The sequence below is a fragment of the Oncorhynchus gorbuscha genome, linkage group LG15 (assembly GCF_021184085.1).
Source record: "Oncorhynchus gorbuscha isolate QuinsamMale2020 ecotype Even-year linkage group LG15, OgorEven_v1.0, whole genome shotgun sequence".
NCBI classification, from domain to species: domain Eukaryota; kingdom Metazoa; phylum Chordata; class Actinopteri; order Salmoniformes; family Salmonidae; genus Oncorhynchus; species Oncorhynchus gorbuscha.
In genome coordinates this window covers 63,083,037-63,371,394 of record NC_060187.1, presented here as the reverse complement: position 1 = coordinate 63,371,394, position 288,358 = coordinate 63,083,037, and the positions used below count along the sequence as shown (strand labels likewise).

The 288,358-nt window shown below is 42.7% G+C and overlaps 11 protein-coding genes and 1 long non-coding RNA gene across 29 annotated transcripts in view; 5 read left to right on the top strand and 7 right to left on the bottom strand.

Annotated features, from left to right (window-relative positions):
* Window positions 1-14,165, top strand: part of LOC123997297 (high affinity nerve growth factor receptor-like) — a 22,983-nt gene extending 8,818 nt beyond the window's left edge. Inside the window, exons 4-17 of the mRNA XM_046301445.1 lie at window positions 587-655; window positions 1,015-1,169; window positions 1,429-1,571; window positions 1,897-2,035; window positions 6,984-7,316; window positions 7,497-7,517; window positions 7,784-7,842; window positions 7,970-8,072; window positions 8,950-9,102; window positions 9,247-9,377; window positions 9,493-9,665; window positions 11,153-11,402; window positions 11,640-11,798; window positions 13,939-14,165. Coding sequence (XP_046157401.1) covers window positions 587-655; window positions 1,015-1,169; window positions 1,429-1,571; window positions 1,897-2,035; window positions 6,984-7,316; window positions 7,497-7,517; window positions 7,784-7,842; window positions 7,970-8,072; window positions 8,950-9,102; window positions 9,247-9,377; window positions 9,493-9,665; window positions 11,153-11,402; window positions 11,640-11,798; window positions 13,939-14,124 — 2,074 coding nt within the window. The 3' untranslated portion in view covers window positions 14,125-14,165. The remainder of the gene's footprint in view (window positions 1-586; window positions 656-1,014; window positions 1,170-1,428; window positions 1,572-1,896; window positions 2,036-6,983; window positions 7,317-7,496; window positions 7,518-7,783; window positions 7,843-7,969; window positions 8,073-8,949; window positions 9,103-9,246; window positions 9,378-9,492; window positions 9,666-11,152; window positions 11,403-11,639; window positions 11,799-13,938) is intronic.
* An 8,847-nt stretch (window positions 14,166-23,012) lies between these two features.
* On the bottom strand, window positions 23,013-39,264 carry LOC123997702 (membrane progestin receptor delta-like). 2 transcript variants are annotated; one of them, XM_046302187.1, is made up of 8 exons: window positions 39,064-39,264; window positions 29,089-29,372; window positions 28,506-28,633; window positions 28,091-28,296; window positions 24,825-24,951; window positions 24,634-24,730; window positions 24,209-24,353; window positions 23,013-23,924 (listed from the first exon to the last, which is right to left on the bottom strand). In XM_046302187.1, the coding sequence occupies exons 1-8, from the start codon at window positions 39,236-39,238 to the stop codon at window positions 23,659-23,661; spliced, it is 1,428 nt and encodes a 475-aa protein (XP_046158143.1). In that variant the 5' UTR covers window positions 39,239-39,264; the 3' UTR covers window positions 23,013-23,658. The 2 variants fall into 2 exon arrangements, with proteins under 2 accessions (XP_046158143.1, XP_046158144.1); XM_046302188.1 differs by having other exon boundaries at window positions 23,710-23,924; window positions 24,162-24,353.
* Window positions 39,265-42,250: 2,986 nt separating this feature from the next.
* LOC123997701 (protein SMG5-like) lies at window positions 42,251-57,506 on the bottom strand. Its single transcript, XM_046302186.1, is given in 23 exon segments — window positions 42,251-43,480; window positions 43,815-43,953; window positions 44,111-44,185; window positions 44,614-44,704; window positions 46,182-46,341; window positions 47,471-47,530; window positions 47,669-47,827; window positions 47,925-48,100; window positions 49,579-49,654; window positions 49,842-50,011; window positions 50,277-50,370; window positions 50,373-51,145; window positions 51,255-51,392; window positions 51,576-51,796; window positions 52,004-52,072; window positions 52,194-52,319; window positions 52,907-52,985; window positions 53,427-53,516; window positions 53,663-53,752; window positions 53,825-53,981; window positions 55,965-56,088; window positions 56,180-56,278; window positions 57,075-57,506. Coding segments are annotated over 23 exon segments (3,315 nt in total). The 5' UTR covers window positions 57,140-57,506; the 3' UTR covers window positions 42,251-43,396.
* Window positions 57,507-62,240: 4,734 nt separating this feature from the next.
* On the bottom strand, window positions 62,241-184,937 carry LOC123997698 (ras/Rap GTPase-activating protein SynGAP-like). Of its 9 annotated transcripts, none has more exons than XM_046302181.1 (22): window positions 184,665-184,937; window positions 160,568-160,704; window positions 147,501-147,606; window positions 118,394-118,488; window positions 116,820-116,941; window positions 112,020-112,173; window positions 111,293-111,391; window positions 109,031-109,270; window positions 108,448-108,777; window positions 106,655-106,799; window positions 106,389-106,533; window positions 105,940-106,176; window positions 105,439-105,640; window positions 104,914-105,143; window positions 104,395-104,608; window positions 103,459-104,022; window positions 101,085-101,525; window positions 91,651-91,833; window positions 90,655-90,866; window positions 82,780-82,861; window positions 75,268-75,329; window positions 62,241-65,823 (listed from the first exon to the last, which is right to left on the bottom strand). In XM_046302181.1, the coding sequence occupies exons 1-22, from the start codon at window positions 184,684-184,686 to the stop codon at window positions 65,709-65,711; spliced, it is 4,137 nt and encodes a 1,378-aa protein (XP_046158137.1). In that variant the 5' UTR covers window positions 184,687-184,937; the 3' UTR covers window positions 62,241-65,708. The 9 variants fall into 9 exon arrangements, with proteins under 9 accessions (XP_046158137.1, XP_046158132.1, XP_046158140.1 ...); XM_046302183.1 differs by lacking the exon at window positions 62,241-65,823 and adding an exon at window positions 68,809-68,988; XM_046302176.1 differs by lacking the exon at window positions 75,268-75,329 and having other exon boundaries at window positions 62,241-68,988.
* On the top strand, window positions 106,723-113,557 carry LOC123997699. 3 transcript variants are annotated; one of them, XR_006832164.1, is made up of 5 exons: window positions 106,723-107,484; window positions 107,863-107,944; window positions 108,472-108,762; window positions 112,014-112,209; window positions 112,529-113,557. It is a non-coding gene; the product is annotated as an uncharacterized LOC123997699 (long non-coding RNA). The 3 variants fall into 3 exon arrangements; XR_006832166.1 differs by having other exon boundaries at window positions 106,723-107,488; XR_006832165.1 differs by lacking the exons at window positions 112,014-112,209; window positions 112,529-113,557 and adding an exon at window positions 109,051-109,629.
* A 4,392-nt stretch (window positions 184,938-189,329) lies between the features above and the next one.
* On the bottom strand, window positions 189,330-201,700 carry LOC123997296 (PHD finger protein 1-like). Its single transcript, XM_046301444.1, has 15 exons — window positions 201,094-201,700; window positions 200,449-200,527; window positions 200,212-200,293; window positions 199,440-199,526; window positions 198,826-198,920; window positions 198,135-198,283; window positions 196,615-196,710; window positions 196,062-196,130; window positions 195,715-195,838; window positions 195,272-195,339; window positions 194,878-195,009; window positions 192,779-192,857; window positions 190,108-190,220; window positions 189,767-189,850; window positions 189,330-189,630 (listed from the first exon to the last, which is right to left on the bottom strand). The coding sequence occupies exons 2-15, from the start codon at window positions 200,524-200,526 to the stop codon at window positions 189,330-189,332; spliced, it is 1,557 nt and encodes a 518-aa protein (XP_046157400.1). The 5' UTR covers window position 200,527; window positions 201,094-201,700.
* A 5,291-nt stretch (window positions 201,701-206,991) lies between these two features.
* On the top strand, window positions 206,992-237,396 carry LOC123997697 (ral guanine nucleotide dissociation stimulator-like 2). 3 transcript variants are annotated; one of them, XM_046302173.1, is made up of 20 exons: window positions 206,992-207,257; window positions 207,988-208,157; window positions 219,736-219,783; window positions 219,940-220,023; window positions 220,159-220,322; window positions 220,520-220,576; window positions 224,862-225,055; window positions 225,376-225,482; window positions 225,987-226,202; window positions 229,340-229,443; window positions 230,128-230,212; window positions 231,400-231,459; window positions 231,857-231,943; window positions 232,066-232,098; window positions 232,393-232,514; window positions 232,645-232,734; window positions 234,088-234,181; window positions 234,530-234,754; window positions 234,986-235,100; window positions 235,196-237,396. In XM_046302173.1, exons 2-20 carry the CDS (start codon window positions 207,999-208,001, stop codon window positions 235,372-235,374), a joined length of 2,223 nt encoding a protein of 740 aa, XP_046158129.1. In that variant the 5' UTR covers window positions 206,992-207,257; window positions 207,988-207,998; the 3' UTR covers window positions 235,375-237,396. The 3 variants fall into 3 exon arrangements, with proteins under 3 accessions (XP_046158129.1, XP_046158131.1, XP_046158130.1); XM_046302175.1 differs by lacking the exons at window positions 206,992-207,257; window positions 207,988-208,157 and adding an exon at window positions 208,594-208,703; XM_046302174.1 differs by lacking the exons at window positions 206,992-207,257; window positions 207,988-208,157 and adding an exon at window positions 218,049-218,374.
* A 68-nt stretch (window positions 237,397-237,464) lies between these two features.
* LOC123996736 (deoxyribonuclease-2-alpha-like) lies at window positions 237,465-247,404 on the bottom strand. 3 transcript variants are annotated; one of them, XM_046300374.1, is made up of 7 exons: window positions 247,241-247,404; window positions 246,568-246,665; window positions 246,227-246,395; window positions 243,217-243,316; window positions 242,863-243,027; window positions 238,553-238,777; window positions 237,465-238,393 (listed from the first exon to the last, which is right to left on the bottom strand). In XM_046300374.1, the coding sequence occupies exons 2-7, from the start codon at window positions 246,663-246,665 to the stop codon at window positions 237,975-237,977; spliced, it is 1,176 nt and encodes a 391-aa protein (XP_046156330.1). In that variant the 5' UTR covers window positions 247,241-247,404; the 3' UTR covers window positions 237,465-237,974. The 3 variants fall into 3 exon arrangements, with proteins under 3 accessions (XP_046156330.1, XP_046156331.1, XP_046156332.1); XM_046300375.1 differs by lacking the exon at window positions 247,241-247,404 and adding an exon at window positions 247,062-247,223; XM_046300376.1 differs by lacking the exon at window positions 247,241-247,404 and having other exon boundaries at window positions 246,512-246,637.
* A 2,354-nt stretch (window positions 247,405-249,758) lies between these two features.
* Window positions 249,759-253,073, bottom strand: LOC123996583. The gene is made up of 5 exons (XM_046300061.1): window positions 252,889-253,073; window positions 252,017-252,548; window positions 251,541-251,700; window positions 250,985-251,211; window positions 249,759-250,378 (listed from the first exon to the last, which is right to left on the bottom strand). Exons 2-5 carry the CDS (start codon window positions 252,524-252,526, stop codon window positions 250,238-250,240), a joined length of 1,038 nt encoding a protein of 345 aa, XP_046156017.1. The 5' UTR covers window positions 252,527-252,548; window positions 252,889-253,073; the 3' UTR covers window positions 249,759-250,237.
* A 4,385-nt stretch (window positions 253,074-257,458) lies between these two features.
* On the top strand, window positions 257,459-265,386 carry LOC123997696 (pre-B-cell leukemia transcription factor 1-like). The gene is made up of 8 exons (XM_046302172.1): window positions 257,459-257,805; window positions 258,613-258,686; window positions 260,438-260,682; window positions 261,107-261,297; window positions 263,095-263,230; window positions 263,346-263,487; window positions 264,336-264,424; window positions 264,606-265,386. The coding sequence occupies exons 1-8, from the start codon at window positions 257,567-257,569 to the stop codon at window positions 264,684-264,686; spliced, it is 1,197 nt and encodes a 398-aa protein (XP_046158128.1). The 5' UTR covers window positions 257,459-257,566; the 3' UTR covers window positions 264,687-265,386.
* Window positions 265,387-265,476: 90 nt separating this feature from the next.
* On the bottom strand, window positions 265,477-271,635 carry notchl (notch receptor, like). 3 transcript variants are annotated; one of them, XM_046302171.1, is made up of 11 exons: window positions 271,294-271,635; window positions 270,046-270,199; window positions 269,425-269,757; window positions 269,084-269,313; window positions 268,540-268,873; window positions 268,111-268,259; window positions 267,896-267,957; window positions 267,653-267,782; window positions 266,817-266,914; window positions 266,299-266,630; window positions 265,477-266,183 (listed from the first exon to the last, which is right to left on the bottom strand). In XM_046302171.1, the coding sequence occupies exons 1-11, from the start codon at window positions 271,346-271,348 to the stop codon at window positions 265,661-265,663; spliced, it is 2,400 nt and encodes a 799-aa protein (XP_046158127.1). In that variant the 5' UTR covers window positions 271,349-271,635; the 3' UTR covers window positions 265,477-265,660. The 3 variants fall into 3 exon arrangements, with proteins under 3 accessions (XP_046158127.1, XP_046158125.1, XP_046158126.1); XM_046302169.1 differs by having other exon boundaries at window positions 267,896-267,969; window positions 271,294-271,634; XM_046302170.1 differs by having other exon boundaries at window positions 267,896-267,969; window positions 270,046-270,196; window positions 271,294-271,634.
* A 1,057-nt stretch (window positions 271,636-272,692) lies between these two features.
* tap1 (transporter 1, ATP-binding cassette, sub-family B (MDR/TAP)) lies at window positions 272,693-282,453 on the top strand. Its single transcript, XM_046302167.1, has 12 exons — window positions 272,693-273,035; window positions 273,485-273,814; window positions 273,911-274,218; window positions 274,408-274,538; window positions 278,975-279,180; window positions 279,508-279,705; window positions 279,988-280,116; window positions 280,363-280,551; window positions 280,649-280,822; window positions 280,986-281,145; window positions 281,376-281,512; window positions 281,734-282,453. Exons 2-12 carry the CDS (start codon window positions 273,497-273,499, stop codon window positions 281,959-281,961), a joined length of 2,178 nt encoding a protein of 725 aa, XP_046158123.1. The 5' UTR covers window positions 272,693-273,035; window positions 273,485-273,496; the 3' UTR covers window positions 281,962-282,453.
* The last annotated feature ends 5,905 nt before the right edge of the window (window positions 282,454-288,358 follow it).

The window sequence follows — 288,358 nt, the reverse complement described above, 5'->3', positions numbered from 1 at the left end:
GGGGAATCAAATCAAATCAAACCCAATTTTATTTTATTTGTCACATACACATGGTTAGCAGATGTTAATGCGAGTGTAGCGAAATGCTTGTGCTTCTAGTTCCGACAATGCAGTAATAACCAACAAGTAATCTAGCTAACAATTCCAAAACTACTACCTTATAGACACAAGTGTAAGGGGATAAAGAATATGTACATAAAGATATATGAATGAGTGATGGTACAGAGCGGCATAGGCAAGATACAGTAAATGGTATTGAGTAAAGTATATAAATATGAGATGAGTATGTAAACAAAGTGGCATAGTTAAAGTGGCTAGTGATACATGTATTACATAAAGATGCAGTAGATGATATAGAGTACAGTATATACGTATACATATGAGATTAATAATGTATGTAACATTATATTAGGTAGCATTGTTTAAAGTGGCTAGTGATATATTTGACATAATTTCCCATCAATTCCCATTATTATTATTATCATAGGCTCAATAACAAATTGTATAATACTGTATTTAGATTTTTTGCTATTTATATGCTGAATGTCCTGTTGGATGGATATTGTCTCCTTATTATGTCACACAGAAACCTGGCATCTAACTCCCTGGAGCATATCAGTTGGAAGGTGTTCCATTTTCTTCCCCTGCTCAACCTGTGAGTACAACACCCCCCAGAACACCACTTCTGTACTCTCTTCAACTAGTCAACCTGTGACTGAACTATCAACTCAAAGATGGTCACTTTGTATGAGCAAAATAGACCCATTCCACTCTGTTTTGGAACTGATTGCAGAGACATTTTCAACACTTATTTCACTGATGAATTATTTTCTATATTGAATTTTTTCTCTCTGTTCACTCTATTAATTCTAGAATGTTCTATTTGCTGTGTGCGTCTTTGATAATAATGACCTCGAATACTTTGTATAGACCTTTAGAAAGAACAAGAAGGTTACACAATTGAGAGAAAACTTTCGGACAAAAGAGACCGATTTTCTCTGTGTTCTCTTTCAGGGTTTTGAGGGACAACCCCCTTGAATGCTCCTGTGATATCCATTGGCTGCAGCAATGGCAGCTTAACGACCACAGTGACCTCGACAACCAACCGCTACAATGCTTCTCAAATGGCCATGCCCTACAGTTAGACTCCGTAGAGATGGAGAATTGCAGTGAGTTGAATTGATCGATTTTTTACTCAGTTTCGAGATAAAAATGTGATTTTACTTTATTGTTACTAAGTAATATTTACATGAATAGCATATACACGTATAGTTCAAACATTGTAGAAATAGTCTGACAAGGCTTTATTAGACTTAATTGCATTAGTGGCATTGCTGATTGGATTGCTATTAAACGTCATTATCAACATTTAGTACCCCAGGACAAACCATAGAGTTTCCAACCCATTCTCGGTCCATTGTTTTGCAGCTGTACCAGATGTCGCCATTGTCCATGCCAACACCAAGGTCCAGGAGGGAGGCAACCTGACATTTGTGTGTCAGGTGACAGGAGTGCCCATGCCTGTAGTGAGGTGGCGCACGAATAAACTGCTGTCTCGTTATACTGTACAGGTACTGAGTGATGATGTCACCTGGACATACTGATTGGGGAAAACCAGCTAGATCAGTGTTTTTTTCTGAGATATTGCACAATGCACTTTTTGTTCCCCTTAATATGCCTAACATATGTTCAACAGATGTTTAAATACAAACTAGTAATAGGATCGGGGTCATATATGAAGGAATATTCACAATTATGGTGTGTTTAGGTTTCCTTATTGTGTACATTGTCATAATCATTCAGACTCTCCTTGCATCTCAGATGTCTCCATGATTGTTGTAAACTGTAATGTGTAGCTAAACCCATGTTGTCCTCTGCGTCTTGTTCCATCTGCAGGAGAGGTTCTGGGGCTCCACTTTGGAGCTGGAGTTGCAGCTGTGGAATATGTCCTCAGAAGACAACCTGCACAACTTGACCTGTGAGGCAGAGAACCGGGCCGGGCCTGGGGAAGAGAAAGTGACGTTGGACATTGAATGTAAGTGCCAATGGACTATTAAAGCTGTCAGGGTGTTGAAAGCTGAAAGACTCAGTGAGAGCTGTCATACTGCAATGAAAGCAGGGGAGGTAGAGGAAGATAAAAAGTGTGTCAATTTTCCTATCGCAGCAATGGTTATAGCCAGACATTCATTCCCCAGAATTAAATAATTTGTATTAATAATTGTGGCAAAAAAATAAGCCCACCTTGTCACTTTGCTTTAATATGCCACAGGTCTTTCGTTTCGATTATTACTGTTATCAGTTGTCACTCAATTATACATGACTACAGTAGGGATTTTAGCATGTAAATCTTGGTGGAGCAAACATGTATACTTTTTTAAAATGCATACCAGCAAAGCCACAACATAACACAACACTAAACAATACATTCATTTCACTATAACGGTGACAAAAGGTGCTCACAAACTGTTAGAGTCTTCTGTTCCAACAGCAGAGTTTTCTTTTCAGCACCATGGAGTGAATCCTTACCACCGCTACACCTGGCCATCAGCAGAGGCTTGTCTGGCAGCCAAACAGTTCATTCAGCCTCATAAGTGGATAAGAGCCCATCCATAATTTCGATAAAGACATTAACGAGCCAGCTAAGACGGACGTTGTCAATGTAACTATTTGTTCAACACTTTTGAAATGTACAGGGACAGAATTCAGAACATGGGTAGTTCTTGGAGTATTCTCTCTGTACACCAATTCAGAACAGTAGGATAAATAAACGGGGCATATATATCTACAGTGCATTCGGAAAGTATTCAGACACCTTGACTTTTTCCACATTTTGTTATGTTACAGCCTTACTGGGGTGGCAGGTAGCCTAGTGGTTAGAGCTTTTGGCCAGTAACTGAAAGGATGCTGGATAGAATCCCTGAGCTGACAAGGTCAAAATCTGTCATTCTGTCCCTGAACAAGGCAGTTAACCCACTGTTCCTAGGCCGTCATTGTAAATAAGAATTTGTTCCTAACTGACTTGTCTAGTTAAATTAAGGTTAAATAAAAAAAAATACATTATTCTAAAAATGTATTTTACTCATCAATCTACACACAATAACCCATAATACCCCATAAGTAAAAACATTTTTTTTGTTTACACATTTATACAAATAAAACAACTGAAATTTCACATTTACATAAGTATTCAGACCCTTTACTCAGTACATTGTTGTAGCACATTTGGCATCGATTACAGCCTCAGGTCTTCATGGGTATGACGCTACAAGCATTACACACCTGTATTTGGGGAGTTTCTCCCATTCTTCTCTGCAGATCTTCTGAAGCTCTGTCAGGTTAGATGGGGAGCGTCGCTGCACAGCTATTTTCAGGTCTTTCCAGAGATGTTCGATCGGGTTCAAGTCTGGGCTCTGGCTGGGTCACTCAAGGTCATTCAGAGACATGTCCCGAAGCCACTCATGTGTTGTCTTGGTTGTGTGCTTAGGGTCGTTGTCCTGTTGGAAGGTGAACCTTCGCCCCAATCTGAAGTCGTGACCGCTCTGGAACAGGTTTTCATCAAGGAACTCTCTGTACTTTGTCAAGGGGTCTGAATACTTTCTGAATGCACTGTATACAGTATTTATATATATATATATATATATATATATATATATATATATATATATATATATATATATATATATATATATATATCAGAACTATGAAATAACACATATGGAATCATGTAGTGACCAAAAAAGTGTTAAACAAATATACAATGATGAAACTGTCTCACATGAGGACCGCCATGGGAAGGGAAGACCCAGAGATACCTCTGTTGCAGGCGATGAGTTCATTAGAGTTACAAATCTCAGAAATTGCAGCCCAATAAATGCTTCACAGAGTTCAAGTAACAGACACATCTCAACATCAGCTGTTCAGAGGAGACTGCGTGAATCAGGCCTTCATGGTCGAAGTGCGGCAAAGGATCCACTACTAAAGGACACCAATAAGAAGAAGACTTGCCTGGGCCAAGAAACACGAGCAATGGACAATAGACCGGTGGATATTTGAGATTTCTGGTTCCAACCGACGTATCTTTGTGAGCCGCAGAGTAGGTAAACGGATGATCTCCGCATGTGTGGTTCCCACCGTTAATCATTGATGAGGATGTGTGATAGTGTGGGGGTGCTTCGCTGGTGACACTGTCTGTGATTTACTTAGAATTCAAGGCCCACTTAACCAGCATGGCTACCACAGCATTCTGCAGCGATCCGCTTTCCCATAGTTTGGGAATATTATTTGTTTTTCAACAGGGCAATGACCCAACTCACCTCCAGGCTGTGTAAGGGCTATTGACCAAGGATATGGATGGAGTTCTGCATCAGATGACCTGGCCTCCACAATCACCCGACCTCAATCCAATTGAGATGGTTTGGGATGAGTTGGACCGCAGAGTGAAGGAAAAGCAGCCAACAAGTGCTCAGCATATATGGGAATTCCTTCAAGACTGAAAGCCTGAAAGCATTCCAGGTGAAGCTGGTTCAGAGAATGCCAAGAGTGTGCAAAGCTGTCATCAAGGCAAAGGGTTTGAACAATCTAAAATCTAAAATATATTTTGCATATTTGTTTAACACTTTTTTGTTCACTACATGATTCCATGTGTTTTTTCATAGTTTTGATGTCTCCACTATTATTCTACAATGTAGAAAATAGTAAAGAATAAAGAAAATGTTATGCAGGTGAATGAGGACCCAAAAGCGACTTGGCGAAAACAGAGTATTTAATCCAGTAAAGTTACTTTACAAACAAAAGGCATAATACTACTCGTAATGACGAGAACAAACAGGAGACTTGATCAAGAACTGCAGGTTGCCTCGGGAAGGCACTTGAACGTAGCAGACTCAGACACCTTCACCACGCAGCATCTGAGGGAAACACGACACGACAGGGAATACATAGACACAGCACGGTGAACAATAGATAAGGATCCGACAGGACAGGAACGGAAAACAAGGGAAGAAATAGGGACTCTAATCAGGGGAAAAGATAAGGAACAGGTGTGGGAAGACTAAATGATGATTAGGGAATAGGAACAGCTGGGAGCAGGAACGGAACGATAGAGAGAGGAGAGAGAGGGAGGGGGAGAGAGAGGGATAGAAAAAGGGAACGAACCTAATAAGACCAGCAGGGGGAAACGAACAGAAGGGAAAGCATAATGACAAGACAATCTAAGACAAAACATGACAGAAAAACCCTTGAATGAGTAGGTGTGTCCAAACTTTTGACTGGTACTGTATATGTATGTATTTTTAGCTAAACAGGTGGGGCTCAAAACAGATGACTCTGCCTCACCTGCCCTGATTGACGAGTCGCCACAGCATTAGTTATACATCACTGTAACGTTACATTGGTGATGCATTATTTTTATAGTTGCATTTTTCTCATCTATCAACCCTACGTGGTCAAAGACCCCAAACAGATGACAGAACAAAACAGATATTTGATTATAGAAGAGACATTATACTGTCAGAGACTGTGGTTTTGCATTAGCCCAGCTTCGCAACTGAAAAATATCTGAATTATTGCAAACTGTGATGCCACAGAAGAGAGTGTGTTGATGCATTGGCAATACATTACAGTAAATATTGGCCAAACAATATCATTTCACCAACTCAATGACACTCATTGGAAAATAAATCCCAAAAAGAGTTGCAGCCAAATGCATGAGCATCGAGGGACAGTTAATGAATGTAGGGAGGAAAATGGGCTGATAAGCGTGGTAAGATTCAATAAGAGCCCCGGCTAATGGACTTCTCCCTCCTACTCCGGAACACAGTATTCATCCGGAGTGATTGGCAGCCTGTAAGTGCGTTAGCGCGGCTAATCTATCAACATCAGTCCCCCTGGTGGATGGACACTCATTAACCGCTAGCCTTTAATTACCCTTAATTAGCTCCCCGATCAGTGCGGTGTTTACAGCCAGGGCTCTGCTCTGTTGAGTGGCTGGTCTGACCACTTCCTGTGATTCAGGCGATTGGTGCTGCAAGGGCAGCATCCGTTCAGTAATATATATCAAATAAACTTGTTTGGGAAAAGGTTTTTCAAAATGAAAATATAGACTACACCCTAGAAACCGATTAGAAGACTCAATCAAACAAATCTAATCTAGGAAGAAAACGTTTAAAGGTTAACAATAATTTATTATTTAATTTCATACAGAGTTCAGCAAAACTCATATTGTGCTCTTTTTTTAACTCACTATTAACTAAATTGGGGACATTAAGTCAAACCAGATGGATTGTGCTAATTGTGCTATTTCTTTGCCGTCCATGACTGTCTTTAGCATCTCTTTTCAGAGATAATCTCAAGAGGAAAGAGACAAATGCCTTTGTATCCCCTTAGCACAGTATTTTCTGCAGTAGGGTCATAGGTTAAGAGCAGTGGAATGGTCGGTGGAAATTGTCAGAGTGAGGGGTCTCTCTGCATCAGCATAGTCTTCGATCTAAAGAAGCCATTTCCTGAGGCTTCTTGTCGGCTCCGTGCTTCCAGGTAGCTCTTGTGGTTAGGGGCCCTAACAAAACCTGGATTCATTATTCATACCAGGTCAACAGGTTGACAGTGCAGATGGAGAACATTGATTCATGGAAACTCATAGGAGGAACCTATAGAGCACTTGGATGAGGCTGTACCTTCTATTGACCAACCAATAACTTTGTCTGAAACAGGTTGGATGTGGTAAACTGAAAATTCAGTACAAAGAGATCATTTACGTGTAGATAACTATGTTTATAGCTTAGTGGATAATTATTTCAGCTAAATGTGATCTCATTCTAATATCATGTTTAATGATTTACACACATTTATTGTCAACGATTTTGAGGGTATTGCTCACTGTACAGTAGGTTGACCAATGTTCTGAATTCAGAAATAGCCTTTGTTTCACCTTACCGCCTTACTCATTCACACATCCTAATGGACCACATCTCATGTCTTCCATCCAGTTCCAGCCAAAATCATATTCCTGCACAACGCCGAGCAACAGCACCACTGGTGTTTCCCCTTTAAGGTGGACGGGAACCCTGAGCCATCCATCCGCTGGCTTTTCAACGGCTCCAACCTGACCGAGGGCCGTTACACCTACACACAGTTCATTCCCGACTCGGACGACGGCTCTGTGAAGCACGGTTGTCTATTCCTCAACAAGCCCACCCACCTGAACAACGGCCTCTACACCATCATCGTGGGGAACAGACTGGGCGTGGACCAAGCCACGGCCACGGGGATGTTCATGGACAACCCCTTTGACCCCTTTGATCCTGAGGGCATCATCCCAGGTGATTGTCTGAAATTAAAGGTCATAGAATAATAATAGTAATTGAATAGGATCTCAGTGATACTGACCCTCACTATTCACCAACTTGTGTTATGTGAGACACAGTCTCATGTGCTTGCATGTTCAGTATGTACTGTGTACTTAGTCTAAATTTGTCATCCTCTCCTTTTCTTCATGCCAGTCCTTGAAGAAAGTGATCCACGTAAGCCTTTTGAGTGTTATTTTAACAGTGATTATTACCTTGTAGAAACAGATAACCTTCTAAACTGTGCCTAATGAGAACAAAAAGTACTTATTACAGGTAGTAGAGTGTAAATTACCCAGGATTTTGCTTTCAGATACTCCACGTATCCCCCCCAACATTTTTTTAATACACTGTGTCAGTGTCTTGCATACTTTATATGTGGCTATCAAGGTGATTTGTGGGTAACGATCCATCATTAATGATTCCCCTTCTGCTCCCTCCAGTTCCCACCAACAAATCTAACGAGGATGTCACTGAGAACACGGAGAGCAGAGTGTTTGGGGTGAGACACCATTCAATGGGTCTGAACCATAGTAATAATATAACACACAGTATGGAATGCTAATGTTTTAGCAAATGTCTGTTATGCTATGCTAAGCTATGTTGATGCTAATTATGTTCCTGTGCAGGTGTCAGTGGCAGTGGGTTTGGCTGTGTTTGCTTGCGCCTTCCTCCTTATGATGGTACTGGTCATCAACAAGTGCGGCCAGCAGTCCAAGTTTGGTATTCACCGTAAGTGACCCACTCTACTATGCAATGTGTTTCAAATACCACAGTAGTGTCTGTCGGTTGTCATTTTGAACAAGGTATAGTCTCCTTTACTCAGAGGGTAAGCAACACGTTACTTGGGATTTCATAGAAGACAGGTACGAAACAACCTGAGATGGGTTAGCTGTTCTCAAAACACCTCAGTTGTTAGAAAGTGAAGGGTTGAGACTGAATTCTGACACTTCCCTGTCTGGATAATTCAATACGAGACAACCCCAGGAGAATATGACATTTTGACAACGGTAAAGACTCTCATATCCGTTCCAAACTGAAACAACCAAAAGCCAGCATCAATGCCAACTCATTTATTTCATTATCACATTGGAATTGCCAATAGTTCCGCAGAAAGCATTGTATTCCTTTCTAAAAGTAATTCACGAGGCCAGGCAAAATAGGGTTTCCGCCAGGCTGTAACTTTGCACACTGTCAGCCCAACAGCTGGGTTAGAGTGCCTTAATTACAGCAGTGAACGGCGTCAGGAGCCCCTAGCAGCAGCGTTGGCCATTAAAGAAGACTGATGGAGACCAGCTCATGTAGGCGTGATAGGTCCTCTCGGACCCACCCCCCAGAAAGTGCCTAAGTGGGTCTGATTGCCTAAGTGGGCCCCCCTCCTGGCCAACTCGTTTCCCCTCGCTTGCTGCCATCCACCATTTTCTATCAGGGGCTCTGGGGGTTCTGTGGGTTTCTCGTTGAGTGGGTTTTACGATTGTTAATACTGTCTGCAGAAAATACAGTAGTTGCTTACTGCTCCGACGTCCACTTCCAAACATTTGAACAATGCATCCATAAATGGCTGGAAAATAAATGGATGTATCACATTCAGGTCTCTCTCTCTCTCCAGGTTCATCTGTCTTGGGAACAGAGGATGATCTTGCCGTGTCACTGCGTTTCATGAACTTTGGGACCAGCCCTCCTTCCTCTGACGACTCTGGCATGTCCAGCTTTGTGGAGAACCCCCAGTACTTCTGTGGCATCTTCAAAGACAAAGACATGTGTGAGTGGAATTGGAATACAACTAGGGACTCTGGATACGTGCTAACTTATCTGCCATGTTTTTCCTAGATAAAGTTGGTAATGCAGTGATCTTACAATGTTTTATAAGGACCAATGTTAAAAGCCTTTCCCTTTGTATGTACAGGTGTGCAACACATCAAAAGACAGGATGTAGTTCTGAAGTGGGAATTGGGTGAGGGAGCGTTTGGCAAAGTCTACCTGGCAGAGTGTGCCAACCTCAGTCCGGACAGTGACAAAATGCTGGTGGCCATCAAGGTATGCATGAGACTTCCATCCGTGGCCACACTTTCAGGGGTGCATTACATGACGTTTAGACCTCCTAAACATGATGATGTCATATCCTCCCGTGACTGTGTTTCTCTGTGGTCAGACTCTGAAGGATGCCAATGAGTCGACCCGGCAGGACTTCCAGAGAGAGGCTGAGCTGCTCACAGTGCTCCAGCACCAGAACATTGTTCGCTTCTATGGAGTGTGTACAGACGGAGAGCCACTGGCGATGGTGTTTGAATACATGAGACATGGAGACCTCAACCGCTTCCTCAGGTATGGAAAAGAAACAGAACCTCCTACTTAAATCCCCACAGGGATAACCTCATGGCTGCCCATGCTAACCTTCCCCTGTTAACTTCTACTCATTAGCTTCAGCATGGTAACTATTTAGAACCCGAGGGTTTTGTTCTAACATCTCTGCATCGTTGTGTCCACTGCTCGTCGGCAAAGCCACTTAATTGACCTTGATGAACCACACAAATGCAACTGTTTCTATGCCAGGCCACACTTGTAGACACCATCGTCCTCGCTGCTCTACCTTGTTGTGTTCCCAAGGCAATAACCCACTTGGGGTGGACTACACGGACCAACAATGTGTTGGAGTCGTTAAGGACACTTAGTTGTGAGAGTACCAAATTATTTCTGTGATCTGGGATGACTGAATATGTGATTTTAGATGCATTTTGGATATCATATCATTGAAGATGTCCACGTCGACCGCAGAACTTCTCGTAGCCTGTCTACACTCTGAAGTTATAAAGACAAGTCTGGTCCAACATGGATGCAGGAGATATGTTCACTGAGCACTCAGACAGAGCACCACGTTGATACTGCAGATGACCACTCATGCTGCACCTGGGACGTACTCTGAGACACCATTGAAACAGACATAGACAGTGTATGTCTGCCACTGCCAGGTGTCCAGTGGGGCCAGACTGGGAATGGAGACTCAATGTGCACACAGACACAGCCCACACTATCCAGATTCATGGATAGATGGAAATCACATTTCCAAGCAGACAGAATGGATGTGTGTCTCTTGGCCTATGAGGCAGCTGCTCGTCTACCCTACCACCTGCCTGTTAAACTAATAGTGATAGAATAGATAACTTCCTGCAAGTGACACATTTCTATTAGGATTGATGGACACATCGAGGAGCTTTTTGGGAGTGAGCTACAAGTCAGAGTGGGTGGGGTGGATGCCATATTGAGAGAAACTGTGGAACGTTTGAAGAGTAAGGCTATCATGCATCTCGGAATCAAATTATTCCAAATGAATGCGAGGCGTATAACAAGCCTTATGTTTCCTATTAACCATTTGTTAAGTTGTTTTGTTATGGCTTGGTCTCTAGCTGACCGCCTCTATTACACTTAAAAGATCTCGTATACATCCAACATGTTCCATCTGCAGATTGCATGCAGTAATCATCCATCTGGTCACTGTATGTTGATATTGCATCACTAGGTTGGTGCAAAAGTTAATGCATCAAAGGACCACTCAGAAGCCTAAATTAATCTGGGAGAGCTGGGCCCATATCACAAAGCATCTCAGAGTAGGAACGCTGATCCAAGATCAGGTCTTCCGGTCCATATATTCATTTTGATCTAAAAGGCTATGTGATCCTATATAAACACTACTCTGAGACTCTGTGAATACAGGTCCTGATGGATGTCAGCCAAAGTATGTCAGCCAAAGTATGTCATATGCCATTCACCAAAAAGCCTGTAAAACTCGAAAGGTCGTGACCTCTGTCCACCAGGGCGCACGGTCCAGATGCCCATATCCTGGAGGAGGTGAAGATGCCCCCGTTGGGCCAGCTCACTCTTCCCCAGATGCTGCACATCGCCGCCCAGATCGCTTCGGGCATGGTCTACCTGGCCTCCCTTCACTTCGTGCACCGAGACCTGGCCACACGCAACTGCCTGGTGGGAGATATGGGAGAGGGTCTAATGGTCAAGATAGGAGACTTTGGCATGTCCCGGGACATCTACAGCACAGACTACTACAGGGTAAAGGTGGAAGTAGTGAAATACTTTTTTAGGGTGGGGATTTGTCATCTAACACGCCATTGTCACTTAACATTTACACAACAGAGTATATCCAACTCTATGTACAACAAAATACATCTTGATATTTGCAATGTATAGGCTCATCACATATGAAGTAGCATGGTACATCTCAATTGTCATATTAATTATAATTCCATGAATGTACAATTGAATGACCATTGACCTCACTCCTGTCAGGTGGGTGGGCGTACGATGCTTCCTATTCGCTGGATGCCTCCGGAGAGCATCATGTACCGGAAGTTCACCACGGAGAGTGATATCTGGAGCTTTGGAGTGGTCCTCTGGGAGATCTTCACCTATGGGAAACAGCCCTGGTACCAGCTCTCCAACAGTGAGGTAAGGAACTGGGCACTAGGTAGGAAGCAACATGGGGTGGCATGTTGCCTGGTGGTTAGATAGTTGGGCCATTAACTGAAAGAATGGCGGTTCGAGTCCCTGAGCTGACAAGGGGAAGAATCTGTTGACGTTCCCGTTGAGCAACGCTTATTTCTCCAGGTGCTGTTCATAATGACAGACTCTGGGTGTGACCCTACTCTCTGATGGTGTCTCAGGGAGAGTGGGATATGCAAAAACACATTTCCAATTCACATATGAAATAGGACAAATATAAGCACCTACCTTTTTTTGTAAAAGGGGCATCTTTGTATTGGTGATCAAAACCTTCTAGATTCATTAGTAATAATGAAGTAGCTATAACTCTGATATCTAGTTGAGTAATGGAACAGTGTCCAGGCAACGTGTAAATACTGTACCACATCATCATTCAGCCAGTGGATAGAGGGTGAAGTGTTTGATCATAGAAGGAGACCAGAGCACTAAGATTTCCCGTCTGCTATACAGCCAATCAATGACTTCATAGTAATCATGGCGGACCCAGTCCAATCCTTTTAGGTTGCACCCCAAGAAGTGGACTCTGTTCCAACCGCAACACACCATTATGGCCTAGAACTCTCTTTCCTTTCAAGTGGAGGTAGATCAATTTTCCAGTCTACTCAATTCTAATCTCATTGGCTCTCATCTTTGCCCAGGGCCAATGACGTTTAACCTTGTTAACCTAATCCTTCCCCGCCAATGATGGACATGTGTAATTATCATGTCGTCTAATTAGGGAAGGCAGGGATAAATCATCCCAAACACTCCATCTAGGTCTGAGATAAGGAGATGGGCGGCCATCTTGGAAAGTCACTATACATTTTTGTGCACTTATGAAGATGCACAGAATGTTCTGGGAACCTTATGTTTCTTAGAGCTCGGTAAGAGCGTGGTTGTCCTATGGTTATTATGCATACAACCTTCCCACAACTTTCTGGGAATGGTGCAGGATAGTTGCTTTGAAACATTCTCAGCACTTTTAAGAAACTTCACAAAAAAACATGATTTTATTGGTGTTTCATTACTTTGACAGAACGTTTCCTCAAAGTTATAAACTAAAATGACAAAAATGTACAGCTTTGTATAAGTATAAAAACATGGCATGCAGCTCCATCCTGGTAGTGCAGTAGACAAATTCCATGGCTGAAGAACAGAAGATCATAGGTTTGAATCTCACTGACGCTGTGCCACAATAAAAAATACACGTGTGTTTACATAATTAATGCCTAAGCAAATCCTATCTGTGCTTGGAGTTTCAAAACAATAATTCTAAGCTAGCAGTGTTATCAGAATGCTATTTAATTACCATCAAATAACCTATCATTTCCATTCTGAGAATGTTAATAAAAGAGGAAAACATTCAGGGAACTATAGTAAAACGTTTTCAGAACCTAAAAATATCAGGCAGAATTATCACTTCAAATCTCAGAACGTTTAAAAAACGTTCTGCTTTACTGGTCAGGAAATGTGTGGCTTCGTTCCCAGAACCAATGGGAAACCAAAAACGTACGTTCCCACAACTTCCAAGGACCCAAATGTGCTAGCTGGTCATTATAGTATCATGAGGTTCAGTGCTGACAGGTCTCTTCAGTTCATTGGATTAGGTTAGGGATATTGAACTCTTTAAAAGGGTTAAGTTGCTGGCTCTTTGTGTGATGTGGGGCCAAGGGCAGTCCTTGAATGGGAATAGGCATAGTGCAATTCAGTTCTTGACAGTGATAAATGCATCGAGCCATGCCAAGTGTAAGAATGTGTCAATTTGACAATTTTTCTGATGAATACCATTCCATTCTTTTGAAAGATCACCAGCTTATTAGAGGCAACATCTTCCGTTCTCACAGAACGTTCTCCAGGATTGTGCAGAAGTTGTCGACTCATCTTGACAACTCCACTTATTGTTCTTATCCAAGTGTCTTCACCTTAAGCTCTCTAGCGTAGCTTGAGCTTGTCTGGTCAAATTAATGAAAAGTGACAATCATGAAAACATTCAAACCCTGAGGTAATAGCCACAAATAAAGAGGCATTGCAAAAACTTGGAGTTACTGAAGCTAGCAGACCTTTTAATTCTAACCCCCTCCCTCTGCCTCTATTTGCACCCCCACAGGCTATCGAGTGCATTACACAGGGCCGCGAGCTGGAGAGACCACGCACTTGCCCCAAAGAGGTGCACGGCCTGATGCAGGGCTGCTGGCAAAGGGAGCCCCAGCAGAGGCTGGTCATCAAGGACATCCACAGCCGCCTCCTTGCCCTTGTCAAGAGCCCCCCTATCTACCTGGACATCCTGGGGTAGAGGTTGGGAGGTCTGGGGCTGGGCCAGTGTCCAGGCAAGGGGAAGTAGGGGAAGTTACGGTCAGGGATGACGGGTATTGGGAAGGGGTGGGAGTTAGGTAAAGGACTGTGCGATGGCAATCCTGAACCTAAGCATTGCCGTCATTTACCTCTATTGGTCTCAAACACACCGACACCCCCTCTGATTGGATATTTGCTCAGGCCAGACTTAGCAAGGATCTAGTCTGATCGGTACCATTGGGTTGGGAAGGGAGTAGGGTGAAGTTGCCCCTAGATGCTGATATTGTGTATTTTTGGGCCACTAATGGTTACAGATCGGAGTGGGGGAGGGGAAGCTGATCCCAGATCTGTGCCTCAGAGAAACTTTAACCTGAAGCGATGGGAAGACTATGAAGATGGGGGTTACTTCCTACTTCCCGGCCACTGTTTTTTAACCCTAAAGCTGGACATACTGTATGGACACTGGCAACATCCATGCTGCTTCAGCTTTGCCTACTACCCCAGCTCGCCTCGTCTCATGATGACCCAGCCCCAACTCTGTGTGCCGCTGACTAGGAGCGGGAGGAAAAGAACGAGCCAGCGAAGACCTGTCAAGTGTTTACTGTGAGTGTTTTATTGTGTGACTGAACGGGTGTTGTCCTGATGAAGGGTTTTGCATGATTGGAGGAATGCAGACTATACAGTGCCTTTGGGAAAGTATTCAGACCCCTTGACTTCTTCCACATTTTGTTACGTTACAGCTTTATTCTAAAATTGATTAAATTGTTTTCCCCTCATCAATCTACACACAATAGCCCATTTTTTTGGTGCAAATTTATTACAAATAAAAAACTGAAATAAACATTTGCGTAAGTATTCAGACTCTTTACTCAGTACTCAGCACCTTTGGCAGAGATTACAGCATTGAGTCTTCTTTAGTGTGATGCTACAAGCATGGCACACCTGTATTTGGGGAGTTTCTCCCATTCATCTTTGCAGATCCTCTCAAGCTTTGTCAGGTTGGATGGGGAGCATTGCTGCACGGCTATTTTCAGGTCTCTCCAGAGATGTTCGATTGGGTTCAAGTCCGGGCTCACAAGGATATTCAGAGACTTGTTCTGAAGTCTTGGCTGTGTGCTTAGGGTCGTTTTCCTTTTGGAAGGTGAACCTTTGCTCCAGTCTGAGGTCCTGAGCGCTCTGGAGCAGGTTTTCATCAAGGATCCCATTGTACTTTGCTCCGTTCATCTTTGCCTCGATCCTGACTAGTCTCCCAAGTCCCTGCCGCTGAAAAACATCCCCACAGCAGGATGCTGCCACCACCACCATGCTTCACCATTGGGATGGTGCCAGGTTTCCTCCATATGTGACGCTTGGCATTCAGGACAAAGATTTCAATCTTGGTTTCATCAGACCAGATAATATTGTTTGTCATGTTCTGAGAGTCCTTTAGGTGCCTTTTGGCAAACTCCAAGGGGGCTGTCATGTGCCTTTTACTGAAGAGTGGCTTCTATCTGGCCACTCTACCATAAAGGCCTGATTGGTGGAGTGCTGCAGAGATGGTTGTACTTCTGGAAGGTTCTTCCATCTCCACAGAGGAACTCTTGAGCTCCGTCAGAGTGACCATTGGGTTTTTGGTCACCTCCCTGACCAAGGCCCTTCTCCCTCGATTGCTCAGTTTGGCCTGGCGGCCAGCTCTAGGAAGAGCCTTGGTGGTTCCAAACTTCTTCCATTTAAGAATGATGGAGGCCACTGTGTTCTTAGGGACCTTCAATGCTGTATAAATGTTTTGGTACCCTTCCCCAGATCTGTGCCTCAACAAAATCCTGTCTCTGAGTTCTACGGACAATTCCTTCAACTTCATGGCTTGGTTTTTTCTCCGGCATTCATTGTCAACTGTGGGACCTTATATAGACAGGTGTGTGCCTTTCCAAATCATGTCCAATCAATTGAATTTACCACAGGTGGACTCCAATCAAGTTGTAGAAACATCTCAAGAATGTTCAATGAAAACCAGATGCACCTGAGCTCAATTTCGAGTCTCATAGCAAAGGACCTGAAAGGACTTATGTAAAAACAGGCATTTCTGTTTTTATACTTTAAAACATTTGCTAAAATGTAAAAAGAATATATACAAACATTGAAAAAAAATCTTTGTCATTGTGGGGTATTGTGTGTAGACTGCTGAGGATTTTTTTTTAAAAATCCATTTTAGAATAAGGCTGTAATGTAACAAAATGTGGAAAAAGTCAAGGGGCCTGAATACTTTCTGGGATTAACTGTTGCGTGAGAATATGGAAAAGTTGAATTACTTTAGTGAAGTTTAAGGGGCTCAGTGATTTTCAAGCCCGAGAATACTTTTCATAGGTGCAATTTCAAACATCTACAATTTTGATAATAACAGCTTTACCATTATGTTCAAGATGTATTGGAACAGTAAGACGCCATCTTTCCATTTTCAATCTGTGTGATATAATCAGCAGGAGTGAAAATACAGAGAAACCTCTTGTGCCAAGTCAATTGCACTAATCAGAAAGCTTTCTATTGTTAGGCAGTTATGTCAGATCCTTCATTTTTCATATACATAGCCCAGACCATAGTAAAGAAACTGCATACAAGGTTTGTGTTCTTCATTTGCATTGTATTGGGATATCAATGATCAAGTAGCATTTTGGAATATGAACAAACAGTAAATGGTCCTTAAGAGAGATGCTCCTTATCAATATAATCTTATTTGATAACCCAATTTGTTTATAACCCAAAACCCAACCATCATCTGGATTGAAAATGTCTGAATACAGTATTGTGTGTGTGTGTGTGTGTGTGTGTGTGTGTGTGTGTGTGTGTGTGTGTGTGTGTGTGTGTGTGTGTGTGTGTGTGTGTGTGTGTGTGTGTGTGTGTGTGTGTGTGTGTGTGTGTGTGTGTGTGTGCTCAATGGTAAGTTTGACCCGGACGTCGTCTACTGTTGATATTGCTCACTACAGTTGTTTATAGCTAATGGAATACAGTACAATGTTTCGCATTTCTCCGCCTACTCATTCTAATCCGAATGTACAATATTACAAACATTATAGTAGAGTTGTACAGTTATTCTTTTGACCTATTCATTATTTCTCTGATGTATTACTCTGCTTAAAATGTTTTACTGTATATGAAATCATTTGCTGTCAGAGGAAAAAAAACAATGACGACTAATTGTAAAAAAGGAATATTTTTGAAAAAACAGCGTGGGACCTTCTATTAAAGGCCAGGAAGGTGTTTTTCCAGACATACTAGTTTACCTTTTTTTGCATTTAAATACTGTAGAATGATTTCTCTGTCCAAGGCCAGTGAGTATACTCCAAATATAAACATGTGTAGGCAGTGCAAGATTATAGCTCATCGGTTCAGGTACAATTACATAGCTTTCATAGGAAATAGCCATGTTAACATGCCTTATAGTGACCCCGAAGCATTTAACATCAGCCTTTAACATCAAAGCAAGCTGCTGAAATCTAGGAAGGGACAAGATGGTGAGAGAGATACAGCGAAATGGTTTCACATGTAACAGATGGATAACAGTGATCGAAACTTCAGGAGGAGAGTTACAGATGGAATTGAAATAGAGACCGTGATACAACCTATAGACACACAACAAGGTCCACTCTCCCTTTTAACCTTTCACCTTGAAAATAAAAGCAGACATTTTACAAGACTAGTAAAACAATTTGGACACCTTTGAATGTAAATATGTACATGTACTTTATTGATGTAAAAAAAGAAATGGTAATGTTCAGATATTGTTACCCCAACACTTTGTATACCGTCTGCCCATGAATAAAACAACCATTTGGTTCAAGGAGCTCAGTTTCCAATTGTCTACCATCTTACAGTACATGTTCTTATAATATTTCGGAGGATGAACAAATACAGACTAATTGTTCCTACACGTTTTAGCCTGCAAAAGCACCTTACATTGTGTGGAGGTCTGTAATCAATTACCTGAATTACACACAGCAGTACATTCTCACTGGAAGTCTCACCACACACATCAGTTACTGGAAGAATAATGTTTTATATGACCTTAGGTTACCCCCCAAGCAAACAAGCACACTTTGGATATATTACAGCAGCCTCTCATCACTTCACACTTTTTTTTCTCCCTCCCTTTTCTCCATATCCACTCCCTTAGGAGTGCTAATGGGTTGTGAGTAATGTTATATCGCTGGCTTTCTCCCTCTCTTTAGTGTATTGGAAATGAAAACACTTGTTAGGCTCATGCTGGACCACTGTTTCCTATGACGTCTTACAGGCAGAGACGGGACTATACCTTCAACCCCCTATAGAGATATACTTTCCACTGCCCATCTCCTTCCAGGATTGGGGCCAAGCGAGTCTCCCTCATCATCACTCCTTTTTAAGATACGCTAATACACACTCTTTCCAAGGAAGAGCGCCTCTATTCCCCATCTGAAGTTTAGAGACCAATATGTCAGCATCTTCACCATTGACTGAGAGAAAACAATCAACCTCAAATTGCCTCAAAACAAGATAAGCAGTGTATTTTGTTGTGTGTTATCGCAATTTGGTAGAATCTGTCAAAAATAACTATATTTTCTCCTCTTGTGGATGGGGTGGGCTTCATACTGTTGGCTACAGAGGCAAAACAAATGATCCTTGTTCAATCATGCCCCCTACTGCTCACATTCATACATACACCAATACTGTGTTCCCTCTTGCAGTAGAACATTAGATCATTGCTCAGTGAAAGGTTGTCATCTAGTGTATTGGAAAATAACTGCAGTACTACCCTATACGATCCAACATTTCAGCTGATACAGTTGTTATACACAGTCGACAGACAAACACATTAATGCTGTCAAATATGTGGTAAGTCATTTTTATTAGAGAGTTGATTCCAGTGATGAATACACTCTAATAAGGCAGCATTGACACAATTTTAGTAACAAGATAGCAAACAATGACATTTTTTTTCTCTTCAGTTTTCCCCCCAGGAACTATATTAAGTTCTCCACACAAAACACAGCATATATGCTAAATAAAAATACAAATTGAATTAAAGGTAGTATGAAAGGAAAATAGGTACAGACATTCATTCAAACCGCTTCTTCCCTCTTTCCTAAAACCTAGCACTCTTCAGGAGTCACTGGAAGTTCCTTGGTGTGTAGTTTGTTGTGTCATCCAACCAAATCTTTGCATAGCTTCCTATTTTACTTACTGTAACATGCCATTCAATATGAACACACTTTGGGAAATCATCATAGCTTCATGACAGTGATCGAAGTAAACAAACAGATGCATTTGAACTAATAGGTCATCACTGTTTTTTTCCCCAGCGATAACCTAGTTTGAACAAAAGTAGATTTCAATGACAAAAGCATAACAGAATGCTTAGAAATGTAGTTGAACATTCAAATATTCAACAAGTTAAAGGACAATAGGTTATATGCACCAACTGCAGGTATATCAGCACTACAATATGTCAATTCAGATACAGTTATGGTCGATATGGTCGGCCACACGCTAGTCACAACCCACTTCCAAGACACAAGTTGTAAGACGATGAAAGCACCATACCAAAATCAATAGTGGAAAACGGAGTGCTATAATGATGATGAAAAGGGCAACTACATAGGTCTCTCTGTGTTCAATACACTTACCCTCAAAACAAAAATTGTTTTTCAAACAATAGGGCTCTCGTTGGAGTAAAATGAAGTGTGTCTATGTGTGTTTGCCTATAGTGCCTGTACACTCTGCTCAACCTGCAACACAGTCCATTTCCCTCACTGACACAATAGCACTTTCTATTCCCTCATAACCACCCAAAGGCTTTAGGGGAGACTTGGGTTGGTTGTCACACGTTTTACTCTGGTGTGTATTTCTCAGCACCAGTATATACAGTATAACAAGACTCTTTTCAACATTTACAGAAAGACCAAAGATCTTGGGTTGAAATAGGGATCCTATTAGAATGTTTTATTCCAACATTGAGTCAATGTTGGAATAAAACATTCTAATAGGATCCCTATTTCAACCCAAGATCTTTGGTCTTTCTTTCAAACACACTCTGCCCACTTGTGACAACCAGCCCCATCGCAGGGTTGGTTGTCACACAGTATAAGGTTCACAGGAGGTTGGTGGCACCTTAATTGGGGAGGACGGGCTCGTGGTAATGGCTGAAGTGGAATCAGGGGAATAATATCAAATATATCAAACAAATGGTTTCCATGTGGTTGATGCCATTCCATTCGCTCTGTTTCAGCCATTAGTATGCGCCGTTCTCCTCTAGGCAGTCTCCACTGATGGGGTTGGTTGTCACAATGTTGGCTATTAGTTTATTCCTTTAGTAAAAGGAAATTAAGCAATATAGTTCACAGCGTCTTAGACATAGCCTTTCTTTTATCAAATGATATTCCTAACAAAATGCAGGGTAACATATGACATTTTGAGTCAATTTGTGTGTGCGTGTGTTGCACACACATGTGTACATTTGTCGGTGTGTGACAGAGAAAATATGTTTGGGAGAGAAAGGCAACAAACCCAGATAGCAGAGAAACCTCTGGACAATGGATGAATGATGAATCGGGAAGATGCAGTTTTAGACATCGTTTGCTAATTGGCAAGACGTCTCACAGATGGTTTTAGAATACCTCCATTCTAAATTCTACAGTTCTACATAGTATATATGTCGGCCAGGCATCAAGACTCTATTCTGATGTCTCGGCGACATCTTCCCAATGTGCTTACGCTCTCCACCTTACATATATTATTCCCAACACATTTTGATCTTCCGGGAAGGAAGGTTTACAGCAACAGATCCCAATGCTAATTAAGATGCTACATGCTACCACATGGCTTGACCGAGGAACTCAGAAATAAGTATGGAATGTAGCTCTCCCTATAATATATTTTTTTGACATGTATACCCCCATAATGCAAACATTTATTTTTTGGATGAAAAATGAAAAAAAAAAATACTGGATGAAAAAAAATACTGCTGTCTTAAAAAAAGAAGAAGATGTTTTGCCTATGAATAAAACTTTTTTTTTTAAATACCCTCACCTAAATGTTTTGTTATGATGACATGAATCGACTAGGTGGATTAGTTATTTTGAAGAATTCACACATTTTAATCTTAAAAGTATTACACAGCGCCCTCTAGTTTGGGAGTTATAAGCACTGTGACAATCAACCCTGGTCTCCCCTACACACTGAATACAGAGCTACATGATAAAATAATGGCATGTGTGTTAGGTCTAGTGTGGTACATGGTAAGTGCTATTATGTCAAGAAATGATCACATGATGTTGGGGATGTAATTAATCATTTTTCTTCATCTATAACATTTACAAAAATAATCATGCAAATATACAGGTAATGCCCAAAATAAAGGAAACACTTCAGTAAATGAGGGATACAAAGTATATTGAAAGCATGTGCTTCCACACAGGTGTGGTTCCTGAGTTAATTAAGCAATTAATATCCCATCATGCTTAGGGTCATGTATAAAAATGCCCTATTGCCCATTATTTTGGCTACCATGGCTAGAAGAGATCTCAGTGACTTTGAAAGAGGGGTCTTAAAGGAGCACAGGGGGCTCAAAGGGTATGTGTGTCTCTTAGTCACCACATTTAAACCCAATTGAACACTTATGGGAGAATCTGGAGCAGCACCCGAGACAGCGTTTTCCACCCCTTCAACTAAACACCAATTTATGGAGTTTCTCGTGGAATAATGGTGTCGCATCCCTCCAACAGAGTTCCAGACACTTGGTGGTGAACCTATGCCAAGGCATAGAAGCTGTTCTGGTTCGTGATGGCCCAACACCCTATTAAGATACTTTATGTTGATGTTTCCTTTATTTTGGCAGTTACCTGTACATATTCACTACGCTTTACAACTGAACAGAAACAGTAAGTGCTGTTATATATACTACAAGGATGAAATACTCAAGAGATACCACACTCCTTTTCAAGGATACATGTAAACAATAGCCACTGACAATGTTATATCAGCATGGGGTGAGTGGTGTATTGGTTTGCCATAAACTTGCAATGACCACCACGATACCACATGAATACGACAGTGACAAGACCCTTTGACCTCCACTGACCACATCCACATGCCTGGGAGATGACGAGACATCACTCATTCAGTTCTGTTGTGCATCATCTAAGATTTCTTCCATCAGATAGCGGTTATAAACAAAATCATTTGATATGTCCTATCGATGTTACAATGATGGGTATGTTTTAGGGAGAATTTCAGTAATTCCCTGATATTTAAACAACATGTAGTGTTTCAAAAAATGTATCCAATGACCAGTAATGTATGTTGTAGATGTAACAACTAAGAGTACTCCAAAGAACAATTAAAGTGACTGAGCATCCACAGGAACACAAACTGCAAAGAACCATGGAGTTTCCATGGAAACGTACCTCTGTAAAATGGCACCTGTCTTTTAATCATAGACATGGTACAGTGCTGTAGCTTTCAGGTACACGCTTAGAAAAAAGGGTTTCAAAAGGGTTGTTTGGCTGTCCCCATAGGAAAAACCTTTTTGGTTCCAGGTAGAAATATTTTGGGTTCCATGTAGAACCGTCTGTGGAAAGGGTTCTACAAGGAACTCAAAAGGGTTCTACCTGGAACCAAAAAGGGTTATTTTAAGGGTTCTCCTACGGGGACAGCCAAAGAACCTTTTTAGGTTCTAGATAGCACCTTTTGTTCTGAGAGTGTAGACGTTTAGAGCAGGTTAATCTGAGAGAGGTATAATATAATCTGAGCACTACACTGGTCTGCAAATGTATTCAAGTCATAGTGGAGATTTAAATGAGATGGTATTGAATATTAAAACAAAATGGTGGAATTAGTGGAAGTAGCTGGAAGTAGGCCAGTAGGCCATAGGCCAGAATCATGTAATGGATAGTCATACTTTATATGAAATATGGGTTTTGAGATGTTCTAATAATGGCTTACAAATATATAGGACAATTGAAAAACAGTTGCTAAATACTTATATATTAATATGAAAATTCCCTGCAAATTTAGAGTTAAAGATTTTTCCAGTTTGAGATTTACACAAAGCAGAAATAATGTTAAGACTACTTAGGTAACATTGGGGTAACTATATATAAAAGAAGGCACTTTTATGTGTTGTTAGACATCACATATGCTTCATACAACCCAGATCCTTTCAAGTATAAGTGAAAAGAAGTCGGCATATGATACTTTAACTCGAAATACTTCCACAACTTTAAACAGTAAACAATGATACTGAATAACTGAAAGGCTTCATAAGAATAGCTGGGTATTCGGCTTCAAAGTAAACAGTGAACACATTAATAAACTCCTAAACAAACCTTATAATGACGATAGAATAACATGTAGAAAAAAACCATCCTGTGATAATAATCCAATGGGTTTATACAAATACTACCTAGTTTTAAAAGGTAGAATACAAATTCTTATGGTTATTATTTCCAAAGTTCACGACTGGGATAATGGTTTAGCCAACCCTTTACATTTGAACATACTGGTTGGTCACTGGTTGTGGGGAGTATCACTGTTGCTTGCGTTTTGCAGGTGGTGTCAGTGGGTGGTTGGCACTGTGGTGGGGGTTCCACAGCAGAGGGGCACTGAAGATGCCAATGATGCCTAGGTTGAGGATGATGCTGAGGGCCAGTGCCCCCAGGGTACTCAGAAAGGAGGGCACGGCCGCCTGCGCAATGAGCCACGCCCTGCGTGAGGTCATATCTGCTAGCACCGCCTCCATCTGGAAGTGAGTACCCACCACGGCACAGATGTGGAAAAGCTGGTGACTGTGGCCTGAGAGAGGAGAGAGAGGAGGAGAGAGAGATCAATGAGAGAGAGAGTTATTAGAAATGCTTGAATCTGATCATACTGCAGTGAATAAGGATTTACCAGGGTTGCTCAAAGAATTGTCACCGTTCAAATATTTGCCTACAGTGCCATCACGGACACAGTAGAACGGACACTGATATGCGCCAACATTAACTGGCCACAGGCCAGACTAGCTAAAGCTTGCTCAATAACTGATGTAACCTCCCAATTCCAGTTGCCATGGTATCCGGGCGTTGGCGTGGACGTACCGAAGTAGTCGAAGCGCCCCGGGGCCAGCCTCTCTGGGAGGTGTGAGGCAAACAGGAAGCAGGTGAGGAAGGCGAAGAGGAGGTGGTAACAGTGACTGGGCAGGGCCTCACTGTGACAGCAGCTGCCCCCGCAGCACAGCAGCAGCTACACACACACACACAGACACACACACATATACAAACACACATAAGATCATTGGCACAAACAGCGGCCAAGGGATTAAAAGATTTAACAGCATGTGGTCAAATCTTTATTTATTCTACACAAAATCAGTTTCTAAGTTAATGAGCCAAAAGTCCTGGTCAATGTATTAAAGAGAGGCATTAATCGGATCTAAACTGTGACAACAAACAGAATGCAACCCAATTACCGTACAAGCAGACTTTCTGTGAACTCTGTCTACACCTTCTCAAAATACACTCACTCTGTAAAATAGAGGGATGTTGTCAAAGATGAATGGAAAGACAAATGCCCCTGTCCGGAGAACTTTACTGCGGTGTGGAAACTGCATCTCCAGGAATCTATAAACAAATAAAAACAGAGGGGGAAGTTACAATGGTTTCAACGACCAGGAGAGTGATGCATCATGGGTAGGATACCGTATTGGCTGCCTACCTAGAATAGCAGGACAGGCTGGTGCAGAATAGTGTGTTGCAGATAGCGATTGGCACAAAGTGTTGATGCAGCCAGCTGTTGACCCAGCAGTCAGGCATCACATAGGAGCCATAGGTTATGGCACAACCTGGACACAAACACATTGAAAGGTTTTTTTTTTTTAAACATACGATATCTGAAACTAAATCTACCATGCATTTACCTACCATACACTCACCAAGCACTTACAATAATTATAAATTGCAATGCTCATAACATATCAATTAGGCTTTAATAACCTACTAATTAAACATTGGCCTTGCACTTGCTGTACATATGCTTCAATACCAGTTTTAATCCCAATGATGTACTTCCAATAAATCTAGAAGCTGTTTTAAATAAGCTTGCCTGCAAAACACCATCTACAGTAAACATTTGCAATTCTTATCCCAGAAACATCTGGCCATTTAGGGCTGGGTATGTTTTAGGGCTGGGTGTGTTTTAGGGCTGGGTGTGTTTTAGGGATGGGTGTGTTTTAGGGCTGGGTATGTTTTAGGGCTGGGTATGTTTTAGGGCTGGGTATGTTTTAGGGCTGGGTATGTTTTAGGGCTGGGTATGTTTTAGGGCTGGGTGTGTTTTAGGGCTGGGTGTGTTTTAGGGCTGGGTGTGTTTTAGGGCTGGGTGTGTTTTAGGGCTGGGTGTGTTTTAGGGCTGGGTGTGTTTTAGGGCTGGGTGTGTTTTAGGGCTGGGTATGTTTTAGGGCTGGGTATGTTTTAGGACTGGGTGTGTTTTAGGGCTGGGTGTGTTTTAGGGCTGGGTGTGTTTTAGGGCTGGGTGTGTTTTAGGGCCGGGTGTGTTTTAGGGCCGGGTGTGTTTTAGGACCGGGTGTGTTTTAGGGCCGGGTGTGTTTTAGGGCTGGGTGTGTTTTAGGGCTGGGTGTGTTTTAGGGCTGGGTATGTTTTAGGGCTGGGTGTGTTTTAGGGCTGGGTGTGTTTTAGGGCTGGGTCTGTTTTAGGGCTGGGTATGTTTTAGGGCTGGGTGTGTTTTAGGGCTGGGTGTGTTTTAGGGCTGGGTGTGTTTTAGGGCTGGGTGTGTTTTAGGGCTGGGTGTGTTTTAGGGCTGGTTGTGTTTTAGGGCTGGGTGTGTTTTAGGGCTGGGTGTGTTTTAGGGCTGGGTGTGTTTTAGGGCTGGGTGTGTTTTAGGGCTGGGTGTGTTTTAGGGCTGGGTGTGTTTTAGGGCTGGTTGTGTTTTAGGGCTGGGTGTGTTTTAGGGCTGGGTGTGTTTTAGGGCTGGGTGTGTTTTAGGGCTGGGTGTGTTTTAGGGCTGGGTGTGTTTTAGGGCTGGGTGTGTTTTAGGGCTGGGTGTGTTTTAGGGCTGGTTGTGTTTTAGGGCTGGTTGTGTTTTAGGGCTGGGTGTGTTTTAGGGCTGGGTGTGTTTTAGGGCTGGGTGTGTTTTAGGGCTGGGTGTGTTTTAGGGCTGGGTGTGTTTTAGGGCTGGGTATGTTTTAGGGCTGGGTGTGTTTTAGGGCTGGGTGTGTTTTAGGGCTGGGTGTGTTTTAGGGCTGGGTGTGTTTTAGGGCTGGGTGTGTTTTAGGGCTGGTTGTGTTTTAGGGCTGGGTGTGTTTTAGGGCTGGGTGTGTTTTAGGGCTGGTTGTGTTTTAGGGCTGGGTGTGTTTTAGGGCTGGGTGTGTTTTAGGGCTGGGTGTGTTTTAGGGCTGGGTGTGTTTTAGGGCTGGGTGTGTTTTAGGGCTGGGTGTGTTTTAGGGCTGGGTATGTTTTAGGGCTGGGTGTGTTTTAGGGCTGGTTGTGTTTTAGGGCTGGGTGTGTTTTAGGGCTGGGTGTGTTTTAGGGCTGGGTGTGTTTTAGGGCTGGTTGTGTTTTAGGGCTGGTTGTGTTTTAGGGCTGGGTATGTTTTAGGGCTGGTTGTGTTTTAGGGCTGGTTGTGTTTTAGGGCTGGGTGTGTTTTAGGGCTGGGTATGTTTTGGCAGTAAGGAGAATTGTGGTAGATTAAGGATCATATTGTAGGGGCCTCAAATCCACTAATATGGATTTGAAAAGGCACCTTTTCAAAGTAAGAGACAAAGTTTGTTTGAAAGAGAGGGACAAGCGTATCACACACACCCATACAAGCAAACACACACCCAAGAAAAGCCCACGCATTCACAAGCAGAATGCAAATACCCAAGTATGTGAATTGGTTGAGCAAGCACGTGGACACAGACATGAATCCATGGAAAATGTATATGTGAAGGTGTAGAACAGTGGTATGCACACATCCATAAAAACTTTTCCCAGATGCTGGATCCGAGAGGAAAACATATGCTGATATTTTTATCTACTTTGTCTGTTGACCTAAATCTGCAATCTGGTGCGACATGCTTTCTGTTTGTAAGTAGCCCTGTATGGCTCCTCTATTGGATGAGCAACCCTCAGGCTGGATGTCTTAAATGAAAGACAAACATTATTCCAAGATGAAAGAATTGTAAAAGAAAACCAACTCTGATTTCACTGTTGGTATTGAGCTGTCGAACTTGTTTACATACTGCTTTATTCAGCTCATATGTACAGTGGGGCAAAAAAAGTACTTCGTCAGCCACCAAATGTGCAAGTTCTCACACTTAAAAAGATGAGAGAGGCCTGTAATTTTCATCATAGGTACACTTCAACTATGACAGACAAAATGAGAAAAGAAAATCCAGAAAATCACAGTGTAGGATTTTTTATGAATTTATTTGCAAATTATGGTGGAAAATAATTTTAGTCAATGCCACTCCAACATTGCTCGTCCTGATTTTTGAAATATTTCTTAATTCCATTCTTTGACTTTTAGATTTGTGTGTATTGTTAGATTGTTAGATTATTGTTAGATACTTGAACAAGACATGTATTATTATGAGGTTTTGTGGGCAAAAAAAACTTCATTACAGTGAATCTGACAAGCCCAGACAGCACAGCAACACGACACACACAGTGCCAAATCAAACATACACGAACAATGACGTAACCACACAAACAATGGTTACAAATGTGGCAAGTAGTATACAAAGTTCTAATCGTGCAAATGATTGCCCAAGTTCGCCGGGACTTTTTGGAACTTGAAAGATTGCACGTGGCCTTTAACCTGTGGGATTGCACTGGGTCGGATTAGTGGAAGCTGTAGCCTACTGTGAGAGTAGGCTGACTTGGTACTGGAGGAAATGTAACCAGAAAAAATAACTAAAGGTAAAGGAAGTACTAATAGTCTAACTGTGAAGTGCACACAGTCAGACTTCATGCAGTGGGCCTTACCCAGGCTGTAGAGGCTGAGGGCGCCGTAGTCAAAGAAGTAGCAGATGTGGCGTGCCTCGGGGGACATGGTGCTGAAGGTGTGGGCACAGCTGGAGGTGAATGGGTACACACAGATCAGCAGCATGTACACCAGCAGCGGCCAGGTGTAGCTCTCCGACAGGAAGTTCAGTGTGGAGCACAAGACGCTGAAGCGCCACAGAAAATACCTGGGAAATGAGAGGCGTCGCAACACCGTCAGTTTCAATTCATATGAAATGGGGGAGTGATCGGAAGATTTGATACGAAGGCAGGAAGACACCAATCTGATATGTATGTTTTCCAGTCTAAACCAACCGTAATTGTTACAGAATACCTCCGGCTATCTATGGATCTGACCTCCTTGTCTACATTCAGAGTGTTTGCATTGGTTACATACCATGTGGGCAGGAAGTGGGTCCAGATGTTGACTGTCTCATTGGTCATCTGGAAGCTGCTAAGGATGCAGTCCAGGGCGGAGCTTTGGGGGTGACGGTATCCCGAGATGATGCCATCCTCTCGGAACACCTGAAGGCAAAACACTGTGATACACAGTACATAGGCTACTATAGAGATTATCTAACAAACAACTGGAGGACATCAAGACCTGTCCTCCTAGTCTGGTACATCTGGGCCTGTATTTCAAAAAGTGTCTTCGAGCAGGAGTGCTGATCAACACATACATTGGCATTTTAGTAATTTAGCAGACACTCTTATCCAGTGTGACTTACAGTTGCATTCATCTTAAGATAGCTAGGTGGGACAACCACATATCTCAGTCATAGTAGGTATTTTTTTTAGTAGCTGTAAGCAAAGTCAGTGCAAGTAGGGGGAAAAAGTCAAGTGCGAGTTTTAGTTCACGAAAGGCCATCTTTATTTTATTTTTTTATTTACAAAAATGGCTTGAACATTCAGTCTGTGAAATGTCTGAAGGTTTGTGAAATGGTTGCGAAAGGTTCCTCTTTCAGTATGGTCACTCTTACCTTGGGGACTTGGTGGATGTCGAAGAGCTGGGGGAGTTTGATGCTAAGCATGTCTGTGGGCAGTCTGATGGCCCCCCTCCCTCTCTGGCAGGCCTCCCTGAGCCTGGCCCTGCATCCCCGGCAGAGGACACACCAGACTGGGCAGTCAAACGCTGGGGCCTGGGCCCCCTCTCCAGGCCCTGGTTCCCATTGCATACAGCGGTCCCAACCCCAGGCTTGGCCCCAGCCCTGGGCCCAGCCCCCACCACCGCTGGCCACCCCACCCCCCCACCACAAAGGAAAGACTGCAGAGGGAGAACAGGAAGAAAATGGCTGTTAGATATAATTCTCTAGAAATTACACTGACATACACTCAGATATATTGTGTGAGGACTGTTACATACCCATCAGAACTAGAAATGTGTTTACAAATCACACATGACACATCCACTGTTTGTGAATTGGTTGGGGAATAGTCCACTCTGTTTCCACTTGATTTCAAATTACAAACCAATACAAAAACATTCCATAGAATTTTCTCATGGTTCCATCAAAATGAGTATTCCTTCTTTTGTCATAATGTCCTTTTTGACTGGACTCAACACAGTCTTCCATTGTGTCAACCTTCTCTAGACGTCCCCAGACATGGACTCAGATGTAGACAGTGGTTAGCATTGTCACATTATGGTGGGCTGTTAGCTAACAAAGCTAGCATGACAATAACATGTTCCTGCTATGTAGTATTGAACAGAGGACTCCTTCTGTTCAGATAGCAAGGGAGATTGTTAATAAGAGCCTTTTGTTAATGAAGCCAGCAACCCACACCATGTTCAATATTGCAGGCATGCTTTGCTTGCCATTTATCAGCTGGCAAAACAACAAAAACCTCTTGTTGGTTTCATGCAAATCTGTCATCATCTATTGAGAGTTTCTGTTGAGGAAGTTTCATTTTGCCCTACTTACTGATATTTAAATCACTCATCATCTCTCACTGTCTCTTTATAACTGAAAGGTATTTCAGATAACCTTTATGGAAATACACTGAGTACAAAATATTGAGGCCATCAGGACCACATTTACAACATGAACTTGCTTCTTGGGATTACTTAATTAGCAGAATAAGTATGTGTGCATCCAGGTGGGCATACAGGGAGTGCCATCCCAAGGAGCACACGAATCCTATGAAAAGGAGAGCCTAGGAGGCCAAAATGGAGGCCACGGTGTATTCAATGGACCACTGAGTGTACAAAACGCTAGGAGCACATTCATAATATTAAGTTTCACTCCCTTTTGCACAGCCTCAGTTCATAGGGGCGTGGACTCTACAAGGTGTCGAAAGCATTCCATAAGGATGCTGGCCCATGTTGACTCCAATGGTTCCCACAGCTGTGTCAAGTTGGCTGGATGTCCTTTGGGTCGTAGACCATTCTCGATACACACGGGAAACTGTTGAGCATGAAAAACCCAGCAGCAAATCGGTGTGCCTGGTACCTACTACCACACACTGTTCCAAAGCACTTCAATATTTTGTTTTGCCCATTCACCCTCTGAATGGCACATACACAATCCATGTCTCAATTCTTTAAAATCCTTCTTTAACTTGTCTCCTCCCCTTAATCGACACTGATTGAAGTGGATTTAACAAGTGACATCAATACGGGATCATAGCTTTCACCTGGATTCACCTGGTCAGTCTATGCCATGGAAAGAGCAGGTGTTCCTAATGTTTTGTATACAGTGTATATCATAGAAATGTGTGCAAACCACTATCAAAGCTTATTGTGAAATAGACAGAAATGACTTGGGTTGCAAAGTCATACCGAATTCAATATAATATAATTCAAATTGAAGAGGCAGTAATTGGGAGCACGCTAGACTTTGAAGTGACTTGTGTGAATCTGTGAGGAACAGGAAATTCGTGATGTGCAGTTCACAAATTATTATTTTTTAACAACCTTTCTAACTGCATCGAGAGTCATGATAAATTTTTCAGAGTGACTCGTTCCTTTTAGTCGTTCGTTTGACCTGCTCTGCTGGCCACGATGAATCCTACAGCAGGATTCAGACGCGTTTCTCCGGCTCAGTGGTTCCAGAGATGTCTGTATCATATGTGCGTGCAGGAAAATAGATCATGCTGCATATGCAGCATAGAGAAGAAGAATACATGTTTAATAATTCATGTAATTAGTTGATTATTGAAAGCTATACAGCTTTGTAGAAGCCTAAACAGCCTGCCTCTGCTCAACAAAATCGAGTACGAAACGTTTGGGGGCCTGCAACAGTTCGCGAACGATATCTTCCTCTCTGCAGTCAAGTCATTCCGCAAAGAGTCGTTCACAATCTAGTCTGGTTGTATGCTTATCTATCACCCACGTACGTTGTTTGAAGCACACTTGAGTAAGTCTCAGTCACAAATGACAGCTCCAATAAGCCCCCTGTGGTGAACGGGAGGCTTGTAGAATCCTGAGCCTTTCCAGTTTTTAGTTAATCGTTCGCCGGTAAGGGGGTCCTGCGCGCTCTAGGTACTGAATCAAATGAACGAAATGAGTCGAAAGATTCATACTTCTGACTGAACGAGTCGAAACGATCTGAGTCAGTAAAAAAGAGTCAAATTTCCCATCACTACAGGAAATACTGTGTGATAGCCACTGAGGCACACACAAACAGCAGAGCATGTATGTGCTGAACAAGCAAACAGGATGGATAAACATGCCAGGAGAGGAAGGATCATGATGTCTACCTGGAACCAAAAAGGGTTCTTCAAAGGGTTCTCCTATAGGGACAGCCGAAGAACCCTATTAGATTCTTGATAGCACTTTTTTATCTAAACATGTATGCTAAAGAGCACAATCAAACTAAATTCCACTCCAGCCATTATCACGAGCCCGTCCTCCACAATTAAGGTGCCACAAGCCTCCTGTGACCACCATCCATACGGCTTCCTTTGTGAGAGTACAGTTGCTACAACCGCCTCATATAAGTCCTATCCTAAGGCTCAGAACGGAAGTTGCTCTGGTCTGATGATATGTCATAGTCAGAGCACTTATCTCAGTGTTGGCTGGGTGAAATATTACCTGGAGGTTGCCCTGTCATTATGGTGCATACCTCAGGCTCTGTGATGTGACAGTGTGTGAGGGGAGACAGAGACAGAGAGAGGGTACAGGACACTGCATGGTGGCCCAGCTGCAGGCCTTATCCTATTTACTGGGACAAAGTGTGCTTTGTGACTGAGGCCCTGTCTGGAGAGAGCAGGACCAAGGGCCGACTGTTACACACTGGCCTGGGCTCTATGAAAATGAGTAGCCATTCTGCTCAACACATGCACCCACGCACGCACACACACGCACACACAATATTATATTGAATTCTGTATGACATTGCAATCCAAGTAATTAGTCTCTATTTGACAATAAGCTTTGATAGTGGGTTGCACATATTGATATGTACAAAACACTTGGAACACCTGTTCTTCCATGACATAGACTGACATATTGAAGTCACTTGTTAAATCCACTTTAACCAGTGTAGATGAAGGGGAGGAGACAGGTTAAATAATTATTTTTAAGCCTTAAAACAACTGAGACATGGATTGTGTGTGTGTGCCATTCGAAGGGTGAATGGGCTTAACAAAAGACGTGCCTTTGAAAGGGTTATGGTAGTAACTGCCAGGAGCACCGGTTTGAGTGTGTCAAGAACTGCAACGCTGCTGGGTTTTTCATGCTCAACAGTTACCCGTGTGCATCCGGAATGGTCCACCACCCAAAGGACATCCAGCCAACTGGAAACAACTGTGGGAAGCATTGGAGTCAACATGGGCCAGCATCCTTATGGAATGCTTTCGACACCTTGTAGAGTCCACGCCCCGATGAACTGAGGCTGTTCTGAGTACAAAAGGGGTGCAACTTAATATTATGAATGTGCTCCTAGCGTTTTGTACACTCAGTGGTCCATTGAATACACCGTGGCCTCCATTTTGGCCTCCTAGGCTCTCCTTTTCATAGGATTTGTGTGCTCCTTGGGATGGCACTCCCTGTATGCCCACCTGTATGCACACATACTTATTCTGCTGATTAAGTAATCCCAAGAAGCAAGTTCATGTTGTAAATGTGGTCCTGATTAAAACCTAGTTATAGGGTCAAAATGTTGCCTGTATAATGTTATTGGACTTTGGGAGTGTGCGGAATACTCACTCTGGTTACCACAAACCCCCACCTAGACATAGATGACTAAAACATCTGTGGCCATATTCAGAAAGTGTTTCAGAGTAGGATTGCTGATCTTGCATAAGTGCTGCCTTTTAGATCATAATGAATAACATTGAATGAACAGGGAGGCCCTGATCCTGATCCTAGATCCGACTATAAATACGCTCCCTGGCTTCCTTTCTGCAGCAGAGAAACTGTAGTGAAGAAAACAAAATGAATTATTCTTAATCCTAACCCACCCCACTATGAAGTCATCTTTCATTCTAAGTGGACTCATCTTGACTCCAACTGTCCTCTCCCTCAGTACTCTCCCAAACGGACTCTTCCCAGCCACCTCATTGCTAATCAGCTGTAAGAAAATAAAATGATGCCAGGTGGTCATGTGAGTAAGAAATACTCTCACTGCAGAGTGGAAAATAAACATGTCCACATATTTTGGTTTAGGGTACGCCCCAATTTTGTTAACTTCGTAGGAATCTGAATTGTCTCGCACAAACTATTGGCATCCATGTCCGTGTTTCTGGGAAAGATCTGCTAAGTGACCAGGTGATGATTGGGTAATGGTCCAAACCAATTTATTTGATTAGATCTCATGACAATGAGCACATTGCAATGAGCGCATTGCAATGAGCACATAGATGATAGTTCTCAGCTTACTTTTAAAAGAACTGCATGTTCTTTCACAACCAGTAAATCTACTTATGAATAACACAGATTTATAGCCTGGAATCTAACACAATCGTGAAAGTGAGCATATCAGTTTGGATTCCAGGGTGTGTCTAACAGTGTACGGTCCTTTCCGATTCCAATTTCGTACTCCATCCACAGTTGGTTGGGGAGGACGGGCTCGTGGTAATGGCTGGAGCGGAATCAGTGGAATGGTATCAAACACATGATTTCTATTAGAGGTCGACCGATTAATCGGAATGGCCGATTAATTAGGGCCGATTTAAAGTTTTCATAACAATCGGAAATCGGTATTTTTGGGCACCGATTTCCGATTCTTTTTTTATTTACATTGTATTTTGGTTTAAAAAAATAACAACCTTTTATTTAACTTTGCAAGTCAGTTAAGAACACATTCTTATTTTCAATGACTGCCTAGAAACTGTGGGTTAACTGCCTTGTTCAGGGGCAGAATGACAGATTTTCACCTTGTCAGCTCAGAGGTTTCAATCGTGCAACCGCACAGTTAACCAGTCCAATGCTCTAACCATTGCACTTCACGAGTAGCCTGCCTGTTACGCGAATGCAGTAGAAGCCAAGGTAAATTGCTAGCTAGCATTAAACTTATATTATAAAAAACAATCAATCATAATCAATAGTTATAACTACTAATCTAATTTAGCAGGCAATATTAACCAGGTGAAATTGTGTCATTTCTCTTGCGTTCATTGCACGCAGAGTCAGGGTATATGCAACAGTTTGGGCTGCCTGGCTCATTGCGAACTAATTTGCCGGAATTTTACGTAATTATGACATACATTGAAGGTTGTGCAATGTAACAAGAATATTTAGACTTGGGGATGCCACATGTTAGATAAAATACCGAACGGTTCCATATTTCACTGAAATAATAAACGTTTTGTTTTCGAAATGATAGTTTCCTGATTATATCATATTAATGACCAAAGGCTCGTATTTCTGTGTGTTATTATGTTATAATTAAGTCTGATTGGATAGAGCAGTCTGACTGAGCAGCAGCAGGCCCGTAATCATTCATTCAAACAGCACTTTCGTGCATTTTGCCAGCAGCTCTTCGCAAGCACAGCGCTGTTTATGACTTCAAGCCTATCAGCCTAATGGCTGGTGTAACCTATGTGAAATGGCTAGCTAGTTAGCTGGGTGTGCGCTAATACTGTTTCAAACGTCACTCACTTTTAGATTTGGAGTAGTTATTCCCCTTGAGCTGCAAGGGCCGCGGCTTTTGTGGAGCGATGGGTAACGATGCTTTGAGTGTGGCTGTTGTCTATGTGTTCCTGGTTCGAGCCCAGGTAGGGGCAAGGAGGGGGACGGAAGCTATACTGTTACACTGGCAATACTATAGTGCCTATAAAAACATCCAATAGTCAAAGGTATATGAAATACAAATGGTATGGAGAGAAATAGTCCTATAAATACTATATTAACTACAACCTAAAACCTCTTACCTTGGAATATTGAAGTCTCATGTTAAAAGGAACCACCAACTTTCATATGTTCTGAGCAAGGAACTTAAACGTTAGCTTTTTTACATGGCACATATTACTTACCAAATTGAACATGTTTCATTTGAGGCTAAATTGATTTTATTGATGTTTTATATTAAGTTAAAATAAGTGGTAATTCAGTATTGTTGTAATTGTCATTATTACAAAAAAAACTACATTTTTTAAAAATCGGACGATTAATCGGTATCTGCTTTTTTGGTCCTCCAATAATCGGTATCGGCGTTGAAAAATCATAATCGGTCGACCTCCAGTTTCTATGCATTTGATGCCATTCCATTTTCTCCATTCCAGACATTATTATAAGCCGTTATCCCCCCAGCAGCCTCCACTGTCTCCATCAGTAGTAGAATGGGAATTCTGTTTGTCTATTTCTGGTAAAGTCGAATAACGGGAGGTCTTGGAGGTGTTGCTCATGGGCCTCTGTGATAACAATGTGCTCACTACCACCCACTCTCAACTACACCACCCACTCTCAAATACACCACCCACTCTCAAATACACCACCCACTCACAAGGCTGTTCTGCACAGTAGCAACACATTTCTCTTCAGAATAATTTATTGGCAAGGACTTGATCATTCGTGACTTTCTATCTACAATACTATACAATTGTGCAAAGTAGTAACAAGAAAGTGAGAAGTAGGTTAAACCCTCCGTCAGAGGTGTTTGTTTAAGTGTCAGTGAGTGTCTGTCTGTGTTTGTGTGCAAGAGCATGGTAATACAGCAAACAAGGGGAAAACAAACACTCTAAACAGTGACTGCCAGTGGCGGTGACCATCCACAGTTCCCCTACCAACATGTTTCACAATCTACAAATGTTCACATTTTTCCCTCCTTCCTCGCTCTCTCCTCTTCGCCTCCTCTTCACCTCTCCCCACCTCTTTTGAATGTGCAGCTTCTCTCCCACTTTTCCCTCCTTCCTCGCTCTCTCCTCTTCGCCTCCTCTTTACCTCTCCCCACCTCTTTTGAATGTGCAGCTTCTCTCCCACTTTTCCCTCCTTCCTCGCTCTCTCCTCTTCGCCTCCTCTTTACCCCTCCCCACCTCTTTTGAATGTGCAGCTTCTCTCCCACTTTTCCCTCCTTCCTCGCTCTCTCCTCTTCGCCTCCTCTTTACCCCTCCCCACCTCTTTTGAATGTGCAGCTTCTCTCCACTTTTCCCTCTTTCTTGTTCCACTCTCTCGCCCAACTCCTGAATTCTGAAATTCTTTCCCTGGCTCGTGATCTCGTCACGTGACCTTCCTCAATAGAAGACTTTATGACTCAGGAGCTGAAGATAAGAAGTCTACGTGGGGAGCATGTTGACATGGGCACATGTCCGTTTTATGTAAACAAGAACAAGGCACATCGTTTGCCCCATAGAACATTGCATTGTCATATAGCTGCATGATTCTGTACAGTTTGCACTGGGATTGGAACATGGAAGACATCACCTCAACACACACACAATATGACTGACGGTCAAGTGTACCCTGAACCACAGGATTCACCGGTTTCTGTCCATACTGTACTGCAGAAGGTGTGAATCCATCAAATAACTCCATGTATAGCTGAACCAACTATCAGACCCTCCCATTGACCCAGATGGAGTACTCATTAACGCGGTCTGTTGAGGACTTTAAATTCACACTATGCCACTATGCCATATGACATTATTGTAGGCTAGTGATAAATGGATTAGAATATCATCTGTTAAATCCAGTAAGAGCTAGATTTTCTTTCTTCTTAAATGAATCCTTCCTCTCGTCGCTTATTTCCTGTAAACACTGATCTAACGTGAATAAATTGTTGAAAGCGTAACAGACCCTTTGCTTTCACCAATCTACAAACTGCTGAATGACTCTCACAGTTTATTTGACACGATTTAAACAGGGTCACACAGTTCCTTGCTGCAGGTGTGGTGTCAACCAGTAATATCACTTATGATAATCTGTGATTAACTATAAGAACACAGTGTCACATGGAACAAGTTGCAACTTGTCATTGCAATAGCAATAGAGTGGCAACAACAGTAGACCAGACCAACCAGCTATGTAGGGAAGAGATCTACATTTGGTCTATGAAATGTTTAACTCATATAGCCTAGGTAGGGCAAGGTAGCTGTCCTACCTGTCTCTCGCCCTACCTTTGTAGAGTAACGCACTAAAGCCCTGTACCAGAGGCAGGGTGAAACTCAATTAATTGCTCTGTCAACAACATGAACGTTGCGAAATAAATAATAAATGCCCAAGTGCATAGTTTCATGAGAGAAACGAGATCCAACAATAGGACAAAGTTTCTCATAAAGAGCATATCCTCTTCAAATTCAAATGAATCAGACTTTTTTATAGGAATGTACAATGCCTGAAGTCACATTCATTTAACATTAATACTGGAGAAATGGTAAAGGCAGACACACAACAATCACAGACTAACTGTTATGGCACAGGCTAAAAAGACAATCTCAGAGAGAAACTTTCTGGTGAGAGATTGGGATCTATTTTCCCCAAGAGAATAGCATTTACCCTGGGAGTCAGGCATGTGGAGGGAGAATATGCCCTAAAGAGAGCGGAGATGTGAAACCAGGGAAGGACTGCCTCACAGTCTTAGTGAACTGTAGGCGATCTATCAGCATATCCTAGTAGCTCTCTACACAGCCCCTGCCCAGAAGAACCCTGGAGAGACTGAAGAAATGTTCCTCAGCGCGATCACGTGGACTGTTGCAGCAACAATAACAAGACAAAAGCCATTATCTGTGCTGCCGGCCAGAAATGACAAGACCAAGAATGTTCCCCCGTGCGCGTTTTTAATGCATGTTTGCTTTCCAAGAAAGAGGAGTACTTGGATCGCCAATCTATTTTCAGGGACTCTTTGGTCTTAATTTTCATGTCGGATAGCCTACCATAAGAAAAGTGTTATAGGCCAAGTGCCTATATGTTCGAGCGCAATGTCAAATTTGTCACACTTCAGACAATAAAACGCCTACACACTCATGACAGACTACACTGCCAATTTCATCAATACAAATTAAATGTGAACACAAAAAGGCAAATATGCCGACAAAACAGTGTAATGATATTTTAAAAGACAAGATATATAGGTTACATAATATAATCTGCATAATAGCTGAAAAGTCTGTTTCCGTGGAGACATTTTCCTAGATAACATTTTCAGGATTTCCATAGTTACCCACACGCAAGTGGCTCACACACATAAACGCACGCGCGCAGGTACACCCTCGCCTACACCCACACAGCATCAAATGGAAAAACTAAGATATCAAAATCGATCAAATATAGGCTATTCGAAAGAAACATCGCACACTAAAAATTTAACTTTAAAAGACCTCGAATAACATTGGTTGATATGTTATAGGCCTATCTATCTATGTGTGGGAGGGGTCATATAGCGATGTGAGAGGTAGCCCAACAACAAAAAAACAAGTGATGGTTTTCAGAAGTCGGCCTATAGAGTAATACAGACAGTGCTTGGAAAGAAAAACGCCATTTACCGGTAATCATATCCAGTAGCCTACACACACACTATATGTTGTTACATTGTAAAAAGCAAACTATGGGACGTGAAGAGAAAGAAACGAAGTCAAACCTTTCAGCTTTATATTGGCGGTGAGCTCATCTGCGCGAATCTTCACTGGTGCAATGTAGTCACTGACCAAAATGAACAATTGTTGCTTGTAATAAACTATAGTTCCATTGTAAATCCGATTATCCTGACCATTGGAGCCTGGTGTAAATCTGTATAAACTGTCTATGTCCTGCATTCCTTCACAGGCGAATAAAAACACTGCAAACCCGTTGCCCCAACGTCGAAATCCCACCCTCCGCACACAGCGACTTTTTGATTGGACAGGGACAAGAAAGAAACCTTGTTATGGAAAATCAGGAGACAAGGCAGAGAGCAATCTTTTAAGGAATCCCATATCATCGCATAATTATTATAATTTACATGCACAAACAGTTATATAATTTTCTTAATAAAAATGCCACATTGAAAAGTTTTTCACATTACATTGTTTAAACAGATCCGAAGACTATTGGATGATTTCAATTATGCTGATTTTCTTCTGTAGCCCATTCAATACCATAATCATATAGGCGGTTTCATATAGGTTTCAATACTTCAGAAATTTTCACTCAGTAAGTCAAGGCAGGCAGGTCACTTTATAATATTCCAACTGAACCAAATCTACATGAAAAACAGGGCTTTTTTTCATGGACTGAGAGGCACATTGACAAAATGCTTTGTTAGGACTTTTTATCCTCCCTCAGCATCCCTAGGGCCAGACTACCGCATTTGGGGTCAAGGGGGCCACGGGGCATTAACCTCTGCCAAAATGTGCATTAACACATGTTGCCATGGTGCAGAGAGACGAAAATGCTGTTTTCTAATGCTATTCTACACATTGTCATTATTGTTTTTTTTAAGCAGATTTCTTGTAATTCTGCCAGGGGCAGAGAACAAAAAGTGCTGCCATGAAGCTGAGAGAACATTTTGCAGTTTTAAAGCTAATTTCCTAAAATTCTACACATTTTTGCTATCTGCTATCATATGCTCCTACGAAGGTTCTAACGATGAACTTCGCCAAAAGATGCTTTTGGGAAAGAGGGCCCTGGACTGTTCACCTCCCCACCACCAGAGAGTGGGCCAGCCCTGTGCTATGCCAACCATCTTCTGTTTGGGTGGCGCTGACCCCGCTGCCAGGGGATTGGTTACTCACTGCCATGCAGAATGGTGGGCATGTGGCCCAGGCATCCAGGGTAGTGAGGGGCACGAGACCTCACAACAGAAGAGACCAGGATAGATGGCACACAGAGACCTACTCACAGGACCGAGATTGATTGATAAGCCAGACTACACTGAACGGGTTCAGAATGAGAAGTTAGAGAGGAAAGTGGAACAGAACTACCATATTTCAATAGGTACGGGTGTTTTTAAACTTTCGAACACGCCTGTAAAGTAAAAAACATTAAATGTGTTCCAACAGCAAGCGGTACCAGAGTGCTAAGTCTAGGTCCAAAAGTCTTCTTAACAGCTTCTACCCCAAAAATAAATTCAACAAATAAAGAAACGTCATCTCACTGTCAACTGCGTTTATTTTCAGAAGATTTAACGTGTAAATATTTGTATGAAAATAAGATGTAACACCTGAGACATAAACTGAACAAGTTCCACAGACATGTGACTAACAGAATTTGGAATGTGTCCCTGAACAAAGGGGTGGTCAAAATCAAAAGTAACAGTCAGCATCCAGTGTGGCCACAAGCTGCATCAAGCACTGCAGTGCATCCCCTCCTCGTGGACTGCACCAGATTTGCTGTAAGATGTCACCCCACTCTTCCACCAAGGCACATGCAAGTTCCTGGACATTTCTGGGGGGAATGGCCCTAGCCCTCACCCTCCGATCCAAAAGGTCCCAGACATGCTCAGTGGGATTGAGATCTGGGCTCTTCGCTGGCCATGGCAGAACACTGACATTCCTGTCTTGCAGGAAATCCCACACCGAACGAGCAGTATGGCTGGTGGCATTGTCATACTGGAGAGTCATGTCAGGATGAGCCTGCAGGAAAGGTACCACATGAGATAGGAGGATGTCTTCCCTGTAATGCACAGTGTTGAGATTGCCTGCAATGACAACAAGCTCTGTCCGATGATGCTGTGACACACCGCCCCAGACCATGACAGACCCTCCACCTCCAAATCGATCCTGCTCCAGAGTATAGGTCTCGGTGTAATGCTCATTAATTCGACGATAACGCGAATCCGACGGTCACCCATGGTGAGACAAAACCACGATTCGTCAGTGAAGAGCACTTTTTGCCAGTGCTGTCTGGTCCAGCGACGGTGGGTTTGTGCCCATAGTCGACGTTGTTGCCTGTGATGTCTGGTGAGGACCTGCCTTTACAACAGGCCTATAAGCCCTCAGTCCAGTCTCTCTCAGCCTATTGCAGACAGTCTGAGCACTGATGGAGTGATTGTGCATTCCTGGTGTAACTCAGGCAGTTGTCGTTGCCCTCCTGTACCTGTCCCGCAGGTGTGATGTTTGGATGTACCGATCCAGTGCACGTGGTCTGCCACTGCGAGGATGATCAGCTGTCCGTCCTGTCTCCCTGTAGCGCTGTCTTAGGTACGGACATTGCAATTTATTGCCCTGGCCACATCTGCAGTCCTCATGCCTCTTTGCAGCATGCCTAAGGCATGTTCACGCAGATAAGCAGGGACCATAAGCATCTTTCTTTTGGTGTTTTTCAGTCAGTAGAAAGGCCTCTTTTGTGTCCTACGTTTTCGTAACTGTGACCTTAATTACCTACCGTCTGTAAGCTGTTAAGTCTTAACAAATGTTGCATGTTTATTAATTGTTTATGGTTTATTGAACAAGCATGGGGAACAGTGTTTAAACCATTTTACAATGATCTGTGAAGTTATTTGAATTTTTACAAATTATCTTTGAAAAAAGGGTCCTGAAAAAGGGACATTATTTTTTGCTGAGTTTATAAGTCTTCTGAACAGCTAATCAAATGGCTACCCAGACTATTTGATTTGAAACACAATATTTTATTTTAAATGTTGGCCGGTCATAGTCTCTGGATAAGTTCAACTTATTGAAACAATGGCTATTATTGTCATAAGGGTGCAGCAATGAGTATGTTCTGTTCAAATAGGTTGCTTTCCCAATTCAGAGTGTCCTGTGCCATGTCATGAATTGTGTAAAGCTTTGAAAAGTTGCCACTGTAAATGGTTTCTGCAAGAGAGTGAAAACAAGAAGACATTTTAAAAGGAGTTCATTTTATTGTTCAATGCGTGGCCACACACATACAGAGTTCCTTTGCACTGTGCATGATGGGACATTTAGTGATGATGGTAGATGGGATATATCAGGAGTTCACAGGGGTCAAAACAAACACCTCGCACCGCCATATTGGGACAACAGCAGGCCCCGCTCTCCTTAACATCTAGCAACAGCACAAAGCTGACCCACTCGAGTCTACCTCTTCCTAAAATGGCACCATGACACAGAAGTCAGGACTATTTCCTTGAGAACGAAAGGATTACCAGACAGGTTTAGGGAAACGATATAAGACAACCCCATCCCTCCCCCTGCATTTCATTCCTGTGTGTATTCAGCACATCTTACAAAACACAAAATAAAGTATATTTGGGTACAAAAATAAAATCCAAATTAAAACAATAGCAGGGCATAAACCGTCATTATTATTCCTCCTCATACACAGATAACAATACATTAATCACTGGACACAAAAAGTACACCGCAAAAAAACTGATAGGAAAGAAACAAATCCTGGAGAAGTGTACGTCCATTGACCTGAACCCCTGTTTGTAACCCTCGAGCTCCAAGACTCCCATGTGTCGAGCGGCTCATCGCTTGGCACGCTAGAGATGTGTTCTCTTTGGGATTTACTCCACATCCCCCTGCCTTAGCAGACCAAACCCAGCCAGCCATAGGGCTGACATAGTCCCACCTTCACAACACAAATAGAGGGAAAGGAGGAAACTGGAAACACTGCTCTACACATCTAAACCAATGGATTTAACTGAGCATGAATGTGTATGAGTGGTTCTCTCTCGACACGTAATGTACTCGTTTCTATCGTATACAGTATATGCCTGGTTATGATGTAAACCAGGGTCACTTTAAGTGCGTAGCGTCCCCACTTAATTCTCACCCCGACCTTTGGGATCACTTCTTTATGTTTGGGGGTCTTCTGCTGTTTCTTATTGCCCCCTTTGCCCATGTGTCTCGCCTTTTCTTTCCTTCAACTGTTTTACATCCCCCCTTCTTTCTTTCCGAGAGTTGATTTTCCTTGGAGACGCAGATACAGACAGAGCAACATAGTGGGAGAGAGAGAGGGAGTGAGTGTGTGATCAGCTGTCCGCCGTGCCGACCTCGCCCCCGAAGCTCTCAGCCAATCTCCTTCCAGTGACGGTAAAACTCCACAATGTTCTTCAGCTCCATGCCTGCTGTTGCCACTGCCTGGACGGCCGACTGTTACCAAGGAGACACAGACAATGGAGGGTAAGACTTCAACTCTTCTAACGCCAATGAACATACAATGTAAGGTAAATATCACAGAAGGATTAATGGGAGAGGTTGAACATGCCAAACTTCTCTCATAAAGAACTCTGGCTCTCTACAAAGATCTACACCATGGCAAAATGGTTTATAACAGGGAAATATTAATAGCAATACTGTACAACGCAAGGGATAAACCAGAAATACACAGTAGTCAGACCAGCCGCCCATACCAACAGTGGTTGCAGGAGAGCCTAAAGAACTGAGTGAGTGGTTGTAGTTATGATGTGTATTGTTGCTCACTGACCTTCATGGGTACAGAGCGGGTACACAGATCCTCCACTGAGTGACCGGTGAGAATAGTGACCATGCCAGCTGTGTCTTCGTCTCCGTTGCTCTGGGAGACGGTCAGCTGACGACAGCTGTCCACCGTCTTGTATAGATGCCTTGAAATCAGGACACATAAGGAAAACAGTTAACACTGGGAAAGAGTTTTACAGCTTTCATAAAATCTTTTACCACTTCTGAAGCATTTGTATAAGAATGCTAAGTATTGAGAGGTGGCCATGTGAAGAGACTGCAGAAAGACAAATGGAGGCTTACCAGGCTTCCATGTCCTGGCGTTTCAGTTTGTCCCTCTCAAAACTCCGCCCTGACTCCTTCTGGCAACGTATGTACCTGAGGTAGAGGGGGGCGGGTTGGGTTGCAGCCAATTTTTAGTTTACTGGATCACGGATTCAGAGTGGGTTATGGTTAGAAACATTGTTTTGTTAAGATCTGAAGTATTAAGGGCAATATGGGCCCCAACAGCTAACTCATTTGAAATCGGTTACTTGAGATAAATTGATATAAAAGGAACAATGACCTGTGTATCATTGTCTCTAGGGTTTCACACAGGATAAAGGCTAAGCACATTGAAAATAGCTTTATCGTTACATTCAAGGAACTGTCAACTCAACATATCCCGTTCAATGATAACAGGCTATGCTTCTGACACAAGAACTGGCTTCGCTTGTCCTGGGTTGGCTGATTGTGGTTGTCAGATCTTAAAATGTGGCCCACTATATTACCATACATCACACTTGAGGGTTGAGACAGACATATACCTGTTGCCTTTACGGAACTCAGACTCCAGGAAGCGGATACCGTCTCTCGCTCCGGCATTCTCCTTCTTCAGGTGGTCAAGGCCATCAATCACTGAAGCACATAACAGTCAACCATCATGTTTAAACTTTGGTATCTATTCATTTCATGCTCTAACTAGAAAGACAACACAGGTTCAGTCGTCCCCTCTGGAACTTACAAAACACAGCCAGCAAATAGCCAATGTCAAAACAAAATAGCAGGGCTATTCAACTGGCTACCAGAAAGACAAATCAGGCCCGTTTATCAATTTAGAATGGGCTTCTGATCAATTCTGAAAAGTATTTAAAAAATAAATAAGAGCCAAAATTAGCCATTGTTCAACATTCTCCAATGGGGGAAATCCGTTTCCCTGTAGTCCCGCCCATTAAATGCTGTCAATCAATGTCACCCAACATACCTGTTACAGCCAATCAGAGCTGCTAACAGGGTCTGTCTGCCCACCTATCGGCTTTTTCACAGCAGATGAGATCACTACAAATCATGCTCTGGTGTAAACTCAGCAGTGAGTTAACCATGGCTGAGTCTGTGGTGTTTATCATAAACATCAATCAACATCTAGCCTGCAACATCACTTGTTTTGTGGTCTGCTGAGCATCATGATCTACTACTTTTACATAATGATGCTCAGTGGCTAAGCACGGGTAATAATGATGTCAAGAGAGCAGCCTGTGTTAGCTTAGGAAGGAGATAATACTTTTCTCCGTGATTGACGCCACAAAAAAGCCAAAACATATCTAGTGAAAATGCTTGATTAACAGTCCATATCAGATGTTCGTTTTTCAGTGACATCTTCAATCAATAGAAAGGATTTAATTTGAGAGTACAGGGAAGGGATAAAAACAGTTGATTTAATTGAAAACCGTGTCAATAAAAAATTATTTTCTCCTCTGATTTGATTTCCCTACACTGCGCAACTATATTCAGTTATCATCAGTACAGATCACTCCCGTGATGTCAGAGTTAGATAAACTCCTCAAATCTGGTTGCAAAGTCAGCTTTCAGTTTAAGTCCCCACAGAGGTGGTGCAGTTTGTTACAGGGAGTCGTTCTCTACTGATGCGAGGGGAGAGAGACTTCTCTGCACAAGTTAGTCAACTGAGATATGACATGCCTAAAAGGTTCACTATGTGTAAACAAAAACAAAAGATGAAGCCATGTCTAAAACGGACAGGAAGGTAGGAATTAATGTGATGCAGGTCAACTGTGTTACAAGTACAAATGTTCCATTATTTAAACAATTTCTTGCACTGAATTAGGCTTATCTTAAAGCACTTAAAATGTACTTTTAATAAATGTGCTTTATAAGAGTAATCCCATGTATAAGATGTCTGCCCCCCCCTGTAAATAACCTGATTCAAATCTGGACCCCATATACTTCAATAACCCTGCAATATAGAAATCATATTTATCACAATTTTATCTCCACGCAATTCTGGTGAGAAACCTTTAAATTATGACTGCATTCAAACAGACTCATCCAGTCTAACACTGGGTTTATTCACCCAGACAGGGCATGGCTCTGTGCTCACCTGTGCGGGGAATGATGATGATGAAGCAGCCACTGCCAGCCAGATGTCTGAGGAGGTTGAGGTGCTGGCACAGGGCAGCAGAGTCAGGTACCAGGTACGGAGACATGGATGACTGGGTCTTGGGCTGTTGCAGACTGCCCTCTAGCTGAGACACCTCCAACTGTAGGGTAAGACGCGTGACAAATTGCTTATCTTGACGGGATGTTGAGTGGATAATACAGTGTCCTCCATAATTATTGGGACAGTGAAGCATTTCATCTTCTTTTGGCTCTATACCCAACAAATTTGGATTTTAAATAAAATCTATAAACTTTTTACCACACAAGTGAATTTGTCCCGAACTTTTGCTCTCCTAAAATGGGGGGGGGAAAGACTACGTGCAAAAAGTGCTGTAATTTCTAAACGGTTCCCCCGATATGGATGAAAATACCCTCAAATTAAAGCTGACAGTCTGCACTTTAACCACATAGTCATTGTTTGATTTCAAATCCAAATTCTTGCATAGAGCCAAAAGAAAAAAATGCTTCACCATCCCAAGAATTACAGAGGGCAGTGTATTTGTACATTCAACATTAAGTAATATACTTCAATGGAATCACCCTAACCATCAGCTGAAATCTAATGAAATTCACTTCAAGGTTTTGGGTGCAAAAGTAAATGAAGACATATACATTTAGTATACCAAACATTAAGAAAACCTTCCTAATATTGGAGTTGCACCCCCCCCCCCCCTTTGCCCTCAGAACAGCCTCAATTCGTCGGGGTGTGGACTCTACAAGGTGTCAATTGCGCTCCATAGGGATGCTGGCCCATGTTGACTCCAATGCTTCTCACAGTTGTGTCAAGTTGGGTGGATGTCCTTTGGGTGGTGGTCCATTGTTGATACACACAGGAAACTGTTGAGCTTGAAAAACCCAGCAGCGGTGCAGTTTTTGACACAAACCAATGTACCTGCCACATACCATACCCCATTCAAAGGCGCTTAAATCTTTTGTCTTGCCCATTGACCCTCTGAATGGCACACATACACAATCCATGTCTCAATTCTCATAAGAGTTAAAAAATCCTTATTTTCTAACCTGTCTCCTCCCCTTCATCTACACTGATCGAAGTGGACTAACAAGTGACATAAATTAGGGATCATAGATTTCACCTGGATTCACCTGGTCAGTCTACAGTATGTAATGGAAATGGAATGTTACTAATGTTTTGTACACTCAGTATAGTGTCAGATAGCTAGATTGATAGTGTTTGGTTTATGATAGAATGGAATGTTCCAGAAGAAAGACCTGTAGTCGGAGCTGAGCCATGTCTCTCATCAAGCGATTTCGTCGAGCCTCCTCCTCTGCCTAGACACACAAACGCACACAGTGTTGAAATAGATAATAAAATAATAATAGTATTTGAGCTTCACAAGTGAAAAAAATACTGAAACTAGAGTGACTGCTGCTGTTTTGGTCTCATTGGTTCATTCAACTGTCGCTCACCATGCGGATCTGGGCCTTGGCCTGCTGAACCAGGTTTTCCTGCTCCGATTGGGTGATGCTGGTGAAGATGCCCGCCTCCGGGTTGAAGTGCAGCACATTGCATTGGAGATTAGTGAGGAAGTGGCCAAAGCTGCGGATGCAGCACACGCGCACCACACACTGAGATGGGGAGAGAAAGGGAGAGATCAAGTGAGATAGTAAAGTAGAGAGGGCAGCAAAACAGTGAGGGTGTCTAAGGGAAGCTAGGTGTGTGTACCTCCTGTACGGGGCTGAGGGAAGGTCTGGGGCGGGTGTAGTCGAGGCGGCGGTGGGCCAGGTTGAGGGCAGGTAGGTGTCGCAGGGCCAGGTCCTCAGGCAGCAGCAGGGACTGGACCAGGCCAGGCTGCTCACACACACTCAGCAGCTCCGTCACCTCAGTGTTCAAACCCAGCTCTAAAATACACAGAGAGAGAGATTAAGAAGTGACTTCTTGTCACATGTGCTCCACAGAATGAGACACATTTGGAATTTCATCCTGGAAAAGATGGGTTAAAATAACCAAAGGAGAGGAAAAGAGAACAGATGGAATGAGAAATATAATGTGAGAGAGGGGGAGAGAAGAATTTGGCCAACTCAAGCCTCCACCTCGGGCTCCCGAGTGGCACAGCGTTCTAAGGCACTGCATCTCAGTTCTAGAGGCGTCACTACAGATCATAGTTTGACTCCAGGCTGTATCACAACAGGCCGTGGATTGGGAGTCCCATAGGGCGGCACACAATTGGCCCAGCGTCATCCGGGTTAGGCAGTCATTGTAAATACTGTAATTTCCGGACTATAAGCCGCTACTTTATTCCTACACTTTGAACCTCGTGGTTTATACAATGACGCGGCTAATTTATGGATTTTTCCCACTTTCGCAAGATTAATGCCGCCGCCAAAAAACTGAGCACAGTCACATAATGTGACGTAAATCGAGCGCGCTCAAACTTCCCATCATTCTGATTATGGTAGTAATTTTGTCACCCTCATCATGGCAAAGACACGGAGAAATATATATGATGCAGCTTTCAAGTTGATGGCGATCGATCTGGCTGTTGGAAAAGGAAATAGAGCTGCTGCACGGGAGCTTGGCCTTAATGAGTCGATTATAAGACTTTGTAAACAGCAGCGTGAGGAACTGACTCAGTGCAAAAAGACAAACCTTTTAGAGGGAAGAAAAGCAGATGGCCCAAAGTATTTGCAGCCACGCGACATCAGTGTAAATCGTGCACTTAAGGTGGCGCTCCGTGTTCAGTGGGAGGCTTGGATGACAAGTGGGGAGAAATCCTTCACTAAAACAGGCCGTATGCGAAGAGCAACTTATGGTCAAGTCTGCCAGTGGGTCCTTACAGCGTGGAGCATTGTGAAAAAATCCACTATCATCAACGGGTTTCGAAAGGCTGGACTGCTGCGTGTTGAAGAGGGCAGCATGAGCTCAGCGGGGTATTTGCCTCCGGATGTAAGTGACAAGAGTGACAATGAAAACGATCCAACATCGGATGAAGCAATTCTGAGGCTATTCAACTCCGACACCGAAGGAGATGACTTCAGTGGTTTCAGTGCACAGGAAGATAGTGACCAATGACTTTCTTGGTAGGCTACTGTTTAAATGTTTGTTACAAGCCGTGTTTCGTTAAAGGCAATTTATTTTTGTTACAAGCCGGGTTTCATTTAAAGGCTGTGTAAAGTTAATTTGTTTCAATGTACCTGCGGCTTATTATTTTTTAATAATTCAGTGGGTGCGGTTTATATTCAGGTGCGCTTAATAGTCCAGCAATTACGGCAAGAATTTGTTCTTAACTGACTTGCCTAGTTGAAAAAAGGTAAAAATAAATAAATAAAAAACGCAGATTAACAACCCATAAAAAGAACGGGTGCATTTAGTAACTCACCTGCTTCCAGCATCTTGTTCCCGTCAGGCAGCAGGTTGAGGAGCACAGACAGTCTGTTCCATAGGCTCTGAGAACTCTACAGACAGAGTAACAGCGTTACATTGAGCAGAAGACAGACAGTGAAACAGACACCAACAATGATGAAGACTACAAACCCTTCACCCGAGTCAGCTGATGCAAAGATTAACTTGTATTTTACCAATTTAATGCAAATTGGATTTTTCAATTGTAAGAGCTTCTACTGAAAAATCCGCCCCCTTTACCTGTGCACACATGACGATAATGTCAGTGTTGGTTCTCAGCCAATCCACAAACACCTTGACCACCTGGATGAGCCCCTGATTGGTCAGAATCTCCAGTCTCTCTGACAGGGTCTTCTCACTGTGTACTGATTGGTTGCTGTGCACGCTACACTCTGAATCAGAATCCACCTCTACAGGGAATGGACAAATAAAGAAATGAACATGTGTTTATTCTACACCCTAGTTTTCTTAGGGGTAACCTCAGATATACTGTTATAAAATGGCATATTTTTGGCAATGTGCTGTTACCCAATGTAGTCTTTGGGAAAGACTAAAAACAGACTAAAAGTACATCATTATATTGAAGTTAATCTTTTTTTTAATGAATATCCTGCACTATACAAAAATCACATAATAATCAACACAGCCGTCACTGTGTGTGGGCAGGTTACTAACCATTGTCGTTGGTTCCGTTGGCAGTGCCCGGGCCGGCGTCGCAGGGTGAGTCCCCCGGGGGAGGCGGCGTCCCTGGGAGGGGGTGGTGCAGGAGGCATCTGGGTCAGTGGGGGTGGGGTTGGTGGAGGCGCTGTGGGGCCTCAGCAGCACGTTGCTGAAGGTGGGCGCCAGGCGGAAGCAGCGCTTGGCCTGGAACAGCTGGGATGACATGGCCTGGAGGTTACTGCTGATACTGGTGTCGCTGGGCAGGAGGGGGCCATTGGTGGCTGGAGGGGTGTCCCCGTCGCCGTCCTCCCTGGGATTGGCTTGCTCCTCATAGTCTTCTCCGGGCTGCAGCTCCCCCCGAGGAGGGGTGTCCAAGTTCTCCGGGGTTTCTGAGTCCTCTATATCCTCCAGGTCGGAGCGTGACTCCTGGCTGTTCATGTCCGAGTCAGTCTCCACATCGAAGGCCGTGCCGCCCTCCTCGTCTTCCTCCGAGCCGCTCTCCCAGGTCCCCTCTGTCGGGTGCTCCCTTCCTCTCTTGCTCTCCTTCCCCAGCATGGCGGGGGTGAGTGGGGGTCCCGACGAGGCACCCCCAGAGTCGGCGCAGCCCCTCTGCTCTTCTTCCTCCTCTTCATCACTCTCGAAGCCCTCGCTCAGGTCGCTCTCATCTTCTTTGCAGGTGGCGCGGCGGCGGCGCAGCATGGAGAGGCGGGCGTACTTCTTTTGCTTCTGTTTCTCCTCCTCCGCCTTCCGCTCACCGACGCCTGCTTTCTGGGCCAAACTACTCCGGTGGCCCCCCTCGTCCTCATCATGGTCCAGAGAGCCGTTCTGCAGTGGCCTCTCCTCCGATGTCAACAGGTCAGTCGGGTCTCTCAACTCAGAGTCGTCTAGGAGCAAACAAATATCATCATCCTTCCATTTGTTTTTCAGAGGATTAACAGAACAACATGAATAGTGTATAGGCAGCATGAGGTTAGCTGGGAGTGGTGTTCTCACCTGTGTTGTCAGTCTGCAGTGGGGGCACCTGGCTCTCCCCCTCCTCCAGCTCAGCCTGCAGGCGGATGTTGACATGGTTCACCAGGTGGGAGAAGAGGGCCAGCGTGAAGGCTATTGACGCACTGTACTGCTTGGACCCTACACAAACAAGTCGACATATCAACATTGCAATACAACGAATCAACATATCCCCTTATTTCTCCCTTGCAGTATGTCACTATCCTCACATGCCTACCGACTCAGCTCTACTTAAAACACCCTATACAATGTTTGAAAAGCGATTTGTAAAAACAAATATGTGACATCTATATTCTTACTGACCTCCCCGCTTCAGGCTGTGCACCACCATGAGGCAGGTGACCACCATCTTGAAGATGAGGGCGTCGGGGAGCAGGGCGCAGGGCGAGTCGTGCTCCTCAAGCTCCTCCTCGCTGGGGGAAGTGGCCTCGTGGCCATGTGGCGGCGAGGGCAGGTAGAACAGCACCAGGTTAAAATCCTCCAGCACCGACTGACACAGAGAGGTCAGCTCTGTCTCCAGCAGACTACTCACAGGGAGGAGAGAAATGGTAAGACATTACAAACACGGACCCAACAGACAATAGAAAGCAGGTTGAGACTAACCAAACAGGGTTATAAAAATTAAATCAATTGTTATTATCATCAGATAGCTTTGTCATATATGGACAAAATGTCAAGGTTCCTATTAAGATAAATGACTAGGGCCTAAATGGTTAAAAGTGAGTCCTAACCTGTTCTTGGGCTGCAGTAGACTCTGCAGGTACATGTAGCTCACCAGAAGTTGCTTGATGTCCTTGGATCTGGAAAGAAAACAGTTGTAGAAAGAGTAATAATCCCAAAGAGGACTATCTCAATACCGGTTTCAATGCTGACCTAGTGATTTGTCATTTCAGGGCTGTGGTGTGAGGAAACCAGACTGACCTTTGCCGTGAGGGAGACAGCTTCTTCATCTCCTGTTTCTTCACCTGGTGGTACATCTTAGCAGCTTTATCAAACAGACGTTTCAAATTCCCGTAGGCCCCTTCGAAGGGAGTCTCCGACTGTATACTGTTCAAACACGGGACCATAGAGGAGACAACCATGATCAATACTTGGTGGTAGGGGTGTGACGATACCAGTATCACAATTTTTCGTCCATGGCAATAAAAACATGAAGCAGACCCAACTCTTTGGTCCTTTAAAAAACAGCTGTATGTAAAATAGTGTGTGCTATAGCTTGGAAAACAAATAATTGTGGCTGGATGACAACAATGTTTCTTTCCATAATCAGGGCTGTTTTCCAAAAGCTCAATCCGCTTTGTGTTTTGTAAACCCACCACTACTAACGGTTATTGTAAAACTGGTATCGTCCCGGTACCACTCGGTGGCAAGTCTTTTTTTAACGTGTTCTGGATCCGAAATTGGGCTTCTTCTCCTAACAGACTGGTTTCAGAACCTCTACCATTTCAAACATGCTATTTAGTGCCTACTGAGGTGATCCAAATATGAATTGCTGCCATGAAGATATTTCTCCCCAGCAGTGTGACTACATTGCCCCACTAAGGTAGAGAACAATAGCACAGCATAGTCTACAGACCAGTCATAGATTGTGGATGTGCTGCAGTAAATCTAGACGTGTTGAAGTCTCCTCTCACCAGCGTAGGTAGTAATAGGTGGCCTCCACGTTGTAGAATTTACTCCCCGCCAGTGTACCTAACTGATTGAAAGGCATTCCTGAAAACAAAACATCAAACACTTGTCAACATCATGGCACAATAAAGACATTGCTTTCCTTTAGCAGCAGCCATTTAATATTGACTTTCAGTTCGACTGATGAAGCCCTCTCAAAAACACAGAATGTTTCAAATGTGGATAAGTGATTTCTTGAGCCTGAATGCACTCTCCTGGCCAGCTAACAGTTACTGAATTTCCCGTTCCTGGCTCAAATGGTCCGCTAACCGTTCAGCTAGATCACTAGGAGTTGCGTAAAGCTTTGACCAGTCATATAATAAAGCTCAATCAATAAGTCCTGTGTGAGTTCATCACTATGTGGGCAATATAACAAGAGTGATTCATTTGTAGATGGTGGTGTGATGTGAGTAAACCGGTTAGTGTGAAAAATGGCGGTAATGTGCTGTGAAAGAGAGGGCCGGTAACACCTTGTTGTCAACTCACCTACGTGCGGAGTGACTGACAGGGCCTGGTGGTAGAACCGCTCTGACAGCTGCTCAGCCTCCACCCCAGCCAACTCGTTCTGGTAACGGGCTGTGGAAAACATTCAAACAACCTCCTGTAAACCTCTCCTATACATTAAAATAAACGTGACCTTGGATTTGGGGAATGATATTCCATGGTCATACAAATAAGGTTGTCTCAAATCACTTTGGTGAGAAAGATGAAGTTTGTATTACCGAGATCTCCCAGGTACACCAGGCAGCGATGGCAGGCCATTTGGGCCCACTCCATCTCCTTAGGGGTGGCTGATACCGGCTTCTTCCGACCTACAAAAACAAATACAATAATTTATACACAATGTCAATCACAGATACCGCTGACCTGAGTATGTCTCTCACCGATGAGGGGGTCGGTGACATGGGTCCAGTCGATGCAGTCCTGCATTTCCAGCTGGTAGTGGGACTGGATGTAGAGCAGCAGGTGCTGATAGAAGCCCACGCCGGCTATCAGGTGAGTCCTGTAGGCACACTCCAGGGCACTGCGACTGTGGATGTGCTGCAAAAGACAGAGAGATAAAAGGGGGCCAGGTAATAAGAAGAGATTAGAAATAAAAGTTAAGGGTTGTGTGTAGGGCATGAGGAAAGATAACATGTGCATGTCTGAAAGCTCAGGAGTCACTGTACTGGCCACACAGTCAACATTTCTGTAGCTCAGTTGGTAGAGCATGGCGCTTGTAACGCCAGGGTAGTGGGTTCGATCCCCGGGACCACCCATACGTAGAATGTATGCACACATGACTGTAAGTCGCTTTGGATAAAAGCGTCTGCTAAATGGCATATATTATTATTATTATATTATTAACTTAAGGTGTTTTCACACATAGTCCCTTTTAGCACATTTTTGTGAACTCGGTGCGGTTTGCATAATGCAGTGTTTAACACTCCAAAAGGAACTCGGACCCCTCAAAACAGCCCCCCGAAGCAAACTGAGGACATCTCCAGAGTTGGTCCGAGTTCGGTTCCATTATTTAGGGCAATGCTCCCCAGGTTCGCTTGCGATTACACACTACTGCAACACTGTTTTCCCTGCCATAACCCCTCACATTGGTGCCACAAAAGAGAAGATTATGTGCAGGTTCGAGAAAAAAAAAAACAGTGTGCCGTTTTTGGATATTGATTAGCGATTGTCAAGGACGCACAGACATTCCAAAATGTGTACATTTACATTTAAGTCATTTAGCAGACGCTCTTATCAGATTATTTGTTTGCAATATGTGATCTATAAGAGTTTCATACACTGTTTATTTGATTGTGGGGTTGGAAGTGTGAGAAAACATATTTGGTGAGAATCAACATAACGTCCAAATCTATTCTAGCTCTTTAAGGGGCAGTAGCCTACATTGGGTGTACAATTTTCAATTACAGCATTATTTAATCTGCAGTTATTCTTCCACTATTTATTCTGTTACCAATAATAATTACAAGTTTATAGTATCTTCTGATTACAATTACTTTGTCTCATCTTTTAACTAAATGCAATATATTAGATTATGAAATGTAAGTAGGTATATCTGTCCAATAACATATTTTGATTAAATGTATTATTTGTGAGATATATATATATTTTTTTTTTTAACAACTAGGCAAGTCAGTTAAGAACTCATTATTATTTACAATGACGGCCTACCGAAAGTCCTCCTGCAGTGACGGGGACTGGCATTAAAAAATATAGGACAACACACACATCAAGACAAGAGAGACACCACAACACTACATAAAGAAAGACCTAAGACAACAACATAGCATGGCAGCAACACATGACAACACAGTATGGTAGCAACACAACATGGTAGCAGCACAAAACACAGCACAAGACAACAGCACAAAGGAAAGAAGGTAGAGACAATACATCACACGAAGCAGCCGCAACTGTCAGTAAGTGTCCATGATTGAGTCTTTGAATGAAGAGATGGAGATAAAACTGTCAAGTTTGAGTGTAATTTGCAGCACGTTCCAGTTGCTAACTACAGCGAACTGAAAAGAGAAATCCAGGGATGCGTGCGCTTTGGGGACCTTCAACAGAATGTGACTGGCAGAACGTGTGTTGTATGTGGAGGATGAGGGCTGCAGTAGGTATCTCAGATATGGGGGATTGAGGGATTTATAAATAAGCAGCAAACCAGTGGGTCTTGCGACAGGTATACAGAGGACTAGTTTACAGAGGAGTATAGAGTGCAGTGATGTGTCCTATAAGGAGCATTGGTGGCAAATCTGATGGCCGAATGGAAGTGGCTTGTCCCAGAGCGCATTGAGTGAATGTTAGAAAAAGATCTTGGGTCATTTCTAAATATAGCCATGTGAATGCAAAGAGGACTTGGACTACAAAAGAGTAGAGTCCCCATTCAAAAGCGAGGAAAGTGTGAATACAAAGAGAACAGAGTTCTTTAGCTTCATTTTTACCACAATGTTCACTTTAAAGAGGACGGAGATCAGTTATTTTAAAGAGGACTATATGGGAAAACACCCTTAATTGCTGTACCTTCTTGTGGGTCTTGATGACCTGGATGACCTCGTAGTAGACCTTCCTCCACAGAAGCTCCTCAGCCTTGCGACCATAGTCCACAGGGTGGAGAAACATCAGCTTCACACATAGCTCCCTCAACCTGGGCACAGAAGACGGATGAGGTTGGGTTTAGTGCTTTGCATCTTGCCTTAGTGTTTAGGGCAAAGGTTGGAGTAAAGTAAAATGCTTACTTGTTGCGAAGGCTGATGTTTTCAGGCTTGAAGACCTCCCTGTACGATGACTTGCTGCCAATGATGACATCCAGCTTGTGTACCGACTCAACCACTGCCCTGAGCACGCAAGAGACAGTTATTATGGCAGGTAAATTACTTGGTAATTGTCATTGGAGGAATGAGGAAACTCATTCTTATAAATGTAGGGAGCTAACGTTAGCTAGCCAGCTATAACTGGAATATATAAACTGTCATACACGTTTCACACTGAGATAATGGTTGACATTACAGCTTCCTAACTAGGTATGTAAAGTTAAAGGGACTTATGAAAAATCGTGTTTCGCCCTAAATAGGCCTAGTTATGCATGCTAAAAGTAGCCAGTCGACATTATTCATGTGATAAATAACTAACTAGCTAGCAAGCAAGCAAGCAAGGCCTATCAGCTAACTAGTACTGTGACAATACTGACAGCTGAAGCTATCACAACGTAGTTAAACAACTAATATTATTTAGAAAGCAAGTTGACACAGGAATAAGTTAGCTAGCTAATAGCACAGTAGCTTGTTACTGTGCTGTTAGTGCTCAGTTGTCTAGAAGCTAACGTTATGAAGCGGATAGCTAATTAGCTAACTAAGTTCCCACATCTGGTTATTTAAAACCCATACTATCAAAAATGTCCGACTACTTCGTAAAAATGGCATTGCCCTTCGACGAAGGCTTCGTGACAAGTACAGTTAACTAGCTAACGTTAGCTTATGCAAGTCACAGAGACAGGTGACTGGGTAGTTAGCTAACTAGCTATTTGAATAGATGGCTAGCTAGTTAGCAAACTAGCTAAGGTTAGCTAGCCATTTATTTTACAACTGTTAGCTAGCTAATGTAATTTTTCCCAGCAAAAGGCATTTAACTCACCTGTATAGCCGCTTGATGAGGAGGACTTTTGCCTCTGGCTCGCTATCCTGCCCAGGTCCACTCATGTTAGCATCTGGTGCCAAGAGTCACACGCTCCAGTCCAACAGTCTGCGTTCCCACCCTCTTCAACCCCACTCTTGTCACCGTTGCTCCGGGCTTGCCTCACCGGCAGTGACAACTGTGTTGACTAGCTAACGTTAGCAGCTCTATCCTCTCCCGCTAACCACTACGTCGCTTTCGTATCTTATGTCGCTTGCCAAACTGCCCATCCGTTCGGAAACCGTTTAGGAGAGGGAATGCCCCAGTGTTTGTGTTAATTCCCGGTCAGCTATCCCACCCCGATGGTTTCCTTGTGTTTTTCCCCGTTCCAAACATCGCTACGAGTAAGAGGACAGCCATTAAACAGCGACTGCCAGAACAGCGCGAGACTTCGCGTGAAACGTTAGACCTGCTTCCGCGCGCGACCGGCACTAGTTACCACAGCCACAAAATCATGAACTCCACTAATTCTACAATTTCCCTTAATTAAAATATGACTTTACCTTAACCCTAACCTTTACCACACTGCTAGCCTTATGTCTAACCTTGAATTAAGACCAATAAGCAAAACATTATATTTTTTACATTTGTGGCTGTAGAACCTAGTGGAAACCTAGCTATATTGCCAGACAGCCAGAGTCATTATGATTAATTTATTTGTTTGTGATCCTTGGCAATGTAAAACGTTTGTATATATTTTGGGGTGATTAGGGCTGCATGGCACAATAACCGGGTAACCAATGATTATTGATGAAGACTGTCATGAAAATGAAAAAAAGAGCGATAACCACCGGAAAAAAACACCTGACTGAAGACGGAACTGCTGGGCATTTGTGCAGTTGAGTTCGTTTCTGGACTCTAAAACTTGATGAAGCTTTTGTTGTATTGTAGCAAACAAGTCTTTGGTTGCCTAGGCAATTTACATGAGTCATTGAGCAGACACTCTTATCCAGAGCGACTTAAAGTTAGTACATTCATCGTACCCCTTTCCTGCAGTCAAATGACCTAGTGGCCTCAAAGGGTAGAATGTTATTCATATTGTTTTCATAATTAATAATAATAAAAAATGAACATCTGGTGTTTCTATGCCAAACAGTTTTGTTATATTTCAGTCTTCTGTGATGTATATAAAGTGTAATATTGGGATGCAAACTCAAAATTGAATACATGTCAACTATTTATCTGACAGGGTACAGATCCCTTTTTTAAGCCCATGAACATGTGGGTGAGGTGTATACTTTTGTTTTGTTTAAAGTAGATTTGTTTAAAACTAACAAGAAACACTGTGTGACCCAGATTTAGCCCACTGCAGTATTAAGATAGCTAGGTTGGACAACCATATATCACAGTCATAATAAGTACATTTTTCGTCAATAAAGTAGCTATCAGAAAAGTCTGAGTTAGTAAGAGGGAAAATAGGTAGGTGTTAGTTCACAAAAGGAACTAAAATATAATTGCAACATGCAAAGTGTTGGTCCCATGTTTCATGAGCTGATATAAAATATGTGCACAAAAAGCTTATTTCTCTCAAAAGTTGTGCACAAATTTGTTTACATCCCTGTTATTGAGCATTTCTCCTTTGTTAAAAATAATCCATCCACCTGACAGGAGTGGCATAGCAAGAAGCTGGTTAAACTGCATAATCACAACACAGGTGCACCTTGTGCTGGGGACAATAAAAGACCACTCTAAAATGTACAGTTTTGTCACACAACACAATGTCACAGATGTCTCAAGTTTTGAGGGAGAAGCAATTGGCATGTTGACAGCAGGAATATCCACCAAAGCTGTTGTCAGATCATTTATTGTTCATTTCTCTACCATAAGCTGCCTCCAACATTGTTTTAGAGAATTTGTCAGTACATCCAACCAGCCTCACAACCGAAGAGCATGTGTATGACGTCGTGTGGGCTAGCGGTTGTCTGATGTCAACATTGTGAACAGAGTGCCCCATGGTGGAGGTGGGGTTATGGTATGGGAAGACATAAGCTACAGACAACGAACACAATTGCATTTTATCTATGGCAATTTGAATGCACAGAGATACCGTGACAAGATCCTGAGGCCAAATGTCGTGCCGTTTAATCGCCGCCATCACCTCATGTTTCAGCATGATAAAGTACAGCCCGATGTCGCAAGGATCTGTACACACTTCCCGTTACCTGCATACTCACCAGACATGTCCCCCATTGAGCATGTTCTGGATGCTCTAGATCAATGTGGTCCCACCAATATCCGGCAACTTCGCACAGCCATTGAACAGGAGTGGGACCACAGGCCACAATTAACAGCTTGATCAACTCTATGCGAAGGAGATGTGTCGCACTGCATGAGGCAAATGGTGGTCATACCAGATACTGACTGGTTTTCTGATCCACGCCCCTACCTTATTTTTAAGGTATTTGTGACCAACAGATACATATCTGTATTCCCAGTCATGTGAAATCCATGTTTATTGTGTCTCCCAGGTGGCTTGTGGCAAACTTTAAACAACACTTTTTATGGATATCTTTAAGAAATGGCTTTCTTCTTGCCACTCTTCCATAAAGGCCAGATTTGTGCAATATACGACTGATTGTTATCCTATGGACAGAGTCTCCCACCTCAGCTGTAGATCTCTGCAGTTCATCCAGAGTGATCATGGGCCTCTTGGCTGCATCTCTGATCAGTCTTCTCCTTGTATGAGCTGACAGTTTAGAGGGACGGCCAGGTCTTGGTAGATTTGCAGTGGTCTGATACTCCTTCCATTTCAATATTATCGCTTGCACAGTGCTCATTGGGATGTTTAAAGCTTGGGAAATCTTTTTGTATCCAAATCCGGCTTTAAACTTCTTCACAACAGTATCTCAGACCTGCCTGGTGTGTTCCTTGTTCTTCATGATGCCCTCTGCGCTTTTAACGGACCTCTGAGACTATCACAGTGCAGGTGCATTTATATGGAGACTTGATTACACACAGGTGGATTATATTTATCATCATTAGACATTTAGGTCAACATTGGATCATTCAGAGATCCTCACTGAACTTCTGGAGAGTTTGCTGCACTGAATGTAAAGGGGCTGAATAATTTTGCATGCCCAATTTTTCAGTTTTTGATTTGTTAAAGTTTGAAATATCCAATAAATGTCGTTCCACTTCATGATTGTGTCCCACTTGTTGTTGATTCTTCACAAAAAAATACAGTTTTATATCTTTATGTTTGAAGCCTGAAATGTGGCAAAAGGTCGCAAAGTTCAAGGGGGCCGAATACTTTCGCAAGGCACTGTACTAGCGGGGCCGGATCCCCACATCTGGGGCACGTACCTCCAGGTGTTGGAACCAGAATTATTTTCCAATTGTTTAATTCTGAACAGAACCACATTTATTTTGTTCCGTTCCACTGTTCCAACCAAAATAAAGTTCTGAACTAGTTCAAACCCCCAAAAACAACTGGTTTATATCGTTCCTTACTGTTTATGTTTTAACCTGTGATATCAACAGTTTTTTACATTTAGCTCATTAAATTACTTGACCAATCAATGTGGATAGAGCAGGCAAGGTAGTTGTTTACACGTGTGATGGACAGACAAGTGTAGACTATGGCGCAAGATGTGACTGACATTTTGCTGGTGGGGAGGGGATTGAGCGAGAGAGGGTAGTGGAGGAGGCTTGAAGTGCTGGTCATCTTGTTATGACATGCATTATCCGAATTAGGTTCACTGAATTATACCTAAGAGGAACTTTGAATGTTGCTTGTGTGTGCAGAGTGGCACCAGAATTAAAAACACATCTTGCCTTTTTGTAGTTAATAAATCCTTTGTGAAACATTATAATTAGGCCTTTTGAATCCTTAACTAGCATTGAAAAAGTTAATAGATTCTATCTTCTGAATCGCGATTCTAACAACAGTACAGTAGCCTACGCTTTGGAAGGGGAATGGGCAGGTAGCCTAAATACACACACTTACAAAGATTTTCAGCTTGCAGGCAAACACTGGAATAAGTTTCTGAGTGACAGAGTGAGCACTTTGCATAGGCACTTTATTGCGTTTTCTTGTGGGACTAGTAAAAATGCCTGCAACTTAAAATAAGGTTTTTAACTGGGTCCTTGTGCTTTTAAAATAACAGTTATGTTCCGGAACAGTATGGATTACTTTTGTATGTTCTATTTTGTTTCTATTTCTGTTTCTTGAAAATGTTTGCTATTTTTCTGGTTTTCGGGAGTCCTGCAATTCTACACATTTTGTCATGGCTTATGATAAGAGCATATGCTAAAATACAGGGGTTGGCTTAGAAAAGTCAGTTTAATAACACTTTCCTGTGGATATTTTGTCTCAAATTTCCAGCATAATTACCAACCACCAAAACAACCAGTAGAGTAAGTTCAAATGTAATTGTATTCAACATTCTGGCTTGCAGAGGTCCTGAAAGGACCTTTCCAAACAATTTTATTGCATTATGTCAGATGGTGACTAGCTAGCAAGCTATCACCGGATTATGTATCAGGCTACATACAGTGCCTTCCGAAAGAATTCATACCCCATGACTTATTCCATATTTTGTTGTGTTACAATCTAAATCCAAAATGGATTAAATATTTTTTTCTCTCACCCATCTACACACAATAACTCATAATGACAAAGTGAAAACATGTTTATAAATATTGTTGCACATTTATTGAAAATGAAATACAGAGATATCAGATTTACATGTGTATTCACACCCCTGACTCAATACATGCTAGAATCACCTTTGGCAGCGATTACAGCTGTGAGTCTTTCTGGGTAAGTCTCTAAGAGCTTTGCACACCTGGATTGCAGAATATTTGCACATGATTATTTTTAAAATTCTGCAAGCGCTATCAATTTGGTGGTTGATCATTGCTAAACAGCCATTTTCAAATCTTGACAGATTTTCAATCCGATTTAAGTCAAAACTGTAACTAAGCCACTCGGGAACATTCAATGTCATCTTGGTAAGCAATTCCAGTGTATATTTGGCCTTGTGTTTGGTCCTGCTGAAAGGTTAATTTGTCTCCCAGTGTCTGTTGGAAAGCAGACTGAACCAGGTTTTCCTCTAGGATTTTGCATATGCTTAGCTCTATTCCATTTATTTTTATCCTAAAAAAACTATCTAGTCCTTGCCGATGACAAGCATACCCATAACATGATGCAGCCAACTCCATGCTTGAAAATACGAAGAGTGGTACTCAGTGATGTGATGTACTTTCCCCAAAGATAACGCCTCGTATTCAGGACATGAAGTTAATTTCTTTGCCACATTTTTTAAATTTATTTGTATTTTTTACAGTTTTAGTTTAGTGCCTTATTGCAAATATTTGTATTCTGTACAGGTTTCCTTCTTTTCACTGTCATTTATGTTAGTATTGCGGAGTAACTACAATGGTGTTGATCCCTCCTCAGTTTTCTTATATCACAGCTATTGAACTATTTAACTGTTTAAAAGACACTATTGACCTCATGGTGGATCTCCATGGTCCTTCTGGTTGAATCTCTGTTTGAAATTCATTGCAGAGACTGAGGGACCTTGCAATCATTTGTATGTGAGGGGTACAGAGATGAGGTAGTCATTAAAAAATCATGTTAAACACTATTATTGCAACTTATTATGTGACTTGTTAAGCACATTTTTAATCCTGAAATAATTTAGGCTTGCCACAACAAAGGGGTTGAATATATTTCTAAAAACATAATTCCACTTTGACATTCTGGGGTATTATGTGTAGGCCAGTGACACAACATCTCAAATGAATCCATGTTATATTCAGGCTGCAGCACAACAAAATGTGGAAAAGGTCAAGGGCCGTGAATACTTACGAAAAAGACTAGTCTTAGTTTTTATCACACGAAATGCACCAACAGCCTCAGCAAATACTATCTGCAAACATGATCGGTTATGGTAATGTCAATGTCGACGACTATGATCTGACTGGCATACTGTGTCTTTGGTTGTCCAGTGATAATCTAATGATGTTTCTGTAAACTACAGTGTATCTCATGATATGGACCCCAGAATAGGCCGCATCAACTATGAAATGGCCAATAGGCCTTTGTAAGAGTTTCAAAATATGTTTCACTGTGGTGACTGTTCTGTAGGAATTATACAAAAAAATACATATCACATCTTATTTTAAGAAGTTAATTATTTGTTTATTATTCATTTATTTAAGTATTTCTATCTCCAAGATTCACCCACCCGAAAAATATAAATTCCGGTTTATTCAAAAATTAAATGAAGGAATTGTTATTGACCGCATCAAAGGAATGAATCAACAAAATCAAAGTGGCAATAATCATAATCATTATTATAATAATAGTTAAATCATCAGAATATCCACATTCATAACAAATCCATTTACAATGGCAATACACTCTTCAATATCACTCTTCCATTAATATACACAAATCCCCGAATGTCTGTCCTTTTTAAAACAAAAATAGAGGGGTTGGGGGACTATGGCTTGTCAAGGGGTATGACTATGTGTGACCTGTGGGGTTGAAAGTTCAAGGGTGAGGGAGGGTTGGCGAGTTGGAGGCACACTTAATAGAACTTGAAGAAATGGCTAATAACATGGTGTTACTTGCATGGAAGAGTTGCTTCACAAGTAACAGTGTGACCTGAACCAAACGTTCAGCCTGACAGAGGGGTCTATGAGAGGCAGAGTTCGGGGAACTAAATTGGAAAGATTAGATAAGGGTTGTCTGGATAAATATATATATCTGAATGACAACCATTGCAAACATTTAATGTAGAGAAACGCAAAACTTAAATCAAATAACAACGAAGAATCATAATAGTTACAGGAATTCAAAGAAAAGGAGATGGAGGTCACTGGAAATATTATCTTAGTTATTCTATATACTGTATATGTACAAACATTGCTTGGTCACCCAAATATAATTTTTTTAAAATGCCTCGGTTGATGAGAAAATGAGTGCAAGCCAGAGATTGTTTTGAGAGGCATAAATAGGTGTGTAGGTGTTCAGAGGTGTCAGATTTGTCAGTGTCTGCACAGAAAGTGCTTCCCAGACAGCTGTCCTTTAAATTGCCAGTGTGAACCTCTCCACTCCCCAACATTTATTCTTTGAGGAGTCAAATACGTCATTTAAGAGAGAGAGAGAGAGAGAGAGATTAGAGGATTGAGGAAAAAACTGTACACCCTGCATATACAAACAAACTGTATATACACATAGACATACCATATATACACACATATCCAGTATATACACAACAACTGTACACACACTGTATATACACACACATTCAATCACGTAAAAGGTATTAACCTCTAATCTCTCGCTCTTTTGATGTGTCACCTTTCAGTGGTCAGAGGTGAAGGAGGGCACAGGGTTTTATTTAGCTTCTGTGTCAGTGGAGTCCATACAAAGAAATCAAATGGAAGTTCTACAGAAACTTGGCTCCAGAATTCGGTCTCACCACAGTGGAAAAACATGATAAACTTGCGTCTTCTCCACTAAGCTTACATCAGAGACAGAAATAGGAAAACAAAAACGTGATGGTAAGGATGTCCTCTTCTAAGGAGTTTTTAGATCGTCTGTAAAATGGAGAGCTCCCCAGCGATGGTCAAGTAGAAAAACAACATCCATCCTCACATCTCTCTTCCAGGGATTACAAGAGAGAAGTGGAGGGGTTACAGGTCACGGCAACGTGCAGGTCATTGTGAGGGGAGCAGGTAAAACAACAGTTTGTGTTTTTATCCGTCACAATCCCAGGGCAATCTTTCTCCCCAAAAGGGTCATGTTTCATAAGATTGTCTTAAGAAAAATCAGTTGATATAAAATTGATCATTTCTGGACTGTCATTAGATACTAGTCTTGTCATTATCAAGAAATAAACATTTGCGAGAGGAAGATTTCCAATGAAAAGTTGATGTAGTACTACGGTAAGAATAAGCATTATTATAGAAATATAAATCATAGCATTTTCTACATTTTTCAAAGTTTTTAATTGAAGCAACATTTTGTTTTGTAGCAGTTTCACTTGTAATAGGCTGTGCATAATTAGTTTCCTTTAAATGTAAAACTAATAGAGATAAAGAAGAAAGAACAAAACCAAAACCATGGCAGATATGAACAGGAGCAGAACAAGTCTAAAAGTGAACAGAATCTGAGGTGGGTGGTTAAGAATAGATAGAAAGAGGAATGGGTAGATAGTGGGTGGACTGTAGAAAATGATAGGAAGGAAAAATGAAAGAAACAAATTGTGAGATCTTAGAAAAATGTTAGGAAAGAAAAATGAAAGCACCGTTGAAATGCATCTTATACACAGCAGCTCTCCCTCTTTCATTTAACTTACAACTCAATCCCAAAAGGTTTATATCATGTCAATCTGCATAGCTGTTCTTCACATGCTTGATGAGCCAACAAAACCATTTCCCGAGATTGGCACGTCTTGAAAAGAAAAGAAAATATCTAATCACAAGCGTCAAATACAGATTGTCCAGCCATCCAATCAGAGAGAGAGGGCCCAAGTAAAGTAGGGTAAATAACACAGCAGATCCTTACATGGTCAGCTGTTGCTCTGGACTATCCTTAAGGTCAGGAGAATTGGACCAATGGCCCAACTTCTCCCTTTGTCAGCCAATCGCATCACGAGAGAGCGCTCTTGATATATGGCCAGGCCATGCGGGCTGCCCATGTTGCCTCAGCCAATTAGGTTCCAGATTGTCCTCCACGAAGCTGCGTGATTGGCTAAGGAGAGAAAAGGAAGACAGAGAGAGAAGGAACGGGGAGGTGCTTGATGAGTTGCTATCCAATCATAGCCATCCCACTAGGCACAGACGTCATTTCAACGTCTAATTTTGATTTACAATCGATTGAGTTGTCAACTAAAGTGAATTTAATCCATGTCATTGGATTTAGGTTCAAATTTGGGTGAAAAAAAAACTAAATTCCCTAACATCCCTAATGAAATTGCATAACTACATCACATTTAGCCTTTTTGTTTAAATGATGTGGAATCTATGTTGATTCAACCAGTTTTTGCCCAGTGGGATAGATCTTGTTAAGAGATGCACCAACCACTGTATCGGATGGCAGTCCCTCCAAAGTAGGATTCATCTCTTTGTCAGTTTGTGTTTAGCTCTGAGGCAAATATTTGTTTACCTGAGTCTCTCAATTCTGCATCTCTGAGGTATATTAATGGCAATGCTCATATATCAACCAGTGACCCTGTATAGTCCCATATCTTTACTCAATGCAGATGTAAAACCCTAGTTGCTTTAAAAGCCATTTTATTACTGATATGTTTTGGCACTAGAAAGGTAGCCCTATTAGGTGACTTAACACAAGTTAACTACAACACACTCTCCCTATTAACAATCACATTTGGTTAACTTTTAATTCAACACTCTAAATCTCTCTCATATCTCTGAATCTCATCCACTCTACACTATGGCTAATCCCCTAGTACTGACCGACACAGCATTGGCGGAGGCATTTTGACCCTATACACAAAGTGCCGAATCCTAACTTGGGATCAGCATGTTAAACTCAGACTTACTCGTAATGCATGATGCCAATGGGAGAACTGCAAAAATATCAATCAAGTTAGGATATGGCCCTTAGTGAATGGACTCTTAATCAAATACAAAAAGTGAAATAAGACTGGTGTTGGGTTCTGCAAAACCAGGACTGTCTGAAGCATGTTATTTCACTTGAGACGCTAAGCCAGCTAAGGAATGTTCTCCAACTAGTTATAAAGCACCACCAGTGTGAATCAAAAAGGGCCAAAATAAACCCAAGTTCACATCTAAACAAAGATTACAATGGACAAGTTATACACGAAACAAGAAGACATGACAACACAGTATAACAGTATTCAATGACAGGTGATATCTGAACAGTTGACACAAAGCAATGAATTCCTTTTAGTGCACTGTGTGTGTAACATGTTTCAGATTCGAAGTACTCTTTACTAACGATGCCCCAAACAATCTTTGTTGTCTCAAAATGTTGTTACATTAGCATTCATCATGCTCAGCTGAATGGTACGTTAACTTAAAAGTAGTCCCTCGAAACGACATGAAGAAAGTCTATGCCACATACAAATTTGTCTGAGCGCTGTTTGACTACTGGCCAAAATGTCATTATCTGAGACCCAGGCACTTAAGGCTAGACTTAACTGGCTACCCCAAAATAAGAATCAAATAAGTAGTTTACGTGGTACTAAGCAGAAAAGGCCACGACAACAATTTTGGAAGTGTACTAGGTGTTACAAGTGACTACGTTATATGCCAGGACACTGAAGGTCCACAAATAGTATCCCTTTGATATTTTCAACCACTTAAAATGGCTGGTAAACTTTTTACCTGACAACTTTGTTATGGTCTCATTTGGTTTATGCACCCTACTTGACCCAGCTCCCACTCCATTAAACAATTGCACACGTAAGGACACGACACACATAACAAACAAGCATAGACAAATACATAAAAGAAATAGGCTACCTTGACAATAACAGACAGAGTGAGGGAGACAGACATACAGACAGTGGGGAACCATGACAGGCAGTGCTATTGACACACACACTTGATTTGGAGACAGCCCTGTTTGTGTCTGTAGCACCAGTTGATCACACACAGGTTCTGAGATTGAGAAGAGAAAACATTGCACGAGTCCAGTCCACGAATGGGAAGTCCCTTAATTTACACACGATGTTTTGAAAACATCAAACACTTTCCTTAGGGCAAAAATAAAACCGTATTCTGCTTGTTCTGGACTCTGTAGTTAGTCTGCATTTCACACAGCATAGTTATTTTTGGATCTTGATTAGACTGTTTATGTACTATCATCAGTTAAAATAATCCTTCTGTCAATATCATCTCCGCCTGTTATTTGAAAACCCTGTTAAAATACACTCAAAGGCACTAAGGAAACCAGACTACAAAAGCCAGATGACCACATCTCTACCAATTAAATTTGAGAGCTGGAGTTTTCAGGACAGGAAATGACTAGACCTTTATCGATGTAATTATGGGATACTACACGCATGTATATAGTAGTAGGATGCTATTGGCTACTGAGAAGTCTTTGGGGAGTGAGACGTTATATAGTGTTTGCTTACTGTCTTTATTTGATTAAACAAACACACAAAGCAACATCTCACATAGTCGCTTGGTTTGGGGATTAGGCCTATACCAGTGTATGATAGGCTCTATAGTTTGATCGTTTGAAACAGTACATGAGGATCCCACAATGTCAGCGATAACTAAAAGGTATCATTATCTTGTCCTGCAAGACAGATACTGACCAAAGCCCAGTTTGAGCATGACGGAAATGAGGTCCATTGGAAAGCCCTTTTGTTGTCTTGTATGATAATGCTGAACGTACTGTACAGTTAAATGTACAATGACCCCCCACACATTTCTTCTCTCTCTGGTTTGAGTACACATAAAAGAAACGGGAAAGATTGCAGTCATCTCATCCTCCTCAAAAAAGGAAGGAAATGTGGCAAGACTTTTTTATTTGTGTCTTCTCTCTCTGATTTGGTTTCGTGTTGTTTTTGACCTGCTCCCTCTCCTCTATGCCCAGTCCTGCTGTTGCATTGCTCTCAGTTGCCTCCGTGCTTGTCACTGGGGAGGATGTTGGGTTGACACGGAGCTCTCCATTCTGGTGTGGACTGGAGTGGAGATGAGGAGTGGGGGGAGGAGGAGGGTCTACGGGTGGGGAGGGGACTCCATTCTCATTCCGGGGCAAGCCAGTGGAGGAGATGCATGAGGAAGAGATAGTATGGTCAGGATCAGTGGTCATCCCTCCTTCTTTATCTCCTTCTTCTTCTCCTCCTCCTCTTCCTCCTCTTCCACCTTCAGTATTCACACAGGGGTCTGCTGAACCCAGGGAGGAATGCTGGGCCCCCTAGCAAGACAGAGAGAGGGAGGGAGAAGAGGAGTAGGAGAGGGGAGAGATGGGAGTGGGAGAAGGGGCATTCAGTGGGGGATTTGTGGCATGGACAAGGGTGTAAACGAGTCAGCCAATCCAGGAAGGAGAGAGGGAGGCAATATAAAGAGTCATATGTGAAGCAGGAAATGTGGGGAGAGAAGGCAACAGGGAGGATGGAAGGAGAGGGAGTATGGGTGATATAAACAATCAAGGAATAGTCAAATAAAAAGAGGCCAGTGAAGAACAAACAGGTGGGTAGAGGAAGAGTAAATAGGTGAATCAGTTACGAATGTAAAAGGAATAGAATGGAGGAAATAGTGTGGGGTGATGAGGGTCCCGATAGGAGAGGATCAAAGCAGGAGGTAAAGAAAGAAAGGATCATGTGAGAAAGCAAAGGGAGGGAGAAATAAGTGACAAGGGATGGGAGGAACAACGGAGAAAGAGAAATAGAGGAAAATGAGTTACAGAGCAGAAGTATGAAGTACACCAATAGTGATGGACAGCATAGGAGAGGGGATACAGTCAGAAAAAGAAAAGGTGGAAGGAATTACAATCTCGGGTTGACCAACATGTCAGAGTGTCTTGATCTTCATATGATGCTGAGTTAGAAGGGGGTACTAGTCAGGGACAGGTGTCAAAAGGAGTCTGAGCAGTTAAGTAGAATGAGAGTTGTGTCAGTCTTAGCCAATGAGATTAATTTCAAGGAATTTCTATACATTCTAGTTTGTATTATAAACTGGGTGGTTCGAGCCCTGAGTGCTTATTGGCTGACAACCGTGGTATATCAGACTGTATACCACGGTTGTGACAAAAAATTATTTTTACTGCTCTAATTACATTGGTAACCAGTTTATAATAGAAATAAGGCACCTCAGGGGTTCGTGGTATATGACCAATATACCACGGCTAAGGGCTGTATCCAGGCACTCTGCTTTGCGACGTGCTAAGAAAAGCCCTTAGCCGTTGTATATTGGTCATATACCACACCCCCTCGTGCCTTATTGCTTAAATATACTGTAGTAAAGGCTTGAAAACCATGGTGACACAAATAGTCATGACTCTATAACGTGATACAATTGTGTCACCTTAATTCATCTTACGCACATTAGAATCCATGCACATTTCAGGTTTAGCATGGTTTTTGCTAAGCTTTCAGTCAATTGACCTTTGTCAGAGCAAAACTTTCACAGAAAGAAGAAAATCAATGAAGAACAAAAAGCGTTCCCCGAAAGCTTAGCTTTCGATATTGTTTTTTCATGCACCTTTGTTCCCTTGTCAAGTGTGTGGTTGATTCCCACACATCATTGAACCTTATAAGTACTTTAACATTTAAATACTAATAAGTACTTTAAGATAAAACATTCTAGATGATAATATTATAGTATTGCATTACTATAATAGTCTAGCATGCAGATGTGTTACAGTAATTCTTAGAACTTTAGATGTGAATTGGAGGACATAATGACTAAATACTGCTCTACAAAGCGTGTATAAGAAGCTAGTATTCAAGAGCTCTTGAATAAAATCTCAACTGTGTCTAATCCACCAATCAGAATTTCTAACCCATACCCATTGACCAATTATCAATGGATGCTCATTAATTGACCAAATCTTTAAAGCACTGGGTTAGAATTTGTAATAAGTGAATGAGTCAAAAGTTTGGTTTTGCTATCTATCCTTACCTACATTGGCGCAGAATAACGTCATTGCAAATACCAGATTGATTTCAGTTCTTAATTAAATCAAGCTCTGAATGCAAGTCATCGTGTTCAGTCCTGTTCAGTACGGTCTGTGTTGGAGCAGTAGGAAAGAAAATAGCTGGGTTATTGGCACTGATGGAGGTTGTGTTCGATTGAGGAAATGGTGTCGAACGTATCCAAGTCAAAACAGGAATGTGGAATCATTTCAAAGTTTTCTACACGAATAGAAGAATGTGAATTGACATTTACTCTACCGAGATGCCAATACCTTTCCTCAAATGTGTAATAACTTCATTGAACAATAAGGACTAAAGACCATTCACTTGATTGTACCAAGGAGTATGAAGTCTTAAAGATGTGAACGATGCACTGGAGAAGTGAAAGTCAGAAAAAAAGGTATTTCAAGAGGGTTTTATGATCTGCATCCAGTACAGAAATTAGTCGGAAACAGGCCATTTGATTTCAAAACGAATTAGCATTAAATATCAGGGTGGGTGTGTCCATTGTGTGTAGCACATGTTTCCATCTCTAGAAAGAGAACAAAAAATGTCCTTCAGAAAGTGGAATTGAACTGGCAGACCTTTTCTCTTCTCACTCAGAACCTTGTAAAGCACACGGCGATAACCAATTTCAACAGAGATTACCGTTAGCATACATGCTAATCCCATTCCCTACTTGGTACTAGCGACAGTAACAGGAAATGTGTTATGGAAACAAGAAGAACAAGTGGTATTTCTCTACCAGTGCTGGATTACTTTCAAACCAGTTCTACAAAAATTACTACAAACCCTTTCACATTATTTATCCAAGTTTAGCCAGACCTGCCAATGCAACTGAGAAAATTGTGCGAATATTTTATGAGAAGAAAGTTAGATAGCTGCTAGATAGCCAACCTATGCTAATAAAAGAAGCAGCGATCCAATCAACTTAACAAAACGTGCATCACTCACTGTTAAAGATCCATATGTGCAGAGTTTGCTTACTTGAACAACTTGGTGTTTATGTTTGTACAAAAGCTGCAACTAATAAAAGTTAGGAAATTGTAGACAAAAACAACACATAGCGGATGAATTGTGCAGTGTTAAGTGCATTGTTAGTATGCTTTGGTACGCAATTCTCAAATGTTCTTACTCAGCAACATGAATAGGAAATGAATTCTCATTTTCTGTTTCAAACTAGGCATATCATTGTGGAAATTAGATGTACAAACCAACCAAATATTCCAGAACAGTAGTATATGACCGACATACATATAAAGGACACTAGACAACTCTCCAAGTATGACCCAGAGCAAAAAGAACAACAATACAGTACTGGCGACACACTTGATCAAACTCACAATGACAATACATGACCATTGGATCAACTTATGTGCTCAGGTGCCATATACATACAGGACACATACACACAGGAATATATAAACACACTCTCCAAGAAACACACACATTGACATATATACGCACACCAGTTGTTTATTTTCAGGGAAGGATTGTGTCAGATACGGAGATTTCCCATAATTCCCGTCATTTATTTGGGGGAGTGGTGGGAGGGGAGATGAGTCGAATCGAATGGATATGTTGATGACCCACCGTAACGTGTTCCTCCGTGAGACACGTGCGGTGTGTGTGTGAGTTTGTGTTGATTTGAGCAGGGGTATTGTTGTATATGGATGTAATCAGTTACCTTGTTGATATTGGTTCTTGGAATAGATCCTACTTATATGTATTACTGCAGCAGAGCCATCAGTGTTTGTACATGTACCTAATAGAGTATCTGTGAATTGTCAAGCTGTTTGTCATAACTAGAACGAACTATGGCCTGGATTCAATCAGATCGAGCATTAACCATCGTTAACCAGTGTTGGCCGACATATGCATAGCAAATGTTTTATTATCCCTACCGCGTTAGACGTTCATGAGCTGACATATCGGCGACTGTGCTCTTGTCCGTCACAAACCATTCCCTTCCTTGTTATCCCTACCGCATTAGAAGTTCAAAACGGCGCTAGAAATGGAAGGCTCTATCGATGTTAGAAATAATGACTCTCAAATGTAATGTCAATCCATTGATGTTAGGCTAATGGGAGAGGTTTAAAGCCTATCAATCTAATTTGAGTGTTTGATTGGTAACACGGCTGCATAAATATCTAATGCGGCCGCATGGAATTTGTAGGATTACATTGGGTGTAGTTTCGTTGCTTCTTGTGGATTTGACAACTCTTTCGCAGTTCCGACACTGCCAAAACAACGGCTATTCGGCTGTCAATCTGATTGAATCTAGTCCTAATTACATATTACTTCCATCTATATTCTGATCAAACAGTTCGCTTATCATCCCAAAACAACACAGGGAATTGAAAGAAAAAGGTAGTGAAGGGATTAACAAGGATGAAGGATGTGAAGAAGGATGAAGGATGTAAAGAAGGATGAAGGAGTAGTTGCAAGGTTTTGCAAATGCCAACATTTGATAATAGTGGAGCATTGAAATGGAGCATTGAATTAAACAGCTGAACATTTCGATGCATTTTGGTCAGGAATTCTACCATTGATGCTGGAGTTTTATGGTTTGAATTCAGAGGGTAAGCAATTTACCTAATGCAAAGAGTTACACGTTTAGGAAGTCTCCGTATATGACTGAATTTGTGCAAATAATGTTGGCATATTTGTCTGAGTGGTGTAAGAGTCACATACATTAATGTATACACTATGTGTATTTTAAATCTGTACAATACATACATCTAAAATGTCAAATATATAGTGCTACACAGTGCCTATGGAAAGTATTCAGACCCCTTGACTTTTTCCACATTTTGTTATGTTGCAGACTTATTCTAAATTAATTTAATTGTTTTTTCCCCTCATCAATCTACACTCAATACCCTATAATGACGAAGAAAAAAACATTTTTTATTTAACAATTTTTTAAAATTAAAATATCACATTTTAATAAGTATTCAGATTACAGCAACGAGTCTTCTTGGGTGCGATGCTACAAGCTTGGCACACCTGTATTTGGGGAGTTTCTCCCATTCTTCCCTGCAGATCCTCTCAAGCTCTGTCAGGGTAGATGGGGAACATTGCTGCACAGCTATTTTCAGGTCTCTCCATAGATGTTCGATCGGGTTCACGTCCGGGTTTTGGCTGGGCCACTCAAGGACATTCAGAGACTTGTCCCAAAGCCACTCCTGCCTTGTCTTGGCTGTGCGCTTAGGGTCATTGTCCTGTTGGAAGGTGAACCTTCGCCCCAGCCTGAGATCCTGAGTACTCTGGAACAGATTTTTGTCAAGGTTCTCTCTGTACTTTGCTCAGTTCATCTTTGCCTTGATCTTGACTAGTCTCCCAGTCCCTGCCGCTGAAACACACCGCCACAGCATGATGCTACCACCATGCATCACTTTAGGGATGGTGCCAGGTTTCCTCCAGACGTGACGCTTGGCATTCAGGCCAAAGAGTTCGATCTTGGTTTAATCAGACCAGACAATGTTGTTTCTCATGGTCTGAGAGTCCTTTCGGTGCCTTTTGGCAAACTCCAAGCAGGCTGTCATGGAGTACTGTCATTTCGAGTCTCATATGCAAAGTTTTTAATGATTTATAAATTTGCACAAATTTATAAAAACCTGTTTTCGTTTTGTCATTATGGGGTATTTTGTGCAGATTGCTGAGAATTAAAAAAGAACACATTTTAAATCAAGGCTGTAAATGTAACAAAATGTAGAAAAGGTCAAGGGGTCTGAATACTTTCCAAAGACACCATCCAGCCTGGCCTCATAGACTAGATGTAAAAGTTAACAAAAATCTGGTACACTCAAATTAGTATGATATGTTATGTTTGGTATGGTTACATCAGGCCGAAGGTTATTTAAGCCAAAAATTAAAGGAGGGTAGTTGGTCGGTGTGGATGGTTGAGCGTATAGCTACTTTGCAACTACATAGCATGTTAGCTAACCCTTCCCCTAGCCCTTTCACCTAACTCCTGACCTTAACCTTAACCCCTAGCCTAGCTAACATTAGCCACTTAGCTAACATTAGCGTTAGCCACCTAGCCACCTACTTAACCACAAAAAAATGGAATTCTTAACATATCATACGTATTGCAAATATGTAGCTATTATTATGAATTGTAATATATCATACGAAACGGATGATGGACATCCACATATTAATACATGCCATACCAAACATAACAATCATACTAATTTGAGTGTCCCAGATTTTCGTTTACTATGTTATGTCTACCCCTGACTCTGGGTTGATATTTCAGCTCCAGCATTTATTGATTTTCTATTACAGTAAAGCTCGACATTATTCAAATTGCTATTGACAAAATCAAAATAACCAAAATAATGTGAACAATAGGTAAAGAAAGAAAGAATATTGCTGTTGATAATACGTGTGATTTTCTGTATAATGTCTGTGTAAGTCAATAAGTGCTTCTGTTGGTGCTGCATACGGTCAGTGACGCACATACAGTACAGTGGAGGAATCAAAGTGAAGAGGCAGAATGTATGGATGGAGAGAGGCAGTACCACTGAAGTGTATGCTTGTTGGTTTATTACCTTTGTACTCGGGGTGGAACGGGCGCGAGACGGGGCTGCACTAGGATGGATTGGCGCCTCCCCTAAGAGAAATCACCGTATCTCATCAACACAGGAGAAGAGGAGAGGAACGATAGAGAAAAGGAGGAGAGGAGAGGCTAGGCTTGTGTGCACTGAAGAAAGTAAAAGGTAGAAGTTGGGTGTCGAGGGTTGAGGAGCATTAGGGATACTCAACGCCCACAGGACACACACAAACACAAAGGAACACACACCACCATTCGCGCCAACACAAACCCAGCAGCCTGAAAGCACAAGAGGGCCCAACATGTCAACCAAGTCTGCATGCTGAGGAAGCAAACCAAGGCTGTTGATACACACATGCAGCAGTACAGATGGTAAGTAGCCATCTTGTGCAAGCCAGAACATGAGGCAGCTTGATGTACAAGTACACCCTCTGGACATGATGCTACTCTATCGCAGGGCCATAGCCCCCAACCTATCTCTTTAATGCTGAGCCAAGCAGAGACACATTGGGTCCCGTTTTTAGTCTTTGTAATGACTCGGCCTGGGATCGAACTCCCAACTTTCCAATCTCAGGGCGGACACTGACAACAAGGCCACTGAGTTGGTTTGGCAGTAAAGATAGCTGCATTTTAATTCAAGCTAAATGTCATTCATTGATCCAAAGATTGAAACGTCTTGTCCAGAAAAATGGTATCTCTGATCTCCTCTGAAGCTGAGGGGTTAGAAGTTGAGGCAAAAGGTCATGCTACTGCTAAACATGCAGTAATCATTGGCAAAAGTAATAAACACCACTGTTACTGCAACAAGGAATAAATAGTATTAATAAACAGAGTTAAACAATATAAATATGCATACACATGTAAAAAAAGGTTGAATAACACACTTAAACACATACAGGGTTATAGAGACAGTAGATAACTGATGTGATAGAGATAACCATGTAAAGTGAGACATGCATTATATTCACAATGATGCATGGAACATATAACATTAAGTTTGAGAGGATATGTACAGTACAACATTCAAATGATGATTTATTTGTTATGAGTCATTCCAAGGACAGGCTGATCTACTGTACTTTCAAGAGTGCTACCACTAGTTGCTGCCTACAGGTGTAATATCTTAATTGGACCCGTTTCTCACAGCAGGAAAATAATCCTGCACCAACAGGAATGTGGATAATAATTCATGGATATGTTTGTAGGGGTTGATACATTTTTCAATAGGGCAAATCAAGTCAAACATTTCAAGTGGAAAATACAAAACATTAGAAGCTTTATAAACCCTCAAATACAAACAAGTTTGCATTTCCTGCTGAACAGGAAAATTCTCTGTTACAACAGAGAACAGAACATTTGTATAAACGGTAGTAATAACGGTAGTAATAAAAACTCAAGCAATATTATTACATTAACTAATTTAATCAAGTTTGACAATTAAATCCCATTAAAACCAGATATTTAGTAGAGAGGGGGTGGAGGTATTCTCAACATAATGCTGTAGGAATATGAATCCACAAATTCCACGCAAAAAGCTGAAAGCCGAGTGAACTGCCCACTGTTGGGATAATAAAGATAACGTGAACGTGAACCCTATGAGTCACCGACACCCCCACCTAGACACCCGGCATTAAACACCTGTTGCTGCCATGGCGATGGACAAGTGATTGTACGGCTCACTGCAAATAATGACAGATATTGCATACCCAATCATTAAAACATGCCGACATGCTCTGCTTGGGCATAGCCATGATGGGAATGTAATGGTACACAAACAATTGGCCCACAACAATTTATGGCTTCATTTTATAATCTTATTGACTATAACCTTCAGAACAATGGAGATACACAGAAATGGTCACGTGGTTGCATGATAATGGACAATTAACATGAGATAAATGAAAACCTGGGTGGAAGCATGACATGGAAATAATGAATGTCATCAGAAGTCCCATGTTGGACTGCTGTGATTTAATACTGTGTCCAGGAAGAGACCCAAACAGCTTCATGTTGGATAGCAAATCTGCCTCTTTCAGCTTGGAAACAAAACCAATGTCAAGATGGATGCCCAGCCTTGGATGCTCACAACGACCACTTGGGAAGAGCTACTCAAACTCTATCTCTCAGCCCTCAGAAAGAACCAATAGATTCCGATTCTAATGCTGTCTGAGGCTGTAGGCCAAGTCTATCATGACACTCCCTCAACTACATGTCAACCACAGACTGGCCACGTTTGACCGAGTGAAACCAGTGTGAGCACAAAACTCTGGTCTGCTGCTTGTCTGGCAACTGAACACAACGCCACGCATCGCTGGACGGCTTTACCCCCTTTCAACCACAGTTTCTAAGCCTTTCTGGCTAATCTCTCCCTCTCCCCCCCTCCCTTCCTCTCCATCACCCTCTCTCTCTCTCTGGGGGAGCTGTGTACTGAATGGAGAAATAACAGGAGAGACACATTGGATCACTGCTCACTTGAGGAAGCGTGGCTGAAGCCCTGACTGTTCGACACCTTGCAGGGGTGCTGCATTCAGCTGCATTCTTATCTGGGACATAGCGGGAGCCCTGTCTGTTCACACCGCTCAAACTTTCTGCTTTTGTTTTTATCTCTGCATGTCAGAACATGTCTGTTGCCTCTATTGAGTCTGATTTGACTCGGATTGGGGTAAAGACATTTGGATTGGGGAAGTGGCTGGGTGGGAATCAGTGAAGCTTGAGCGTACATGTGTCATGTTGTTTGCAAGAGACATTGTGGTTTGACACATACTCACTCTCTCTCGCACATTATTTTACACACACACACACACACACACACACACACACACACACACACACACACACACACACACACACACACACACACACACACACACACACACACACACACACACACACACACACACACACACACACACACACACACACACACACACACAGAAATCTGGCTTGTCTTTGCAGCATGACTCATGATTGAGGGTGGGCTTGACTGGTTTGGCAGGAGATGATGGATGGCTGGCTAAAAGCATGGACCAAGAGACATTGAGTGTGGATGCTGGAGACGTTGTCGGCCTGACAAATTAACTCATCCTCAGGACCAAAACTGTTCAATAGTCGTGTATTATGTCTGTCTTGCATTTGTGTTAGACTGGTAATACAACTTGACGTTGACATGCTCAGTGTGAATAATTGGGATGAAGGAGTTTGGATTGAGGAAGCGGTTTGGTGGGACTCATCTTCTGGTGGAACAGGGATTTGATTTAAACGAATGAAAGAAGCTTGAGCATACATATGTGATGTCATTTGCAAGAGACATTGGGGTTTGACACACTCTGTCTCTCTTTCACACACACACACACACACACACACACACACACACACACACACACACACACACACACACACACACACACACACACACACACACACACACACACACACACACACACACACACACACACACACACACACACACACAGACATGGATTTGGCGCCGACAGAGATGGCCGCCTCGCTTCGCGTTCCTAGGAAACTATGCAGTTTAAAAAAAAAACATTTTTTACGTGTTTCTTTTACGTGTTATTTCTTACATTAGTACCCCAGGTCATCTTAGGTTTCATTACATACAGTCGAGAAGAACTACTGAATATAAGAGGCGGTCTTCTGTGGAGACGGGCACATCGTGCACCACTCCCTAGCATTTTTCTCGCCAATGTCCAGTCTCTTGACAACAAGGTTGATGAAATCCGAGCAAGGGTAGCATTCCAGAGGGACATCAGAGACTGTAACGTTCTTTGCTTCACTGAAACATGGCTCACTGGAGAGACGCTATCGGAGGCGGTGCAGCCAGCGGGTTTCTCCACACAACGCGCCGACAGAAACAAACATCTTTCTGGTAAGAAGAGGGGCGGGAGCGTATGCCTTATGGCTAACGAGACGTGGTGTGATCAAAGAAACATACAGGAACTCAAATCCTTCTGTTCACCTGATTTAGAATTCCTCACAATCAAATGTCGATCTACCAAGAGAATTCTCTTCGATTATAATCACAGCCGTATATATTCCCCGCCAAGCAGACACATCGATGGCTCTGAACGAACTTTATTTGACTCTTTGCAAACTGGAATCCATACATCCTGAGGCTGCATTCATTGTAGCTGGGGATTTTAACAAGGCTAATCTGAAAACAAGACTCCCTAAATTGTATCAGCATATCGATTGCGCACATGACTGTAAGCGCTTTGGATAAAACCAGGGCTGGAAAAACCTTGGATCATTGTTACTCTAACTTCCGCGACGCATATAAGGCCCTGCCCCGCCCTCCTTTCGGAAAAGCTGACCACGACTCCATTTTGTTGATCCCTGCCTACAGACAGAAACTAAAACAAGAAGCTCCCACGCTGAGGTCTGTCCAACGCTGGTCCGACCAAGCTGATTCCACACTCCAAGACTGCTTCCATCACGTGGACTGGGATATGTTTCGTATTGCGTCAGATAACAACATTGACGAATAAGCTGATTCGGTGTGCGAGTTCATTAGAACGTGCGTTGAAGATGTCATTCCCATAGCAACGATTAAAACATTCCCTAAACAGAAACCGTGGATTGATGGCAGCATTCGCGTGAAACTGAAAGCGTGAACCACTGCTTTTAATCAGGGCAAGGTGACTGGTAACATGACCGAATACAAACAGTGCAGCTATTCCCTCCGCAAGGCTATCAAACAAGCTAAGCGTCAGTATAGAGACAAAGTAGAATCTCAATTCAACGGCTCAGACACAAGAGGCATGTGGCAGGGTCTACAGTCAATCACTGACTACAAGAAGAAAACCAGCCCAGTCATGGACCAGGATGTCTTGCTCCCAGGCAGATTAAATAACTTTTTTGCCTGCTTTGAGGACAATGCAATGCCACTGACACGGCCTGCAATGAAAACATGCGGACTCTCCTTCACTGCAGCCGAGGTGAGTAAAACATTTAAACGTGTTAACCCTCGCAAGGCTGCAGGCCCAGACGGCATCCCCAGCCGCGCCCTCAGAGCATGCGCAGACCAGCTGGCCGGTGTGTTTACGGTGTGTTTACGGACATATACCAGTCTGCTGTTCCCACATGCTTCAAGAGGGCCACCATTGTTCCTGTTCCCAGGAAAGCTAAGGTAACTGAGCTAAATGACTACCGCCCCGTAGCACTCACTTCCGTCATCATGAAGTGCTTTGAGAGACTAGTCAAGGACCATATTACCTCCACCCTACCTGACACCCTAGACCCACTCCAATTTGCTTACTGCCCAAATAGGTCCACAGACGATGCAATCTCAACCACACTGCACACTGCCCTAACCCATCTGGACAAGAGGAATACCTATGTGAGAATGCTGTTCATCGACTACAGCTCGGCATTCAACACCATAGTACCCTCCAAGCTCGTCATCAAGCTCGAGACCCTGGGTCTCGACCCCGCCCTATGCAACTGGGTACTGGACTTCCTGACGGGCCACCCCCAGGTGGTGAGGGTAGGCAACAACATCTCCATCCCGCTGATCCTCAACACTGGGGCCCCACAAGGGTGCGTGCTCAGTCCCCTCCTATACTCCCTGTTCACCCACCCACGCACGCCGCAAACTCAATCATCAAGTTTGCGGACGACACAACAGTGGTAGGCTTGATTACCAACAACGACGAGACGGCCTACAGGGAGGAGGTGAGGGCCCTCGGAGTGTGGTGTCAGGAAAATAACCTCACACTCAACATCAAAAAAACAAAGGAGATGATTGTGGACTTCAGGAAACAGCAGAGGGAACACCCCCCTATCCACATCGATGGAACAGTAGTGGAGAGGGTAGTAAGTTTTAAGTTCCTTGGCATACACATCACAGACAAACTGAATTGGTCCACTCACACAGACAGCATCGTGAAGAAGGCGCAGCAGCGCCTCTTCAACCTCAGGAGGCTGAAGAAATTCGGCTTGTCACCAAAAGCACTCACAAACTTCTACAGATGCACAATCGAGAGCATCCTGTCGGGCTGTATCACCGCCTGGTACAGCAACTGCTCCGCCCACAACCGTAAGGCTCTCCAGAAGGTAGTGAGGTCTGCACAACACATCACCGGGGGCAAACTACCTGCCCTCCAGGACACCTACACCACCCGATGTCACAGGAAGGCCATAAAGATCATCAAGGACAGCAACCACCCGAGCCACTGCCTGTTCACCCCGCTATCATCCAGAAGGCGAGGTCAGTACAGGTGCATCAAAGCTGGGACCGAGAGACTGAAAAACAGCTTCTATCTCAAGGCCATCAGACTGTTAAACAGCCACCACTAACATTGAGTGGCTGCTGCCAACACACTGACACTGACTCAACTCCAGCCACTTTAATAATGGGAATTGATGGGAAATGATGTAAAATATATCACTAGCCACTTTAAACAATGCTACCTAATATAATGTTTACATACCCTACATTATTCATCTCATATGCATACGTATATACTGTACTCTATATCATCTACTGCATCCTTATGTAATACTTGTATCACTAGCCACTTTAACTATGCCACTTTGTTTACATACTCATCTCATATGTATATACTGTACTCGATACCATCTACTGTATCTTGCCTATGCTGCTCTGTACCATCACTCATTCATATATCTTATTTACATATTCTTTATCCCCTTACACTGTGTATAAGACAGTAGTTTTGGAATTGTTAGCTAGATTACTTGTTGGTTATTACTGCATTGTCGGAACTAGAAGCACAAGCATTTCGCTACACTCGCATTAACATCTGCTAACCATGTGTATGTGACAAATACAATTTGATTCGATTTGATTTGATTAGACACAGACACATACACACACACACACACACACACACACACACACACACACACACACACACACACACACACACACACACACACACACACACACACACACACACACACACACACACTGAAAGCTGGTATGTCTTTGCAGCATGACTCATGCTTGAGGGCGGGCCTGACGAGTTCGATAGGAGATGAGTGGCTGGCTAAAAGCATGGACCGTGAAACATTGAGTGTGGATGCTGGAGACGTTGTCGGCCTGACAAATTAACTCATCCTCAGGACCAAAGCTGTTCAATAGTTGTGTATTATGTCTGTCTTGCATTTGTGTTGGACTGGTAATACAACTTGATTTAATACATATAGTTCACACAAAGTTGATAGACGTGTCTGAGATGTACAGTTACTACAGACGCTGATTTGATTACAACCCGGATGTGGTCAGACAGAATATAAACAGATTGATTGAGAGACAGACACAAGATGTAAACAGACGTTCTTTGACCTTCAAAGCACCTAAGCAGATTGACAGACAAATGACAGTCTCACCCAAACCCAAGGACTTGTCTGGACGAAATAAAAGGGACAAATCAACAAAGAGATGAAAACAACATAGAGAAGGATAGAGAGATAAAGATACAGGCCATCCTACAGACATGTCGACCGGAAGAAGAAAATCACAGACCTGATCGGCGAAGACCCTAACGTTAGCTTTTGGCGGCTCAACCACGGCTCCTCCCCTTATCTCATCCTCCACAGCCATAAGTCTGAGAGAGAGAGAGAGAGAGAGAGAGAGAGAGAGAGAGAGAGAGAGAGAGAGAGAGAGAGAGAGAGAGAGAGAGAGTTCAAACAGTTGTGAGAGAATTGTGAGTAAACTAGACAAGAAGTAGCTAAGTGTAATACGTAAGGCTTATAATGACTGTCCAGGTGCAAGCTGGATCGCTCATTGCCCTGAAAAACGTTGATTTGTCAATTATACCCATTACCTGGTCTATAGTAGAGTTGTTAAAACCTCTGGTAGCCAAATTATAATCTATTCAACCAATGCTGTAACTGTTTGACATACACTGCTCTAGTATTACGAGGAAGCATTTTTGAGGCAGTTGAAGTGCATGTTTCCATGCTCCCCAAGGGATTCAGCATGTCTGTCCAATTCAGGGTGTTTTCCAATGTAATCATGCCTAATGATGTCTAGATTGTGGTGTTTTGCCGGTTATCGTGTTCTGAATGGGGTTTAATTAGCAACACATCCTCATCCTCATGGAATAGTTGAACTGACACAACATGATAGAGATTCCAAATCCTTGTTAAAGCCATTTCAAAGAGTCATCTTGCAGGGATATTTGGAAGCTTATTGCTACAGTCTCCATAGGATATTTTTCTTGCCTTGCAAATTCACATTTAGACACGATTACTCAGCATCAGAATTATTTTCCAGAGAAGGGAACATGGATCATTAAATACTTGCCTCTGGAATTTCAAGATCTGGGTCATTCAAGGCAATGGTTCTGATATTTTCTTCAACAGACACAAAAGGTGAAGGATGAATTAAAAGTCACTGCAATCATGAGGTCAAATCCAAGATGGCGATCAGCTGTTTGGTGATGGAGATTCAATGAACAAGGGTACATATGACATCCTAACTCCTACCTGGTCGGTATTTCTGAGGTAATGAAATTCTTCTGCCTTGCTCATTATAGATTTCATTGTCTTCAATCTTATCACATCTACTTTCCGCCTGAATGACATGGTTGTTTTCATTTAAAGTCATACAGAAAAATTGCTGACAAAGTGGATGAACTTCAGAGTGTTAAACTCCTGAGATAAACATAATGCTGAGAGAGGACTAATTACACAAAAGGAATGACTCATTTTAATACAGTGCCTTCAAAACAAAAAGTATTCACACCCCTTGACTTTTTCCCATTTAAAATGGATTACCTTGAGATTGTGTGTCACTGGTTGGGGTTACCCCATAATGTCAAAGTGGAATTATGTTTTTAAACATGTTTACAAATTAATTAAAAATTAAAAGCTGAAATGTCTTGAGTCAATAAGTATTCAACCCCTTCGTTATGGCAAGCCTAAATAAGTTCAGGAGTAAAACTGTGCTTAAGAAGTCGCATAATAAGTTACATGGACTCACGGTGTGCAATAATAGTGCTTAACAAGATTTTTAAATGACTACCTCATCTCTGTACCCCACACATACAGGTAATTTTAAGGTCCCTCAGTGAATTTCAAACACAGATTCAACCACAAAGACCAGGGAGGTTTGTCAATGCCTCACACCTATTGGTAGATGGTTAAAAAAGCAGACATTGAATATCCCTTTGAGCATGGTTAAGTTATTATTACACTTTGGACAGTGTATAAATACACCCAGTCACTACAAAGATACTTCCTAACTCAGTTGCCGGAGAAGAAGGAAACCGCTCAGGGATTTCACGATGAGGCCAGTGACTTTAAAACAGTTATAGTTTAAAGACTGTGATAAGCGAGAACTGAGACTGGATCAACAACATACAATAAAACTGCAAAAAAATGTGCCAAATAAATTAACAAGGCAAATATACACAGGAGTTGCTTACCAAGACAACATTGAATGTTCCTGAATGACCTAGTTACATTTGCCTTAAATCAGCTTGGAAATGTATGGCAAGACTTCAAAATAGCTGTCTAGCAACAATCAACAACCAGCTTGACAGAGCTTGAAAAATTGTTATAATAATGTGCAACTGTTGTACAATCCAAGGTGTTTCACAGCTGTAATCGATGCCAAAGGTGACTAACATACAGTATTTTGACTCAGGGTTGTGAACACTTATGTAAATTACATTTCTGTATTTCAATAGAATTGCTAAAATAAAATAAAAACACATTTTCACTTTGTCATTGTGTGTGATTATTTTTTAAATATTTTTTTAATTCAGGATGTAACACAACAAAATGTGAAATAAGTCAAGGGGTATGAATACTTTCTGAAGGAACTGTATAGGACATTGTGCAGTGGCAACAGAAAGTGAGGACCAGACAGCCGATGTGATTGGTGCAAAAACTGAGCCAATAAGAGAAGCTAAAAACAGAAATAGCATAGATTTTAGTCAAACTATTCCAAAATGAGTGTAACGGCTTTCTTCTATCTCCTCCTCTGACGAAGAGGTGTAGCAAGGATCTGACCAAAATGCAGCGTGGTGGTTACTCATGTTCTTTAATGAAAAAATGAACTATACATGAAATAACCAAATATACAAAACAACAAATGGAACATGACAACCTATACAGCCTATCTTGTGACAACAAACAAAAAGACAGGAACAATCACCCACGAAACACTGAAAGAATATGGCTGCCTAAATATGGTTCCCAATCAGAGACAACGAAAATCACCTGCCTCTGATTAAGAACCGCCTCAAGGCAACCATAGACTTTCCTAGACAACCCTACTCAGCTACAATCCCAATACCTACTAAAACCCCAATACAAAAACACACCACAAAATAAACCCATGTCACACCCTGGCCTGACCAAATAAATGAAGACAAACATACATACTTCGACCAGGGTGTGACAATGAGTGGTTGATTTGGACAGAGGATAACATATAGTAATTTGCCACCATAATCAAGCTGTCACAATTCCACAGAGAAAGCATTCTCTGAATATCTTTATGCTTAACATACAACTAAATTGATGCTTAACATGAATAAATAATGAAAATCCACAGGTGAAGTTTCAAACATTGGTGTTAGATGTTTTATTACATAAATAATGTACAGGGATTTATTTGACAAAAATAAGAAAGGGAAAAGGAATCAAACGTATGCACTGACAGAGACATTGACATTGACCTAAGAAACAATGAAATGTAACATGAGTATACAGTAGAATTCTAAAAAAGGCAGACAGTGATTCACATGGGTGATATGTACCAAAACTAAACCTGTATATCTATTTATGTCATTTAGCAGACGCTTTTATCCAAAGCGACTTACAGTCATGTCTACCAACTGAGCTACAGAAGGACTTCAAGTTCAAGTAGTGTGCTTGTCAGGTCAAGTCATACATGCAGTCAAAACAATGTGGGTATTTGTCAATATGAGGTCAGGGACAGGTCATGATATCTGACTTGTCTGTTACATAGAAATAAGGCAGGCGATTGGGTGAGTCAAAGGTCACATGATATGTAGCCAATTGTATGTACATCAACAGTAAACTCTCACTATGTGCTGCTATTTGCCATGTCAATCCAAATGACTTTTTATTGCACAATGACAAGTTATATCTCTATGAAAACTTTAAAAGTAATACTGATGTAATATTATACATCTATACAGACTACCAATATTATGCTTGCTACAATGCCAAACGAGAGGCAATCTTATGATAGTGAACAATTCTTGTTCCACATCGTATCTCAAAACATGACTCCCTCAAAGCTCTAACTTTAGCAAACAACAACGCCATTTACCCTTCGGTTTCCTATGACTTACTGCAGATCAAAAAAAAAAAAAAAAAAACGACGTACAGCAAAATTATAACAGATATATAAATCTTAACACTTTAGATAAATGGCACCAATATCCATCTGGCTACATGATTAACCTGTTTGTTCAAACACACTATACAGCCATGTGTAATTCAAAGATATAAGTTATAAATTATTTTTTACAGTACTGTATATGCTGCATCTATGGTATTTAGGGATTTACAGGATCCATGGTCATACATGCAGACGTCTCAATATAATTTATGTTGATATGGGTTCATTTGATACTGAAAGGGACCTGAAAAAAACCTTTAAGTGTATGAGTTCTGTATGTATGGTCATATGATAGATGTATCATCTATGCATGTAAGGTTTATATACTCAATATATTTGTGTGCCTGAATGTAGGCCTACATATGGATTGCTTCTGTTCATAAATGCTAAATGTAGTCTATTATTGCACATCTCGTAATGCTAAAATATTGCTATTTCAATAGATTAAAATAGTTCATTACATTGGTAATATCATAACAAAATGTACATATAGAATCTTAAGGGTATCCTTATTGGTATGGCAGTACTGGTGCTTCAGTAGGGTATTGATAACATTTAGATAAAGTGTGTTACTCTAGCGTGTCTGATATTCTTTGATATCATATAATCTGTCATATTCCCCTTAAGAAACATAACTGCTACTCCAGAGGCACCAAGATAAATCACACAAAAAAAGGCCTTCAAAAAATATCTGAAGTCGTTTCTAAGAAGAAGGGTGAATGAGGTTTGAAAAACAATGATAGAAGTTTGGGTTTTGTGAAATGTGGAATGTATGGTTAATTATACTTTTGGAGGACAGTGGATATAACCACTTGAGCCACTGAAATTGCTTGAAACATACTTTCAATAATAAATTTCAAAACGCTAATAGCATCTCATTCATTGACAGCATATGGATCCGTCTTAAAACCTTGCAGCCATCCACTACTTACAGAATCCTCTAGATTACCTTGTCAACTGGAACAATGCCATTATCCAAACTAACTTCAAAGGGGAAGGAGAACTTGTCATTTAGATGCTAAATTAGGTTTACTCTGTGTTCTCTTTACACATCATATGTTAGGGAAATACTATCAAACTGTGGTTGCAGTTTGTAAAGATGGTGTTGTTGGTATGGTATTGTTCATCCTCATGTCAAGCTGTTATGGTGATGACAACAAGATGTCATGTAATACCTTAGTCTTTGTTTCATGCATTTTTATCAAAAACACCATTATGGCCTCATGCTGCATAAGACAGATAGAAGTCATATGATGTCACCTTTCAGTCCATTATTGTGCTTTTCGATTCAATCTAGGTGAATCCCTCTCAGTTTACGGTTATCGGAAATAATCACCACAGATGACGCAGGTAAACTACTGATGAAAAAAACAGCATGTTTGATATACTGGCAATAAAGTGGCTGCCAAATAGTGCACAAAGGGCCTAAACATGTCTTTTGGGTTCTTTATGCACCAAGTTATGGGGTTATGGATGGGATTGGTTCCATTAAGTACAGCCAGGAACTGTCTCGGTCTTCATTCGATTTCTTCTTCCCTGGAATGGATTAAAAGTAGCAAAGTTCCCTGTGACACATATCTAACTATCAATTGCAGATTATTAGAAGTGGTGAACAAAAGCAGAACATTTACACGAATAGTTTCCTCATCTCAAGTCAATTTGTCAACGTTAGTCAGAATGTTCAATGAACATTTTCCTACTGACTGGGTGAAAACCAATTGCCTAAGGTATCTGCATACAGACATGAATCATTCATATGAATGAATTTCACTGTTGACCTCTCACCTTTGAATGAATATGCAGTTAGTTTGAAGCTGTCCCATTATATATATACACTGCTCAAAAAAAATAAAGGGAACACTAGAATAATCTGAATGAATGAAATATTCTTATTAAATACTTTTTTCTTTACATAGTTGAATGTGCTGACAACAAAATCACACACAAATTATCAATAGAAATAAAATTTATCAACCAATGGAGGTCTGGATTTGGAGTCACACTCAAAATTAAAGTGGAAAACCACACTACAGGCTGATCCAACTTTGATGTCAAAATGAGGTTCAGTAGTGTGTGTGGCCTCCACGTGCCTGTATGACCTCCCTACAATGCCTGGGCTTGCTCCTGATGAGGTGGCGGATGGTCTCCCGAGGGATCTCCTCCCAGACCTGGACTAAAGCATCCGCCAACTCCTGGACAGTCTGTGGTCCAATGTGGCATTGGTGGATGGAGCGAGACATGATGTCCCAGATGTGCTCAATTGGATTCAGGTCTGGGGAACGGGCGGGCCAGTCCATAGCATCAATGCCTTCCTCTTGCAGAAACTGCTGACACACTCCAGCCACATGAGGTCTAGCAATGTCTTGCATTAGGAGGAACCCAGGGCCAACCACACCAGCATATGGTCTCACAAGGGGTCTGAGGATCTCATCTCGGTACCTAATGGCAGCCAGTCTACCTCTGGCAAGCACATGGAGGGCTGTGCGGCCCCCCAAAGAAATGCCACCACACACCATGACTGACCCACCGCCAAACCGGTCATGCTGGAGGATGTTGCAGGCAGCAGAACGTTCTCCACGGCATCTCCAGACTGTCACGTCTGTCACATGTGCTCAGTGTGAACCTGCTTTCATCTGTGAAGAACACAAGGCGCCAGTGGAGAATTTGCCAATCTTGGTGTTCTCTGGCAAATGCCAAACGTCCTGCACGGTGTTGGGCTGTAAGCACAAACCACCTGTGGATGTCGGGCCCTCATACCACCCTCATGGAGTCTGTTTCTGACCGTTTGAGCAGACACATGCACATTTGTGGCCTGCTGGAGGTCATTTTGCAGGTCTCTGGCAGTGCTCCTCCTGCTCCTACTTGCACAAAGGCCGAGGTAGCGGTCCTGCTGCTGGGTTGTTGCCCTCCTACAGCCTCCTCCGCGTCTCCTGATGTACTGGCCTGTCTCCTGGTAGCGCCTCCATGCTCTGGACACTACGCTGACAGACACAGCAAACCTTCTTGCCACATCTCGATTGATGTGCCATCCTGGATGAGCTGCACTACCTGAGCCACTTATGTGGGTTGTAGACTCCATCTCATGCTACCACTAGAGTGAAAGCACCGCCAGCATTCAAAAGTGACCAAAACATCAGCCAGGAAGCATAGGAACTGAGAAGTGGTCTGTGGTCACCACCTGCAAAACCACTCCTTTATTGGGGGTGTCTTGCTAAATGCCTATAATTTCCACCTGTTGTCTCTTCCATTTGCACAACAGCATGTGAAATGTATTGTCAATCAGTGTTGCTTCTTAAGTGGACAGTTTGATTTCACAGAAGTGTTATTGACTTGGAGTTACATTGTGTTGTTTAAGTGTTCCCTTTATTTTTTTGAGCAGTATATATATATATATATATATATATATATATATATATATATATATATATATATATATATATATATATATATATATATGTGTGTGGCTCCCGAGTGGCGCGGTGGTCTAAGGCACTGCATGTCAGTGTAAAAGGCGTCACTACAGTCCCTGGTTCGAATTCAGGCTGTATCACATCTGGTCGGGATTGGGAGTCCCATAGGAAAGCATACAATTGTCAGAGTTTGACCGGGGTAGGCCATCATTGCAAATAAGAATTTGTTCTTAACTGACTTGCCTAGTTAAATAAAAGTTACATTTGACTGTTTTTAAATTAAAATATCCCTGCATACATTTGAGTGTACAGGTTGAGGCCTCCCCATTATTTCTCCATACATTAATGTATCTATTTCATAACTATACATTATCTAGCCTCTCATATACTGTATATTCATCAATATTCCCCAGATGATTTCCAAAAATTAGCACCTGCCTAAGTAAGATTGTTGGATATTTCTTGGATAAACGTAATCAGACAAGAGTTCTCAACAATACATTAATTTATTTTTGTCTCTCCATTTTAGTTCTCTCCACACCTGTCTTCTCTTTCTCTTAATCTCTACATCTCCATTCTCCTTCTCCTCCACCACCCCTCTTTTTACCTGTTGATTATTCCTTTAATTTGGGAGTCTTTCTCCACCTGCTGTTGCCGTAGCCTCCTCTCGCTGTCCTCCAGGCGACTCTGGTATTGTGAGAGGATCTTACTGGTCTGCTGCTCCTGGGAGAGGAGCCTCTTCTCATACTCCTCCAGCTTCCTGTGGGACATGATCAGTCGCTCCTTCAGGGAGTGGATCTCCTCCTCGTATTCCTTTACCTGAGACAGACAGAGAGAAGAGAACGCATTGGAAATAGAAAATGGTTGAGCAATTGTCATACACGTCGACAAGTCACCATGGAATATGAAGGCAACCACTTTGTTGTCCAGTGTTCACTAAGGTCTAAGGCACAGTTGATCCCTTTTCACTTGCTCACTATGCACAAAGATCCAGCTATATCTGTTATGAAAATAACTCCAGAAGGGAAAATATTGAAAAAATAAAAATAGTTAAGCAATTGTCATACTGTTTATTAGCAACACATGACTAAACAACCAACAAATGTTCTTGGGGATTGACTGAACACACCTTCACTCAGACAAAGAAATGTGGTAATGTGGTGTCTGCGGTCAAATATGAATATGCGAGCTAAAAGTTTGTTTATTTTCAATGACTCACTGTTGTTCAAGTTCATCCTTAGCCGTTTCTAAATTATTCATAAATAAGTGTCTCGGTACCATCTGCTCTCCACTGATAGACTTGACTTGCACTTCCCTGACATCTGCACTGTGCATTACCAAGGAGATGTGACTCAGATCAGTGTTACGGTTCTCTAGTCTCACAGTTTGCCGTTGAATATGCTGCTAAGTCGAATTCTGCAGTCCTTTGAGGCATCGTTTTGTTACTGTCGATTTCCTAGAAGATTGGGATTTCAATGCCAAAGCTACAGTATATTGTTAAGACAATTATCTACTGTTTCTTTTATATATACACATTGCAAATATCAAATTTAGGCTACCATTCTTTGTGTTGCAAAAGCTGTGGTGGGAGAGATGTATCTACCCTGTCTAAGCGAGACTCATCCATGCTTTTGGAGTACTCCTTCAGCTTGAACTCCTCGCGGTCGATGCGGTTAGCCTCCAGAGTAATGTCAGCGGAGAGGTGAGGCATGTTGGAGACCCAGGCGACTGTTCTCTCATTGGCCGGGGTCGGGGGGTTAAGAGTCGAGGGCGACTGGCCAGAACCCTTGGGGAAAAAGACAAAAAGCAGATATGAAGAAGATGTACTAGTACTAGCAGTGGTGTGTATTCATGGGTGCCAAGGGAAGCCAGGCTTTCACCAAAAATTTAACAAGAAAAGATCAAATCATTTATCTTTCGTCTCTCTGTGTTTCATTGTTATCCTTCAATTCGCAAGAGGCTGAATATATCTCACTGGAGAAAGCATCCGAGCAAGCAAAACACTGCCCCTCTGTCTCTGTATGTGTAGGCCATCTATCTGATGCTGTCTGGCCCAAAAGCGTATCACATTGTTGCCGGACGTAGCATTGAATACAAGGGAAGCAAATGAGCATTTGGCTTTTCCTTGATAAAAAAAAGTAAAAAATAGCCAATCGGCATTGTGCTAAACTGAGCGAGCTCAACTGAATGGTCCTGGCGCATAAAATATAAATGTCAAGGGAAGCCAGTTTGGATTTGGCATCACTCCTATCAAATCGCATTGGGAAACAACTTGAATGGTTTAATCTCGTTGTGTAGTTGTCCTCCGGTGGCTATCTAGCTAAAGTTGTCCCTTTCCTAAATTGGCCATGAATGGATATAGGGATTTGGACTTGTGGTTTTACTTAATTCTCCGAACTGGCCAATGCTTATAACGGTAATTCTGATCCAACTATTAATTAATACATTGTGCCCTTGGCCTGAGCGGATGGAAGTTCAATATGTATCTACTTGTAGAAGGCTAATGTTAACTAGCTAATGTTGATCATGAAAGAAAGTTAGGCTAGCGTGCAAGCATTTTAGCCAGGTAGCCTAGGACAACAAAAAATAAAAGCGTGTACTGTATGACAGAGTGATAGACTATTTTATCAACATGAAAGAGAGAAGGATGACATTGGCGTTTCTCTACAAGTAGGGTGAGTCAACATGTGTTTTAGACTTGCACATGCTGTGTTGTCATGTGCCTTGCTACGTTGTTGTCTTAGGGCTATCTTTATGTAGTGTTGTCTCTCGTGTCGTAATGTGTGTCCTATATATATACACACACACAGTTGAAGTCAGAAGTTTACATACACCTTAGCCAAATACATTTGAACTCAGTTTTTCACAATTCCTGACATTTAATCCTAGTAAAAATGCCAGTCAGGATCACCATTTTATTTTAAGAATGTGAAATGTTAGAATAATAGCAAAGAGATTTATTTTATTTAAACTTTTATTTCCGTTCAAATATTTTTTATTGAACAGACACAAGAATGGTGTATAGGTATAAAATTATTATCTAAACATAAAAGAGCAGACAGAAACAACAAGACCCAGAGTTCTAGGTACAAAACAAATAGAAAACATGACATACAGAAAAAGGACAGGTAGAAAGAGGGTTGATGTCACCCCCCACTTATTCACCCTATTCCCATCCTGACTGCTCGGGTGACGGGGCCAGCACATGCTGCCCAAATTAAAATATTACAATTGAGAGTTTGTTAAGATGTACAAATTCACAGCGCCGACTGGTCCAAGTAAGAGAGGTTTGCCAATTTGCTGAGCCATGATTTGGTACAGGGCGCTTCCCTCCTTTTCCAAAACAACAAGATTCATTTTTTTGGCGAAATGAGACTGTAAGAGATGAGTTGTTTTGGGGGGTTGGTTAATCCGTTTAGGGAATCAGAGACACTCCCAGGATTATCAGAAGCGGGTCTGGGTCTATTGAACTTCAGAGAGGATCCTTAAATTCCACACCAATAACCATACAAGCTAGAGCATAGGGCAAAGCAGTGGAATAGTGTACCCTGCGCAGCCTGACATTTATAACACATAGGGGATGTATCAGGAAATATCCTAGTTTGGTTTTGGAGTAGTGTAATCTGTGTAATACCTTGAATTGTATGAGACGATGTCTGGAGTTAATGGAGCAGGTGTGGATATACTCCAAGCTATCTTCCCAGTCTGCCACAGAAATGTCAGTCCCTACTTCTTCCTCCTATCTTGACTTAATGGCATCTGTAGAAGGTGTGCTAACAGATTGAAAAGCGTCATATAGACGAGATAACAGTTTGTCTGAGGTGGGGCATATTTTTATGCATCCGTCAAACATGGAAGGTTTAGCATTCTCAAATGTTGGGAGGTGTTTTCTAACAGTCTCTAATTTGTAGGTATCTGAAAAAGTTACTTCTGTGAAGATGATAAATTTCCCTCAGCAGCTCAAAGGAAGCAAAGGTCCCTTCTATATATAAATCCCCTATGGTACTTATCCCCAGCTCTCCCCATCGCTCAAAGGTGTTATCAAGGTTAGAAGGGGCAAAGGAGGGATTCCTGGCAACAGGGAGCATGAATTACATTGGTCTAAGCTCAAAGTGGACTTTAATTTGCTTCCAGATCGAACTGTGCTATGTATAATAGGATTGTTATGATGAAGTGACATCTCCAGATTGACAGGCGACAAAATCACAGCGCCAATAGAGAAGGGGTGACACTCCTCCCGCTCCATACTAAGCCAGCTGCATGACGGAAGTGCGTCATCCAGCAGAAACGTAACAACGCGGAGGTTAGCGGCCCAATAGTAAAATATACAATTTGGGAGAGACAATCCTCCTTCCATCTTGGATTTACAGAGGTGTTTTTTTAACCTATCCTGTGTGTTTTATAATCCCAGATGAAAGGATTGATAATTGAGTACAGTTGTTTATGAAAGGATTTAGGTATGAATACTGGGATGTTCTGATATAGGTAGAGCAGTTGTGGGAGGAAGGCCATTTTAATGGCATTAATTCTTCCGAGCAGAGAAATTGGGAGAGTTCTCCAAAATTGTATGTTTGCCTTGAGTTTTTGCATCAGAGAGGGGAAATTATCTTTAAATAGTGAGGAGTATTGTTAGGCAACTACAATTCCTAGGTAGGTAAATCTTTCTGAAGATGAAGGTGTTTTGCAACCATATGGGCATTAATTTGCTCTTGTTCCAATTGATTCTGTATCCCAAGAAGGTACCAAACAAATTCATCAGATCAAGAATAGCTGGAATACTAGCTTGGGGTTGTTACATAGAGGAGAATGTCATCTGCGTATAGGGAAATCTTATTTAGAGTATCTTTAGTATTATAGCCATGTATTGCTGCATGAGATCTCATCGCCTGAGTGAGAGGTTCAATAATTAGGGCGAAGAGCATAGGCGACCGCGCACAACCCTGCCTTGTCCCTCTATCAAGGTTCAATCGGGGCGACAATGATTGGTTGTGAGTATTCTCGCACAGGGGTTCCTATATAAAACAATCTCCAATATTACATTTCTGTAGGACCTTGAATAGATAGGACCACGCAACGTGCTCTGGAGCAACGAACCGCACTTGCTGTCTCTGCCTGGCCGGTTCCCCTCTTTCCACTGGGATTCTCTGCCTCTAACCCTATTGCAGGGGCTGAGTCACTGGCTTACTGGGGCTCTCTCATGCCGTCCCTGCAGGGGGTGCGTCACCTGAGTGGGTTGATTCACTGTTGTGGTCATCATGTCTGGGTTGGCACCCCCCCCCCTTGGGTTGTGCCGTGGCGGAGATCATTGTGGGCTATACTCAGCCTTGTCTCAGGATGGTAAGTTGGTGGTTGAAGATATCCCTCTAGTGGTGTGGGGGCTGTGCTTTGGCAAAGTGGGTGGGGTTATATCCTTCCTGTTTGGCCCTGTCCGGGGGTGTCCTCGGATGGGGCCACAGTGTCTCCTGACCCCTCCTGTCTCAGCCTCCAGTATTTATGCTGCAGTAGTTTGTGTCGGGTGGATAGAGTCAGTTTGTTATATCTGGAGTACTTCTCCTGTCCTATTCGGTGACCTGTGTGAATCTAAGTGTGCGTTCTCTAATTCTCTCCTTCTTTCTTTCTCTCTCTCGGAGGACCTGAGCCCTAGGACCATGCCCCAGGACTACCTGACATGATGACTCCTTGCTGTCCCCAGTCCACCTGGCCATGCTGCTGCTCCAGTTTCAACTGACCTGAGCCCTAGGACCATGCCCCAGGACGACCTGACATGATGACTCCTTGCTGTCCCCAGTCCACCTGACTGTGCTGCTGCTCCAGTTTCAACTGTTCTGCCTCATTATTATTCGACCATGCTGGTCATTTATGAACATTTGAACATCTTGGCCATGTTTTGTTATAATCTCCACCCGGCACAGCCAGAAGAGGACTGGCCACCCCACATAGCCTGGTTCCTCTCTAGGTTTCTTCCTAGGTTTTGGCCTTTCTAGGGAGTTTTTCCTAGCCACTGTGCTTCTACACCTGCATTGCTTGCTGTTTGGGGTTTTAGGCTGGGTTTCTGTACAGCACTTTGAGATTTCAGCTGATGTACGAAGGGCTATATAAATACATTTGATTTGATTTGATTTGAAATGCCTTTTCGGCATCAAGAGATATAACGGCATGGTCCACGTTAGGTAACCTCTGAGAATAAATGTTGAAGAGGCGCCTGAGATTTAAGAACGAGTTTCTGTTAGGGATAAACTCGGTCTGGTCCGAATTGACCAATTAAAGTGCCAAGCCTGTTAGCCCGAGTTTTTTCTAAAATCTTTTGGTCTGTATTAAGGAGGGATATTGGTCTGTATGATCCTACCTCTTCCGGATCTTTACCCTTCTTATATATAGCTGTAATGAATGCCTGTAATGAACGTAGATGGGAGAGCTCCATCCTCATTGGCCTGATGATTCACAAAGTTAAATCAGCATCTGGGGAATTACTCTCTTCCCCCAAAGACATCAACGACAGATTCCGTTTGTTTTATGAGACTCTATATACATCTAAAGCGGTTCCTATCCCCTTAATTATGCAAAACCTTAGAAGAAAATAGAATCAAAATAATAAACACATTGTCTGGCTGATGCCAAAAAAACATCCCTGCTGAGACCGTTTAATACGGTTTCACCCGTTAGGGTATAGTATGGATTCGAGACCATGAACAGACCCGAACACACAATGACAAGGCACTCTAACCCGTACGGGGATTGGTGTATATTCCTGGATAAACTTCTCTGCGTCCAAAACCGAGGAGACCAAATCTTCTCACCGGAAGGCGGGGTAATTCTGAGTCTTGCAGGGAAGATCAAGGCTGGGCGAAGATGGAGTTTGTAGAGTTTGATCATGACATCTCTGTAGCCGGCGCAATGATTTGCCACATCGGGCACATAACCCTCATAGACACGGAAGGGGTGCCCTTTATGTAACAGATTACCCCTCATTCAAGCCTCGCGCAGGATAAGATCCTTGGTCTTGACACTGTGACAACAGATGATTACTGGACGAGGACATTGACCCAGTCCAGTCACTGTGACAAGGGCGGGATGTGCACGGTCCAGCTGGGGATCCGAAGCCAAAACATCCGGTCCCATTGCATCCCTCAATAGCATGGCGAAGAAGTTGGTGGGGCGAGAGCCAGCCTCCACTCCCTCTGCCAGACCAACAACGCGAAGGTTATGACGTCTGGATCGGCCCTCCAGGTCGACCACTTTCACAGAAAGCCTCTGCACACTATTCTGCCATGACGTGAATAGCTTCTCTAACTCGTCTATCGTACCAGCGTTGAATTCAGAAGCTTTCTCAAGGTCCACAATACTCTGGTCCTGCGAAGCGACCGTTTGAACGGTGCTCTCGATTTTGGTATCCAGTTCAGAAATAGCAGCCTTAAGATCCTCAGCTATAGCAACACGTAGTTCTCCCAAAGCCAGGGTAAGTTCTGTAAGTGTCACGTTGATGGTCACTCCAATACCTTGACTTTGTTGTCCTTAAGCCATTTTGCCACAACTTTGGAAGTATGCTTGGGGTCATTGTCCATTTGGAAGACCAATTTGCAACCAAGCTTTAACTTCCTGACTGATGTCTTGAGATGTTGCTTTAATATATCCACATAATTTTCCACCCTTATGATGCCATCTATTTTGTGAAGCGCACTAGTCCCTCCTCTAGTTCCGCACTAGTCCCTCCTCAAAGCACCCCCACAACATGATGCTGCCACCCCCGTGCTTCACGGTTGGGATGGTGTTCTTCGGCTTGCAAGCTTCCCCCTTTTTCCTCCAAATATAACAATGGTCATTATGACCAAATAGTTTTTTGTTTGTTTCATCAGACCAGAGGACATTTCTCCAAAAAGTATGATCTTTGTCCCCATGTGCAGTTGCAAACCTTATTCTGGCTTTTTTATGGCGGTTGTGGATCAGTGGCTTCTTCCTTGCTGAGCGGCCTTTCAGGTTATGCGATATAGGACTCATTTTACTGTGGATATAGATACTTTTGTACCTGTTTCCTCCAGCATCTTCACAAGGTCCTTTGCTGTTGTTCTGGGATTGATTTGCACTTTTCTCATCAAAGTACGTTCATCTCTAGGAGACAGAACGCGTCTCCTTCTTGAGCAGTATGACGGCTGCGTGGTCCCATGGTGTTTATACTTGCGTACTATTGTTTGTACAGATGAACGTGGTACCTTCAGGCGTTTGGAAATTTCTCTCAAGGATGAACCAGACTTGTGGAGTTCTACAAAAATATTCTGAGGTCTTGGCTGGTCTTGGTTGATTTTCCCATGAGTTTGAAGGTAGGCCTTGAAATACATCCACAGGTACACCTCCAATTGACTCAAATGATGTCAATTAGCCTATCAGAAGCTTCTAAAGCCATGACATCATTTTCTGGAATTGTCCAAGCTGTTTAAAGGCACAGTCAACCTAGTGTATGTAAACTTCTGACCCACTGGAATTGTGATACAGTGAATTATAAGTGAAATAATCTGTCTGTAAACAAGTGTTGGGAAAATGACTTGTGTCATGCACAAAGTAGATGTCCTAACCGACTTGCCAAAACTATAGTTTGTGTCAACAAGAAATTTGTGGAGTGGTTGAAAAACGAGTTTTAATGACTCCAACCTAAATGTATGTAAACTTCCATAATCAAACCCACAAATGCTGATGCTCCAGATTGTCTAAAGAAGGCCAGTTTTATTGCTTCTTTAATTAGAACAACAGTTTTCAGCTGTGCTAACATAATTGCAAAAGGGTTTCCTAATGATCAATTAGCCTTTTGAAATTATAAACTTGGATTAGCTAACACAACGTGCCATTGGAACACAGGAGTGATGGTTGCTGATAATAGTTGAGGCAGCTCCTGTTTTCTTTGTGTCTTGTGGTAACTTTCCGTGGTTCTAAATCAATAGTTGTTTAGTGGTCCGAAAATGTTGGAAACATTAAATTGATTATGCAACGGTTTGTTACAACATGCTTTGTGGACTTCGCCAGGTGTGATTGAATTTATTCTACCACTGTGTCTTCTTATTAACTAGGCCTTAGGCCTATATATCAGGGTCGTAAGGCCAGTGAACTAACAGGTTATAGAGCAAACAAAGCAATTATCACAACACACAAGTTGTAATATGGCTTTTTTTTCTCACTTCCCCAGTGATTTTACCCACGCACCACTAATGTGTACTACACACATGAGGGGGTGACCCTTGGCCCTATTTAATCATACAGGTCACTGGGACTCTGGGGTTGGTCAGAAACAACTGTGCAAGAGATAGCATGGTTGAACTGTAATTGAGAGGTGTTACAGTGGGGCAAAAAGTATTTGGTCAGCCACCAATTGTGCAAGTTCTCCCACTTAAAAAGATGAGAGAGGCCTGTCATTTTCATCATAGGTACACTTCAACTATGACAGACAAAATGAGAAACAAAATCCAGAAAATCACATTGTAGGATTTTTTATGAATTTATTTGCAAATTATGGTGGAAAATAAGTATTTGGTCAATAACAAAAGTTTATCTCAATACTTTGTTACATACCCTTTGTTGGCAATGACAGAGGTCAAACGTTTTCTGTAAGTCGTCACAAGATTTTCACACACTGTTGCTGGTATTTTGGCCTATTCCTCCATGCAGATCTCCTCTAGACCAGTGACGTTTTGGGGCTGTTGCTGGACAACACAGACTTTCAACTCCCTCCAAAGATGTTCTATGGGGTTGAGATCTGGAGACTGGCTAGGCCACTCCAGGACCTTGAAATGCTTCTTACAAAGCCACTCCTTCGTTGCCTGGGCGGTGTGTTTGGGATCATTGTCATGCTGAAAGACCCAGCCACGTTTCATCTTCAATTCCCTTGCGGATGGAAGGAGGTTTTCACTCAAAATCTCACGATACATGGCCCCATTCATTCTTTCATTGACACGGATCAGTCGTCCTGGTCCCTTTGCAGAAAAACAGTCCCAAAGCATGATGTTTCCACCCCCATGCTTCACAGTAGGTATGGTGTTCTTTGGATGCAACTCAGCATTTTTTGTCCTCCAAACATGACGAGTTGAGTTTTTACCAAAAAATTGTTAGATTTTGGTTTCATCTGACCATATGACATTCTCCCAATCTTCTTCTGGATCATCCAAATGCTCTCTAGCAAACTTCAGACGGGCCTGGACATGTACTGGCTTAAGCAGGGGGACACGACTGGCACTGCAGGATTTGAGTCCCTGGCGGCGTAATGTGTTACTGATGGTAGGCTTTGTTACTTTGGTCCCAGCTCTCTGCAGGTCATTCACTAGGTCCCCCTGTGTGGTTCTGGGATTTTTGCTCACCGTTCTTGTGATCATTTTGACCCCACGGGGTGAGATCTTGCGTGGAGCCCCAGATCAAGGGAGATTATCAGTGGTCTTGTATGTCTTCCATTTCGTAATAATTGCTCCCACAGTTGATTTCTTCAAACCAAGCTGCTTACCTATTGCAGATTCAGTCTTCCCAGCCTGGTGCAGGTCTACAATTTTGTTTCTGGTGTCCTTTGACAGCTCTTTTTTGTCTTGGCCATAGTGGAGTTTGGAGTGTGACTGTTTGAGGTTGTGGACAGGTGTCTTTTATACTGGTAACAAGTTCAAACAGGTGCCATTAATACAGGTAACGAGTGGAGGACAGAGGAGCCTCTTAAAAAAGAAGTTACAGGTCTGTGAGAGCCAGAAATCTTGCTTGTTTGTAGGTGACCAAATACTTATTTTCCACCATAATTTGCAAATAAATTCATTAAAAATCCTACAATGTGATTTTCTGGATTTTCTTTCTCTCATTTTGTCTGTCATAGTTGAAGTGTACCTATGATGAAAATGACAGGCCTCTCTCATCTTTTTAAGTGGGAGAACTTGCACAATTGGTGGCTGACTAAATACTTTTTTGCCCCACTGTATATAATGCTCTTTTCAGAGTGAGAGAAAATAGTGACAGCTATGAGCTTGTTGGCAGACTTAAGGGTAGATTGAACTACACAATAGAGTACGGTAGCCTGCATACCTGTTTGCTGATGGAAGGTTTAAGCAGGTGCTGTTGCTGTGGTTGTTGCTGTTGCTGCTGCTGCTGTGATTGCTGTATGGTTGTTGTAGTGCCTCCCTGTGGCCCCTGGCTCTCCCTGACTGAGCTCTGCTGGTGGGGCAGTCCAGGGGCTGTGTTGTCTTTGACCGACAGCTGTTGCCGCGGTGCCTGTTGCCGACCTCCGTAGCCCGACTCTGGCGATAGGTTGGCACTGGGCGGTCGTGTCTTAGCGGATGGTGTGGGAGCAACAGCCGCACTGACAGACAGCTGATGGGAGGTCTGTGATTTGACGCGTTGAGCGGAAGGTGGAGCGATGGAGCTCTGGCGCATGGGCTGGACTGTGGAGGGGGGTGTGGCCAGTGAGGAGTGGGAGGTACCAGTCTGAGAGGCCATGCCCATCTGCTGTTGCTGTTGAAGATTTTCCTAACAAGAACAATTAGAGAACACCAAGTTATCCTGGCCTTCAACCTGTTTCAGATGTTTACATTATGCTAATTCTAGTACCGTCATTTCTGGACTATAAGCCGCTACTTTTTTCCCCACGCTTTGAACCTCGCGGCTTATACAATGACGCGGCTAATTTATGGATTTTTCCCACTTTCACAAGATTCACACCGCCAAAAAACTGAGCACCGTCACATAATGTGACGTAAATCGAGCACGCTCAAACTTCCCATCATTCTGATTACGGTAGTCATTTTGTCACCCTCATCATGGCAAAGACACGGAGAAATGCACATGATGCAGCTTTCAAGTTGAAGGCGATCGATCTGGCTGTTGGAAAAGGAAATAGAGCTGCTGCACGGGAGCTTGGCTTTAATGAGTCGATGATAAGATGTTGGAAACAGCAGCGTGAGGAAAAGCTTTCAGAGGGAAGAAAAGCAGATGGCCCGAACTAGAAAATGAGCTTGAAGACTGGGTCAACACACAGAGAGCAGACGGCCGAGGTGTTTCAACTGTGCAGATCCGACTGAAAGCCAAAACAATCGCCACCGCAATGAAGTTTGAGGATTTTAGAGGTGGACCATTGTGGTGTCTAAGATTTATGAGACGTAAAGGCCTGTCCATCAGGGTACGGACGAGTCTGTGTCAGCAGCTCCCTCCCGACTACGAGGAAAAAGTTTCAAACTTCCGCAAATTCACTGATGCAAAGATAGAGGAGCATTCCATCGGCCCGCACGGCATCATAAATATGGATGAGGTTCCTCTGACGTTTGACCTGCCACTCACTCGGACTGTCAACAGGAAAGGCACAAGAAAAAACGCACTTCACCTGTGTTCTGAGCTGCACGGCATCGGGAGAAAAGCTTCCACCGATGTTGATTTTTAAACGCATGACGATGCCAAAAGAAAAATTCCTGAGAGGAATTGTTGTGAAATTCAACAAGAAAGGATGGATGACGGAAGGCCTAATGCATGAATGGCATACGGAGTGTTACGGCAAGCGACCGGGAGGATTCTTTCACAAGAACAAGGCATTGCTCGTGTTGGACAGCATGAGGGCCCACATAACAGATTATGTGAAAGAAGCCATCAAGAGGACAAACTCAATTCCAGCTGTGATTCCTGGGGGCACAACAAAGTATTTGCAGCCACTGGACATCAGTGTAAATCGTGCATTTAAGGTGGCGCTCCTTGTTCAGTGGGAGGCTTGGATGACAAGTGGGGAGAAATCCTTCACTAAAACGGGCCGTATGCGAAGAGCAACTTATGGTCAAGTCTGCCAGTGGGTCCTGACAGTGTGGAGCATTGTCAAAAAATCCACTATCATCAACGGGTTTCGAAAGGCTGGACTGCTGCGTGTTGAAGAGGGCAGCATGAGCTCAGCGGGGTATTTGCCTCCGGATGAAAATGACTAGAGCGACAATGAAAATGATTCAACATCGGATGAAACAATTCTGAGGCTATTCAACTCCGACACCGAATGAGATGACTTCAGTGGTTTCAGTGCACAGGAGGAGGAAGATAGTGACCAATGACTTTCTTGGTAGGCTACTGTTTACTGCTATTTAAAAAAAAAATTGTTACAAGCCGTGTTTCGTTAAAGCCTATTTATTTTTGTTACAAGCCGTGTTTCGTTTAAAAGCTGTGTAAAGTTAATTTGTTTCAATGTACCGGTAGGCACCTGCGGCTTATAGACATGTGCGCCTTATTTATGTACAAATTACTTTTTTTTTTAAAATTCAGTGGGTGCGGTTTATATTCAGGTGCGCTTTATAGTCCAGAAATTACGGTAATGTAGGCTACAAACAAATGTTGACTTAAATTATTATCATGTAGGAGAGACAAAAAGGCTAATTTGCACAAAAGTAGAACATGATTGTAAACACATTCTTGACCTTAGGTTAATCCATACCTGCCCGTGCATGGACAGTTGCCGCCGTGCGTAATCAGCCCTGCTGTAGTCGTCACTATAGCTGTGTGAGTGGATAATGGCTGGCTGCCCCAGCTGCCCTGCCCCGGTCCTTAGGGTGGACAGGTCCTCGCTGCGTGAGAACCCCCCGTGGGCGAACTGGGGGATGTAGGCCTGGTGCGAGCCACCAGGGTCAGGCTCCGGGGCCAGGAGCAGGGGCGGCGGGAGATGGGCCCTGCTGTGCTGGTGGTGAAGGTGGGGTCCATCTGCAGTGCCGGTGGCCAGGTGAAACAGGGGGTTCTGGAAGGAGAGCGGGTATCTCAGGGCGGCGGCCTGCTGCTGCTGCTGCTGGGACAGCGAGTCGGTGGTGGTGCCCATCTGGCTCAACTGGCTCAGCCGGAGGCCCCCTGACATGCTGGATCCCCCCGAGCCAGCCGAGTGGCGGCCCCCGGCCCGGAGCTGGCCGCTCAGGCCTGAGCCCAGGCCTCCTCCACCCTGGCTGCTGAGCCCTCCGAAGCTGCCCATGCCGGTGATGGAGGCCTGGGAGGAGTTGAGCATGGCCACCGACTGCAGGTTAGACACGCTGTTCATTGTGGAGTCCTGGAGGTCCATCATAGATATACACTTTATTGACACTGAGCACCTAGACTAGATTGATATAGCTAACGCCCTTGTGTGCCCAACTCTAAAGTGCCAATAAGTTGATCAAGTGTTTTATCTATTGAGAGGGGTGGTTGTATGCCTGAATTGCATGTCCCATGACTTACCACTAAGGTACATGCATCATTTTCCTATGAGCGCATAGCTGCCATACTATCCTGCAGTCGTCTGCCAGACTTGGCTACCACATGGAAAGGAGATATGCAGTTTACATAATTTCCTGTAGAACATGGCTCCTAACATATCTTAATGCTATCAAAACTCTAGAATTCAACTAACCTTGTGGTCTGGCTCTGTGATATCGGAGCTACTGGTGCAGTAGGCAGGGCTGGATCGGGCCAAGGGAGGGCGGGTTACATAGAAAACGTCTTTGGAGGCTCGATGTGGGTGATCGCGCTCTTGGAAACTCAGCTGAGCATGAGCACGAGACGGCATGACCCCCCCACCGGACACACCAGATGTAGGGGAAGGCAAGCGAGTGATATCTATGGAGCTTAAGGAAGGCAACAACACATGGCAACAGATTGGAGAAGACGATAACAAGGTTATAGGTTACAAGTTTGGCATAAAAGCCACAACCCAACTACAGCCTTATGGCGGGAAAGGCAACACCTTTACAAACGTACCAACCAACCATCCTCCTAGGGCTGGTTTCCCCAACACAGATTAAACCTAATCCTAGACAAAAAAGTATGTTCAAATGAAATTCTCCATTCAGAGTGCTTTTTTTGTCCAGGAATATACTTAACCTGTTTCCAGGAAATAGGCCTATAGGATTTGATAAAGCCAGGGCACTACCTGTTGAGATCCTTCATCATGAGATTCTGGAACTCCGAGGAGACTCCCCTGTGGAAGCTGGGTCGTGAGAGCAGCCTCTCCGTCTGTCTCTCATGGACTCTATCTGTCTGGTTCTGGTGGCTGGGCTGCCTCTGCAGGTGGGGGTTGCGCAGGGCCATGCTGATGTCATTCAAGAGGCGGGGCAAGGGACCCAGTTTGATAATGGCATCCTGTGGGTTAGGGTTAGAAGACTGACATGAATACAAGTTAGCAATGACAATAGGAAAAGCATTCAAATGGTTCAATTTTTGAAGTATCTTATTCTTGAAAATTGCAAGTATACTTAATCATTCCATTCAATCTACTGAATCATACTTTCAGATTACTGGTGTGTCAAGACCATACATAGTTATTTTATTGTCCTGATTCCTAATTGGACTCAATCATTATTGAATAACACCACATTGGTTATCTGTAACTTGTATTTTTTTATTGGTCATATATTGTAGAGGTTATATTGTTAATATTTACCCTGATCCTCCCTACCTTGCTGAGCTGGGCCATGACCTCCCAGAGGAGGCTGTGCAGTATGGACAGCTCTCTGCCCAGGTCGATGTAGCCCTCGAAGCCCCCCGCGTTGCTCACACTGTCCAGGTTGGAGATTTCATAGAGGAATTGTTGCATGGAGCCCCACTCCATCTCTAAGAACTCATTCATGAAGCTCATGTACTCCTCTTTCATACCAAATCTGAGAGAGAGAGAGAGAGAGAGAGAGAGAGAGAGAGAGAGAGAGAGAGAGAGAGAGAGAGAGAGAGAGAGTCAAAATGCTGTATACTCACAGAGATTACATCATTGGCTGGTTTCCCGGACACAGAATTAGCCCAACCCTGGATTAATAACTAATAAGCACTTTCAATGGAGAATCTACATTGAGCACACTTTTTAGTCCAGGATTAGGCTTAATCTGTGTCCTGGAAAAATACTAAATATTACAAAAGTTTTAGCACAAGCATAACATTATAAGTTGTATTGAATGAATGAACTGACTTGGAGAAGTTGGCCAGGTTCTGCACCACTTTGGAGATGAGGCTGAGCGTGCGAGATGTCTGCTCGTCTGGGTACTCCTGGGTCAGGTTAAACAGAGAGGGGGACATGACGGCCGGACACAGGAAGCGCAGGAAAAGGGAGCCGCTGATTAGGCGGTCTGCGATGTCCTCCCTCCCCCTCTCCGCACAGCGCACCCTCCACGAGGCAAACACCTCCTTCAGCTCTCGAGGAAACACACTGCAGAGAGATACAAATATTCAGTGTGTTATTATCATTTCATATGTTATTCTGCTTTAGTCAGGCAGTGTATCCCAACAACTGAATGCAAATCTGGTGTTCAACAATCAAAATTCTGTAAATAAGTCTTTGGGTGCTGTAGCCCAGGAGTAATCCTGGTTGAATTAAAAAATAGTACAAAATAGTACTACAAAAATAGTAAGTCTACTGACCAATGGGAGTTGACGATTTTGCAGAGTGCCAGTTCGCAGCACATGCGGAGATTGGCTTGGTGATCTGGAAGGACAGAGGGTGGTGTCCTCATGGGGTCCACCTCGCAGTTCTCTTCTGATTCGTACAGTGCCCTTATGAACTCTCCTGAAACAAACACAATATCACTGACCATTAGGCAAACACAGAAAGATAATGAATACATCACAGCAAGAACAGTTCAACAACATGTATTGAGTGATTAATGTGAAGCATTTGAAGGCCACACCTATTGCATCCTTGAGGTACTTATGTCCAATCAGCTTGAGGTACTCTTCTATGGCTTTGGTGGCCAGAGTGTTCTCTCTGAAGATAAGGTGTTCTCGGTCAATGAATCTATCTACCTCACACATCGCCATGTCCGAAAGAAAATCCTGGGAAAAAAACAAAACGTCAACATAGCATAGACTTTCTTTTTAAAACATTCAATTATAATCTATTGGGTACTCTCAAATTTAATTTTGAGGATATAACGCCTTTCCTCAGGTCAGAATGTAATTTGTTATCTCTTTTGGCTTATGGTTTGGGTAAGAAAACCAAGAAGTAGTCAAACTAGTGTTCATTTTGTAGTTCATAGTGCCTTAAAGATAGAATCCGCAGGTTGTGGGCGCCTCCATGCCGCCCCACTTCTTCTGTTGTGTTTTCACTTTGAACGAAAACAAGGGGATGGAGCCCTGAGCCGCCTCGGGCTGGCCTTCTGGGCAAGGTGTGTCTTCGCACTAAATCCTGTCTACTCAAACAACCCTGCTGTCATCCTCCGGAGCTGAAAGTCACTTGCAAGCTACAGTCGCCAGAAACAAATACAGAGCAGACGAAGCAAACAAGCTAGCTAACTTGTTTGCAGATCAACTGTTCTGGTAGCAGGGTCAGCATTTTCAGAAAATGTAGTCAGAAACAAGCATCATTCTCAGTTCTTGGATCTGAATCAACTCGACCCCAAAAGAGAAAAAGAAGCACGAAAAAGACTGCTCATGACCAATCCAGAAACCGGATAAACATTGGAATTAATTTTGGAAGGTGGAAGAGTGTTGCCGAAATGGCCACCATCCTCATGAACAGGTAGGTAAGTGTTGGGTTGCGTTTTTAGCCTGTTTTCTTTTAGCTACATTAGCTGCTAACCTTAGTGTGTTCAATGTTCAAGCTTGCTAACATGGCTACTTAGCTAGCTGACATCTTTTCTATTTGGACTGTTTTGTAACTCAAATAATCTAATGATAACTAGCTACATCATGTATACACTGCATAAACCACACAAGATGCCCAATGCCTTTATTTCAACCAGCTAAATCTAGATATGCAGATCGTTGACATGATAGTGTGTTTGGTTTGTAGATGATAATGCTGGTTGACAGCATTTTCAACCTAGGACCACCCAAACAATGCATCATCTAGCTATACATTCGGTACAGTGACATCACACAAACATTTATTTCTCAGGGAGATACTGGTGGAGACAGTCTGATTTCGAAGGGAACCTGAGGTTGTAGAAGTTGTGGTTGTGGAAAATTCCAAAAGATAGGTAAGAAATGCTATGGAATGTTTTGTTGCGTGTTGTGATTCAATAATAATTTCATTGATAATCGACCAATGGAAGCGATGTTTGCCTGTTCAGCACATCTCCTACATAGCATGGCATTGAGCCCTACCATTAACTGCCCAAATTCAAGGACTGAATTAATATCCAGTGTGGCCAGCAAAGTAAACAATGGCTCGTCTGCATGACATATTGGTAGAACATGGGCCATCAAGTAATAGGATGGTTACATTAACATGACACATGTTACACTGGTTACATCACAACACCACATCCTATGTATTTAAAGAATACGGTTACTGATCTATTTGGCAGTAATGCCCCCCCCTACTCCTGTTCCATCAATATTATGTTATCAAATCAAAAACAGCATTTATCTGGTATATACACAGGATACAGTGAGGTAGGTGTATACAGGAATATGACCTTGCATTGTACCGTGTACTACTGAAGTAACAACTTGTTTAATGTTTCATGCCAATACTTACCTTTGCTTTCCCTGTGCTCTGTAGTATGTGGACCAGCGCACAGGCCACCTCTTCTTTACTCTTCACGCTCAGTAGAGGCTCCAGCACCGCACATAAAGTCCGGTAGTTATTGGTAACATACTCGGCAAACTCCTTGTACAGCTCCATGGGCAGGATGCTCATGGTCTGGTAACGGGATTTGAGGCGTAGGGAGGCATTGATGATCTTGCCCCCTGCTTGCCCCTTGGCCAGGACGCTAGGCTGGATGACCGGGTACCACTGCTCCACAAACTGTCGGCCTGTGATGCTGGAGATAGGGATACTGACCAGTCCCAGGTATGTGCTCTTTTCCTGATAGAAGAGGGGAAATAAGGCATAAATCAGAGAAACTTAATGTGGGACTTTGTGGTCAAGAGTTATGGGGCCTGGGCCTTTAAGAAAGAGGAGACAAAGAGGATAATAATAAAACTAAAGTATATTTATTCCTAATCATTGGGCAAGCTGCTGTCATTAAAGCACAGCAGTGCTTTAACCAGCCTGCAAAAATGTCATTTTAACCAGTTTTATCCCGTTTTGCACACTGGTGAGAGAGTTGTCCCTTCACCTTGCGTCTCTTCTTGTCAGTCTCCTTGTAGAGATGAAGGCGTAGGTTGCGGACGGCTGGCAAGTTGTTGAACTCAAAGTGCTCGCCCCAGAACACGGTGTCAGTCCGGGGCTTGCTGGTGGTGCGTGCGTAAAGCATGTCATCCAGACAAAGTTCGCAGTAGTAGCGCTTCTTGGCGGGAAGTTCCCGCGCCTCGATGATCCAGAGTTTCAGCACGTTGTCCACCCTCCGACTGTTGTCCTGAAGAGGGTTCGAAGAGAGGGTGGCAAAAGGACAAGGCAGAACAGGGAGGAACGAAAACCAAAGGGGAAAAGACCAAAAAGAAAAAAAAAGAAAGCCAAAGGGAGAGGGAGGGTTGAGTGGGTTAAGAACAGTGGTGTAAAGTACTTAAGTAAAAATGCTTTAAAGTACTGCTTAAGTAGTTTTTTGGGGGTATCTGTACTTCACTATATATATTTAACTTCACTACAGTACATTCCAAAATAAAATAATGTACTTTTTACTACATTTTCCCTGACACCCAAAAGTATGTGACATTTTGACATGAAAATGGTCCAATTCACACACTTATCAAGAGAACATCCCTGGTCCTCCCTACTGCCTCTTATCTGGCAGACTCACAAAACACAAATGCTTTGTTTGTAAATGATGTCCGAGTGTTGTAGCGTGCCCCTGGCTATTCGTCAATAAAAAAATACAAGTGTGCCGTCAAGATTGCTTAATATAAAGAATTTGAAATGGTTCATACTTTTACTTTTTATACTTAAGTATATTTTAAGCTAAATACTTTTAGTCTTTTACTCAAGTCGTATTTTACTGGGTGACTTTCACTTTTACTTGGGCCATTGTATATTAAGGTATCTTTACTTTTACTCAACTATGACTATTCAGTACCTTTTCCACCACTGATTAAGAACAGTCTAAGAACAATATGCACACATATGGATAGAGATAAATTAGATAACACATATGTACTGGAGATAAATTAGATAACACATATGTACTGGAGATAAATTAGATAATACATATGGATAGAGATAAATTAGATAACACATATGTACTGGAGATAAATTAGATAACACATATGTACTGGAGATAAATTAGATAACACATATGTACTGGAGATAAATTAGATAATACATATGGATAGAGATAAATTAGATATCACATATGTACTGGAGATAAATTAGATAACACATATGTACTGGAGATAAATTAGATAACACATATGTACTGGAGATAAATTAGATAACACATATGTACTCGAGGCATGAGAGACAGAAAGTGGACATGTGATTGGTAATGTTGCAGCAGAGAGCTGCATTTTCTGAACATATTTACAAAGAGCCAACTATGTCTGAAATCCCCCCATGGGAGGAGAGCGTGCTGTGCAGATTGCACAGAGTGATGTTTTAGTCAGGGGTGACTCATTTTAACTAGTCTGAAATGCCACTGGATCGCTCAGCTCCGGCTTAGATCAGCTCTTAATACCGAATTTCGATTGCTAAGTATATCACCAATTTTCCAAAGTTGTTATTTCTTAAGTACTCCATTGGTATGCCGCCTGACAATAAATGCAGATGTCCGCCGAATCAACCCTTTCAACTGTTCATCATGAATTTCAATAGGAAGAAGAATCAAGTGTCTGTCTGCCCAGCATCCTGGTCTCTATCGACGTCGCACCTCGTCTTATCTCTCCCATCATCTATCTGGTTGGAGATTCATGAGGGTGCAGAGGATATTTTGCAGCCCCCGTGTCGAGTCCTTGGAGCCCCGTGATTCAGGCCAGGAACCCTGCAGTCACCGCATCTGGATGAGTCAATCCACTCGGGCTGATGTTTCCTCTCGGTTTGCCTTAATAACTGCAGCTCCCTTGCTGCCACCGAGAGCAGTTATCTGTCTCACATAATGTCTCTTTTGATAAGAGGGAGGGGAGGGAAGGGGCCTATTACGCAGACCTAGGAGATCAAGCTGAGCTGAAATTAGAAGATCTGTTTTAATCAACCGCATCTAAAGTGCTGAGTTTGCGTCTTTTTAGTTCTTTATTTAACTCGGATGATAGTGTAGAAGTGCTGTGTTTTAATATGTACTGTATTTGATCACTATACATTACAGACATAGACAAACAGAGAGCACATGGAGGTTACAGTAAACAAAATGAGGAAATGCTCAGATTGACACAGACATATTGAAGACAGGGGAGAAGGAGGGAAGCACTGACAGACAGAGAAGTAGCTTAATTTCTCGTCCTTGTTTCCCCACCTTGTTGGGTTTGACAGCTCTCTGAAGATTCTCGATCCATTTGTCTCTCTCTGCACCCGAGCGACATGCAAAGCACTTGGTTCCTGAAGCCGTAGTCACCTGAGGTTACCAACGGTAACATCAACAGCCACAACCATTAGCAACTTGGGAGAAGATGACAAGTGGCATAACAACGTCCTTTAAATCATAGAGACTTGTGTCATGTACACTTCGGCTATGGGAAAGTGAGCCATGCAGTGAAAGCCGTTTTCACAACACATTTCTGTGACAAATCAACTTGGGACATGAGCTCATTTCTAGCCGCTTGTTGGCTTTCTTTTTGATATCTTTTCCACAGATAACTAGATTTAAAAAAAATCACAGCCTTATTCAATAAATCCTTTTGTTGATGCCAATGGAGAGACTTCTACCCAACATTAGTAGCATTAGTAACAATAGTAGAAAGACCTGGGTTCAAATGCTATTTGAAATCTTTAATATGTGTTAATATAGTTTGCTTTAGCCTGCCCAGAGTGGCAGATGGGCAGGATTTGAACTTTATTTTCTTCTATTGGTTCCAGTGCACCAGGCAAGCTCAATCAAGCCCAGCAAAGTTATTTGAAATGATTTCAAATAGTATTTGAACCCAGGTTTAATTAGTAGCACTATCTGTGTTCATTGTGTGTGTGTGTGTGTGTGTGTGTGTGTGTGTGTGTGTGTGTGTGTGTGTGTGTCGTGTCAGCGTCACCTCAAAACAGTACTCCTGTCCCAGGATGCTGGAGTGGACGGGCTTGATGATGGCGTCCTCATCCAGGGTGAGGTCCAGCGCCTCGGCAGCGCTGCTGGGAGACAGCAAGGACTCATGGGAGTGGGACTCTTTGAAGCTCTGCATCAGGCGCGTTCTGGGTGGGGAGCAGAGACACAGTGAGAGGAGCAGAGTGAGTCCCATACATTACATTACACCGCATCAAGGATACAGTACACATCATTCTGAACTGTGGTTATGAAGGGTAACTCTACCACAGCCAAACAGCCACATATACACTACCGGTCAAAAGTTTTAGAACATGTCACTGTCACGCCCTAATCTGTTTCACCTGTTCCTGTGATTGTCACCACCCCCTCCAGGTGTTGCTTATTTTCCCCAGTGTATTTATCCCTGTGTTTCCTGTCTCTCTGCGCCAGTTCGTCTTATATGTTTAGTCAAGTCATCCAGCGTGTTTTTCCCATACTCCTTTTGCTGTTCTCTTTTTCTAGTCCTCCTGGACGTGCGGCTGGGGGCTCGATTCCTTCCATGTAGTGAGTTCTGGACGTACTCTGCTCGTCACTCCTCCACTGGTTTGAGCCCCTTTCAGTGTGCTCTGGGTTTTCAGCCGGACCTGGCTCCGTGGATCACGGGCCAGACTGAAGCTCCTTGAGTGGTTCAGCTACGCAGAAGTGTGGAGCGATGCCCACGTGAGACTCCAGCGTGCCGTCCACCGTCAAAAGGAGCAGACGACCCCCCGTTCCTCTACCAGGAACCTCCCACTCCGCCTGTCCTGCAAGAAGCTGAGCCCCTGTTTTGTTGGGCCATTCAAGGTTCTCCGGAGGGTCAACGAGGTGTCGTATAGGTTACAGCTTCCCAGTGACTACCGTATCTGCATCACCGCCTGGTATGGAAACTGCTTGGCATCCAACCGCAAGGAGCTACAAGGGCAGTGCGTACGGCCCAGAACATCACTGGAGCCGAGCTCCCTGCCATCCAGGACCTCTATACCAGGCGGTAAAAAGTCATAAACTATTCTTTCTGCTTTCGCATGGCAAGTGGTACCGATGCGCCAAGTCTGGAACCAACAGGACCCTAAACAGCTTCCACCCCCATGCCATAATACTTCTAAATAGCTAGTCCGTGTACCTATTGGTTAACTATTTCACTATCTGCATTGACACTTTTTTTTGCATCTCTTATGACTCATCACATGTGAGCTACTGTTACTGTTTATTATCTATCCTGTTACCAAGTCACTTTATCCCTACCTTTATCCTGTACATATCTACCTCCATTACCTCATACCCCTGCACATCGACTCAGTACTGGTACTCCGTGTATATAGCCAAGTAATCGTTACTCATGGTGTGTCTATTCCTAGTGTTATTACTTTTCTTTTTTTTCCTCTGCATTGTTGGGAAGGGCCTGTAAGTAAGCATTTCACTGTAAGGACTACACCTGTTGTTTACGAAGCATGTGAAAAATACAATTTGATTTGATTAGGGGGATGATTAAGTCAACAAGGCAACTGGCACCATGTGGCCCAAAAAAATGCAACCACTGTCAATATTTTTCCTTTGAATGTCGGTATACACTTCTTGCACTAAAGGGACTACCCTCTGTTTATAGCTCCCTACAATCTCACTAACAAATCGAACTGTGACAAGGGGACTGGAATACAATCAGTCATTGAGGGCACAGAGAGCTAGAGATCTTTCATAACGGCAGGCCCAGTGGAGTTTTTCTGAGATACACTTGAGCATATCTGATTCGGAAAAAATTGAGAAACAGCACGCAACCATTCTGCTTTTCATGCCAAAGGAATCCGTCTGTAATCACAAATTCTGTGTTATGTGAGCGTCAAAAGAGGTCACATCAAAAAACAATGCGCTGCTAGTCTCACAACGGGTCTAATTGTCATCTGAAGAAGTAAACACATTAGCATTCAATTAGAGTTTCACTGGATTAGATTAGATTTGAGCATAACCACAATAGTGTTACCACGATAGTTCTTGGACAACAAAGCTATATTTCGATTGACAGCCATACTGTACATGCATAAGGCACAGAGCAACACGTGAATAGAATTGTCCATGACGCTTGCCCGCCATGCCCGCCCACACTGACTTATACATACAGACACACACACACCGATTATGCCACAATGCCACTGAACTGAAGAGGAGACAGATACAGAATGACAGAAAGGGGAATGACAGTGACCACAACACAGAAAAAGCAGAGAAAAGAAAGTAACAGTCTCCCTACTATGATGTCCCTGATGCATCCAGCTCTTTCGCGTTCTTCCTGTGCCACTGTTTTTGTGGACATTCACTCATAACGTGCATCAGAACATTGAATACTTACAGTGGAGTAGGAGAGAGAGAGAGAGAGAGAGAGAGAGAGAGAGAGAGAGAGAGAAAGAGAGAGAGAGAGAGAGAGATAGAGAGAGAGAGAGAGAAAGAGAGAGAGAGATAGGAGAGAGAGATAGGAGAGAAAGAGAGAGAGAGATAGGAGAGAGAGAGAGAGAGAGACGGAGAGAGAGATAGAGAGAGAGAGAGAGAGAGAGGAGAGAGAGATAGGAGAGAGAGAGAGATAGGAGAGAGAGAGATATAAATAGACCCAAAGAAATGAGTCAGAATGAGAGAAATAAAGGACAGTGGGGGAGGTCGAGAAAGGGAGGGCGAGAGGGCGAGAGAGAGAGAAGGAGAGCGAAGGAGAGGGGGAAGATGGTGGAAGAGAGTACCTCAGAGGAAATCAAGTTGTTATGTAAACTAGGGTAATTTAGAGAAGAAGGGAGTGACAGGGTTGATGAGAAAACAGAGAGAGAGAGACTAAGAGAGATGCAGTTGAAGTCTGAAGTTTACATACACCTTAGCCAAATACATTTAAACTTATTTTTCACAATCCCTGACATTTAATCCTATTAAAAATTCACCTCTTTATTTTAAGAATGTGAAATGTCAGAATAATAGTAGAGAATGATTTATTTCAGCTTTTATTTCATTTCATCACATTCCCAGTGGGTCAGAGGTTTACATACACTCAATTAGTATTTGGTAGCATTGTCTTTAAATTGTGTAACCTGTTTCGGGTAGCCTTCCACAAGCTTCCCACAATAAGTTGGGTGAATTTTGTCCCAGTCAGGTTTGTAGGCCTCCTTGCTCGCACACACTTTTTCAGTTCTGTCCACACATTTTCTATGGGATTGAGATCAGGGCTTTGTGATGGCCACTCCAATACCTTGACTTTGTTGTCCTTCAGCCCTTTTGCCACAACTTTGGAAGGATGCTTGGGGTCATTGTCCATTTGGAAGACCAATTTGCGACCAAGCTTTAACTTTCTGACTGATGTCTTGAGATGTTGCTTCAATATATTCACGTAATTTCCCTGCCTCATGATGCCATCTATGTTGTGAAGTGCACCAGTCCCTCCTGCAGCAAAACACCTCCACAACATGATGCTGCCACCCCTGTGCTTCATGGCTGGGATGGTGTTCTTCGCCTTGCAAGCCCCCCCCCTTTTCCTCCAAACATAACGATGAACATTATGGCCAAACAGTTCTATTTTGTTTCAGACCAGAGGACATTTATCCAAAAAGTCCCCATGTGCAGATGCAAAACGTAGTCTGGCTTTTTTATGGCGGTTTTGGAGCAGTGGCTTCTTCCTTGCTGAGCGGCCTTTCAGGTTATGTCGATATAGAACTCGTTTTACTGTGGATATAGATACTTTTGTACCTGTTTCCTCCAGCACCTTCACAAGGTCCTTTGCTGTTGTTCTGAGATTGATTGCACTTTTTTCATCAAAGTACGTTCATCTCTAGGAGACAGAACGCGTCCAGTATGACGGCTGCGTGGTCCCATGGTGTTTATACTTGCGTACTATTGTTTGTATTGATGAACGTGGTACCTTCAGGTGTTTGGAAATTTCTCCCAAGGAAGAACCAGACTTGTGGAGGTCTACAAAAAAATTCTGAGGTCTTGGCCAATTTCTTTGATGTAAAGCAAAGAGGCACTGAGTTTGAAGTTAGGCCTTGAAATACATCTACAGGTACACCTTCAATTGACTCAAATGATGTCAATTAGCCTATCAGAAGCTTCTAATGTCATGACGTCATTTTCTGGAATTGTCCAAGCTGTTTAAAGGCACAGTCAACTTAGTGTATGTAAACTTCTGACCCACTGGAATTGTGATACAGTGAATTATAAGTGAAATAATCTGTATGTAAAGAATTGTTGGAAAGATTCACAAAGTAGATGTCCTAACCGACTTGCCAAAACTATAGTTTGGTAATAGCAAGACATTTGTGGAGTGGTTGAAAAAAAACGAGTTTTAATGACTCCAACCTAAGTGTATACAAACTTCCGACTTCAACTGTATGTCTGTTCTGTGGCCATACGGGTGTCTGATGGTTGCCATGGAAACGTCAGGACTTTTTAAAATGAAATCTTCTATTGGTATTCTCCATGTATTAAGCAGTCATAACGATGTAGTATGTAAAATGGGAGTGCAGCGGCACTGAGGGGCGGTTGTGAAACAAACACTTACTGTCAAGGATTACTGGTTTCATTAAAGCTAGGAGTAACAGTAAAACACAGTACATGCCACATTGTCCTTGAAAGGTATCCAAAATAGACACAAGAAAGCATCTTTAAGAATCCCACATACATGTGGACACACAGGTAGGAGTGTACACACACACACTTAGAAAGACAAGTTAAGTGCCTGCCTGACCTGCTCCGGAACAGAGAGAGCAGGGAACACACGCACACCCACACAGAATCACACAGAGACTCGTACCTGTCCTGGTCGGCACTACGGAAGCGGGGGAGGATCATGTGTCGAAAGCTGCTGGTGCGGTCCAGTTTGGGCTGACTCTTAGCCCTCTTGATAGAGCCCTTCAACCTTCTACTGAGGAAACTCTGAACAGGGCAGCCATGGAGAGAGGGAGGAGGTGAAGAATGAGAGGGTGTGAAACAGGGATGGAGAGAGGGAGAGAGGGAGGGAGGGGACACAGGAAAGGAGAAAGATCAGAGTTGTCGAGAGGGGAAAGATCGATATTTCGTGCCCAAAATGGATTGGAAGAAGAACAGAGGACATATGTGATTTAGTGAATGACAGATGCACGAAGGGGGAGAGCAACAGAAAGATTTATTGCATATTACATCAGTCACACATCCACAATACAGCAGTAGTAGATTAGTGTAGTATCATCTGGTAACCAACAGTGGGTGGTGTTGTGCCATAAATATACCCACAATCCAACAGCATACACTGAACCTCAGTAAAAAAAGGAGCTTCATATTGCAGTGCAGTTTTGTCCTGTGCTTCCATGCAACCATATTCCCCTGATTTTAATCAGCTGATTTAGTCAGTATATAACACAGGTCTAATCGAACAGGCTGTGTGTTGATACTGTGTCTTTTATAAGAAGTGCTGACTGGGAGAACAGGGCTTCAATAGTAGAATGAAAATCAATGAATGATGTCATTCTCCGCAACATGCAGTATAAGGTTCCATACAACTACTATGCAGCCTTTTCCTCTCAGAGTGGAAGGAGAGACATGCTGCTATTGTATCTGAATAATAACAATGCTTTTTATGACAGTCTTACAATACTGAATCAGCTGAATTCAACCTCCCTCCATGTCTAAAATCCACTCAGATATCAATCTGCACATTACACATCAACATTGAACACTCCATTCTGCGAGGAATTGGTCTGAATCGAGACCAACCATTCACTTTTTGTGAGCTTTGTGTCAATGAAGTCTGTTTTAAAGAAGTGACTAAACATTTGACTCATTTGCTGACCGTCACAGTAACCGACTGGTAGGACTAGATAAGTCAATCTGGCTTGATTAGCCAGCCTGTCTGACACTTTGAAGCCTCATACAGTCAGAAGAACTGAATCACAGTGGTGGATCACATTTGGCATAGGGAACAGAAAATTCCATAGCATTTGGCAAAGGACGTAACGTGAAGTTTACAGGGGGTTTCTTCACCACATACAGAGACATCTGAGTCATGTACCTCGATCGGAGGAAGAGGTGCGATATGGCGTCCGGTCACTGGGCTGGAAGCGGCAACCCTCCAGTCCCCCGGCCAATTAGAAGAAGGGGGGGAGTGGGGGAGACTAAGGGACAGGCAGGGGAGAGGGGCAGTGAGAGAGGGGAGTACCGACCCCTTTCTTGTAGCGTTGCTGAGGGCAGGAGTGGCCATGGGGGAGGGAGGGGGAGAGAGGGTGAGAGGGGGAAGGGGAAGGGAGGGGTTCCACTGGCCCTGCGACAGGTGTGTGGTGGGGAGTGGGAAGGGAGGGAGAGAGAGAGGGACGGGGGGAGCGAGTGAGGGCGGTAGGAGGGAGGGGTACTCACGGATTGTCGGAAGGGTTGGGGAGGGGCAGTGGGAGGGATCTCCATGCTTGGCTGCTTCACGTTGGCTATGCTCTTCCGCCGGGCGCGAGCGTTCTCTGAGAGAGAGAGGGAAGAAGTCAGGTAAGAGAAAGAGAGAGAGAGAATCCAAAAGACAGGGAGCGAGAGAGGGCATGGTCTTGGCATGTGTATCAGCGGGGAGACGGGGGTGAAAGAGAGAAGATACACACAGTACATGCATACGGTCAGGGGAGATGTGAGAAAAGTGTGAGAAACCGACAAGTAACGTGAAAAAAACAGAAGGTGAAGTGAAGGTAGAGTGTTTATAAAAATTGCAAGGGAGAGAGCAAGAGAGCAAGGTTAAGGGTGAGAGAAGCAATGCGATGATAATGTCCCATTAACCCTGATCTCCATCATCCCCCTACTTCTTCTCCTCCTACCAGGAAAATGAGGGATGTAGATGGAGAGCTGCATGGGAAGGAAGATGAAAGAGGAGGGCATAGGAGGGGTGAGGTGAGTGAGTTGAAAGGGATGGGTTTTCTGCCTGGCCGTTCGACGAGGCAAACGTTAACAATCTGCACTGAGTGTGTCGGGGGAGGGGAGACAGGAGGCAGGGACCAAGGGAGGGGAGCAGGGGGGAGCATTCACAAACAAAAGCTCCTATTGACTTCCGTCCGTGAGTCAGTCCCTAATGTAGTGAATTAGGCAGTAAGGGAATACACTCTGTACTATCCATGATGGATGGCAGAGGAGACCAGTGGCCGGACAGTAGAGAAGATGGATCACACAGGCCCACTCTAACACTCTGTACTATCCATGATGGAAGGCAGAACACACTGGACACAGACGTCAATTCAACGTCTAGTCCACGTTGGTTCAAAGGAATTCCGCTGAAATGACGTGGAAACAACATTCATTCAACCAGTGTGTGCCCAGCGGGAGGAGACCAGTGGCTGGACACAGGGGAAGATCTGTGATAAGGCAAGGAGAAGTTAACTAATGTACGCAGTATCATGGAAAGAAGGGAGCGGGAACGAATGCGGGAAAGCATCTGAGGCCCCTTCATTTCAGTCTTTCTTTCCCTCCCTATCCCTTTCTCTGCTACCCTCTTTTGAGATAGATCAATGATAACATCGTCATATTTGAGGCTATAAATATTCTTCCTGTCTCTTATTCTCTCTGTCTCTCCCTCTCTCTCTCTTGTATTCTCTGTCTCTCTCTTTATCCCACCCTCTCTTCGATCTCTCTTTTTCTTTCTCTCCTTCTCGCTCTCCCTGGTTCTGCTATCACGCAGACACACAAATACTCAGGCATACACACACACTCCTCCTCTCTCCCACGCAGCTATTTTACATAATTCAAAAGTGCATTTATCCTCTCCTCTCTCCAGCCTCTCATCGCACTCTCTTTCCTCTCCTCACTCTTCACGTTTTCCCATGGTCCCGTCTTTCCCCTTTACTTAATGTATCTTGTCTCCTCCATCCTTCTATTTCATCCTCCTTTCATTTATCTGAATTCCTTCTCTTTATCTGGTCTCTACATTCCCTCTACTTCTCAAAATGTCAATCTTTTCTCATGACTCTGCTGTCATGCTACTTTCCACTGCCCACGCACTGAGCTGAGCGAGCGCCTTAGGGAAGGATCCTCATTGTGATGATAACCAAGTCAACGAATCACAGAGGGTTATGAAATCCAAAAGGGTGTATGTCCATTATACACAGCGGAAAATCCCAAGACCAATGAACCAACTGCTAGTCCATCATTGTCCTTTGTAAATATGGGTAGCACACAGGATCTTAATTTGATCATTCTTTTGTTTCTGAGAATTTTCCTGCAGAGCAGGACATTTTTACTTGTAGTGTATTTCAGCTTTAAAAAGGCTTCTTACATTTGTAATTTACACTTAAAAATGTCTGACTTGATTTGCCCTAATAATATACAAAAATGTCCATTCGTTATAATCCACATAATAATTCATATTTCCTCTGGCTCCGGAATTGTTTTCCTGCTGTAGCAAACTGGCTCAAATTAAGACCCTACATCTGTATTGAGGTAGTTATCATACTAAGGGACCTGAGTATTTCTGACCACATAACCTAACCAGGAAAACTACAGGCTCTAGTCACCCTGGTGTCATGATATCTTATGACATCGACAAAACGTCATTTTTAGGGACCAGAGTTCTTTTCCTGACCATGTGACCTTTTCCTGGTCAGTTCACATAGTTAGAAAAATGGCAGGACAACAGTCATTATGTATGAACTCCAAATACAGCCCCAGTCAAAATGCAACATAAACTAAGAGGTGCATCATTTCCTCCTGGAACTACTGTTCACGAAACAAATTAGTTTTCCTAGAGCAAGTAGACTGTAGCCATGCCTGAGTAGCTAAATGAAATTCAGCTGGTATCCCTCCTACAGTCCAAAGGTGTGACTGCTCTGTGGCTTTAGCTAGCTAGGCATTTAGATGAGCTGGAAACAGTCAGCAACTTGACATCAGGCTCTCTCCATGAGGGTGAAAACTTTGTCCTTTGTTGCCAATTTAGATTCATAAGATTATCTGAAAATATTGGTCTCATGGAGGATTTCATTGGGCCAAACCTTTGATTTGTTTGGAGATCTACCAAGTTGTTTTCTTCACTCTTTTCAACGCTGAGTCTACTATGTGAAGGAGATTATTCAAAAAGACAGCAAATATAATTCTTATGAATGTGGATTTGGATCGTCCAGATAATCCATCTGTAGATGCTCTACAGACGGTCATACTATCAACAAACTATCTGTTGATAAGCAACAGTTAGGATCAGGTTTAGAATAAGGGTTACGTAATGGTTAAGGTTAGGGCTAGGGTTAGGGTTAGTCGATAGTTAGTTGAAATGTTGCTGATAGCCTGTAGAGCATCTACAGATGGACTATCCAAATAAAGTGTCACCGCTGGTTGTCATGGGTTACCCCTCTTGAAATCTTTGGGTTTTGTGTTCTGATATGATGGGTGAATGAAGCCTTTTGTTCGATCTGAAAGTGCACAGAGCCTTGCAGCGTGACGGTGAGTTTACGGAAACAGGAAATAGTTCAGCAAGGTCGTTCCGTATCTGCTGTTCACCACCATCGGCCTTCACTCAAAGCTCTCAAATCACAGCGTGAAGCCAAACCTGACATTGTGGAAGTGTTTATGCAGTAAAGGTTCCGATGCTTCCGTACTAACAGAACGAACCCTTGAGATTCCCCTAGCATAACGCTTGCTAGGCAACAACAATAATTTGGCAAAGTCTGAGTGTCAGTTGGCTCAGTAAATTAAGAAAGTAATGTACATGTTTGGTAATGATTATGAGCAAAACACTTAAATATACCTGATAGGCTGCAGTTATTCATAAGAGCTTTGTGCATAATAAAACATTATGATAATATTACTAGGATTAATGATCGGTTTCACTACAATATTTTATCGACATTATATTTATTACACCACTTTTTTTCTCATTATGGCAAATTTTGCAATCGCCAGGCAAGGATTTCTGCCCCATTTAAACATAAAGTGTTATTTGCTTTATCTACAAAGAAACAGTATTACAGTGTTGTGATTTTGAGTTGTTGCGGTTTGACCTCCAAAAGTGGATATTTCAAAGCTTTACAAATGCCAACAGTCTTTGTTCCAATTCCTTAGTGGTATGCAAACTTACAAGAAAGGATCTGAGGCCGTGTAGTGCAGTGTAGCGCATACTAATCTCCACTAGTAATGTACTGTAGTGCTATGTCCCAATGTCCATACTAGCGCACTACTTAGCATACTACTTGCCCAATGCATTAGCATGCTTCATTCTAGATGCTATACTTATGTGTAACTGAGCCACAATGTATAACAGACCAGAGACAACATACTATGGGCAACTTTCTGTTCTATCCTGAAAAAGGAAAAACCTGCACTTGTTTTTTTATTTTTTCTCTATTCCTTTTGAACCAGGCACCCACATACTTTTAATTACCACAAACATTTCGTCATACTACAATATTCTGCTCTAGAAATGACATAAGTAGATGTAAATGACAAGTGACCTAACACTGTTGTGTAGGGTTCATGGTACACAAGATCATCTGGGGTCTGGGCTAGCTTGGTATTAGGAAAGTGTAATCCCACGTGTCATAGCAGCAGTATGTCATTTTCGTATGAACTCAAATCAGATGTTATGAAGTAGGAGGGGAGATGGGAATCATGCTATTGAAATAATCCTAAGAGCATCATGTATGTATTATGATGGGTGAGTCAGACACATGTAAAATGTAGTCAAGCGTGATCAAACGTACATCCTTTAGGGTCTGTGCTATCCGGGATCTTTGGGATGTCCCTACACCAGTGAAGTTGACATTTTAAATGACCCATCCTGACCCATACTGTAGTGGGGTGCAGTGCCCGTATAAAAGAAATGGAGCTCACATACTGATAAGCTCAACCACATACCTTTATTCCCAAACATACCTTGACGTTGGAATTTATGAGTGTACGGCTCTATTTCTTTTATACATGTCAAATGTAACCACATATCCTCACTTGTTTAGTCATGTCCATGTGTTACTATAACACTTCATGCTCAGAGTGGGGAGACAAGATGAGTGTGTTAAAGTTGCTTCTAAACACTGATATAGGGTCAGACCTTTTTCATCCCAACATGGTCTCTTCTTATGAAGAGATTCGTAATCTGATCCTAAATCTGTTGTTAGAGCAACTTCTAGCTTAAGTGGAGACAAATGAGAGGTGTGAATTTTGTGACGTTTTGCAGTAGCACCAGTATTATTTGTGTCCTATATGAACTCCTTAATGGTGTTCAGCAATAATCGACCACATTAAATATTGATTTATGATTATGCGTTAAAAAGCCACTGGTAAAAGAGACTCAATAGGTCCATTTCATTCAATTTCTCACCCAATCCCTTTTGATCCAAACCCGGGCTCTTTATGTAGTTTCCATGGCAACATTTTCCAAGTACCTTGCATTTGAGTTACAGACACATAACAAAGCCAGGAAACAGAAAAGACACTTAGGAGCCTATAAACTACATCCTACACATTCACCTTCGCAAACGCTAAGCAACAGAGGGAGGAAACACGCTCCAAATGTGGGGGGGAAATGAAAATCTACAGTCATGCTGATATCATTCGGTTAATGTTCAGGATATCTGGGGTACACCATGTCTAGTACTACCATAACTGAAATGACAGACGAATGCAAAGCAGTAAAAAAACATATAGCCTTAGACTGACTTAAATAGTATAGTAGTATATTAAATAGTACTAGGCATTACATAATGAAGGGAGGGTTAGAGGAATGTAGAGATGGTTTGAATGAGCCTTCTAAAAATAGAGGAGAAAGCAATAGGGTTCTCATTCTTCTGTTACTGCATCTGACTTTAACCCATAGAACCTTTTATACTGAGAACGTGTTCACAGATCCAACAGGATGCACATGACGTGTGTGTTCATCTGCAATTGTGCATGCGTTTGTATACGCCGCCTACAGCCTACATGATGCCAATGATGCACGTGTGCATGTGCCTGTGTGCATACAGCACAGTTTGCACTGGCATGCACATGGATGTGTGAACATGTCAGTTTGCGTTGGCATGTGCTTGTGCATGTGAAATGGTGCACTCTTTTTCCTTCTGAATGTAAATCTGATGTCAAGCCGAAAGCTGAAGATGAAACGTGTGGGTGGCAACAGCTTCGAGCTTAGTCCCTCAGAGAGACAGGATGGGGAGGGAGGGAGAGAGAGAGAGAGCAGAGAGCGAGAGGAAGGAGAGAGGTGGATGTATAGAGTGAGAATGAGTGGGAGGGACAGAGCAAGACAGGAGAGTAAACGCAGGAAAGCAAGAGGTAGAAAGGTAGAAGGAAAACAGCGAAGGAGAGAGAGTGACAGAGCCAGAGAGAGTACAATAGCCAGAGTGATGGAGGCTGGAGAGGGAGTGGGTGTCTGAAATGCTGTGAGCCTTTTTGTATGTTTTCCTTTGTTTTTCATGTAATGCTGGTCTGCAGACCTGTTAGCTTTTGATCCAAGAACTGTAAATCCAAACGTAGGATCGTCTCTCCTGTGTGCAAAATTCACTATACTCCATTGTAGTTCTACGTTGATCTTTCTTGACGTATTTCAAAACACGTAGGTCATGTCTCTACATGTATGACCACGCCTTAGAAGATGTCTGAGCCATAGACATAGAATCTATAGAACTGATATGCTCATTCAAGTCAATGTTCTGTCAAACTGACTTGGCCTTACCCGTTCTAATTCATTATTTCTATGGTATGCGCACTTAGGAGTAATTTCAGAGTTTTAATTGATGAATGATTTAACAGATAAACAATGTCGAGCTTTTAGGCTTGCCACTTAGCGGGCAGCGGCAGCTTCCTTAGTGTAATTTGATGCATGTCAGAAAGGATACGTTGTCATGACAATACAATATTCCTATTTTTCAACTAGATATCCAGAATGAGCATGTTCTACTCTTGGTCTAGCTCTAGCCAATCAGGGCCAATAATGAAGAGGGACGTAGCCTTGTAAGATTTAAAGTTATAGTTGATATCCTATATCCTCAAATCAAAGTTTGCTAGATGTTTTCAGACCTCAAAGTGGTTTGGTTTGAGTTTAGGGTGAACTATCACCATAAACGTGCCCAACTCAAATGTTTCATCTTATATTGGTGCAATATGTTACAATCTTCGTACTATTTGGGAAAGTATAAAAGCGGACCGTAACACATGAACAGTGGACCATGACAACATGCTTTCATGTGTGCACAACAAAACGAGATGCCTGTTTAATCCAAAAGCCTGTTCCTACTGTATAGGACCTGAATAGAATCTGGTGAATGCAACATACTTGGTCATGACCAAGATGAGACACGAAACATCAGATGACAACTTTGGTTCCTACCTAATAAAGAAGACGGCGTTGGTTCCTACCTAAGAAAGATGAGAGGTGTTGTGCTTCGATCCCAGACCTCTAAAGTATCTTCAGATGTCCATCGTCTATTCAGCCCACGATAAGAAAGTGGAGGCAATTCGAAGCAAATAACTTTAGATATCCAACTTTGTCTTGAGTTACCATAGTTTTCCACGGTCTGTGTCTGTTTGATATTGTTGTCGTTGTCACATTCCTTTGGGCCCAAACTTGCTGTAAATCAATGCTCCTCCACTATGCCTTGACATTAGTGTCTATAGATAATTAAATACACTGGTGTCAGTGAGTATCTGCTGACACTGGATGTGATTGTGAATGTGTGTCATGGCATTTGTCTGATAGCCTAAGTGCATTCGTCTGGGTTGCTGTCAAGCAGGTGAGTGCCTCACCCATTGAGTTCAGCATCTGCAGGTCTGAGACTATGAGTTGGCCATACAGATATATTGCTCAGGCAGTGCTTGAGGTCAATTCTCAAGCAAAGAATCCAATTTAAATAACACCAGCAAGCAAAGACGGTAGAATATATTCTAATCAAAAATGAATATACAGCCAAATAACTATCAACAACTTTGTCCACACTTTAAATATTCAACACATAAATACACATATAAATGACTTGATTACCAGACTTTACTATCCAGGCATCTTGAAATAGGAATCTCTAGATCAACTTAATGTTTCACTCATGAAAATAAATGTTTTCTAACTCAGTGAAATAAATATGAGAGGTTTTTGTAAGTACAATTTAGGAGAGGGAAAATGAATAGCCTTACTCGTGGCATTTGTGTATAGGTCAATGAAGGGAGGCAGTAGTTTTCTCATAAGGTGCAGTGTCTAAACTTCAAGCTGTATACTTTTGAAAAGTGCTCATAAATATATTTATGATGACCTTAATGTGCCACATGTAAGCTTACAGAGAATAAGGATGATTTTGTAGGCTACTATTTCCCCACACATAAATAACACCAAAATATTAGCTATCCTAGGCTATACTTGATTGAATTTGTAGACGTCTCTTACAGTAGTATATCCATATGGGAAAATATGAAGAATTAGAAATAGGCTATGTCTCCAAAGTCCGCGACTGTTATAATTCCTCACGGATGTATGGTTCATTCTTCCACCACCTCCCCCCAGCCAAGCTCTCCAGCACCGGCAGCGGCTGTTCCGCGGCGGGCAGTCGCGCTGAGAGCTCCTCTTCCCCGGCCTCTCCCTGTCCCCTCGCACCGTTGCCCTCGCCCCCAATCCCGCGGCCGTTTCCTCGGTAACCTACAGAAGATCTACAGAGGCGAATTTCTCTCATGTTTTGGTTGTAATTGAGCAATGGTTTTTAAGGGTTTTATGCCTTCTATCCACAAAATGATGTTGTCCAGGTGTGGAGGATTGATTTTCTACAAGACCTCAATTTCGATTTCGGAAAAATAAAATAATGATTAAAATAAATAATAATAACACTTTTTGGTTAATGTTTTGTAGTTTTAGTTTTTTACAATAAGCAGATCAACCCATGACATCTGCAGCTGTGTATGTGTGTGAGTGGGGGGGGGGGGTTCGTGAGGTCCGCCTGTCCTGTGTGCCAATTATTGGAAATAGGCTAGTGCGCGTTCGGATGCGCTCCGACAAGTCCTACTCTTATACAAGGGGAAAGATATTCGAAGTCCTCTTTCCGTTGATAGACCGATGCTTTCTTAGTTCCCAAATCGCCAGAGAATATTGAACTAGAAGCAGTTTAGCAGATTCTGTGCCAGCGCCTGGACAGGCTACTCTTGCAAGTACAGGAAGCGCGAATCATTGGTGACCATCAAAACGCAAACGTCATACAAAAATAACGGCGAAACAGCAACACGAAAGTGAACAGTGTCCTACAGCATGGAATAACCGGGTGAATATTTCCAAATTAGCATCCCTTATTCAGTTGCTAGAAATTATAGTCCATCCTCAAGTAATCCGCCTCTCCTTCGATGGAGGTCTTATCCAACCTATGTCGAACGAGACTGTGTCACACAGGTGTATATGGTTGGAGCAGCACTTATGCCTTGCCTTGCTTTGCCTTCACATCTCCCTCTCTCTCGCTCTATCTCAGTTTTGTTAAAGGGAAAGGACAGCGATGTTTTTGAAAGGGTGTGGGAGTCGAGTAATGGAGTGATTGTAAGTACAGTACTAGTATGAGGTGCCCAGAATGTGCTCTCTCTTTTTCTCTCTCCACCCCCTTCATCATTCTCTTCCTGCCCCATCTCACTCACACACACACATCTGGGAGAATGAGAGGTTCAGAGCTAGGGGCAAGTGTGTGGGAGGCATGAGCGTAACAATATGACTATGACACTGAAAGTTGCAACCCGCTCATGCATACAGAAACACACACAGAGACACAAGACAAATCTGGGGTAGGTGTAATGGTTTCAATGCAAATAACATGATCTATCATGGAAAGAAAGGCAATGATAACTGAGTACATCAAAAGTACCCAAACACACCTGTAATGGTGACAAAACGCTATGCCTATCTTCACGTAGACCTACATCAAAGCACAATTTGCGGTACTCTTTAATCACCAACAGCTAAAAAGCCAGCCATTTTTAATTTCAGTCACTTAAGACATCGCCGGTGAAGGCACTTTATAGTCAATTTAAAGCCATCAGTATTTCCAAATGGTTAAAGGGTGACTTGGATCTGTTTCCATGACAACTGTAAGCTTGGACCAACTTTTTAACCCATCGCATTACAGATAGTAAGACACTGAGCGATAAGAATTACAGGGATTGGTTAATTTAAGTATTGCAGAAAACAATTTACTACACCCCCTCCCACACACACACATTTTCTCATCGTTCACCCCCCCCCCCTCGCTCCCTCTCTCTCACTCTCTTGCATTCTCTCTAACGTCTGTGTGTCTGCTCTATAATTATTTCCATGGTTACCATTAGTGATGTGAACCTAAGGCGGATGTACTATTGTAGTAATCTTTCCGTCTCTCTCACCACTGTCATTTACTCTTCCTTTTCACATCTCTTGCTTACTCCATGCAATACAAATGTCCAACCTGTTCCCATAGTTCTCTCCCTGTCTCTCTCCATCAGATAGGATAGAGGGATGGTATGAAACAAGGACAGACTTGAAGCGTGCACAATGCCAGCTTGCTAGGTGGAGTGCCAAGTCTATAGAGTAAACTGGGATGTTGGCAGTGGTGGGCACAGGCACAGGCACGTGGGAAACTGGGAACGTATTGGAGGCACAGACACCGTTTACAGTACAGTACAGACACACGCACACACACACACACGCACGCACGCACGCACACACGCACGCACGCACGCACACACACACACACACACACACACACACACACACACACACACACACACACACACACACACGCAAGCAGGCATATAAACACACACAATTACAGTGCAGTATTCACAACACAAGCCCACGCATTCTCTTGCATGCGAAGATATTTGCATGGATGTTCGCACACCTTCTGTAGATACCCTACGGCCTCACACCCATAACACATACATCGCCTTCCCATTTACAACATCCCATTCACCCACCATATGGTGTGAATACTGTATCTCCCCATCTCCCATCCATTCTTACTCTATAACTTACTGATAGACCAAGTATATGAGCTCCTTTCTAGCTTCACAGAGCGTGGTGGAGCCTTTAGTTGACAGTCAGTCAGAGTGGGAGTGTTGGCCTGACAACACCGGTATTCTGTCTCTGGAAAACCACGTGCCTCCGGAGCTGCAGCACACGGCTGTGTGCAAATATTCAATTAAGAGCCTGACTAGTGCAGCTGGAGAGCCTGGTAACGACACTCTACATGTGAGAACAGAGCCAGAGAGCCGAGTTAGATATAATAGATATACAATACATACCTATAGGGGCATTGAGATAAAGGTGTTAGAGACAGACACAAGAAAAGGGCAACCAGTGAAGAACAAACACAACCCATATTTATTCTTATTTATTTTCCATTTTGTACTTTTACAACACTGTATATATACATAATATGACATTTGTAACGTCTTAATTGTTTTGAAACTTCTGTATGTGTAATGTCTACTGTTGATTTTGATTGTTTATTTTACATTTGTATATTATCTATCTCACTTGCTTTGGCAATGTTAACACATGTTTCCCATGCCAATAAAGCCCCTTGAGTTGAATTGAGAGAGGGGCGGAGAGATAGAGACATAGACATAGGGAGAGAGGGGGGAGAGAGAGAGACATAGACATAGGGAGAGAGGGGGAGAGAGAGACATAGACATAGGGAGAGAGGGGGAGAGAGAGAGACATAGACATGGAGAGATGGAGAGAGAGAGAGATAAACAGACATAGAGAGACAGAGAGAGAGGGGGGTGAGAGAGATAAACAGAGAGATGGAGAGGTAGAGAGAGAGAGAGAGAGAGAGAGAGAGAGGGGCTAGAGCAAGCTATAATACAATATGTACTACATGAAGGAAAGTTGGCCATCATATCGACATGTAATATCCGTTATGACTTCAAGAAGACCACACCGCACTGTCCTTATATTTCTCAGCAATACTCTCCAGTCAATAGCTATTTTTGCCTCTTTTGTGTAAACGGATGTACTGGCATAAATGCTCTTGTATATGACATGAGGACCAAGGTTGTTTTATCTTTGCTTGGTCACTCTTCAACACTGAACTCCCTCCATTTCAACTCCATCCACTTAATTGTGTATGGCAGTAACACCTACTGATTCTTGGCTAACCCATTTGTAGCAACTGGCATGCACCTATTTGAGATGCACAAAGAGGAAATATAGCAAAAGCATACATTTGTATGCAAAAGGAGAGAGTCAGGGTCTATGAAAGCCATAAAGGAGAGAAATGATTGACATCTGCGTTAGCGATATTGGTATAGCATTAACTGTTGGGGTTGTCAGTACATACAGTACTAGTCTGAGTCACGCGGGGGGGGGGGGGGTGTCGGAACATACTAGTCTGAGTTGTGGGGTGTTGCTGTGTAGTAGCAACTGCATGGTGGCATTTATTTCCCATAAGAATATGCTGCTGTACTAAAGCTCTGGAACACATTTCATGTCAGGAGAAGGTGAGGTGTTGATTGTGTGTAAAAAGACAGTGAGACAAAAGACAAAAATAACAGTAGCGAGGCTATAAAAGTAGCGAGGCTACATACAGTAGCGAGGCTATATACAGTAGCGAGGCTATAAAAGTAGCGAGGCTACATACAGTAGCGAGGCTATATACAGTAGCGAGGCTATATACAGTAGCAAGGCTATAAAAGTAGCGAGGCTACATACAGTACCGAGGCTATATACAGTAGCAAGGCTATATACAGTAGCGAGGCTATAAAAGTAGCGAGGCTACATACAGTAGCGAGTCTATATATAGTAGCGAGGCTAGAAAAGTAGCGAGGCTATAAAAGTAGCGAGGCTACATACAGTAGCGAGGCTATATACAGTAGCGAGGCTATATACGGAAGTGAGGCTCTAAAAGTAGCGAGGCTACATACAGTAGCGAGGCTATAAAAGTAGCGAGGCTACATACAGTAGCGAGGGTATATACAGTAGCAAGGCTATAAAAGTAGCGAGGCTACATACAGACACTGGTTAATCGGGCTGATTGAGGTAGGATGTACATATAGATATGGTTAAAGTGACTATGCATATATGATGAACAGAGAGTAGCAGTAGTGTAAAAGAGGGGTTAGCCAATATGCAGGAGCACTCGTTGGTCGGCCCAATTGAGGTAGTATGTACATGAATGTATAGTTAAAGTGACTATGCATATACTGTATGATAAACAGAAAGTAGCAGCAGCGTAAAAGAGGGGTTGGGGGGGCACACAATGCAAATAGTCCGGGTAGCCATTTGATTACCTGTTCAGGAGTCTTATGGCTTGGGGGTAAAAACTGTTGAGAAGCCTTTTTGTCCTAGACTTGGCACTCCGGTACCGCTTGCCATGCGGTAGTAGAGAGAACTGTCTATGACTGGGGTGGGTCTTTGACACATTTCTAGGACCTTCCTCTGACACAGCATGGTGTAGAGGTCCTGGATGGCAGGCACCTTAGCCCCAGTGATGTATTGGGCCATATGCACTACCCTCTGTTGTGCCTTGCGGTTGGAGGCCGAGCAATTGCCGTATCAGGCAGTGATGCAACCAGTCAGGATGCTCTCGATGTTGCAGCTGTAGAACCTTTTGAGGATCTCAGTACCCATGCAGTGGGGAATGCAGCCCCCGTTAGGAGCAACTTGGATTTACAGGCATAATGGAATGAGATATTGGACAGACAACTTATGGAACTCAGTCGTTTTCAGAACGATTCATGTGGGATAATGAAGAAGGCCGCAACTGCCTGCCTGCCCCGATCGATCTCATTTGGTCAAATGACAGTGATACAGCCTCCCAGTACCCATTATGACATTTATGTGGAAGATGCAGCAATAACTACTCTTTTGGTACAGCAGCTTAGACGAAAGGTACAATCATGCTGGCAATTTAAAACATTTTTTTTGTAGTAGCCTTTTCGCCAATAATACATTTACATATTTACATTTAAGTCATTTAGCAGACGCTCTTATCCAGAGCGACTTACAAATTGGTGCATTCACCTTATGACATCCAGTGGAACAACCACTTTACAATAGTGCATCTAAATATTTTAAGGGGGGGGAGGGGGGTGAGAAGGATTACTTTATCCTATCCTAGGTATTCCTTAAAGAGGTGGGGTTTCAGGTGTCTCCGGAAGGTGGTGATTGACTCCGCTGTCCTGGCGTCGTGAGGGAGTTTGTTCCACCATTGGGGAGCCAGAGCAGCGAACAGTTTTGACTGAGCTGAGCGGGAACTGTACTTCCTCAGTGGTAGGGAGGCGAGCAGGCCAGAGGTGGATGAACGCAGTGCCCTTATTTGGGTGTAGGGCCTGATCAGAGCCTGGAGGTACTGAGGTGCCATTCCCCTCACAGCTCCGTAGGCAAGCACCATGGTCTTGTAGCGGATGCGAGCTTCAACTGGAAGCCAGTGGAGAGAGCGGAGGAGCGGGGTGACGTGAGAGAACTTGGGAAGGTTGAACACTAGACGGGCTGCGGCGTTCTGGATGAGTTGTAGGGGTTTAATGGCACAGGCAGGGAGCCCAGCCAACAGCGAGTTGCAGTAATCCAGACAATACGATAGGTGCACTTGATTCATCTGCCCTGCGTGCCGGGTAGGCGAAGTGTTCCCATTTTTAACCATTTTATTTGTCTGAAGATACAAACTCGGCGGGCCAAGAGAGCTAAATCAGGTGCACCTGTAGGCATTCCGTTGGCCAATTGGATAGCTTAGATCAGGGGTTTTCAAACTTTTGGGGGCCGGGGACACCTTTTGTGATAGCAAATTCATTAAGGAACCCTTCATTATTATTATACCTTTATTTCAACAAGGAACACAGACTGAGACCAAGGTCTCTTTTACAGCTGGGCCCTGCATATACATGTTTACACATACAGTTTATGTACAATGATTAAGAAACGAGACAAGACAAACAAAATAATCACAGATAATACAAAAAAATACAGCATCAGATTACATTTACACATAGGTTATTCTACTAACAGCACAATAACTTGCATTACCCGACACAGTTACAAGCAATACAAAAATACAAAATGGGCAACAGGGGGACAAGAGTCTCAAGTTTAAGTTTAGTCTGCAGGCTATTCCATAGTCAGAACACAACTCCAGTGAGATAGTAAAGCTTATTGTATGCTATTCTTATGACTTTGGCTGTGCATGGCTGGACGAACCAAGTCTCGAGCCCTGGGAAGGAATGTTTTAAAGGCCCGTCTCTTGGCATCGGAGAGAACACCTTGCAGCTTTAAAGCTCCTTTCCTGCAATCCTACACATTTTATAATGAGGCAGAGAGAAAATGGGGCAGTTTTAAAGCTTAAATTACAGTGCATTTATGTTGTTGTTTAAAAAAAAATTTTATTGTGGGGGAGAATACAATTAGCGGAGAATAGGCTTATTGTGGATACCAATATTCCTGTAAACCTACCAGGCCTATGTTGGCCAAGGTTAAGAACATACATTGTAGATTCATAATATTACATTGTATATTATTTTTGAGAACCCCTGGCTTAGGTCACCATGTCTACAGCAGCGTCGACGAGCATACAGCGAAAAACAATTAATTCAACCTCATTTACTGCCTTTAAATAAACATAGCTGGAATATGGCTGACTTGCTTAAAGAAATGTGGTTTCTACTGACAATTTAGATGTACAAGCCATAGCATAAGGGAACGATGAGCGAATAAGAGGCAATCCGTAATTTTGATTAAGACATGATTAAGCCATCTAAGATGGACGTTGTCAATATAACTTTTGAAATGTACAGCGACAGAATTCAGAACATGGTCCATTCTTACAGTATTCTCCCTCTACACCAAGTTAGAACCAAATGATAAATAAAGGGGGCATACTGTATAAGAAGACAATGAAAGCTCTTACAATATTTGAAAGGGACCAAATTATTAAGGTGATGCACATGGGTTTCTAACAGTTTACTACACAACATACACTTACTATTACTTTCTTAGCTGCAGTATACATACAGTGGGGCAAAAAAGTATTTAGTCAGCCACCAATTGTGCAAGTTCTCCCACTTAAAAAGATGAGAGAGGCCTGTAATTTTCATCATTGGTACACTTCAACTATGACAGACAAAATGAAAAACAAAATCCAGAAAATCACCTTGCATATTACATAATTTATGCAGCAGCATACAAAACATTCTAGGACTCACCATTGTGTTGTGCTCACTTGAACAGGAAGGTGGCGCAGCGGTCCTTATTGTGGGCAAATTTTGTCATGAAACTTTGTCATCAAAGTCTTTCATTCTCTAGATGTACGGTGCTTTCAGGACAACTGGGAACTCGGGGGGAAAAAAACAGATCGAATCATGACATCTTCAGGTCGGAGCTCTAGAAAGAGGCATGAGTTCCTGACTTGGAATTTCGTATTGGATGACCGTTCAAAACGTATTTTCCCAGTCGGAGCTCATTTTCTCAGAGTTCCCAGTTGCCAAGAACACACTGAAGTCTGAGATTTCCCAGTTCTGCTCTTCTAGTTGTTTTGAACGTAGCAGAAGTCATGCTGGATTGACAGCATGGCTAATGTATTCAACCTTTTCTGGCCCATGGTGTTGCGTGTGAATGTTTATCCTTTTAAGCTTTGAAAAGAGACCCTTAAACCCAGACTTGGACCACATACCCTCTCCACCGAATAGCATGCAGGGGAAGCAAAATTGTGATTGCTTTGCAATGCTTGCAGTTAGCCACTGATTCCTTCCAATCCACTCATTGTTGTTGTGTAATGTTTATGTCCAATGGCCGATGAGCACCGATACATTTTATCTATCATTTCTCTTCATATGACAAGGATTGAAAAGGATTTGCCAGTAGATTGTTGATGTGATTCATGATAATGACTGTTTTCTCTAACTTGCTAGTTAAGAATTTGAAAGTATGATGTTGACATGATCAGTCCAATCAAAGCTACGGTAGATATAACGTGATTTGATGTCATTTTATCTGTGACCTTGAGCCTTCCTTGATGGGCACTTCTAATGTAAATATATGGCAGCACCCAAGGGGGTTTGAACGTTCTAGCTCTCCCTGTAGATTTTGAGATGACGTAGTGTCCCCATGAGTGACAGAACACTGAGCCAATCACGGAGCAACATAAGAAGATTAACAAACCCTATGCTCTGTATTTTCTGCTGGCTGCCCCTCCACAGAAAGCACTGAGCTAGGCTGAAACACTTGCATTTTGGAGCTGCCTTACTCAAGAAAGCAAAAGAGAGACCATGTCTGCATGCAACTTTATCAACTCAATACATTTTTGTTTTACATTGTTTGCAAACTGATATGTGACACATTAATGCCAGAATAACAAGCAAAACAGGCAACAACAAAAAATGTTTCTTTTTAACTAAACAGGTGGGTCTCAAAACAGGCTCTGACCTAGCTTGAGACTCGCCACTGACCTAGCTTGAGGGCCTACAGTACATGGAAAAAAATCAGACCTCTCTTACTGTATATGAAAATAGCCACATTTTTTCCCAGTCAATGTAAATAGCCTATCATTTTTAGGAAGTTACTTTCATTGTAAATATAACTTTGCCCTGTACTTATTTTCCCATTCACTGGCCCTATAGGCTACAGATAATTTAATTGACATCACACAAAAGGCTACATCGTAGGCACACTTGATCTCCTGTGCCCAGCAGACAATTGCACTCAGCTTGCATTTTGACTCAGAACGTGATCTCAATAAAGAAAAGGTTGGTGACCACTGTTCTAGTCTATAACCCAGTAAACAGGAGATGACCTGAGGACATTTGGTGGCATTCCCATTAGGTCCCTAAATGGTCTCAGTGTGATGTTATCCCATTGACTTTCTTAGAACGTTGCGTAATGGTCCCAAAGAAAAATTATTTGGGTTACTTCCGTCTAGCTCCTTCTACATTCCCAGGACGTAACTGAAGACCATGTCAGGACCTTTCTCGGACGTTCCCATGACTTTCATTAGGACGTTGTGCAATGGTCCCAATGGAACGTTCTCTGGGGGCCTTTTTATAGTACCAGGTTTGACCCCTGAAGGTTCCACTGAACGTTCTTGGTATGTTGTGTCATGGTCCCCTGGAGGATTTGTGTAGTTCCTCGTTGGACCCGGGGACATCTCCAAAGACATTTTTTAAATGTTCTTGGGATGTTGTGTCATGGTCTCCTGGAGGTCTTAAGGAACATTATGAATTTAAGAAAATGCATAAAAAAACAGAGTGGCATATTTTGAGCTTAAATATAAGTGCTTTGAGTGTTGACAGTAATCACAGTAATTCTGCCAAAAAGTTGTATTTTGAAAAACAGCTCAACGGGTCATTTTTAAGAGTAATTTGGAAACTGCAGAATCAACACGTCTTACCTGCTTGTGACTCTGTAGGATAATTTTAAAAAGTCACAAGGAGTCGCTAGAGAACTATGAGCCAAGTAAAACCCTCCCCTAACCCGGGCGACGCTGGGCCAATTGTGCACCGTCCTATGGGACTCTCGGCCAGTTGTGGCACAGCCCGGAAATGAACCCGGGTATGTAGTAACGCTTCTAGCACTGCAATGCAGTGCCTTAGAATTCTGTGCCACTCGGTAGACCCCATAATTACATGTTTTACCATTAAATTAGACCCGCTACCGGAATAGTGACATCCATGATGTTCTGGGTCAATTTGACCCGCAACTTGACCCACGCAATTTGACCTTGACCTTGGTCTATACAGTGCCTTCGGAAAGTATTCAGACCCCTTGACTTTTTCCAAATTTTGTTAGGTTACAGCCTTATTCTAAAATTCTAAAATGTATTAAATTGTTTGTTTCCCTCATCAATCTAAACCCAATACGTCATATTGACAAAGTGAAAACGGATTAAAAAAAACATTTTAGCAAATGTCTTAAAAATAAAAAACAGATATCACATTCACATTATTCAGACCCTTTACTCAGTACTTTGTTTACGCACCTTTGGCAGTGATTACAACCTCAAGTCTTCTTGGGTATGACGCTACAAGCTTGGCACACCTGTATTTGGGGAGTTTCTCCCATTCTTCTCGGCAGATCATCTCAAGCTCTGTCAGCTAATTTCAGGTCTCTCCAATGATATTTGATCTGGTTCAAGTCCAGGTTCTGGCTGGGCCACTCAAGGACATTCAAAGACTTGTGGGGAAGTCACTCCTGCGTTGTCTTGAGGTCCTGAGCACTCTGGAGCAGGTTTTCATCAAGGATCTCTCTGTACTTTGCCTCGATCCTGACTAGTCTCCCAATCCCTGTCACTGAAAAACATCCCCACAGCATAATGCTGCCACCACCATGCTTCACCATAGGGATGGTGCCAGGTTTCCTCCAGATGTGACGCTTTGCATTCAGGCCAAATAGTTTAATCTTGGTTTCATCAGACCAGAGAATCTTGTTTCTCATGGTCTGAGAGTCTTTACACGGAACCCAAACCAGCTGCACGCTTTCGCCATCGTGCACTATCGTGCATAAATGTATTTAGTCCCCCTACACCAAACGCGATCACGACACTCAGGTTGAAATATCAAAACAAACTCTGAATAAATTAGCTAAATTTGGGGACAGGTCGAAAACCATTAAACATGTATGGCAATTTAGCTAGTTAGCTTGCACTTGCTAGCTAATTTGTACTATTTAGCTAGCTTGCTGTTGCTAGCTAATTTGTCCTGGAATATAAACATTGAGTTGTTATTTTACATGAAATGCACAAGGACCTCTACTCCGCCAATTAATCCACACATAAAAAGGCCAACCGAATAGTTTGTAGTCATCTCTCCTCCTTCCAGGCTTTTTCATCTTTGAACTTATATGGTGATTGGCATCTAAACTTTCATAGTATGACCACAACTACTGGCAAAACAGTTCGTCTTTCAATCACCCACGTGGGTATAACCAATGAGGAGATGGCACATGGGAACCTGTTTCTATAAACCAATGAGGAGATGGGAGAGGCAGGACTTTCAGCACGATCTGCGTCAGAAATAGAAAGGAGTTCTATTTTAGCCCTTGGCATCGCATACGCTCGTTGGCACGTGCGAGCAGTGTGGGTGTAATAATTGAATAACAAGGATTTCTACATTTATTTTGTGACGCTCGTGCACGCGACGTGACCGGTCTGGTCAGCATGCTAGGTGCCTTATGGCAAACTTCAAGCAGGCTGTCATGTGCCTTTTACTGAGGAGGGGCTTCTGTCTTGCCACTCTACCATAAAAGCCTGATTTGTGGAGTGCTGCAGAGATGGTTGTCCTTCTGGAAGGTTCTCCCATCTCCACAGAGGAACTCCAGAGCTCTGTGAGATTGACAGTCGGGTTCTTGGTCACCTCCCTGACCAAGGCACCTCTCCCCAGATTGCTCAGTTTGGACGGGCGGCCAGCTCTAGGAAGAGTCTTGGTAGGTCCAAACTTTTAAGAATGTTGGAGGTCACTGTGTACTTGGGGACCTTCAATGCTACAGAAATGTTTTGGTACCCTTCCCCAGATCTGTGCATCGACTCAATTCTATCTCGGAGGTCTACGGACAATTCCTTCGACCTCATGGCTTGATTTTTGCTCTGACATGCACTGTCAACTGTGGAACCTTATATAGATGGGTGTGTGCCTTTCCAAATCATGTCCAATCAATTGAATTTACCACAGGTGGTCTCCAATCAAGTTGTAGAAACATCTCAAGGATGATCAATGGAAACAGGATGCACCTGAGCTCAATTTTGAGTCTGATAGCAAAGGGTCTGAATACTTGTGTATTTGCTGCAATGTGTGCCGATGCCCAGCTATTTAAAGGGACAGGTGGCTATTTGAGACAGAGTTTAAATTGAAGTTGAAGAAAGTTGCAGTAAATCCCTGACCCTACTCTCAGGGCAGAGAGATATTTTGCAGAGGGAAGTATTTTAAGACTACAGCCAACCAATGTATGAAAGCTGACATACACACACTGAGGAAGGGAAACCAGCCTACACAAGAGATCCATGGACAACTGCCAGTCAAACCAGGAGCTGTGCTGCTACTGCTGTTATTATTGTTGTTGCTCTATTTCATCCTCAGGATATATCACAGGATATGTGAGCACTTACATAATGTCGACATTTACATAGCTGCTCTGCATAAAAAGCTATTCACTAATTTAGGCATGGTATTTTCAATGGTGCTTCACTCCATTTCTTAACATGTCATTTCTGGTACCTCGTAATTGATCAATTGATCAGTAATCATTTATTAAAGGGTGATTTATTTTGGTCAAAATTTCAATTACAAAGAGGATTCTAAAAGACTCGTCCTGAAAAATGTATTGTAGCTAAGATGTTGATTATAAAAACGTTATCTTTAAATCACATTTGCCTAATTTTTCAATAATATACAGCCCCAAGGAATACATATTTACTGTGTAGTGGCACTCTCTACACTGCTGGTTGTTACGCTTATTGAAGAGAAGGTTGCACAATATATTTTCACAAATCTAACAATGTAGATTGATATTCCATCTTTTACAAAAGTTCATACAATTTTTTTTATACACATACACATATTTTCGCAATTTGAATTACATTTATCGGAAACTCCTTTACCAACAAAACATTACGGTGGTGGCGGCAGTACACACTGAACTGCCTGATCTTTTTTGCAGGATATCATGGTAGTCAATGTTTGTTTTAGCCATTATACCTGGGTTTACTGCTGCTAGTTGTAGCACTCAGGTTAGCATGTCATTAGCTATAGCTTCAATCTGCCAACAACAGAGTCTTTGCCAGTTCGGGTATAGTTCAATGTCTATTATGATGGTGTCGTGGAAATTTCCACTATTTACCAAATCATGGGAGCAAACCACACACACAAGTCAGAGTTAGTTATAAAAGTCCATCTTTAATTATATGAGCTCTATCACAATCCTGTGACTCTCAGATAAATTCAGTGTCTCTCAGTGAATTCTCTGAGAGCCCCCTTTCAATGCAACTGAGTTCCTTTAATAGCAAAGAACACACAGTATTATACAAAAATACAATTCTGATGAGAAGTAACTTACACACATTTGATGAATAAAACATCTTACATATGTTACCAACAAATTCTGAATCTTCCACAACATTGGTTAAGGTTTATCTTGATTTTGTGTAGCAGATTTTGTGTAGCAGATTTTGTGTATCAGCGAGAAATGCTGATGTGCTGAACTTCTAATAAGTGATGTGTTTCAAGACTGCTAGTGGTTAGCTAGTAGGGGTAAGCCAGGGGTGGAAAAGGGGCTATGCAAAAGGCCAGCGAGCCGTATTAGTGTTTTTTATTTAATGAGCTGAATAAGAGATTTTTTAAATCACAGGATATGGTCAGATGATAAATAGGCTTTATTCAGACTGCCAAAATACATATTTTTAACAAAAGTAGGCCTGATGTGGGTATTCACCATCTTATGTGGGCAGTGATTTGACTCCTACTGTAGTGCTCCTCTTCAAGTCACATTTCCGAATGCTTTTCCGACCTGACTTCGGTCAAATTCGGTTAAAATATATAATTTCTCCCAAAATACAAATGTAAAGTGATATAAAATAGGGTATAAAATAAACTTGATTCTACAATCTTCCCTTTAAGTGAAATATAATTTGACTACTTGTTCCACATGAAGTAGCTTTACATCATTTCGAAAGAATTGTGGGAACAGTGATGTAAAATGTTGCCAGAAAACAGTATTGATTCTAGCTTAGTGGGCATACAATTCCATGAACTATCTCTCTCTCTCTCTCTCTCTCTCTCTCTCTCTCTCTCTCTCTCTCTCTCTCTCTCTCTCTCTCTCTCTCTCTCACTCTCTCTCTCTCTCTCTCTCTGTCTCTCTCTCCCTCTTTCTCTCTTTCTGCCCCTTTCCCCAGTGAATGTTCCCCTGCTCATGTCCATGAACCATCTCTCTCTCTCTCTCTCTCTCTCTCTCTCTCTCTCTCTCTCTCTCTCTCTCTCTCTCTCTCTCTCTCTCTCTCTCTCTCTCTCTCTCTCTCTCTCTGCCCCTTTCCCCAATGAATGTTCCCTTGCTCATGTCCACGAACCGTGAAACAAAGCTACAGTAGCGCTCCATTTGTATTCATTCGGAGTTCCAACATTAAGACAGCAAGATGACTCAGCAAATCTCTCCAAAGACAAGCGGCAGCTTTGGGGGTGGATTTGCAGTTCCCTCAGTGACAGACTCACAGGCTACCTGTCATCCTGCACTGTTAACTTTATATAGTACTAATAGTCTCACTAAAACAAACAATACTGTTGTTGATACTGCTACAGTACTATGTATGCTTCCTGCTGCAATTAAAACATATTGAAGTGTCCTTTGGTATTCCCATGTGGTAGCAAACAGAGAATAGCATAATTGGGGTTGGCTAATGGGATCATATTGTGTAATGTTGCAGTAGATTTTTGGTGTCAACGGAGGCTGAATTGCTCAAAACAAAGATATATCTGAGTAACAGACTCACTAGTCTAATATATACAAACTACGGACATGCATGGTAACTGTACTAAGGTTGTTGATGGGTTGTCAGGTTAGCGGTGGCTGCTGGAGTTTGCTGCAAACATGAATCACTTCTGAGTTCCACTCTTAACCTGACAGTTGTTTTGTCCCTGGTGGAATCTCAAAGACATTGCATGTTGTTTTAATGAGTTAAAAGGCTGGGGGAAATCCATAATTTATACTGTTTATTATTATTAATTTCCTTAAAGTTATTGGAGGAGAAATTAGTTCAGTTATACACGCTAGTGTTGTACCTTTAAGATGGGATGTGGAACAACTCCTATAAATAAAATATAAAAATGACAATGTTGTCCCAGTAGACAGAAAACACAAGTTTATAATGGAGGAAAATACGAACAACACGTTGTGTTTTTTTACATTGAATTTCCATTCAGCCAAAGGCTATCAATCAGATAAGCAGTTAGCTAGCTACATTATGTTTGTGATTTAGCCTGAGGTTAATTCATTCACATAACATGGATTCCTCTCAATGACTGAGCAGCCGTGGTGAAAGTCAATTTCAAAATGTAACACATAACATCGAAGGCCAACTTCATTCATGCAGATAATCACATCCAATTTTGAGGAGGTTAATAAGAGAGAGAGGAAACAATACATTTTCCTTCTATTAGCACAGAATGTACTCTTTGAATAAAGATTTTAAATGATTATTTCTCTCATTATATTACATAATCAAGTCCCTTTTGCTGACCTTGCTCTATCAAATCAAACTTTATTTGTCACACGCGCCGAATATAACAAGTGTAGACCTTACAATGAAATGCTTACTTTACAAGCCCTTAACCAACAGTGCAGTTCAAGAAGAGTTAAGAAAATATTTACCAAATAAACTAAAGTAAAAAATAATAAGTAACGATAACAATAACGAGGCTATATACAGGGGGTACCGGTACCGAGTCAGTGTGCGGGGATAGAGGTTAGTTGAGGTCATTTGTACATGTAGGTAGGGATGAAGTGACTATGTATAGATAATAAACAGCGAGTAGCAGCAGTGGACAAAACAAATGGAGGGGGGGGGGTCAATGTAAATTGTCCGGCAGCCATTTGATTAATTGTTCAGCAGTCTTATGGCTTGTGGTAGAAGCTGTTAAGGAGCATTTTGGCCTTAGACTTGGTGCCTCGGTACCGCTTGCCGTGCCGTAGCAGTGAAAACAATCTATGACTTGGGTGACTGGAGTCTGACCATTTTTTGGGCCTTCCTCTAACACCGCCTATTACAGTATATGGGTTCTGGAAGGCAAGGAAGCTTGCCCCGAGTGATGTACTGGGCTATACGCACTACCCTCTGTAGAGCTTACGGTCAACCGGTCAGGATGCTCTCGATGGTGCAGCTGTATACATCTTTGAGGATCTGGGAACCCATGCCAAATATTTTCAGTCTCCTGAGGGGGAAAAAGTGTTGTCGTGCCCTCTTCACGTCTGTCTTGGTGTGTTTGGAACATGATAGTTCGTTGGTGATGTGGACACCAAGGAACTTGAAACTCTCGACCCGCTCCACTACAGCCCCGTCGATGTTAATGGGAGCCTGTTCGGCCCGCCTTTTGCTGTAGTCCACGATCAGCTCCTTTGTCTTGCTCAAAGGAGGGAGAGGTTGAGGGAGAGGTTATTGTCCCGGCACCACACTGCCAGTTCTCTGACCTGGTCCGTCATTGTCATGATCATGCCTACCACTGTTGTTTCATCAGCAAACTTAATGATGGTGTTGGAGTTGTGTTTGGCCACGCAGTCGTGGGTGAACAGGGAGTACAGGAGGGGACTAAGTACACACCCCTGAGGGGCACAAGTGTTGAGGACCAGCATGGCAGGCGTGTTGTTGCCTACCCTTACCACCTGGGGGCGGCTCATCAGGAAGTCCAGGATTTAGTTGCAGAGGGAGGTATTTAGGGTCCTTAGTTTAGTGATGAACTTTGTGGGCACTATGGTGTTGAATGTTGAGCTGTAGTCAATGAACAGCATTCTCACATAGGTGTTCCTTTTGGTCAGGTGGGAAAGGGCAGTGTGGAGTGCAATTGAGATTGTGTCATCTGTGGATCTGTTGGGGCGGTATGCGAATTGGAGTGGGTCTAGGGCTTCCGGGAGGATGCTGTTGATGTGAGCCATGACCAACCTTTCAAAGCACTTCATGGCTACCGACGTGAGTGCTGCAGGGCGGTAATCATTTAGGCAGGTTACCTTCGCTTCCTTGGACACAGGGACAATGGTGGCCTGCTTGAAACAGCCTGAGTTTCACTTGGTTAACATCTGATATGGTAAACAGGGGTTTTGTGGTGGGTCAGACCTGCTCTTTGAGCTGTTTGAAATGACAAGTTAACAAAAATGTAACATACCCTGCCAGTAAATACAGAAACATGCTACAGTACAGAGACAAGCCCAGCTAGTTTCAATAACTTCCCTTTATGGCTGAATGGCTCAGAAAAGTGACATTTTGCAGCAGTACACAACATAAAACCACTTTTTACTCTATAGTGCTTATAGTTTCCATTATGCATGCTACTGCAATTGCAACCATTTAACATTGTATAAATAGAGTACCTCCACCATAATGCAGCAACTGCTATTCAAGCCAGATTCCTTATACTCCACTATTGGCACTACTGCCCCACACAGTCTGTCTCCCTATTCATTTTTTTTTCTTCCTTTAAAAAAAATGTTTACCCACTTTTTCTCCCCAATTGGTAGTTACGATCTTGTCTCATCACTGCAACTCCCCAACGGGTTCGGGACAGGCGAAGGTCAAGACATGTATCCTTTGAAGCATGACCCGCCAAGCTGCACTTCTTGAACCCCAGGCTGCAGTGGCGCCTCAGCGCTGCAATACAGTGCCTTAGATTGCTGCGCCACTCGGGATGCCTTTGTCTCCTTATTGTAACTACTGTACCTTATATGTACCTTATATATGTCCAGGGTACATAGGGTGTTTCAACACCATGGACAGAGGGCCCAACATGGGCTAGAATCCACCAAAGATTAGAGCTGTTTCAGTACCTTGGACCGCTCCGCACAGAACAAAGATTTTGGGTTGGTCTGTGTGGCTGCATGCAGAACTTTTGTGGATAGGGTTTAGGTTGAAGTTCTAATTACAATAGATATTTGCATAAAACATTTACAGCACACTGCAATTATCTACCAAGATGAATGCCTTAATTGCATGTTGATTGCTCCAACTTCAACTGTTTCCGTGCTTTCAAGGTGCAATACAAGGAAGTGGATGGGGAAGTAGACTAATTGCGTGCGTCTGAGTAACTTTCCGTATCCAATCCAAAGAGCATACTGAAGTATCGTATGTGTCCCTAATCATAGATGCAGAGCCAAATGTCTTCATCAGAGATGGTCATTACATCAGGACCCAGCTGGGATTGTTGTCAAGTGTCTACATTTATCAAAACGATGATAAATTAAAATTCACGTTTGAAGTATAGATACAGTACATAAACACATTGGAAGCATACCAAGATGGATACAAATTCAAGCTTGTTTTTTTGTTATGACACAAGAGTAATCTATTACTTTTACTGTATGTGTCCCTGGAATGAAGCACTTAAGTGAGTAGAGGACAACATCAGAGGGCCTATTTGACCTCATCCCCCGTAGAGCATTGTTTGCTATCTCAATATTGTGTATAATTGGACAGTTTAGCCTGTCATTTTGATTCCATGCCTTTGTGTCCTATTCTTCTTTTTTGAAGTCTTGTCAAAATTGGATTTTCTAAGATTTTTTTTGTACCGGTCAAATGTTTTAGAACACCTACTCATTCAAGGGTTTTTCTTTTTACTATTTTCTACATTGTATAATTATAGTGAAGACATCAAAACTATGAAATAACACATATGGAATCATGTAGTAACCAAAAACGTGTTAAACAAATCAAAATATATTTTATATTTGAGATTCTTCAAATAGCCACCCTTTGCCTTGATGACAGCTTTGCACACTCTTGGCATTCTCTCAACCAGTTTCATGAGTTAGTCACCTGGAATGCATTTAAATTAACAGGTGTGCCTTCTCAAAAGTACATTTGTGGCATTTATTTCCTTCTTAATGTGTTTGGCCAATCAGTCATGTTGTGACAAGGTGGGTGGGGGGGGGGGGGGTACAGAAGATAGGCCTATTTGGTAAAAGACCAAGTCCCTATTATGGGAAGAGCAGCTCAAATAAGGAAAGAGAAATGACAGTCCATCATTACTTTCAGTCAATGCTGAAAATTTCAAGAACATCTTCAAGTGAAGTCACACAAACCATCAAAAACTATGATGAAACTGGCTCTTGCGAGCCTCAGAAATTGCAGCCCAAATAAATGCTTCACAGAGTTCAAGTAACAGACACATCTCAACATCAAATGTTCAGAGGAGACTGTGTGAATCAGGCCTTCATAGTCGAATTTCTGCAAAGAAACCACTACTAAAGGACACCAATAATAAGAAGAGACTTGCTTGAGCCAAGAAACACATTAGACCGGTAGAAATGTGCCCTTTGGTCTGGAGTCCAAATTTGAGATTTTTGGTTCCAACCGCCGTGTCTTTGTGAGACGCGGTGTGGTTGAACGGATGATCTCTGCATGTGTATTTCCCACCGTAAAGCATGGAGGAGGTATTATGGTGAGGGGGTGCTTTTCTGGGTTCACAGTCTGTGATTGATTTAGAATTCAAGGCACACTTAACCAGCATGGCTATCACAGCATTCTGCAGCGATATGCCATCCCATCTGGTTTGGGCTAGTGGGACTATCATCTGTTTTTCAATAGGACTATGACCCAACACACCTCCTAAAGGCAATTTGACCAAGAAGGAGAGTGATGGAGTGCTGCATCAGATGATCAGGTCTCCACAATCTCCCAACCTCAACCCAATTGATATGGTTTGGGACGAGTTGGACCGCAGTGTGAAGGAAAAGCAGCCAACAAGTGCTCAGCATATGGGGGAACTCCAAGTGAAGCTGGTTGAGAGAATGCCAAGAGTGTGCTAAGCTGTCATCAAGACAAAGGGTGGCTATTTGAAGAATCTCAAATATAAAATATATTTTATACTTTTTATATTTTACACTTTTTTGGTTACTATATGACTCCATATGTGTTATTTCATAGCTTTGATGTCTTCACTATTATTCTACAATGTAGAAAATAGTAAAAATAAAGAAAAAGTAGGTGTTCTAAAATGTTTGACCGGCAGTGTATCCTTATCCCATCCAATCCACGTGTATGCAATTTACTCACTTGCTTGCATCCAATCTACTCTCATTTAGGATTATCCCAATGATGATCTCACGTTATCTCAGTTCCAAGTTATGCAGTAGGTCACAGTCTTTCTGAAATGGGTCACTGTGTCACAAACATTTCCCTTGACACTGACTCCTGATGACAGCATGGTAGGATTCTGTTAATCAGCTCATTAATGGGATGCCTGGGGGGCCATTCAGTATGGGCATCTCCTCAGGCTGGATGGGCTCTCACTGCATATGGTTCTCAATGGAAGGCTATGTGATAACATGCTATATCATAGATATGCTTAGAGTGGGATGAGCATCACTCTTCTGGAGTCAGTAGGCCTGTGTAGCCTGTGCCATTATAGGAGAGTATTGCTGTGTCAGACCGGAACAGGTTCATGTCAAATATGGAGTGAGTGGCCTATTGCAGTATCCCCACAAGACTGTTGTGGGGAGAGTTGCCCTATGTGGACGATGGGAGTGTATCAATGCTGAGACAAACATGAGGCAGAGTGAGAGAGATGGAGTAAGGCAAAGAGGCAGGCAGAGACAACGAGTCAGAGAGGCAGTAAGAAAGACATAATCACAAAATATCAGAAGTAGAAAGGCAGAGAAAGGTGAGAGCAGCCCATGACAGGTAGAGCCAGAAACACAGAACTAGAGTGAGTAGAACGGGCCTCCCATTCAAGTCAATGACGCCATAATCAGTGGACTGGCAGCCATTGCGAGGGTCCCCATAAGAGTAAAGCAGGAAGTAAAAGCAGGAAGTACAACATTACATTTGTGCTTTATGGTCAGAGGTTCCAAGCTATTGACTGTATTTCTATGGTCAAAAAGAATTCAGAGAGATAGAAGGGCCCATGGCCAACTCACCCATCTCTGGATGGTGCCTCCCCTCAACAGGAACGCTGACTGTCCTCCGCAGCAGCTTGTTCCTGTGCAACTCGGAGCGCCGCTCGCGCATCAACAAAGGGTGTACCTGCATATGCACAGAGAGACAAGGTCAGGTCAACACACACGCATAATGCATTAAGCTATATTTTCAGAAGACCATAATGGATAGTATCTTGAAATGTCTATCACTGAGCAGTAGCGGTGCGTGGGTAAAATATCTGGAGAAGCCAAACCAGAAAAATCATCCTTATTACCTAGGTGTTGTGTTTAAATACATTGCTTGCTCTATAACCTGTTAGTTCCTATACCTTGACACTGATATATAGGCCTAAGACTGAAACAATAAGAAGACACAGTGGCAGAATAAATTCAACCACATCTTTATTTCATCAAAGAAACAGAGAGCAACATCTGTCCGGTGAAGTCCACAAAACATATTGCATGTAACAAACAGTTACATGACCTACAGCATGGTCAAGCAAGTTAATATTACTGACATTTTTGGACTACTAAACAACCATTTATTTAGAACCACGGTGAGTTACTTCTAAATTTCAACAGAATCAAATCACCTATGGTAATGGTTAGTTTAATACAGTAACAACTAAAAAATACCAAAAACAATTGAGTCCAGTCAACGTAAGTTAAACATGATGTGGCTATCCATGGTACTGATTTGTGTGTGTGCGTTCAACTTAAGTCATTTTTGGGGTATCCCTACTTACTTTACTATTTATATTTTGGACTACTTTTACTTCACTATATTCCTAAACATAATGATGTACTTTATACTCCATACATTTTCCCTGACACCCAAAAGTACTCGTTACATTTTCAATGCTTAGCAGAACAGGAAAAGGGTCCATTCACACACTTATCAAGAGAACATCCCTGGTCCTCCCTACTGCATCTTATCTGACAGACTCACTAAACAGAGAACATCCCTGGTCCTCCCTACTGCATCTTATCTGACAGAATCACTAAAGACAGAACATCCCTGGTCCTCCCTACTGCATCTTATCTGACAGACTCACTAAACAGAGAACATCCCTGGTCCTCCCTACTGCCTCTTATCTGACAGACTCACTCAACAGAGAACATCCCTGGTCCTCCCTACTGCATCTTATCTGACAGACTCACTAAACATAGAACATCCCTGGTCCTCCCTACTGCATCTTATCTGACAGACTCACTAAACAGAGAACATCCCTGGTCCTCCCTACTGCATCTTATCTGACAGACTCACTAAACAGAGAACATCCCTGGTCCTCCCTACTGCATCTTATCTGACGGACTCACTAAACAGAGAACATCCCTGGTCATCCCTACTGCATCTTATCTGACAGACTCACTAAACAGAGAACATCCTTGGTCCTCCCTACTGCATCTTATCTGACAGACTCACTAAACAGAGAACATCCCTGGTCCTCCCTACTGCATCTTATCTGACAGAATCACTAAAGAAAGAACATCCCTGGTCCTCCCTACTGCATCTTATCTGACAGACTCACTAAACAGAGAACATCCCTGGTCCTCCCTACTGCATCTTATCTGACAGACTCACTAAACAGAGAACATCCCTGGTCCTCCCTACTGCATCTTATCTGACAGACTCACTAAACAGAGAACATCCCTGGTCCTCCCTACTGCATCTTATCTGACAGACTCACTAAACAGAGAACATCCCTGGTCCTCCCTACTGCATCTTATCTGACAGACTCACTAAACAGAGAACATCCCTGGTCCTCCCTACTGCATCTTATCTGACAGACTCACTAAACAGAGAACATCCCTGGTCCTCCCTACTGCATCTTATCTGACAGACTCACTAAACAGAGAACATCCCTGGTCCTCCCTACTGCATCTTATCTGACAGACTCACTAAACAGAGAACATCCCTGGTCCTCCCTACTGCATCTTATCTGACAGACTCACTAAACAGAGAACATCCCTGGTCCTCCCTACTGCATCTTATCTGACAGAATCACTAAAGAAAGAACATCCCTGGTCCTCCCTACTGCATCTTATCTGACAGACTCACTAAACAGAGAACATCCCTGGTCCTCCCTACTGCATCTTATCTGACAGAATCACTAAAGAAAGAACATCCCTGGTCCTCCCTACTGCATCTTATCTGACAGACTCACTAAACAGAGAACATCCCTGGTCCTCCCTACTGCATCTTATCTGACAGACTCACTAAACAGAACATCCCTGGTCCTCCCTACTGCATCTTATCTGACAGACTCACTAAACAGAGAACATCCCTGGTCCTCCCTACTGCATCTTATCTGACAGACTCACTAAACAGAGAACATCCCTGGTCCTCCCTACTGCATCTTATCTGACAGACTCACTAAACAGAGAACATCCCTGGTCCTCCCTACTGCATCTTATCTGACAGACTCACTAAACAGAACATCCTGGTCCTCCCTACTGCATCTTATCTGACAGACTCACTAAACAGAGAACATCCCTGGTCCTCCCTACTGCATCTTATCTGACAGACTCACTAAACAGAGAACATCCCTGGTCCTCCCTACTGCATCTTATCTGACAGACTCACTAAACAGAGAACATCCCTGGTCCTCCCTACTGCATCTTATCTGACAGACTCACTAAACAGAGAACATCCCTGGTCCTCCCTACTGCATCTTATCTGACAGACTCACTAAACAGAGAACATCCCTGGTCCTCCCTACTGCATCTTATCTGACAGACTCACTAAACAGAGAACATCCCTGGTCCTCCCTACTGCATTATCTGACAGACTCACTAAACAGAGAACATCCCTGGTCCTCCCTACTGCATCTTATCTGACAGACTCACTAAACAGAGAACATCCCTGGTCCTCCCTACTGCATCTTATCTGACAGACTCACTAAACAGAGAACATCCCTGGTCCTCCCTACTGCATCTTATCTGACAGACTCACTAAACAGAGAACATCCTGGTCCTCCCTACTGCATCTTATCTGACAGACTCACTAAACAGAGAACATCCCTGGTCCTCCCTACTGCATCTTATCTGACAGACTCACTAAACAGAGAACATCCCTGGTCCTCCCTACTGCATCTTATCTGACAGACTCACTAAACAGAGAACATCCCTGGTCCTCCCTACTGCATCTTATCTGACAGACTCACTAAACAGAGAACATCCCTGGTCCTCCCTACTGCATCTTATTGACAGACTCACTGACAGACTGCATCTTATCTGACAGAATCACTAAAGAAAGAACATCCCTGGTCCTCCCTACTGCATCTTATCTGACAGACTCACTAAACAGAGAACATCCCTGGTCCTCCCTACTGCATCTTATCTGACAGACTCACTAAACAGAGAACATCCCTGGTCCTCCCTACTGCATCTTATCTGACAGACTCACTAAACAGAGAACATCCCTGGTCCTCCCTACTGCATCTTATCTGACAGACTCACTAAACAGAGAACATCCCTGGTCCTCCCTACTGCATCTTATCTGACAGACTCACTAAACAGAGAACATCCCTGGTCCTCCCTACTGCATCTTATCTGACAGACTCACTAAACAGAGAACATCCCTGGTCCTCCCTACTGCATCTTATCTGACAGACTCACTAAACAGAGAACATCCCTGGTCCTCCCTACTGCATCTTATCTGACAGACTCACTAAACAGAGAACATCCTTGGTCCTCCCTACTGCATCTTATCTGACAGACTCACTAAACAGAGAACATCCCTGGTCCTCCCTACTGCATCTTATCTGACAGACTCACTAAAGAGAGAACATCCCTGGTCCTCCCTACTGCATCTTATCTGACAGACTCACTAAACAGAGAACATCCTTGGTCATCCCTACTGCATCTTATCTGACAGACTCACTAAACAGAGAACATCCTTGGTCCTCCCTACTGCATCTTATCTGACAGACTCACTAAACAGAGAACATCCCTGGTCCTCCCTACTGCCTCTTATCTGACAGACTCACTAAACAGAGAACATCCCTGGTCCTCCCTACTGCATCTTATCTGACAGACTCACTAAACAGAGAACATCCCTGGTCATCCCTACTGCATCTTATCTGACAGAATCACTAAAGAAAGAACATCCCTGGTCCTCCCTACTGCATCTTATCTGACAGACTCACTAAACAGAGAACATCCCTGGTCCTCCCTACTGCATCTTATCTGACAGACTCACTAAACAGAGAACATCCCTGGTCCTCCCTACTGCATCTTATCTGACAGACTCACTAAACAGAGAACATCCCTGGTCCTCCCTACTGCATCTTATCTGACAGACTCACTAAACAGAGAACATACCTGGTCCTCCCTACTGCATCTTATCTGACAGACTCACTAAACAGAGAACATCCCTGGTCCTCCCTACTGCATCTTATCTGACAGACTCACTGCAAACAGAGAACATCCCTGGTCCTCCCTACTGCATCTTATCTGACAGACTCACTAAACAGAGAACATCCCTGGTCCTCCCTACTGCATCTTATCTGACAGACTGACTAAAGAGAGAACATCCCTGGTCCTCCCTACTGCATCTTATCTGACAGACTCACTAAACAGAGAACATCCCTGGTCCTCCCTACTGCATCTTATCTGACAGACTCACTAAACAGAGAACATCCCTGGTCCTCCCTACTGCATCTTATCTGACAGACTCACTAAACAGAGAACATCCCTGGTCCTCCCTACTGCATCTTATCTGACAGACTCACTAAACAGAGAACATCCCTGGTCATCCCTACTGCATCTTATCTGACAGACTCACTAAACACGCATGCTTCATTTGTAAATTATGTCTGAGTGTTGGAGTGTGCCCCTGGCTATCTGTAAATGTAAAAAAACAAGAAAATCGTGCTGTCTGGTTAAGGAATTTGTAATTATGTATACTTTTACTTTTGATTCTTAAGTATATTTTTGCAATTACATTTACTTTTGATAATTAAGTATGTTTAAAACCAAATACTTTTAGACTTTGACTCAAGTAGTATTTTACTGGGGGACTTTTTGTTTTACTTCAGTCATTTTCTATTAAGGAAACTTTACTTTTACTCAAGTATGACAATTGGGGACTTTTTCCACCACTGTGTGTGTGTGTGTGTGTGTGTGTGTGTGTGTGTGTGTGTGTGTGTGTGTGTGTGTGTGTGTGTGTGTGTGTGTGTGTGTGTGTGTGTGTGTGTGTGTGTGTGTGTGTGTGTGTGTGTGTGTGTGTGTGTGCGCGCGCGCGAGCGTCCATTTCAGCCCATGAAAGCCTGATTCATGCAGTCTCCTCTGAACAGTTGATGTTGAGATGTGTCTTTTACTTGAACTCTGTGAACCATTTATTTGGGCTGCAATCTGAGGTGAAGTTTACTCTAATGAACTCATCCTCTGGAGCAGAGGTAACTCTGGGTCTTCCTTTCCTGTGGCGGTCCTCATGAGTGCCAGTTTCAAAGGGTGGCTACTTTTAAGAATTGTTGTGCATGACACAAGTCATTTTTTCAACACTTGTTTACAGACAAATTATTTCACTTATAATTCATTGAATCACAACTCCAGTGGGTCAGAAGTTTTCATACATGATGTTGACTGTGCCTTTAAACAGCTTGGAAAATTCAAAAGAATTATGTCATGGCTTTAGAAGCTTCTGTGAGTCAATTGGAGGTGTACCTGTGGATGTATTCCAAGGCCTACCTTCAAACTCAGTGCCTCTTTGCTTGACATCATGGGAAAATCAAAAGAAATCAGCCAAGACCTCAGAACAAAAAATTGTAGACCTCCACAAGTCTGGTTCATCCTTGGTAGCAATTTCCAAACACCTGAAGGTACCACGTTCATCTGTACAAACAATAGTATGCAAGTATAAATACCATGGGACCACACAGTCGTCATACCGCTCAGGAAGGAGACACGTTCTGTCTCCTTCCTGAGCGTACTTTTTGGAGAAAACAAAAATAGAACTGTTTGGCCATAATGATCATCATTATGTTTGGAGGAAAAGGGGGAGGCTTGCAAGAGGGAGGCTTGCAAGCCGAAGAACACCATCCCAACCGTGAAGCACGGGGGTGGCAGCATCATGTTGTGGAGGTGCTTTGCTGCAGTAGGGACTGGTGCACTTCACAAAATAGATGGCTTCATGAGGGAGGAAAATGATGTGGATATATTGAAGCAACATCTCAAGACATCAGTCAGGAAGTTAAAGCTTGGTCCCAAATGGGTCAAAATGACCCCAAGCATACTTCTAAAGTTGTGGCAAAATGGTTTAAGGACAACAAAGTCAAGGTATTGGAGTGGCCATAACAAAGCCCTGACCTCAATCCTAATAGGACATTTGTGGGCAGAACTGAAAAAGCATGTGCGAGCAAGGAGGTCTACAAACCTGACTCAGTTACACCAGCTCTGTCAGGAGGAATGGGCCAAAATTCCCCCAACTTATTGGGGGAAGCTTGTGGAAGGCTACCAGAAACATTTGACCCAAGTTAAACAATTTAAAGGCTTTGCTACCAAATACTAATTGATTGTATGTAAACTTCTGACCCACTGGGAATGTGATGAAATAAATACAAGCTGAAATAAATCATTCTCTCAACTATTATTCTGACATTTCACATTCTTAAAATAAAGTGTGATCCTAACTGACCTAAGACAGGGCATTTTTACTAGGATTAAATGCCAGGAATTGTGAAAAACTGAGTTTAAATGTATTTGACTAAGGTGTATGTAAACTTCCGACTTTAACTGTACATACACCCACTGCAGGCGACAGGACCCACCCCCCAACATACATAACAAGCGGTCTGCTGCGCTCGACATATCTAGTGGATGCACAGCACAGAGCACTCCATAGAGTCCTTTACCACGGTATACAATCCCCCATAGCCCAGTGAGCCAGAAGACATCTCCCGTCGCTGTCATTGGCAGGATTCATTTTGTTGACGTTTACCTCTTTAAAAAAACGTAATCAGGGATACACACACCATAAATCAAGTGTGTATATGATTATGCTTGTATTATCCACTTAGTGCACACTAATGAGTATGTTGTGAGATACATCGCACGCCGAGGACAGACATATTGCAAGTTACGGAATGAGTTCCTCTATGAAACATGTATTATAAGACACCCAATCCCTACGAGTCCAGCACGCGCATGCATAGAAGCTTGTGCACTGAAAGACTTGGCTTTGCTGTTTATATATTTTTTATGACACACTGCGAGCACACTGTTTTAAATGCATCAGACCTCATTTTAACACCTGTTTATAACGTTCACATTATTTCTGGTTATTTCTCAATGTAATCGAATTTACCACAATATTGGACCATAAACACTCTAAGAATATCCTTCTAACACAGATATACTCTCTAACATGCTCATAATATGAGCCATCTGTCTCCAAGCCTTTTTATAAGGCCATAAGCATAATAGTTGCTCTATTGTTGGATAATTAACGGATATATTCATTCACAAGACTTCAGAGACGTCCCTAAATGTTTGTATCCACTCTTCTCTACTTCTGTTTCCTTGAGCCTGTGCTGCACCAGAACTCCTTTCTGCATTCTACGAGCACTTTGCTAATTAAATGTATGGATACACATAAAATAGTAATATAAAGAAATGTGATCAATGTACAGCATATGGTAAGTGCAAAATGCTTTGATAATCTAAGTGCATTATTACTTAATCAATCATTTTTATTCAGAAAGTTTTGCCCCGGACTTCAGTTGAGTCTAAGGCATGGAGTTGCCTCAATGAGAGTAGTGACTTTGACTAGGAATAAGAACTGAAAAAGTTCACAGAGCAGCCGAGAGGCCGTTTAGATCACATTAAACTCATTTGACTCAAAACTGATCTTAAACACCCTGCATAAATACTAGTCTATCATGGCATGCTAAACACGGTAATTTCTACAATGATGTCCACTTGAACGCAGTTAGCCCACTCCCCCCCTCATCTCCACTGTGTCTCTCCCCCCCCCCCCCCACACACACACACACACACAAACACACGCGTACACACCCACTCTGACACACAGCACTTTCTGGTTGCGAGGGGGAACACCTTGTGTGGCAGTGTTTGATTGGCAGAGGGGTGGGTGGGCTGGTTAGGACAGTGGCGCTGCAGCTGGGGACTTGACACGGCCTTGGCACCGTCCCTGGTAGCCATGCTCATGAGTGGGCACACAAGGCAGGTTGGCACACAACACTGGCAGACTAGACAGAGGGCACATGGGGCCCGCACTGACAATCACACAGGGGCAGGGGTCAAGTATTGAAACCTGCAGGGAGCAAGAAAGCATGCTAATGGGGATTGCGTTGCTAATATGTAAACGACTATAATTGGAATGGGAATCTAATGCAGTATAGCAGTGTTTCCTAATTTCTGTCCTTGAGTTTCTGTCTCTGGGTATTCCGGTGTTTGTTGGGCGAGTCAACAATCCATTTCATTCAATTGAAAAGCAGATTGAATACTGGGATGCAGACCTAGGCTCCCTTGAGTGTTGTCAGAGATAAGCTCATTCATACGTGAGGTAATTCTAATAGCTAACAAGAAGGTCAATTGTACTAGGTTTCGGCATCAGGCAAACTGTAGTCAGAGGCAAGAGTAGGAGCAGAAGTGGCTAAGACTGAAATAGACAGATGAATGTGCTCAGGCACTGCAAGGAGGGGTAGATGGTGGGTGGTGAGTAGAGGGAGAATGAAAGCCATAGATCTGAGTGAGAGGGAGAGGAGAGGGGGCCTGGCATGGAGAGTTGAGCAATGCTGCAGGCTGCCTGGACCATATGTCACTACTGGCCCAGCTGTGATGGGTAGGCCGGGTGGGGGATATGGGTGGTGTGTGTGTTGGTGTATGAGCTGTGTGTCTGTGGGGGGGGGGGGGGGGGGGGGGTAATGGAGCGGCAGATGTGTAATCCATTACTTTGTAACGGAGTCGTGATCAAACAGCGGCTGAGTCCACTACATGCGCACACACAATCACACACCCAGACGCATTCACGCATGCACACCCAGACGCATTCACGCACGCACACAAACACACATCATCCTCTTTGTCCCTGGAAGTATGACAAACAGTTAGGCTGGCCAACACCACTGTCTGTCCTCAAGTCTCTCAATAACGTCCTATCACTGACAGATGTTCCCTCCCCTCGCCTCAGGCATTGGACACAGCAACTGGCATATGATAAAATCAAAGAGCGTCTTGGAATCTTGGCATCTTGGAATGAGAAAAGAGGGCATTTAGAGAGCATCCCTAAGTACTAAATCTGATCAAATTCCAATCCAAAGTTGATCTTCATTGTTTGTATGTAAAATTTGAGCATGCTGCAGAACACTGGTGGAAGAGCTGTCCCACTACTCCCCTATGTGGACATTTCCCACAATACCTGCATTCAGTTGGAATGTTAGATAAAAGGGGGTGCTCCTAATGTTTTGTACACTCAGTGTATAACCCCTAATTATGTAATAAGTGGTGACCTTTTGAAAATGGCTTATTTCAGTTGTGCGTAATAGTTATTCAGATGCCAAAAGGCAGTAAAGCTCTTGTTAAATAACCTTAGGATTTGCCAATGTACAGTGCATTGAGCCTTCTTATTGGTCAAATGAAGGAGCTTCTTTCTCATGACTCCTTCCATCCATGTGTGCCTTATTATAACATAATTGTCACATCCCCCCTGTTTCCAAATGGGTTCCCAAGGGTCATTCATGCATGTGTAAAAATGCTAACTACTCCTGAGTCATGCTTTATGCAATGTGACAACAGTAGCTACAGGAAAAGCCACCATGGCGCTGCATTGTTGGCTCAGGCGCTAATGAATTTCATTTACAGTATCAACACTGCCAAAGCCATTGCAAACATATGGGCAGGGAATGCAACACAATGGCCATGCATGGATACTGAGACAAATCCTGTTCTAATTCCCTTTATTTTGAATTAGCCTAGCAGGCTAATGTGATTCAGTAGTAGTGAGAGAGGATACTAACATGTTAGTGCTAGCGCTGTGCTAGCAGGAAATAATGCCCTCTGATTGCTTGCATAACACTGGGGCACAGTGGGAGGGAGAGCGATGACTGGAGGACAGGGCACTGGTGTGTGGCGTCTGGTGCACACAATGCGGGGCTCTGTCACTTCATATCAGTGGCAGCCATCACCGTCGATCCTCTCGCTCCCACCACGGGCACAGAGGGCTAACAGCAGCCCACTGGGAAGTGGTCAGTGCTCTCCTACTGTCAATGGCAGTGCAGCATAGAGTTTTTTTTGTTAGGGAGTGAAGTTCAGTTGGATTGTGTGGTGTTCACTTTTTTCGAGTGACTTCTGAGGTGGAGAGTATGCAAGTAGGGGAAGCTACACAAACAATATAGGGTTGAACAGAAGGTATAGTGACTTCTGTACTTGGACGAAAGGGTACACTCTTAATCTATTAGGTTAATTCGGACTATGCATAAGTCAAGCTTTCAACATCACCCATTTCAGCACTTGCAGTGTTTACCGAGGTGAATAAAGCATATTTGAAATAGGGGAGCACAGAATAGCACAATGGTGACGTGACAGATATTTTCACATGTTCTTCCAGAGCACTGTTATTTCCTCACGCAGGCCCTTAGTTGAGACTGAAGAGGCCGCAATGAAGAGAGAATGGTCTTTTGATGGATGTCATTCACAAAACAAAACAGAGTGGCATCTCAATGGAGCTGCTTGGGGAAGAAAGGAGAGAGCAGGTCTGTGGGATAGCCAAACACTACTGTCAGTCACACCAGGGAGAGAGGGAGGGAGGGAGCAGGGGGAGGAGAGGTAGCCTGAGAAATAGAATGTGTGAGAGAGCGAGAGAGAGAGAGAGCGAGAGAGAGAGGTACCCCTCTGTTCCACCTTATCTCCTCTTTGGCAACATATGATTGCTTTTTGTCATGCCACTAAAAGCATTTGAATCGAACAGAAATTCATCAAGAGGGGTGTGTGTGTATGACAGAGACAGAGAGAGACAGAGAGAGACAGAGAGAGACAGAGAGACAGAGAGACAGAGAAAGAGAGAACGAGAGAGAGAGATGGAGAGGCCCACTCGCGCCGCATGACGTGAGTGACAGGCATGAATATTTAATCGCCTCTCATCCTCTCTCCAAGGTGGTGGCTATTGGCCCGTCAGGTCTGCCTCATGGAAAATTTCATAGCTTCTGCCTCATTGGCACAATTAGACAGGGATAAGCCTTTGATTAATTGACTTGGGCCTTCTTCTCATCGCTCCATAGCTGAAAAGGCCCTTATCTGGATCATAAGGTTCTTTATACTCCTTGTGAGTGACGAGAATGAAAGATATTGGCAGCTAGCCACCCTGCAAGTACCGCTACAGTACTCTATTACATCATTACATAGTCGTTAATAGACTCATACTCTCAATCAAATGTACTATGAACACTGTTATTGTAGTGTAGTAGACGTTAAGTGTGTAAGTATTTTAATTGTGTTTTCGGATTCATTTATTGGATATAAATCTGTAAATCGGTCTACAAGGTCTACATTTAAAGAGAATCCTTTCCAAAGGCGATACAGGTACAAAAGTGAAGGAATAGTACCCCCTTCTGGTCTTAGCTAGCAGGCTGAAATTCTACTTAGTATGATATAGCAAGTAATCTAAGGCATGTTATCTAAGGGCAAGTAATTTAAGGGGGGGTTAGTAATAAACAGTCAGATTGAAAGAGTCCCGTATTCCTAAAGTGTCTCAGAGTAGGAGTGCTGATCTAGAATCAGGTCCCACCTGGTCATGTAATCGTGTCATGTCTGTTATGATCTGAAAGGTATATTGATCCTAGATCAGCACTCAGATGGGAAAGGGGATACCAAGTCAGTTGCACAACTGAATGCATTCAACCAAAATGTGTCTACCGCAATTAACGCAACCCCTCTGAATCAGAAAGGTGCAGGGGGCTGCCTTAATCAACGTCATCAGCACCCAGGGAGCAGTTGTGGTTGGGGGTTAACTGCCTTGCTCAAAGACAGAGCAGATGATTTTTTCCACTTTGTTGGCTCTGGGATTCAAACCAGCAACCTTTCGGTTCCTGGCCCCAACGCTCTTAACTGCTAGGCTATGGGCACTGGCCTAACAGGCCCATCTTAGCCAGACGTGACCTACTTGCATAGAGGCGTACTGGTGTGAAAGTTGTTTGCCACAAAATCTTAAGCTAACAATAGGTGCAGGACTGAAACTCCCATAAGCAAGCCTTAGGCGACAGTGGCCCAGGACACCTGCCTTGAGTGTTTAATAGGAACACTGGCCTCCTTCAGGTCCAACATGTACATGAGATACTGTGTTATAACTAGGACCCCGGCCCAGAGCTTTTCCTAGTCATGTCATGTGGTCAGGAAAACATCCAGGAATTAAATCAGTGACAATGTTTATTGGCAATGTAATGTACTCAGAATACCATGTATGTCACGCCCTGACCTTAAAGAGCCTTTTTATGTCTCTATTTGGTTTGGTCAGGGTGTGATTTGGGTGGGCATTCTATGTTCTGTTTTCTATGGTTTTGTATTTCTATGTTTTGGCCGGGTATGGTTCTCAATCAGGGACAGCTGTCTATCGTTGTCTCTGATTGGTAATCATACTTACGCAGCCTTTTTTCCTTTTGTCATTGTGGGAAGCTGTCTATGTTAGGGGCACTATAGCCCTTGTAAGCTTCACGGGCGTTTTTGTTATTTCTTGTTTTGTTGGCGACATTTGACTAAATAAAAGAAAATGTACGCTCACCACGCTGCACCTTGGTCTTTCTTGAACGACGGCCGTGACAATGTAATGTCAGGTCATGTCAAATACAGTTAGTTACATGCCTAAAGGGTCAATTGTGGTGATATCCTTTTTTAGATATGTAATGTTTTATTAAAACTTGTGGCTTTAGAAACTGTCATGACAGTGTTGCAGACATTCATGTCAGTTCAAACAAACCAGTCTAATACAGCAAAGTGAGCGATGGAATAGCTAGAAATATAATTCCTAGAAAAGTAATCCCCTTTCAAGTCAATGGGTGCGTGATGGGTGGGATTGTATTTCTATAGTGTGTGCAGCAGTAGGTAAGTACCTCCTCCTGGTCCAACATGTAGAGCTGATTTCCGGAGATCACACAGAGACGGGGATTCCAGTCGGGGTGGTCGTAGGAGGGAGCGGCAAAGGAAGGGGCATGGGGGCGATAGGAGGGGGGGACGGCACACCTCGCATCTGGGGAGGAGAGAGAACAAGGGGAGAGGGAAGGAGAGAGGGGAGATGTGTCAGTTAGGGTGACTGGATGGTGGAGGACATGCCAGAACATGCCCGTCAACAGATGGTTGTTTATGTTTGCGAGCTGGTACATCTGCATCAGTTGAATCCAAAACACTGAAAATGCAATGTGACTTCTTCACATTTGTCCACATTTCACACATAACAACAATGCTCAATGAAAGAAGTGGACAGATTAATCTAGGACTGGTCGATTATGCAGTAAATAACTCACAAATCAATGCACTGATTCAGAGAAAATAAAACACACTTTTTACAGAGTTTATTTATTATGATTTGTAGCCATAGCCAAAATATGGATAAAAGGATTTGCAAAATCAGGGGTTCCCAAAATGGCGTCCGCAGAAGAGGTACTGCAGAGGGTCCGTGGCCAGATCTCTAAATATGTATAAAATAAATCATTAAAAAAAATACAGGGTACGTGCAATGCCGTCAGGGGTATGCCAAATAAAAACGTGATTCGCATAAAAAAAATATATATATATTTATATATATTTTTTTTCTTCACATTTTCAAGCAGTGCATTTGTATTTTCTAATGGGGCTATACTGTTAGGTGAGGTTTTATTCTAGCCTGCGTAACCTTGTTTCACTGCCAAAAATAAAATGAAACCATCTAGTGTTCAGCGAAATAACAACACAATGTCAAATACAGCTAGCATAGTCAAATAATTAACATCCAATCACAATAACCGTTACTCTGTTGCTGAAACCCCACTAACTGTCCGTATGTAGCCAAACGTAGCTGCTGCTCATTCCGTTTGCTCGAAAATTGAAAAATGGTTAAAAAAAAGTAAGGCCCGCATCGATAGAGACACATACCAGTTCTACTGGTAGTACTGCTACTGCCAGCAGTACTACACCAGCACCTGTTGACGACACAAGTTGTTCTGCTTCCATAGAGACACACCCCAGCTCTACTGGTAGTACTGCTACTACCAGCAGTACTACACCTGCACCTGTCGACAACACAAGTTGTTCTGCTTCCAAAAGCACATCCAATGCTAGTATCAGTAATTCTACATTTGTTGTTAGCCCAGCTAGCATGGACACTGACAGTTGTGAATCTGATGCAGTCAAAGAGCTACTGCCCCCTTACCCGGGAAAGCACCGAACAACAGACAGGGACATTGGACCATCGAAGTGGTGCAAATATGATAAGAACTACATTGATTTTGGGTTCACTGATATTGAGAATAGGTCCTTTCCTAAGCTACAGTGTGTTATATGTGCAAAAGTACTATCTCACAACTCGATGACACCTTGACTATGGCACAGACATTTAGAAACATGCCAATTTGAAAAATAAGCCAAAGGAGTTTTTTGAGCGAGAATTAAGACGACTTTTGAGTTCTAATACATGTACAGTATAAAAGCAACAGATACCATTAATAAGAAGGGGCTAGAAGCGTCTTATATGGTGAGCTACATAGTGGCTAGGACAGGCAAGCCCCATACTATTATGGAGGACTTTAATTCTTCCTGCTGCAATGGATATAGTTTGGACAATGCTGAGGGAAAAGGCCAAAAAAGCTATACAGACAATGCCTTCATCAAATAACACTGTTTCACGACGCATCAGTGACATGGCACGATATGTTGTGAAACAATTACTGCTTCGCATACAACCAGTGAATTCTATGCGTTACAGCTGAATGAGTCAACAGACGTGCCGGGCCTAGCACAGCTCCTAGTATATGTCCGTTACGTTTAGGTGGGGTCCACTGGAAACCAGGACAACAGGAGAGGATTTTTTTTAAGTACTGGAAAGCTTTGTGACATCAAATGGACTTTGGTGGTCAAGATGTGTTGGTATCTGTACTGATGGCGCAAAAGCCATGACAGGGAGACATGGTAGAGTGGTAACGCGCATGCAAGCAGTTGCTCTCAATGCCACTTGGGTACACTGCAGCATCCACCGAGAGGCTCTTGCTGCCAAGGGAATGCCTGACAGCTTGAAAGACATTTTGGACACTACAGTGAAAATGGTTAACTTTGTTACTTTGTTAACGCAAGGACCCTGAACTCTCGTGTATTTTCTGCACTATGTAATGATATGGGAAGTGACCATGTAATACTTTTACAACACACAGAAGTGCGCTGGTTATCAAGGGGCAAAGTATTGACACTTTTTAAAAATTGAGAGATGAGCTTAAAGTTTTCTTTACTGACCATCATTTTCACTTGTCTGACCACTTGCACGATGACGAGTTTCTCACAGGACTGGCTTATCTGGGTGACGTTTTTTCTCGCCTGAATGATCTGAATCTAAGATTACAGGAACTCTTCGCAACTATGTTCAGTGTGTGGGACAAAATTGAGGCTAGCATTAAGAATTTGGAGCTCTCTTCATCATTGTATGATTTTTTGTGTGCAAATTAACTCAAGCTTACGGACAATGTCAAATGTGATATAGCGAAGCACCTGAGTGAGTTGGGTGCGCAATTACGAAGGTACTTTCCCGAAAAACGGATGACACAAACAACTGGATTCGTTATCCCTTTCATGCCCTGCCTCCAGTCCACTTACCGATATCTGAACAAGACAGGCTCATCAAAATTGCAACAAGAGATTCTGTGAAAATGTTATTTAAATCAGAAGCCACTGCCAGATTTCTGGATTGGGCTGCGCTCAGAGTATCCTGTTTTGGCAAATCGCACTGTTAAGACACTGATGCCCTTTGCAAACATGTACCTATGTGAGAGTGGATTCTCGCCCCTCCTTAGCAAGAAAACTAAATACAGGCACAGACTATGTGTGGAAAATGATTTAAGACTGAGATGCTCTCCAATACAACCCAACATTGCAGAGTTATGTGCATCCTTTCAAGCAAGGCTTAAAATGATGGCAAAAAAACAACATTTGAGAGAGTGTGCTGATCCTGGTGCTAGAGGGGATACGCAGCTGGAGGTTGAATGTTTGAAGGTGTACGGGACCATAACATTTTGGGAACCACTGGTTTAGAGGATCTAACTCAAAGCAATGTCATTATTATTCATCTGCAATGTAGGTTCTTATTAACCATAGGCAGCAAGGCCTGGGTAGCTCACAGGGATATCTACAAATTATACATTTTTCAGCTCAATGTTTCTTTGTTTTGAACATAAATGCACTTTAATTTCATCTTTAAAACTGCAAAGTTTTCTTTCTTGCTGACCATAGTAAGCTGTTTATTCTCTGTGTTGGTTGGGGTGTGATAGTGACTTGGGTGGGTCATCTAGGTGATATTGTATTTCTATGGTGGCCTGATATGGTTCCCAATCAGAGGCAGCTGTTTATTGTTGTCTCTGATTGGGGATCATATTTAGGTAGCCATTTCCTCAGTTGTGTTTGTGGGATCTTGTGCACACCAGTAGCTTCACGTTTCGTTTGTGCTTTATTGTTTTTGTTTGATGAGTTACGGTATATTAAAAATATGTGGAACCCTACGCACGCTGCACTTTGGTCTACAAATTACGACGAACGTGACAGAAGATCCCATCAAAAACGCGCCTTCACAGCCCAGTGCGTCCTGTGCCAGCTTCCCCCACTTGCCGGGCTGGAGTGAGCATCCAGCCAGTAAGGGTCGTGCCAGCTCTGCGCTGTAGACCTCCAGTGCACCTCCACAGTCCAGTGCGTCCTGTGTCTCCTCCCCGCACTCGCTCTGAGGTGCGTGTCATCAGCCCGGTGCCACCTGTACCGGTCCCACGCATCAGGCCTCCAGTGCGCCTCCACAGTCCAGTATGTCCTGTGCCTCCTCCCCGCACTCGCCCTGAGGTGCATGTCACCAGCCCGGTACCACCAGTGCCGGCACCACGCATCAGGCCTCCTGTGCGCCTCCACAGTCCAGAGCTTCCAGCGACAGTTCCCAGTCCAGAGATTCCGGCGACAGTTCCCAGTCCAGAGCTTCAGGCGACAGTTTCTAGTCCAGAGCTTCCGTCGACAGTTCCCAGTCCAGAGCTTCCGGAGTTAGTTTCCAGAGCTTCTGGCGATGTTCCACAGTCCGGAATCTCCAACGACTGTCCACAGTCCGGAACCTCCAACGAAGGTCTATGGTCCAGAACCCCCTGAGACGGTCTACGGTCCGGAACTCCCTGAGACGGTCTACAGTCCGGAACCCCCTGAGACGGTCTACAGTCCGGAACCCCCTGAGACGGTCTACAGTGCGGAACTCCTTGAGACGGTCTACGGTCCGGAACTCCCTGAGACGGTCTGCGGTCCGGGAAACCTCATGAGATGGTCTGCGGTCCGGAACCTCCTGAGACGGTCTGCAGTCCGGAGCCTCCGGTGACGGTCTGCGGTCCGGAGCCTCCGGTGACGGTCTGCGGTCCGGAGCCTCCGGTGACGGTCTGCGGTCCGGAGCCTCTGGTGACGGTCTGCGGTCCGGAGCCTCCGGCGACGACCCACGGTCCAGAGCTTCCGGTGATGATCCCCGCACCAGAGCCACCATGGAAGAAGACATATCTGCGAGCGGAGTGTGTACTTCGCCCCGCACCGGAGCCGCCCCCGACACCCTGTGTCATCCATCATAGATGCCCACCAGGACCCTCCCCTATTAAGTCAGGTTTTGCGGTTGGAGTCCGCACCTTTGGGAGAGGGGTACTGTCATGCCCTGACCATAGTAAGCTGTTTTTTCTCTGTGTTGGTTGGGGCGTGATAGTGACTTGGGTGGTTCATCTAGGTGATATTGTATTTCTATGGTGACCTGATATGGTTCCCAATCAGAGGCAGCTGTTTATCGTTGTCTCTGATTGGGGATCATATTTAGGTAGCCATTTCCTCAGTTGTGTTTTGTGGGATCTTGTCTACATTTAGTTGCCTGAGTGCACTCCAGTAGCTTCACGTTTTGTTTATGCTTTATTGTTTTTGTTTGAGTATCGGTTTATTAAAAGTATGTGGAACTCTACACACGCTGCACCTTGGTCTACTCATTACGACGAACGTGACACTGCCTATGTTTTTTTATTTTTTATTGCTTGAAATTAGCTTGAAAATGAAAAAAATATATCTCTGATGCCAATAGGCAGGCTTTTTAACTATTCTTTCCCTGGGACCGAGACATGGTTCACCCAGCAATGCACTGCAGATGTCACAGTAAAAGATCTCTTTGTATGACATTTTCATCGCACTGCGAGTTGTGTTATGGTTGTGAGGGGGTCCTTGATAAAGTTGCTCTCACAAAAGGAGTCCCCTATATTTTCATATTACATCGCTAATGCATCGACATGCCTTTGCTCGTCCCCAGGTTCCCCCTCTGACCAGACGGCCATAACAGACAGGCAGCTCTTCAGACAGACCCGGGGTCCTGAAGCAGAAGGGCCGTGGCATGAAACAGAGCAAAAGAGGCTTGGTGATCCACTACAACTGCTGGAGTCAATTAGCCAAGCTCTGGCTTCAGTCAGCATGATGCTCGGTCACTGAGAAATAACCAGGGCACGATTCTTTGTCTTTTTCACTATCTTTCATAGTCTCCACTTCCTAGTGTGTCTCTCTATCACTTGTACTCACTCTGCCCATCCCTCTGGTTCTCCCTCTCTCAACTGTCTTTCACGTATTGACCTTCCTATTAGTCTTTCCTCCAGTCTCTTTCTATGTTCCCCTCTTTAATATTTCTTTCTCTTTTCCCTCTAAGTTATGTCAGGGGCTATGTTAATGTTTTCATCAAAACACTTTTGCTATCCTTTCCATTTACATTTCAAGCAGAATGTGAGGCAAACATCTCAACGCTATTCTCACTTAAGACAGCCTTGTGTAGTGAATCCACAGACACCTCCCAACAAGGCCGGAAACAAGCACTCGACGAGAGGTTAGCCAAAGTGACATTCCCCACTCCTCACACCAAGACTGTTTTCACAATTCACACACTACATATCTGCAGATTGGACAAGTCCCAGAGTCAACCCTCTAACACACTTTATTTAACCCTTACCCATACATCTTGTAAAAACAACAGCTGTCTAGTGTCTACTTACACCTTTTCACTTTACAGACAGCACACTTTAACCCTTGCGCATTTCCCCATGTTTGATAAAGGAAATGCCCCTGCAGGTTGAATGATGTAAACAGGCTCTGACTCGGCTGACACACAGCACCATGGGCACACTCACAGCAGCGAGCCGTGCTGTCCATTTGACACTATGCCAAGAAGAGAGCCACTCCGACCCTGACAATAGGCCTACTTCAACCAAACAACCCTGTCAGAACCTTTATTTTACAATAAAAGCTTTCTAAAACATTCACTGTATTCACAATGCGAGTATCCCCACCAAGTAGGAAGCCAAGCACAAAAGGCAATCTGTCTAATTGTAGCGAATACAGCTGAGTTTGTTTTATATTCAAGTTAAATTATGAATAAAGCTGCTCTTGAATTATAAATGAGTTGCTAAATAAGCAGAGCTTATTAAAAGGGATCACAGTGGTAGAATCCAAGGTATGATTCACCGTACGATATGAAGAGAGATTACATAACCCTGATTTCAACCTCTAAATCACCTTTCACTCATGGATTCACAGTCACTGTGGTTATTGTAACTGAGCCCCCTAGGGGTTTTCATATACACTCACATATCATTAATAATTTGACCAAATCACAAAATCTAGGCCGTGAACATAGGCCAGGGGCATGGAGGGATCTTTATATACAGTACCAGTCAAAGGTTTGGACACACCTACTCATTCCATGGTTTTCTTTATTTTTACTATTTTATACATTGTAGAATAATAGTGAAGACATCAAAACTATGAAATTCACATATGGAGTCATGTAGTAAGCCAAAAATATATTTGAGATTTGAGAAAATTTCAAGAACTTCGAAAAGTTACTTCAAGTGCAGTTGTAAAAACCATTAAGCCCTATGATGAAACTGGCTCTCACGAGGAAAGAAAGACCCAGAGTTACCTCTGCTGCAGAGGATAAGTTCATGAGAGTTACCAGCCTCAGATTGCAGCCCAATAAATGCTTCACAGAGTTCAAGTAACAGACACATCTCAACATCAACTGTTCAGAGGAGACTGTGTGAATCAGGCCTTCATGGTCGATATTTCTGCAAAGAAATCACTACTAAAGGACACAAATAAGATAAAGAGACTTGCTTGGGCCAAGAAACACGAGCAATGGACATTAGACTGGTGGAAATCTGTCCCTTCGTCTGATGAGTCTAAATTTGAGATTTTTGGTTCCAATCACCATGTCTTTGTGAGACGCAGAGTAGGTGAACAGATGATCTCCACATGTGTGATTCCCACCGTGAAGCATGGAGGAGAAGGTGTGATGGTGTGGGGTCCTTTGCTGGTGACACTGTCTGTGATTTATTTAGAATTCAAGGCACACTTAACCTTCATGGCTACCACTGCATTCTGCAGAGATACGCCATCCCATCTGGTTTGTGCTTAGTGGGACTATCATTTGTTTTTCAACAGGACTATGACCCAGCACACCTCCAGGCTGTGTAAGGGCTATTTGACCACGAAGGAGAGCGATGACCAGATGACCTGGTCTCCACAATCACCCGACCTCAATCCAATTGAGATTGTTTGGGATGAGTTGGACCTCCGCAGTGAAGGAAAAGCAGCCAACAAGTGCTCAGCATATGTGGGAAGACTGTTGGAAAAGCATTCCTCATGCTGGTTGAGAGAATGCCAAGAGAAGAGTGTGCAAAGCATCATCAAGGCAAAGGGTGGCTACTTTTGAATTGTTTAACACCTTTTTGGTTACTACATGATTCCATATGTGTTATTTCATAGTTCATATTATTCTACAATGTAGAAAATAATAAAAATAAAGAAAAACCCTTGAATGAGTAGGTGTGTCCATGCTTTTGACTGGTACTGTATATATACAGTATATATTTTAAAAAGAATCTTTATCATCTCTGAGAATGGAAAAATGTACAGACCATATAATCTTGTCCTGCAGCTAGAATTATGTACCTCCTTGTACATGGATGTTTACTTGTTTCACAATAGAAGTGTTACTTTTTACATTCACAATATCAATGTTTGAATGTGGAAAGAAAAGTTTCGAGTATTGAGACTACTACAGTATATCAATTCAATCATCATAATTTTATTGAACCTTTATTTAACTAGGCAAGTCGGTTAAGAACAAATTCTTATTTACAATGATGGCCTGCCCCGGCCAAACCCAGACGACGCTGGGCCAACTGTGCGACGGCCTATGGGACTCCCAATCACGGCCGAATGTGATGCAGCCTGGATTCGAACCAGGTGACGCCTCTTGCAGTGTCATAGACCACTGCACCACTCAGGAGCCCCCCAATCACCATCATCATTACCGCAGACAACATATAGCCTAAATTCCAAGGTCCAGGAATCCCAAAATATGAGTGTGACACTAGTTCCCTTCTTTCAGAGACACATCGGACAAGGAGAGAGAAAGCCTTTGACACTAAACGTTATAGACCTACAGCAGCATACACAGCAGTCACAATGTTGTGGATCCACTGGGGATATCAGTGACTCATACCCACAATATGTGCTCCAGCTACAATCTGTACCTCCACCTTAATGCCTCATCATCTGAAAAACCTTGGGGGGAATTTCAATGAGTAGAAGCTAAAATGCATGTAGGGTATGCTGCATGCGGTTGGTGCGGTCCAATCTAAGTGGGCTTGTTCTGTGTTATAAATATAAAAAACACTGTTTTCGCGTTCTCTTATTAAAGCTCTCAGAATGTGCTGAGGTCTCTCTCTGTGGGCACGTAATGCCATTCTTTCCTGCCTACCTTTGCAGTTTGCCAAGGAGCAGAGGAGCCATCAGATGACTGGGCAGCTTTATTCAACATTGTCATTACTGAGCCCAACAGGGGTAATGTTAATTTATACACATCACTAAGTTCTAAAACAGAGCTAAAAATAAACATGCAATATCCTCAGGCCGCCCGGGTCGGGCAACGTGCCAATGCCAGCGTGGCCTTGTTGGCTACTTTCAAGGCAACGAAGCACAATGTACTGTACAGTATGTACACATTTTATACATTACTTGGTGCCCACGTAGCTTCTATATTACATCATTCGGAATCAACAGGGGTATCCTACCATTCCATATTCTATGAATGCTTTTGAATTTATTGCCCAGATTTGATTTATTTATGAAAATATACACTGGTCTGCAATGGTGTTCTTTAATACGCTGATTCGGGACATTTAGTACATGGCCATCAGTGTCATGAAAGACGTCAAATGTCAGGGATGTGTCACAATGGGCCACAAGGAATAGGCGAACACAGAGGTCCACACTACACTGACACCGCACAGGTAGGTGTGTGTGTGTGTGTGTGTGTGTGTGTGTGTGTGTGTGTGTGTGTGTGTGTGTGTGTGTGTGTGTGTGTGTGTGTGTGTGTGTGTGTGTGTGTGTGTGTGTGTGTGTGTGTGTGTGTGTGTGTGTGTGTGTGTGTGTGTGTGTGTGTATTCTCACCTATCAGATCATTCAGTCAGCCCTTGTCTGGCACCGCAGGGCTCTCCACTACCACGTATTTGTCCACACGGCGTCACTGTTGCTGCACTTTACGTGCGAATCCGCCCCCAACTCCACACAGGAAACAAGGTTACTGCCCAAGAGATGTCACTTCCGAAACACCCACTCTTGCTCGCTCGCGCTCTCTCCCTCACGCCCCCAGCCTATTGCCATGACAACCGAGAAAAGAATAGAATATAAGTGAGTGTTAAAGAGACAGATGATCAGAGACAAGGAGAAAGTGAGGAAGAGATGGAGGGAAAGATTGAGAGGGAGAATAGTAGAAGAGGGGAGACAGCAGGGAACGGAATGGACAGGGGGAGAGAGGAGTAGACAGGGAGAAAATGAGTGGGAGGAGGGAAGGATGGACGATAGGAGAGATAGAAAGAAGGGGGAGAGGAGGTAAGTGATGGGATGAGCTGGGGATAGGAAGAGAGGAGAGGTGAAGAACTGGGGATGCTGAGAAGGAGAGCGATAAATGAAGTGATGAGAGAGGGAAAAAGGGAAGGAGGATACTTTTTTTTGGAAAAGGGAGCCCACATCTTGTTCCCATAGCAACCCAGCCATCCATGAAAAACGGACTTGTTCCTCCCTCCCTCTCGCTCTCTCTCTGATGCGCACGCGCACATCTTTTCTGTCCATCTATCTATCTACACACTATAGACATATGTTGGTGGTGAACAATACTAAATTATTCCTTACACGGCTTTGTAAAATACATCAACAGATACCACAGTCCAAAACGTTCACTACTGTTACTGTAAGACAACATAAGATGAGGAAACAAGATCTATATATTCATAAGCAAGCCGTCTGCTTGAATATATGGCGGTAATAAAATCAAATGATAATATTTAAAGGTGAAATAAATGTTCCGATCATCCTACTATGAATCAAAATTAAATTAAACTTTCCCACAAACTCCCTGGCAGCCTCCCTCCATCTCCCCACAATCTATCGCTCCCCTCTCCCTTCCACATATCTGTCTCAGTCCCCCACTCCCACAGCCCATTTCTCTCTCGCTTCCTCACTCTCTCTCACACATGTATCTCCTACTGTCCCCCTTCTCTCACTCTACCCATCTCCCTTTCACTTCTCTCATGCTCTTCTCCCTCCCTCTCGTTACCATCGTCTCTCTCACTATCTGCCATACAACTCTCTCTTGCCCTCTCTCTCTCTCCATTCCCATCCCTCCTCCAGGATGCTAGAGCAGTAGGGTGGAAAAACTGCACTGCCAGTAGCAGAGTTGGGTTGGCTTATTAGAGTGTACAGTATCACTCTCTCTCTCTCCTTTCCCTTCACTTGACTATTCAACGGGGCTACACAGCAATCCCCCAAGTTGTGCTGCAAAACTCTCTTTACTCAGGCTTGAACAACATCTATAGGAAATGAGATGCAGGATTGCTTTGTCTGCTAACCCTTCATGGTGATGTGCTGTTCTGCCCTGTCAACCTGTGTGAAGGTGATATTCAATGTGCTGAGTATAGAGAAAATATACATGAATGGGACTCGTGCGTGTGTGTGTGTGTGTGTGTGTGTGTGTGTGTGTGTGTGTGTGTGTGTGTGTGCGTGCGTGCGTGCGTGCGTGCGTGCGTGCGCGTGCGTGCGTGCGTGCGTGCGTGCGTGCGTGTGTGCGAAACCACGGTGATCCACATTCACAGGTAACTGTATTTATTTGCACACATCTCTCATCTATCATGGTGTGTTCTCCCATCTCTCTCTCTCTCTGTTTGCATATCCTGTCTCATGTCACCATGTGGGGGGTGCTCCACTGAGAGAAAGCAGGTCAAGCCTTTGGTCCTCAGAGATAAATAATAATTATAGTGATCTGTCCTCAATCCAGAGATAGACTAAGAACTGTGTCATTGTTATATTACCCAAAATGGCAATCTCTCAAACTGCTACACAGCTTAACTCACCTCGTCTGACAGACAGAGGAGTGGCGGGGAGTCTGACTGGGAGGCCCTGTGTTGCCCTGGGTGGAATTATGAAAGAACCTTCTGATTGAGAAAAAGCCAGAAGTGTCTTGGATCAGAGGTATCTGGGGTATTTCATGGCACCGTTTTGCCTCCTTGATTTTGACAGATCAACGCAATGATGTCTGAGTAGGAATCAACAGAGACCATCGAAATGGAATTCAGTTATGGGTTTTCTGCTTTCACTTCATCACCAAGATGTCTGTCATGTTCAGTGGTGTCTGAAATGATTGACACCCTTGATAACGATGAACAAAAATGACTGTATAAAATAAATAACTCAAATACTGAAAAGGGAAATTATATTGCGTTATACTAATAAAGTTGTTCTGAAAAATATATTTTGTTTAACAAGTAATAAAAAACAATCTCAAAAAGGTATGGGTCAAATTATCGACACCCCTGTTTTCTATACCGTTCAATACCTCACTTTGTGAGGACAACGCAATGCCTTTTTCAAAAATGAACACATTGGGAGGGATTTTAGACCATTCCTCCATACAGAATAATCTTTCCAGATCCTTGATATCCTTCGTCTGCGCCTCTTCAATTCAAACCACAGGTTTTCAATTGGAGTCATGTCCGGAGACTGAGATGGCCATTGCAAAATGTTGATTTTGTGGTCAATTAAAATTTCCTTGTTGATTTTGTGGTGTGCTTGGGGTTATTGTCTTGCTGTAAGATCCACTTGCTGGAAAATCCAATTGCGGCCAAGTTTCAGCCTCCTGGTAGAGGCAACCAGGTTTTTGGCTGAAATGTTCTGGTAGTGAGTGAAGTTCATGATTTTTAAGAAAGATTTTTAAGCCTTGAGACAATTATGAAATGGATTGTGTAAGTGTGCCATTCAGAGGTTGAATGGGCAAGACAAAAGATTTAAGTTCCTTTGAACGGGGTATGGTAGGAGGTGCCAGGTGCACCGGTTTTCCCGTGTGTATCAAGAACGGCCCACCACCTCTGAAACTGTTTTTCTATCCAATAAATTACCACTTAGACGGACCACCTAAGAATTTTCTATACATAAAAACTCCTGTAATTAGCTCCAATGACTGTAATTTCCTCCATATTAAAGGGATAGTTTGAGATTTTGGCAATGAAGCCTTTTATATACTTTCCCAGAGTCGGATGAACAGGAACAGCTAGCATGCAGTTCCTGTAGACTTCCAGTCATTGAACTTTTTCAGACTGGACACAGATACATAAAATTGGTATTCTGTTTTTAGCTAGAAAAAATTAACAACATTTTTTTTTTTTTACATAATGAAATCCCCCAAAGTATTTTACCCCTCTGCGGACCCTAGTTTGAACCACCCTGAATTAAGCAACTGCACAGAGCTCACCTCAGGGTTTTCTACAGTGCACACGCTAACACATTAACATGAATGGACATATGCCTCCCATGGCAAAAAAAACGTCCTAATCTCAACAGGATCTACCAGCAGCAGGCTACCAGAACAGAGCAGCCCCTACTGCCAGATTCTATTTATTAATATCATTACTGTGAATGAGGTTTTAAATGAGAAGTGTAAGGGATGAGATAGTAAAGTTAACCCTAACTGAGTCCCAGACCCTCTTAAACTTGTCTGTGCATGTTACCGCATGTTATCTCATCCCTTGTTGCACTAAAACAAATACTGTCAAATTGTACTTGGGCGTCCAAGACCACTATGTGTGTGAACTGTCTGTTTCAGTTATAAAATACTGCAATACCTTCATCCATTATGTAAGTCAGATCTTTGTGGGTTCTCCTCATCTTTCTCTGCATGTTCAAATGTTCCGACATTCAGAGGGAGCAATGACATCATCATCACCCCAATTACCTTACACAACCCCTTCCCCTGACTGAATCAATCAGATCACTCGAATCAACACAGTTATACAGCTTCCTGTGTCATCGTGGTATCGGTGGTCATGTGGTGACACATTTGCTGTCTGGTTGACAGTAGCCGTACAGAAGCCACTGAGCTGAAAGGACAAGAAAGGGGAGCAGACAAGATTAACTTGTGTATCTGTAGCGATCAAATGCATGCCAAATAAATAACTTTTTGCTCAGTAAAGTAGTCCCCCTCTGTCTCATTCCACAATTATTTTCCATTCAAAAAACTTTAATGACTTGGATAACTGATCTCAATTGTATATTCCCCAAAAAACATCATTTAGATATGTATCTGGTCACCATGACTGCAACTTCAATTAGGTAAATAAGATATTGTTTTATTGTTGTTAAAGTCCCTTGTTCCACATGTATGCCCGAGGTCTACAAAATAAGTGTCATTTAACTATCTCCCCTCTGAACAAGTTGCACAAATATATAGTTGTATGTGCTTTCTCTCTTTTTTACTCTCTCATATGAAAAAGGTCAACTGTAAAACCAAATAAACAAAACATGTTTTGGACAGCAAAGCTGTTGTTGAGCACTGATACTCTACCTCTGCATTCAGCACCACTGAAGTGGACAGCGACTGAATCGGTTTTCTGAAGTTCAGCCCCACATGTCAGTGGAAAGCGACTGTGTATAGTCAATGGCAGTGTGGAATGATGGTAAGGCCATTATACTTTAACCTAGAAAGGAACCTGTACTGAACAAAAATATAAATGCAACATGCAACAATCAATTTTAAAAAAATGTATTGGTCCCTAATCTACGGAATTCACATAACTGGGAATACAGATATGCATCTCGTGTCACAGATACCTTAGGGGCATGGATAAGAAAACCAGTACCACCATTTGCCTCACGCAGCCGTTTGCCTCATACAAATGTCCTGCCAAATTCTCTAAAATGACGTTGGAGTCGGCTTATGGTAGATAAATTAACATTAAATTATCTAGTAACAGCTCTAGTGGACATTCCTGCAGTCAGCATGCCAATTGCACGCTCTCTCAAAACTTGAGATAGCTGTGGCATTGTGTTGTGTGGCAAAACTGCACATCTTAGAGTGCCATTTTATTGTCCCCAGTACAAGGTGCACCTGTGTAATGATCATGCTGTTTAATCAGCTTCTTGATATACCACACCTGTCAGGTGGATGGATTATCTTGGCTAAAGAGAAATGCTCACTAACAGGGATGTAAACAAATTTGTGCACGCACCAAATTGTAAGTCGCTCTGGATAAGAGCGTCTGCTAAATGACTTAAATGTAAATGTAAATGTGCACAAAATTATGGAGAAATTCCATACGCTCTTGTGCGTATGAACATTTCTATTTCAGCTCATGAAACATGGAACCAACACTTTACATATTGCGTTTATATTTATGTTCAGTCCATATAACCCTGTGTGTCATGTTCTTCATCTCAAACCAGGGGTTATCCAGCTCTGACATCCCGCTTGCTTGGTCAACACAATCTCAGTCAACTTTTCACCCCTAGCTAATATGAACACTCACCACTCGCTAGGTCAAACAAACTGAGACACTTTGAAGCCAGTTCTGTGGTTAAAGTGAGTGTGAAATCCAATGTAGTATCTTCATGCAGAAAATGAGTCTTCAAACATGGCATTGAAGCGAGAAACTACAATTAAAAGTGCTTCATAGGTGTCTCACACCTTCCTCTCCCAGCAGTCCATTTCTACCAGTTAGACTCTGCCTCTGATCAAAGAGATCAGGATGTTCTGCCATTATCTCCACTCTCATACAACTCAACTTCACATTGATGTGCCAAACAGAGCAACAACTGCAAGATAGGTTCTCTGAAAACCACTAGGACAGGAGCTTTCCTCCTGAAAAGAAAACTTACATTAAAAAAACACTCGAAATTGGATTGCATTTCCAGTCTCTCAACAATCCACTCCAATTTAGATGATTCATTATTTGAAATAACAAAAGGGCATATCACTTAAACATTGCATGAATGCCAGCAAATACAGTCGAAATGCACTTATATTTTGTGTGGTGAAGATTCAAATGTGGTGGAGATGAGGTGCTAAATATAGCGCCAGGCATGCAGAGTGAGCCTGCTAACCTTTATGAGATCTTCAGAGTAGAAGTTAATCACTAAAATAAAAACACACACAGAGTCTCTCTCTCTCTCACACACACACGCACATGCACACGCACGCACACACGCACACGCACAAACAAACACACATACGCACATGTGTAGGACCTTAATTTGAGCCAGTGTGCTACAGCAGGAAAATAATCCTGCAGCGACATAATGTGGATTATAATCAATGGACAATATTGAATGGGTTGATACATTTTCCGTAAGGGAAATCAAGTTTGAAATTTCAATGTGGAAATGACAAACTTCAGAAGCCTTTTTACCTCAAATACACTACAAGTGCTCCTGCAACAGGGTGATCAAATTAATATCCTACATCTGTACACAAGCACACTCACACACACACACACACACACACACACAAAAGCATACACGGCACATGCACGGCACACACACATTCTTGTGAGCCTTGTAAAACGACACATCTTTTTCTGAAGTAGACACTACCCTAAATGTGTAATAGTGAAACACTTTAAAATGGTAATAGACTACTCTGAAATGTCAGGGTCCAATGGCCTTGTTGTTGAGTATCAGCATATCAGTGTATTTGATTACAGCTAATTAAAATGCACCATTCTTCTTTGCAGTACCTGTGCATCTGAAGTGAATGAGAGGTACATCCCGTGAAAATTCAGACCTCCTTTCTCACCACCTTCAGTAAAAGTGCACACTGCATATATCAGCCACCTATTAGCATCACACGAGAGGAGGGACGAATTAGCCCATCGCCAGCATGGTATTGACGGTTTGAGAGCACATTTGAATTAGCCGTCTGCCTTTATAACACTGTAATAAGATGGCTGTGAAGTCCTGTCAGCACATTATGGCGCCATGACTGGCTACTGTAACTCTCCTAAAACTTACGTCATATCAGAAGACAAACTAACATTCAAATGTCAGGTTCTATAGTATAATAATGAGTAATGTGAGGTGATCTGCTACTGTCATGGCCTGATTTGACCACCACGTCATTCTTACAACTGCGTATAGTATGTATGCAATCTATACATTATAGCATACTACATCAAGTGTAACCCCCCAAAAAGTGTGAAATGTACATATAACACTGAAAATAGACTTTAAATGTCTGGGACTGAACATCTCAACAGGTGACTGATGATCTACCCTACAGTGCAATATATCTTGGTTCTCATTGTAACTCTGGGTCCCAGGTACGTACAAGGCTTCAGTGAACATTATCTTTGTGAGCCCAACTCTCCCATTTGTAATCCTGCTTGAGGCACCACAGTAGTGTTTTAATAATCTATTCTTTTAGGGGGCACTTATCACAGGCTGGACTATCAGCATCGCAAATGACACGGTGCGGAATTCATTCTCGCCCGAAAGCTATGTCAGGACATTTATTTGAGATATTTTGACGGAAAAGGGTCAGAAAGGGTTGTTTGAAAAAGCCCTATACTGTGAAAATAATTTAATTGCATATAAATCATATTAATGTACAGTATGTGTATAAACCAAAAACATAAAAGTAATATTTCATTCTACAGATGTAGGATCTTAATTTGAGCAAGTTTGCTACAGCAGGAAAATAATCTTGCAGCAGCTGGAAATTTCAATTGTTATGTGGATTATAATTAATGGATATTTTTGTAGGGGTTGATGCATTTTTCGTAAGGGAAAATTAAGTCTGAGATTTCTAAGTGGAAATTACAAATGCCTTTTTAAACCTCAAATACACTCCTGCAACAGGCTGATCGAATTAAGATCCTACCTGTACATTACAAACTAACATCACACCTTTACTAAATGTTATTTTTTAATGATACATAAGCAAGTGAAACATACTGTGTTTAGGTATCAGCTTTTTATTCCATTCAACCATCCCTACAAACTAGAGGTCGACCGATTAATCGGAATGGCCGATTAATTAGGGCCGATTTCAAGTTTCCATGCGAATTGCCGATTTTGCCGATATTTTTATATTTTTATATACCTTTATTTAACTAGGCAAGTCAGTTAAGAACACATTCTTATTTTCAATGACGGCCTAGGAATGGTGGGTTAACTGCCTTGTTCGGGGCAGAACGACAGATTTTCACCTTGTTAACTCGGGGGATTCAATCTTGCAACCTTACTGTAAACTAGTCCAACGAGCTAGTCCAACGCTCTAACCACCTGCCTCTCATTGCACTCCACGAGGAGCCTGCCTGTTACGTGAATGCAGTAGAAGCCAAGGTAAGTTGCTAGCTTGCATTAAACATATCTTACAAAAAACAATCAATCATAATCACTAGTTATAACTACACATGGTTGATGATATTACTCGTTTGTCTAGCGTGTCTTGCATTGCATATAATCGATGCAACGCTGGGGAATGATTTAACAAAAGCACAAACGTTGACCGACTGTACCTAACCATAAACACCAATGCCTTTCTTTTAAAAAATACACAGAAGTATATATTTTTAAACCTGCATATTAAGCTAAAATAAATCCAGGTTAGCAGGAAATATTGACCAGGTGAAATTGTGTAATTTCTCTTGCGTTCATTGCACGCAGAGTCAGGGTATATGCAACAGTTTGGGCATGCCTGTCTCATTGCGAACTAATTTTCCAGAATCATGTTTGTCATTCATTGTCCCCATGTCTTGTCCCTGTCTCACATTGCCTTAGCTATTCGTCTGCCTTTGTCTGCTGTGTCTTGTTTGGTTCTTTCACATTTCTCCCCTCGCTAAACTTCCTTCCGCTCTCATTATTGAGAATCACTCAGAATTTTACGTAATTATGACATAACAAGGTTGTGCAATGTAACAGCAATATTTAGACTTAGGGATGCCACCCGTTAGATAAAATACCGAACGGTTCTGCATTTCACTGAAATAATAAACATTTTGTTTTTGTAATGATAGTTTCCGGATTCGACCATATTAATGGCCAAAGGCTTGTATTTCTGTGTTTATTATGTTATAATTAAGTCTATAATTTGATAGAGCAGACTGACTGAGCGATGGTAGGCAGCAGCAGGCTTGTAAGCATTCATTCAAACGGCACTTTTGTGCATTTTGCCAGCAGCTCTTCGCAAGCACAGCGCTGTTTATGACTTCAAGCCTATCAGCCTAATCAAATCAAATTGTATTTGTCACATACACATGGTTAGCAGATGTTAATGCAAGTGTAGCGAAATGCTTGTGCTTCTAGTTCTGACAATGCAGTAATAACCAACAAGTAATCTAACCTAACAATTCCACAACTACTACCTTATACACACAAGTGTAATGGGATAAAGAATATGTACATAAAGATATGAATGAGTGATGGTACAGAACGGCATAGGCAAGATGCAGTAGATGGTATCGAGTACAATATATACATATGAGATGAGTAATGTAGGGTATGTAAACAAAGTGGCATAGTTTAAAGTGGCTAGTGATACATGTATTACATAAAGATGCAGTAGATGATATAGAGTACAGTATATACATATACATATGAGATGAGTAATGTAGGGTATGTAAACATTATATTAAGTGGCATTGTTTAAAGTAGCTAGTGATACATTTTTTACATCAATTTCCATTATTAAAGTGGCTGGAGTTGAGTCAGTATGTTGGCAGCAGCAACTCAATGTTAGTGGTGGCTGTTTAACAGTCTGATGGCCTTGAGATAGAAGCTGTTTTTTCAGTCCCTCGGTCCCTGCTTTGATGCACCTGTACTGACCTCACCTTCTGGATGATAGCGGGGTGAACAGGCAGTGGCTCGGGTGGTTGTTGTCCTTGATGATCTTTATGGCCTTCCTGTGACATCGGGTGGTGTAGGTGTCCTGGAGGGCAGGTAGTTTGCCCCCGGTGATGCGTTCTGCAGACCTCACTACCCTCTGGAGAGCCTTACGGTTGTGGGCGGAGCAGTTGCCGTAACAGGCGGTGATACAGCCAGACAGGATGCGCTCGATTGTGCATCTGTAGAAGTTTGTGAGTGCTTTTGGTGACAAGCCAAATTTCTTCAGCCTCCTGAGGTTGAAGAGGCGCTGCTGCGCCTCCTTCACAACGCTGTCTGTGTGGGTGGACCAATTCAGTTTGACCGTGATGTGTACGCCGAGGAACTTAAAACTTACTACCCTCTCCACTACTGTCCCGTCGATGTGGATAGGGGGGTGCCTGGGGTACCAATGTAAGAAATAACATGTAAAAAAAAAAAATACTGCATAGTTTCCTAGGAACGCGAAGCGAGGCGACCATCTCTGTCGCCGCCGGAAGTTAGTTAGCTGGGTGTGCGCTAATAGCGTTTCAAACGTCACTCGCTCTGAGACTTGGAGTAGTTATTCCCCTTGCTCTGCAAGGGCCACGGCTTTTGTTGAGCGATGGGTAATGCTGCTTCGAGTGTGGCTGTTGTTGATGTGTTCCTGGTTCGAGCCCAGGTAGGGGCGAGGAGAGGGACGGAAGCTATACTGTTGCACATAGTGCCTATAAGAACATCCAAGGTATATGAAATACAAATGGTATAGAGAGAAATAGTCCTATAAATACTATATTAACTACAACCTAAAACCTCTTACCTTGGAATATTGAAGTCTCATGTTAAAAGGAACCACCAACTTTCATATGTTCTCATGTTCTGAGCAAGGAACTCAAACGTTAGCTTTTTTGCATGGCACATATTGCACTTTTACTTCTCCAACACTTTGTTTTGGCATTATTTAAACCAAATTGAACATGTTTCATTATTTATTTGAGGCTAAATGGATTTGTTTTGATGTATTATATTAAGTTAAAATAAGTGTTCATTCAGTAGTGTTGTAATTGTCATTATTACAAATAAATAAATAAAAATCGTCCGATTAATCTGTATCTGCTTTTTTGGTCCTCCAATAATCGGTATCAGTATCGGCGTTGAAAAATCATAATCGGTCGACCTTTACTAAAAACATCCAATAACTGCTCCATTTTGACTCCATGACTAATATAATTTTTCTATTACTAATATAGTGACATATGTACAGTAAGTTGTTGAATATCTTCAGGTCTGAAGGCACAACCTGTCTGTGCATCATGAGAATCTGTGGGATCCAATGACATAATGTCCGGAAGGCCTGTGAGCCAACCATTATCCCGGATTGGCAGCCCTCTGATTGGCATCGGAGAGGAGATAGCTCATCCTGACCTTTTGCCATGAGTGAATCCTGACAGGATCAATCAAAAGACGAGCATCCTTTAAACACAAACTCATCGAGTCATTGGGCTCCAGGCTTTGCGGTGGAATTGAATAAGTGGGCCCCCCTCCCATAGTGTGGTCTGCACTAAGCAACCATTTCTCCTAGCTACTCATTTCTGATGGGATCCTTATGTAGATTTCCTCAGAATCAGCAGTAAGGCTCTTAGCGGATGGGGTATGTCTGGACCTTTTCACCACCAGGTTCAATCAGTACTGCTGGGGAACAGAGAGATAGTAGTGGAGCCGTGGACTGAGGCTTAGCGGCATGCCTGAACTCACTGTACTAGAACTGTTCACAGGGGAGAGAGTTCCCTGACATGGCCCTATATCCATAGACCACAGATGTAGGATCTTAATTTGAGCCAGGAAATGTGAATTATTATAATTAATGAGCTCGCCCAGTACTCAAGCAATCTACAGTAGCAAAAAACATTCAGTTTGTCTGATTTCATTTTTGGACTACTGCATTATTACAATATCATTGTAAGGTCTTTCAACCACAACAAACATGTCCTTCCCCCCAGACAACATGGCTTATGGGGGCAGCCCTCAAAATAACATTTTTGCTGACACTACCCAGAGGACACTTTATCATGTCACACTCAGAAACCATCAAGGACAATGGAGCACTGTGATACCCTGTAATAAACCGTGTATATTTTATACTGTGCTTTGGTAGAATGACACATGCTGCAGTGGACACGTTCACTTAAGAATGGTTATGTAACACAAGGCACAATACTTTATGGCCTGGAACATGTTTCAATCTGGACCCGATCTCGCTGTGTCGTATAGCATCATGGTCCTTGGTGTATTATAAACACTTTTTATGATAAAGTCAAGTCGTTGGTTGACCTAGTACCAAACCAAAGACCTTTAAGCATCTGCCAGTAAATGTTAATATGTGTAAACTATCTTGCCATCAAACTGCTCTACGCCGCCTCTTGTGCTTATTCATACGTTCGCTGCACTGTGCCATGAATATGCTAAACAGTATGCAGATACAAGCAAATGAGGGGCAGTTGAACTTTGATTGACTTTACGTCTGTGGGCCAAAATTAGGAATAGGATATTTCCTTGAGGATACCGAACAACACTGTCTTTGCTTGCATGCCTACGCTAGCTGTTAGCATCTCTGGAAAAGGCTGAGGCGTAGTCATGCTTGACGCTCTTGAATGTTGACTTTTCACGTCTCGAGGGAAGTTGCCGTTTGAATTCCCAACTTCACGAAACTTGGACAGCGGGCACTTTAACTCACAAAATGCCAGAATCACTCTAATGAATTGACATCAGACGAGATGGTATCTGGTGAGTCGCATCATTTACTCATTTTAGAATGAATTCTATATAACACTTCAATCCGCTGCAAACAGAACTCTAATGTACTCAACACCCATTGGAAAATGAATGAGCTTTTCCCCTGACAGATCATTGAACACGGTAGATCTCGAGCATACAGTACAGTAATAGCCTAACAGATGATGGTTCCTGGCACAGCTCGATTGGCGGAGGGTGTAAGACAGCCCCTTATGTCACACGAGAGGAGTGCTGCAGTCAGCGCATTGGCGGTGCACTGTCTCTTTAAAATGAATGCCCATGCTTAACAGGAGCTGCTGTATCAAACTACTGTAAAATCGACATGACTGGGTTGGCTCACAAAATACTATATGATTTCTATGGCATTTTCAGTCTAACAACTTTATAACTGATGCATTTCGGCATGGTGTTCGTCAAGGAGAGATAAAACAAGTGTTCTTATAGGGAACGACTGTTCAGTCAACCATAAGTTTCAAAAAAGATGTGACTGATCACCTGATTTCATTTTGATAACATTACCTTGAGATTCAACCACAGACTCCTCTACCCAGAAAACCTGTTACATCTAAAAGGTTCATGGTGCCATCTATTGTAGTGGAAAGAGTATAGCCTGTACATTCCTATTGACATGGGTTTTGAAGATATAATACTACTGTGCACACATTTTTCTGGCAGTGATCTCTCAAGAGTGGGCTCGCGTACAGTAGCGTAACATCTCACCAATATTATGCAACCAACTTCTATTGCTGTGCTCACACAAGAGGCTGTTGGGCTATTTCCGCTTGTGATGTGTTAGAAGATGACCAAAAGCATCATACTACAGAGTTTGAACTGGCCATTCTCTTCAAATGACTGATAACTTTAAGACATTCATGTATGGCTGCTGAACATGAGTTGGGTTTGAACTTTGTCAATGCACAAAGTACAGCAGCGTCCTTACTGTGTTACAAGACATCACACCTCGGCAGCCTCAAGTCTCTCTCTTTCTCCTTCACCCCCCCCCCCCTCTCTCTCTCTCTCTATCTCTCTCTCTCTCTCTCTGTCCCTTTACCTCTTTCTCTCACTCTCTCTCCTTCCCTTCTCTCGCTCTCTGTCACACACACATACATTCTCCTCACACAAGATGTGCAGTTGCTGTACAGAGCTACTTTGGTAATAGGGACTGGACTCGGTGTACCATACAACCCTTGGATCTCTCAAAGTCCCACCCAACTTTCAAGTAACCATAACATTTTACACATACGGTCAATCGCTCAATCAACAAGATATATTACCCCAAACAAAGTGTTTGAAAGCTCAAGTTCACACAGCATTAGTCATGGTTGCGGTGTTACAATTCCAAGGGAACTGACTTGAACATACACTTTGGTGGACCATATTCCCCCCACTACAAACTCATTAAATATTGAGTCTCCAAAACAAGCAAATAAGTACCCCTTCAGGCTCCTTACTGCACACATTGAATATATATGACTCAATTACTAGAGGGGCAAAGTTACAGTGTCATGGAGATGCATGACCATGATCTAAGGACACGGGGAAATGGACTTGCAAGAATGTGATACCAGCAGGCATGCACACCTCAGCACATTGCAACACGATGGACTATCCTACTCAGCGTGCACAGGCAAAGTGACATATTGACTGACACACAGTGATAAAACCAGGTAGGTAGCTACCTCGAAGACACTACCTCTTGCTGTACCTGCCCGTGTTTCCACTACGCCGCGTTAACGCACCCCTTTGCTAAATTCTGTATTGTATGATGGAGAGAGAGAGAGAGAGAGAGAGAGAGAGAGAGAGAGAGAGAGAGAGAGAGAGAGAGAGAGAGAGAGAGAGAGAGAGAGAGAGAGAGAGAGAGAGAGAGAGAGAGAGAGAGAGAGAGAGAGAGAGAGAGAGAGAGAGAGAGAGAGAGAGAAGAGAGAGAGAGAGAGAGATGAGGGGGAGGGAGGGAGATGCAATAGTGGAATATTGTTATTTTACCTTGAAAGGGGACATAGGACATGTTCCAACGGCATTGAACGTGGTCTTCGAGTCTTGACAGTGTCTCGGCATGCAACAGAAATACCACACACCAGTCAGAAAATAAGGAATACGCTATTCACAATTGGAGTCGATGTTAGCCAATATTCCACTGCTGTTCAGAAATATAAATTATAATCCACGACCGCCAAAAGCCATTGAAAATGCATCCCCGTGAATAAAAAATATATGCACAAATATATCGCACGCACCGTTATTGAGGTGTGGGGGGAAAACACAAGAGAGAGAGAGAGAGAGAGAGAGAGAGAGAGAGAGAGAGAGAGAGAGAGAGAGAGAGAGAGAGAGAGAGAGAGAGAGAGAGAGAGAGAGAGAGAGAAAGGGGGCGGATGAGTGAGTGCGCGCGTGTGTGCGCTTTCCATTATATCTATAGCCTATCTAAGCATGTTCCATGTTTGCTCCTTGAAGTTCAAGAAGCAATGATGGCTAAAATCGCCTTATTGACTACGGCCCCTTCTACCGCTATCAAACGCGCACGTCACCGCACGCACAGCCACACACAAACGTGCGCACACACAAACACACTACACCGATTGGTGCTGCTGCCAATAACGCGGTACAGTTTGCTATAATTCTATCGTTTTGGTGGTAGGCTATAAACTAGACTATTGGGAAGTATGAAACTTATTTTAGGCTGTAGGCCTACGTCTGCTGACATGGTCAATGGAAATACTTTCAAGGGGTAGGCTAATTTAATGGTTTTCGAGAATGACTTCCACCAACTCATCTCAAATGTCAAAACGAACCACACATTTGGCCGTAGGCACTAAATTCAGAGCAAAATGGTTTCATCTTTATTCCTGAACTTTTTTGTTCCAATACAAAGATTGTGGGAAAAAATATTGATAAAGCTATTGATCATTTTTAGCGCCACATTTTAAGTTGCTGGTGTCCTAAAAGGAACAAATCTAAAATTAGTTATACATGTGCATTGTATTCGTCCAATGTACACATGCACAAATTGATTTGGAGTCTACCTATACATTATCAGGCTCAAGAATGGCATCACGTGTACAGTTGGAAGCTGATGATTTCCTCTTGGATCCAATCGTGGTCCATAGAGCCAACATGGCGTCCTGATCGGCTCAGTTGCTTCACCTGCCTGCACAGTACGGTGTCAAACTTGGATTATAGCTACCACCTGGCGGTAGACTCTTGCAGCTGCAGTTGGAGACCGAACGGTAATGCCCTTTAATCTTTCCTTTACACCTCCTCCTTGTGGGACATGTAAGTAAGTACATGCATTATACACAATTACATCCAAAGCTTTCTTGCTGAATATACATTTCGGCCTAACGACCTATGTAAAGGCCAATAGTGATCTGCGAATTAGAATGACACCAACTGTACAGGATAACATACAGTTACTGCAGTAGGCATCATAGCCCTCTAAGATTCAGTAGGATATCTGAAATGTCACTGCAATGAATCAACTGCTCTTGACATGCCATGGCAAAGAGATTCTTGGCAACAGAGCCATAAGGACTAGCCAGTTGGTTTGCCTGGCAGAAGGGCTATTGATTCATCACAAAATACCTACATGTGAATGGGGTGTGAAATCTATTGCTATATAGAATAAAATAGAATAGAATAGAAAATAACTCTCTGAAGTGCAATTCAACATATATTATTATTGGCTAGCCTACTGTAAATACAAATAGGCCTATACATATTGTAAGTTAAACAAGAAATGGACTGAAAACACTCAAAGCACATTGGTAAGATGTGAAGGGCAACTTTTAATGTTTTTAATTTTACATTGGCTGTGTCAGCCTAGGTTATACATGTAGAAACGTAATTTGACCAAAAGTCCAAAAATACATCAAACCAAACTTGGACTTGACTACAAATAAAAAAGAGAAGACTATAGAGACTCTCTTAGCTTCTTATTCCTCAACTCAAAATCAGATTTACCCCAGTCCTTTGAAGTAATTTTGTATAGTTCCATCTATAACCTACAGTAACGAACACTTGACGGGTCTATAGACATACTTTACCATAGAAAACATACAGATACATTCATTACCATCGAACTGATGGTTCCACAGACCTCTTCCTATTCAACTACAGCCAAATTCACTGAGAATGATTTAAATCCTAAACTGGGATGGGAAGGACTGAGTTGGGAGGTTCATTTGACCTGCACTGCCATTTAGAAACGTGCCAAACACTTAGCAATCCAACCTGGACTCAGGGGTAGATGTAACATAGTAAATGTAAATCTGTGACACTCCAATTAGATATGTATTAATTTGTGGATGTCCATTATCCATTTCGAATTAGATGTTAGGAATTGTAATTTGTACATGTTACGAATTTGCAAAATGTATGATATGTTACGAATTACAAATTGTTGTGGCTAACGTTATCTAGGTGACTAACGCTAAAGTTAGCTAGGTGGCTAACGTTAACTACACTAGGGGTTAAGGTGAGGAGTTAAGTTAAAGGGTTATGGTTAGGGCTAGGGGATGGGTTAGCTAACATGCTAAGTAGGTGCAAAGTAGCTAAAAAGTAGTAAGTAGTTGCAAAGTTGCTAATAAACTAAAATGCTAAAGTCCGTGATGAGATTCGAACACGCAACCTTTGGTTGCTAGTCATCTGCGTTATATACATACCCATCCACTCTGACCAACCACATTACTTTCCTTTTTGCCTTAAGTAACCTTCTGTCTTATCTAACCATACCAAATGTAACATATCATACTAATTTGAGTGTTCTGGATTTACATTTGCTATGTTACGTCTAGTCTATGAGACCAGGCTGAGCAATCATCTATTCGCTATTAGAAACTGGGTCATTCGAGCACTGAATGCTGATTGGTTGAAAGATGTGGTATATCAGACCGTATACCACAGGTATGACACAAAATTACTTGTTTTCTGTTCTAATTACATTGTTAACCAATTGCAATAAGGCACCTCTGGGGTTTGTGGTATATGGCCAATATACAATGGCTATGGGCTGTATCCAGGCACTCCGCGTTTGGTTGTGCTTAAGAACAACCCTTAGCCGTGGTATATTTGCCATATACCACACCCGCTCAGGCCTTATTGCTTAAGTAAGAGATGGCATATTTCACATCATTCAATCTGGGGAATCTTGTGGTTTTAAAAAAATGACTGAACATGGTTTCTGTTGACATGATTATAACAGTATAACTGCCTATTGTGTTATTTACTGTACCTACACCTGTAACACAATCTGTCTTCTGGGAGATACAACACATACATTTACTCTTATCTGTGTTTTATCCCACAAAAGGCAGAAATAAAGGATCTGTATAAATATAAACTCTGAACCTTGCACTATGATATTCTAGAGTTCTATACACAACCTCCTGTTCCACTATGATCTCCGGGGCCCAGTTCCAAATCAAACACAAACCCATAGCCCTTACCCCTTAGACACTTGGGTACATCTGAAAGGATCAGATATATGAGAAATATGATGAAAGCTGCACCTTTCCCTCTGATAGGTCGGATGAAACATAAGCCATATTGCTCATATCTATCCAATCTTGTCAGATCTACAGTGTCCAGACTAGGGCTTAGGTATCAGCATTGAAGTGGGCCAGAGTTAACGCTATCTCTCATCCTCAGTGTAAACCTGGAAGATAGGAGCTGACTCCTCTGTCTATGACCTGAAAATGGAAAACAGTACAAATAGTTTCACCTGCACATAATACCAGAATTTGTTGACTCTCTTCCCTAAAAGAATGTAAAGCACCCCTCAACAAATTGACAGCGAAATCTGGCTCAACGAGCAGCCATTTTCCATGACTATCTGATCAAAGATTTTGATCAGTAATCTTGAGGTGTTTTGATATTTGTTTGGAATGTATTTTACACTAATTCTGTGTGTGAAAGCCTACACAACATTGTCGTGACTCTTCAATTGCAATTGATGGATGAGGAAGAAAACCTTATAGAATAGTTATCATACATTTCAATCACCTGATCCCTTGATTCAGGTCAACTTCTCAATCTGCAGATGCACAATCCAAATAGGCACTATGCAACCACATCAAATCAAATCATTCTATAATAATATACTGTGAATATATAAATCTAACTATAAAACAAAAGCCCTGTTGTGGCTCCTAATATATTTCTATTACATAATATCATGTAAATCAAGTATGACAATAGGTAACATAACAAATTGCCTATAATCAAATACTGTATATACAATCTTCAAACGTAAACATGATAAATGCAAAGGCATATTCCAAAGGTATACAGTACAAATATAGGGGAAACACTAGCAAAGGGGGAGATATAGTAACACGTAGTGTGATGATATAGAATGGAGGCGATATTGTTTGAGCAACCTGGATTTGCCTTGTGTGTGGTTTTTGTTTTGGGGTCCTTTTTGTTTTTGCTTGTAACGCCAGGGTAGTGGGTTCGATCCCGGGACCACCCAACGTAGAATGTATGCACACATGACTGTAACTTTGGATAAAATTAAATCATATATAAGTTGATTTCTGTGGCACCTGCACGACAGTCATTCTTTCTCTCTCTCTCCCCAATATCCCCTCTTTGCTGCCAAGCACTCTGGTGTGTTGATCCTCCCTCCACCCCCCCCTATCTCTCTCTCATTTTCTCTCAGTACACACTCACGTTCCCCCACTCCACGAGGTACTGGACCTTCCCGTCTGGCGTTACTCGCCTCGCCAAAATCCTCACCCCGTCCCCGCCCCCCCAGCCCCTTGCAGCTGACCCATCCCCCCCACCCCCCACGCCGCCCGGATAGGAAGGAACATCACGCAGCATGAGGGAGGGGCACGGATCCAACTTCTGGCCAGGCTGGTGCTGGTGGTGCTGCTGGTTGTTGTGGTGGTGATGGTGGGAGGATGACAGGGAGAAGGGGAGGCAGGGGGGCAGCACTCGACAAGGGTCTTCCGCACTAAAGAGAGAAATAGATGAATATTTCACATCATACTTTTTGTCATTGTCATCCAGGCACAGCGATGGTTTCCTCTCTATATGTCTAGATTGAGGGTAGTCCCCGGAGAGCAGGAGGAGCTGTGGTTAATACTGACCTATAGTGATGCAGGGTTCTAGAGATGGCTGGGGCTCCGTTATATGTGGGGTGATACAGGGCAAACATCCTCTTAGGTGGAGAGCTGTGGAAAGAGCAGGGATATAAACATTTTTTTTTAAACGGACAAAGAGCAACAATGCATGGATTTCCACTGACACACTGCCTAATACAAGCATTTCGCTAAACATGTGTATGTGACCAATAATTTGATTTGATTTGATAAGGGTATCAGTGAGGATATAATGTTTAAAAAAAACAGTAACACTGTAAATATAGTACAATGCATTATTACGTGTTATACAGTATGTAAAGTGTAACCAATACAATAACAGTACCAACCCCAAATTCAGCTCCTCCTCCTTCCTGGAGTTGTAGAGGTTAGTTCCACCTACGTAGCCATGGCAACATGGCACCAGATCTATTGGGGTGGCTGGGACCGGGGGCGGACAAGGCTGGACACAGGAGAAACACTGATTAGCTAGTGTTCTGACGCCAAATCAGTGGATCCAAACACACATTAGACATGATACTCCAGTTCATGCCCTTTCATGTTATCTTTACAGAAGAATCCATACATCTAAATAAAAACCAAAGGTCTGTTAACATACTGTATCATTTGATACATATCATTTTAAAAAATGCAATTGCATTTCACTTTTAAAAAGGCCGGACGCTGGAACTTTGTTAGTACAAAGGGCTAGTCTTTCCAAAAGGAAATATATGTTTTCACGTGACAGCTTTAAACCTGCATTACAATTCCACATCCCACACTTCTATTGTATTCCGCGAACACACTGCTGCAGCAACTTTTACATTATTTACAGTGTGATATTGCTATTGTATCACGATTCACTTAATTATCATCACTTACTAGGTCTCATCAAGGCATAGCATGATCCATGTCCTACACGACCAAAAGTATGTGGACACCTGCCCGACAAAACATCTCAGTCCAAAATCATGGGCATTAATATGGAGTCGGTCCTCCCTTTGCTGCTATAACAGCCTCCACTCTTCTGGGAAGGCTTTCCACTAGATGTAGGAACATTGTTACGGGGACTTGCATTAGTGAGGTCGGGCAATGATGTTGGGCGATTAGGCCTAGCTGTGTGCAGGCCAGTCAAGTTCTTCCACACGGATCTCGACATACCATTTCTGTATGGACCTTGCTTTGTGCATGGGGGCATAGCCCATGCTGAAACAGGAAAGTGCCTTGCCCAATCTGTTGCCACAAAGTTGGAAGCACAGAATAGTCGAGAAAAAAAAAAGTGTCTAGAACCATGAAAAACAGTCCCAGTTCATTATTCCTCCTCCACCAAACTTTACAGTTGTCATTATGCATTTTGGCATGTAGCGTTCTCCTGGCATCTGCCAAACCCAGATGGTGAAGCGCGATTCATCACTCCAGAGAACACGTTTCCACTGCTCCAGAGTCAAATGGCGGCAAGCTTTGTAACACTCCATCGGACGCTTGGCATTGCGAATGGTGAAATTTGACAAACTGACTTGTTGGATAGGTGGCATCCTGTGACGGTGCCACGTTGAAAGTCATATCCACTGTCAATGTTTGTCTATAGAGATTTCATGGCTGTGTGATGTTCAGCAACAGGTGTGGCTGAAATAGCCGTGTCCACATACCTTTGTATATATATATAGTGTATATCTGTAACCTCCATTGCCTTTGATAAGTAGATTCATATTGTGGAGACTGACACGGAATCCAAACAGGCTGCACACGTGCGCCATCGTGCATAAATGTATTCCCCCCCCCCCCCACACCAAACGCGATCACGACACGCAGGTTAAAATATCAAAACAAACTCTGAACCAATGACATTAATTTGGGGACAGGTCAAAAATCACATGTATGGCAATTTAGCTAGTTAGCTTGCTTTTGCTAGCTAACGTTAATTTGTCCGGTTTAGCTAGATTGCTGTTGCTAGCTAATTTGTCCTGGGATATAAACATTGAGTTGTTATTTTACCTGAAATGCACAAGGACCTCTACTCCGACAATTCATCCACACATAAAACAGCCAACCGAATCGTTTCTAGTCATCTCTCCTCCTTCCAGGCCTTTTCATCGTTTAACTTATATGGCGTCGCAGATGCTCGTTGGCGCGCGAGAGCAGTGTGGGTGCAATAATTGAATAACAAGGATTTCTACATTTATTTTGTGACGCTCGAGCACGCGACGTGTCCGGTCTGGTCAGCATGTCCGGTACCATTTCTTACAGTGTGAGCTTGCTACCATAACAACAAAAGCATCAGTACTCTCATCTATCCTTTGCTTCCTCAGTTCTTAGCACACCCTCAGCTCTGTCAACCTCCAATGCTGGACTGTGACCCACAACATATACAGTAAATACAGCAGTGGTATACTAGCATTATCCCCTCCCCTTACTAGCGCGCTGTCCCTTTAAAAATCGAGGTGCTCTGTCAATGCTGCATTGTCAAAGCAGCCAGCACCACCTGGCCAAACTGTAATCGACTGCAAAGTGCACTTAGAAGTGCTCCCAGATGCCGCATATCAGCGTACCTTCCCCTCTCACTTTCCCTGGGATAACCAACCTGCCCCAAGATGGCAGATGATTCATGTCCGCTCAGGATACAACAGTCTGCTGGAAGTGCTGCCTGCTGAAATACGACCAGTCTATAACATTTATTGTCTCAGGATAAGGGAGGCTGCCTGAGCAGTAGTATAAAAGGATGTGTATTTTCTATTAATATTAAAATATATATTTCTAAACCCGTGACCATAACATGTTGTCATATTCGATCGAGTCATAAACGGTAAACCAGCTTCAATTCAATAGTGTATGAGGGGTAGGCTGGGCTTTGAAGAACATGTAAACAGACAACACTGGCTATAAGGAGAACCTTTTCTCCACCCACTGACTGACTGTGACTGACAAGTCATTCCAATGTCAAGCAGCTCTTTGCTATGCAGTAAGGAGGTAGCTGATGGCTGATCTCTCCCTTGATGCCTGGTTCGAGACAGAAGCACTGACCTGTGTCTCCATGATGCGCCGCTTTGATTTGCGTGACTCTGGCCCCACCGCTCTCCTCTGGCAGGGCAGTGACAATGGGCTACTCCACACAACAACACAGAGACACAGTCAATAACTTGAGGAGTGGTGCAATGTTTTTACTTAGAAAACTACAGTACGAGTCAAAAGTTTGGACACACCTACTCATTCCAGGGTTTTTCTTTATTTTGACTATTTTCTACATTGTAGAATAATAGTGAAGACATCAAAACTATGAAATAACAGATATGGAATCATGTAGTAACCCAAAAAAGTGTTAAACAAATCCAAATAAATTTTATATTTGAGATTCTTCAAATTGCCACCCTTTGCCTTGATGACAGCTTTACATACTTTTGGCATTCTCTCAACCAGCTTCATAAGGTAGTCGCCTGCCTGGAATGTATTTCAATTAACAGGTGTGCCTTGCTAAAAGTACATTTTTGGAATTCCTTTCCTTCTTAATGCGTTTGAGCCAATCAGTTGTGTTGTGACAAGGTAGAGTTGGTAAACCGAAGATAGGCTATCTGGTAAAAGACCAAGTACATATTATGGGAAGAACAGCTCAATTAAGCAAAGAAAAACGACATGAAGGTCAGTCAATACGGAAACATTTCAAAAACTTTTAAAGTTTCTTCAAGTGCAGTCGCAAAAACCATCAAGCGCTATGATGAAACTGGCTCTCATGAGGACCGCCACAGGAAAGGAAGACTCAGAGTTAACTCTGCTGCAGAGGATAAGTTCATGAGAGTTAACTGCAGACATGAGACATCTCAACATCAACTGTTCAGAGGAGACTGTGTGAACCTGGCCTTCATGGTCGATTGCTGCAAAGAAATCACTACTAAAGGATACCAATAAGAAGATGAGAATTGCTTGGGCCAAGAAACACAAGCAATGGACATTAGACCGGTGGAAATCTGTCCTTTCGTCTGATGAGTCCAAATTTGAGATTTTTGGTTCCAACTGCCTTGTCTTTGAGACGCAGAGTAGGTGAATGGATGATCCTTGCATGTGCGGTTCCCACCGTGAAGCATGGAGGAGGTGTTGGTGTGAGGGTGCTTTTCTGGTGACACTGTTAGTGATTTATTTAGAATTCAAGGCACACTTAACCAGCATGGCCACCACAGCATTCTGCAGCGATATGCCATCCCATCTGGTTTGCGCTTTGTGGGACTAGCATTTGTTTTTCAACAGAACTATGACCCAACACAACTCCAGCCTGTGTAAAGGCTATTTGACCAAGGAGAGTGATGGAGTACTGCATCAAATGACCTGGCCTCCACAATCACCCGACCTCAACCCAATTGAGATGGTTTTGGATGAGTTAGACCGCAGAGTGAAGGAAAAGCAGCCAACAAGTGCTCAGCATATGATGGAACACCATCAAGGCTGTTGGAAAAGCATTTCAGGTGAAGCTGGTTGAGAGAATGCCAAGAGTGTGCAAAGCTGTCATCAAGGCAAAGGATGGCTACTTTGAAGAATCTCAAATATAAAATATATTTTGATTTGTTTAACACTTTTTGGTTACTACGTGATTCCATATGTGTTATTTCATAGTTTGATGACTTCCATATTATTTCACAATGTAGAAAATAGTAAAAATAAAGGAAAACACTGGAATGAGTAAGTGTGTCTGAACTTTTGACTGGTACTATATGTCAGGGTATAAATGTGCTGTTTTTTATTTTAAGCCCATAGTGAGTAAAAGAGAAGATGGTGTTGAGAATGTTTAGCAAGAGAATCAATGTCCACATGCGAATGCGCACACGCACACATCCACACACACTATAGATGATGTATTTATTGATGAAAATATTAGTTATAAACATATTCACCAGTGTGAAATAAGTGAGTCCTTCCCTTAAATGACTTAATGAGGCACACAGGTGCCTGTTTAGTTAGGAACAGTTGTTCCTATCCAGCTAGAAGGACCACCGTCTACAAGGTGCCGCTCTTTTTCACTATTGTAAATGTGAAATTAATTACTAGAATGAATGTATCCATATAAAGAGTTGGGTCCTGAGGCTTGTGTTTGTAATGAGAGAATAATAAATCACAGAAGTTGTCCTTACTCTGACCTTCTCCTTTGGGTAATGTTGATGGGCGGGTCAGTGATGAGGGGGGACGAATCAGAGGTCAGGGGAGGCGGAGCTCGGACCTGGAGCCCAAAAAGACACTTCTTCTTCTTGATCTCTTTACCAGAGACAAACCTGGATGACATCACAGAGAAAAAGACAACTTTCAAAAGACAACAACTTTGTAAAGTCAGGTCATCGTTCTTTTTAAAAACAAGTTATGATTATTGTCTATGTTTTCTTATCGTTCTATTGACAATATCAAAGAGTTAAGAAACAATTAACTAACTGTATTTTCTTTACCCTTATGTACAATTCCAGAAGCAACGCTATCATAAATCTGGTCAAGCATAGCTGTGGCTTCTGTTTATTCTTCGCATCATATGCAGACTCTCACCTGTCTTTGTTGGAGTTCAAAGCGTTGAGCAGATTGTGACAGCGATCTTGCCTTGGTGTGTCAGAGAGCTGGGGGACAGGGAGGAATGAAAATCAAGAGCTTGATTAACACTGTGGATGGTAGCCTGAAACAAATGTTAATACATTTAGAGACACATTGACATTCATTGGTGAAAGGTAAACATTTCCATGGATAACGTAGTTAGTTATTAATGTGATTTGTGAACAGTTCATTTTAAAAAGTGTATAACTGATTTAAATGCAACTGTACTACCTGAGAGCCACATAAAATACAAGTGTTATTCACCATTTAAAATGTGCTAAATAACAATGACAAGGAGCTAATGAAATCAAAGCACATAATTACCACGACTGCTAAAAATGACGCTAGCTAACACTTTCACATCGTTTCATCATAGCACGTAAGTGAGGAAATGTTTATACCGAGCCTAGAAGCAAAGAGTCCCAATTCTCATTGGCAAACGACATGATTTCATGGTCGAAATCAAAGTATTTTCTCTTGCAGCACAAGGAGAGGTGGTAGAGCACCAAATGGGCCAAATCTACCCTGTATTTACAATAAACACACCAGGAAAAGACACAGTTAGTTCAGAATTGTTCACACCACAAAGCTTTTCATTACATCATTGAGTAAGAGGAATTAACATATTGTAACCCACATGACTCAATAAACCTGTCACAAGAAAATGGTTTTCAAGAGTGTTTCAGTGTGATAATCCCTGCAGTTTAAATGATGTAATCGTCTCTTAGCAGATACTGTATAGCTTTACCAGCTCATGGGTAGCCGTTGAATTGTCTCGGGTCCGTTTGCACAGACTGAGCACTGGAACTCATAAAACCTTTCAGAAAAAAAAGGAAACACAGACGATTCTGTTTTTGTCTGTGATTGTGACCAGATATAAAAGTCAATGGAAACATAACATAGCACACGGTTGCTGCTGTCAGCAAATTCATCCCAGTTTCCATCACTTGTTTAACAACTCCATAACAACTCCACCACATTCTACCTCACCATCAATCTCAAAAATTATTTTTCTATGCAGAAACAAAGAGTAATATAATATATCATGGGAATTAAACCAGTAGGATAATACAGATGGTTAATGTGACAATAATGGTGTAGCGGACTGGACTAATTTGAATTCATTTTTACATCTACCACATTACATTGGACACCAGAGAGGCAGAATAACAACTGCACTGCTATTAGCAATGAACACTAACATCATTAGCCCTACCACTGCCAGTTTTATAACCTCTCTGTTATGGTTTGACAATGGTAATGCAAAGGAGCAGTACAAGGTTAACAATACTCTGACTCACCTGTCTCCGTATAACAACGGCTTGGTCAGACACTGTGTGCAAGCTTCATGAAACCACTGACCGCAACTTCCACACTGCAACATTTTCAGGTTCCACCTGCAGTTGATAAATATAAACATTAACCACACTCCCCAATGGCCTAAAACATAGCTAACATCTGGTGGCCACCTGACAAGAGTACAGTATATTATGTATTTTTCAAGAGGCTGCAATACTCAACTGAAAAACACATTATGTCTTGACAGGAGAGCTGTATAATGGTGAAAAGGACATACAGGGTTCCGACATTAATATTCTATTTGTTTTTGTCGGTAAGGAAAATGAATAGTAAATCTTATTGACCAATACATGTGGTAAACACTAGTTATAAAATGTTATTATTAAGTGATAATGCCCGAGGAACAGTGTTTGGAGGATATATTAGTATTATGGGTATTGTTAAAACCGAGATGAAGTCGAAGGCCGGCAAACCATGCCAATATATCCTCCAAACACGGGCTTTGAGGGCATTATCACTTTTATACAACATACTCAAATAATGATTGACATATTTTCCTTATAAACGTTATTTTGATGAATTTATTCATACTATTTCATCCTTCCACAAGATATAGTCCCGACACAAATCTAGGGTTGATACCCAAGCAGGCTGGTCGTTCGTTCTATCAGTTTGGTTGCCAGAGAAGCGACCCAGTCGTTCAGTCTTTTTGTTCTGTATCTATGGTTGTGACTCAGTCGTTTGTTCTGAATGTTCCATTGAAATACTGACTTGCAACATTGTTATTCTTGCTTGCTAACTAGCCAACTACGGCTAACTTACAGTCATGTCAAACAGTGCAGCCAGAATAAGAGCAAAGTCGCTGCATTTGTGTTTGTTTAAGTAGTTTTCTAGTGTCATTTATGTGGATACATCCGTAACAATGAGCTAATGAGGCACGATTTCGCCTGGCATAGAAAATGTGCTCTCTCTTTAGGATACTGCTGTTCAGAGGAGCTAGCCGAAAACACAGCTAACACAATCACTTCAAACTGAAGATGGAAAATCAACAAACTAGCTGCACTTTTGTTTCTTTTTATATATATAAAAATGATGCTGATTCATAATTTCAACTGGCTGAGAAAAGCTGCCTGCGTGTCTGTCTCATCCCGACTCCCAACACGTTTGTTACTATGGGACAGCTGGAGATAGAATTTGAATGTTGAAACAATGTTGCAAATGTCAGAGAGACAGACACCAAGGTTCATACAAATCTCTGCTGTTGAAAACTAAATGTTGGTCTCAAAGAAATGTGAGATAATGTCTAGATGCTTTTTATAGTGGAGATCAGTGGATTGCACAGTCAGATGGAACAGAGTAAATAGGCATTTTAACATCATAGACATAGCCAGTGGTAACTTGTAGAATAGACACCATCTGGAATGCGGTTTTAACCAATCAGCATTCATGATTAGACCCACCCGTTGTATAACATAATTTATCTATTGAGGGCATCTGTTAGAAGCTATAAATTGTCACTCACTCTCCAGGTCCGGCACAGTAGCAGTAACACTGCTGCTGGTTGGTCAGATGCTGTGGGTCCCAGTCTAAAGATGACAGCTGATAGGGCAGCCGAAGTTTCATGATTTGCATGAGCCGGGCAAACCGTCCTCGTTTGATGGCTCCCCCTCTCTGAAAGACAATTTTGACAAATCGATTCACTACAGTGACCTCTCCACTCACGGTCATGTCAGTACATTCAAGATAGATGACATTGGATGGGAACTATCCAGAAAAAGCAATTAATCTCATTTTATTGTAGGTCAGCTGAGTGAGATTATATCTTAAGAAAAGTCAGGTCAATGAGATCGACATTGACCGATGAGCAATTAGCCCTTAACCACAGTGCTCCCTCATCTAACACCTTAAGTACGGAATTGGAGCATTCATGAATTACTGACCATAATGACTATAATACAGTATAATCTTGAAACAATCTGCATTGACGAACTGGTCAGATGTCCAGAGGAGTATCTAATCCCTATGGTGAATAATCCAGAGTTGTAACATGTCTGTGGTTTCCTTCAGATATATCCATTGACAACATTGTTTATAACACAACACTGGTATTGAAATCCTCTGGATAGATTTTTTTTTTAAATGTTACAAGTCTGAATTGGATATTTTCCCCTGAGCCATGAGGCAGAGTGTGAAACAAAGATTAGCAGTCTAACCTTGGTTGCCACTGCAAAGACACATTGCCGACATATCCAAGAATTGCTGTCAGCTTCCGGCTCAATGGACGGAGTGTGGCACTCCGGATGATAACCTGTTATGGAATGGAGAGAGTGTTTACTGTAATTCACATACTGAAGATATGTTACTGATGGAGGCCTTTTCCTTGTCTCTTTTCATGAGATATTATAAACTGAGTGTACAAAACATTAGAAACGGCAACACTGCTGGGTTTTTCACGCTCAACAGTTTCCTGTGTGTATCAAGAATGGTCCACCACCCAAAGAACATCCAGCCAACTTGACACAACTCTGGGAAGTATTGGAGTCAACATAGGGACGGCATCTATGTGGGACGCTTTCGACACCTTGTAGAGTCCATTTCCCCCGACAACTGAGGCTATTGTGAGGGCAAAAGGGTTGCAACTCAATATTAGGAAGGTGTTCCTAATGTTTTGTACACCCAGTGTATACTATCTGGTAGAAAACCTGAAGACAAAAAATAGATGCCATTGTTTTTTAAAACTTTATTTAAAATAGTTGTGCCTATCCGTCATAAGTCATTCTTTGAAAATACCTCTATGAAGAGTACATAACATGCTGTGTTTTCTTACCATGACGACATTTAAGACAATTGATGAGAGGTTCTTTAAGAGGCGGAGCATCACAGATACAGCAAACTTCTTCCACTCCAACTGAGACTTAAGCAAGAGAGAAAATGAGTGAGTAACAGAGAGAGGGGGAGAAAGAGAGAGAGAGATCACTCAACAGTGTTAATTTATGTATATTGATTCATTTCGTTACCACTTCATTGATTTCAATGTCTCCTGCACCCTTTCAGATTTCACTCCTTTTGACATGTGGATATTTGGCTGTGCTTCCCTCCACTTTACACTACCTGCGTGGGGGCGCCATTTCCCTATGGAGTCATTACACTAATAAATTCATAAATACACCAATTACACCTAAAAGTACCCCATCAGAATTGCCAATATTTCCAGGGAATGTTGTATTTCAACCTTGACTAGAGACATTAATTGCGCAACATTCTTTTGAACTACAATGGATCAGAATGGAGAGAGAACATCAAATTAAGAACAAACTTTTCAAAGCTGAGAGAAAAATCTAAAAACATTTGATGAATTTCTTTAATCTCCCTGAAGTGAATCAAGGTAGGGTAAAAGTAAAGATTATTCAAATATGATAATAGTTGGAGCATCCTCAATTAGCCCCCTATCTATAGAAAGAGTAGATATGTATGAAATATTTGTATCAACATTTTAGGGGATATTTCTTTGATTCAAAAGTAATTCCACAGTGCCCAAAAATCCACTGTTAAAGGTTTTGTGTTAACTGAGGAAAACAAGAGTAAGTTGTACGTCTTACAAGAGTGAATATCTTTTCTTAGGACCCAGAATTCCGAGTTGTCCTCAAATCTCACCAGACAACACTGCTTGACTCCATCTACCTGAGGAGAGGGATGGAAACAGTGGAATTGTTCACTCAAACCTAAATGTAATACTTTCCAAATGCGCACATGCATGCACGTACGTACGCACACACACACACACACACACACACACACACACACACACACACACACACACACACACACACACTTACTCTTTTCACATTGCCGAGGTACAGTAGTCCATCACTCCATCGAGCTAACACATCATCCCCTTCACTTACTCCCCCCATCCTGAAGAGAAGTGAGAGAGAGAGAAGGGGTGAGAAAGAGGAGGGGGCTCATGTGAAATGGAAATCCAATTTATTTACTGGATACTTTGCTGCCATTGGCGACAGAGGTTTATGGCCTTATCGTTCGTTCCATGGGCACTGGGCTGGAGTGGATAAGGGGTTGCATTCTCACAAACCCAGCATAGCCACAGTCAGAATCCAGCAGGTTCAATGATGAGTGTAAATGCCCATGCATGGAGCAGGACAAACCATTATGACACAACACATGTGAGAAAATGCATTCACCACTGCATGATGACTGCACTGTAGTTTGATTGTAACACCACTGTACGTCTCTCTACTTTGCTTTCTCGTGCACTTCTGTGTTGTACGCTCTTTGAAAATCGAAAACGACAAAACTTGAATAGAAAGGAATCGCTGTAGCCTATGGACATAATCTCTGCACATCCAGCGGTTGTTCCAGTGCAGGCACTCAAGTCAAAGAGACACATGATACATAATAGCGTTTTCAGATCAATAAAAATTAACATAGATAGTGTTGCTGGATGAACAGAGAGCCATTGCTACCTGTCAAGTCGAACTCCTCTCCGTTGGGGTCACAGCGATTCCTGTGCCGGCTTGACATGAAATATTTTCTCCCTTCTGTTTTCCTCTTGTCTCAATTACTGCCCGGTTGGATGTGAAGCCTACGTGTGTGCCAAAGTGGATGTGCATGTATGTGTCTGTGCCAAGCGCGTATGTCTGTCAAGTCGTCAGTGAGACACCGTCGGTACGTCGGTCTTTCTCTCGGTCTGTATGGTCTGTCTGTCCTCCGCGACGTAGTTTCGTCATGTTCCGGTGCATTTGCTCTCTTTTCTTCACCTACTGATGCTATTAAGCGTGTTTGTCAGAGCAGCACGCGAATCAACCCGCGAGAGACGCCATCATCCCTGCCTCTTTCTCGACCGACTTGTTGTGACGCAGACATAAAACACCGAGAGATAGAGTGGGAGGGAGATAGTGGGGACCGGGTCAACGGCGGCGGGAACACCTTAACATCCGAAGAAATTACCTCTAAACCGTTATGACAAGGCAAGCTGTGTTTTCTGAAGAATTAACCAAATTGTGATGAAAGCCCGTTAAAAAATCAGCCGACGACGATAGTCGCTGGAGTTTAAGTGGGCAATTAGTGGAAGTTAATTGGTACCTCCCGAAGAAGGGTGCTGCAAGTTTGGAGTCCTGGAGAAAGTTTTAGAAGGGCAAGTGGAAGCTGCGCTCACACGTGTTATTCACTTTTTTCCCCTTTTTTTCCCATTCAGTAAATTGCACAATAATAGTTTTCTTGCTATAGTAAGCATTTGTATTTCCTTCCAGCTAAAATAAAACTATAATCATAATCTAATCATAAATTATCTAATTTCTTAAAATTACTACACATTTTGACTATATAGCCTAGGCTGCAATATACAATATGTATAATAAACATTGTGATTGTTTATATAGAGTTACTTTGTGCAGTCTTTGTGGTCCCCTTGCCAGATAAGCCTATTTTCAGGTTTTGGACTATACAAAGCTAGCCTACTATGCCTAAGTAATTAAGGATAATTTAAGACTTGGATTACTTTGAGCACTTGTCACTGTAGTCATCAAAGGGAATTGATGAATGTTATTTACAATAGTCTATAATTGTCCGATACATTTCCTCTTAATAATCATATTGTGTGTGAAATATTGATTATCTATGATCAATCATCTATTCTTTACTGCTTTACTGCACAATTAATAGTTCAAACTTTGTGTATAATGTGATGAGTTACTCATTGGCACAGGGCATGCATTCCATCACTGGTTAAATCGTTGTGTGTTTTGTAATATATACATAGGCTCAGTAATGTCATCACCACTTGTCTCTGCTCACTATCACCATGAATATCACTGGTCACACAAGCTTTCATTTCTCACAACAACTGGGTGATAACATATAACATGGTAATAACCAATGACAGAATGAGTAACAATTTCACTTATTTACCATTGGTTAATTATGAGCCCTGGAAATTTCACACACGTTCATGTGTATCATTCATGAACGGAAGATTAAAGGGCATTTAAGTGTCATACCATAACTTAGCACTGGCAATTCCACGAGTAGGCAACATAGCCTATAGTTTAATAGTCAAAACAACAAGTGATGAGGTGTTTCATGTGTTATTTTTATCGTTAGATGACATGTATTTGTTCATTTGCTTGTCGTTGGCATTTGAATTTATCAAGCATATGGTAATTTTGTGCTCAAAATGGCCACTGGCATTTCTAGAGGATGACAATGAGTTTCCATTGGCAACACTAGATGGCGAGCACAGTACACCTTCTAATGCACTGCTTTGTCAGTACTGTAGTGGAGTGGTAGGCTAATAAAAATGCAGTGGTGGCATTTAGCTGAACTACAGTTCAATTCACATGACTGTGTGATGACAGAGATATTTTGAAATGTATCATTAGCATTTGGATGAGGATCACTTTGAATAATGGCAAAGCAGAATTATGCTTCTAGCAGTCTCACAACAAGATTCACTATTTACCAAGAAAGGATAGTGAGCCCGTTAGCCCAACTTAAGTATCATCACAGAAGAAAAAAAGGACCCCTATTCATGTTAATACGGGGCTTGTGCAGAGGTCATAAGGGTGACAACTTGATGCCTTTCATGTGCTCTCCCTTTTGGAAAAAAAGATGCCTCTCACACACACAGCCGGGGCTTTGTGAGCAGTTCTGTCATGAGACAGAGAGGAGGGGAAGGAGACAGTCATGAGCTTCTGATAAAAGCTCAGTGTGGCTAGTGTCAATAGAAGGATTGAATTAAGAATATTAGAGTAAGCTTACAGAGAAAGAAGGAAACAAGCACCATTATTAGGATAATGTGATACTACATCATGGACAATGTTCCCTCTAATTGAGCACTGAGCAAATTTCAGGTCTGATGAGCGCAAACTTGAACATTGTGAACATTTACTATGAGCACTGAGGCTGTACCCGCTTTAAGTTACAGTTTTAACAGTGTCCAAGTAGACTACTGTGGCTATTTGATTATAATGTAGGCCTACCAGAGTGGCCTACCATCAAAAACAATGAAGAAAAAGCATCCCATAACATATTAACATGGAAATGGCTGTTTAATCATTCTGCCTATAGTAGCAGCCATTGTGTGCTGTTCAATGTAGGTCTACATTCCATGAGACTTTTGAAAAAAAAACAACATGCAGGGCTTGACAAGAACCTGTTAATCCACTTGTCCTTCAGACAAGGAGGTCGACTGAAAATGTTGTTGTATTGTTTGATGCAAGAAACCACTTAACAAAATAAAATGCATTATTATTCCCATACCATTGTTACAGAGAATCAGACAAGTTATGCTACCCCCTGCCTATTGGCAACAAGAGTTTATTCAAGCCTGTCTCAAAATACAACACTGCCCCTTTAAGACAAAATAATTGCTGTTTGCCTGGCCAGTTTTTCAAAGAAGTCTAGAATTGTACACGTTTTGTGCTCTTGTAGGAAGCAATCACTCCCCTATTGCTGACTACAAATGATCTAGAACTGTGCTAACTCACTAACTAGCAAAGGATATTAACAAAATGTGCTCACATGGCTACATGTAACTCTCGCCTTGATCTCAAAACAAGCACATCTACTCACGATCGCTCATGCTGTAAACACAGTTCAGTTCAATGTAAATGACATAGATCCATATATGGAATTGTCTATTTGCATATAGGCCTACTGCAGCTCTGATTGGTTATGCCGCACAGGTCTGTTTAGAGTACGGGCTGAGTCATGCGTGTCAATGTAATAGAATCCCACTCTGATGTGTTTTGCATACAGCAAAATCTCTTGCAAAGTTAGTTTTACTATGGTTCGTTTTGTTTTGGTATGTTGCATTGAAAGTGGCTAATATTGCATTGATTCAATCACCATTGCCACAGTAAAGGGAAATATTAATAGTGTTAACTAACAGGGAAAACTCTAGAAAGTTGAATGAAGTTCAATCGTTTTCTTCTCTCCGTGGGCTCATATTTCTTCTGTCTGTGTGGCAGTCAGGGATACTGCAAGCCTGCACACACGCAGCTTAGAGGGAACTTTGGTCATGAGGGAACTTTGGTTATGCACCCATTATTATAGAAGGGGGTTGTTGTCGTCCCCCCTGAGTTGGAGCATTTAGCATTTTTCAAACACCTGAAAATGTTTTTCCTTCAATCTAGAGCCATAATAATGATGACTATGTTAAAAATATATTTATCTGAATAGGTTATCTAAGCATACATCTTTAACTATTCAATTGTTCTTTTAATGAACGATGCACATTGAGTCTTCAAGACCTTTTATACCTTAGGAGTTTAGTACAACTACCACACGGGTATAGAGTATCATAGCCATAAATGTGCTTCTCTGCATCTCCACCAAAATCTGGGTAAAAGATTGAACGGAATTTGAGTCATTGCTTGCTTTTCTAAAGTCTAGCAACCTTGCCAGCAGGCATGCTAGCTAAGATAGTTAGACAAGCTTCTCTGACTTGATTAATAGCCTGAAATGGCTTGGTAGCTACCCATGCATACCCCACAAGACATGCCACCAGAGATCTCTTCACAGTCCCCAAAATCAAGAGCAGATTATGGGAGGTGCACAGTACTACAGAGAGCCATGACTACATGGAACTCTATCCCACATCAAGTAACTCATGTAAGCAGTAAAATGTCATTTTAAAAAACAGATAAAAATACACCTTATGGAACAGCGGGGACTGTGAAGAAACACAAACACTGGCACAGGCACAGGCACACATACACATGATAAGATACGCACTCTATACACGGATGTTGAATTGTAAATATGTGATAGTGGAGTAGCGGCCTGAGGGAACACACTAAATGTATTCGGTAAAGTGTTATGTATTATGCAATATTTTAATTTGTATATAAATGCCTTAATGTTGCTTAACGAACAGTTCTCATGCTGACGTTGCTTCCAGAGGCAGTTTGGAACTCGGTAGTGAGTGGTGCAACCGAGGACAGACGATTTGTACGTTCTACGTGCTTCAGCACTCAGACGTCCTGTTCTGTGAGCTTGTGTGGCCGACCGCTTTGTGGCCGAGCTGTTGATGCTCCTAGATGTTTCCACTTCACAACCGGGGCAGCTCTAGCAGGGCATAAATTTGACAAACTGACTTGTTGGAAAGGTGGCATCCTATGACAGTGCCACGTTGAAAGACACTGAGATCTCTTCAATATGGGCTATTCTACTGCCAGTGTTTGTCTATGGAGATTGCATGGCTGTGTGCTCGATTTTATACACCTGTCAGCAACGGGTTTGGCTGAAATAGCCGAATCCACTCATTTGAAGTGGAGTTAACATTCTTTTGGCCATGCAGTGTATCTAGATGGCTAGTGAAAGCTAACTTCATAAAATTGCTAAGTGGCTAGTATTACAGAGAAATAAAACATTTTTGTTTTATTTATTCATCAAGAAGGATCAATAGTCTAAATAGATTGATCAAATTCATTTACAAACATTCCTCCTACGAGTCCATCGCCGGCAGATAAAATCAAAGGAAACGCCATGTGTGTTACTCTACTACACTCTCTCTCTCCTCCTCCACTGACAATACTGACTACACACACACTAGAGCAGGGTTCCTCAGAAATCCCAAACCATAGAAAAAAGACCATTGACAATCCACCCAACTCACGCCCTGACCATACTTAAAACAAAGGCATAACAAAAGAACTAAGGTCAGAACGTGACAATCGTCCCTTGGCTGAATCTAGTTGATGATCCCTGAACTAGAGTATCCAGCTTGCTGCTTAGCATATCTGTACTCTGTGCAGCACCTTGGAAGGAACCTTTTTTTTTTACATGAAAAAAAGAAAAGAAAAAAAGAAGGACAAATCTGAGGGGGCTCATACCCTTGTGGCCCCTATGGACATGACACACTGCAATGCCTTCCAGCAGTGTTTGGTTCAACTTCCTTTAGGAAATGTTTTCCCCTACTGTCAGCATTGGGGGAAAAAAAGGTGGCAGATAGCCAAAATAAAATGTTTTTAAATTCTAGCAGATAAAATATTAGGTTCAATCACGTGTGTGTGTGTGTGTGTGTGTGTGTGTGTGTGTGTGTGTGTGTGTGTGTGTGTGTGTGTGTGTGTGTGTGTGTGTGTGTGTGTGTGTGTGTGTGTGTGTGTGTGTGTGTGTGTGTGTGTGTGTGTGTGTGTGTGTGTGTGTGTGTGTGTGCTTTCCATAGGGAATTATTCGTTTTGTTCTTAAACCCTGATTTTAGGAGCCCATAGATGATTTGACATTTTTGATATTGTACACCAAACACACAGTCCAAATAGACTATATTTCCAAGACGACCACTTTTCCCCCCTCTCTCAGCCAGTGAGACAAGTGTAGGCTATGTTGCTAAACCCACTGAGCACACGTCTACAGGAACTGCGCCGTCAGAGCACAGAAAGCAGTGAGGGAGTGTGCGGCACACGAATGTGCTCAGTGCTGCTATCAGCACTAGAAGCTTGACAGGCGACCAGAGGGGGACACTGATACTGATAGAGGGGGTGAGAGACTCTCTTCCGACGTCGGTGCTGGAACGGATGGGCGCGACATTCGTCCACTAATCGGTAACGGTATATTCCACCGCGGCAAACACTACAGCTATCCAATGCTGGCGGAATTTAGCTGACCATAGCTGGACACGCAACATTCAGTAAGTTCGTTCATACGGTATAGACATGAATGACATTTTGTAATTTCATCATCTCTTTAATTGCAGGGCCCTCATAACATTTAATATATATGGCCTTCTACAAATAGGCCAAAACCTTGTATATTTGGTTACTAAAGAAACAAATGCTTTACACGCAAACTTTATCATCATATTCCGCTTAACCCCTATAGTGAGTGTCTTGTTTCCTATGATTGAAGGTGAACACAATTTGGTTGAGAAGTCAATACAGCACCACCCATCGGTTGGTTGAATTGAAAGAGAACATATGCAATTGGGGTGTGACCATCTGTAGCCTAGTTACAGTGTGGACTCACTCATGCAGACCAACATGTAATGTTTACCTTCCTCAAAAAGGCAGCAATGTCATGAATGGAAGTTATTCAGACCAGTGGATAACCGTTGGTTGTTTATGATGACAAACTAACAGTCAGTATATAGACACATTTTACAGATATGTTTTCCTATAACCAATATATATATATATATATATATATATATATATATATATATATATATATATATATATATATATATATATATATATATTTAATAACACTAGGTCTAATTATATGTAGGCCCTCAAGACTGAGATACACTTCAAAGTTTAGTACCATGTTCCCAAAGATGATGTGAAATTCAAATTGAAATTCAAATTGAAATTATAACCAATTAACCCCTTAAGTGCCTGTTGTTTATTTTGTGTCTCTAGCCGTCGGCACCATGATCCCACGTAGTATGCGAACAGGTGGGATGGACCTGCCAGGGGTGGAGTCAAGGGATGTACCCCTCATTGGCTACCGGCCTTTAGCGTCTGACGATGTTCGCCTCAGCAGCCAATCAGGACAAGTGACTGAGAGTACTGGACTGGACTCCTCTGAGGTTGGAAGTGATTTTATATTTGATTAACTTGCTTAGGAACATGTACTGTAAGTAACTAATTCACAGTAATTAACTGCAGTAGTAGTTTCATCTGGGGCGGCAGGTATTCTAGTGGTTAGAGTGTTGGACTAGTAATCAAAAGGTTGCAAGATCAAATCCCTATGCTGACAAGGTAAACATCTGTTGTTCTGCCCCTGAACAAGGCAGTTAACCCATTGTTCCTAGACTGTCATTAAAAATAAGAATTTGTTCTTAACTGACTTGCCGAGTTAAATAAAGGTGAAGAAAATTGTGATGAAGGATACATCAAGGTGCAGTTGCACTTTAATACCAGTAAAGTTATGGAGGGCACTGTTTCTTTAATGATCACATTCCTCAGACCAACCAGGGTAGGGGTTTAGTGTATTAGAGCGGTGGTCTGTGAAACCGTGGTAACAGGGCTCCCCTACAAGTTCCTTGAGTAAACAGCAGATGCGGTCGGTTGGTTTTCAAAGAACCTCAGGGATTTCAGTCATTTTGATTTCGAAGACGGACACTAAAGAGGAGGTACTTTCCATCAAGGCATGCCTGTGAATTTGATGATGTTTGACCACCAAGTATTGAATATAATGCTCATGTCTACTGTAGACTACTGTAACATTTTTGCTAAGATGCTGCTTTCTTGAGCATTACTTTTATGACCATATTACATGTATTTTCTAATATAATTCACTATTTATATCCAGTTGAATTCCCCTGAAACAGAAAGGGTTGTGTTGGTTGTTTTGAAAGTGTGCAAACCTGGACAGGTTGACAGCATGCGTGTTTTTCTCATGATGTATAACATTTGTTTATGTTCCATTGGCTGAGACAGAGGCTGTAAAGGTTTTATCAGACTAGTTGTGGCAGTCCATTATTACTGGGTTATTCTATACTCACACAGCCGTGTTGTTATGTCACTAATGTCTGGGTTTTACTCCTTTTCAACCCTAAAGTACGCAGATAATTGTTTCCATTGTAAATTCTCGCCTCTTTTATAGGAAAGATTGTGTTTGTGAGACATTATACTACTTAATGTATCAATCAATCAAATGTATTTATAAATCCCTTTTTACATCAGCTGATGTCACAACGTGCTGTACAGAAACCCAGCCTAAAACCCCAAACAGCAAGCAATGCAGGTGTAGAAGCATGGTGGCTAGGAAAAACTCCCTAGAAAGGCCAGAACCTAGGAAGAAACCTAGAGAGGAACCAGACTATGAGGGGTGGCCAGTCCCCTTCTGGCTGTGCCGGGTGGAGACTATAACAGAACATGGCCAAGATGTTCAAATGTTCATAGATGACCAACAGGGTCAAATAATAATAATCACAGTGGTTGTCGAGGGTGCAACAGGTCAGCACCTCAGGAGTAAATGTCAGTTGGCTCTTCATAGCCGATCATTCAGAGTATCTCTCCCGCTCCTGCTGTCTCTAGAGAGTTGAAAACAGCAGGTCTGGGACAGGTAGCACGTCCGGTGAACAAGTCAGGGTTCCATAGCCGCAGGCAGAACAGTTGAAACTGGAGCAGCAGCACGGCCAGGTGGACTGGGGACAGCAAGGTGTCATCTGGCCAGGTAGTCCTGAGGCATGGTCCAAGGGCTCAGGTCCTCTGAGAGAGACAAAGAAAGAGAGAAAGAGAGAAAGAGAGAGAGAGAGAGAGAGAGAGAAAGAATGAGAGAGCATACTTAAATTCACACAGGACACCGGATAAGACAGGAGAAATACTCCAGATATAACAGATTGACCCTAGCCCCCCATCACATAAACTACTGCAGCATAAATACTGAAGGCTGAGACAGGAGGGGTCGGGAGACACTGTGGCCCCATCCGACAATACCTCCGGACAGGGCCAAACAGGCAGGATATAACCCCACCCACTTTGCCAAAGCACAGCCCCCACACCACTAGAGGGATATCTTCAACCACCAACTTACCATCCTGAGACAAGGCAGAGTATAGCCCACAAAGATGTCTGCCACAACACAACCCAATGGGGGGGCGTCAACCCGGACAGGAAGATGTGACTCAACCCACTCAAGTGACGCACCCCTCCTAGGGACGGCATGGAAGAGCACCAGTAAACCAGTGACTCAAACCATGTAATAGGGTTAGAGGCAGAGAATCCCAGTGGAGAGAGGAGAACCGACCAGGCACAGACAGCAAGGGCCTTTCGTTGCTCCAGTGCCTTTCCGTTCACCTTCACACTCCTGGGCCAGACTACACTCAATCATAGGACCTACTGAAGAGATGAGTCTTCAATAAAGTCTTAAAGGTTGAGACAGAGTCTGCTTCTCTAAAATTGGTAGGCAGACCATTCCATAAAAATGGAGCTCCACAGGAGAAAGCCCTGCCTCCAGCTGTTTGCTTAGAAATTTTAGGGACAGTAAGGAGGCCTATGTCTTGTGACCGTAGCGTACGTGTAGGTATGTACGGCAGGACCAAATCGGAAAAATAGGTAGGAGTAAGCCCATATAATGCTTTGAGGTTAGCTGTAAAACCTTGAAATCAGCCCTTGCCTTAACAGGAAGCCAGTGTAGAGTGGCTAGCACTGGAATAATATGATCAAATTTGTGGGGGGGGGGGGTTCTAGTCAAGATTCTAGCAGCCGTGTTTAGCACTAACTGAAGTGTATTTTGTGCTTTTGTGTATTTAGTGTATTTAGTGCTTTTGCCGGAAAGTAGAGCATTGCAGTAGTCTAACCTAGAAGTGATAAAAACATGGATTAATTTTTTGGCATCATTTTTGACAGAAAGTTCATGATTTTTGCAATGTTACGTAGATGGAAAAAAAAGCTGTCCTTGAAACGGTCTTGATATGTTCGTCAAAAGAGAGAGCATGGTCCAGAGTAACGCCGAGGTCTATCACAGTTATATTTGAGACAACTGTACAACCATCAAGATTAATTGTCAGATTCAACAGAAGATCCCTTTGTTTCTTGGGACGTAGAACAAGTATCTCTGTTTTGTCCGAGTTTAAAAGTAGAACATTTGCCACCATTCACTTCCTTATATCTGGAACACAGGCTTCCAGGGAGGGTAATTTTGGGGCTTCACCATGTTTCATTGAAACGTACAGCTGTGTGTCATCCGCATAGCAGAGAAAGTTAACATTATGTTTCCGAATGACATCACCAAGAGGTAAAATATCTAGTGAAAACAATAGTGGTCCTAAAACGGAGCCTTGAGGAACACCGAAATTTACAGTTGATTTGCCAGAGGACAAACCATCCACAGAGACAAACTGATATCTTTCCGACAGATAAGATCTAAACCAGGCCAGAACTTGTCCGTGTAGTCCAATTTGGGTTTCCAATCTCTCCAAAATAATGTGGTTATCGATGGTATCAAAAGCAGCACTAAGGTCTAGGAGCACGAGGACAGATACAGAGCCTCGGTCTGATGCCATTAAAAGGATATTTACCCCCTTCACAAGTGCAGTCTCAGTGCTATGATGGGCTCTCAAACCAGACGGAAGCGTTTCATAACAATTGTTTGTCGTCAGGAAGGCAGTGAGTTGCTGTGCAACAGCTTTTTCTAAAATTTTTGAGAGGAATGGGAGATTCGAGATAGGCCGATATTTTTTTGTATTTTCTGGGTCAAGGTTTGGCTTTTTCAAGAGAGGCTTTATTTATTGCCACTTTTAGTGAGTTTGGTACACATCCGGTGGATAGAGAGCCGTTCATTATATTCAACATCGGAGGGCCAAGCACAGGAAGCAGCTCTTTCAGTAGTTTATTTGGAATAGAATCCAGTATGCAGCTTGAAGGTTTAGAGGCCATGATTATTTTCATCAATGTGTCAAGAGATTTAGTACTAAGAAACTAGAGTGTCTCCCTTGATCCTAGGTCTTGGCAGAGTTGTGCAGACTCGGGACAACTGAGCATTGGAGGAATACACAGATTTAAAGAGGAGTCTGTAATTTACTTTAATGATCATGATCTTTTCCTCAAAGAAGTTCATGAATTTATCACTGCTGAAGTGAAAGCCATCCTCTCTTGGGGAATGTTGCTTTTTAGTTAGCTTTGCGACTGTATCAAAAATACATTTTGGATTGTTCTTATTTTCCTCAATTAAGTTGGAAAATAGGATGATTGAGCAGCAGTGAGGGCTCTTCGATACTGCACGGAAGTTGCACGGAAGTTTTCCAGTTTGGTATGGCACCATATCCGTTCCAATTTTCTGGAAGCTTGCTTCAGAACTTGGGTATTTTCTGTATAGCAGGGAGCTAGTTTCTTATGACAAATGTTTTTGTTTTTAGGGCTGCGACTGCATCTAGGGTATTCCGCAAGGTTAAATTGACTGATTTTTGTCCTCTGACGTCCTTGGGTAGGCGGAGGGAGTCTGGAAGGGCATCTAGGAGTCTTTGGGTTGTCCGAGAATTTATTGCACGACCTTTGATGATCCTTGTTTGGGGTCTGAGCAGATTGCAAACATAATAAAATGGTGGTCCGATAGTCCACGATTATGAGGAAAAACATTAATTCCACGGAACAAAACTAGGTCCAGAGTATGACTGTGGCAGTGAGTAGGTCCGGAGACATGTTGGACAAAACCCACTGAGTCGATGATGGCTCCGAAAGCTTTTGTAGTGGTCTGTGGACTTTTCCATGTGAATATTAAAGTCATCAAACATTTGAATATTATCTGCCATGACTACAAGGTCCGATAGGAATTCAGGGAACTCAGTGAGGAACGCTGTATATGACCCAGGAGGCCTGTAAACAGTAGCTATAAAAAGTGATTGAGTAGGTGGTGAGGCCTCATTTAACACAGTACATTCATCAGGCTTCATCAGGCTTAAGCCATGTTTCAGTCAGGCCAATCACATCAACATTATGATCAGTGATTAGTTCATTGACTATATCTGCCTTGGAAGTGAGGGATCTAACATTAAGTAGCCCTATTTTGAGGTGTGAGGTATCACAATCTCTTTCAATAATGGCAGGAATGGAGGAGGTCTTTAATTCCAGTGAGATTGCTAAAGCGAACACCGCCATGTTTAGTTTTGCCCAACCTAGGTTGAGGCACAGACACGGTCTCAATGGGGATAGCTGAGCTGACTACACTGACTGTGCTAGTGGCAGACTCCACTAAGCTGGCTAACAGCCTGCTACCTGGCCTGCACCCTATCTCATTGTGGAGCTAGGGGAGTTAGAGCCCTGTCTATGTTCGTAGATAAGATGAGAGCACCCCTCCAGCTAGGATGGAGTCCGTCACTCCTCAACCGGCCAGGCTTGGTCCTATTTGTGGGTGAGTCCCAGAAAGAGGGCCAATTATCGACAAATTCTATCTTTTGGGAGCAGAAAACAATTTTCAACCAGAAATTGAGTTGGGAGACTGCTGTAGAGCTCATCACTCCCCCTAACTGGGAGGAGGCCACAATTGTATGACACTTAGGCCAATGTAATGTCATCACTTTGATATGACAAATCATTATATTCACCCAATAATTGCTGACCGTATCAGTTCAAATTAAGATGAAAACGTGATTGCCATTTATTTGATTGTCTCTTAATTACATGTCAATTAACTCCAAAATGTTCCACTGACTAACTCTCATACACTTGCTACTTGGCTTTAGTGCGTAGTGCACATGATGCTCGTCTCATTGGCTTTGACTTCACTTAGCATGCAGTCTCAAGAAACTCCCCGGGGCTATAAAAAGAAGTCACACTGACTCAGGCACCAGCTGCAGTGGTAACTTCCCTCTTGCTCTGTTTGTGTCACATGACATGACCACTGTACTATGTGTCTCGTGTTAAATAATCCATGGGTGGCCACCAGCCAGTGGGTCTATGTGTTGTGTGTTGTACAGCTGCCACATCCCCCACTCCACTCAGATATCATAGGCCGGGTTTCAGAGGACATTCTATCAAGTGGAATTGAATCAAGCCACTTGTTCACTCTTTAATGAGGGAAACTTAGATGCATGTGAATGGATTTAGACAATGGGGTCAGGCCTCACAATGACAATCCCCCCCCCCCCTGCAGGCAATGAAACTTTTCCACACAGAGCAACATGTTCTTTAGGTTAGGTTTCATAGATATGAGCTATCAGCAGCAACATTTGTTTTGCTGGTATACTGTAGCTTGGTGGAATCATTTCAGTAGTATTTCCACTTATCTTAAAATGGGGCCTATGGTTTGTCATATATTCATTCATTCTGAACAAAACAACTAAGTGTCTTGCCAATATGACCCTGATAGTTAAAACATGAACCAAAGATTTAAAAGGGATTTCAGATAAGACTTTGATATAAGGAAATAGAGCAGCTCTAGAATACCACCAGCGCTCACTTTAAAGAGTAGAGAGGGTACCATGGGATGCACAGATGAAAGCGTGAGAAGAAGAGTGGGGAAGGAAGGGAAGGAAGGGGTGGGAGCCTGAGAGGGAGAGTAGGGAGCGAAAAAACAAACAATAGGCATCTTTAAATAAAACTTCAGAGGATATATTTACGAGCCCCAATTGTACTACTGTGTAAAGTAGTCAACAATATTGGTTTCAGCGGTGGGATTACGTTTTCACATGACAATACGCTCCCATTTGCTCACATACCCATTTGATCATACTGTATAACAACCATAGATACTTATTTAAAGAGACATAGCCCAAAATGTCTGATGTTGATGAATAAGTGACAGAAGTAGAACTTGAGACTGTGTAAAGACAGGGGGGGAAGATTGAGAGATTGTGAGGCTCTTCCTGCTTTCCCCCCCTGCACCGATGCCTATCGTAGTGGTCAGAGGAGGCCGGGTTGTGAGGGAAAGAGAAAGAGAAAAAATAGCAGCTCGTCACAACCGCACGTTGTGCTTCCTGTGTTTGTCTCCACTCATTATGTACTTCCTCTATGGAGAGAAAAGATGGAAATATAGAGACAAGGAGCATGTTGAATCATGAGAGAGGTTCCACATAAAGAGTATAAACATTGAGTTAACTAGCAGCGATGAGTTAAACTAGCAGCGATGTAAAAAGTGGGCAAACGAAAGAAAACATTGAACAAAATCTGTAAACATGAGCAGACAAAATGGGATATTTGAATGATGCGGTATCTGAGGAGAGTCAAGCAAATTTCCTTATCAAGATGTTTCTCATGGAATGAACCTCAGCCACTTACTCCCATGATTATTATCATCTGCTCTGTGAGCCAGCTTTTCCTTACAGCGGAGCAGCCAAGTCCTTGTATTGATTGTTGGGGAAAATGCACTCAAACAGATTCAAAGGTTTTGTGCATTTGGTAGAACAGACTTCTACTGTAGGTAACTGTACCAGGAAGAGTTGTGGTTAAACTTAACCTTAGACCTACTGCTTGAGACAAAAAAATAATACCATAGAAAAGTAGGCCTACAGTAGACCTATGTTAAAAATGTAAACAAGTTGTATTTTGCCTTACTTTTACAACTGCAGTCTCTTAGAAACAGCGACTGTGCTGTTAGCCTAGTTTGTAACACCCTGACTAGTTGAATGCACAGTGCTACTGTAGGCCTACAGTACAAAGCCTGTAGTCACTGTTTTGTGTGACCTGATGTAGGCTAGCATTGATGACAAGTCCTGTGTATTATATTCTTTCTGTGTACATTAAGGTGAGTAAACCAAGGCTATAAATCATCTTCAACTGGTTTGCAGTCCATGTATTTACACAACCTTCCTTCTGTCTGTTCCATAGAGTCATATGTGTGCAGACAGTGTGGTTGTAGGTACCGGTAAACAGAGCTACACAGCCTAACAAAGGCTAGTAGTCTATGCTAGCTAGAGTTCAAATCACATTTTATTTGTCACAGGCGCCGGATACCAATGGTGTAAAGTACTTAAGTAAAAATACTTTAAAGTACTACTTAAGTCTTTTTGGGGGGTATCTGTACTTTACTATTTATATTTCTGACTACTTTTACTTCACTATATTCCTTAAGAAAATATTGTACGTTTTACTCCATACATTTTTCTTAACACCCAAAAGTACTTGTTACATTTTGAGTGCTTAGCAGGACAGGACAATAGTCAAATTCACACACTTATCAAACAAACATCCCTGGTCACCCCTACTGCCTCTGATCTGGCGGACTCACTAACCAACATGCTTTGTTTGTAAATGATGTAAATAGATTTCCATAAATTAAAAAAGACAAGAAAATGGGGCCATCTGGTTAGCTTAATATAAGGAATTTGAAATGATTTATTATTTTACTTTTAACACTTAAGTATATTATAAACCAAATACTTTGAGACTTTTACTCAAGTAGAATTTTACTAGGTGACTTTTACTATTACTTGAGTCATTTTCTAGGTATCTTCACTTTTACTCAAGTATGACTTTTTTCACAACTGCCGAATACAATAGGTGGACCTTACCATGAAATGCTTACTTACAAGCCCTTAACCAACGATGCAGCTCAAGAAATAGAGTTAAGAAAATATTTTCTAAATGAACTAAAGTTAAAAAAATAATAATAAAGTAACACAATAAAATAACAATAACGAGGCTATATTGACTCGATGCTGATGCGGGGGCACAGGTTAGTCGGGTTAGTCGAGGTAATTGTAAATCTAGGTAAGGGTAAAGTGACTATGCATAGATAATAAACAGCGAGTAGCAGCAGTGTAAAAACAAAAGGGGGGGGGTTCAGCAGTCTTAAGCTGTTATGGAGCCTTTTGGACCTAGACTTGGTGCTCCTGTACCGCTTGCCGTGCGGTAGCAGAGAGAACAGTCTATGACTTGGTTGACGAGCAGTTGCCATACCAGGAAATGATGCAATCAGCCAGGATGCTCTCGATGGTGCAGCTGTAGAACTTTTTGAGGATCTGGGGACCCATGCCAAATATGAGGAAAGGTGTTGTCGTACCCTCTTCACGACTGCCTTGGTATGTTTGGACCATGATAGTTTGTTGGTGATGTGAACACCAAGGAACTTGAAACTCTTGACCCGCTCCACTACAGCCCCGTCAATGTTAATGGGGGCCTGTTCGGCCCGCCTTTTCCTGTAGTCCACGATCAGCTCCTTTGTCTTGCTCACATTGAGGGAGATGTGGTTGTCCTGGCACCATACTGCCAGGTCTCTGACCTCCACCCTGCAGGAGGAGATCAGTTGGTTAACATGCTAACAGCCAGACCTAGCTTCTACTAGTGCTAACAGGCTGTAGCCTGAACCAGTCTATCATTGTGAGGCTGTTAAAGTCTTCACCTGTGTGTCAACATGTGCTCATCCGCTAGTGTTGTTAGCCCCTTGAGTAAACAGGGCGTGCTTCCTGCTTTATTCGTTGACTAGGAACATTTATGAAGTCATTAGCATATGTCACATATTAACAGGTCAGTGTCAGAGGATGTAATGATCCTCAGAGCAGGTTTGTTGAAATGTTGATGATGGAGGATGAGTTTAGTCAAGTAGGTCTGTCTCTAAATTTACTCTATTCATTGTGGGAAGAGATATAGTCAAACAAGTTTAGTTACACATGTAGGTCATTCACACAGTTAAAGAGAGTAGGAGAGAGGGAAGGAGGGATTGAAAGAAGGAAGGTATTGTTCAGCCAATAGCTGCAGGCCTTCTCATTGTGTGTAGGCTACGTGAGTCCCCTGTGTGTTCAACAGGTGAGTATAATATTATATCATCCCTCTCCTGTCTGTCTGTCTGTCTGTCTGTCTGTCTGTCTGTCTGTCTGTCTGTCTGTCTGTCTGTCTGTCTGTCTGTCTGTCTGTCTGTCTGTCTGTCTGTCTGTCTGTCTGTCTGTCTGTCTGTCTGTCTGTCTGTCTGTCTGTCTGTCTGTCTGTCTGCCTGCCTGCCTGCCTGCCTGCCTGCCTGCCTGCCTGCCTGCCTGCCTGCCTGCCTGCCTGCCTGCCTGCCTGCCTGCCTGCCTGCCTGCCTGCCTGGGTGCGAGTGAGTGTGTGCCTGGGTGCGAGTGAGTAAGTGAGTGTGTGTACACGTCTATCTCTGTGTGTGTTATGGGTGTGTTCATGTGACGCAGGCACACAGAGGGAGTGGTCCTACCAAATGACGGCTTCAGGTGTGTTTATGTGTGTTAAGTCCGAGAGCCAGACAAACTGAAAGACAAAGACAAACAATCCCTCGGTCAAAAACGACGGTCAAGGAGACAATAGGAAACTAACAAGACAGATGAAAGAAAGTGGACAAGATGGTGTTTGTGGCTTTCTTGTGAAGTTCTCAAAGAAGCTAAAGGCTTGTAGCCTGTCTGGACTTGTCGAGACAAAGGTAACTTGTGTTTTTTTGGGTCAATGTCAATCAGGTACAGATAGGGGGAAAGAGAAAGAGCAACAGACATGAGATCAACAACAGAAACATGCTGCAGTAAGTAGACCAACATGTTCTGAACCTTTGTCACGATAATAGACGGACTATGGATTTTTTTATTCATCCTTTGTTAAACTAGGCAATTCAGTTAAGAACAAATTCTCATTTACAATGACGGCCTCCCCCGGCCAAACCCTATCCCAGACGACGCTGAGCCAATTCTCCGCCGCCCTATGGGACTCCCAATCACGTCCGGTTGTGATACAGCCTGGAATCCAACCAGAGTCTGTAGTGACGCCTCTAGCACTGAGATGCAGTGCCTTAGACCGCTGCGCCACTCGGGAGCCCAAAATAAGATCCTTTCACTACATTAACTGAGAATGGACCTTCAGTACTCCAATTGATTTGAATGAGTGGTTACTGAAGGCACCTCCGCATGTCAAACAGGAAACTGATAGACACGTTATAGGATACAGCAGTTGTTGCGTAACTGTGATGTCTGGTCAGTGGTCCAAAACGACCTGCTTTGTGCTTAATTATAATGCATTTTCACGTATATGTTGACCTGGATATTGCTTATTGTGGTTGTATCTCAACTGAAGGGGGAAGTTAATGCAAAAGGAGGCAGTGCCCTAAATAGCTTTTAAACGTGTTGAGGTTGTTGTGGTTTTACATGTCGGTCTCCTGTTTGGGTCACTGGTATGGATTGTTGATGTCAGACTAACGATGACGTCACTGTGTTTTCTCATGCATTTTCTTCAGCATGGAAAATCACATTTTCAGGGGAAGTGTTAACGGATATATCCACTAAGGCATTAACCCCACCCCCAGGTACTCACGGCAGGCCTGTTTCATGGAATGGCTCAGTGAAACTGTGAGCAGGTCATTTCAGTACAGTATCACAGTTGTTTTGCGAGTATTCAGATGGTTTATTTCATGTGATGTTATCCTTTCTGTTGAGGTGATGCTCTGTTTTATTTTCCAAAACAAATGAAAGATGCTGTGATCCATTGTCTTCGCTGCATTTACAACTGACTGTGGATTGTTTCGCCTTATTAAGACGTACTCCACTTACAACCTTATCAGATTTTTGCTGATATTTCACCCATGTTTGTTTCTTTTCCCTTTTCAACCCGTTCAGACATGTCCTGTTAAAACTGCTTCGCTCCTTTGAAACTCCTAAATATTGATGTTTATTATTGTACATGTCTAATAACATAATATGCTTCGTGGGCACGTCGGGGCTTTATGTTAAAACCTGAGGTTCTGGTTCTGGTCATGTGACAGTACTTATTTTTATTGTATGTTATTGTATTCCACAGGGGGAGACTTCCCCCATGAAGACAACTTGGTACTGTCCTCTGGATTTGGTAGGTCAATGCAACTTGAGATAAGCATGAATAACTCGATTTTGGTGACAGTGGGAAATTTGTGCCAGAGTATGAATTATGCACTTTTTTTCTGAATCATACTCTTAATCATACTCTTAATCATACTCTTAATCATACTCTTTCTCTCTTCCTCAGTCTACTGTGTTGGAGGAGAAAGAGGACGGAGTGATATACAATGTAGTGGTGAAGCAACAGCATGGCGCCCCCACCAGTGCAACAGTGAGAATACATACCATTATACAATGCACAGAAATTACAGTATAATTACACCTTACATCCTTACACGTTATCTTTGGAAGTCTGTATTGTCATGGTAGTGTTGTTGTGAATCTCTCTCTCTCTCTCTCCCTCCAGTCCGGCTCTCGTTCGCAGTGTGTGAAGGCGGGAACAGAGGAGAAGCTAGTTCAGCACCTCCTCCACTCCTTCGCCATGGGAGACTCCTCCTTCATCACCATCTTCCTCTCCACCTATCGCTCCTTTACCTCCACCAAGAGAGTGCTGGACATCCTCATCGACAGGTGGGGAAGTCAGAGGAAACAATGCATTGCACACCGGTTGTATGTAGTGTTACAAAACGTTATTGAAGTGCTGTAGAAAGACCAAGGGAAGGAAAGGAGACGCTGTGAAGAAGAAACCATCTCTTATTCAGCTTTTTTTTCTCTCAAAGGAACTTTTGTCTATCTATTTCTTTCTCTTTTCGTCCCTCTTTCTCCAGATTGCAACATCCACCAGGAGAAAGTACAAGGAGTCAGACTAGGCAACCCTTCAACAGGTGAGTCTGATACTATATACAGTGCATTGCGAAAGTATTCGGCCCACTTGAACTTCGCGACCTTTTGCCACATTTCAGGCTTCAAACATAAAGACATATTGGATATATTGGATATTTCAAACTTTTTTAACAAATCAAAAACTGAAAAATTGGGCGTGCAAAATTATTCAGCCCCTTTACTTTCAGTGCAGCAAACTCTCTCCAGAAGTTCAGTGAGGATCTCTGAATGATCCAATGTTGACCTAAATGACTAATGATGATAAATACAATCCACCTGTGTGTAATCAAGTCTCCGTATAAATGCACCTGCACTGTGATAGTCTCAGAGGTCCGTTAAAAGCGCAGAGAGCATAATGAAGAACAAGGAACACACCAGGCAGGTCCGAGATACCGTTGTGAAGAAGTTTAATGCTGGATTTGGATACAAAAAGATTTCTCAAGCTTTAAACATCCCAAGGAGCACTGTGCAAGCGATAATATTGAAATGGAAGGAGTATCAGACCACTGCAAATCTACCAAGACCTGGCCGTCCCTCTAAACTTTCAGCTCATACAAGGAGAAGACTGATCAGAGATGCAGCCAAGAGGCCCATGATCACTCTGGATGAACTGCAGAGATCTACAGCTGAGGTGGGAGACTCTGTCCATAGGACAACAATCAGTCGTATTTTGCACAAATCTGGCCTTTATGGAAGAGTGGCAAGAAGAAAGACATTTCTTAAAGATATCCATAAAAAGTGTTGTTTAAAGTTTGCTACAACCCACCTGGGAGACACACCAAACATGTGGAAGAAGGTGCTCTGGTCAGTTGAAACCAAAATGGAACTTTTTGGCAACAATGCAAAATGTTATGTTTGGCGTAAAAGCAACACAGCTCATCACCCTGAACACACCACCCCCACTGTCAAACATGGTGGTGGCAGCATCATGGTTTGGACCTGCTTTTCTTCAGCAGGGACAGGGAAGATGGTTAAAATTGATGGGAAGATGGATGGAGCCAAATACAGGACCATTCTGGAAGAAAACCTGATGGAGTCTGCAAAAGACCTCAAATCAAATTTTATTTGTCACATACACATGGTTAGCAGATGTTAATGCGAGTGTAGCGAAATGCTTGTGCTTCTAGTTCCGACAATGCAGTAATAACCAACAAGTAATCTAACTAACAATTCCTAAACTACTGTCTCATACACAGTGTAAGGGGATAAAGAATATGTACATAAGGATATATGAATGAGTGATGGTACAGAGCAGCATAGGCAAGATACAGTAGATGGTATCGAGTACAGTATATACATATAAGATGAGTATGTAAACAAAGTGGCATAGTTAGTGGCTAGTGATACATGTATTACATAAGGATGCAGTCGATGATATAGAGTACAGTATATACGTATGCATATGAGATGAATAATGTAGGGTAAGTAACATTATATAAGGTAGCATTGTTTAAAGTGGCTAGTGATATATTTACATCATTCCCATCAATTCCCATTATTAAAGTGGCTGGAGTTGAGTCAGTGTCAGTGTGTTGGCAGCGGCCACTCAATGTTAGTGGTGGCTGTTTAACAGTCTGATGGCCTTGAGATAGAAGCTGTTTTTCAGTCTCTCGGTCCCAGCTTTGACCTATTTGGGCGGTAAGCAAATTGGAGTGGGTCTAGGGTGTCAGGAAGGGTGGAGGTGATATGGTCCTTGACTAGTCTCTCAAAGCACTTCATGATGACGGAAGTCAGTGCTACGGGGCGGTAGTCGTTTAGCTCAGTTACCTTAGCTTTCTTGGGAACAGGAACAATGGTGGCCCTCTTGAAGCATGTGGGAACAGCAGACTGGTATAGGGATTGATTGAATATGGCCGTAAACACACCGGCCAGCTGGTCTGCGCATGCTCTGAGGGCGCGGCTGGGGATGCCGTCTGGGCCTGCAGCCTTGCGAGGGTTAACACGTTTAAATGTCTTACTCACCTCGGCTGCAGTGAAGGAGAGACCACATGTTTTCGTTGCAGGCCGTGTCAGTGGCACTGTATTGTCCTCAAAGCGGGCAAAAAAGTTATTTAGTCTGCCTGGGAGCAAGACATCCTGGTCCGTGACTGGGCTGGATTTCTTCCTGTAGTCCGTGATTGACTGTAGACTCTGCCACATGCCTCTTGTGTCTGAGCCGTTGAATTGAGATTCTACTTTGTCTCTTTACTGATGCTTAGCTTGTTTGATAGCCTTGCGGAGGGAATAATTTGTATTCGGTCATGTTACCAGTCACCTTGCCCTGATTAAAAGCAGTGGTTCGCGCTTTCAGTTTCACGCGAATGCTGCCATCAATCCACGGTTTCTGGTTAGGGAATGTTTTAATCGTTGCTATGGGAACGACATGTTCAACGCACATTCTAATGAACTCACACACCGAATCAGCGTATTCGTCAATGTTGTTATCTGACGCAATACGAAACATATCCCGGTCCACGTGATGGAAGCAGTCTTGGAGTGTGGAGTCAGCTTGGTCGGACCAGCGTTGGACAGACCTCAGCGTGGGAGCCTCTTGTTTTAGTTTCTGTCTGTAGGCAGGGATCAGCAAAATGGAGTCGTGGTCAGCTTTTCCGAAAGGGGGGCGGGGCAGGGCCTTATATGCGTCGCGGAAGTTAGAGTAACAATGATCCAAGGTTTTTCCACCCCTGGTTGCGCAATCAATATGCTGATCAAATTTAGGGAGTCTTGTTTTCAGATTAGCCTTGTTAAAATCCCCAGCTACAATGAATGCAGCCTCCGGATAAATGGTTTCCAGTTTGCAAAGAGTTAAATAAAGTTCGTTCAGAACCATCGATGTGTCTGCTTGGGGGGATATATACGGCTGTGATTATAATTGAAGAGAATTCTCTTGGTAGATAATGCGGTCTACATTTGATTGTGATGAATTCTAAATCAGGTGAACAGAAGGATTTGAGTTCCTGTATGTTTCTTTCATCACACCATGTCTCGTTAACCATAAGGCATACACCCCCGCCCCTCTTCTTACCAGAAAGGTGTTTGTTTCTGTCGGCGCGATGCGTGGAGAAACCCGTTGGCTGCACCGCTTCGGATAGCGTCTCTCCAGTGAGCCATGTTTCCGTGAAGCACAGAACGTTACAGTCTCTGATGTCCCTCTGGAATGCTACCCTTGCTCGGATTTCATCAACCTTGTTGTCTAGAGATTGGACATTGGCGAGAAGAATGCTAGGGAGTGGTGCACGGTCTGCCCGTCTCCGGAGTCTGACCAGAAGACCGCCTCGTTTCCCTCTTTTTCTGAGTCGTTTTTTTGGGTCGCTGCATGCGATCCATTCCGTTGTCCTGTTTGTAAGGCAGAACACAGGATCCGTGTCGCGAAAAACATATTCTTGGTCATACTGATGGTGAGTTGACGCCGATCTTATATTCAGTAGTTCTTCTCGACTGTATGTAATGAAACCTAAGATGACCTGGGGTACTAATGTAAGAAATAACACGTTAAAAAAAAAAAAAAAACTGCATAGTTTCCTAGGAACACGAAGCGAGGCGGCCATCTCTGTCGGCGCCGGAAGACACTATATATACCTGAGACTGGGACGGAGATTTGTCTTCCAACAAGACAATGATCCAAAACATAAAGCAAAATCTACAATGGAATGGTTCAAAAATAAACATATCCAGGTGTTAGAATGGCCAAGTCAAAGTCCAGACCTGAATCCAATCGAGAATCTGTGGAAAGAACTGAAAACTGCTGTTCACAAATGCTCTCCATCCAACCTCACTGAGCTCGAGCTGTTTTGCAAGGAGGAATGGGAAAAATTCAGTCTCTCGATGTGCAAAACTGATAGGGACATACCCCAAGCGACTTACAGCTGTAATCGCAGCAAAAGGTGGCGCTACAAAGTATTAACTTAAGGGGGCTGAATAATTTTGCACGCCCAATTTTTCAGTTTTTGATTTTTTTAAAGTTTGAAATATCCAATAAATGTCGTTCCACTTCATGATTGTGTCCCACTTGTTGTTGATTCTTCACAAAACAATACAGTTTTATATCTTTATGTTTGAAGCCTGAAATGTGGCAAAAGGTCGCAAAGTTCAAGGGGGCCGAATACTTTCGCAAGGCACTGTATATGATGATGATCCCTTGTGTGTGTGTGTGTGTGTGTGTGTGTGTGTGTGTGTGTGTGTGTGTGTGTGTGTGTGTGTGTGTGTGTGTGTGTGTGTGTGTGTGTGTGTGTGTGTGTGTGTGTGTGTGTGTGTGGCGTGCACACTTCTTGCATTTGTATTTCTCCCATTCCTCTCTCCCTCTCCCAGAGCGGTGTGTATGGTGTTCAGTATGTGGCTGTCAGAGTATCCTGAGGACTTCCGCTCTCTGGGAGAGCCTGGTCTTCTGCTGCGCCTGGCCCCCCTGCTGCCCTCCGACCCCTCTGGGACAGAGATCAGGGGTCGCCTCCTCAGACTGGCAGAGGAGCTCAGTGAACAGGCCCTACTGCCTGACTCTAGTTCAGGTCACTATACACTCTGGGATTATGACAGTCATGGCACTGCCAACCTGAGGTTATATGAGGATTTTGTGGGTGGCATAACCATAGATATATATGGGCAGAACTCTCCTCCAAATTGTTTCCAGTAGTTTTCTGTGATGATCTTCAGTGTTCTATTCCCACTGTCTGCTGTCCACCATCCAAATCTGGTGGAACCTGCTTCTGTAACGACCACCCTGATGTGTCTTTCCACTGCCAACCAGACTGAATAAGCCTTTCTTTTGTATCAGTTAATATAGACCTACATTAATTGGGATTAGTGTTGCATCCTCTCTGTTGTTTAGATAGGACCATCGCCAGCCCTCCTGCTGACCCCACTAAGTTTGATCCCACCAATATCCTGGGCTTCCCTGCTGGGCTGATTGCTGAGCAGCTCACCAAGATAGAAACGGTGGGTTTAACCTCTGACCCCTACAGTATCATTACTGCGCCTAACCTTATATAGATCATGGGAACATGCACCTTACTACAGTCTTAATTGTGTTCCTCTTTTTCTATTGTTACGTCTCTCTGACCCTTTCTTACTCATACTGGACATGTTTGCCACTTGCAATCTCCCTGGCCATGCTTTGCTCTCTCTCTCTCTTCTCTCTCTCTCTTTCTCTCTCTCTTTCTCTCTCTCTCTCTCTCTCTCTCTCTCTCTCTCTCTCTCTCTCTCTCTGTCTCTGTCTCTCAGTGTCTCTCTCTGTGTATCTTTCTCTCTCTCTCTCTCTCTCTCTCTCTCTCTCTCTCTCTCTCTCTCTCTCTCTCTCTCTCTCTCTCTCTCTCTCTCTCTCTCTCTCTCTCTCTCTCTCTCTCTCTCTCTCAATCTTTACTCACTCTCTACCTCTAGTTCCCTCAATCAAGGTCCCTCACTCACTTACTCCTTACCTCTTCCCCCACTCTCTCCTAACAGGAGCTGTTTGTGCGTCTGGTCCCGTACCACTGCCTGGGCTCCCTGTGGTCTCAGAGAGACAAGAAGGGCCGCGAGGGTGTATGTTGGTCCGTCCGGGCCACTGTACGCCAGTTCAACCGGCTGGCCAATGCCGTGATGGCTTCATGCTTGTGGCCCACGCAGCTCCGCAGCCAGCAGAGAGCCTGCCTCCTGGAGAAATGGATCAGCGTGGCAGAGGTCAGCCGGTCATCATTACAATAGAATAACTTTATTGTCCACACACACCCGTTTGGAAGCAGCATTCCTCTGGAGGAATGTTGAGGTTAAATACCTCGCTCAAGGGCACAACAGCAATAGGTTTGGGATTCTGAGTTGAAGTAGAGAGTGGGGAGCAGAATACTAAGCTGTCTTTCTCAAACCATTAACAAGACTACACTGTACTTGACTTTCTGCATTATACTGTCCTCTCTCTATACAGGTGCTCACAGTAGATGTAGTACTGCCAACCGGTAACTTAGGAGAACACTTGCAGCAGGGCTGTTCCTGCTGACTCCGCACACACAATCACACACACTTTCTTACTTACTTGCTTACACGCTCTCTCACACACACACACACACACACACACACACACACACACACACACACACACACACACACACACACACACACACACACACACACACACACACACACACACACACACACACACACACACACCTTCACAACTAAAAGCCTAGCAAGCTCCTGTGTGTGTGAAGGAACTTGTTTGGAACACACACAATCTCACACACACTCTCAGGATAGATATCACGGTTTGTTGCCAAAACACTCACGTCACCTCATCAACAGGGTTTTATGGGAGAAGTCACTTTAGGAATGTACAATGCCTTGCGAAAGTATTCGGCCCCCTTGAACTTTGCGACCTTTTGTCACATTTCAGGCTTCAAACATAAAGATATAAAACTGTATTTTTTTGTGAAGAATCAACAACAAGTGGGACACAATCATGAAATGGAACGACATTTATTGGATATTTCAAACTTTTTTAACAAATCAAAAACTGAAAAATTGGGCGTGCAAAATTATTCAGCCCCCTTAAGTTAATACTTTGTAGCGCCACCTTTTGCTGCGATTACAGCTGTAAGGCGCTTGGGGTATGTCTCTATCAGTTTTGCACATCGACAGACTGAAATTTTCCCATTCCTCCTTGCAAAACAGCTCGAGCTCAGTGAGGTTGGATGGAGAGCATTTGTGAACAGCAGTTTTCAGTTCTTTCCACAGATTCTCGATTGGATTCAGGTCTGGACTTTGACTTGGCCATTCTAACACCTGGATATGTTTATTTTTCAACCATTCCATTGTAGATTTTGCTTTATGTTTTGGATCATTGTCTTGTTGGAAGACAAATCTCCGTCCCAGTCTCAGGTATATATAGTGTCTTCCGGCGCCGACAGAGATGGCCGCCTCGCTTCGTGTTCCTAGGAAACTATGCAGTTTTTTTTTTACGTGTTATTTCTTACATTAGTACCCCAGGTCATCTTAGGTTTCATTACATACAGTCGAGAAGAACTACTGAATATAAGATCAGCGTCAACTCACCATCAGTATGACCAAGAATATGTTTTTCGCGACACGGATCCTGTGTTCTGCCTTACAAACAGGACAACGGAATGGATCGCATGCAGCGACCCAAAAAAACGACTCCGAAAAAGAGGGAAACGAGGCGGTCTTCTGGTCAGACTCCGGAGACGGGCACATCGTGCACCACTCCCTAGCATTCTTCTCGCCAATGTCCAGTCTCTAGACAACAAGGTTGATGAAATCCGAGCAAGGGTAGCATTCCAGAGGGACATCAGAGACTGTAACGTTCTGTGCTTCACGGAAACATGGCTCACTGGAGAGACGCTAAGCGGTGCAGCCAACGGGTTTCTCCACGCATCGTGCCGACAGAAACAAACACCTTTCTGGTAAGAAGAGGGGCGGGGGCGTATGCCTTATGGTTAACGAGACATGGTGTGATGAAAGAAACATACAGGAACTCAAATCCTTCTGTTCACCTGATTTAGAATTCATCACCATCAAATGTAGACCGCATTATCTTATCTTATTTTTGAACCATTCCATTGTAGATTTTGCTTTATGTTTTGGATCATTGTCTTGTTGGAAGACAAATCTCCGTCCCAGTCTCATGTCTTTTGCAGACTCCATCAGGTTTTCTTCCAGAATGGTCCTGTATTTGGCTCCATCCATCTTCCCATCAATTTTAACCATCTTCCCTGTCCCTGCCGACGAAAAGCAGGCCAAAACCATGATGCTGCCACCACCATGTTTGACAGTGGGGATGTTGTGTTCAGGGTGATGAGCTGTGTTGCTTTTACGCCAAACATAACGTTTTGCATTGTTGCCAAAAAGTTCAATTTTGGTTTCATCTGACCAGAGCACCTTCTTCCACATGTTTGGTGTGTCTCCCAGGTGGCTTGTGGCAAACTTTAAACGACACTTTTTATGGATATCTTTAAGAAATGTCTTTCTTCTTGCCACTCTTCCATAAAGGCCAGATTTATGCAATATACGACTGACTGTTGTCCTATGGACAGAGTCCCCCACCTCAGCTGTAGATCTCTGCAGTTCATCCAGAGTGATCATGGGCCTCTTGGCTGCATCTCTGATCAGTCTTCTCCTTGTATGAGCTGAAAGTTTAGAGGGACGGCCAGGTCTTGGTAGATTTGCAGTGGTCTGATACTCCTTCCATTTCAATATTATCGCTTGCACAGTGCTCATTGGGAAGTTTAAAGCTTGGAAAATCTTTTTGTATCCAAATCCGGCTTTAAACTTCTTCACAACAGTATCTCGGACCTGCCTGGTGTGTTCCTTGTTCTTCATGATGCTCTCTGCGCTTTTAACGGACCTCTAAGACTATCACAGTGCAGGTGCATTTATACGGAGACTTGATTACAGACAGGTGGATTGTATTTATCATCATTAGTCATTTAGGTCAACATTGGATCATTCAGAGATCCTCACTGAACTTCTGGAGAGAGTTTGCTGCACTGAAAGTAAAGGGGCTGAATAATTTTGCACGCCCAATTTTTCAGTTTTTGATTTGTTAAAAAAGTTAGAAATATCCAATAAATATCGTTCCACTTCATGATTGTGTCCCACTTGTTGTTGATTCTTCACAAAAAAATACAGTTTTATATCTTTATGTTTGAAGCCTGAAATGTGGCAAAAGTTCGCAAAGTTCAAGGGGGCTGAATACTTTCGCAAGGCACTGTACATTGTTGACCATGTCAGACAGTGACTGCCAAACAACCCCATTGATCTGGAGGCAGGTATTCTCAGACAATGCTGCACTGTGTGTATTTCAACAGGAATGCAGAGCCAGGAAAAACTTTTCGTCTCTCTACGCCATCGTGTCTGCCCTGCAGAGTAACCCAGTACACAGACTAAGGAGGACGTGGCTAGAAACTGACAGGTTGGTGGAGGAAAGCTTTCCGATTGGTATAACAGAAAAACATACTTATTATTATCTTATTTGTTTGTCTTTGTATGTTTATTGGGTAGAGAGCGATACACTCTTAGAAAACAAAGGGTTCCAAAAGGGTTCCAAAAGGGTTCTACCTGGAACCAAAAGGGGTTCTTCTAAGGGTTCTGCTATGCTGAAAGCTGAAAAACCCTTTTGGTCCTAGGTAAAGGAGAGTGTGCTGAAATGGGCAGCCTGATTTGAACCCATGCTACAGCAGTACATATGCACTGGAGGCAGCGGCCTAGACCACTTGACCACAGGAAAATGTACTTCTGTGTGCAGATGTTTTCAAAGTATTTTCATTCCCATATCATTGTCATAACTGTCTTTTTTTCTCTTTTTTTCAACACAGCCATTTCAAAAACTCAGGAAATGAATCACGTTGTCATTGATATAACACCATCCTTTCCCATAGTCAAACACATTTAACGTTCCATAAACACTACCGCGCATTGATCATCTCATCTTGTTATAATTTCCCCAATCATAGCTAAACTAATCATGGCTAGCTGATTCTCTTGGATGTGGATTATAGTGAGGCCCAGTAGACAGCAGAGAAATGTCAGTCCAGGCCCCTAATACCCTCTTTGGGTGCATGGCTCATTGTTGTTGTCATGTGACTCTGTCTGACAGGGAAGCAGTGAGGAGGTACGAGGAGCTGTCCAACATTTTCTCTGAGAAGGACAACTACTCCCAGAGCAGGGAGTTGCTGAAAGAGGTGAGTCACAGTGATTGAGAGTTACTGCACACATGTACGCACGCACACACACACACACACACACACAACACATACGTACTGTATGTACATACACACGCACAGAGACACAGACACACATAGTGCACTGACAGCCATCCCATAATACAAGCGGTATGAGATGAGGACAGGTCTCATGTGAAGTGTCATCGGAGATCACACCAAACGTGTTTAACTCAACTCAAATGAATATATATTCAAGAGCGGTTGCGCTACACAGATCCAGATTAAGCACTACTCCAGGGCTAAAAATCACTTTGAATCATGAATGAAGGCTTAATCTGGGAGTGTACAGCCTCTCAATGTCAACGTCCTGTCAATCTAAATTCACCCGTTTCTCAACATGTATTGTATTTAGGATGCATTGTGAATTTCTGATGGGGGCGGGCTGGAAATCGGTAGGATTAGCAGCATTTTCATTCACTGTTATGCGTTGTGCATCCATCAATACCTTATATTAGCTGCAATTTCACCAAGGCATCCACGCAGGAATTCATCGAAGCATATGCCGGAGCTTTCATTTGAAAGCTTCACTCCAGGCTTTGATGTTGGAAAAAAATCACACTGCCTTCTGCTGTGCTTTGATAACTTACTAAGCGAGCTGCTTCCTTACCCTCTCAGTTTGTCTGGAATTGAGGGCCTACACAGTTACTACACAGGGTTTTAGAGCACATAGCCATGGTTCTTGTAACGATTGTCCTCTTCTTCTGACGAGGAGTAAGAGATGTCGGACCAATGTGCAGCGTGGTAAGTGTCCATAACGATACTTTATTTACATGATCACTAAACTACAAATAACAACGTGAATAACCGAAACAGACGAAACAGTCCAGTGTGGAACAAACACTGACACAGGAATCAATCACCCACAACTCAAAAGTGAAACCAGGCTACCTAAGTATGGTTCTCAATCAGGGACAACGATTGACAGTTGCCTCTGATTGAGAACCATACCAGGCCAAACACAGAAATCCCAAAACATAGAATAAGGAACATAGACAACCCACCCAACTCACGCCCTGACCATAATAAAACAAAGACATAACAAAAGAACTAAGGTCAGAACGTGACAGTTCTAAATTCTAGATTGTGTTCCAGATTATCATGCACCTAAGCATTGTCAAGCTTAGATGTTTGTCTGTGTTTTTCAGGAGGGCACTTCGAAGTTCGCCAACCTGGACGGAAAGATGACCAACAGGAGACAGATAGGGGTAATTGCTCTTCTTAGCGAGTTTGAAGTCACTCACAAAGCTCATAATTATTTTTGTCCTTGAAGGAAGAAGCATGGAATATACTGTACAAAGGCCATCAGATAACCCTTTGCTGACGTAATGCAATGCTGGTATTTCTTCAATAGAGGAATTGTTGATGGTTAAGTAAGGACAACTTGATATACAGTACATTCACAGGTCTTAACCCAAGGTTCTCCATCTTAACCCAAGGTTCTCCATCTTAACCCAAGGTTCTCCATCTTAACCCAAGGTTCTCCATTTTAACCCAAGGTTCTCCATTGAGCATGCATTGAGTAGGCTTCATCTGTGTCTGGGAAGCCTGAAGCCCTATGCCTCTGTTTTTCATCATTCTCCACCCCTCCCCTCTCTCACACAGTCCAGTGCCCAGGGCACAGTACCCTACCTGGGGATCTTCCTCACAGACCTCACCATGCTGGACGCGGCCGTCAAAGACAGACTAGAGGTGAGTCCCTTCATGTACTGTCATTTATCCCCCATCATGTGTCCAGCAACAGGAAGTTGGTCATAAGCTCTGGTGGTGAAGTTGCATTGACAGTGACATAATGTCCTGTTCCTCCATTTCAGAACGGCTACATCAACTTTGACAAGAGGAGACGAGTGAGTGATGCGGTCAGGGCCTTTGCAGGGCTGCTGTTTAAATTCCTCATCATCCGTTGTCCACATGTTATTCCAGGATCCAGACTAATTCATTAGCCTCTGGCTCAACATAGCAGATGGTCTTCATAAATTGCTTCTCTGTTGTGCCACTCATTAAACGCGTGGCAGTGTATTGAATTCTGAAGCAGTGCATTCATGCACATATTCATGTTTAACTTCTAGCATTTCAACTGATAATGTGCCATTAGTACTGGAGAGTCATTTGATGATAATGATTAGTTTTTCTCTTTGCAGGAGTTTGAGGTTTTAGCTCAGATCCGACTACTGCAGTCCTCCTGTAAAAACTGTGTTTTCCTCACCGACGAGGCATTCCTACAGTGGTACCAAAGTGTACCCTCGTTAAATGAAGAAGAAAGGTAAGCCGTGATTCTCTTTTGGTTTTTATTCATTTTACAATCAAACCATTCACGTTTGTACATACATGTTATTTCAAATTGAACTCTACAATTATGATGAATCGCTAATCACATTACATGATGTCTGCAGTTACAGACTGTCCAATGAAATTGAGGTGCCGTGCGAACCGAGCTCTGGTCGTACCCAGAACCCTACAGTCATCATCACACGGTGCCCAAAGTAATGAGGCTTATTATTACACTCTACACACAACATGCCGGTAGTATTCACTGCAGATCCCTTTCACTATGTATAGTGAAATACATTGGTTATATGGGCTCAGTACTATTGTAAAAGAATGGCCAGTCAGCATTTTCTGTGAACTATACTACACTACATGACCGAAAAGTATGTGGACACCTGCTCGTCAAACATCTCCTTCCAAAATCATGAGCATTAATATGGAGTTGGTCCCCCCCCCCCTTTGCTGCTATTACATCCTCCACTCTTCTGGGAAGGCTTTCCACTAGATGTAGGAACATTGCTGCGGGGACTTGCTTCCATTCAGCCACAAGTCGGGCACTGATGTTGGGCGATTAGGCCTGGCTCGCAGTTGGCGCTCCAATTCATCCCAAAGGTGTTCAGGAGATCAGGGCTCTGTGCAGGCCAGTCAAGTTCTTCCATACTGATCTCGACAAACCATTTCTGTATGGACCTCGCTTTTGTACACGGGGGCATTGTCATGCTGAAACAGGAAAGGGCCTTCCCAAAACTGTTGCCACAAAGTTGGAAGCACAGAATTGTCTAGAATGTCATTGTGTGCTAAAACATTAAGATTAAGAAACCCATTTCAGGAAGCTCCCAATGAACAGTTATTGTGCTGACGTTGCTTCCAGAGGCAGTTTGGAACTCGGCAGAGAGTGTTGCAACCGAGGACAGAAAGTGTTTTCAGCACTTGCCAGTCCAGTTCTGTGAGCTTGTGTGGCCTACAACTTCGTGGCTGAGCCGTTGTTGCTCCTAGATGTTTCCACTTCACAAAAACAGCACTTACAGTTGACCGGGGCAGCTCTAGCGGGACAGAAATTTAGTGAACTGACTTGTGGTAAAGGTGACATCCTATGACAGTGCCACATTGAAAGTCACTAAGCTCTTCTGTATGGGCCATTCTATTGGTAATGTTTGTCTACGTAGATTGCATGGCAGTGTGCTAGATTTTATACACCTGTCAGCAACGGGTGTGGCTGAAATAGCAGAATCCACTAATTTGAAGGGGTGTCCACATACTATATACTGTATATATAGTGACTATCTTGACTATCAAATTTGTAGTAATGTGGCCAAAAGTAATCAGTTGTGGAAAATTGACTTGGGGGGGTCTGGGGGTAAGTCCTCCGTACTTTTTTCCATAAAAAATATCCTCACACAGTGCAAGAGCTGGTATATTAACATGCAACATTGGAAAGAGCTGAAAGCCAAGCTTGTACATTTACTATGTATTTCTCAGGGGCTGAGTAAGATGTTTTGTAGGTTGTTGTCATGCATATTACAGTGCATGATGAACATATATGATATGATTCTCCCACCTCCTTACAGCCTGAATTCCTCCAGAACCAGCCTTGTTGCTGACAGTGACGGTCTTTTTGACTTCCCCTCCCCTGTCTGTCACTTTCTTTCCAAATTCACCAAGGTAATTACAAAATAAGACCTAATATTTCCAGTTATTTGACATACTTTCCCAAAAATATATTTGCATTGCCAGCTAGAATTGCAGAACATGCAATTACTATTCATGCTAAAATACTCGTAGTTATTGCTAAGTATTGTTCAGTAATCAAATATGATTACTGATGTTTTTAAACAAATGTTGTAAAAACATACAGAAGAGCACTTTTAAAAGAGGAAAAGCTTTGATCTTTTAATTCTCTTCTGTGTCTTTTTATTTGCTTTGGCCTTTATGCAACAGACACTTTTTATCTTGTCATATCAGTAAGTATAATGTTTTTTACAATTATTTTCATCACTATTATCATTTCAGCATATGAAATCCCCCTCAGTTTCCTGTCTGGATGTTGACTCCTCCCCTCCCACCAATGACCCCATCCCGTCTGCATTGACACCATCCACTCCCATTAAATCACATCGTCGATCAGTCTCCTGTGGCAACAATCCCACCAATAACAACAAAGGGTCTGAGCCTGATATGCGGATCGTCAGGATACGGATGGATTTACAAGATGGGAATATGTACAGAAGCATACTGGTACTGAGCTGAGATAATGACATATTGAGTTGAGATTTGATTAGAGATATTTGCCTTTTTTTGGTTTCAAATTATACACTGCACTGCACCCTAGACTCATGACTATTTACTTTAATCCACAAATATCCGTTAATGATAGTAATCCAAAACATTTCCTCAGGTTGTACACAGGATATTATAACTAGGAGTCAAGCTGTCTGATATCATTGTCCTTCTTCTCTGTTTCCTCAGGTGACAAGCAATGACAAGACGCCCACTGTGATCAGTTCTGCCTTAGAAAAACACAGTCAGGACCCCAAACAAGCATCCAGATATGAGCTGATTCAACTATTGCCCGAGGGAAAAGGTAAAGACATTTCTCAATCCGACCATACGAAATCCCTTTAACAATTCTCTGTTCATATTGATTGTAGTGATGACTTTTCTTGTTCTGCCCTGTAGAGTTGGTCATCCCTGCCACAGGAAACGTCTTCTATGCCATGACTTCCTCTAGTGTGGACTTCCTGCTGCGCAGACAAGGAGGAAACACCCCTTTTCGCTCTCAACCAATCAGCACAGAAACTAGTGCCACCTTTCCTCGAATCAAAGCCAAGGGGCGGAGACAGCTCTTTCCCAAATAGGCAATATCTGAGACATAATTTGGCTAGTGCTTCTCAAGGACAGGACACGATAAGTATGCAGGCAGATATCTCAGTGAGATGTGGCCTTGTCTTTCCTAATCTTTTTTCGAAGTGGAAACACATTCTGACCGAGCTTGTTCTAGCAAAATGTATCCTGAAACCTGTCCGAACTTGTTTGATGAACGTATTCTTATCTGCCTGTTTGTGTACACCAGGAAAGTCCATTAGTGTAGAAGGGTGCATGTCTCTCTCGTTGGCAATGCATACCACTGGAAATATACACCTAGAACAAGACCAATGCAAATCTTTAACAGATGGTGAATGATGCTGTTTTTTTAAGTCTCTCTGACCATTGGCATCTCATTTCCTATTTAACCAAATGGAATAGCCCTGTAACCAAGAGCAACTGAGGAATCCAAATCATCTTGAGTATTTCAGGAATGTGCCTCAGGTGCCATCCTAGAAATGAGTTGGTAGTAGAGACCTTCATTAAATCAGAGTTTGGGTGATATGACCCTATTTGAATTGACCGTGACCACAACAAAGTTTTACATTTCTCCATAGAGAGTGGATACAAGCAGGAATATGAATGATGGGGAGAGCACTGACAGACAGAGTCACTGAAACCTCTCATTATAGCAAAGCACGGGGGCTCATCAAAATGCTTTAACTATGTACTTTGTATGTATGCATATGTTTTTTTTTTAATGTACGGACGATGTCATGATTGTGTTTACATTCCCAAGGAGCTGTCAACAAGTGTCAGAATGACATGTTATTCATTGTTGAAGTGACATGAAATGTATGAAATTGCCTCAAACTGCAACCATTTCAAATGGGTCAAGTCGTGTCAAAGATATACATGATCATTTCGCTTGGGCTTTCTGCATACATATTGAATGATAGTTCTGGTAGTATCTTGTGTAAAATACAACACATTTACATATACAGCCTTGCCACTCCCACACAGAATATAGTCATATTATGAGTACTAACCATTAGGCATAACAGCATCAAACCACAAACTCTATCCTAAAACAATTCATGTGAAGACACTAATGAAAGTCCAGACTAGGTTGTGTGTATTGAAAAGATGTCTACCATCGCACCTTAATGCTATACTTTTCTAATACAGCATAAGCTCATCTTTATCAATGGTCTCTGAATGGGTATAGTTGGTAGCTGGAATGGAAGTCTGTCTGAAGAGTATTTCATCCAGGACTCCCAAAGTCAGTCCTCAAAGACCCATGCGAGGTTAGTGAGGGATTCTCACCAATCCCAGAATGATGATTAATTTATATTTTCTCTGATGTTTGATAGAGATCTGACAGCTATTAAGGTTTCATTATGCAATGTCTTTAGTCCAGGAACTGAATGTAGCGGGTTTTGCAGAAGGCTCTGCTTCTATCCCATGAGGATGAGACCAGTAGGAAGGAAAACCTGCACGCATAAGGGCACATGGGGGGGACACGTTGTCGGAGGCCCTAACTGGTGAACCCTTGTGAACTCTGGCCAGTGCTGTTGAAGTCTCTACTAAGGCTGAAGCATAGATACGGTAGTTCCAGGGAGAGGAGAGAGGATTCTGGGTAACGTAATTTGATGAAGTGTTAGCGCCAGGCTAAGCTACTGATTGTTTAGTGCCTTTCTCTCATTGGTGCTTGAGCCACTTAAAAGTGTCCCAAATGTCACCCTATTCCCTATATAGTGTATTACTTTTCACCAGAGCCCTATGGGACCTGGTCAAAAGTAGTGGGCTTAATAGGGTGCTATTTGACATGAAGCCTCTGTGATGTATGCATTGGAATGTAATAGTACATATGATGTACATTCACAGTGCTGTATAAGCTGGCATGTTTATGCACTACATATGCCCTGTTGTTTTTGTGTGATGCATTTCCTTTTTCTATGCATTTTGACGTGACAGTAATATGAGGAATTTCTATGCAACTTCCCGGATGTGTGCTGTAATTCTGCTGTGTCATTTCTTATCAAATAAATGTACAAAGATGTACATATAAAAGATTCAGACTGTGGTTTAGTATCTGGCTTGTTGGTGGGTGAGGAGGTTTAATGAAGAAACGTAGGCAAAATATTTGTGCACCCCACAACAGTACTTTCTTTATTGGGACAGAAGACAGTATCTTTGCCTGTTTCAAGCTAAAAGCTGAAAACGTCACCAAACATTTGACTAAAAAGTAAAATAAATAAATAAAGAAAAAACATTATACATACTTTAACGATCACTAAAAAATAGATAATAATCTACATAAAAAAAGGTTGAAAACAGACGCATATAAAATGTACCTGAGATCACAATCAACATTTCCTACATTCATTAGAAACTTATAGAACTACACAGAATGTAGCAAAGTGCTCATTGTTGAATTATTACAGGAGTGCCACTTCCCTTTCAAATATGTTTCAATTTATGAAACACTACAAAACTGCCATAAAAAAGTGAATTAGATGTTGGTACCTTATTAATCAACATTCCATGGGGTACCTTGAGGGGTACCTTGAGGGGTACCTTGAGCTCAATAATACTAATACACCTAGCTGCTCAGTGAACTGTGTGCATACTAGTAACTTTACACTGATGCTTACTGCTTCATATCTCCCTGGTAGTGCCTTGCATCCTCTACGTCCACATCACACCCACTAGTCCCTCCCCCGCACATTTCACACTCCAGCGCCGCTGTCCGATAGGCCTTCCACACCGTGGCGTCCTGCAGGCACACTGTCCCGCCCCCTCTCTTCTCCTCAGCCTCGTTCCGGTTGATGTCGCCCACACACACCCAGCCAGCAGCTCTATCCACCCCACCCCCGGTGGTACTCACGGCCCACTTGGAGTGGTCGTTGGAGGCCTTGAAGGTGATCCTCCCGCCTGGGGAGATAAGCTGGATGTCCAGGACCTTCCAGCCCAGGGAGCAGTCAGAGGGCAGGATGCCAGTGGAGCGGATCCAGAACTGGACTAGGAGGTCTGACTGGAGGGAGGGAGCCACCCAGGAGTGGTACAGATCTAATGGGAGTCAGGAGGGGAAATGGGGATATTGTGGTTAAATGTTGGGTCATTCACAACTACAAAACGGCAATGACATGAATGGTCATTCTAACCACGGAACAACACTTCAACAGTTAATTTTTTTTATAAACGAATAGTTTCTAAATTGTTCCTTACCATTATTGAATGATCTCCCCTTGGCAAAGCTGATGAACTCGGTTCCACCCAATGAGGTGAGAGGCACACTGCGATTGGATGCAGGTTGGGTGTGCGGTAAGTTGCTATAGGCCATCTGCCCTTGGCTGTTGTTACAGACGTCAGCCAGTGCGGGCACCAGAGAGGCCAAGGAAGCAGGGACACCACAGTCATACACATTGGGCTGGTTGATCTGCAACTGCTCTCCTGCAATGTAAAACATAATACATGTCAATTGAACACTTCAAACATTTCAATCAATGAATTGTGTAAAAAGTAAAGCAAATCATTATGAATTGACTGATCAATCTGTCTGTCTGTCTGTCTGTCTGTCTGTCTGTCTGTCTGTCTGTCTGTCTGTCTGTCTGTCTGTCTGTCTGTCTGTCTGTCTGTCTGTCTGTCTGTCTGTCTGTCTGTCTGTCTGTCTGTCTGTCTGTCTGTCTGTCTGTCTGTGCGATTCAATAGGCACCAAGCTCCAAGACAAGTACTATCTTAATCTATGACTTATTACATGACTTATTAGTATGATGACTTTTCAAAATGTTCAAACAGAGTAGCAGACAAATGCCTGTACGTATTAGACCACTGACTGTGGCTAAGATGAGATTTAAAATGTTTTAAGACAAGACAATGCTTTGAGTTCGATGGAAGTTGGCCTCCACTGAGAACTCCCATCACAATTTAATGACACTCATCTTAAGCTGAACAAAAAGATATACACAACACGTGAAGTGTTGGTCCCATGTTTCATGAGCTGAAATAAAAGATCCCAGAAATGTTCCATACACACAAAATGTTTTTTCTCTATAATGTTGTGCACTGTTAGTGAGCATTTCTCCTTTGCAAAGCTAATCCATCCACTTGATAGGTGTGGCATATCAAGAAGCTGATTAAACAGCATGATCATTACACAGGTGCACCTTGTACTGGGGACAATAAAATGCCACTCTAAGATGTGCAGTTTTTTCACACATTACAATGCCACAAATGTCTCAAGTTTTGAGGGAGCGTGCAATTGGCCTGCTGACTGCAGGAATATCCACCAGAGCTGTTACCAGATAATTGAATGTTAATTTCTCTACCATAAGCGGCATCCAACGTCATTTTAGAGAATTTGGCAGTATGTTCAACCGGCTTCACAACTGCAGACCACATGTATGACGTTGTGTGGGCGAGAGGTTTGTTGATGTCAACGTTGTGAACAGAGTATCAAATCAAATCAAACAGTGTAGACTTTACTGTGAAATTTGCCCTTAACCAACCACATGCGCCCTTAACCAACAGTGTAGAATACAAGTGTAGATTTTACTGTGAAATGTTACTTACAAGCCCTTAACCAACAGTGTAGACTTTATTGTGAAATGCTTACTGACAAGCCCTTAACCAACAGTGTAGACTTTACTGTGAAATGCTTACTGACAAGCCCTTAACCAACAGTGTAGACTTTACTGTGAAATGCTTACTTACAAGCCCTTAACCAACAGTGTAGACTTTACTGTGCCCTTAACCAACAGTGTAGACTTTACTGTGCAAATGCTTACTTACAAGCCCTTAACCAACAGTGTAGACTTTACTGTGAAATGCTGACTTACAAGCCCTTAACCAACAGTGACTTTAGAAACTTTACAAGCCCTTAACCAACAGTGAAATGCTGACTTACAAGCCCTTAACCAACAGTGTAGACTTTACTGACTTACAAGCCCTTAACCAAATGCTGACTTACAAGCCCTTAACCAACAGTGTAGACTTTACTGTGAAATGCTGACTTACAAGCCCTTAACCAACAGTGTAGACTTTACTGTGAAATGCTGACTTACAAGCCCTTAACCAACAGTGTAGACTTTACTGTGAAATGCTGACTTACAAGCCCTTAACCAACAGTGTAACCAACAGACTTTACTGTGAAATGCTGACTTACAAGCCCTTAACCAACAGTGTAGACTTTACTGTGAAATGCTGACTTACAAGCCCTTAACCAACAGTGTAGACTTTACTGTGAAATGCTGACTTACAAGCCCTTAACCAACAGTGTAGACTTTACTGTGAAATGCTGACTTACAAGCCCTTAACCAACAGTGTAGACTTTACTGTGAAATGCTGACTTACAAGCCCTTAACCAACAGTGTAGACTTTACTGTGAAATGCTGACTTACAAGCCCTTAACCAACAGTGTAGACTTTACTGTGAAATGCTGACTTACAAGCCCTTAACCAACAGTGTAGACTTTACTGTGAAATGCTGACTTACAAGCCCTTAACCAACAGTGTAGACTTTACTGTGAAATGCTGACTTACAAGCCCTTAACCAACAGTGTAGACTTTACTGTGAAATGCTGACTTACAAGCCCTTAACCAACAGTGTAGACTTTACTGTGAAATGCTGACTTACAAGCCCTTAACCAACAGTGTAGACTTTACTGTGAAATGCTGACTTACAAGCCCTTAACCAACAGTGTAGACTTTACTGTGAAATGCTGACTTACAAGACTTTACCCTTAACCAACAGTGTAGACTTTACTGTGAAATGCTGACTTACAAGCCCTTAACCAACAGTGTAGACTTTACTGTGAAATGCTGACTTACAAGCCCTTAACCAACTGTGAAATGCTGACTTACAAGCCCTTAACCAACAGTGTAGACTTTACTGTGAAATGCTGACTTACAAGCCCTTAACCAACAGTGTAGACTTTACTGTGAAATGCTGACTTACAAGCCCTTAACCAACAGTGTAGACTTTACTGTGAAATGCCCTTAACCAACAGTGTGACTGTGAAATGCTGACTTACAAGCCCTTAACCAACAGTGTAGACTTTACTGTGAAATGCTGACTTACAAGCCCTTAACCAACAGTGTGAAAGACTTTACAGTGTGACTTTACTGTGAAATGCTGACTTACAAGCCCTTAACCAACAGTGTAGACTTTACTGTGAAATGCTGACTTACAAGCCCTTAACCAAAGTGCAGTTCAAGAAGGAAGAAAATACTTACCAAGTAGATTAAAATAAAAAGTAATAATAAAAAGTAACACAATAAGAATAACAATAACGAGGCTATATACAGGGGCAACGGTACTGAGTCAGTGTGCGGGGGTACATGCTGGAGATGTTTCCTACCCTCACCACCTGGGGGCGGCCCGTCAGGAAGTCCAGGACCCAGATGCACAGGGCGGGGTCGAGACCCAGGGTCTCGAGCTTGATGACGAGTTTGGAGGGTACTATGGTGTTAAATGCTGAGCTGTAGTCGCTGAACAGCATTTTTACATAGGTATTCCTCTTGTCCAGATGGGTTAGGGCAGTGTGATTGTGATTGCGTCGTCAGTGGACCTATTGGGGCGGTAAGCAAATTGGAGTGGGTCTAGGGTGTCAGGTTGGGTGGAGGTGATATGATTCTTGACTAGTCTCTCAAAGCACTTCATGATGACGGAGGTGAGTGCTATGGGGCGATAGTCATTTAGCTCAGTTACCTTAGCTTTCTTGGGAACTGGAACGATGGTGGCCCACTTGAAGCATGTGGGAACAGCAGCCTGGGATAAGGATTGGCCAGCTGGTTTGTGCATGCTCTGAGGATGCGGCTATGGATGCCGGCAGCCTTGCGAGGGTTAACACGTTTAAATGCTTTACTCACTTTGGCTGCGGTGAAGGAGAGCCCGCAGGTTTTGGTAGCGGACATTGTCGTTGGTACTGTATTGTCCTCAAAGCGAGCAAAGAGGTTTTTTAGTTTGTCTGGGAGCAGGACATCCTGGTCCGCGACGGGGATGTTTTTTTTTTGTAGTCCATGATTGACTGTAGACCCTGCCACATACCTCTCGTGTCTGAGCCGTTGAATTGCAACTCTACTTTGTCTATATACTGACGCTTAGCTTGTTTGATTGCCATGCGGAGGGAATAGCTACACTGTTTGTATTCGGTCATGTTTCCAGTCACCTTGCCCTGATTGAAAGCAGTGGTTAGCGCTTTCAGTTTTGCACGAATGCTGCCACCAATCCACGGTTTCTGGTTGGAGAAGGTTTTAATAGTTGCTGTGGGTACAACATCACCGATGCACTTGCTAATAAACTCGCTCACCGAATCAGCGTATTCATCAATGTTATTATCCGACGCTATGGGGAACATATCCCAGTCGGATCGGGTTGTACGCACAGAGAGTCTGCCTCAGCATGAAACAGTGAAATAGAAATAGAAACAATTCACAGTTTCATGCATTATAACAGGGTGGATAATCCAAGATCCTTTTTCAGAATTCTATGGTAAACCTATAGTATTCCAAATGACTTTTACAGGATTACAGTCTTACCAATGGCCTGAAAGCGTTCCAGTGGGTAGGTCACACAGATGAAGTTCTGTCCGTTCTGTACACCACTACCTGGGTAGGAATATTGCCCGATTTCCTTTACAGGGGGGAAATGAGGGGTGCTGTGGACCAACCAGTAACCCTGTGTCTTGTCCAATAAGACAACACCTGAGATGGAGAGAGGGAGATACCAGTCACTCATTGAAAACTGAGTCATTTCACAACAGTACTTTCTTCTCTGACAAAAACATTAACATACTTCAAATGGAGTAGCTGGCCAGATGCCTGGGTGCTGAGATTAACATTATAATGTGATGCCTGTATACAGTATACAGCTGAGGTTTATATTGTCCTGACCTTTAGTGTGGCCACCTCGGCTACTAAGGAAACCAAATCCTCTTTCTCCCTCCTCGGGTGGTCTCTGGTCATTGTACAGGATGTATGCAATGTCTTCATTCTGCAAGGGAAAGTAGACACACTCATCATCAGAAGATATACACTTCCATGCATATTGTAAACTCTAAACTCAGAAACAAGGGTTATAGTGTCAATAGTGTTAGTTCCTTGATAACATCATGTGCTGTATTTATTTATCATGGCTGTCTGGTGGAAAAGAAAACTCCAATTGCTCTGAAAATTAGACAGTGAAACAAGCAACCCACAAAAAGTTATAGTTCCACATTTCTATTTTCTGTGTCATTCTGTCTCATTCAACTGTGACAAAAAAACAGCCGCCAGCTACCAAAAATAGCTGCTAAATAAATACTGCTATGTGTTACTTCAAATGAAACTGATAAGGCTGTGTATTTACCACCTCAGACAGATGCTGGCACGAAGACCGCACTCACTCAGCTGTATAAGGAAATAAGCAAACAGGAAACCACTCACCCAGAGGCGGTGCTCCTAGTGGCCGGAGACTTTAATGCAGGGAAACTTAAATCAGTTCTACCAAATTTCTATCAACATGTTAAATGTGCAACCAGAGGGAAAACCATTCTAGATCACCTGTACTCCACACACAGAGACGCGTACAAACTCTCCCTCGCCCTCTATTTGGTAAATCCGACCACAACTCTATCCACCTGATTCCTGCTTACAAGCAAAAATTAAAGCAGGAAGCACCAGTGACTCGGTCTATAAAAAAGTGGTTGGTCAGATGAAGCAGATGCTAAGCTAAAGGACTGTTTTGATAGCACAGACTGGAACATGTTCCAAGCTAAATCACTTCTATGCTCGCTCTGAGGGCAAGCAACACAGAGGCATGCATGAGAGCATCAACTGTTCCGGACGACTGTGTGAACACGCTCTCCGTAGCCGACGTGAGTAAGACCTTTAAACAGGTCAACATATACAAGGCTGCGTGGGCCAGATGGATTACCAGGACGTGTGCTCCGGGCATGTGCTGACCAACTGGCAGGTGTCTTCACTGACATTTTCAACATGTCCCTGATTGAGTCTGTAATACCAACATGTTTCAAGCAGACCACCATAGTCCCTTTGCCCAAGAACACAAAGGCAACCTGCCTAAATGACTATAGACCCATAGCACTCACGTCCGTAGCCATGAAGTGCTTTGAAAGGTTGGTCATGGCTCACATCAACACCATTATCCCAGAAACCCTAGAACCACTCCAATTTGCATACCGCCTAAACAAATCCACAGATGATGCAATCTCTATTGCACTCCACACTGCCGTTTCCCACCTGGACAAAAGGAACACTTATGTGAGAATGCTATTCATTGACTACAACTCAGCGTTCAACACCATAGTACCCTCAAAGCTCATCACTAAGCTAAGGATCCTGTGACTAAACACCTCCCTCTGCAACTGGATTCTGGACTTCCTGATGGGCCGCCCCCAGGTGGTAAGGGTAGGTAGCAACACATCTGCCACGCTGATCCTCAACACTGGAGCTCCACAGGTGTTCGTGCTCAGTCCCCTCCTGTACTCCCCGTTCACCCACGACTGCATGGCCAGGCACAACTCCAACAACATCATTAGGTTTGCAGACAACACAACAGTGGTAGGCCTGATCACAGACAACGACAAGACAGCCTACAAGGAGGAGGTCAGAGACCTGGCCATGTTGTGCCAGAATAACAACCTATCCCTCAATGTAGCCAAGACCAAGGAGATGATTGTGGACTACAGGAAAAGGAGGACCAAGCACGCTCCCATTCTCATCGACGGGGCTGTAGTGGAGCAGGTTGAGAGCTTCAAGTTCCTCGGTGTCCACATCAACAACAAACTAGAATGGTCCAAACACACCAAGACAGTCGTGAAGAGAGCACAACAAAGCCTATTCTCCCACAAGAAACGAAAAAGATTTGGCATGGGTCCTGAGATCCTCAAAAGGTTCTACAGCTGCAACATCGAGAGCATCCTGACTGGTTGCGTCATTGCCTGGTATGGCAATTGCTCGGCCTCTGACCGCAAGGCACTACAGAGGGTAGTGTGTACGGCCCAGTACATTACTGGGGCTAAGCTGACTGCCATCCAGGACCTCTACACCAGGCAGTGTCAGAAGAAGGCCTGAAAAATTGTCAAAGACCCCAGCCACCCCAGTCATAGACTGTTCTCTCTACTACCGCATGGCAAGCGGTACCGGAGTTCAAAGTCTAGGACAAAAAGGCTTCTCAAGTTTTTACCCCCAAGCCATAAGACCCCTGAACAGGTAGTCAAATGTCTACCCGGACTATTTGCATTGTGTGCCCTCCCCCAACCCATCTTTTTACCCTGCTGCTACTCTGTTTATCATAAATGCATAGTCACTTTAACTATACAGTCATGTACATACTACCTCAATTGGGCCGACCAACCAGTGCTCCCGCACAGTGGCTAACCGGGCTATCTGCATTGTGTCCCGCCACCCATCAACCCCTCTTGTACGCTACTGCTACTCTCTGTTCATCATATATGCATAGTCACTTCAACAATATCTACATGTACATACTACCTCAATCAGCCTGCCTAACTGACTGTCTGTATGTAGCCTCGCTACTGTATATAGCCTGTCTTTTAATGTTGTTTTATTTCATGACTTACCTATTGTTCACCTAACACCTTTTTTGCACTATTGGTTAGAGCCTGTAAGTAAGCATTTCACGTGACAAATAAACTTTCATTTGAAAACACTCAAAAACTATCTTTTGGTATTTTTTTCATTAGTCCACTGTTGATACAGTCCCAAAATGGTTTGCATGTCAGCAGTCAAGTTTCAAGATATTGGACTTCCAAGAAACAAAGTGTCACCGGTCATATCAACATGAAAAAAATTTTTGGGCCTGTATCAACAGGTAGTTTTTGAGTGAATTTTCCCTTTAAGTTTCACAGCTCATTCAAATGAATAATAGAAGGAACCAGACCTTCCCCTGCTCATACAGCTGGCCCACTGTCCTCCCCAGGGCTCCAGAGCTGTCATTCACCAACACTTTTCCATCCGTCCATCCCTCGCTCCCTTTGTCCATCAGTAGATAACTCTGTCCATCGTTGGGAAATTCACGATCAACATGGGGGAGTTTGTAGAGATAGAACCTGAGAGAGAAAGCAACAGAGAGAGAGAAGGAGAGATAGAGTTTGATTCTCAGTACTTTGCGTTGTTCTTGCACACCTTGCTATGCACATTGTCTGTGACTAAGTAGCTAACAGACCTAAGGGAAGAAGGTCATATCAGTTCAATCTTCAGTCTGCCCAGAACTGTTCTCACCAGTCAACAGCTTCCCCTTCATCATTGTAACAGGAGATAGGTGAGGTGCCTCCCTCTCCTGGTTGAAACAGGATCAGCAGGACAACAAGTGACAACATCTGAAGCGAAAGCAATGAGGTCAAAATAGTTTTAGGAACTGTGAAAAACTATTGCCAAAATGGCAACTTCAACATTTGTTGACTAAAATGGAAAAGGGTGGCTGTAGAACAAGAAGAGAACGCAGCGATGCATTACAAATTGCATCAGTAGCGAAAGTTGGTGTTACAATTATGTTACAATGTTGTTACAATGTATCAGAAGTAAACTAACAAAAAATATCCGATTTTTCATTGAGTTGATATCTAATTGATTTGTCAATTGCTTTAGAAATAATTAGAATGAAGCATAACCCATGCAAACGAAACGTATAGAGTTGAATACACCTGCTAACGTTATAGCCTATGCCAAATGTGCCCCATTGAAAATTCTAATTTCGACATCAACACGTATCCCACCTTTGAGTAGACAAGAACTTGACAATTATGCTGATTCTACAGCTTTTCCGTATCCACGTGATCTTTGATTGTGGCGAACTATTCCATTTCTAAAGTCGAGATACATCCTTGTTTTGAAGTACGATGTCACGGAGCGGGCTTAAGGTCACGAGTTAATGACAATAGTTTGCTTTACCTACCCTTCTGCTAGCTCAGTTCCAGGGCGCCTTCAACGCCTAGTGGAGGATCTCGCACTAACGCCCTGGACCAGAGGCACTCTTCTGCCTTTTACACATGGGGAACAACCGAGGTGAAGACAGCTTCGGGTTGGATATTCGCCTGTAGTTATCCTTACATAAACCAACAGCAGTTAGGGACCGTCAACATAGTGACAAATCAAAATGTTCACATTTCAATAGGTCTTTAACCATTACTCCTAAAACCTTAAAAACTGGTTGTAGCTAACCCGATGGCATAGACAAACACTGCACACACTTTGTTTTGTTGATTTTCAACTTGCACTATTTTAAATTATGTATTTACATTTTTGAATTTCAATAGCTCATTGGTCATATGACCTAGTGACTTCAACTATTCAGAATGTCCAATGACTACCCTTCTATATTGCACACCCTTTAGTTTGTCCATTTTCATCTCACATAATTTTACATAAACTTTTCAAAATTTAGAATTTCAATAGCTACTTGGTCATGTGACGTAGTGATGTAGGTACATTTCTGTGAAGAGTTATGAGGGTTGTGATATGGGTCAAATATTTTAAGGGATCAATACATTTCTATATTGCTTCCCCAGTATCTGCATGAACCATCAGGCCAAGTGTTTTTGCTTGACCCTGCTGGACAGAAAGAGAATGAGAAATCAGAACACTGCATTCAAATTCAGGTCTTAGTTATTCCATTGTACTGGATCGAATACATATTATCATTTCACATACATTCATAAGTGTAATAAAAAAATTATGACCTACTGTGAAAAACTCTCTTGGCTGCTGGCTCTGTCACTTTCAGACATGCGCAGAGCAGACTGAAATGGGAAGGGTAGCTCTTGACTTGAACCACAAGGGTTCTCTGTAAAGAGAGAGTAATCCAAAAGGCACAGACACACCCTTTGACTTTGAATTGGCACCGTTGACCTGTATGTATTCTCTCCTGCTTGGCTCTGTGTTACACAGTCTGGCAGTCTGACTAAAGTGCCAGAGGTATGAGGAGACATCCTCCTTTGTATTTATGGGAACAAATATTTTCTAACACTTTGGATCCTATTCTTGGACAGTTAGAAGACACAATGCATCAACGCAACAACAACAAAAATAATACTAATTACTGTCCATCAGCAACCTCAACCTTGTGGGTCTGTGGGTGTTTGGGCAAATAAAGTGCCAACTCAATTCTACCAGTGACAAGTCTCTCATTCCCCTATGAACAAGGACACAGGGCAATAGTTTTTAATCTAAACCAGACCTTTTTTACTGAAGTAGACTGGGGCATAAATGAAATTACCTTTACTACTAAATTACTACTAGATTATTGTGATAAGAAAAACAGCATACACATTTGGCTTGTGTATTAATTTGCCTATAACTAATCAGAATTCCCTTATGTTTACACAAAAAAGAGAATACTTCAAAATGAGAAGATCCTGCCATGGATAAGACAACTGGGTGGACATAAAGTGGAAAGGAGGGGTATTAACACACACCATGCAGCAGGACACCTTCATCTGTGGGGTCTTTGCAATGCAGGTTTGATAGCTATATTTTCAATTCTGAATGGTTAGCTGTTATGTGACAATTAGGTCAAAACTCTATTTTATGGGCCTCCTGGGTGGTCTAGGGCACTGCATCGCAGTGCTAGCTGCGCCACCAGAGACTCAGTGGGGCGACGCACAATTGGCCTAGCGTCGTCTGGGTTAGGGAGGGTTTGGCCGGTAGGGATATCCTTGTCTCATCGTGCACTAGCGACTCCTGTGGCGGGCCGGGCGCAGTGCACGCTAACCAGGTCGCCAGGTGCACGGTGTTTCCTCCGACACATTGGTGCGGCTGGCTTCCGGGTTGGATGCGCGCTGTGTTAAGAAGCAGTGCGGCTTGGTTGGGTTGTGTTTCGGAGGACGCATGGCTTTCGACCTTCGTCTCTCCTGAGCCCGTACGGGAGTTGTAGCGATGAGACAAGATAGTAACTACTAACAATTGGATACCACGAAAAGGGTATCATCCCCTCCCAAATTGATATGGAACTTTCAAAAACACATGGAGCAACTGTGAAAATAAATTACTGAGGATATACTAAAATGTCTGGTATGTAATGACATTTAATTCAAAGTAAATGTCAATTATTTATTTTTATGTAGTGGTGTGGGAAAGCCATATGTTCAGTTTATGCCTATGATTTCAGAGTTCACAAGAGTGTGCAATATAGAAGGCTGTCAGTGTACATTCTGCACCATGTTTGAAGTCAGTAGGTCACATGACCAAGGAGCTATTGAAATTTTACATTTGGAAAAACTCCTACTTGAGCCTAACAGCCCAGTTGTCTAGAAAAGTTGGTTTCTGTAAACAGCACTAGTGCATTGCAACACTGTAATGTAAAGGCAGATATATTTTGTTTGACAAATGAATAATGAATATTGAGTGGTCCAGTAGACAAAGGCTGAGGGACTTTATCGTAAGCGTTCTCAGGGAACAACTAGAAACACTCTTGATGCAAGTCTTTAACACATAGTTTATTCTCGTGAGCTGTATTCAAATATAACATGGAAACACAAACACTCTCATTCATACTCATTCACTGCTGCGCTGGGCAAAACTCATTTCCTCAAATTGCAATAAACACATTTGAAGCACCCAAAAGCGTTTGGGGTTTTGAATATCATCCAAATTATTGTGCAGTCAACATACAAATCTGCCCACTCTGTAAGCTTAATATCATACAACAAACATTGGAATTAGTCTCTATAGCATTATGCAACTGAATTGACACCTCTGTTATTCACATACAATTTTTTTAATGAAATTACTGATGCAGTCATCGATACAGATGGTACTGTCAGCTCAGACCATAACAGAACAAAATGGTCATGCCTGGTCTGGCCAGGTGAATAAGAAGCAAAAGCCATTGCTCTATAGGGCTACACCACATACTCTGAGCCATTTGAGCCCATCTCTCCAGCATGTGTCTCTCTCAGGTTCCCACAATCCCAGGCAGCTCAGTCCTCTGGTCCTCCATGCGTCCTCCCTGGACACTCAGCAGTAAGGAAAAGAAGTCTTCATCATCCATAGGGCCCGGGGCCACACTGCGCTGTTCCTCCAGCCTACCCTGGGCCTGAAGTACAGAGACAGACAGAAACACCACATGGCTTGATGCCTATTTTACACTGGACCTGAGGTACGGAGACGAGACATTACGCCTACGTAACACCACATGACATGGTATGTTGTTACACCATACAACATAATACCTAAAGCCCATGTTACAGCACATGACACACAGGTGTAGGATATTCATTTGACCAGTAGAATAATCCTGCAGCAACAGCATTTGAATGTTTAGTCCATAATGTTGCATGATCGGTGGTTAGGCTATAAACTGGCAAAAATTAAGCTACATGAAAATGACAATACTGTTAATATAACTGTGTTAGTGCTGGTGTTTGTTCATTTATGTAAATCATGAAGCTCATCTGCATTTTTTGGGCTGCAGGAAAATTCTCAGCAACAACAGAGTGGCCAAATGAAGATCCTTCATCTGTAATGACAATGTAGCACTGTAACATGATATCAACGTAACACCATATGACATGATGCCTACATTATATTTTGCTTATGACAAGAACAAAATAATGTTTTGGTCACATTGACTATGGGCAGCTTGGGTGATTGAAGTCATTTAAGAACACATTCTTAATTATCATGATGGCCAGTTACTTACCTGCGACATGAGAATCATATTGTACAAGTCCTCGTTCTGCACTGCAATTGGAGCAGACTTTTTGGGCTTTGTATCTTTTACACTGCTCCGCTTCTTATTGGCTTTCGGCTTAGGCGGTGGGGTGTCATGTAGTTCCGCCCGCTGGTCGTCAAGCCGACGGCCTTGGGAGGTAGCCAGCAAGTCAAAGAACTCATCTCTCTGCAGCGAGGTCATTGAGGAGAAATGCACTGTTGGGAATGAAAGAGGAGAAAATAGAGTGTAGACATGCTTCATTTAGTGGCCTAGTTTCATTTGGTGTCCTAGTTAATCATTCAAGCAATATTATTTCAATATTTCACCAATGTACAGAAGACATCCTAATATCTGTCCCTGCCACAGTTATATGATAGAAGTGCTTCAATGGATGTTGGTACAGTACAGTTATTTACAGCTTTTCCCCTTCATGAGTCAGCGTGTTTATGGGGAAACAAGGGAAGCTAATTGCAACAGCTTTTATGTTTACCACAGTCACTTAGTTAGTTATGATTACAGGGAGGTTTTTTTCACATTCTATCACCTCTGTGGGCTCTGTGGGCTGGAATGTAGGTGTTGGGTTCAGAATGGCACCTTCTCCTTCCTCTGAACGAGCACCGCTGGTCATTGAGTCGTCTTCCTTCTTGCAGAGTAAAAACCAGGTCATACAGAGCGTCTGGGAAGTAAGGGGTTAACCGTTGAGCCTGGGAAAGACAGGTGGCAGGTGGCAGAAAGAGTAGCCATTATCAAGAATTTCAAAATGGGTGGTATCACTACTCATTTCAAACACGCTGGCATTTCCACACCTACAAATTCTGTAACCACAAAATGTACCCCTCATTCTTCCACCACTGGGATGTTGTTTGATCTTTTTCTATATGTGAAAGAAAACCCTTCTACATCAAAAACTAATGCAACATCAACAATGTTTAGACTGGTATTTGGTCACTAACGGAATTATTGTAATTGTGGGCACAAGGGAAATTTCTGTATTTTTTAGTGAAAGCAAATGTTATAAACCTGTTTTTGGGCATGCTCTGGGCTCAGCGTATCTTTGGGCAACTGGTCAGAGGGAAGATGTATATTTGTGCCAACTTGTAATCCTTGTGATGGTTTGTCCGTCTCCAAATCTTGTTCTGCTGTTTTGTATTTTTCTGTTATATCCACCATCACCATCCCCTCTTTCTTGCATTCCATTTTCTGTCTATCCATTACCAATTCATCCATCCCTTTAATGTGCTCAACCCCCTCCACTGTCCCAGTCTCTCCTTTTGCTTGACTTATTTGGTTATCCTTTTTTCTTTTGTCTCCATCTCCACTTTCAGTGTTGGCTTTTCCAATCTGTCCATGTCTGGCGGTGGCATCCTCTTCCGCACTGGAGTCTTCATCGTTGCTCTTGCCTGTTATTGGCTCTGTCCCTCCCTCAACAACTCTCTCAACATCCCCCTCCTTAATAATGATTAGATCCTCCAAATGCTTCTCTTCAACTGTTTCAACTTTGACCCCTGGGTATTCCATGACAACATCCATTTACGTCTGTCTCAATGTAAACCTGACAGAAATGAGATAAGACAAATATATCAACTGAAGTTCTGTTGTACATTATTAGGATTGTTTAACTGGTTGTAAGAAAATGTTTTAGGTAATCTAATAGAGTTTCTTAAAATGTTAACTCGCAACAACACATGTAGAAGACCTCTCGTTTGACATAGACTGAACGGCCACTGTATCTGTAAGCATAATATAGTAGAATCTCAAGACTGGTGTTTATGAAAAACCAGGACTGGTTTCCTGCTCACTTCTTTAAGGCACTAAATTCCTATCTTGGATTGTACTTGCCCGCCTGCTAATCATTACCTTACCCACCCACACTCTCAATAAGTCTATCGTACCTGTGTTTGGCTGGAGTTCAGTTTCTGATAAACATCATCTTCTTGTGTCCACACTGATTAGGGATGGCATCACTGATTCACGACAGTTTTCTTCGTGAGAACTAATTCCTATCAGTTATGCTTCACATATCACCGTGACAAGCTCTTTCTCACTCTCTCTCTGCCTGCCTGTCAGCCCTCTAGTCTCTTCCTGTTCCTCTTACCCCAACCCACCCCTATTTATTTGTCCCCTATCTCTTTACGTCATGGCATTATAAGATATTACTGTAAAAAGTGAAGTGGTGCGATGTTATAGCCAGTGGTGTGATGATATCAAATAGCCTTGTTTTTAAACAAAGCCAAATCTCATAATTTGAGATGAACATCAGAAAGGGGGAAATGGCTATGAAGTTTTGCTCTGCTCATGTTGCATTTTCAGCCGAACAGCATACAGTCAGAAACAGCAACATGTTGAAACAGGCCCACTGTTATTCTGACAGGGGCTGTGGTTTGACATACTTCCTGTTGACTTGCAGCTAAAGGAGAAGTAGACAAAGTGTGAGAGAGAGAGAGAGAGAGAGAGAGAGAGAGAGAGAGAGAGAGAGAGAGAGAGAGAGAGAGAGAGAGAGAGAGAGAGAGAGAGAGAGAGAGAGAGAGAGTCAGATGTGAGATGTAAGATGTTGATTCTTTTTGGTGAAGTGAGAGAACTGCGGGGAGGGTAATTGTTCATTTGGGTATATTCATATATGACTTGTCTGAACTATTCTGTAGTTCAAAAAGTGTTCTGCTGTTGTGTATGAAACTTGATCACTGTGAATTAATTTGTCAAATTTGTCAAATCTATTAATATCGTGAAGTGCATGTATTGGCTGTATTGTCCTGTGTGGTGAGAGTAGGCAACAACACATCTGCCACACTGACTCTCAAACTCTTTTGACTCATCACATACACAGCTGCTACTGCTTATTATCTATCCTCTTGCCTAGTCACTTTACCCCAACCTACAGTTGAAGTCGGAAGTGTACATACACCATAGCCAAATATATTTAAACTCAGTTTTTCACAATTCCTGACATTTAATCCTAGTAAAAATTCCCTGTCTTAGGTCAGTTAGGATCACCAGTTTATTTTAAGAATTTGAAATGTCAGAAAAATAGTAGAGAGAATTAGTTATTTCAGCTTTATTTCTTTCATCACATACCCAGTGGGTCAGAAGTTTACATACACTCAATTGGTATTTGGTAGCATTGCCTTTAAATTGTTTAACTTGGGTCAAACGTTTCAGGTAGCCTTCCACAAGCTTCACACAATAAGTTGGGTGAATTTTGGCCCATTCCTCCTGACAGAGCTGGTGTAACTGAGTCAGGTTTGTAGGCCTCCTTGCTTGCACATGCTTTTTCAGTTCTGCCCACAAATGTTCTATGGGATTGAGGTCAGAGCTTTGTTATGGCCACTCCAATACCTTGACTTTGTTGTCCTTAAGCCATTTTTCAACAACTTTGGAAGAATACTTGGGGTTATTGTCCACTTGGAAGACCCATTTGCAACCAAGCTTTAACTTCCTGACTGATGTCTTGAGATGTTGCTTCAATATATCCACATAATTTTCCTACCTCATGACATCTATTTTGTGAAGTGCACCAGGTCCTCCTGCAGCAAAGCACTCCACCACATGATGCTGCCACCCCTGTGCTTCACAGTTGGGATGGTGTTCTTCGGCTTGCAAGCCTCCCCTTTTTCCTCCAAACAAAACAATGGTCATTATGGCCAAACAGTTATATTTTTATTTCATAAGACCAGAGGACATTTCTCCAAAAAGTATGATTTTTGTCCCCATGTGCAGTTGCAAACCTTTGCTGTTGTTTTGGGATTAATTTGCACTTTTCGCACCAAAGTGCGTTCACCTCTAGGAGACAGAACACGTCTCCTCCCTGAGGGGTATGACGGCTGCGTGGTCGCATGGTGTTTATACCTCCGTACTATTGTTTGTTCAAATGAACGTGGTACCTTCAAGCATTTGGAAATTGCTCCCAAGGATGAACCAGACTTGTGGAGGTCTACAATTTTTTGGCTGATTTCTTTTGATTTTCCCATGATGTCAAGCAAAGAGGTAGGTTTTAAGGTAGGCCTTGAAAAACATCCACAGGTACACCTCCAATGGACTCAAATTATGTTAATTTGCCTATCAGAAGCTTCGAAAGCCATGACATTTTCTGGAATTTTCCAAGCTGTTTAAATGCACAGTCAACTTAGTGTATGTAAACTTCTGACCCACTGGAATTGTGATACAGTGAATTATAAGTGAAATAATCTGTCTGTAAACAAGTGTTGGAAAATTACCTTTTAAATAAGAATAAAAGAGAGCCGCACACTCTAGGAGCTCAGATGCAAAAAAAATATTTCGAAACGTTGGTAATTAAATTTTTGCATCTGAGCTCCTAGAGTGTGCGGTTCTCTTTTATTCTTATTTTCAAGTGTTCTACTCCACTAGCCAGCACCTCACCTAAATAGGTGTGTGTATCTTTTCTTCTAGAACTTTAAAATTCCTTGTGTCATGCACAAAGTAGATGTCCTAACCGACTTGCCAAAACTACAGTTTGTTAACAAGAAATTTGTGGAGTGGTTGAAAAACGATTTTTAATGACTCCAACCTAAGTGTATTTAAACTTCCGACTTCAAATGTATATGTAAATCTACCTCAGTTACCTCCTAGTAACCCCTGCATGTCAACTCAACAGGGTTCAATTCTCTGGCTGACTCTTTTCTCTGTATATATCAACGATGTCGCTCTTGCTGGGGGTGATTCCCTGATCCACTCCTACGCAGACGACACCATTCTGTATACATCTGGCCCTTCTTTGGACACTGTGTTAACGAACCTCCAAACGAGCTTCAATGCCATACAACACTCCTTTCGTGGCCTCCAACTGCTCTTAAACACTAGTAAAACTAAATGCATGCTTTTCAACCGATCGCTGCCCGCACCCGCCCGTCTGACTAGCATCACTACTCTGGACGGTTCTGACTTAAAATATGTGGACAACTACAAATACCTAGATGTCTGGCTAGACTGTAAACTTTCTTTCCAAACTCGTATTAAACATCTCCAATCCAAAATGAAATCTAGATTCATAAACTGACTATCCTACCGATCCGGCGATATCATTTACAAATAGACTCCAACACTCTACTCAGCAAACTGGATGCAGTCTATCACAGTGCCACCACCACTGCGACCTGTATGCTCTCGTTGGCTGGCCCTCGATACATATTCGTTGCCAGACCCACAGGCTCCAGGTCATCTATAAGTCTTTGCTAGGTAAAGCTCCGCCTTATCTCAGCTCACTGGTCACGATAACAACACCCACCCGTAGCACGCGCTCCAGCAGGTATATTTCACCGGTCACCCCCAAAGCCAATTCCTCGTTCGGCCGCCTTTCCTTCCAGTTCTCTGCTGACAATGACTGGAACGAATTACAAAAATCGCTGAAATTGGAGACTTATATCTCCCTCACTAACTTTAAACATCAGCTTTCTGAGCAGCTAACTGATCGCTGCAGCTGTACACAGCCCATCTGTAAATAGCCCATCCAATCTACCTATCTCATCCCCATATTGTTTTTATTTACTTTTTTCTCTTTTGCACACCAGTATTTTCTACTTGCACATCATCATCTGCTCATCTATCACTCCAGTGTTCATTTGCTAAATTGTAATTACTTCGCTACTATGGCCTATTTATTGCCTTACCTCCTCACGCCAGTTGCACACACTGTATATATACTTTTTTATTTATTCTATTGTGTTATTGACTGTACGTTTGTTTATTCCATGTGTAACTCTGTGTTGTTGTTTGTGTCGCACTGCTTTGCTTTATCTTGGCCAGGTCGCAGTTGTAAATGCGAACTTGTTCTCAACTGGCCTACCTGGGTAAACAAATGTGAAATTAAATTATATTAAAAAATAAACTCTGTACTGGTAAACCGTGTATATAGCCAAGTTATCATTACTCATGGTGTATTTCTTCTTTATGTTATTATTTTTCTATTTTTGTCTCTACATTGTTGGGATGGGCCCAAAAGTAAGAATTTCACTGTTAGTCTACACCTGTTGTTTACAAAGCATGTGACAAAGGGCCCGAGAGTTAGGATTTCACTGTTAGTCTACATCTGTTGTTTACGAATCATGACAAATAATAATAATATATGCCATTTAATAAAATGTGATGGAAAAAATAGTTGATGATTTGATTGGTAAAGACCTGTGACCTTATTATGAAGCTGATGCATTATTACATTAACTGATATGAAATCAGAAGATGATCCCTCCCTCATCATGGATGCAAATGCTCAATGTATTAGGCAACTTGCAGAATGAAAGATCCCCCTCTTCTCTCTTTTTCTGTTTCTGTTTCTCTTTTACACATACACATAGGCCTACACACGCCGTTGCCTCATAGTTATATCCATTTACCTGATTGTTCAGAATAATTACTTAGTTTAAAGTCATAGCTATGAATATCCCTAGTACAGTAGCCTATGGGCTCTGTCTGGAGTACAATTCGAATGTTATTAACATTCTTGTTCGAGACTTTCTTTGTCAATCGCTAGGGGACTCTCGTGCAGGCCTGCTCTAGTGTTTGAGTTTTGAAGGGTGTGTGACTGTGATTACTCGTCCGCGCCACTGTGTGCCGCTCAGGATGTTGCAGCAGCAGCCTCTCACTGGCAACGGGCCCTCTAACGGCCGGGGCCTTGGCCTGAGCTCTCACCCCGGTATGCACCCTCTAAACTCGGTTCATCCATCTTCCCACCACCGCTCCGACGGAGACACGGGCCACGAAGGCGCAGAAAATGGACATGAAAGCCGCAGAGACATTGGCGACATATTGCAGCAAATCATGACCATCACCGACCAAAGTTTGGACGAAGCACAAGCAAAGTTAGTCACAATTGTTTATAACGTATTCAGATTTAGTCACACATTTCTGAAAATTTGCTCAATGGCCAAGAGTTAGCTAAAGTTTTCAGAAGTTTTCCATTTTTTTCTACTTTGAAGTTTTTTAATAAGCTAGCTAGGTAGCCAACGTTGCTAGCTAGCTAATTGGCTTTATGTCATGATATGTTGTTTATTAAGTAGTTATTACTTATTCCTCTGGGCTATTTACACGCCTGTTGTTGTTGTGATTTTTTTTTGTGGCTAACTCGATGAAGAGGGTGAATTCTTGCTAAGCTAAAACTGGCCAGTTATCTAGCTATGCTCTATTGCTTTATTGTTAGCTTGCTAATGTGTTACTACTAACGCGTTAGCCAGTTAGATTTACATGTATATTAATTGCAAGATATTATAAACGGATTGTGGCCATAATCTTGGCATTAACCATTTCATGCTACATTTGTTCTACGAATGAAATGTTAACATATTATCTACATATTGTAGCTACTGCTAGCTAGCCATAGCATTACGTAGCCAACGTTAGCATAGCAGGCTACAGTGAACTCCCGTCAAAAGGTCACGAACAACAGAGCCGATGTTTGTTGTTGTGAATGACATATAGTTAACGTTAGCTAGCTAAATAAAGCGTGTGAAAGCAGGGAGCTAGCTAACAAACAAATAGCTAGCTAACTAACAAATATTTTGTTCGTGCTAATGGCTCGTTGCTAAATAGCTGACTAGATATACAGCTACAGTAGCTAACGTTAGTTAGCTAGCTAATAATAACAATAATATTTTTGTTCCAATCGTCAGAAAACACGCATTGAATTGCCATCGAATGAAACCAGCTTTGTTCAGCGTCTTATGTGAGATCAAAGAGAAAACAGGTAAGTTAATTTTCACTAATTGAAACCCTTTGTTTGATTTTAAACTTGTTGCTAATTCGTTTAAAAGTTTCTGGCCATCTGTGATGAAACAGAAGAAGATGTTGGCTCCATCACAATAATAATGAGTTGCGCATAATCCATGCAGTTAGATGACAGTTAGAAAATTATTTAGCTATTTTACATTTTCAACAAAGATGTATTGTGTATGATGACTTTTCAAATATTACCGCAAGATGACCCTTCCTTCATTTGTTTCATCCACAAAGTGCTTCTCCAAGTCTGTACCTCAGAGGGATAATATTTTAATATACACTGAACAAAAATGTAAACGCAACATGTAAAGTGTCCCATGTTTCATGAGCTGAAATAAAATATCCCAGAAATTTTCCATACGAAATTTTGTGCACAAATTTGTTTACATCCCTGTTAGTGTGCATTTCTCCTTTGCCAAGATAATCAATCCACCAGACAGGTGTGGCATTTCAGGAAGCTGATTAAACGGCATGATCATTAATTACACAGGTGCACCATGTGCGGAGGACAGTAAAAGGCCTCTCTAAAATGTGCAGTTATGTCACAGATAAATTTAGGTAGTGTGCAATTGGTATGCAGACTGCAGGAATGTCCACCAGAGCTGTTGCCAGAGAAAGTACTGTTAATTTCTCTACCATAAGCCGCCTCTAACGTTGTTTTAGAGAATTTGGCGGTACATCCAACCAGCCTCACAAAGCAGACAATGTGTAACCACGCCAGTCCATGACCTCCACATCCGGCTTCTTCACCTGCGGGATCGTCTGAGAACAGCCATCCGGACTGGTGATGAAACTGTGGAAATGTACAACAGAATAATTTCTTTACCTGACTTCAGTTCGGCGGCGTAATCGACTTCAGTGGGCAAATGCTCACCTTCATTGGATATGGCACGCAGGAGAAGTGTGCTCTTCGCGGATGAATCCCAGTTTTCACTGTACCGGGCAGATGGCAGACAGTGTGTATGGTGTCATGTGGGCGAGTGGTTTGCTGTTGTGCGTTGTGAACAGAGCACCCTATGGTGGCGGTGAGATTATGGTATGGGCAGGCATAAGCTACGAACAACGAACACAATTATATATGGAAATTTGAATGCACAGAGATACCATGACGAGATCCTGAGGCCCATTGTCGTGCCATTCATCTGCCGCCATCATCTCATGTTTCGCATGATAATGTAAGGCCCCATGTCACAAGGATCTGTACACAGTTCCTGGAAGCTGAACATTTCCCAGTTCTTCCATGACCTGCACAATGTCACCCATTGAGCAGGTTTGGGATGCTCTGGATTGACGTGTACGACAGTGTTTTCCAGTTACCGCCAATATCCAGCAACTTCGCACAGCCATTGAAGAGGAGTGGGACAATATTCCAGAGGCCACAATAAACAGCCTGATCAACTCAATGTGAAGGAGATGTGTTGCGCTGCATGAGGCAAATGGTGGCCATACCAGATACTGGCTGGTTTTCATAAAAAGCCCCTACTTTTATTTTCATTTTTTTATGTATCTGTGACCAACAGATGCATATCTGTATTCCCATTCATGTGAAATCCATAGGTTAGGGCCTAATGAATGTATTTCAATTGACCTTATATGAACTGTAACTCAGTAACATATTTGAAAATGTTGCATGCTGCATTTATATTTTTGTTCAGTGTAATAGGAGACATTGTAACTTAGTTTACCATGAATCAGATTGACAGACCTCTCTTGTTGCAGGCCTATCAATGCGAAATGCTCAGGAGGAAGAATCACAGGACCCACAGCTGGTGCGATTGGACAACATGCTGCTGGCGGAGGGTGTGGCTGGGCCGGAGAAAGGTGGCGGGGCGGCAGCGGCGGTGTCCGCAGCCACCAGCTCTGGAGGCATGTCTCCAGACAGCTCACTGGAACACTCCGACTACAAAAGCAAGTTGAGCCAGATTCGCAACATCTATCACACTGAGATGGAGAAATATGACCAGGTACTTTTCTAGTTGTTGTTTTTTCAAGCAGTGGGCAGTCCCAATCCTTTTGTATTGTTTTTTTGCTTTATTGAAGAGATAGTAAAGTGTTGGGAAGATAGAGGGTGGGTGAGTCAAAGAGCAGTGGGCCGGATTCATACTCAAATCAACTCTGACATACACTGTACATGTGTGCTGGGGTCAGTGGCTGTACTTGAATTGAGGTGGAGGGACTTGACACTTTGCACACACTGAAAATTACACCCTTTAGCGAAGTAAACTAAAATGAGGTGATGTTATAATTTCGGTGAGATAATTGAACATGAACATAAATGACCGACGTCAACAGTGTCGGCCCGTTGTTGACTTCCATCCTTTGAGCCCAACTGACTGTCATATCTGTCTCCAATCCCCCTCTCCCTCTCTCTCTCCGTGTCTCCTGTAGGCCTGTAGTGAGTTCACTACCCACGTGATGAACCTGCTGAGGGAGCAGTCACGTACGCGGCCTGTGTCACCGAGGGAGATTGAGCGTATGGTGGCCATCATCCACCGCAAGTTCAGCTCCATCCAGACACAACTCAAGCAGAGCACCTGCGAGGCCGTCATGATCCTGAGGTCCCGCTTCCTCGACGCCAGGTCAGCGTGTAACACTGTTATTGGGGTGACATAACACCTGTCAAAACTTGCCATGACAGTGACTGACAATTCATATACAGGTAGTATCTTTAATGAAGAATAAAACATTCCATAAATGAACAGTGGTTCATGGTCATACCAGTCATATTTCAAATCAAATTTATTTGTCACATACACATGGTTAGCAGATGTTAATGCGAGTGTAGCGAAATGCTTGTGCTTCTAGTTCCGACAATGCAGTAATAACCAACGAGTAATCTAACTAACAATTCCAAAACTACTACCTTATACACACAAGTGTAAAGGGATAAAGAATATGTACCGTAATTTCCGGACTATAAGCCGCTACTTTATTCCCACACTTTGAACCTCGCGGTTTATACAACGACGCGGCTAATTTATGGATTTTTCCCGCTTTCACAAGATTCATGCCGCCAAATAACTGAGCACCGTCACATAATTTGACGTAAATCGAGCGCGCTCAAACTTCCCATCATTCTGATTACGGTAGTAATTTTGTCACCCTCATCATGGCAAAGACGCGGACAAATGCATATGATGCAGCTTTCAAGTTGAAGGCGATAAATCTGGCTGTTGGAAAAGAAAATAGAGCTGCTGCACGGGAGCTTGGCCTTAATGAGTCGATGATAAGACATTAGAAACAGCAGCGTGAGGAACTGACTCAGTGCAGAAAGAAAACAAAAGCTTTCAGAGGGAAGAAAAGCAGATGGCCCAAAGTATTTGCAGCCACTCGACATCAGTGTAAATCGTGCATTTAAGGTGGCGCTCCTTGTTCAGTGGGAGGCTTGGATGACAAGTGGGGAGAAATCCTTCACTAAAACGGGCCGCAGGCGAAGAGCATCTTATGGTGAAGTCTGCCAGTGGGTCCTGACAGTGTAGAGCATTGCCAAAAAATCCACTATCATCAACGGGTTTCAAAAGGCTGGACTGCTGCGTGTTGAAGGGGCAGCATGAGCTCAGCGGGGTATTTGCCTCCGGATGAAAGTGACGAGAGCGACAATGAAAACGATCCAACATCGGATGAAGCAATTCTGAGGCTATTCAACTCCGACACCGAAGGAGATGACTTCAGTGGTTTCAGTGCACAGGAGGAGGAAGATAGTGACCAATGACTTTCTTGGTAGGCTACTGTTTTAATTTTTGTTACAAGCCATGTTTCGTTAAAGCCTATTTATTTTTGTTACAAGCCGTGTTTCGTTTAAAGGCTGTGTAAAGTTCATTTGTTTCAATATACCGGTAGGCACCTGCGGCTTATAGACATGTGCGGCTTATTTATGTACAAAATACATATTCTTTAATAATTCAGTGGGTGCGGTTTATATTCAGGTGCGCTTAATAGTCCAGCAATTACGGTACATAAAGATATATGAATGAGTGATGGTACAGGGTGGCATAGGCAAGATGCAGTAGATGGTATCGAGTACAGTATATACATATGAGATGAGTATGTAAACAAAGTGGCATAGTTTAAAGTGGCTAATGATACATGTATTACATAAAGATGCAGCAGATGATATAGAGTACAGTATATATGTATACATATGAGATGAATAATGTAGGGTATGTAAACATTATATTAAGTAGCATTGTTTAAAGTGGCTAGTGATATATTTTACATCAATTCCCATGATTATTTACAGAGCATAATCATGTTATTACAGTGCAGGTTGTGAATGACTATTGTGTGTCAATATCAGTTGTTACTGTTACTGTGAAACGTATACTTCTGCCTGGGTTGCATGACTACTCTCATCACACTCACCTTTGTGTTGTCAGGCGTAAGAGACGAAACTTCAGCAAGCAGGCGACGGAAGTCCTGAATGAGTATTTCTACTCCCATCTTGCCAACCCTTACCCCAGTGAAGAGGCCAAAGAAGAACTAGCCAAACAGTGTAGCATCACTGTCTCTCAGGTAACCTTGTGTCATAAGTATATGCGTCATATATTTACTATTAGCTCACCCGTTGATACGCCCATATACAGTTGACTCCATTGACCAGCTTCTTACTGGCTTGTTAACTGAACAGGTGTGCAACTGGTTTGGAAACAAGAGAATCCGCTACAAGAAGAACATTGGGAAGTTCCAAGAGGAGGCCAACATCTATGCCATGAAGACGGCCATCGTGGCGACACAGAGCGAGGACTCTCCACACACGCCCAACTCAACAGGTAAGAGCTGAGGAAAGGAAGCCAGGCCTAGTGATACAAACTGTTTTGAGTTTATGGTTCATTTGGTAGTAGAAATGGATGGGTTGTTAGTGTTTTTGTGTTACAGAGCAGCAAGAGGAATATATATTATGTTGAGTCTGTCACTGAACTTAAAGGGTACACCATATTTAAAGGGATGGCTTAAAATAAATGTGCTGAAACCCCTATTGAAGGAAACATCTGTTGCCCAGCAAGTGGGAGGGTTTTCAGCAGTTGAATTACATTTAATCAGCACACGCAATCGAACCATGTCTGCAAAGCCCATTACGCAACTGAATAAAATACGTCTGAATTACAACTACTGAGAAGTGCATAGGAAAGGCCTGCTTGAGAAAGGTGTCATTTTCTATGTTGGAATTGGGCCTTTTGTTCTGTCTTGCCAACTCCATGCCCAACAATAGAAGTCGGTTTTACAGCGCAATCAGATCTGGGACGAGGCTGATGTTGTAGGCCTAATAGCCCTTATTAAAGACGTCTCCCCTTTTGTTCCTCCACAGGATCAGATCTGGGACCAGGTTGATGTTGTAGGCCTAATAGCCCTTATTAAAGACGTCTCCCCTTTTGTTCCTCCACAGGATCAGATCTGGGACCAGGTTGATGTTGTAGGCCTAATTGGCTTTATTAAAGACATCTCCCCTTTTGTTCCTCCACAGGATCAGATCTGGGACCAGGTTGATGTTGTAGGCCTAGTAGCCCTTATTAAAGACATCTCCCCTTTTGTTCCTCCACAGGATCAGATCTGGGACCAGGTTGATGTTGTAGGCCTAATAGCCTTTATTAAATACCTCTCCCCTTTTGTTCCTCCACAGGATCGGGGGGCTTCTCACTCACTGGACCAGACCTTTTCCTGGGTGTTCCACCAATGAATGGAGAGCAGCCTGTCTACATGGGAGCACAAGTATGGAACTTCACTGTCATTTACATCATGTTACATATCATCTTTATTTTAGCTCGTAACTATTTGAGAGCACATTCTCATTCACAACAACAACCTTGTGGAGGAGATGTATTAGAGTGGAGAGGGGTTAATGTAGGTTAATGCCACTACAAGTCACCACATGTCTTTTTGTCTTTGGCAGACTAATGGGAACTGGCAAGGGCAAAACACACCCCCCTCTGCCACTTCCCCAGGAAACGACCACTCAGGGGAGTCTGACTGATGGCCCCGTCCACTTTGTGTCGATGACATAGATGGAAAGAAAATGGAAAAAGACTGAAAGAATGATATCACTCTTACTTGGCTACAGTTTTTGTATGTCTTTTCTGTTTCTTACTGTCCAATGATATTATGTCCATGTTCATTATGTTTGTGTGTGTGTGTGTGTGTGTGTGTGTGTGTGTGTGTGTGTGTGTGTGTGTGTGTGTGTGTGTGTGTGTGTGTGTGTGTGTGTGTGTGTGTGTGTGTGTGTGTGTGTGTGTGTGTGTGTGTGTGTGTGTGTGTGTGTGTGTGTGTGTGTGTGTGTGAGATGTTTTGTATTGGGATCATGGGTTTTGTTTTCCACTACTTTATATGTTACTGTGGTATGTGGGCAGGGAGGCTTGGGAAATTGCATTACCATTGTTTTATTAGGCTATATTATTAATGCTGTTACAAATATTTTAGGATTTTAGTTTAAAGGTCAGATATTGTTGCATTTAGAGGATTGTGGGGGCAATAGAGAAAATCCAAAGATTTTGTGTGTTTGTTTTCTCTTTTCTACTGGGCTTGTTTGTCTGTGTGTGTCTATCATGAATGAAGTATGTGTGCTGGTTATGTTAACAGTTTGAATGAGTATATCAACAGTGCTGTCATTCTGTACAGTGAGTGAAAAACACCTGTATTCTCTCTACCTCTTTTACAATAAAGACTCTGTATTCACAGTCAGTTGGTTTGTCTTGATTGGTTGATATTAGCATAAGAGAGACAGGTCACCTCCTAATATGGCAGAATAAGAAAAAAATGCACATTAATCTTTTATTGATTTAGATATTTAGAGTAATTGAAGTTACTCATTTATTGACTGAGTTTATATCCCTTCTGTCAGTCTACTGTTATTTAGGAGCAAGGGGCCTTTTACAGAAAATGTAAACAGCACATGATTGACATGATGGTATTTGGGGTAATTTCAGCATGATATCTCACAGCAGAGCCCCCTTACAAAGCTGTTTGGTTCGAGTCAGGCATGTGGTTATTTAGCTTCTCACTTCGGGCTTTCTGTTCTGCCTTTTTAAAACTTGCTGCCTCAATCTCTGGCGCTGCCCTCCTGGGGTTGTCGCTACTATCGACTATTGATCTGCGATCTGATTGGGTGGGAGCATCTGTAGGTGGGACTACGATCACTCTTTCTATGGGCTCAGTGGCTATTTTCTCTGATAAGGCAACATAAGTCGGTTCGGGCTGCTGTGAACTGGAGCGACGCTGCAGTGCATTCTGGGTACAGGAGAAGGACCGCTGTCGAGGAGCAGGCTGGGGTAACAGGAAGTGCGGTGTCGCTGCTCTCGGGACTTCCTGGGGCCTTTCACGATCTTCGTCCTCTGAGGTAACCTCCTGTAGAGTGCTGATTGGTCTTGGTGGACGCCCCATGATCCTTGGGGTAACCAATGCGGTTGCTGATTGGTTGAGCTGTGGCCGCCAGTTCTGAGGGGAAGGGCACTGCACCCTGCCCATTGATAAATCACTGTCAAAAGAAGAGGGAGATCATATGAGTAGGCAGTGATGAATTTGCCTTATCAAGATGAGTAAATTGCTAAATGTTATTGTGAGTAGATGTGCCAAATGCCACAAGACTTTACCTTGGTGGAGGCGAAGACATATCCCGATGCCCTATGACACCAGAGAAGGAGGCACTTCTCCCAGGAAGCCCAGGGGAATTCACCCATTGGCTATACAGAAAGGCACGCTCATCCCACAGCATATCATTGGCTTGCTCCATAGGAATAGGCCCTCTCTGAACCCTGTGAGCCAATAGGAGCTCCAGGACTTGATGATGCATGCCCTCTCGGGCAACATCCAGTGCCCGGCGTCCTCTGCGATCAGACAGATCCTGATTTGCCCCGTTCAGGAGCAGGAACCGGGCGGTGTCGTAGCAACCGTGGAGGGCGGAGAGGAACAGAGCAGTCTCACCCTATCAGATAATGGGAGTGGTATATATCAGAATGGGAGTGTCGAAGAAATAATATTGGAGTGCCCTAAAGTTTAAACATTCTACGCAGATTTAACTGAACATAGTTTCTTCGAAGTTCCTCTTCCTAAATCTTCATACAAGTATGTGAAGAATCATTAAAGCAGAGGCTTCTGCTGGCCTTGGTACCTTGTTGTCCTGTAGGTCCACCGCAGCACCGTAGCGAGTGAGGGTTCTTGTCAAGGAGAGGTGGTTAACTGAGCATGCCCAGTGGAGGGCTGATCTCCCTGGGAGAGAGAGTGCATTTCAAGTGGAGGAAGGTAAGGGAAGGAAGGTGAGAGTTCAGTACAGAAAGAGAGGGAGTAAGTCAGCCAGTGAACAAACATTATACAACAGAGTCAAGCCCAAATGGTGAAAGATGGGGAAGAGGGAGATTTTGAAAGGGAGGAAATGAGAATGAAAATGATGGTGAGGGACTAGGGAATCAGCCCGAGAGGGAGAGAGCGAGAGATAGTGCGTGAGAGAGAGAGAGAGAGAGACAGAGAGAGAGAGAGAGAGAGAAGAGCAATGAAGGTTAATATGGTACATCCACACTGCCTGGGCACTAGGGCACATTAACTTCTGTATCAGTTTGAGAGGGGGGCAGCAGGGGTGCTGTAGAGAGGAATGGAAGGGAAGAGTGGGAAGCCATGGAGGTTTTACCAGAACAGAAGAGAAGGGAAGGGGCACATGGGGAGGACCAGAGAGAGATGAGATCAGTTACACTGGTTACTCAAACCCTCAAAGTAATACAATATAGTAATATGTATGTGAGGCAGTGTGTTTATACGGTCGTTATTACACCCATGGAAGCTATATAACATTTATGGATATTTGTTCCATGCAATATTGATTTTTAAAATACATTTGCACAATAATCCTCCCATGATACTCTACAGGGAAGTTCAGTTAACTTTGTTTTTTTACCGTCTAGCCTAAATTTAGGTTAATAATGTAATTGGGAAATTGGGAGAGTAAAGTGATACCAGTGTGGTCTGTGTTGTTGACCGGCACCCCAGCTCGTAGCAGCTCCAGAACCACACGGTCAAGCCCACTCCGGACCGCACGAATCAGGACCACTGACCCATCTGGACCACACCATTGAACCGAAGCAGACTGTCATAATAATGTTTGGTACAGTCAAAATGGAATACTGTAAATTACAACCAGCGTAATCTACAATTGAAATAAACATATTGACATTTATGTAGAATATGTATGGAACTCACTTGATTGGGTGTTCTGTGATGTGTCGACGGGACAGCATTTCTCTCCCATCCTCTTGGGGGGGCTAAAAGTGGAGCTGAAAGTCAATTTAGTTACTTGCGTAGTTACATTGTGCAAACCCTAAATTATTCTGTGACAAATTAATGTAAAGGAACAATGAGTCATTTTACAAGCCTACTAATACAGTATGTTAACCATGATCAGGAGGTGATGTTACGTTGTGTGGGTGATTGTGGGTGGCTCGGGGGGCTGCGGTAGTGCTTCTGCTCTTGCGTTCGGTGGTCACAGATGGACCTGTTGATGTCCTCCATAGAACTCTGGGTAAAGTCAGTGTCACTTCCAATATCCAGGTCCTTTTTCAGGGGCCTGAAATCATACGTTTATGCTCTGAATAGCAGTACTTTGTGCATACTTAGTGATATTACTACAGTATCACTAGTATTGTGTAAATTAGAGATAGTACAACACAACAGTTTTATCTAACAGACAGAGTAAAAGTTGAGTTAGGTTAAAATGACCGTCATGGAAACAACTGAAAGCCATACAACCCATTACAATGAAGCAAACTGTTATCTGATCACAGCGCTGTTGATTTACTAGACTGAACATCCTCTAACTTCTCCCATAATCATTCATCTTCACTCACCGCAGTCGAAGGGCATCCTCCCCCAGTGGCTCTCTGCGTCTTTTCTTCTCAGCCTCCTTCGCTTTCTTCTTCTTTATCCCATTCCTGCCTTTCTCTCTCCCTGTCCTGCCCCTCTGCTCTCGGTGGGGTGTGTGCTGTGCCCATGCCTTGGCCACATTGGCTCCGCTGTCATTCTCAGTGACAGTGGATCTGTGCCTAACCCTCTCTCCTCCTCCCTCCCTCTCCTCTCGTCGTCGTCTCACCCTTCTGATCACCAAGACAACCATCAAGACCAAAGCCAGTACCAGGCCCGTTGCCACGCCGATCACAGCCCATATCCATGGAGGTGTTGCCCCTGTGTGGAGATGGGGGGCAGAGATATTAGGTGGTACTCACACACACACACGCACGCACGCACGCACGCACGCACACACACACACACACACACACACACACACACACACACACACACACACACACACACACACACACACACACACACACACACACACACACACACACACACACACACACACACACACAAACTATGTAACAGGATACATACCATCATTAGTGTCCTCCTTTTCCTCAACTGGGTCCTCCTCTCTCCCTCCTATTTCCTCCCCAACCCCTCTTACACTAATAATGGCCTTTAATTCTGGGTGAGAGGGGACCGACACACGAGTCGATGACGTAGCAGCCCGCAGGAAGTTAGCTGCTTCGATGGCGTAGGGGAAACAGGTAGAAGGAAGACGGGAGCACGGCCTGTTATCCACTTGCAGGAATAGGAGAGATCTGTTTCAGAGAGATGGGGAGTGAGAACATTGATGAGATGTTAACAAAATAACATAGGTTAAAGTTTTTGTTTAAATAGGGGAAGCAAAATCACAATCTCTTCATAGTTACCCATTTGAGTCATCCGAAGAAGCTTGAGCCAGCAGGTTTTCGAGCTGCTGGGGATTAAAGGTGAAGAGGTCCTTGCTGGGGTCAAGGGGCACCGTGCCGCGCAGTTTGAGGGGCGTCTGCAGGAGGGTGCTGAGGGCCCAGAGAAGGGAACTGTTGGAAAATGTGCCGTGTTGCAGGGGGACGTGGGTGTGCAGGAGCAGGGTACCCTTAGCCCACAGAGGGCTGTGGTGCCTGTGACAGTCACTCCCGTCCCAGCCACAGGCTGCACTTTCACAGCCCTGGTCACAGTAAGAGTTGGAATAGTGGTCTCGGCAGTAGTGGATGTGACCTGAACTGAGAGAGGGGATAGTTAGAAGGATGCAGAGAAAGCGTGAACCCCAGCTGAAACATCTGGATGTATACAAAAAGGAAAGTGAAAGAGCAGGGTGTGTTTCATTCCAGGAAAATGTTCTCTCCCCTCTGCTCTTATTCACTCCCCTGGGTAAGAGTAAGTCACCATATTGCTTTCACATATCCAGTCCTGTCAGATCCATGAAGGAGAGTGAACAAATGGAAGAGAGGATGGAACATCTTCCTGGAATGAAATGCAGCTCAGATCTCCCTGCTGCTACAGTGTCTTACTAGCAGCGTCCTTTGTCCCTCAGACAGTCGAACCCGTCTCTCAGACACTCGGGCTCGGTGCACTCTTTATCACATGACCCATCTCTAAACTTGGCCTCACACTGTCTGGACGGACACTGGGCCCAGGGGTCACCACCAGGAGACGCTGCTGCTACTTGGGGAGGAATCACACACACACACACACACACACACACACACACACACACACACACACACACACACACACACACACACACACACACACACACACACACACACACACACACACACACACACACACACACACACACACACACACACACACACACACACACACACAAATGTTGGATTCCCACTTAATACAAATATACTAACTTAAACTGAATCACTTTAGATAAAAGCATCTATTAATTACAATACTGTATTACTGTATCAAGCAAGAACCTGTGCTTTGACCTATATTTTCAAGCTGTGTATTGTATAGGCCTAGGTGTATCTATCACCACCAAGCATTCATTGTTAACAATGCTTGGTACCGTGCCAGCCAGGCAGGCTATGAAAGGTGTGTCCTTGGCATGAACCATGAAACGGGAAATAGGAGGCCTGACACAAACAGGAAGTTTCCAGGATAGGCGAATAGCAACAGGAAATGGAGTGGGCTGGAACTGGATGAAGGTCGGAGGTCGCCACCCTGGCGATGAGGAATGGAATGGAATGGGACAATGGAGAGGCTTGGCAGGTGTGTGAGGGACAATACAATTATAGCACAGGAGAGTTGGGATTAGACATGGTGTACTGTATAGCAGTGAACATTTAAGGAATTACAGTACAAACTTTGACTCTTATGCAAGCAAAGCACTTTTTGGTCAGTCATATCTTTAAATCAGTGACACATTCATGCAGCATCTTATAAAGTGATGATGAAAGGATGTGAGAGCAGTATATGTCAAGTACGTCATAGTATTTTCTCCTAACGATATATCCTCAGAAATCTATAAAACATAGAAGTGAGAACATCAATGTAAAAAAAATAAGTATGTTTTGTTCCTGGGTTTCAAAATAAAGAAAGTCGCACACTCCATGTATAAACTCCCATCAATTTAATGGGTATTTATCAACGTTTCGGCATCACTGTGTATTCCTCAGGGTTGCTAGGAAGTACCATGTAGGACTTCCTCTCTTTAGTCGATTACCTAGTAGAGACTTTACCTCACTCTCACAGGTATCGAACATCATATCAACAAGATAATAGCTGGAAGATGGACTCACCTTGACAGCACCTGCTCAAACCCAACAGAACAGCTGTCCACAGCACCAGCATCATTAAGGCAGGCAGGTCCCAGAGAGGATGGAGACGGCAGTAGCCTACTCTCTCTCACTATCCTCCCAGCTGTACCAGTGCGGTTACTAGGTCCAATGTCTTAGTCCAGCTATGGCAGGTCCGGCAGGACTGTACTCCGCTACAGTGTTGTGGGGTATCTCTCTGGGTCTCTTCTGGAGAACTTACTGTCTCACTGCGCTCCTGACCACGTTCGCAATGGGACCATATGAACAGTTTATATCTAAAGTGGTACACCCCAACTTCCAGTGCTGCTACCACCCACCTCTCTCTCTCTAATTATTTTTCAGAAGCACTGCGGATATGTGGACAACTTCCTGACACTGTGTGGAAAACAATAGGAGCGGTGTGTGTGTGTGTGTGTGTGTGTGTGTGTGTGTGTGTGTGTGTGTGTGTGTGTGTGTGTGTGTGTGTGTGTGTGTGTGTGTGTGTGTGTGTGTGTGTGTGTGTGTGTGTGTGTGTGTGTGTGTGTGTGTGTGTGGTCTTTGTGTGAGTCTGCAGTCTGTTTTTCTACTGATTATAATGCCTCAGGATGTAATCTTTCAAATGAACCAGGCCCTGTATTCGTGAAGCAATCTAGGTGCCCCCTGTTCATGCAATCATACAAATTATGTTAAAAAAGGCTAAACTGATCCTAAATCAGTACTCCTTCTCTGAAACACATTATGAATACAGGCCCTGGAGTAGGCCTGCATATATCACTTCTTTTTCACTTCCCATGCAGGAGCATGTTCTTTGCATTAAAAAATATATATAATCTTAACTACTGCAAACGACAAATAAAACTATTTCAAAATCTCAAAGAAGGGATAATAACCTCCAGGAATGTGGTGGGTGTTAAAATAGACAGATACAGCTGCAGGCCCATATGTCACCGGTCTCAAATGAAAGGATGGATCCAGGAACAGGAAACTAGGGGGTTCTACTTTCATCCTTAACCTCAGGACTCATCAATTATGCCAAGAAACAGCCTCACAGCAGGTGGTACAACAAAGATTGTGTTCCTTTTCAAGTTTTGGTCTTGGGGGGGGGGGTCTATTTCAGGCTAAGGCATACTACTCACTCATTATCTTATCTGGGCAAAAAAACTAAAATAGTTCTTATTTATATGATGAGTTTATATGTAGAAACATTAGGGTGCTGTGCATTGTCAAGGGGAATATGCAAAAGATGGTCATGGAAATAATGTTTCAATGATGGTAGTGATGTTGATTATGATTATCATCGCGTAGGTCATCAAATTCCACACGATGTCGCTATTCTGCATTAGATTCCTTTCAAGTTCAAAGGTGAATCAGCCAGTAAGTAATTTACTGTACAACATGTTCATATATATCAAGCCCCGACACAGTAATCACCTACTCGTTTCACATAAAGTATAGCATAGTATAATTAATATAAAATCGGCATTTGCCAATGTCAAGAAGGGGCGGGTCGTTCAAAAGGGACTTTCCAGTTGTGTACTTTCGGTTTTATCAACTCGAACGTGGGGTCCTCAAGTCTAGTCGCTGGCTGCTGCTGTATAACTCAATTAATACGAAGATTGCCCTTTATATGATATGCGTGTGTAACATAGAACATAGGCTAGATCTATTCTTAATAGATATAGGCTATCGTTTCCTTGACATTCAGAAGAAATTGCAACCTCATTCGCAAGAGCCCACATGCAAACGTGAGTAGTTTATATTTTTTTTAAAGCTATTTAAACGTGTTATTGTGTTATATATTACAGCACGTACTATAATGCGTTGTTCCAATTCGTCATATTCTTCATGAAGCCAAAAAGACTTTGAAATTCACCTAATTGAAAGTGAAAGTAAAAATGGAAGCATAAGATAACAGCTGATTACACACTAGCACCCAATGTTGTCAATTATTAGTCGGTCAGCTGTTTTTCATTAAACTCCCTCCAATATTTTCAGATAATCTATGTCCCAGGGGTTTAATTTGGATTTTGTGCGAACTAATTCCCAAATTGCCACTTTTTCCATAATATGCTATAATAGGTCTATGTGCACGTTTCATGTTCCATATGCTATCCCACTTCGTCCTCCTCAATTTAACCCCTGGATATGATGATTCTCAACCTGATTATCTGTCTCTCCCAACCTCCTGTTCTAGAGCCTGTTCAGGATGCCGAAAATGAACTTCTCTCCGCTGCTCTTCCTGTGCATGGATGTGTGTGTGGTGCAGACAGTCCGCTTGGCCCAACTCTCCCCTCCTCTCCTCCACCATCCCCTCATCACCTTGTGGGGTGGAAGCCTGCTCCGTGCCGGCCTCCACCTCTTTCTCACCTTCAAATTCCCTGGAAGTACCCCATGGATGAGCAGCTTCGAGGGGCTCCAGAGCATGGGGGTCCTCTGCTTCCATTGCCCACTCTACATCAGCCTTCTCTGGGCATGTGGCCAGTCCATCCTGGGGCAACTATGGGGTTGGCACTCCTGGCAGGGGGTGGGTGACAAGTCTATCTTGCTATAATTATGTTAATATACCCTTTTTGTTTAAAAAATTGACAAACCAAACAGACTAAAATCACTTGTTTTTCAGCTACTTCAGGGCTACTGCGTAACAGTCGTAGCATGTTTGTACTGGACACGCTACGTCCCTTCTCTTCTTACCAAGCCCACCAAGGAACCACAGAAGAAGACTGGGGCCTCTCTAGAGAAACTGTTGGGATACATGAAGCCTTATTGCATACGCTTTGGAGCCGTGCTGAGTCTTGTTGTCATCTCCTCCCTTGGTGAGATGGCTATTCCCCACTACACCGGCCGAATGACAGACTGGATTATGAATGAAGACGAGCCTGAAGCCTTTACTCACGCCATCACGGTCATGTCTCTGATTACAGTCATGAGGTATAGTACAGCATATATCAATCATTGGTGATGCGATACTCTTGAGTCCTTCCAATTGATGCTCAGTGTTTGATAGTACTGTTTAATTTGGTGGTTTCAAGGGTCCTAATCACTTCCACAGGGCATGTATTGTAATGATACTGTAGTAACGTGTTTATTTGCCCTCCTTCTCCCGTCTCTATCATTCAGTGCTGTGTGTGAGTTTGTGTGTGACCTCATCTACAACATCACCATGAGTCGCATACACACCTCCATCCAGGGCCTAGTCTTCCAGTCGGTGCTGAAGCAGGAGATTGCTTTCTTTGACACAGCACAGACAGGTGAGTCACATCTCATTGCAATCTACAGGTAACTGCCTAAATAAATTAAACACCAACATAAAGTGTCTTAATAGGGCGTTGGGCCACAACTAGCCGCCAGAATAGCTTCAGTGTGTCCTGGCATAGATTCTACAAGTGTCTGGAACTTTATTGGTGGGATTGGCACCATTCTTCCATGAGAAATTCCATTATTTGTTGTAGGGATGCACCGATATGACATTTTTGGCCGATACCATATGTCCGATATTTTCCTTACCAAAAACAAACCCGATACCGATAACATATATTTAACATTTTAGCAGCCTTTTAAGCATTCTAGTACAGTTAAATAGTTGAAACCAAGTGTCATATGTTCATTTGTTCAGTTAGGAACAGATTGTTTAATAACTTGTAAATTAGAACAATTATTCATCCATGGATGTATTTTATTGCACAACAGATATTCATGACACAAATATTTTAGCTGCCCCGCATTACAAAGATGGTTAAGTTGTTGGTGGCTCTTCTTGCTATCCAATCTTGACTGTATGGAGAAACTTAAATGCTTTAAAATAAATATTGGTTTCAACTAAAATGCAGTTAATTTTTTATTTATTTAACTGCTTGAAAAAATGACTGTCTCTAGACTGTCATAAACTGCTATAAATGGCACAACTTAAACTTAAAATGTGCTCAACTGACTTGACTAGTAAAATGAGAAGAAATACACAACACATCTCATCTTTCATTTAGGAAATAAAAACAAAAACACATAACTGCTTTGTTTTAAATTCAATAAAAATATTGACCTATACCAGCCATGAGTGAACAACAGAAAGGCATTGGGCTTAGTAAACATTTTTCCAGTGCCTCGAGATGGCTGGGTTACAATATGACTGCCCATTTACAATTTTAGCATTTGGAGGAGGTTTTTCTTCACAAAGAGCACATGCTCGGCTTTGTCACAAGAGAGTCGTTTCTTTTTTGGTCTACAATGTGTGAAGCTGCACTGAAAAGGTGCTTACTGTCCACACTAGTACAGGGAGCACCAAGATACTTGCGCGCAGCTTTAGCTAGGATGGGAAAACGGTGCTTGTTACTTCTCCAGTATCCAGGTGCATCTTAATTCCTGGGAATAGTAGGTTCTGTCAGGCAAATGTTGGCCGATATAGTAACAGAAAATGAAAATACAATGCGTCTCTCTCTCTCACACACGCACACACACCAAAAAGTTATTTTGTTGGCATTTACGTATGTCCTCATTACCAGTAAAACATCATCAAAACCTATTTCTTTGACTTACTTGCTGTGCTGTTTTGTTGTTCATTTGTTCAGTCGTTTCATTCTCAACCAGGATTTCATCATACATGTCAAGCAGTGGTTTCAGCCCTGTCTGTCCGTTTGCCTCTTCTGTCGTGGGTCCTCTTCCTCGGTGCTCACTGTCACTGTGTCCTTTTCCATCTTGTCCGGCTGTGTCGGTAACATTTCATGTAAACCCTGTTTCTTGTCTGCATCGAAGTAGCGGTCCTTGTACCTAGCATCGTGCATGTTGGCGACACTGTAAAGAGGCTCAGAGAGAATGCCTGTTAAAGAATTAGCGGTCCTTGTACCTAGCATCGTGCATGTTGGCGACACTGTAAAGAGGCTCAGAGAGAATGCCTGTTAAAGAATTAGCGGTCCTTGTACCTAGCATCGTGCATGTTGGTGACACTGTAAAGAGAGAATGCCTGTTAAAGAAGTAGCGGTCCTTGTACCTAGCATCGTGCATGTTGGCGACACTGTAAAGAGGCTCAGAGAGAATGCCTGTTAAAGAAGTAGCGGTCCTTGTACCTAGCATTGTGCATGTTGGCGACACTGTAAAGAGAGAATGCCTGTTAAAGAAGTAGCGGTCCTTGTACCTAGCATCGTGCATGTTGGCGACACTGTAAAGAGGCTCAGAGAGAATGCCACCAAATCGCTTGTTCACAGCGTCTAGTAGTATTTTTGCACGTTTTAACTCCACTGTCTGTGTCGGAAGTTTTGTTCAGCAGGTGTTTCAATGCCATGACAGATGGTATCACGTCTGCTGCAGACGCAGCTGAAGAGCTTATTTCTCCAGTCAGTTGTTTGAATGGAGCTAGGAGTGTGTTCATGTTTTCAATGAGAGTATCTGGTTTGTACTGATTGTTGCATGTAACTCATAGACAGCTGCGTACACGCCAAGCACTCGTTTTTGTTCCAGCAGGCTCTCCGTCATGTAAAAAGGCTCTCCATGTAAAAAGTATTGTTCCATCTGGTGGAAATGTCTTGCTTTTATGCCTTTTCGTTTTCACTCCAAGCTGCTCCTGTATTGCTTGTGTGCCAGCTGTGAGTGTTTAAAATGACCAACTATCTTCCTACCGGTTGCCACGGTGTCAGAAATGCTGCATTGGACCAAAACACCTTCGTTCACAGCCAGTTGCAGCGTGTGTGCCATGCATGGCAAACTGGCGACTCCGCATTCTTCCAAAGCCTTTGTCATGTTACGTGCATTATCACGTAGCACAGCGTGTACTTTGTTCTTGGGGATTTTCCAAGTTTCAAACATTTTCTCAAATGCCATTGAAATGGCAGCAGCGGTATGAGAAGCAGCACATTCTTGAGCATTCAATACGGCTTTCCTCAATAGGAAATCCTCATCGACCCACTGTGCTGTCAGACTCAGCATGCTCATGGGGCTGATGTCGCTGGTCCAAATGCCAGTCGTGAAGCTAATAGCAGCGACGCCCATAGCAAGTAGCTCGTGGATGTGCAATTCAGCAATACTGTGTAACTCCGGTAGGGCAACATCTGAAAAATAGCGTCTACTTGGTAGTGTGTACCGGGGCTCGAGATGCTCGACCAGTCGGTGAAAGCCAACATCATCCACAACAGAGAACGGTTGATTATCAAGGGCAATGAATTCCATTATCTTGGCATTAATGGATTCCGCCTTTGAGTTGTCTCACTGAAATTCTCTTACTCTTTCAAATGACTGCTCGACTTGAACTTGTTTTTATGCTTTTGTTCCAAGTAGTCGCTGAACGTCTGGGGTGATGCACTTTCAAATGAGTAATTGGGTTTTTGGTATTAAAAGATTTCACTTTCTCCCCTCCTCTGGAAATAATAGCAGCACAAATGTTGCATATGGCCTTTTTGTTATCTTCCTTTGAAACTTCGAAATAGATTCACACCGCAGTCATTGTGGCCTAGGTTAGGAACGCTGTGTTGAACATGTAGCTCTGTATTTTTCGTGGCATCCTTACGTCCCCTGCACTTCAACTTTGACCTCGGCATTAAACTAGATGTTGGAATTTTTGTCTAAAATCGGCCAATTCCGATGCATCCCTAATTTCTTGTTTTGTTGATGGTGGTGGAAAACGCTGTCTTATGCGTGTCTAATTGGGTTGAGATCTGGTGACTGAGACACACACATACCCTTTAAACCTCCTATGCTCTTTGAGACCCCTCTTTCAAAGTCACTGAGATCTCTTCTAGCCATGGTAGCAAAAATAATGAGCAGCTGGACATATTTATACATGACCCTAAGGATGTTCATTGCTTAATTAACTCAGGAACCACACCTGTGGGGAAGCACCTGCTTTCAATATACTATGTATACCTCATTTACTCAAGGGATTTCTTTATTTTTATCAGGTTTGAAGGTAAGACCCAGATGCAGACTGTGTCGGAGGAACAGTGTTTATTACAGCAACAGGGCAGGCAAACGACAGGTCAAGGCAGGCATGGGGTCGATAACCAGAGTAGTGGGGGAAAGGTACAGCACGGCAGGCAGGCTCACCCAGATGTAGGTAATCCAGAGGAGTGGGGGAAAGGTACAGAGGTGGGGTAAAGGTACAGCACGGCAGGCAGGCTCACCCAGATGTTGGTAATCCAGAGGAGTGGGGGAAAGGTACAGCACGGCAGGCAGGCAGGCTCACGCATATGTTGGTAATCCAGAGGAGTGGGGTAAAGGTACAGCACAGCAGGCAGGCTCACCCAGATGTTGGTAATCCAGAGGTGGGGTAAAGGTACAGGACGGCAGACAGGGTCAGGGACAGGCATTATACCAGGGGATAATGTGGAAGATGGGCGACACCTGGAGGGGGGTGGAGACAATCACAAAGACAGGTGAAACAGATCAGGCTGTGACAATTTTGGCAGTTACCTGTACTTCACCTTTCTTAAATATTTTTTTATACAGTTGTTGGGTTATTAATTGATTAAGCTAATTGATAAACACATACTGTATGTACAAAGGATATACCCCAGTTATTTTTAAATGAAAAGGATAGTATCTTAATTAACATGAGTGTTCAGGTAAAGATTATTGTGCTGATCTTTCTTTTCTTCAAAGTGAAGAGGATACCTTTATGCTATATATTTATGCTTTACGCTATATATATATTTACACACCATCCCCTCCAAGGGGCTAACTTAACCTATGACCTTTGTTCCAGGTGACCTTGTGTCACGCATCACCACAGACACCAACGACATGAGTGAGTCTCTGAGTGAGAAGTTGAGTCTGGTGATGTGGTACTTCATGCGGGTCACTTTCCTCTTCATCTTCATGCTCAATCTCTCCTGGAAGCTGTCCCTCTTCACCGCGATGGGGCTTCCTATCATCTGGGTCATACCAAAGATATCTGGCAAGTGGTACCAGGTACAGGAAATCAGACCTTTTTCTAACGTATTGTAGTGGAAGTAGCCTGGTCCCAGATCTGTTTGCGTCTTCTTGGCAAAATGTATGGGGTGACAATGACAATAAGAGTTGGCTAGACAGCATAAACAGATCTGGGACCAGGCTATAGTGGGGGTAGTTTTGTGAACTACTGAACACTCCCATGAGTAACCTTGTCTGAGAGTTGCAGTTTCGTGTTTGCATACATCTTGATTCTACAAGTTACAGTCACCAAAAATAGCACTACAGAGCAGACAGAACGTTACCTGACCAATCAGAAGGTAACTGTGAATTTTGTTTTTGTCCCAGGAGCTCGGTGCAAAGGTTCAAAAGTCACTAGCCCAGGCCAATGACGTTGCCACGGAGACCTTCTCCTCTATGAAGACAGTACGCAGCTTTGCCAACGAGGAGGGCGAGACGGAGCGCTACAGGAAGAGGCTGGAGAAGACCTACTCTCTGAATAAAGAGGAAGCAGCAGCCTACGCAGCCTCAACCTGGACCAATAGTGTGAGTCTCAGCTTCATTTGTAAACGGTCACAGGGTGAGAGCAATTCATCCAAATTCAGTTCCACAGAGCTTGGATTGCACATTGATTCATGAGGGTACATGAATTTGTCTGTAATATGGGCCCTGAGTTTTTCCTGGCCATGTGAACTGACAAGGGAAAGCTCTGGACAATTGTTATAGACTATAACTACTGTAGGTCCCAGAGTTCTTCCTGGTTACATGATCTGGAAAACTCTGAGCCCTAGTCATAATCAATAGTAACCCCATCTGTCTCCCTCTCAGATGTCAAGCCTGTTCCTGAAGGTCAGTATCCTGTACTATGGCGGTAGTCTGGTGACAAGGGGGACCGTCAGCAGTGGGGACCTGGTGGCCTTTGTGCTCTACGAGCTCCAATTCTCCTCTGCTGTGGAGGTAAGGCCATAGATTAACAATCTCCATCCAATCTACCCGCAGCCATCTTATGTTTAATGCCTACTGCCAAATCCAAACAGACCTAAATGTACACACCCTAACAAGGCACTGCCAAGTTGTTCTACAGTAAAATAGGGGTCAAAATGATTTATTAGTATCACAACATTTTAATCGTAACTAGAGTTTTGAGTAGCAACATTTTGACTGTCACTTACTGATGTCACTTTTACACGTCCTGTCTGACAGGCCGTGATGTCGTATTACCCAAGTGTGATGAGGGCAATCGGTGGCTCTGAGAAGATATTTGAGTATGTGGACCAACAGCCCCAAGTTCCTCCAGAAGGCACCCTTGCCCCACAGAATCTTGAGGGACATGTTGAGTTCAAGAATGTCACATTTACCTACCCTACCAGGAAAGATACACCGGTGCTCAAGGTATCTACAGTATATTTACAGTATACTGTATACACATATACTGGATATGAATTAAAATTACATATACATTCAATTACAATTTCTCTTAATCTCTCAGGGCCTGTCTCTGGAGCTGAGACCTGGGCAGATCACTGCCTTGGTGGGGGCTTCTGGAGCAGGGAAAAGCACCTGTGTGAGCCTGCTGGAGAGGTTCTACCTGCCCCAGGAAGGAGAGATCCTATTGGATGGACAGCCACTGCACAGCTACAAGAACCATTACCTACACGACAAGGTCATTATGAACAGCAATGGAAGCAATGTTACTCTTCTCCTAAGCCATATTAGTGCATAACATAATTAGATACCAGCCTTTAAAGAAAAGTACATGATCACAATGTTTGCAAAGAAGTTATTAACCAACTAAATGCATTATCTAAATGAATAATTTCTCTCAGATCAGTGTGGTGAGTCAGGAGCCGGTGTTGTTTGCTCGTTCTGTCAAGGAGAACATCAAATATGGCAGAGATGATGCCACTGATGAGGAGATGTACCGGGCTGCTGAGCTGGCCAACGCCCACAAGTTCATCTCTGACCTGCCCAATGGCTATGATACAGGTATGTCCCAAAAGATGAATTCATATTGACTTCATCCTGATAGGATTGGTAATATTGTTTCTTTGGGGCTTTGTTTAGTCCTTACTGATAGAAAGTTACACTTTTCTCTGCATAGCTTTGACTTTAAACTGTTAGTACTTTTCCTTCCTTAAACTACTGACGATACGATTGTAGTGTATGTGTGTTATTCAGCTCTACTGTTCATACTTAATTGTTGTTCTTTATTCCAGATGCCGGGGAGAAGGGAGGCCAGGTTTCAGGAGGGCAGAAGCAACGCATAGCCATCGCCAGAGCTTTGATCAGAAAGCCTCGGATTCTAGTGCTGGACGATGCCACCAGTAACTTGGACACAGAGAGCGAGCATTTGGTAAGATAACTCTGAATCTTGTTATCTTTAACTGACAGGTCTATTTTTGGGGGGGTTGACCAGTTTCTGTTGTTCATCTACTCATAATATAACCCAATGGAGGCTGTTTCCTTCCCTAACATGAATAATTGATTTACAATGTATTGTAATCTCAGCTAATCTCTGACAGTTCAGTGGCTTTAATTCAAACATACTCATCATGTTTCTCTCCATGTCCTTAGGTCCACCAAGCTCTGCTCAAGGACTCAAACCCCTGCTCAGTGCTGCTGATTGCTCATAAGCTGAGCACTGTGGAGAAGGCCAATCACATTGTCGTTCTTGAGGAGGGAAAGGTGCTTGAGGAAGGGAGCCATGTTGAGCTGCTGGAGAAAGGTGGAACCTATGCTGATCTGGTGAACAGGCAGAACACTGGCTTCCAGCGCAAAGAAGGGGAGGAGCTGAAAAACTAAAACCGAGGCTCCAATCCCATGACACTTCTCAATTTACACTGAAATCCCACTTCTGCCACCATCTCATATTTTCAACATTTTTACCTACTATTTTTACTGTATCACATATGCTTTGAAAATACTCTGAGATCATAGCATCAAACTTTAGTTTAATTATATCCCCTACGTGATTTTGAGGTACTCAAAGAAAAAATGAATTACAAGAACAGTCCTGTAAAATAAAAGGTTTCATGCAAAGAGCACATTTCTATGTTCAACTTTCTATTTGCACTATACTGCAACTTAAGTATTCTTAATGCCCCAAATGCATTTTGTATTTATTTTTACGTTTATTTTTGTTGAATTGTTCTCCCACATTTGTGTTATAACTATGTAAATAGGGATCCCAAATAATGTTTTGTTTTCTGTGTACATTGTCTCTAAGGCAGTACAATACATTAGCCGTTTTCTGTTCTGTGTTAATGACAATAAACATTCTGCTCTCTGAAATAATTTCTTCATTTAGTATCTGAATGTGGTGGAATGGTTACATAATACCCGCAAGTTTTGCAGTTGATCTGTATAACTGGGAAACTCCACATCTCATGCTTTCACTTTTACTTTTCTTTTGCTACAGGCCTAGATAATGATGCCAACGTTGAATCGCATACAATGACCTCCAGCAATACTGTTACTTTTTAGAGGGTATTTCAATGAAGGCAATACTGTCATGTTTTGTCTTATATTGTCTTGTCATTATGCTTTCCCTTCTGTTCGTTTCCCCCTGCTGGTCTTATTAGGTTCGTTCCCTTTTTCTATCCCTCTCTCCCCCCCTCCCTCTCTCTCCTCTCTCTATCGTTCCGTTCCTGCTCCCAGCTGTTCCTCATTCTCCTAACTCACTCATTTAGTCTTTTCACACCTGTCCCCTATTTTGTCGTCTGATTAGAGTCCCTATTTCTCCCCTTGTTTTCCGCTTCTGTCCTTGTCGGATCCTTGTATGATGTTCGCTGTGCTGTGTCATTGTCTCGCCCTGTCGTGTCTTGTCTCCTTCAGATGCTGCGTGTGAGCAGGTGTCTGAGTCTGCTACGGTCGGTGCCTTCCCGAGGCAACCTGCAGTCAATGGTCGAGTCTCCAGTCTGTCCTCGTCACTACGAGTGGATTTAATTTTTTTAATGTTTTGTTTTCTGCTTTGATTGTCCAGGAGTATTGCTTTTATCCTTTACTGGAATAAAGACTCTGTTTTCGCCAAGTCGCTTTTGGGTCCTCATTCACCTGCATAACAGAAGGATCCGACCAAGAATGGACCCAGTGACTACAGATTCTCGTAACACTGCCGTCGAGATCCAGGGAGCTATGCTCGGCAGACACGAGCAGGAATTGTCTGCTGCTCGTCATGCCGTTGAGACCCTGGCCGCTCAGGTTTCCGACCTCTCTGGACAGTTCCAGAGTCTTCGTCTCGTGCCACCAGCTACTTCCTGGTCTGCCGAGTCTCCGGAACCTAGGGTTAATAACCCACCTTGTTACTCCGGGCAGCCCACTGAGTGCCGCTCCTTTCTCACCCAGTGTGATATTGTGTTCTCTCTCCAACCCAACACATACTCAACAGAGAGAGCTCGGGTTGGTTACGTCATATCACTCCTTACTGGCCGGGCTCGAGAGTGGGGCACAGCTATCTGGGAGGCAAGGGCTGATTGTTCTAACAATTACCTGAACTTTAAAGAGGAGATGATACGGGTTTTTGATCGTTCAGTTTTTGGTAGGGAGGCTTCTAGGGCCCTGCCTTCCCTATGTCAAGGTGATCGATCCATAACGGATTACTCTATAGAGTTTCGCACTCTTGCTGCCTCTAGTGACTGGAACGAGCCGGCGCTGCTCGCTCGTTTTCTGGAGGGACTCCACGCAGAGGTTAAGGATGAGATTCTCTCCCGGGAGGTTCCTTCCAGTGTGGACTCTTTGATTGCACTCGCCATCCGCATAGAACGACGGGTAGATCTTCGTCACCGAGCTCGTGGAAGAGAGCTCGCGTTAACGGTGTTTCCCCTCTCCGCATCGCAACCATCTCCTTCCTCCGGCTCAGAGACTGAGCCCATGCAGCTGGGAGGTATTCGCATCTCGACTAAGGAGAGGGAACGGAGGATCACCAACCGCCTGTGCCTCTATTGCGGATTTGCTGGACATTTTGTCAATTCATGTCCAGTAAAAGCCAGAGCTCATCAGTAAGCGGAGGGCTACTGGTGAGCGCTACTACTCAGGTCTCTCCATCAAGATCCTGTACTACTATGTCGGTCCATCTACGCTGGACCGGTTCGGCTGCTACATGCAGTGCCTTGATAGACTCTGGGGCTGAGGGTTGTTTTATGGACGAAGCATGGGCTCGGAAACATGACATTCCTCTCAGACAGTTAGGGAAGCCAACGCCTATGTTCGCCTTAGATGGTAGTCATCTCCCCAGTATCAGATATGAGACACTACCTTTAACCCTCACAGTATCTGGTAACCACAGTGAGACTATTTCCTTTTTGATTTTTCGTTCACCTTTTACACCTGTTGTTTTGGGTCATCCCTGGCTAGTATGTCATAATCCTTCTATTAATTGGTCTAGTAATTCTATCCTATCCTGGAACGTTTCTTGTCATGTGAAGTGTTTAATGTCTGCTATCCCTCCTGTTTCTTCTGTCCCCTCTTCTCAGGAGGAACCTGGTGATTTGACAGGATTTGACAGGAGTGTCTTATATTGTCTTGCCATTATGCTTTCCCTTCTGTTCGTTTCCCCCTGCTGGTCTTATTAGGTTCGTTCCCTTTTTCTATCCCTCTCTCTCCCCCTCCCTCTCTCTCCTCTCTCTATCGTTCCGTTCCTGCTCCCAGCTGTTCCTCATTCTCCTAACTCACTCATTTAGTCTTTTCACACCTGTCCCCTATTTTGTCGTCTGATTAGAGTCCCTATTTCTCCCCTTGTTTTCCGCTTCTGTCCTTGTCGGATCCTTGTATGATGTTCGCTGTGCTGTGTCATTGTCTCGCCCTGTCGTGTCTTGTCTCCTTCAGATGCTGCGTGTGAGCAGGTGTCTGAGTCTGCTACGGTCGGTGCCTTCCCGAGGCAACCTGCAGTCAATGGTCGAGTTTCCAGTCTGTCCTCGTCACTACGAGTGGATTTAAGTTTTTTTATGTTTTGTTTTCTGCTTTGATTGTCCAGGAGTATTGCTTTTATCCTTTACTGGAATAAAGACTCTGTTTTCGCCAAGTCGCTTTTGGGTCCTCATTCACCTGCATAACAAATACGATGCTTAACACAGAGGCAGTTTCATAACAGTTGCAATAGCATAGTTTTAGGTCCACAAACGTACACTGCTGGAGCAGCCAGACCCTGCAGCAGTAGCAACACAAACAAGGAGTAACCCAAACATGTCACAGGGCCTGAAAATCTGAAGCATCCGTTTAAAACGTATGTCAACACCAAATAAATCCAGTCGCTGGTAGAGGGAGAGGATGGAACTGGGAGAGGATGGAACTAGGTGAAAATGTGCTGACATTCTGCAAATGTTCTCATCGATTAAACATCTGATCTCAACCCTTTTAGCTGTTCCCAAAACTGAAATGTTACGAACATAGTGCACTATGTGTTATAGACTTGACGCTTAAGCGTAAGTTTAAAAAAACATTGTTTAGGAGTGCACGGTCGAATTGAGTCTCGGTCCATGCGCACTTCACAGAATGTACACTAACGAAAATATGCAAGCAATAATCAAGATGGGACAAGACCAGAGTCTGAACAACTAGTACAGTTGATTTTTGTGTAAAAAAAAACGCAGAACATCTAACATATTTTCATAACAGACATACATGTGTAAGACCAGTTGCAAATTATTTTAAAAATAGGGAAGAGTAATGGCTCAATGCAGCTGCCCTAAGGGACACTGATGCTAGAGAAGCTTCCATTGAAGAACACTCCCTGGGTTCTATTGGATAAATAACTCTCCAACCATGTGATTTCAGGTGATGTAAAGCCAAAGCAAGTGATGTTATTGATCCTAAATAGTTATTGAAGAAACTCAAAGACTGCACTGAAAATAATACAGCTCCAACAATCACATTATCCATTTATTTTAAGCAATCGTCTGTCATCTGAGTCAGTGCAGTACAAGTTGAGTGCCCTTCTCTATACGTGCTGAAAGTCAGTAGTTAACTTGTTCTCTGAAAAATATCATTATATTCGCTCCATCAGTTTACTAAGAGCAGGCAGCGAAACTGATTAGGTGGCTATTAGAGCCAAAAAAAGGCTGTTTTACTATTTTTAGGCAGTGGAATTACTTTAGCTTCCTTCTATGCCCGTGGACACCCTTTTTAGGCTTTGGTTAAAGATATAGCAAATAGGGGTGGCAATACAGTCTGCTACCATTCTCAATATTTTCTCATCAAGGTTTTCTATACCGGTTGGCTTATCATTATTGATGATAACAATAGTTTTTCCAACTCTCCCACACTAACTTCACCAAATTCAAAACAGCCATCATTCTCTTTCATTGTTATACATTTTACACAAAAATATGATGGTTCACTGACCAATGTTTTCATTTCACTTCAGAGTTTTTCCACTTCACTAGTGAAACAGTCATTGAAATGATTGCCAATATCAAAAGATGTTGATATAAATTACCCATCAACTTAAATAAATGATGAAGATTAATTGGGTATTCTGCCCATGTAATTTAAGGTATTCAATGTCTTTTGTTTTTTTTTTCACTGTATTTTATGTCATTTATCTTGGTTTGGTACTTTCTTATTTTTGTACATTTCCCAATTTAGAGTATGCCAATGAATCAGCTGAGCAGCCTGACTTGTTTGCCACCTCTTTTACACAATTTCTTTGAACTATACCATTTTTCAATTCATCATCAATCCAGAGGGCTCCAACAGTTCTCACAGTTCATTTCCTAACAGGTACATGCTTGTCAACAATTGGCACGAATAGCTTCCAGTGGATTCACTTCTTCATACACATCAATGGGAACTGATATTGCTTTAGAGCAAAGCCCTGCAGCATTATTAAGATATGATCAATACAAGTGGATGTCACAGATCCAACACTATTGGTATGCACTCTAGTTGGTTGAGTAATAAGCCTGAGTCATATTACAGGCATTAGCCACAGTTAGAAGCTTTCCCTTGAGAGGACAGCTTCCCCTTCAGAGCACCCAGAAAAAATACCTATCTGTTAACACCGCACACACTATCAAGCATTGCACACATATTTAGATGAGGCAGATGAATTTGCAATCTTCTTATGGTCCATCTGCAGCTTTTTGGTGATTTTTCTCACTTTCTCCATCAAGGTCTCATGTGGAGACTAGATTTTTTATTTTATCAGGCAAATCAGTTAAGAACAAATTATTATTTACAAAGACTGCCATTTGTGCGCCACCCTATATAACGCCCAATCACAGCAGGTGATTGAGAGCAGCATGGATTCAATGCAGCCTGGATTTGAACCAGGTACTGCAGTGAGCCCTCTTGCACTGAGATGCATTGTCTTAGACCATTTTGCCCATTGATTGTGGAACCTTCAGTCTACCATAAGGACAAAGCCTGATTTTCCTTTCCTAATTAATCATGTGAATTTTGGCTAAATGTCAGGTTTAAAAACATTCACTTTCAACTTAATCTTTATTTAACCAGGCAAGTCAGTTAAAGAACAAATTCTTATTTACAATGGCAGCCTACCGGGAAACAGTGGGTTAATTGCCTTGTGCAGGGCAGAACTACAGATATTGTCAGCTCGGGGATTCAATCCAGCAACCTTTCGGTCACTGGCCCAACGTTCTCACCACTAGGCTACCTGCCGCCCCCAACTTTAATAGCCCTGGAAAAATATATTTCACTGCATAAGCTTGTAGGCTACTCTAGCATATCTGTTCAGTAGTGCAACTCATGGGGAAACCCTGGCCTAAACTTTATGATAAACTGGCACATCCAGGGTTACAATTATAGTATTGACTCTGGGCCAAGATGTTGAGAACAACTTCTTTAAATTCCAGAATCATCATGTCATGGCTGAACTGCCCCACACTCCCCCTGATGTGACAGATTGCATAACTTCCACAAAACCTGAGTTATGCTCCAACCTAGTGACTGAATAAAACCTACAACTGTGGCTGATACAGCCAATGGAGTGGGGACTGAGGCTGCTAGACTTTTAAGATGCACCCAGGGGAGGTTGCGTTTTATTCATCCAATACATTGCAATTCTAACGTTTGGCAGGGGCCTTGGCCCATAAAAAGGCTGTTGATTTTCTGGCTATTTTAGCTAGCTACCGTTAGCTACTTGGAGTTAAACATTGGGAAATTAGTACGCAGTCATGACATGAGCAAGATCTACCACCGGTAATAATTGTTTTGTATTTAGAATTCGGTTTGGTAAACGTAA

Excerpts from the sequence above, each read along its gene's own strand:
- LOC123997702 (XM_046302187.1), bottom strand. The coding sequence starts at position 39,238 with ATGCAGGACATAGACAGTTTATACAGATTTACACCAGGCTCCAATGGT. Across the intron at positions 24,952-28,090 it reads CCTCAGCCTCTACAGCCTGG|GTTGTGCCATAACCTATGGC; the intron begins GTAAGGCCCACT and ends GTTTGTGTCCAG. Across the intron at positions 24,731-24,824 it reads AGCCTGTCCTGCTATTCTAG|ATTCCTGGAGATGCAGTTTC; the intron begins GTAGGCAGCCAA and ends ATTTGTTTATAG.
- LOC123997698 (XM_046302176.1), bottom strand. The coding sequence starts at position 184,686 with ATGTCCTATGTCCCCTTTCAAG. Across the intron at positions 116,942-118,393 it reads CCCAACCCTTCCGACAATCC|AGTTTCCTCAGTAGAAGGTT; the intron begins GTGAGTACCCCT and ends TGCCCTGTTCAG. Across the intron at positions 104,609-104,913 it reads ATGATGAAGGATCTCAACAG|CTCCATAGATATCACTCGCT; the intron begins GTAGTGCCCTGG and ends GCCTTCCTTAAG.
- LOC123997296 (XM_046301444.1), bottom strand. The coding sequence starts at position 200,526 with ATGGGGGGAGTAAGTGAAGGGGATGATGTGTTAGCTCGATGGAGTGAT. Across the intron at positions 200,294-200,448 it reads ACCTCGGCAATGTGAAAAGA|GTAGATGGAGTCAAGCAGTG; the intron begins GTAAGTGTGTGT and ends CCCTCTCCTCAG. Across the intron at positions 192,858-194,877 it reads AACATTACCCAAAGGAGAAG|CCCATTGTCACTGCCCTGCC; the intron begins GTCAGAGTAAGG and ends TGTGTGGAGTAG.
- LOC123997697 (XM_046302173.1), top strand. The coding sequence starts at position 207,999 with ATGATCCCACGTAGTATGCGAACAGGTGGGATGGACCTGCCAGGGGTG. Across the intron at positions 220,323-220,519 it reads CTGGACATCCTCATCGACAG|ATTGCAACATCCACCAGGAG; the intron begins GTGGGGAAGTCA and ends CTCTTTCTCCAG. Across the intron at positions 231,944-232,065 it reads CCGTCAAAGACAGACTAGAG|AACGGCTACATCAACTTTGA; the intron begins GTGAGTCCCTTC and ends CCTCCATTTCAG.
- LOC123996736 (XM_046300374.1), bottom strand. The coding sequence starts at position 246,665 with ATGTTGTCACTTGTTGTCCTGCTGATCCTGTTTCAACCAGGAGAGGGA. Across the intron at positions 246,396-246,567 it reads GAAGGGGAAGCTGTTGACTG|GTTCTATCTCTACAAACTCC; the intron begins GTGAGAACAGTT and ends TTTCTCTCTCAG. Across the intron at positions 238,394-238,552 it reads GGGGAGATCATTCAATAATG|ATCTGTACCACTCCTGGGTG; the intron begins GTAAGGAACAAT and ends GACTCCCATTAG.
- LOC123996583 (XM_046300061.1), bottom strand. The coding sequence starts at position 252,526 with ATGGATGTTGTCATGGAATACCCAGGGGTCAAAGTTGAAACAGTTGAA. Across the intron at positions 251,701-252,016 it reads CAGAGCATGCCCAAAAACAG|GCTCAACGGTTAACCCCTTA; the intron begins GTTTATAACATT and ends TGTCTTTCCCAG. Across the intron at positions 251,212-251,540 it reads AGCCCACAGAGCCCACAGAG|TGCATTTCTCCTCAATGACC; the intron begins GTGATAGAATGT and ends CATTCCCAACAG.
- LOC123997696 (XM_046302172.1), top strand. The coding sequence starts at position 257,567 with ATGTTGCAGCAGCAGCCTCTCACTGGCAACGGGCCCTCTAACGGCCGG. Across the intron at positions 260,683-261,106 it reads AGATGGAGAAATATGACCAG|GCCTGTAGTGAGTTCACTAC; the intron begins GTACTTTTCTAG and ends TGTCTCCTGTAG. Across the intron at positions 263,488-264,335 it reads ACACACGCCCAACTCAACAG|GATCGGGGGGCTTCTCACTC; the intron begins GTAAGAGCTGAG and ends GTTCCTCCACAG.
- notchl (XM_046302169.1), bottom strand. The coding sequence starts at position 271,348 with ATGATGCTGGTGCTGTGGACAGCTGTTCTGTTGGGTTTGAGCAGGTGC. Across the intron at positions 269,758-270,045 it reads AGGGACAAAGGACGCTGCTA|TTCAGGTCACATCCACTACT; the intron begins GTAAGACACTGT and ends CCCCTCTCTCAG. Across the intron at positions 268,260-268,539 it reads GAGGATGCCCTTCGACTGCG|GCCCCTGAAAAAGGACCTGG; the intron begins GTGAGTGAAGAT and ends GTATGATTTCAG.
- tap1 (XM_046302167.1), top strand. The coding sequence starts at position 273,497 with ATGCCGAAAATGAACTTCTCTCCGCTGCTCTTCCTGTGCATGGATGTG. Across the intron at positions 273,815-273,910 it reads GTTGGCACTCCTGGCAGGGG|CTACTTCAGGGCTACTGCGT; the intron begins GTGGGTGACAAG and ends CTTGTTTTTCAG. Across the intron at positions 274,219-274,407 it reads TCTCTGATTACAGTCATGAG|TGCTGTGTGTGAGTTTGTGT; the intron begins GTATAGTACAGC and ends TCTATCATTCAG.